Source organism: Eubalaena glacialis, chromosome 14 (genome assembly GCF_028564815.1).
Source record: "Eubalaena glacialis isolate mEubGla1 chromosome 14, mEubGla1.1.hap2.+ XY, whole genome shotgun sequence".
NCBI lineage: Eukaryota > Metazoa > Chordata > Mammalia > Artiodactyla > Balaenidae > Eubalaena > Eubalaena glacialis.
The window spans coordinates 60334377-60575884 of record NC_083729.1 but is presented as its reverse complement, the minus strand read 5'-3'; the positions used below and the strand labels follow the sequence as shown (position 1 = coordinate 60575884).

General features: G+C 41.9%; 6 protein-coding genes across 8 annotated transcripts; 1 reads left to right on the top strand and 5 right to left on the bottom strand.

The window, feature by feature from the left end:
* The first annotated feature begins 33168 nt into the window (after positions 1-33168).
* Positions 33169-34116, top strand: ASPRV1 (aspartic peptidase retroviral like 1). Its single transcript, XM_061168532.1, has one exon. The coding sequence runs from the start codon at positions 33337-33339 to the stop codon at positions 34114-34116; it is 780 nt and encodes a 259-aa protein (XP_061024515.1). The 5' UTR covers positions 33169-33336.
* Positions 34117-43544: 9428 nt separating this feature from the next.
* On the bottom strand, positions 43545-44302 carry LOC133105401 (STARD3 N-terminal-like protein). Its single transcript, XM_061211388.1, is given in 3 exon segments — positions 43545-43851; positions 43854-44232; positions 44234-44302. Coding segments are annotated over 3 exon segments (705 nt in total). The 3' UTR covers positions 43545-43594.
* A 9470-nt stretch (positions 44303-53772) lies between these two features.
* On the bottom strand, positions 53773-77623 carry MXD1 (MAX dimerization protein 1). The gene is made up of 6 exons (XM_061211368.1): positions 77348-77623; positions 76500-76599; positions 71605-71634; positions 58135-58249; positions 56222-56381; positions 53773-55980 (listed from the first exon to the last, which is right to left on the bottom strand). Exons 1-6 carry the CDS (start codon positions 77418-77420, stop codon positions 55793-55795), a joined length of 666 nt encoding a protein of 221 aa, XP_061067351.1. The 5' UTR covers positions 77421-77623; the 3' UTR covers positions 53773-55792.
* A 9825-nt stretch (positions 77624-87448) lies between these two features.
* SNRNP27 (small nuclear ribonucleoprotein U4/U6.U5 subunit 27) lies at positions 87449-95745 on the bottom strand. The gene is made up of 6 exons (XM_061211340.1): positions 95638-95745; positions 94516-94636; positions 93158-93270; positions 92266-92345; positions 88788-88852; positions 87449-87819 (listed from the first exon to the last, which is right to left on the bottom strand). The coding sequence occupies exons 1-6, from the start codon at positions 95669-95671 to the stop codon at positions 87765-87767; spliced, it is 468 nt and encodes a 155-aa protein (XP_061067323.1). The 5' UTR covers positions 95672-95745; the 3' UTR covers positions 87449-87764.
* A 4784-nt stretch (positions 95746-100529) lies between these two features.
* On the bottom strand, positions 100530-149492 carry GMCL1 (germ cell-less 1, spermatogenesis associated). 2 transcript variants are annotated; one of them, XM_061210670.1, is made up of 14 exons: positions 148976-149492; positions 143394-143517; positions 141483-141579; positions 140291-140388; positions 137814-137926; positions 136782-136847; positions 134984-135068; positions 133282-133372; positions 130337-130474; positions 120024-120093; positions 115086-115161; positions 109777-109922; positions 107593-107680; positions 101084-101727 (listed from the first exon to the last, which is right to left on the bottom strand). In XM_061210670.1, exons 1-14 carry the CDS (start codon positions 149233-149235, stop codon positions 101602-101604), a joined length of 1578 nt encoding a protein of 525 aa, XP_061066653.1. In that variant the 5' UTR covers positions 149236-149492; the 3' UTR covers positions 101084-101601. The 2 variants fall into 2 exon arrangements, with proteins under 2 accessions (XP_061066654.1, XP_061066653.1); XM_061210671.1 differs by lacking the exons at positions 109777-109922; positions 115086-115161 and having other exon boundaries at positions 100530-101727.
* A 3203-nt stretch (positions 149493-152695) lies between these two features.
* ANXA4 (annexin A4) lies at positions 152696-226773 on the bottom strand. 2 transcript variants are annotated; one of them, XM_061168703.1, is made up of 13 exons: positions 226750-226773; positions 199393-199447; positions 192721-192808; positions 188028-188122; positions 179682-179795; positions 178753-178843; positions 177306-177385; positions 175594-175650; positions 168033-168126; positions 164948-165043; positions 163927-163985; positions 162784-162906; positions 152696-153808 (listed from the first exon to the last, which is right to left on the bottom strand). In XM_061168703.1, exons 2-13 carry the CDS (start codon positions 199393-199395, stop codon positions 153749-153751), a joined length of 960 nt encoding a protein of 319 aa, XP_061024686.1. In that variant the 5' UTR covers positions 199396-199447; positions 226750-226773; the 3' UTR covers positions 152696-153748. The 2 variants fall into 2 exon arrangements, with proteins under 2 accessions (XP_061024686.1, XP_061024685.1); XM_061168702.1 differs by lacking the exon at positions 226750-226773 and adding an exon at positions 226084-226454.
* Positions 226774-241508: the final 14735 nt, after the last annotated feature.

Genomic DNA, 241508 nt, shown 5'->3' with positions numbered 1-241508 from the left:
GGGCCCTGTGCAGATGCTGCCCCTTGGGTGCCTCAGAGAGCTGGCAGCTGATGGCCCTGGCAGCGCTGTGGTCCACCTGGTGGTGCTCTGCTTTCTCCGTGGAGTCTCCTTTCAGGGCCCCAGTTGGTTGTGCCATAAAGTGGCCACAGATGCTTTCTCAGTGCTGTGGAAGGAGGTTGAAGTCTATAAAGCACTCCATACACCTGACAGAAAGATGCTGGCTCAGTATGAAGTGTCACAAGGCTGTATACCTCATCCCATTTGTTGAGGCTCCTCATGGAGACAAAAGCTTCCAGGCCCCACGGGGCTCACTGGTGCTGCTCACCTGGGAGGGCTGTGAATAACAAACAGAATAAAAGCAAAACAGGGAGCTCTTGCATGCAGCGTAACAATGACAGAAACATCTTCCTGGTTAGAGGATGGATGATAAATATACATAAGGAACATTCCAGGGGGCAGTGAGTCTTGGAGCCCCATCTCCCTTTGGAACTGGAAATTACTGAAAACCGAACCCACAGAAATAGCTACTTCAAAACCCCTGCATTTAAGCCAGGTGTTTTATCCCTCTGAGAGCCTCAAAGTCTGTTGACATTTACTTAGCACACTTTTCTAAGGAAAGTGGCTCTCTGATTTCTCAACCCACTGCAGAAGAAAATTGCCTGGAAGGGTGGTGGTAGGTCTTTTCCAGAGAGAGACATGTAGATAACAGGAAAGTAAAAGCCATGGGGAAGGACAGAGAAACAGTAAGAAGGGGACACAATCATGTTATTATCTAGTTCCTTAGGGAATGTTCCTAATGACCACTTATGTGGGAAAAGGACATTTTTTAAAGCATTAGAGAGCGGTGGACCACATTTTAGCAAGATTTCACTTTAAAGTGGTTGGCCATTGAAGTTTCACTTTTCAGGAAAAGTATTCATGAGAACCTCAGTGATTCTGGATAAATTAGGTGCTGTTGAACTGCCCCTGATTAGGGCTAGTCATGGGTTTGAGGCATGCTGTAATCTCAGGTTCACGGGCAAGTCCTCCCCACCCAGCCCTAGTCTGCCTCATAGCCTGAAACCCCTCCATTACTGTTACTGTTGGGTTCCTTTGTTCACCTGTGTGAATTTGTGAATAAATTCTTTCCAATCTGAAAGCTTCTTGATAGTGGCTCCCGGATATTCTGAAGGTAGATGTAGAGAGAGAACTCTGATCTGGACCCTACCTGAGGATGGGGTGGCCTAAATGACCAGAGGGCAGGACAAAACCACTGGGATTTGGGCTGTGGTGAGTTTTTAGGGAGCAATGGGGGGCAGGCTTGGAAGCCGAGTTCCACCCTTTTCACTGCTTTCACTACTTGAGGACAGCCCACTCACTGAGACAGAGCCAGGTCTCTGTTTCTGCCCTAGCCTGTCCCCTCGCGGCTCACTGGCCACCTGATCCCCAGCTCTGCTTCTGTGAGTTACCCTGAGTGACTGCAGGGGGTGCTCCAATTAAATAAGGGGACCTCAAAGAAAAGCCAGGTGTTTCTGAGACAAAGATCATTTATTCCATATCAATTGAGAAAGCAACCTTTAAGTAGAAGGCAGTGGGGTTGGTGGTGTGTCACACCACCAGGAGGTTTCTGTCTTAACAATAGATTGCTACATAGTATGCATGCATAATACATTACAGTTCTAGTACTGATATTTACAAATGCCCTGTGACTACAAAATGATGAAATTTCTCCCAGTGGGGAGAATAACAACAATAAACTAAAATAACAATACCAAAAGTGTTTGAAAAGATCTCAGGGGTTTGCGGGACTTCCCTGGTGGCGCAGTGGTTAAGAATCTGCCTGCCAGTGCAGGAGACACAGGTTTGGGCCCTGGTCCGGGAAGATCCCATATGCCACGGAGCAAGTAAGCTCGAGCGCCACAACTACTGAGCCTGTGCTCTAGAGCCCGTGAGCCACAACTAGTGAGCCTGTGCGCCTAGAGCCCGTGCTCCTCAACAAGAGAAGCCACCGCAATGAGAAGCCAGTGCACCGCAATGAAGAATATCCCCTGCTCGCCACAGCTAGAGGAAGCCCGCGAGCAGCAACGAAGACCCAATGCAGCCAAAAATAAAAATAAATTAATTAAAAAAAAAAAAAAAAAAGATTTCAGGGGCTTTGGCCAGAAATGAATTGGGGCTTGGTCAAGTGGTGGTTCTGAGAAGCTGCCTAATGGAATTCTTTTTTTTTTAGTAGGAATATAATGTGAAGGGTAGAGAAAAACCACTCGAGCTTAAGCACTCTAACTAGTGGAAATTAGATTCTGATGATGAAATCACGAATGATTTTAACAGCGAGAAGAAAGGGCATCAGCAAAAGAAGACCAACGAGCTTAAATTTTCAATGAACCTACTGTTTTCTCACATGTACGGGATACCTGGCGTGTGATACACCCATGTCGGAACATCCAGAAGGAGCAAAGTCCAGAATTAGACGAGATTGTAAAGGAATCCCAACCAGCACAAAGGTTGCGTGTCTGCTTCCTTATTGAAGTCAAGAGGAGGAACAAGGCAAAGACAGGCCTTCTGCTAGGGGGAAGCACAGAGTATTCATGTCAGAGAGAGAAAAAAAAGGTGCCCAATTCCCATTTGCTTCCAACTCTGCCTCCCTTGAGAATAGTCCCCAAACTGAGGAGAAAAAGTAACATCGTATGGAATGAAATGAGGCTCCCGACGGTAGAGGAGATGTTAGTGGAACCCTCTTCCCGGGGGCAAAGACCACTGTCACATTTCCCATCTAGGTTGACTCACGTCCCTGAATCAGTACTTCCAGGGAGAGGCAGTCTAACTAGAGACAGATCCATTTAGTCCTAGATTTCAACATAGATAAGGAAACTGAAACCTGTCCTTTTCAGCAATTTTTAAAATTTAAATCAATAAAGACCCACTAGGTAGGCTTCTCTAAGCTAAAGATGACATAGCTCTGGGAGGGACAAGTAAATGGCTTTGGGGTGACAAAGTCAGGATTTCAAACAGTCTTATCAGGGTGGAAAGAAGAGAAGGGAATTTTATAAGGGAAAATTTAATATATTTGGGTTCAACAAATTTAATCATCCAAGTGTGTAATGGGGGTGCCTGAGATGGGCTTGTGGAGGGGCCTGAAGGGGCTGGTTTTCCACAGGCTCCTTGTGGACCAGGAGTGTGGGGCTCAGGGGAGCCCAGCCACACGCCGGAGGTGCCAACCCGGAACAAAGGAGAGGGTGCAGCCCATTTCCACTCCCTGCTCCTTAGGACACGTGGATGTCCAGTGTGGGGACAGGCTTCTGGAGACTAACAAAGAAGGAAACATCCAGGGCGGGTCATCAGGATGGAGAGGGTCTGGGGACAGGAGTGGGTGATGAGGCAAGGACCGTTAGCTTTGGGAAGAGAGGTGAGTCCAAATAGCTGAAGAGTCTCCTGAGAGTGAAAGAGGGGACAATTCTGTATGTCCAGAGGGCGGCCCAAGTTAGAGGGAAGTAGGCCTAGGTTCTATTTGAGGAAGATGCACTGTGTCTTCCCTGTCAATGGAGGGTTTCTATGGCCTTGGGATGGCCTCCCTGCCAGGGACATCTCAGAGGGGATGCCTAGCGAGGTGGCATGAGGATTCTAAAGTTCCTTCCCAAGATGTTCCCTCTGCCATGGATGAGGAGTCCGCAGAGAGCGCCTTTGCCCAGGCACTTTGGAGTAAGTAGCTGTACAAGGGCAAACTGAGGCTCCGGGTTCAAGTCCTGCTTTGGTCACTTTGCATGTGACCTTTGACTAGTTACTCTCTGCACCTTGGTCCCTTCATTAAAAATATGGATCATGGCAATAGTACACTCCTGCCAGGACTTTTGTGAAGTTTAATTGAGTTAAAGCGAGGCATTTAGAGCTATTCCACAGCCTTGGTAAGGGCTGTGTACCAGATAGCTTCAGTGATGGTCATCCACCCACTGTCACCACCACCGCCGCCTCCACTGATTCATCACACAGTGCTGGGGGAGTAGAGGTGAGCAGGTGGGCTCCCTGCCTTCAACAAGTCAAAGCCCAGTGTGGAAGGTGGAGGACTGTCGCATGTGGGATGGGGTTTGGGGGAGCACGGGGCACGGCCACTTGCGGAAGGCTTGTGGGGTGGGGTGGCAGTCCAGGGCCTCCTTCCTCTGAGACCAGCTCCTGAAACCATGGCTTGGCTCCACAGCATTTCCAGGCATCCCAGGGCTGCTATCTCGTCAGTCCAGTGCTCTCCTGGCTGTTTGCTCTGGGGGTGGCTATGCACGAGGTGCCCCTTCTGCACCCCATCAAGTGCTAGGACTGGCCAGGCTGGCTTGGCAAGTTGGGGCCCCAGGGCCCCCTGGCACAGGGCCCCCCGGCACAGCTGGGGCCCGAAGACCCTATTCATGAGCTTTAGGGCCCCAAACGCTAAAGCTCCCTGTGTACCTCCTCTGTGCCCGGCACTGTGCTGGGTGTCCTCCTGCACAGTCGTGGCACATCGTATGCCAGGAGACAGGTGGTATCAGTCATCCCCATTTTACAGCTAAGTAAACAGGCTGCGACATTAAGTGTCTTAAAAAGGGCAGGGCCAGGACTTGGACCGAAGGTTTCCAAGGCCAAAATTGGGTGCCATTTCCATACCCGACCAGAGGTGACTCAGCCAAGAACCCAGCCCTTGGGAGGAGTTGGAGCCAGAGGTCTGATAACTGACTACACCAGCCCAGGGGAAGGGCCAGAAGGGCTCTGAGAGCCCTACCCTTCCAGGCCTGTCTCCTGCTCCCCGAATCCCTGCCTACTCATGAGATCCCCCTCACGAAGCCAACGCCCGCCTGGGAAGTGCTCAGGGGACCCCGTCTTGCAAAGTGGACCCTGCCTGCTCACTCTTCATGGAAACATCTCTCAACCAGTGGTCATTTTAAAAAAGGAAGGCAGTGGTTTAGGGAAAAAACATGTTTTTTTAAGTAGTGGTGGCCTTTTTTTTTCCCTAAAGACTTTTTTTTTTTGAAGAACAGTTTCAGGTTCACAACAAAATTAAGAGGAAGGGTTCCCATGTACCCCCCGCCTCCACATATACACAGCCTCCCCCAGCGTCAGCATCCCCCGCTGGATCCATGTGTTTGTTACAACTGATGAATCTATGTGGTGACCTTTCTCCCAGAGTTTTATCTGAACTTGCTTGAAATTGAAAACAAATATTCTGTGTGAAGAGAATGTGTGGGAACCTGTGCGTGCCCTCCTGTCTCTTGACCCCCTTCTACCACCCCATCCAGATTCTGCAGAACCCGGATGTAGTTTATGACCCCTGCTCTGAGGTGGGGAGAGTTAGCGCTACTCTTTGTTAATGAGCTCTTCCCCAGATTGTGCCTCTAGAACCTAAGTTCCGTGTGGCAGGTTTTTTAAAAAAATTATGCTAAAAGATACATATCGCAAAATTTACCATTTTAACCATTTTTGAGTGTACAATTCAGTGGCATTAAGTATATTCACATTGTTCTGCAACCATCACCACTATCCGTTTCCAGAACTTTTTCTTTTGTTTGTTTGTTTTTAACATCTTTATTGGAGTATAATTGCTTTACAATGTTGTGTTGGTTTCTGCTGTATAACAAAGTGAATCAGCTATACATATACATATATCCCCATATCCCCTCCCTCTTGCGTCTCCCTCCCACCCTCCCTATCCCACCCCTCTAGGTGGACACAGAGCACCGAGCTGATCTCCCTGTGCTATGCGGCTGCTTCCCACTAACTATCTATTTTACATTTGGTAGTGTATATATGTACATGCCACTCTCTCACTTCGTGCCAGCTTACCCTTCCCCCTCCCCATGTCCTCAAGTCCATTCTCTACATCTGCATCTTTATTCCTGTCCTGCCCCTAGGTTCTTCAGAACCATTTTTTTCCAGAACTTTTTTATTATCCCAAACTGAATCTCTCTACCCATTAAACAATAACTCCCCATCTTCTCTCCCCTCAGATTCTGGCAACCACCATCCTACTCTGTCTCTATGAATTTGTCTATTCTAGGTAGACCTATTCTGGGTCTGTTCTCATAAGTGGAATCATACAATATTTGTCTTTTTGTGTCTGGCTTATTTCACTTAGCATAATGTCTTCAAGGTTCATCCATGTGGTAGCATGTGTCAGAATTTCCTTCCTTTTTAAGGTTGAGTGATATTCCACTGTAGGTATATGCCACGTAGTTCTATGTTTAATTTTTTGAGGAACCGTCATACCGTTTTCGGAACCGTCATACCGTTTTCCACAAAGGATGCACGATCTTATATTCCCATCAGCAATGTACAAGGGTACCAGTTTCTCTATGTTCTTGCCATCGTGGCAGGGGGTTTTTGTTTGTTTTGTTTGTTGTTTTGTTTTTTCTGGCTGCACCGCCCGGCATGTGGGATCTTAGTTCCCCAACCAAGGATTGAACCCGTGCCCCCCGCATTGGGAGTGCAGAGTTTTAACCACTGGACCACCAGGGAAGTTCCAGCGCTTTTTAATCTCTTGTTCATGGCTGTATCCAGAGACTAGGACAGTGCCCAGCACATAGTAGGTACTCAATAAATATTTGTTGGGTCAGATGTATCGGCTTTGGTCTCTAGGCAGCTGTACCAGGGAGCCCTTGTACCTGTCAGCAGAACCTTCCCCTTCTAGTCCTTGCTCAGCTCTAAGAGAATCACCCTTTTGATGGGGTAAGTTATCTACAGGTGCCCACTGGTGTCAAGAGAAATGGTAGCGCTGTGGAGGTCAGGGAATCGAACATGCTGGCTAGCATGGGAGTGTTTTTTAAACTGGGGGTCTCGACCCATTTGTGGCTCGTGAAACCAGTTTTTAGTGGTTAAAAGCATTTACTAAAAATGAAATCAAATAAAAATATTAGGGCATACTACATGGAAGAAAGAGTAAGTATCATTTACCTATATCATTTGTGAAACTTGTTTTTCTGCGTAATGTTTGTGTACATGTGTAATAGATCACCAAGAGTTTGAAAAACACTTTTGTTTAGGGTCTGTAGCCTCTGCCTGAAGAATTCTCATAGCAGGCAGCTTACTACCTCACAAGGAAGCCCACACCATTTGGGGGTCTGCTGTAATATTGGAATATTCCTCAATGAGCAGAAACCTTTGCTGTGGGGCCCTACTCTGTGCCGGGACCTGTAATGGGCACTGTTAGCTAAACTGCCCCCACTACTACCTATCCCGTGTGGGAAGCAGCCCAGCTGTGAGGTCCTGCCTGCAGGGCAGAGCCTTCTAGCACTGTGTCTTTTGATTGGGATTCATATTAGACACACTGTTTTTCTCCAGTGAAGGCATCTGCATATGGGGACATCTGTGTCCCATTTGACAGGCAGGCAGGCCTCCCTTGGTTCCTAGACAGATCTAGTCTAGGATGACTGCTTCCTTGTCTGAGGTGTCCTCTGGGCTCCCCACATCTAATTTACTGCATGCCCCATAGTCCACATTTTAAGTCTGGCCATCCCACACTTCCCCTCCAAGTCTGATGAAAATCCCACCCACCCTTATTGTGCGATGCTGAGGCAGATGAGGAGAAACAAATGTACTTATAGATTTATATTTCTTCTTTCTTCATCACTTCTGGGGTTATGTTACGAGCCACGCCATGCCCAGGCCTGGGTTCCGTGTTCACCTAGCTTTCCTGCATCTCTCCTACCACAGCCTTGTGACACAAGTCTTGTTGCTTAATTTTCTTCTCCTGCTAGTGGAGGAGGCTCTTATCTCTCAGAGGGCAGTAACTGTTGCATTCATCTTTCTGTCCTTGGACCTCGCACATGGAGTTTGTGCTCCATATGTATTTGTTGACTGGATGGATGTATGAATTTTAAACTTCTTGAGAGTAGAGACTGAGTCATTCCCTTTCTTACTAATTCCACATCTCAGTCTAGCCCAGACCTGAGCCCATAATAAGGCTGATAGTTTGGCCAATTGATGGGAGTGCTGGAGAGTCAACAGGAAAAGTTTCCCAGGTCCAACTGGATTTTGATTCTCAAGGAAATAAAGAAACCCAGAGGCTAGATTCTCCCAAATACCTGTAGTGCCTGTCAGTGAGAGGCCAGATCCTATCACTTGCGAACCATGATCCTGGGCAGTGAGAAGGTGGTATGGTGAGGTGGGAAGAACTTGGATAATAAAACAAGAGAGGGGCTTTATGTGGACCAATGATGATCAAGTGCCAGGAACTGAGGAGTTTGGTTAACTCAGCTTTCTGCCCCAAGGTCCAAGTCTAAAAGAAAGAGACAGAGAGGGAAGGAAGGAAGAAAGGAGAGTGAGAGACCAAGAGAGTGTGCCTAGACTTGGAAGCTAGATCAAACTGGACCTGAATCCCCTTTCCATCTCCTTTAATTATGGAACTCTAGACATAGTATTAATCCTCTGAGTCCTGGTTTCTGCGTCTATGGAATGAGAATTAGATAATACATGTGACAGGCCCCCTCACTGTTCTTGGCACATGGTAGATAATCAGTAAATAATGGGAATTTTTAGTACCATTGCATCATGTTTGGCATGCCTTATCCGTGTAGGTCCAGCTGATATAAGCCAAAAGAAGTCATTTATTAGAAGAATCCTAGCTCACCACCTTGAAGAAAGGGTTGACCTTGAGGCCTCAGGAAGGCCAGGAAAATTGGACCTAGACTTTCAGGAACAGGAAGGCTGCCTTTGGACAGAGGTAGTGCCAGCCTCCTTGTGTGATCTCCAGACAGAGTCTCATTGGCAGGTTTGGATCCTGTGCTGACAGTCCCACTGGGAATTGAGGGAGATGGAGGTCTCCCTCAGAAAAGTGAGGTGCTGTATCCAGAAGAAGGGAGGGCGAGATGGCTAGACGGGCAGAACTGTTGACCAGGACACATGAGTTTCCCCTCCACTCCCACCTTCTACCCGAAACCTGGTGCTCAGGTAGCCCACTGGGTGAGCCCTCATGTGCAGAACTCTGTAACTACTGTTACCCTGCTCCTCCCCGACTCTCTAAATTCCTCCACCAGTTTTTAGTCTCAACACACTGTGTGCCCAGCCTGGCCTGGCCTGGCCCTGAACAGGAGGGTAGCATCTCTACTCAAAGGGCTGCCCTGCTCAGGACCTCCTGCCTCCTCCCCATCCCTGCACAAGAGCTCCAGGCCCACCTACTCACCCGCTCTTTACAAAGTTCTGTACACCCTACAGAAAAGAACCTCAGGCCAGTTTTTAAATTTTCAAGTATACTTTTTCGAAACCAAATCTTCTTTTTACTTTATACTTGGTCCCCGTCCTGTGTTCTTAGGAAGGCTACCGGAGACCTTGGGTTTCCAGCAGAACAAGAGGCTCTACTGAAACAGACTGAGAACACAAGTACTGAGATTGCCGAGCATCCTTAAGTGCCACGTCCCCCACAGGGCTGTGGGGGGAAGGGTTTGGGGGAGGGACCCACCGCGAGCTTGGCCAGCCCTTTCTGTTCCTCTTCTCTCGCCTTTTCTGGTCCCGCTATTCTAGGCAGCAACATCGTCCACTCAGGACGTCTAAAAGGCCTCCAAGCCTGAGAGTTCACAGTAAGAGGCCTCAGGCCCGAGTAGGCTGAGAAGCGGACCCACCTCCTCAGGACCGGGAAGTCAGTGTATTTGCCTTGATGCCCTTGTCCTCCCTCCCTCCTCGAAGGTGCCTAGCGCCAGTGCCCTGGCACCCCACCAACACTTGTCCATCCCAGGAGGCACAGCTTGCTGCGAACCTTCCCCTTCCCTTTGCCCTTGGCAAGTTTCTCTCTCCTGTGTCGCCTTCCCTTTCAGCCAGTTGTATGTCGGAAGGCTCAGATCAGTTAATTCCCACACAGGTGGTACATTTAAAATCCCAGAAAACTTGTATTTTATATGGGAGATTTAATAGGGAGTGTCAATTGCAAAGGGTAACTCTAAGGATTAGCTCCTCGTTGTGGGGTCCCCTGGGCAGTGTAGCTCTAGTGCCTGAGGGAAGGAGGGAAGGAGAGGGAGGGAGGGAGGGAGGGAAAGAAGGTGAAGGAAGGGAGGGAGGGAGGACTAACCGGTGGGAAGGAAGGAACTGATGGGGAGCGATTTCAGGTCACAATCACCTTCCACCCACCCCATAAACAGATGGCTGCCTGCTCTGCCTACAAAGGTCTGGCTTTGTGGCGGCAGCTGGACTCTACCAGCCTAGCATCTTTTAAAAGTAAAGAAAATAAATTTTTAAAAGGAAATGATGAAAAGCAGTGAAATGTGGCATTTGGGTAGGGGAATTTTTTTCTTTCTCTTTCTTTTTTTTTTTTTTTTTTGAGATATAATAATCCACAAACCACAAACTTTACCCTTCAAAGTGTATAATTCAGTGGTTTTTAGTATATTCATAAGGTAGTGGAACCATCATCACTATTTACTTCCAAAACGTTTTCATCACCCCAACCCGTTAGCAGTCACTCCCTACGCCCTACTGGCAACCACTGATCTACTTTCTGTCACTATGGATTTACTTATTCTGGACATTTCATGTGAATAGAATCATACAATCAGTGTCATTTTGTGTCTGGTGCCTTTCACTTAACATAATGTTTTCAAGGTTCATCCATGTTATAGCACATGTCAGTACCTCATTCCTGATTATCGTTGAAAAATATTCCACTGGATGGATATACCACATTGCATTTGTCCTGGTGGATATGTGGATTGTTTTCATTTTTTGGCTATTATAAATAATATTGCTGTGAACATTCACGTACAAGATTTTTTCTTTGCGGACATGTTTTCAATTCTCTTGAGTATACACCTCACAGTGGAGTTGCTGGGTCATATGGTAATTCTGTGTTTAAATTTTTGAGGAACTGCCATGGGTTGGGGATTTTTGATCGCTTTTTTCCTGATTCTAAACATCATATACGTTCATTGTAGAAAATTTATAATATACATAAATGTATTAAGAAGAAACTTAGATTCACTCTAATTATATGACCCATTAATAACTACCTTCAATGTACTGGTGTATTTGCTTATGTACATCATTTAAAGAATTATACTGTGCTTAAAATATATACAGTTTTGTATCCTAATTCTTTCACTTTACCTTTATTGTAAACATTTTCAGTGCCAATAAATATTATTATAGTGTGATTCTTTCTGACCACATTCTATCATCATTGGATGCACCATAACTTATAACAACTTATATATATAAGTTATATATATATGTAAGTTATATATATTTATAAGTTATATATAACTTATAACAACATGTTATTCTTGGACATACTCATTTCCACATTTCTATGATTATCACAAGTGGTGCAATATCCTTGTATGTAAATGTCCATCCATATTGCTGATAAGTTTTGAGATAAAATCTTAGAAGTGAAATTCTGGGTAAAAGAATGTGAGCATTTAAAAAAATAAAGCTTTCATTCTGAAATAATTTTAGATTTGCAGAAAAGTTGCAAAGATAGTACAGCGAGTTCCCATATACCCTTCACCCAGCTTCCTCTAATATCAATATCTTACCCAGCCAGGTTATATTTGTCAAAACTCATTACCATTGGCATGCTACTATTAACTAAACTCCAGATTTTGTTTGGCTTTCACCAGTTTTCTTCCTAATGTTTTTTTTCGATTCCATGGAAAATTCAAGATACCATGTTGTATTTAGGAAGTGAATACTTTTAAGGCTTTTGGGGTGTGTGTGTGTGTGTGTGTGTGTGTGTGTATTTGTGTAGAAAAGTTGCATCAATTTATATTCTCATCAATAGTATAGGAGGAAAAAAACTTTGCCAACCTAATAGACATAACAGCAAAAACAGTAATGTGAATTTAACAGGCTTTTTTTTTTTTTGGCCACGCTGCACGGCTTGTGGGATCTTAGTTCCCCACCCAGGGACTGAACCCAGGCCCTCGGCAGTGAAAGCATGGAGTCCTAACCACTGGACCACCAGGGAATTCTCCTAATAGGCATTTCTTTTTTTTTTTTTAATTTCTTTTATTTATTTATTTATTTATATTTGGCTGTGTTGGGTCTTCGTTTCTGTGCGAGGGCTTTCTCTAGTTGTGGCAAGTGGGGGCCACTCTTCATCGCGGTGCACGGGCCTCTCACTATCGCGGCCTCTCTTGTTGCGGAGCACAGGTTCCAGACGCGCAGGGTCAGCAGTTGTGGCTCACGGGCCTAGTTGCTCCGCGACATGTGGGATCTTCCCAGACCAGGGCTCGAACCCGTGTCCCCTGCATTGGCAGGCAGATTCCCAACCACTGCGCCACCAGGGAAGCCCCTAATAGGCATTTCTTAATTGCTACTGGGTTTACAGATTTTTTCATATTTGGTGGCCAGCTGTACTTTTGTTTTTGGTTTCCCAATCATCTATAGGGTATTTTGTCCATGTCTAGGCCTTTAGCTTCCATCCAATCTGACATACTACCAGTGTCAGGTGAGTTTCTAGAAAGCCATCCCTGCATCCTGCAAAGTCACCCCGGGAAGGGTTGGCCTGCCCAGATGCTCCCTGCAGGGTTTGTTTCTCCTACAGAGGCCTGCCCCAGGTCGTGGAAGCCAGGTGACAGCGAGGTGTGTTCTCTGAGAGTGGGCTCAGCTGGCGACCAGGAAGCCAGCTGTGTACAGAGAGCAGTACAGGGTGGCTGGTGACGTGTTGTCAAGAGCACTGTCTTGGAGTCAGAAGAATTGTGGTTTCGTCCTACTTCTCTTACTACTTAGGTGAATTTGAGCAAATCCCATCCATTTACTGAGCTCTAGTTTTTTCACCTGGTTAATGGGCGCAATCTCAGGGACCGAATGAACGGTTGTGAAGGCACTTTGTCAAGCGCTGTGCAAATGGGTGATATGGTCAGAGAGAACCATGTTGTGAAGGGGACTGAGAAGTGCCTTGTGTAGACAGTATGAATCTCAGTCCACCACCCTCCTGAGATAAACTCAGTTCCAACCCTGAGCTCCCATCTGGTCTGACGGGGAGGAAATTCCATCTTGGTCACTATAGGCCCCTTCCTGGTAAGGGTCACCCCGGAATCCAGGAGGCTTATGGTGTTGCCCGGGAAAGGGGCCTTCTATGGGCTGTCCACTCTCATGGGCCCTGGTGCCCTGTGGGGCTCTGACTCTGCCTCCAGGCCACAGTCAGGCTTCTGTGCCCAGGGTCAGATTCCGTCTGGTCCTGAAGCTCAAAGAGGACAGATCCAAGACCTTCTTGGAATGGGAAGGGAGAAGAAGAATACAGCCATCTAAACACAAGTTAATATCTGAGAAAGTAACCTGGCCACGCCTAGAAGACATTGGAAGATATGTCCTCTTGTCCAAATACTGTCACAAACTTGCCATGTGGCCTCTGGCACATTACCCATTGTCTCTGAGATGGTTTCCTTAGCTGTGCAATGAGGGGTGGGTTTCATAACCTCTAGAGCAGCCATGGGTGCTCTCCAGCCTAGAGTCTGCTGGTCCTGGGAGGGGATGAGGTTTTCTTTCATTTTGATGTGCGTGGCCTTTCCCAGTCACAATCACATGACCTGGCCAGGAGCCCTTTAGCAGCGTGGCCGACAGAATGTTACCGAGGCCTGCTGCTGGTCTGATCTGTTAGGGGTCTGTAGCTCTGTGTAATCTTCACGGTAAATATGAGCTAGCTCTGGGTTGCTAGCTCTCAGTACATTATCTCACTGGTTGCCAGTGCTCTCAGTACATTACCTCATTTAATTTGCATTAATGCTTGTTGGGTTGGTCCTATTTTTCATTTTATAAGAGAGGAAACAGAGACCAGGTAGCTTTCCCATAGCCAAATGGTGGGTGAGGGGCAGAACTGGCCTGACCCTGATGCTGAGCTTTCTAGCCCACTGGGTTGTGTCCCCTCTGGGGCAGAGGGAACCTGAAGGCAAACGTCCTGGGATGTGTGTGTGACCATTCTGAGAACCAGTCTGGGAAAACCCTCCCCGAGGAGACTCCCAGGTTCTCATGTCCCCCAGACTCCTGAACAGTTGGGGAGAGGGTATTGGGAGGAGCATAGAAACTCCTGGGGACGAGGGTTCTCTGGGGGCAACAGTAAGCATCTCTCAGAGTTCTGGTGTCTCTGCCTGGACAATAGGCCCAGGACCTTGCCTGCACGCCCAGCCTGCAGAGGGCTGTCCTCCTTTCTTCACTCATGTTCCTGCAAGGGTGGTCCAGGGTACCTCACCTGCTTCCTCCTTGGACCGGGGTTGGGGTGGCATCTGGGTTTGCATCCAGGCAATGGGTAGGCACATGCCATTATCACCATGCACCCCCCAAAGGCAGGGGCCCACATCTGGGCCTTACCACCTAGAGACAGGTACAAGCCAGCCTGCAATGGTGCAGTGACACAAACAAGCCTCCCCTTAGTGATTCTGTCACATAGGTCCGTCCACTGCCCCCACAGAGTTACTCCTACTAATTTCAACCTCTCTCCCCTTTACCCCATGGGCTGAAAAATTGGTTGTTGAAAAAGAGAAAATCTCTAAGACCTTATGATCCTCCAAAGATGCATTCTATCCAACTTTCCTGATGAACTTGTTGGGAAATGGTACCTTATTTATCCAAATCTTAAGTCGGGTTTGGGATTATATTGATTCAAAAATCATGTTGGGCCATTTCTTTCCATTTGTACTTACTAAGCTCTTCCTAGGCAGTACTGGGCCAGGCACTGTGAGTACAAGAAAAGTTCTAAAGGCCAGCCTTCATTTTACAGATGGAAAGAGGATAGCTCAGAGATACTAAGGAGTTGGGCCAAGGTTATACAGCTACTTAGGGGCCGTCGTGGGTTTGGAACTCAAGTTTCCTGCCTTTTGGCCCTGTGCTCTTTCGACAGCATCTTATGCAACTTACACTATGGTTGAAGGAGCAGGAATGGCACCTCTGGAACAATTACAGAACTCTTAGAGGGGAGCAGAGTTCCCCTTGTTGGTGATTTCCCACCCACAATGGGCTTGTTGCCAGTGTCTTATGTTGTTTACTTATATATGCTTGTCTGGAGGGTTGTAATTTTCTTTTGAGACACTGGGAAATCCCGTAATTAAAAAAAAAAAATCAGTGAAATTGAATTCCTATATTTTTGCCCAGTTTGTGCTTCTTCAGTGTGTGTGTGTGTGTGTGTTGTATTCTAGCACTTTCTATCCTCAGACAATTTCACATAGGTTGGTCTGGGTGAGGGCTCTCTATCTATGTGTGCTTTACCTGGGGCACAATGACAGAGACAGAGCAGAGTGGGAGTGAGGTGTGGGGAAGAGGCAACGGGCGCCCATGAGGAAAGGAGGCATCATGCCCTCTTACTCTCTGGGAGCCTCTGAACCTGGAGGAGAAGGGGGTCTGCCACGGTCGTGCACTGGTGGGGTGAGATGGTGTCTCTGGGAAAAAGGAAAGAGGCTGGTAAAGGGTTTTCTTAACCCAGAAATGTATAGGTTTTGAAGGTTCCTGACAGTGTCAATGTCATTCATTCATTCACTCAAATAACCCTGGAAAGAATGCAACAAATAATGATCTAAAATCACCTCTGGGGGCTTCCCTGGTGGCGCAGTGGTTAAGAATCCGCCTGCCAATGCAGGGGACACAGGTTGGAGCCCTGGTCCGGGAAGATCCCACATGCCGCGGAGCAACTAAGCCCCTGCGTCACAACTGCTGAGCCCGCGTGCCACAACTACTGAAGTCCGCGCGCCTAGAGCCCGTGCTCCTCAACAAGAGAAGCCACTGCGGTGAGAAGTCTGCGCACCACAACGAAGAGTAGCCCCCGCTCACCACAACTAGAGAAAGCCCGCGCACAGCAACAAAGACCCAACGCAGCCAAAAAAAAAAAAAAAGGAATAAATAAAATCACCCCTGGGCAAAGACCCTGTGTCAGGTTCCAGAAAAGATGTGTTTTATGTCTAAGGATGTGTCTTGGTTCTGTTCTGCCCTCTCTAGGAGAGAATCAGCCTCCTCTGGCCCAAAGGCCTGTCTGAGGGCTTCCACTCAGCCTCAAGGGCCCTGGAGAGACTTCTGGCTGGGCCGGGCCTCCTGGGGCTGGGGTGTGGGAGAAGGCTGCCATCCACACCGCTGCCTCACCAAGATCAGATGGGAGGGAGCGAGGTGCTGGGGAGCTGGGCCTGGCTTCCTAGGAAAAATGCCACCGCAGCTCCTCTGAGAAGCCAGTGGGCCGAGAGCAGGGCTTGGAGGATTGTGGGTTTCCAACCCTTCCTGACTTAACACCCAACTTTTTGTCAGAGAAGATGAAAACAACCAGGCCCACTATCGAGAAATGAAACCAGGTTTGGATCTCACGAGAGATCAGAAAAGAGTATAAAAATGGAAACCAGGGGGACCCTGGCACAGGCTGGGCGCTGGCCTCAGGGGTCAACGTCCTGGGTCGGGCCTCCCCGGGGCCACATCGTGGGGAGAGACGGGGCTGGGTGGGGCAGAGCCGAGGGTGGGTCACATTTCTAACTCCTGTCTCTTTGGAGCTGTGAGTCAGACACATTTTATCTTACTTGTTTTGACCTTCCATGAGTCAACAGCTGGAGGTGGGGCAGAGAGACAGAGCAACAAGTGTGCTGGTTCTTCTTTTGGCCCATTTAGCAACTTCCTGTAATTTTTGAGCAAGGACAGGTATAACGCCTCGTGCCCTGAGATGCGTAGTCTCCAACATATGCTCTGACCTCAAGGTTGTCTGGCTCAGCCCAGTCAAAGGCAAATTCATTGACTGTAGGGAAATTGTGGACGTTAAATAGGCCCCCTTGGCTGGGCCCGACTGGTCGGTTATTCAGCAAATAAATTTGGGCACCTACTTTGTGCCTCGCACAGTGAGGGGCCTCCAGGCTCACGTCTCCTTCATGCTCCACTCCTTTCCCCTTTATCACTCATTTTACCAATGACAACATGGCACCACAGAGAGAAAACCACAGACTTGGCCTCTGTCTCTGAGTGAAGTGTGCGGCAAATTCAAATGTATCTGCTACAGAGTCTTCCTCAAGTAATTCCGGGTGCTTTCCAAACTTAGCAATTCCCTAAAGAATGGGGGAGGAGGCAGGGGAGCTTTCCAGGGAGAGGAGCAGCATGTGCAAAGGCCCTGTGGTGAAAGGCCACAGGGACCTTCCAAAACCTGAGGGAAGGCAGTGTGACAAGGAAGGAAAGGTTGGGCTCCTGCTGGGCAAGAGGAGCCTCTCTGTGAACCCCCTTTTGATCCCCCCCACTTCATCTAGGACACCTCTTTTTTCCCTCAGATCTCAAATCTGGAAAGCCTTCCCAGAGTACCTGGAGGCAGTCAGGTCCTCTGTTAAATGCCCTCTTATGCTTACCCTCTGGACCCTAGTGTCTCCTCAAAGGGAGCTCTGCCGTTCACGGACTGAGGCTGTTCAGCCTTCTGTGGCCTCTGGCTGGGGTGGACCCTCTTCCTCCCACCTGAGGGTCAAGCCTTAGCCTGGAAGTGTCCCGGAGGGGCATGGCCGGAGCTGCCAGGCGTGTGACCAGGGCCTGCTCTGTGCCCGAGGGTTAGCCCTGCCCCAGGAGCTCTGGGAGCTGTCAGGCGCAGGGTTGCAGGGCCACTGGCTGACAGGAGATGTGACAGGACTTTGCAGTTCTGTCCATGCCATCAACCCATGACCCCATATCCTGGGAACAGCCTGGCCTCATGGCTCTGTGCCCTCCTCAGCCACCCAACATTGTCATTACCTAGAACTGTTCCACCTCTGCTCTAAAACAATTCTAGTATTCCCACTCTCTGGTCGCAGCCTTCTCCCTTACAGAGTTTTCACCCGCGACTCCCATCACTCCCATCCTCAACCTTACAGAGTTCCCCAGCACCTGCCCCAGCCCATCCTCACCACCCGCTCCTGAAGGCCCAGACCCTTTCCATCATGTCACACCCCTCTTCCCCAAACCCGCCACGCCCTGCTCGTCGGTCCTTCCGCTGCCCGTGGCTGGGCTAGACATCCTGGCTCTGGGTCAGAGCAGCCTCCTGCTGCCCTCGTCTCCGCCATGGGGGGACTGGAGCCACTACAAACTCGAGGCCTCCAGCGTTGGTCGTCTTCTCCCCAGGATGGTTCCAAGCCTCCCCTGCAGCCCTCCACCCCACTCCTGGCGAACAGCCCCAATCCCACGTCTCTGAGAGATCTGAGGTCACCGGGTGGGGAGCCCCTGCTGTCGCGGAGGCATGCTGTTCAGTCCTCAGAGGGAAGCCGCGGGGTTGGGGGGAGCAGCCCCAGCAGCAGCCAGTGCTGAGTGCCGCAGGGCTGCGAGGGCCTCGCCACCGCTGCCCCGAGTGTGAGGCTCTGCCGGCCCATCGTCCCGCCGGCTCTCAGCCTTCTCCCCGCCCCACTCCTGCTCCCTCTCTCTCACAGGCATTACTCCCCACTGAATCTCTTCACTCCTAATGCCACTTTGCACCTGCTTCCCAGGGAATCTGGATGGACACCTCACCTGCCTGGCTCGCCATCTGCGTGTTTACCTGCCTTGGCTCCACCCTGCACACCTCCTGAGAGGCAGCTCCTTGCCCGCCCAAGGCTAACCCTGCCAGCGGGGCGGTGGGCCCCCTCCCTTGTTTGTCCCTCTCAGGCCCCACGTTCCTGGGAGTCAGCATCCCCTCTTCCCAGCTTTCTCCTTCCCTCTACTGCCCTGCACTTGTCCTCGCCAGCTGGCCTTCTTTCCCTCAAAGCCACCAGGGCCACCAAGTTGTTAAAATCCTCAGCTACATCTCCATCTTTCCCACCCTTGGTCTGTGCTAAGCCCTCTCTCCTCCCTGAGCCACCCCGGCTCTTGCCTCCCGGGACCCCACTCTTCTCTCGGCCTTCTGCCTCTCTCACCTCGTCTCCTGGCCCGCAGCTGACCCTTCAGTGCCTGTGTCCCCAGACCTGGGATGGGATCCTCTTCTCAGTCAGCTCCCTCCCTCCATGGGGAGATAGTACCCAAATGCTGATTTGCTGACCACTCCCAAATTCCATCTTTCAATCAGGACTTCTTCCTGAAGTCCAGATTCCACCATCCAGCTGACAAGGGGATATTTCCACTTGGTTGTACCATGTGTACCTCAAACCCAGCACGTCGCAGGATGAATTCATAGTCACCCCGTAAAGCCATTCCTCTGGGATCTCCAGAGAGTGCCACCACCATCCTCCAAGTCATCCAGGCCACGAATTGGGGCAGCCCCCTCAGTCATCCCTTCCAGGTTGTCACTAGGCACTACCGGTTCTACTCCTACACTCCCTCCCAACCTGTCCTCTCCTCTCCTCAGCGCTGCCACCGAACGCGGCCTTCATCATTTCTAATTGCACTGCCATTGCCATCACTTAACCCTGTACTCTGTATCTCTCCATTAGATTTCTTGATATGATCCTTCTGAAAGGCCTGTAATTCTGGATGGGGAAGATTTCCATGGCTCCCCTTTGCCTTCATCACCATTTATCAGCATCATCATTTATCAAACTTTCTCCATGTGCCGATTAAAATCTCTCTGGATCTGGTCTTGCCTTCCTCTGTGGGCTTCTCTTGACCCTCGAGGGTAGCCAAACTGAATCACATGTAGCTCCCAACGCATCCTGCATTCTCATGCCTCAGGGCCTTTGTACCTGCCCCCTTTTTTCTGGAGCGCTTTCCCCCGTTCCTCACCTGGCTATCTCCTACCCATCTGTCAAAGCTCAGATCAAGGGCTATAATCCACAGGAGGCTTAACAATGGCGTTCCTCTTCTGCCCTTCCCCAGCACCCTCTGCAGAGCTCTGTCTACCAGCGAGCTGATTGCCCTAGTCCTGTTTCCCCTATAAGACTGAGTGCTTTCGGAGAGTCTGGCTCATTTTTGCGTCCCCAGCACCTAGCATAGAACTGGCACATAGCACTAAAGAAACATTAGTAATGAAGGAATGCGTGAGTGAACAAATGAATGAATTCTGCTTGGAGTAGGGGGTGCTCATTACGGAGAAAATATTTGAGGTGTGTCCAAAAGAAGGACTGAGATTTTGTCAAATGGGAATCTGATTGGAGGAAGGCGTTCCGGGGACAGGGAATGCATGCGAGAGGCATGGAGGTTTGGGGAGGGTGGGATGCCTTAGGGGAACTGCAGCTACTTCTGCAGCTGGAGGCAGCTGGAGCAGAGGTTGAGTGCGCAGGACATGCCAGAGACGGATCTGGAGCGACAGGATGAGGGACAATGAATAGTGTACTCTGGGAAGCCTGACTTTGTCCAGTACAGAGCAGGGCAGGACATAATGAGTGGTCTGATGCGATGAGGAAGGTGGGCAGTGCCAGGCCACTGGGGGGTCCGGGGAGGAGGTGACGGGACTGTGGTCCTGCGCAAGCCGGAGAACAGAGAGCAGGGCCAGACTTGAGAGGGGTTTAGATGGCAGTGACCTGGTGCCAGAGGAGGTGTGAGGGCTGTGGGATGGTGATAAGGTGGTTTCTGGCTTGGGTTCCTGGGTGGATGGAGAAGCCCTTCACCAAGATGGTAGCCCTGGAGAGGAGCAGGTTTGAGAGCAAGAAAATGAGTTCAGTTTTGCTTATAAGATAGGGCCTGAAATGTATACATTGGAAGGGGCCATCGGGCTGGGAGAACTTTTTGAAGGTCCCATTCAAGGCAGAGCTGGGGGGAAGGGGTCAGATCCAGGTGTGTTCACATCAGACCAGCTCCTAATAGCTGATTGTTAAATTTTCAGGAATTATGTGAGACAAAAAAACCTAGCTACTATTAAACCTAGCTATTATTTAAAAATTAAACCTAGCTATTATTAAAAAATTAAACTATAATAAAATTACACTTAAATAAATTATATTAGGGCTTCCCTGGTGATGCAGTGGTTGAGAATCTGCCTGCCAATGCAGGGGACACGGGTTCGAGCCCTGGTCTGGGAAGATCCCACATGCCACGGAGCAACTAGGCCCATGAGCCACAACTGCTGAGCCTGCGTGTCTGGAACCTGTGCTCCGCAACAAGAGAGGCCGCGATAGTGAGAGGCCCGCGTACCGCGATGAAGAGTGGCCCCCACTTGCTGCAACTAGAGAAAGCCCTCGCACAGAAACGAAGACCCAACACAGCCAAAAATTTAAAAAAAATAAATAAATTTAAAAAAAATTAAAAAATTAAAAAATAAATTATATTAAAAACGATAAATACTCAAACTCATTACTTCCTAAGAATTTTACAATGTTTTACTATTTATGCCTTTAAGATTCTTTACATCTCTTACGTCTGTGGAAATACTATATAATGTTGTGTTGCTGTGCTTTTCTTCCCAGCTCTGCATACAGTGACATCACATCGGTAGCTTGAAATCGGCCATGGTGGGAATATGTACACCATGGAAATTGGCAAACACCACAAATCAGGGCTTGATTTATTGTTTTGTTGACTGTCTAGACTTAAGAAATTTATAGAGGAAATGTTAACAAGGCACATTAAATTAAATCTAAATATATGTTATGCCAGTGGCCAGTACATTGTGAATGGCACAGAAAAATCGAGCACATGTTCTTCCAGTATTCAAAAACCATTATCTGATTCAGTAAGGAAGTTGCTTACGCCACGGACAAATGAGTGAAATTCCAACATATATCTTTATTGTTTCACTTTTTCCTTGCTAGTTGGCACAAAAATATCAACCACCATTCATGTTGGAACACTCATTTTTCAATTATAATTATAGGTTGGTTATGGAATCAGTGGGTTGGTAAAAAACAATGAAAGCATTCTGTAAGACTCGAGTTGCTATACGCAATTGACAATAAAGAGTACTGTATATATATATATATATTTTTTAAATTAATTAATTATTTATTTTTGGCTGTGTTGGGTCTTCGTTGCTGTGCGCAGGCTTTCTCTAGTTGCGACGCACGGCCTTCTCATTGCTGTGGCTTCTCTTGTTGCGGAGCACGGGCTCTAGGCTCGTGGGCTTCAATAGTTGCGACACAGGAGCTTCAGTGGTTGTGGCTCGCGGGCTCTAGAGCACAGGCTCAGTAGTTGTGGCGTACAGGCTTAGTTGCTCCGCAGCATGTGGGATCTTCCCGGACCAGGGCTTGAATCTGTGTCCCCTGCATTGGCAGGCGGATTCTTAACCACTGCGGCACCAGGGGAGTCCCAAGAGTACTGTATATTTTATTATTATTTGTAAATTGCTAAACATCCTTTATGTCAATAACATTTATAATAAACTCACATATGTGTATGTATGCATACATTTTTTTCTCCAGCGGGTCTGTTGTTTAACATTTGCATACCACAGGCTGATTTCCTTAGGCTGAGGAGTGACCAGAGACTTGACTCTTTGAAAGGATGCCCAGAAGAGGCAGGGAATCATCGGTGGAAAGAAGCTCCCATCAATGCAGAGAGGAGTGGTGGGTAAGTGAGACTCGATGGAGGGATTAGCCTGGATGGGTGAGGAAGAATCCCCGAGAAAGGAGTGGAAGTGGACAGAACCTGGGGCTCACTATTTTCTCTGCCGTGTAGGATGCGACCCATCTTCTGAGAGCGTGAGGCAGAGACGAAGTGAGGAACTGAGGCGGTTTGATCACGCTGGTTGGTGAGGGGCAGAGGAGGGACCTGTGAGGATGAGGCTGACTCAGAAAGACAGGAGACCAGGACAGCAAAATCCTAGCCGTGAGCACCAGAAGGTGGGGTGTCAACCATGTTCCCCTCCTGGGACCCGCCCTGCAGGATGGATTATTTTATTAATCTCCCAGGATGATCCTAAGAGGAAACGGAAGCTGGGAGAGGTCAAGTCCTTTGTCCACGGCACACAGCTGTTTACTGGCTGAGTCAGGATTCGAACATGGGCAGGGCGGCTCCGTCGATAAGGAGCTTGCACAGCACTGCCTTTCTCCTTAGCAAAGCACCTCAGACTGTACAAACTGGAACTCCTCCAGGACAGAGGTTGGCAGTTCAGGTGTTGCACGTGTCAAGGGCTTGAAGGCATCAAAAGGCCTGGCAAAGCCACCTCACACCTCTGGCCCCAGTCTGGCGTCCGTCTCCCAGCGTGCTCGTGACACCACTCCACAGTGTCTACGGAGGCTCATAATAACAAATACGGGCTTGCATTATTTTTTATATCTTTGTTATTTTCTTTTCTAATAATTCATCTTTATTGTATTTTTAAAAATAAAGTACATGACAGATTGGAAATGTACAAAATTAGGCCTTCACCTTCAAACATTTGAGAAGCACTGTCTTAACCCACCCTTCTTCTTCTTCTTTTTTTTTTTAATATTTATTTATTTAGGCTGCGTCTGGTCTTAGTTGTGGCACGTGGGATCTTCGTTGGGGCATACAGGATCTTTTAGTTGCAGCGTGCAGACTCTTAGTTGCCGCATGCAAACTCTTAGTTGCGGCATGCATGTGGGATCTAGTTCCCTGACCAGGGATCGAACCCGGGCCCCTTGCATTGGGAGTGCTGGACCACCAAGGAAGTCTCCTAACCCACCTTCCTAATCACATTGCTCCCCTGCTGGAAGCCCTTAGTGATCCCCACTGGCTACAGCAGAGGTTTCAAATGGTGGGTGGGGACCAATTCATGGGTTGGGAGCTTAATTTACTGTGTCATTACCAGCATTAAAAAAAGAGAAAAAAGCGGAGTAAAATAGAAAATATGAGTGTTTCACATGTACTTTGCTTTATACACACACACACACACACACACACATGCATATATACATATATACAGTATACACACATATGTATATATATATTTCATATAATGCATATGTGTGCTGGAGTATGATGAAAAATGTCTTTCTTCCTATGATCACCGTAAAAAAAGTTTGAATACAGTGGTCTACCAGATAAAGACAGCACTGCGAGCCTGACGTGCAAAGCCACAGAGGAGAGGCAATTGCTGAGGGAGAGCAGGCAGTGCTTCCCGGGAAAAGGGTGAAGGTGAGCAGGGTTTAGAGGATGGATGAGCAGAGGGAATGACATGAGCAAAGACCCCAAAAGACCACGACCTTCATGCCTAGATTGTGCTGGTGCTCCAACTAGGAATGGGTCTGGTCCTGGCCTCCAGGAGCTTGCAGGTGGCATGAGGACTGCAGTCCCTGTGATGGGAGCTTAGAGGAGGGAACCCTTAAGTCTGTCAGGGAAATCAAGGAAGACTTCCTGGAGGTGACAATACCTTAGCTGACTTCTGAGGAAAGAGCTGGAGTTCACCAGGGGAACAGGGGTGTGGGGAAGGCTTGCCTGGCCGAGTGAGTGACTTGTGAAAAGGCATGAAAAGCTCCTCACGCTTGGGGATACAAGTCATCTGATGTAAGTGGAGCGTGAGCTAGGGAGGGGCCTCACGTACCATGTTGAGAGTCAGGATTTTGTTTTGGCCTGAGGAGCCATGGAGGAATTTTGGGCAGAAGAGTGACATGAGTATACTTCCATCTCAGGACTCTGGCAGCCCTAGGAGAGTGGATTACCAGGGAGGGGACCTGTGGGGCAGCTATTGCAGCAGTTGGGCCTGAGGTAGGGTAGTCGGGGTGCAGAGGGTGGGCAGGATGGGGGGACTCAGGAGGAGCCAGCAGAACAAGACCACCCATCAGCTGACTGAATGGGCAGCGAGACGAAGGGGAAGGCGAGGATGACTCCAGCGTGGCTGACTCGGGAAACTGGCTGGATGGTGGTGCCTTTTGCTCAGATAACACATGAGGCAGAGCAGGTCTAGGCAGGAGACAATGCATTTAGTGTTGAAAGTGGCACTTGTAGGTGGGTGTGGCATGTAGCAAGGGGGCTAGGTTAGGCCAGGGATACAGGCTGGGGAGAGTGAGAGAGAAAGGGCCGTAGAGGGAGCCTCAGGGAGAAAGGCGCCATGAAAGACTGAGGGGAATGGTCTTTGAGGCACAAGGTCAAAAAACTTGGGTCCCGGGGCTTCCCTGGTGGCGCAGTGGTTGAGAATCTGCCTGCCGATGCAGGGGACACGGGTTCGAGCCCTGGTCTGGGAAGATCCCACATGCCGCGGAGCAACTAGGCCTGTGTGCCACAACTACTGAGCCTGCGCGTCTGGAGCCTGTGCTCCGCAACAAGAGAGGCCGCGATAATGAGAGGCCCGCGCACCGCGATGAAGAGTGGCCCCCGCTTGCCGCAACTGGAGAAAGCCCTCGCACAGAAACGAAGACCCAACACAGCCAAAAATAAATAAATAATAATTAAAAAAACAAAAAACAAAAACAAAAACAAAGAAACTTGGGTCCCAGGAGCCAATGGGGCAGAAAAGACCTAGGAAGAAAAGCAGCAAGGCAAACGCTTAGGAAAATCAGATATCCCCAGGGGCTCCTGCGATGCGGCCATTGGGAAGCCACTGACACCCTTGGCAAGGGCGTAGCTCAGGGTGGAGGGGCAGAAGCCAGCGGCTTGGGAAGTGAGTGGAGCGGACACGGAGAGGCAGAAGGAAGCCGGGTTGCTCTAGACCACATGGAGCCTTTGTGCGAGTTGGAAGGGGCCCCTCCTTCCTTCAGGCAGATCTGGAGCACACTGGCTTGGCGGGGGAGGGACCTGGGTGGCCTTCAGCCCCATGTGCCCTGCAGTGGGGCATCTGCATGCCGTGGCCCTGCGAGTGTGGACCAGCCCTGCTAGAAACTGGGCAGGAAGGAGAAAGATAGTCATTGACCAAGGGGGATGCTGGATCACGTGAGGGAGTATTTTTTAGGATGTGAGAGCCTAGTGCACACTGGCTGGCTCGGATGAGGGAGGGGAGCCAGTGAAGAAACAGAGTACAGGACCGGGGCCTGCAACAGGAAGCTAGGTGGGAGCCTGGGCAGGAGGAGGCAAGCCTGGTGTCCCTGCCGGGGGTCTGGGGAGCCGGTCGCTGAAGGGGAGCAGGGCTGTGCGCCTGGGGCGCAGTGTGCCGGCGGGTGCTGCAGGCAGCACTGAGCTGAGAACCTCAGCTCTGGGGCTTGGGAGAGGAGGCCCAGCAGGGACACTGAGTCTACCTGTCCTGAGTGACCAGCGGCTCCAGTGACCGAGACCAGGCGACATGCAGACTGCCGGACAGCGGGCCTAGAACTGGCCAGGCTGCGGAGGGTCTTGGCACAGAGCTTTTGTATACTTAGTATTTTACTTTCTATTATGGAACATTTTCGAACACACCCAAAAGTTGTGGGAAACTCAGATGAACCCTCTTACACCTACCATTTAGTTTCAACAGTTATTACTGTTGCCAGTGTTATTTTATTACCCCTCCTTTAAGTACTTTTTTAAAAATGAAAAAAAAAAAATTTATTAGACTTTATTTTTTAGAGCAGTTTTAGGTTCACAGCCAAATTGATCTGAAGGTATAGCGATTTCCCATCTACCCCCAGTTAAAATCTTTTGTACTTGAAAATAATTTTAAACCTATAGAACTTGCAAGAAGTTGTTTCTTTATTTTTAAATAGTGTTTTTCTTATTAGAGAATATATTCTCAGAATAGATACAGAATAAAAGTGAGATCTTCATGATCCTACCACCCAGAAAAAAGTACTGTCATTATTTTGTTGTCTTTCCTTCCAGTCTTTTTTCTATGCTTATATTTGTATTTTCAGTTGGACTGTTATATCCAGAGACTAACTGGCTTCCTGTCTGGTGTGTCCATATGAGCTGGCTCAGTCCCAGGGCCTTCCCCCCCAAATCCCTCCAGAGAGCCTGCTGAGAGCAACAACAAATCAATCTGAGTTTGTGATTTGTGGCTGCCCTCATTCCCTGGGCTCCTCTCTAGCACTCCTTTAATTTTGGTTTTTCTTGGGTAATATTGGTTGGTTTCTGGTGGGATGAGGTACCCAATGCTCCTTGGACCACCCTCTTGCCCACCTCCCATGCTCATCTCTCTGGAATTGGGACATCTGTGTCTGAGTCTTCTCCCCCGCTCACCTGAGAACTCTGTGAGTGGAGGGCTCAGATCTGATTCATCGCTCAACGTGAAGCAGAATTGGCCTCAAGAAGTAAGTCTAGAATTGAATCAACCTGTTCTTTGGCATTGCCCAAAGAACTGCAGACTCAGAGTGCCTTACGCTAATTTACAGCCACCAGCACGGTGTCTGGCACAGAGTAGGTGCCAATAAATGTGTTACTGCTGCTACCAATAACCTAGAGATTTCCATCCGTGTCAGGTTCCGCTGGCTTTTCCTCCTTCCCTTTCCCACCTTCCCCTCCTTCCTCCGGATGGTAGAGAGACCATTTTGACATGCCAGAGGGAAGGTGCCACCCTTGGTCCTCCCATCGTCTGTAAGTTAGGAGCAAAGCTGAGTTGGCAATGGATCCAAAAGAAACAGCTCCTGTGCTGCGGCTATTTTATATGTTTGCATGGCTCAAGATACCAGTTATCATTAGCAGCAGTTAAAACTATTTCAGGATCAGTTCAAAGCTGCCTTTGAGGTATTTTAAGTTGGACAGAAGTCCTCCATGTGTCTAGCTTTGAGCCAAGTTTCCTGGTGTCATTAGAAGCCCCCTTGTATTTGGAGACTGCAGTCTGTATATTTTGATTGCCTGAATATTTCATAAATTTCAAGGGTGTTTGTCAAAAGTCGGTTAACATCTCCAAAGCGGTTTGGACTACATTATGAGTCCCACTCCCAGCCTCAGTTAAATGGAGGGAACCGTGGAAATGGGAGAGGAGGGGGATCTGCCTGGGGTCTTTCCTTAGAGCCAGTCCCTCTGGCCAGGCAGAACCCCTCGGCTTCTATGGCCCAGAGAGAGGGTGGCAGAAGTCAGAGCAGGAAGGGATGAGGGCTTGATCTTCTAGGGTTGGGGCATCAGGAATTGGGAAGAAGGCGGAAACCCAGTTTGGAGGGCTGGGCTGTGAGGAGGGGTGTGGGGAGGCCTTCCGAACACCTTAAGAAGTCTTCATATTTGATTGAAAGCTAAGAACAGGGAAAGAACCGGTTTTGGCACGTTGAACTTCTAGGGAGTTAGTCAGCAACTTGTTCTTACCAACTGTTGGTTGGCCCTGGTCTTGACCCTGGGCCTGGAGGACTGCAAGTGGCACTGGGGCCTGGGATCACTGTTCCCTAAACATCTCCAGGACCCTCCAGGGTGACGATGGGCACCAGGCATCTTGCTGCCTGCTGACAGAGTGGGTTCAGCTGGTGGGCTGAGTGGGGCGGCTTCTGGGTGGAAGGCTTTCAAACCAGGTGGTAAAGGAGTTGGAGGGCGACCCAAGTGGGAGGAAGAGGTTCTGGAACAGTGGAGAACTGGAGCAGGGAACGCCGGGCAGGAATTCTTTGTCCCTGAGTTGTGCCCAGGATCCAGGAGGGGGACCAGGAAAGGAAAAGCTGTCCTGCCCCGTAACCTCTGGCTACAATTGGTGTGAGTGCTGGGCAGTTCCCGCTCAGCAACAGCGGGGCTGGGAGTTGAGGGTTTGTGGTTTGGAAATAAGGAACCCGCTGGTGCCTTGGGTTTCCCCACAGGCTTTGCTTTGGTCAGAGCCCACCCAGACTCCCATGGGCTCTGCTCTGAACCCCTAACTGGATTTTTATGCAGAATTCACCTCTTTGCCTCTCTTTGCTGCTTGAGGACCTGATGCCACGACCCACTGAAGGGGAACACTGGAAGCACCTGGGGCCCTGCTCCCGGGAGCTGTGCCATCACCCCTCCCCAGCCCCGCACTCACACCAACCCCGGGATGGGGCCTCGGGAGGGACGAGCCGGGGCGGGAGCTACGTGGAGTGGGGCAGGCCGAGGGGAGCTTGCTCGTGGTGGCAGAGCCGAGAGGTAGGAAGGATGGAGGGCGTCGTGTCCTGGGCTCCGCACAGTGGAGGAAGGGCAGAAGGCGGGATGACCCACGCTCAAAGCGGCATGGCCGGGACTGGGTCTGCTTCAGGGGGTCAGCCTGCATACACACGTCGGCCTTAAACTCTTCGAAACCGGCCTGTTAAACATCTGCATCCTGGTTTCATTAGCTTGTCAGCCATGGTGATGGGACCTGCCTAGCTTTCTGGGCCAGTAAGTGTGCCCAGAGGCTCATAAACATCAGGTGCCTCCAGTAAATACGATAGTAATACTCAGTGTAAATGTGTATGCAAAGAAATCTGTGAAATGAAAGGTGGGAGCTGAATTCTGTATGCATGCTACGCAATTTCTTAGTGGTTTTGAACCGAGAACGGTAGTGTGACTGTGTGTTTGGGGTGGGTTTTACGTGTGCAGGATGTGTGCACAGTGTGTGGGGGGAGTGCATTTCTGTGGACATGTGTGTGTGAGGTGGGGTAAGGAGGGCGTGTGTGTGTGTGTGTGTGTTTGTGTGTGTGTGTGTGTGTGAAGAGAAGTCCCAACAGATTGGATGGAGACAAAACCAGCTACATAATTTACGGGGCCTGGTGCAAAATGAGTGTTCGGCCTCTTGTTCCGAACTATTGGGAATTTCAAGACAGCGACAGCAGAGCCTCCGAACAAGCTCGGGCCTTGCTGAGTGCAGAGCCCCTGTGACTCCCCAGATCGAATGCCCATGAAGCGGCCCTGGTTAGAGAAAGTGCACCTTCTATCTCCCCTCAGCCTTCTTTTGCTGCCTTGAACAATCCTTAAATCCCCGTCTGCTCTCTCCCCATCCAGCTCCCAGGGTGACCTTGATCTTGGGAGTGTGAGGCACCCACCAGAGGCCGCGGGGTGAGGAGCTGCAGAGCCCGCGTGCCCAGCAAGGGCTGGTGGTGCCTTTCCAGCCCTCCTGGTGTTGCAGTCTGGGCATCACGGGGGGCCCCAGACTCCATAAAGTGTCTCCAGGCTCTTTGCTCAAAATGATCTCCTGAGAATGTGCGGTGTTCTCCCAGGCCCCCCTCGCCCCCCCTGCACCCCAGGGCCCTGCTCACCACCCTGGGGACTTGAGGGCTCAGGCTCCTTCCCGGGCCCCCAGTGTGGCCCCAGCAGTTGTCAGGCAGCAGAAACAAGGAAGAGAAGGAGGCACGCAGTTTCTGGGGTGTCCCCAGTGCCCACCAAGCGCGTCAGTTCTCAGGGGGCCCCGACGGGCCCTGCCATGGGCTTGCACCGCTTCACACGACTGTCCTGGGGTTGGGGGCAGACACGGCAATGGGGGCCAGGGAGCTGGGCCAGTAGAGCTCACAGCCCCGAAATCTCAGTGAGGGGCTGTGGAGGGTGGGGACACCCTAAGTCCTTCCCATTTATTGTGCTGATTCGCCTCTTCTCGGGTTAAATGCCTTGTGCCTGCTTCAGAGCACGCTCAGGAGATGCCAACGGGTAATAATGAGGGTGTTCCCACCCCAATACCTATATTTGTCAATAACTAACCACGATTTCCTAGGTCCTGGGAAGAGGCAGTGGCACCTGACCTGCCCCAGCTGGGTTAGCGTGTCACTGCACCATTAACATAGCAGTTCCAAGGTTCCTGAGTGGCTTCTGGGGTGTTCCAGGGCTGGGCATCTCCCAAGGCTTAAGGGAGCTGGAGAACTTGTGTCACCATTTTCCTGATCTTCACCAGAGACCTGTCCCTAAACTCAACCCTTTCCAGCTCTCCTAGTAACCATGAGACCCCCTGTGTGCTTCTGTCTTGGGGACCCCAAATGGGACTGTGTGGAGAGCCAGCCTGGAGGGCCTCCCTGAAGAGGGCCACCTGCCTCAAGTCCAAGGACCCAGAAGTATAAGGGTTGTGGGGAAGCATGGGGCCAGGTGGGCTAGAGAGGGAATGTGGGTGCAAGTGGCTGGGCAGGAGTGGAGATGCTATAAACTTGTTAATCACTGGCTGTGGGGCTTTGCCTGCCCCAGAGCGAGAGTGACCAAGGCCCTCAGGCGGGGGCTTTCTTCTGGCTTTTCAGGAAAAAAAAAAGGTGGCTTGATTTAGAATTTGCCAATTTCTGTGGTGTAAATGCTCCCACCAAGTCTGATTTCAAGCTACCAGCTGGTTTAAGACTGGCTCACAAAATTCTCAAGTATTTAGCAATCAGCTCTCACCCACTGCCCATTGGATCACTGTCTCCATCAGAGGCCGTCAACAGAACAAGCCCCAGGACCTAGCCGTACACCTCTCTGAGCCCAGCACCCCTGCTCCCTGCCTTTATTTGCAAAATGCCCCTACATGCACTGGACAGCTTGGGCCTGAGACAAGACATTTAGCCCTTCAAGCTCCTTGTGTTTCAGAGTCCCAGAGCATGGCGGCTGGTCTGCCCTGCAGGTTGTCACGACGCTCTCTGAGGGGATGGATGTGAAATGACTTGGCCAAAGTGAACACCAAACCCAATCAAGTGAGCACCACGACCCGAGTCCGAAGGACCTCCTATCTCTAGTCCAGGGCAACGGGGAGACCTGACCTCACCGTCCACCATGTTGGTCTGAAAAGCCACAGCAGGGACATGTAGCAGTCCTAGTTAGCTAGCTGGCAAGCCACCTTGCCTCTTACTTCCCTCAGTCACATGCCAGCCTCCTCACTCCTTCCCACTTCCAGGGGACCAGGTGTTCGGGGTGACGAATACCAGGGAGCCACAGAGCCACTAGGTCAGTTCCCTGGGCCACAGAACAACACCCATCCCAGGGACCGGGAGTCTGTCCACAAACGTCCACTTGCAGAAGGGGCTTCCTGGTCTTGTGGGTGCAGGGCCGTTCCTCTGGGTGCAGGTTTTGCGTTATGCAATCTTCTCGGAGACCCACCTGCCCTTGACACCTTCCCACTGACTCCACTTCCCCCTCCTCTGGGCTCCTGGAATGGCATGATGGCCCCACCTCAGCCAGGCAGCTGTGACGAGAGGTGTTGACCCAGCTGCCTCTGTGCTGGCTCACTGTGTCAGGTGGAAGAGACTGACACAGCCGCAGGGACGAAGGGTCTTTCGGCATGGTCAGGGACCCTGGGACCGTCCATAGGCAGGACTGGAGCCAGGGTCCTCTGGAATTCAACCAGGCACTGGGTGATCGGTGGTACAGGCGGCTGGTGAGAAACAGGCTCTGGGCAAGGAAGAACAGCCCAGAGCCTCAGGTGTGCCGCTGGTTCTCGCTCCTCTCCTGTGTTCATCTCTCCTGTTTGGTGACGGCATTCAGCCAGGCCTGCAGCCCAGCAGAGAGAACCTGCTGGCCCCGGAGTAAGTTTCTACGGGGCCTGGAGACAGACGTGCACGCGCAGGAGACGGACTTGTGAATGAACCCCCACAGCCACGCTCGCTCAACTGGGAGCGGGCACACCAGCGAGGGCCAGAGTAGAGGGCTCCATGGAGGGGCGACATTTGAACGGGGTCATAAATGTGGGCCCCCCAAGAGCTCCAGTCACCCTGCACAGGCCCAAGTCAGGCTCCAGCCCTAGGACTCCCAGATCTGCTTTCTGGGCATCCATGGGGTGGCCCGGGGTGGCCCTCCACCCTCCCACCCCCTCCCCCAGCAAGAGGTCCCACAGCCAGCCTCCTCCATCCAAAGCCTTCCAGACTCTCACCACTGGCTTTGCCAACATGGTGGACGTTTCCCCCTCTTGGAACACAAAGGAGTGGAATTCCCCGGCTGCTCTTTCCACGAATGACTGGATGAGGGGATGGACTACAGCACCTGGGGAAGGGGCTCTTGGAAGGTTCCTGGAAGGTGAGAGAGGAGGAGCCGATGGTGGGGCCCACCCAGAGCTAGAGCAGGAGCCCGATTCCGGATTCTGGCACCCACTCCCATAAGTGCAAGATCCGCACCAGCCCACTTCAGGGCCCTAATGTGGGTGCACGGGCCAAGGCTTAGCCCACAAACATGCTGACTCTGAATTAGGTGTGATCAACGAGGGAAAATTACTCTAACAATTGCGTTCATGGAAAACGTGTGTGTCCCCTCATTTGTAAATCTATTTATTTCTGGACATTCTTGATTCTGAGACTCTCTTCCATCTCCCTCTCCAGAGAACCTTACGGGATTCTCTACTTGGTTCAGAACGCACGAGAAACACCTGGCCCTCGCCACACGGAGCAGAAGCGCATAAATGCAAGCTCCTTTCCCTTAACCACTCAAAGGGGTCACTCGAGGTTGATGCAAAGGGGGCTTCTCCAGTCTAGAAGCTGATGGGCCTCTGGTCCCTGCCTCCCCCTTGCTTCTCCAGCTGATGACAAACACCTGGATATCGTAACCTCCTCCTTGTCCTCATCTGTTATTCTGGGACATAGGCTGGGGAGGGTACCTGAGTAGGCCCCCTCTGACCCAGGCTGGCCTTTCTTGCAATGTGGGTGGCAGGTGCCCGTCCCGATGATGAATGCAGGAGGGTGAGGTACTGATCCTGCTCGATGGACAGGATGCTGGCAGGAGGGTAGGAGGAGCTGGGCGGAGCTTCCAGAACAAAGGCAAATGGGGAGCCCTGGGGGCCCAGGCTAGGCATCAAAAAGGCTCTACAGAGTGAGCAGGCTACAGCAGCTGTCCGTCTCCGCACCCAGCAGTCGGTCAGACAGCCCTCACCTGGTCCCTTCTGCCTGCCCATGGCGAATACCGAGCAACACTTTGCTTAGAGAGGCCTTGTTCTCCAGCGTGATTGCACCAACGCTGCTCTGTGGCTTTCTCTACCTGGTGTGGGTTGCTGCTGCAGTTCCAGAGGAAAGTAGAAGGATGGCCGGGAGTGGAGCCAGGAGCCGGGAGGGCCGCCGGGAGCATGCCTTTGTCCTGGAGCCTTTTGATGGAGCCAATGTGGCCCCGCACCTCTGGCTATACCGCTTTGAGGTCATCGGTGACCTCAACCACTGGGACCACGCCACCAAGCTGAGGTTCCTGAAAGAGTCCCTCAGGGGAGACGCCCTGGAGATCTACAGTGGACTCAGTCCTGAGGACCAGGGGGAATACGGGGCTGTGAAAGAGACCCTCCTGAAGACCTTTGGGGGACCCGGGGTGGCCCACAGCTACCAGCCCAAGGAGATCCTCTTCGCCAACAGCATGGGTAAGGGCTACTACCTCAAGGGGAAAATTGGCGAAGTGCCCGTGAGTTTCCTGGTGGACTCTGGGGCCCAGGTCTCCTTGGTCCACCCGAGCTTGTGGGAGGAGGTCACCGATGGCGACCTGGATACCCTGCGACCCTTTGAGAATGTGGTGAAAGTGGCCAACGGGGCTGAATTGAAGATTCTGGGTGTCTGGGATACAGTGGTGTCCCTGGGCAAGCTGAAGCTGAAGGCAGCTTTCCTAGTGGCCAACGCAAGTACGGAAGACGCCATCATTGGGACTGACATGCTCCAGGACCACAATGCCGTCCTGGACTTCGAGCATCACACGTGCACACTGAAAGGGAGGGAGTTCCGCCTTCTGCCTGTAGGAGGGTCCCTGGAAGACGAGTTCGACCTGGAGCTCATAGAGGAGGAGCCCTACTCAGAGGAGGGGCGGCAGCAGCTCTCCTATTGAGAAGCCCCCTTTGCCTCACCCCCCAGATATTGGCGGGAGGACCCACCACGGTGGAGGGGAAGGGCACGTATCCTCAGGGGGTCACTCGGCTTGGCCAGCCCTCTTAAACCAACCCTTGCCCTCCTGCTCCTCCTCCCTCTGCAGGGGCCTTAATCTGCCCCTGATGGGGGAGGCTTCCATTGGAAAAGGAACAGGTGAGGGAGAGCAGGCTGGCTTTCTTGGGGGGGGGGGCGGGTCCTCGTGGTTGTCAAGCTGCTGTTGGTGGCAAAGACTCGGAGGCTAGAAGAAGGTTCCAAGAAGGCTAGAAATGATTATCTTTGGGAGAGGACTGGGGGACGCCTTCAGGTTCCCTGAGATGTGGCTCAATCACCTTTGGGCCCAGGTAGCCTGTCTCGGCTGGGCTGGGTCCTGGCTGGAGGGTCCTTACAAGCAAGACCCAGCCCTCATGGTGTGGGTCACAGCTGCCCTGGGATTCTTCACTGTTGGGGCTTCCCACCTGCACAATATGTGTTTCCTTCTGTTATTTGCTTCGAAACCCATTGAGCCTTGTGCCAATAATTCATTACTTCAAAAACCAATAAAGGTTGACTCATGGGAAAACCATGTAATGTGCTGATTGGGGATGAATGGAATGGATGTGAGAGGGTGGGGAAAACAGGGAGTGAATGGAGAAGAGAAGGAAGGGTCAAGTATTTACGGAGGGTCTCGCTTGGAGATAGAAGAGAATACATGTACAGTGACGATATATCTTGGATTTTCCAAGACAGCCTCAATTTCAAATATCTTGACTTATTCCCTCTATAATTCTTGTCATTTCTAATCTAATCATGATTCCTCTAATCATTACAAACTACAATATTTTAGTATCCAAATCGCCTCTTATAGCCAAGAGTGACCCTAAAGTTGTGGTCTTGATAGGGGGTTGGAAAATTATGGTTATTGTAAACAACTGAGAAAGTATCTGCCTGCGAAATAGGTTCTTACAGCCACCTGGGATCCGGGACTTGGAGGCAGAAAGCAAGGCTGGGGGCCAGGTGTTAATCTGCATGGGGCGCCCAAGGGCATCTGGAGGGTAGAGGGGGCGGGGCAGCGGGAAGACATTCCAGATCCAGAAAATGGGGTCATCCCTCTTAAGGGCCTACCTCATATTTGCTTCCAAGTTCCTGCCCCTCTCTCTAGAACTCAGCAAGGCTGGGAATCTGAAGACTCCCTGGTCTGAAGGGAGACGAAGGGTGCAAAGCTTCAAGACCTTTTGATGGGAGGCAGGAAGGGCACCTTCCCTTCATGAGGGTGGAATGAGCTTCTCCTGGGAGTTTCCACCTGGACATCCCTGAGGGAGAGAGAAACAGCCTGAGTGGGAACCAGAGGTGGGGACAAGCCTTCTTCTAAGAAGCCTCTGGGGTCTTGACCTTGAACCTATCTGAGCCGAGAGTGGCTGCTTGTCCCTCGGATTCCAGCTATGATTCTCCTGGGAACGGAGGCAGCCCCTAATCCCTTTGATTACTGAAGCCCCTTCCCTGGGCAGCCCAACATCTTAACGGGAATTAGCTCCATCAGCCCCAGGGCACGTGGGGCCACAGGCATTCCTGGATCAGGAGGAAGTCTTTCCCCAGGAACGCGAGGACTGGAGAAGGGGCGGCCCAGCCAGAGGCCTCGGCTTGCAGGGGAGAAGGAGAAGTGGAGAAAGGGGTGGTCTCGTGGCATCCAGGTCCCCCATCCCCCTTCTCAAATTTGGTTTTCAACCCCTAACAAATGCAGCTTCTCTCCTAGGCCAAACCCTCCCCCCAGGGGACAACGTAGGTGGCACCTCCCTGTGACCTGGCTAGGTCCTTCTGATCCTAGCCTCCTGCTGGGCTGAAGGAAGGAGGGGAAAGAGTGGGTGGGAGGGGGACAGGGGAATGGGGTGCCAGGCCAGAATTTCAGGGCAACACCCAAGTTGTCCCCTCCCTGCAATTCCCCACGCAGACAGGGTGCCGAGCCCTGTCCTGGGTGAACAGGAACAGGGTGACCTGTGTCCCAGCCACAGAGACCCTTCCTGCCCTGCTCTGAGTGAAGAGTGTCTGATCACCAGGCTCTCAGCCAGTTCTCTCTCCTGGAGTTAAGTGAGCATCTGGGGTGAGCCCAGCCAGACTGACACATCATGGCACAGGCCCCCGGGGAAGAAGGTACTAAGTGGCGGTTCTTACCTGGAGACCGGAGTGAGACAAGACAGGTGCTGCGTGTGTGTGTCGGGGGGCGGTTCCCAACGCAACTGTGTGCAGGGAACCTGAGCTGCAGGATGGGGACACTGCTCTCCTGGGAGCAGAGTGTCAAGGGGGAGGGGGAGGCTGGCGAGCAGCCAGGTAAAGTGGGTTTTGGCCACAAGTCACAGAGGGCTGGACCCCTGGGTGGGGAGTTCGCACCTGACTTGCACACAAGTGTTTGAACAGTGAAGGAGCAGGAAGAGTCACCTGGCTTCTGGATATAGGATAGAGTAAGGCAGCAGCAAAGAAGGCAGCTTGGAAGCCATGGCAGTATTCAGACTGAGGGTCTGAATTTGAGATGACAGATAGGAGGAGATAGATGCTGGCAATGACATGAAGGTCTAACCCTGCTGCCCATTAGAATCACCTGGGAAGATCAATTAACGATGCCTCTTCTGGTGGTCCTGAAGTGCAGCCAGGCTCGAGAACACCTGGTCTTAATCCCAGCTGTATCCACCCCCTTGTGACCCAAAGTGTGATCCCTGGACCAGCAGAGAGGCAGCGACAGCATCACCTGGGAGCTTGTTAGAAATGCAGGATCTCATCCCCACCCAGACATGCAGCAGAACCTGTACTGAACAAAATCTCCAGGTGATTCTTACTCACACAAATGTTTGAAAATCCCTGGCCTAGAACATTCTGATACCTCTAGTTAAGGGGCAACTCATGGCCCCCACCAGACATACTCTTTAATAATGACCACCTTACACTAAATGACTACTAATTCCACCAACTGTGCTAGATAATTCTTCACGCTTTTATCCAGCAAACATTTATTTTATTTTTAAGCTTTTGTTTTGCTGTAACTCCAGACTTACTGAAAAGCTGCAAGAGTAGTACGAAGAATTTCCATATATGGTTCACCTACTTTCTCCAAATATTAACATTTTACCAATTAACTTTATCATTCTCTCTCACATTCTTCGTATCTAGATGTATATGAACTGTTTGAAAATTGCAAATATGATATACATGTACCTCTAAATACTTTAGTGTTTATTGCCTAATAAACAAGGAATTCTCTTATATAACCACAACACAAGGATCAAAATCAGGAAATTAACATTGACATAATATTACTATTATCTAATCTACAGACCTTATTACGTCTTCCCAATTATACCAATAATGACCTTTATAGTGAAAGAAACCAATTGTTTTCTGATCCAGGATCCCATTCAGCCATGTAGCATTTCGTGGTCATGTCTCTTTAGCAACCTCTAATCTGAACAAGTCCTCAGTCTGTCTGTGTCTTTCATAACCTTGACATTTATGAAGAGGCCTGGTCAGTTATTTTGTAGAATGAGAATCTACATTTGGGTGACTCTGATATTTTCTCAGGATTAGATTCAGGTTATGTGTTTTGGGCAGGAATACCCAAAAGTGATATTGTGTCCTTCTCAGTGGATCATATCAGGAGGCATGGGATACCTATTTGTTCCATTACTGGTGGTGTTAACTTTAATTAGTTGGTCAAAGTGGTGTCTGCCAGGTTTCCCCCTGTAAACTGCATGTATTTTCCTGGTATAATTTTTTTATTAATTAATTAATTTATTTATTTTTGGCTGTGTTGTGTCTTCGTTGCCAAGCACTGGCTTTTTCTAGTTGCGGTGAGCGGGGGCTGCTCTTCGTTGCGGTACACAGGCTTCTCACTGCAGTGGCTTCTCTTGTTGCGGAGCTTGGGATCTAGGCGTACGGGCGTCAGTAGTTGTGGTGCGCAGGCTTCAGTAGTTGTGGCGCACGGGCTTCAGTTATTTGTGGCATGTGGGCTCAGTAGTTGTGGCTTGCGGGCTCTAGAGCGCAGGCTCAGTAGTTGTGGCGCACGGGCTTAGTTGCTCTGCGGCATGGGAGACCTTCCTGGACCAGGGCTCGAACCCGTGTCTCTTGCATTGGCAGGCAGATTCTTAACTAGTGCGCCACCAGGGAAGTCCCCTTCCCTGTGTAATTAATGAGTGTCTTCTGGGTTGATGCTCTGAGACTATATAAGTAGCCTTTCTCATCAGTCACCCACTAGATCTGTTGATGATCTTTGCCTGCCCATGGTGATTTTGTAATTCTACCCTTCTACATTTGTTAGCTGGCACTCAACTCTAAAGAAGAGTTTTCCCTTCCTGTTTGTTTATTATTTATTTATATAATTGTAGACTCACAGACTCTTGTTTTATTCAGTGAGTTATACTCTGTTACTATCATTATTTATTTTGATGCTCAAATTGTTTTAAATTTGGCCTTGGGAAACTCTTCAAACTGGTTTCTGTCTTCTTGGGACATGTCCCCACCATCATCTGAACCCTTCTTTATTTTCTGTCACAAGATGTTCTAGGTTCATCTTGTACCTTCCCTGTACCACCCCTGAAATTGGCCATTTCTCCAAGGAGCCCTGGTTCCTTTTGGTGGAGTCTGGTATTTAGAAACCAGGATCTGGGGGTTGGGTGTGCTTATTACTACCAGGGTGTCATTACTCCTAGATCCTCTCAGTGGTCAGAAAAAAATATAGTACATCTATGTATGTTTCTGTATCTATCTGTATACATACTCTCTTTATATATTTATATTTCTATATATTTAAAATATGAGTTCATACTGAATCTCCAATTCCAATGCAGCATCACAGGGTTTATTCTAATCTTCCCCCTTTCCATATTTGCAACTTCTTTCTCCAATGAGAAACCTGACTCCAGGTTACTTATTTGCTCTACCCTCAATACCCAGAAAGTAGTTTCAGCATTGCTAACCCATAACCTATGATAAACAAACCCAGAAGCAACCAGTTATTTATCACCTACTCAGTGCCAGGTGTGGGTGGGCCTTGGCAGCAAATGAACTTTCATAAACTATGAAATCAGACTGCAGTCATCATAAGGAGAGCTAAGGCTCCCAGGTATGCTTAGGTGCCAGTCTATGGCTATTACTTTACCTTGAGGAGACAGTGTGTCCATCAGGAGGGCAGCTGGAGTCAGAGACCAAAGGCCACAAGTCCGTCTCTTGTGGCATGCTGAGGGAGTGGCCAGCCTCAACGCCCCGGACAGGTGACCTGGTCTGCCCACCTGGTCCCCAGCCCCTGAGGAGACACTGAGGCAGCTGTCAGAGCTGATGCCGCCGCAAGTTCCAGTCCCGTCCGCCACTGTCCTGGCCAGAGCCCACTGTTGCCAAGCAACCCTGCGTAATGAATGTGGCTTCCATGGCTGGGCCACAAAGAGGGTGAACCCTGGTCCCGCCACTCTAGCCACCCACTCCACCCAGCTGTTGTTTCTCACTGTGGGCTCATAAATCGGTTCTCAGGTTCTGACTGCTCAGATTCTGTGGGCCAGCCTCCCCCAAGCCTGGATGGGGGTGAATTCTCCACCTGTCGCCTGTGGGACTCGCCTGGGGCTGGCCTTGCCCTGCCCCTTCTCTCTGAGCTCCCGTTAGAGCGTCTTCCAGTCGTGGGAAGTGTGTGAAGTGAGCCCTGCCCTCTAGGGGTTTACAGTTTGAAGAGGGAGGCCGCCAGGCAAGGGAACCCCGGATCTTAGAGTGGCCTGGTGTCGCGTCCCCTCCTCACTCCCTTCTGTGCAGGGGCAGAGGGAGGGTCACGTGGTGGGGCTGAGGGCCAGGAAGGGTTCCACAGAGGAGGTCTTTAAGCTGAGTCTCGAAAGACAAATGGTTGCTTCCCAAGAGGATGTAGTGCAGAGGAAGAAATGTGAGGGGCAGGAGGGAGGCAAGCCGGGCTGGTGCCGGCTAACGGGGTGACTGGGGCAGGGGAGACGGAGGGCCAGGTGGGAGGGGCCTGCACGGCCTTGGAGGAAACTCCAGAAGGCCAGGGATAGCCAACGCCGGATTTCTTCACCTCTAAGAGGCAATCAGTTCAAAAGTGCATTATAAATTTAATACTTTTTGGAGAAAGACAAAAATCAACCCTGTTAGCATTAATGTATGCACCAACGGTATATCCTGACTTAAAAAGCAGTAAAATGTGTTTGCGGCAGATGGGGGGCTGTGGCTGTGGGTCCTTAAGTAGAGAAAACACGTGACTTCATCTCAAGTACCAACTCAGACCCATGCAGCTGCCTGATGGGAGGTGCTGCACAGTATCCTGGGACTGTGTTCAGACACGGCCAGGAAGGTGCTGTGATCGATTAGTGCTGTCTGTCCTGGGAGCAAGTGTGGAGAATAAGCCGCTGCCTCCTCTGCTGTGTGCAATCAGGGGCTCTTCAACCTTAGGTAATGGGAAGGCAGGGAAGTGACACTATGACATCTGTATTTGTAACACACCTGAGCCTCTCCACAAACTCAGAGATGTGTGAGAAAAGTCATTAAAAAAAAGTTTTTTTTCCCAAAATTAAAGCTAATTATGTCTAACTCTGAGACCCCATTCAGCCAGGCTCTTAAGACAGTCACTCTCAGTCATTTTGGGGGCATTTCCTGCTCTGGATTGGGGAAAGGTCCCAGGATCTTATGTGGCACTGAAGCATGGAGGGGAGGGAGGCTGCAAGTCATAGATACCCATGTCTCTGTCCACAGGATCCCTCTAGGCCACGTGACTGTGCTGCTGTCTGTGCCATGCACGGTCGTACAAGGGGCCTGGGGTCCTGCCGTCCTAGGGACACCAGGCAGCCCCTCCCTGTGATGTCTTATCACTTCTCAGGATGAGGCTGCTGAGTGGTGTGTGGTGTCTCTTCTCTCCAGGACTGACTACTGTCTGTCCCCTGTCCAGTTAGATCTGTCCTCTTCGTCTCCTCTCACTCACCCTGAGGCCACCCCACACCTCCCGTCCTGGGCACTCCAACGAACATATCATCATCGTGGGTTTGGGCAGGTACAGAAGACGGGAGGGGAAAGTATCTTCCGTCTTACAGGCAACACTGGCTTTTGGCCCAGGGACGTAAGAGAGCCCTAAAAGCCCTGGCTACTTGACTGAGACGGAAGAATCAGGAGCAAAAGCACACATTAGTATTTTCCTGTTCCACAGCCCACAGATAGGGCACAGGGAATAAGACAGGGTCAAGGGAGGTTGTCTGGTGGGGATTTTGTGCTGCTCGGGTGCTGGCTGACGAGGCTAAGCAGGCTCAGTAGGGAAGGGGGCCGATTCCCAAGGTAACAAGGAGGAGGAACCAACAGGACTTGGGGACCTCAGTTATGGGGTGTGAGAGAGGGACAAGTCTAAGGCAGCAGTTCTCAGCTGGGGGCAGTTTTGCCACCAGGGCACATTTGGCAATGTCTGAAGACCAGTTCGGCTGTTACAGCTTTGGGGGGTGGGGAGGTTGCTAATGGCATCCTCCAGGGATGCTGCAAAGCATCCTACAGTGCACGTGACACCTCCCACCCCACTCCCAGCACAGAATTCCCCAGCCCCAAATGTCAGCAGTGCCGAGACTGAGAGACTGGGCCTGAGGTGACTCATAGGTGCTGATGTGGCCATTTCTTTCTAAATTTCACGAAACCCCTGCAGTGTAGGTTTTATCCCCATTTAACCGATGCTGAAGTTGAAATTGGGAAAAATTAGTCTGCCCAGCGTTGCTCTAATGGTAAGTGATTGAACTGAGGTTGGTGTTGAAGCCTGCCTGACTTTAGAGTGTTCAATTCAGTCCACCGGAGCGGTTTGGACAAACAAAGATTTGGCTAAATTGAGTTTAGGTTGTTTGCATTTATTATAAATAGAACAAGGCAAAGCAGGTGAAAATGAATTTGAATAGCTGAAATGACCAACAAAGAGGTCTTCATTAACTAAACAAGTGTATAAGGTATTTGCAAAACTCATGAACATGTTAACTGTGGTTGGAAACATTCATTGTTTTTATCACATTTTTTTATGAAAAAAAATTCACAAAAATCATCAAACAAGTAGAGGAGAAATATTGGCTGAAAATAAATTAGGAGGGGAAAAAAACCCCTAAAACCTTACCAAAATTCCACGACCATTTTTTGATTGTTGCTTATTATTGCTTGATGATTTTTTCATTGTTTAAATTCCTTTTAGTGTTTTTTTTTTCTTTCTTTTACAAAAGCAGTAGTGCTCATTATAGGAAAACCAGAAAATTAGGTCAGTCCAAAAAAATATAAAGAAACATCATGAAGAACCCTGCACCCACTCACCCTCCCTAGGTCAAATGTGGCATATTTTTCCAGACCTTTCTCTATAGACATTCATATGGATGTATTTTCCTTCATTCTTTCTCTTTCACTCTCTTTTCCTTTTCAAAAAGGAAATCCTCGTTTTTCCTTTTTAGCAAAAATAGGATTATGCGGTAATTTCTGTTTTGTAAACTCCCATACTTTATTTGGCCAATTCCCGATTTTTGGAGATTCAGATTATTTCCAACATTTTGCTGTTACAAACTGCACAATACAGTAATGAAAAGGAACGTACTGCAACCACAGGACACACACAAACCTCACAGCCATACTGTTGAGTGAAAGAAGCCAGACACAGACATGTACGGTGTGATTCCATTTATAAAATATTCTAAAACCAACAAGTAAAACTAAACTACAGTGGGTACAGATGTCTCCTCAGGAGGCAAAATTATAAAGACAAGAAAGAATGTGATTAGGGCAGAAGCGGGGTTGTCCTGTCCCTTTGGGTTATGAGAGTTCTGTGTCAGGAAGGGCATTTAGGGGCGCCTGGGGGCTAGCAGCGTCCTGGTTCTTGACTGGGTGGTGTTTAGAATAATTTACTATGCAGCACATTTATGTTTTATGTACTTTTATCTGTGTGAATGACATTTCACAATAAATTTTTTTTTCCATTTTGATATGTTGGATTTTATTACCTTTAAAAATTGTACAAATAGTGCATGTGCATGAGTTAAAAAAACACAAGGGAAATGTAGGGAGTTAAAAAAGAAAGACAAAAGAAATCCGAGACATGAAACAAAAAAATTCCATTCTGCAAGTCAAAATAAAAAGATATTTTGCACACTAAAAAAGTATTATTCCAATATATTAAGAAGTCCTTTGATCAGGAACACAGCACAAGACTTTCTGCAACTATTCATTGACAAATCAGACTCAGTCTCACTGAGTACAGGATGGATCATGACATTATCTTACCTGCCACAGGCAGGTGACTAAGTGTATGTGGAGATGGTACCATGTCTGTGAGGTATTACAATCAATAAATTCTTTATTAGCTGTTCAGTAACGTCAGCAGTGGATGTCACCATTTCAACCTTCAATAGGGAGACCCCCAGTTCCGGTCCTTTTTTTCCCTCTGGTGACTTTCAGTGAAGGTTTTTCACATTTAACAAAAGTCTTACTCATAGTTCTAAAAGTGGTTTTTCACTGTCCTGCTTTTCTTCAGCTTCATTTTCAGATCCTGCTTCGGATCCAGGAGGAGAATAAAACTGACCATCAGAAAGACCACCAGGTATCAGTGCCGCCCTCTCTGGGGCATCCTGAACTATCAGGAGTCTGTTTTCTTCTTCTGCCTCTTGAGGTAACACCTTGAAATCCAGGAACCACGTCTCGATCCAGGCAAGGATGAAGGAAATGATGGGCAGCACGTAGCCAAAGCCCCTTGACAGAAAAGCTTTGAGAGGATCACTTTTGCTAGTAAAAGGGCACTGGTCAGTGCTGTCGTCAACGCTATGGCCCACCAATGGTGCAGTCTGCACACGGCATATGCAAGTATTAACACTTTAGATCGAAAAACTGCCAAAAGAAATATATCAAAATAAGAAGAGTAGTAGTCATACTGCACCACCTCTTTCTCTAACGTGTTCTCAATACCTCCATTCACATTTAACTCTATGACCCACAGTAACGTTACAAATAAGAGGTCAAAGGTGACAAACAAACAGAAAGTCCTCCTGACGTCAGATATGTCTTTCTTTTCCCTTCCTTCGTAGGACTCAATCCTGGCCATGAGTTGCGTGGGGTTGATGGAATGGATGTCTGCGCAGGGAAGTGTGCGAGCTCTGACTCCTCATGAGAGCGTTCTCCATGTCTTCTGGCAGGGGGTTCATCCTGCAGGAGGGTTAAAGGAGCCTCTCTCCAGCTCCACCATCCCTAGAGAGAAGAGATCTCATCAGGTGGTTCCGGGCCGGCCGCCCTAGGCTGCACAATAACTTTTTTTAAATGAACAGAATTAAAAGAAATAGCTAAAATATTAACTAGAAATTTAAAGCAGAGAGTAAAACTATTCTGAAATTTAAGCAAAATACTTGAAAAGGCACAAAAGGATTCACTCCACTTGTGTGCTACATCAAAATTCCAATGTTTAAAAAGTAAGGTGGAGTATATTTTTTTAGACCAAATTGTCCTTCGGGCCGAATTGTTTTCCTCTCACCTTGTTCTCAACCAAATTGTTTTCCATCAGATTGCTTTTGTTTTTGACCAAGTCATCTGGATTATTCTAAAGCTCAGGCATTTTCCGTGACCCTCATTATGCTGCCTTCATACAATTCTGATGGTGATGAAGTCCTTAATGTGTAGTAGAAGCCTCACTCCCTGTGTCTCACCATCTGTCCTTGGGGCATATGACATTGGACACTACTGTCTGCCTCAGCTCTGAGACAGAAGTTCGTCTCTTATTCATTTACTCACTCACCCATCCATCCATCCATCCGTACTTCTATCCATCCATCCATAAATGTGGGTCACTGAGCACCCACTGCATGCCAGACACTGGCCTTGGTGCTGGGGCAGAGCCGCAATGGAGAGTTCAGCCTCTGCTCTTGCACAGCTGCATTTGAATACCAAACAGACAAAAAGACGATTTGTCCTGTGGTGATAAAGAGCAATGAAACAGGGTGAGGGGGATAGTGGATTGAAGTGATGGGGGATGTGCAATTTTATGCTGAGGGGGTCAGGGAGGCCTCATGGATAAGGTGATGTTTGCACAGAGACCTGAGTGAAGGGAGGTGGCCGGGATAGCATTCCAGGCAGGAGTAGCGAGTGCAGAGGCCCAGCCCACAGGCCAGGGCGGGTGGAGCAGAGTGAGTGAGGGGTAGGGCGGTAGGACCTGAGCTCGGGCAGGGTGGCCAGGGCCAGATCAGGTGGGGACCCGCCACTGATGAGACATAGACGTGCTGCTGAGCTGGATGGAGATCCACAGGAGGGTTTGGGCCAGCGAGGAAGGCTGAGATCTGATGTCTCTTTTAAAAGGGTCATGGATGGGGGTTTGGGGAGAGCCTGGGGTGGGGTGAGGGCAGCAGAGCCAGGGAGGAAGCTTTGCTGGGCCCAGTGCTGTCTGGAGCCCTGAGCCCCCATCCCGGGGCCCCTCCTTGCTCTGCTTTGCCCTACGGGCCTCTTCATGTAACCTAGGGTCTTTGCTCTGTGGTGGCCCCTTCACTCTGGAGACTTGGCATCGAACCTGCCTGGCGACAGCCCCTCTGTGACAGCTGCATTCATGGCCGAGTACAGGAGTCTGTACTATCTCTTAAAATGCATCGGTCCAAGACGACCCTCACTTCAGCCCGTCAAGAACATTTGGATCCTGATTCTGTCAGGCGGTCTGGGTGCCAACTTGCTACCTGGGGTCATCCCAGATGCGGAGAACATGCCAGCCACACCTGACTCCAAGTTCCCGGGGTCCTGTTGAATGGGTCAGGGTAAGGATATTGTTCCATTCACGCCACCTGTCGCTGTCTTGCTGGTCGACCCACGTCCACTCATTTAACCTTGGTGTGGCCACGAGTAATTTGTTAATAAAATACTGAAATTTGCAGGTGATTTACTTTTTAAAAATATGCACTAGAGCAGATTCCACGCTAGTCCTGTAAGAACGTTATTCTCATTTACTTTCAATCCAAGGAAATTTCTTGAGTTGGGAAGAAAGGGCGGTGTTCCTTCTGCTTCTGACAGGTGATTCAGACCCACATCGACTCTGCCACTGCCTCTGTGGAAACCCCCGGAGGAGCCCCAGTTCCTCTAGGCAAGGTGCGGTTACCTTCCGCCCTGAGGCAGCTCCCTTCGATACTTTGGCAAGTTTATTTCCGCTACTTAAAGGAAAACACACTCACCTTCCCTCTCCTCACTCTTGACCCTCATAACCTCACCCTTGCTTAGTCAACCTCACTTCCCCCCGCTTGCAAAAGAAAAGACCGGAACGTTTGTCATTATACACAGGCAGTGCTCTTATATGTCCATCCTCCTTGTTCTCTACAAGAGTGGACCTGAAATGACTTCCAAAATTACATACATTGAAATAGGATTTTTTTTTTTTGGCCGTGTGGCTTGCAGGAGCTCAGTTCCCCGACCAGGGATTGAACCTGGGCCACAGCAACGAAAGCCCGGAATCCTTACCACTAGGCCACCGGGGAGCTCCCTAAATAGGAAATTTTAAAAATAAAAATCAAGGTCAGAGAAAAGACTAGGGGGAATTTAGGACACCAGTCTACAAATCACAGAGTCTCACATAATTTCTAAAGGTGAGGTGTGCATTTGGCTCTGAGCTTCCTGGCAGCCAGAGCAAGAAGAGAAAGATGATCCGTTTCATGATTCACCGTTTCCCTGAGGAAACACACACCCTTTCTTCAGGGAAAGCAATGAGATTCTTGCACTGAGTTCTGAAAGTTTGTTTTGCCCAACGTTAAAGGATCTAAGTATGGTGAAGAGAGAGCAATGTCACCCAGGTCCTGCCCTGATCATCTGTTTCCATTGATGCCTCTTCTAGGCCCCATGCTGTTCCATGCCCTGTGCTAGTCTGCACCTGACCGGCAACTACTTTGACCCAAGCTTTTAACTCCAAAGTTGCAGAGAATGTCACCATCTCTGTAGTTGCTCAGAGTTCACACTTGAAGTGTGGCGTCTTCCTTGACTGTCTGGCTAGAGCGCTAGCTACCTTTGGTCTGAATTGGCTGTTAGAAAGATACATGCAAATGCTGGGACTTGAGGATCCTGCACTCTTTTGATGAGTTCCTTGAAGGTGTAGGCATTTTAGCAAGGCCCTCTCTCAGAGCCACCCCTGCACTGCCTGCTTTCTCTTTGAGAGCTACCCTGCAGGGCTGAGGGGCTTAGGGCTAGCTTTGCCCTTCTGAGTAGCAGCAAGGTGAGGGACCACCCGGAAAACGGCCCTCCTCCACCCTGTCACCGTCAGTCCCTGAGTCATCCTTTCTCTGCTCCTCCTTTCAGTTTAACCACTTCCTGCCCACAATGTGTTGTCTAAATAGCACAGTCAGAATGACATATTTGAACACTTCCCTACCCTCTCATGTAATTTTCCCTTCCAGGCTGATTTCTTTCTGAAGTCAGAATTTTGTTTCCTGAAAATCTAAGTTACACTCCCAACACTCCTGCAGCTTCTCTCCTTGCTAGTGAAATAACCGTAATTGCTCACGGGCATTAAATGCTTCCTGGCCGTCAGGCACTGGGCTTTCCATACTTCATCTCCCTTAATTCTCCCAAAAAGACCCAGGAAGTAAATACTCTTATTATCCTCACTTTACAGACCCAGGAAAATAGAGCCCACGACACTTGCCCCAGGTCACCCAGAGAGGAAAGGCTGGAGTTGGCTTTGGCCTGTGGATCCATCCCACCAGAGTGTGTGTGCTTGACCGTCACCCAGGACCCCCTTCCGGGGTATCTAAGGGACACAGTGCTCCTCCTAAGGAGCTCTCTTTCCACTTGGCCAGCCCACTCATCTTTGTTGATCAGAATTAGCTCCAGCGCTTCATGAAAACATCATCTCCTACCTTCTGTGCGATGCGAATATCAGCAAGGCTGGGCAGGAGTCGGTCAGACGTTCTGTTTGTAACTAAATGAACTTTCCAGCAGATGGATGCTGGGTCTCTCATCCCACTGGCCCCTGTGCAGGGCTGGGGACTGCCTCCAGGTGTGACCCAGCCTGGCATCTGGATGGCCAACAGGGTTGGCTGGGCTGGTGTGTTTCTCCCTTTTCTCTGTCCCCTTGGCCCTCCAGGTGTCTTCTCTCCCGGGTCACGGTTTCCCTGAAGGTAGACAGATTCCCGACACAGAGCTCCCTGCCTTGACTGTCCTCATTCATCTCTGCCCCTGGATGAGGCCAAGGGCATCCTATAAAAGGCGCCCCCTCCTCCCCAAGAGCCTCAGTGAACCTCTCCAGCCCCCGAGTCCCTCGGCCACCAGCTCTGTCGTGGCTTTGGGGCCGTACCCTTTGCTCCTGCGCTGGCTCTTGCCTCAGCTGCCCACTAAATCCTGAGCCTGTCTTCACCAGAGACACTGCCTTCACTCACAAGGAGGGAGGTTCCCAGAAGCTCCAGCCAGGCGGAGCCTGCCCTCCTGTCTGCCTGAAAGGGGCTCCCCCTCTCTCTCTCAACCTGTGGCTTCCTTTGCCTCTGGGCAACCTATTCACTCCTAATCAGCAGCCCCCATCCACCTCATCTGGGCTCCACATGGACGCCCCAAGAGTCCCACATGAGACAGAGGGGGAGCAGAGCTGACTTGACACCCGGCCAGTGCCAAGCCCTGAACAGTGCTTCCCATGGGGCCCTTGACCCCTGAAAGCTGAGTGTCCCAAACTGATGGGAAGGAAGGCCTAGTGGGCAATGGGAACAGGGGCTGCTATTCCAGAGTCTCTGGGCAGGGAGCCTCGGTGTGTCCCTCCTTGTCTAGGTCACAGTGACATCTAAGCAGTGGACAAAGGGGCACTCGATGACAGGGACTTGGAGGCTAAGTAGGAGGTGTATTTAGTAAATACCGGTTGAATCAATAGAGTGATGTCACGGGGTCTTCAGCCCAAAAAACGTGGTAGCGGAAGAACGCCTTCAACTCCTCTACAGGTCGTGCTCCCCCAGGAGCAGCCTGGGTTGCTGCCACAGGGCCTGTGTCATGGTCAGGAGTGGTTGGGTCACGGCAGGCACAGAGGGGAGTTGGGATCCGGTGGTGGGTGGGAGGTGGGAGGGAAATGACTTAGCAATGACAATCCACAATTGTCTTGTGCCTTCCGCGTTTCTGCCCCACTACTGGAACCGAAGGCCCCTCCGTGGAAAATAGGTAGCTGCATTCAAAGGCTTAAAAAAGAAAAGGTGCTCTGCATGGAAAATAGATTAAAATCGGACACAGTTGCAATTTGCAAAAGTGGAGGCAAGGGAGTGTGGGGCTCTGGAGTCAGAGCTCACCGGCTCCGTGGACTTGAGGCAAGATGCCTCAGCTCTCTCCCTGCTTCCTCACCTGTGACATGGGCACGATGAGGGCCTCAACCCCAGGGCCGTGAGAGTTCCCCAGGGCACGGAGCGGAGCACTCAGCACTCCTCAGCACGGGCGAGCTGACCGTGATTAAGACATGGGTCCGAACAGCATTACAAAGGGCACTTTTCATCAGGCTGCTGTGAACCAACCAAGTCAGGAAACCTTGGAAATAAGATTTGTCCTCTTGCAGGGGAGGCTATCTTTATGTGAGAGCTGTCTTCATAGTTACCTGTGGTTCAGAGTCTCCTCTCCTCGGCCACAGTAAACGGGGATCCTGAGGCTGGGGCAGGACGTAGCTTTCTTCCATGTTGCTGGCAATTTAGTCTTTGGTGGGTTCCATTTGGAGCCTGACCACAGAGATGGGTTCTAGAATCACATGTCCTAGGAGGGTCCAGATGTGTCCCTCCTTTTTGGAGAAAGCAGAAGGGCTAGGCTACTTTCCCCAAACAGAAATACCAGAAGGATCCTTTTTTTCACAAGACCCTCAGGCCATCATAGGTTACGTCTAGGGCATCATAAAGACCCTTCAAAAATTTTAGGTGGTTTTTACAATAAGAAGTCACTGGTCAAGAAAGAGAAGGACACCTCTTTCCTTCCTCTTAACTCTGAACGAGCGCTCGGCTGAGGGAATGCGCTTCAGGATGGTGCGCTCAGCTCAGAAAACTTGCCTGGCCGAGGACTTGAACGCCAGTCAGCTGCGCTAGAAAGGCAGCTCCAGAGGGCAGGGTTTTGTGTGTTTTGTTCATTGGTTTGTCTTCAGCTCTAAGATAGAGAGACTAGGCACTCAATCCCTATTTGTCAAATGAATGAATAAATGTGAATTAACCAAGGGGTTAATATGTAAAAAAACAAATCTCCGAAATCAGGTGACTCTTCTCCTCTCAGTAACTTGTGCAACACAGGAGGTCCTTCCCCGTGTGGTGTCTCCACACCACCCATCACACACCACGGGCTCCCAGCCACGCCCCAGTCCCAGGAGCTCTCCCTTCCCCATCACCTGCCTCGTTGCACTGGCTGTTCTCTTTCCCTGCAAGGCTTCTTTCCATCCAACACCCACTCTTTCTCCAGGGCCCAACTCGAATGCCACCACCTCTGTGATTTCTCACAGCCCGTCCCCGTACGACTTTATTCCACCACCGACTATATTGCGTCAAACTGTGAGTGCATCTCCCTCTTTCCCACCAGACCACGGGCTGCTGGAAAAACGGGGCAGTCTCGTTTGCTGTGCGGCCCCGAACGCAGCCTGCGTGGTCAGACGGGTCGCAGGGAAGCCTATGGAAAGCTAGGTTTTCTGGGATGTTAACAGAGCGAGCGCATGAGCGGGAGAAATGGGAGGAGAGCAGCTGGGAAGCGCTTCAACCAGAGCCACACAATCAAAGCTCCCATCACAGAATCCAAGGGCTGAAAACTTTTGGCCAGCAAATTTTCCATGAAATTAAAAGGAAAAAGAAACCTGATTAACTCAGTTCTGTAAGTAAAAACCATGAAAGGCTAAACTGGGATACAAAACATCCGGAAGACCAAAATTTCTTTAATAATGAAATAATTTATTATTTGTTAACAGTTGAACAATACAGAAGTTTACATATACACAGCAAAGATTCTCTGAAACATGAGTAGTTCTCAAAATGCACGTACTAACTGTAGTAAAAAGCACCATTCTCTATGTCTTGACACAGGATTTACATTGGCATCGTATTTACATAAAGAAATAAACATCTGGAAACAGAATTTCACACTCTCTCATCTGCTGCTCCCTGTTTAGGCTGTGTTCACCGTTAGGAAGATGGCCCCCAACGCTGATGGTTCACAGCAACATTCCCAGAGCACCAATTCTAAGGACAAGGGGTCAAGGCAAGCTTGGTTCTCTGGTAAAAGCTAAAATGAAGAAAGCCCTCTCAATCCTCCACACCCCCCAGACAGAATAAGAAATCAAAATTTAAAATCTGGGTAAATCTTTGAATCTAGTGCTTTACTAATTCTCATTTTATGATTTTGAGAGAAGACAAAGATACTCAACTTCTTCAGCCATTCGATAGCTGACTCTAACAATGCCAGGCAGTTATTTCTTCTTTCAGAAGAACACAGGGTAAGAAAATCATCCATGTAATAAATATTAATGAAAAAATCATGATAAATCACATATCGTACCCCCCAGCCCCGGCCTCATCCCCAGGTATTTTTGAAAACAAAACATCCCACAGTCTACAGAGACCTGATAGTGTAGAATGAGAAAATCCACCTCACCTAAAGGGGTCTTTGGGTTGTCTTCTGCCAGGAAGGATTTTTAAAATCAGGAGTAGCCAGCAACCTAAACATACTGCATCCAAGAGTTAAACATAGAAAAACAATAGATTGACATGTAGGAAATCGCCTTGCAGCCTTTGACTTTCTGGTGTTCAACACACAGGGCCAGTAAAGGGGAAAGACAAAGAAACTTGGGGAAACAAGTAAAGAAGAAAGAAAGGAGTGAGATTCGGGGGAATAAAGCACAATGAAAGTGGTATCCTTGCCAATACAGTATGATATAAAAACCTGAATCGTGTATGTGTATACTTTTCAAAAACAAGTTTTTTCTTTAAAGGATGGGGGAGAGGCAAGAAGAAAGCCCACAAAATCCATTATCAAGCCCCAAGATGTTGTTAGTTATTTTGAGCATCACAATCTTACCTAGTTTACACACCCCAGGATTTGCTTTTGGCCACTTCAGGGACGGAGAAGAGAGGCTCCTAGGAAACCCAGTTAAGGGCCCTTTGTTTCTTTTGAAAAAAGTAGAGGTTAAAGGAGAATGCCCACTTTTAAAAAAAAACCCTCAAACCACTCAAGTGGCCGATTGCAGGGTCAGGGCCTTCTTAGTGCTCAATTGTGAATCGACACTGAAATTATTTTCGTTTTGGGTTGACAGGAAGAAAAATGTAGGTCCTGCTCAAAAAGGTGACACTGAATCACTAGCATTAGATCTGTGACTAGAGAAAGGAGCCACGGTCGCTATCAGCACCTTGAATTCCAGATCTCTGCTTAGCAAAAGAAAACAAATATACCCTGGGTGCCTGCCCGCCATTCTAAGCCAACAGGCATGGAAAGCTAGGTTTTCTGGGATGTTAACAGAAGCACACATATATTTTCTCACTGCATGAAATTAAACTGCACTACATACTCTTTACTTTCCCATTTGCATTGCAATGGTATCAATAAGAGTGTAGACTTGTTTTTAGTTTCTTAAAACCAGTTTTCACATAAAAATATGCATGTGCCTATATTTACACACATCTATATTTACGTACAATAGTCAAAGTCTTAAAGGCTGGGGCTTGTATCTTTGCCCGTCCCCTCCCCCCAACAACCCTAATAGAAAGGTTTTTCATTTTGCTTAAAAAAACAAAACAACAACAACAACAACAAAACAGAACCAAAAAGACTGTATAGCTCTTAACAGTTATGCTGGTGGATCAGTGAATGACACGACACATTGGCGCATCAGGGCGGCTGATCAGCCACGTAGAGAACGGGATTAGCTGCCTGGGGCTGAGTTTGCTGGTCCTGAAGGTTACAGTTTTGGTTAGAGAGAGGCCTGTCTAGCATTCGGTCTACCTCAAGATTTGAAAGTCGTGTCTATCCCTGGTGTCAGTTTATCACAAGTGCATTAAAAATATAGAGATCTATTAAGTTCCACATTTATATGCCATCAAATTGAAAAGGACCAGACAAACAGTGCAAAGGTCAAATAATTACTATTTTATATTGGGACAGTACATTTCATATTTCAACCAAAAGACAAAAATGCAGTTTAACTCAAAGGCACAACAATTAAAACACAGAAAATAATGGCATCTCTCAGATGCCTTATTTCTAAATTAAACAAACAAATACACAAGTTTTGTTCCCTTCCCTCCCCCAACACAAGCCCACAAGCTTTTGCCAAAGTCTTGAGTTTTCGATGCCGTACAGGATCTAGCATCGTGGACTTGTGAGGCGCTTGAATGTAGCAATTAAAATGCTTGTGAGGTCTAGCGAATGGCATTCGAAAGGGACCTCAAAGTGCAGGTATATCTTTTTCAAACATGTTACAGGCTGAGCTGGCTCTTTGAACACTATCACTCTGCTTAAATTCAGGAAGCAGGCTTTAAAAATGCAAAAGGCATACAAGTTGTATTTCAGTGCAAATCTTCAGCTGGTAATTGGAAAAGATTCCAACAATAAAAAAAAAAAAAAAATCCTTTGTGTCACCTGCCCCTCCCCCCACCCAAAGCTGAAATGGAGAGAAAAACAGAACAAAACAAAAACAGAAGAATTACAGATGACTTTGGAATCATTTAGGAATCACTACTTCCAATTAAAAAATTTTAATACATTAAGAAATCAATAAAAAGAAAAAATAAACACAAAAGTAATCTTTGTTTCGACTGCTCTTCACGTCTAGAATGAGCTTCCGTGGGGAGCGCGCTTGAACTTTTAGTCGTGGGCAAGGAAGAGGCGCTGAGGGCGTGAGGCTGGGCCCGGGGAGACCACAGGCCAACGGCGGGCACAGGCGCTGCCGCTACTGGTTCAGCCAGGGAGCCCTTAAGTTGCAGTGCGGCTGTGGATTTTAGGAATGTTCTCATCACTTTGTGACACACGCTCTGTTTCAGCGTCACAGGTTTTACAAATGGTTCGAATTCAATGAAAAAGATTCACCAGAGGCTGAAAACATTGAGACCTCAAAACTATGAATGCAAAAGTATTAAGGGGAAATGAACCAATTCTGTAGATACCTACATACAAAGTTTCTAGAACATCTATAAAAGCACAGTCATAAGAATTTTTTTTCCATTACATTAGTTTATATAAAATGAATAAATAGTATTTATAGATTTAATGTGTCTTATGTACATATACATGTGCTCTGTTTTAGCTTAAATAAAAATGCTACAAAGTGGGAGACCACTTAAGGGAGAAATCATAACCAAAAAGAAAAATCAGCCTTTTAAACTATTAACCCAAAAGCCTCCATAAAGAAGTTTCTGGGTGTGTCCAAAAATAATCAATAAGGAGAGGAATTGTAGTCACACTGTACCATCCCCTCCCGTTCACCTGCAACAGAGAGCAGAAATGTGGACTTTTCCTTTCACTGATGATGGACACTAGCTCAGCTAGTGCCAAAGCTCAGTTATTGCTGAAAGTTAAACAGGAAAATAGATTAGAATTGGACCAAATGTCACTTATTTGGGGAAAAAACAAAAACAAAAACAAACAAAAAGAGGCATAATCAGTTTGTGTTAAGTGGGAAATGGAGATCTCATTTATCTCTGAGGTAGGAAAAAAAAATGTTCCAGAGACAAGGAGCATAGCCAACTTGGAGGGGAAATGTGCCTTGGGAGAGCAGGACACGGCACGGTCCCAAGGACAGCGCACAAAAATAGACTGTACCGTTTTGTTCGTGAGAACAAACGATGCTGGAACTCTTATAAGCTGTGCCACCCCAAAGACATGCTCGCAAGGTGTCCGTTTGAGAGTGAGAGATACTGCGGCCGTCCACACGCGGGTCGGGGGCGTTGGCGCGGGACGTGTGTGAAGGGTGTGTTTTCTGGAGGTATTCCTGCCTGCTCACGGGCGGTGAGGGCCATGGTTAAGCGCTCTTAAATCCCACTTTCAAAGCTTACTTTGGAGTTCTGAGATCAGGATCTCAACTTTAAAAGTTTGTTTCCTTCAGTTTCCCAAGCACAAGACACATTCGGACATTTCTGCTAGGCAAGTCACAGAGGAAGCCAGAAAACTTCAAGGAAGGTCTGGTAGACTACACGGGGACAGTAAATAAGAGGGGGAAATTGCCGAGATGTGAGTGCTTATCCCATCTAAGAATTTTTGGGTGCTTCAAAGTGATTGGAATGTACAGTCTGTCAGAGACGAATTTTTATGGAGAGAAAGAGAGAAGCCAGAGGATGCAATCAGAAACCCACAATCCTGGTCGGCGTCCCCCAACTTCTTAGAGGGACGAGTGGCATTCAGCCACCCCAGACTGCGCAATAAGGGGTCTGTGATGACCTCAGGTGTGCAGGCTGCACTGACTCGCTCAGCGTGTGCCTACCCTACGCCAGCAGGCGCGGGGGCCCGCTCAACCCCATGCAAGATGGGGATCGGGGATCAAAAAAAAAAAAAGAAAAGAACAGAAAAAGAAAAAGGAAAAAAAAAAAAAGAAAAAGAAACCCACACTCCTAAGCACTTCCTTGACAACTTTTGCACAGCTGCTTTTGGTGACGGTGGAACACGGAAGCTGACGTGCGAGGGAATCGTGGGCAGGTCCGACACGCTACCTAATCGGAGCCGACGGGCAGGACCATCCGGGCGGCAGCCGAGGCGACCACGCTCTCCTAGAGACCGAGACGCGTCTTGGGACTGTCCTGGAGCTTCCTCCTCTTGATGCTGGAGCTGGAGTAGCCCTCATCGCTGCCCAGGCTCTGCGTGCTTCCCCGCTCGTCCGAGTCGCTCACGCTGCTGCTGCTCCAGTCCAGGTCGCCCGTGAGATCGTCTGTGCTTTCCACGTCCACGTCGATCTCTTCTGTGGGGAGGACGAGACAGAGCGTGGTGAAGGCCTGCTTCGGAAGAGCCAAGCGACTGGGCGGCCGCGCCGCTCCTGGGCCGCGGGGCCTAACCGCTGCAGGAGAGGGCGCCTGTCCCCGCAGGCCGCGCCCCTCGACTTCTCCGAGTCACGGGGGCTCTCAGCTTCCGCTCGGCTCCGCCTCTGGCAGGCGGCAGGGGGCTGGGGAGGGGCCTGAGGATGCGGGGCGGGGGGGGCTCACCCCTGTCGGAGTCGGAGCGCTCGGAGGAGACGGTGGAGCCGGTGCTGTCCGTCCGTATCCTCTCGATGCCCAGCTGCTCCAGCTGCCTCTTCAGGTGTCGCTGCTCTCGCTGAAGCTGGTCTATTTGGTGAATGGCTTTTCTGTCACAGTCTTCAAGTTTCTGCAGGTCAAAGGGGTAGTTGTTGAAGGGCACAGGCGGATTTCAAAATTGGTAATGACCCTGCACCTCCCTGCCTTGCGGGGAAATACGGCAGTTTTCCTCAGAAGCCATTGGCTGTGTCCCGTGTCAAGCTTCTCGCAGGCACAGGAAGCTGCCTGGCCGGTGACTCCTGTCTACATCTAACTTTTTCAGCATCGACAACACTTTGGAACCTGCACTGCCGCGTGGCTTCCGGGGTGAGCTGACACTCTAGCGTCCAGCACCCCTCAACTGTGATAGTGGAAAGACTGTGGCAGGAACCCCCAACCTGGTCTCCCTTGTCTGTGGTGACGCCCCAAACACCTACTCCCTGAGCTAGAGCACTGCGTGTGACGGGCGCTTAAGAAACAGGCTTTCCTTTAGAAGTATGTTTATTCAAGTACGTGTCCCAATTACATAGGCGCTTTTTTTTGCGTAATGCCAGATCTCTTTTAACTTCTGTCTGTTGGCAGGAATAATATTCCCTTTTGAAGTCCTGATTCTAAATTGTCCAAATAAGAGCTTAGAAAACACATTTCCATAGATCATTTTGTTTTTACAAATCTGTTCTCTAGCTTCTCAGATAATTCTTCAGATAATTATGAAGACTGTGTAACTGTGGTTGTTTTGCTCTAAACAGAGGTTCTTTTCCCTCCTACAATTGCCATGTATGCAAGGCTATTAACCATAATTCAAGTGACACGTGTCCAATTGTGACTCTGACTATAGAAACATGCTAAACAGTGATTTTGGCTGTGGCTCTCAGGAGTTACCCTTTGCTATTCAAGCCATGTACTGAGTGCTGACTCTGTTTCAGACCCTCCGGGAGGTGCTAGAAATACAAGGTGAATACAAAGATCTGGTCCCCTCCCTTGTCCATACTCTAACAGCGTGGACAGAGACAACCGAATAGTCACACAAACCATGGTCAGGTGTCAACTGTGATAAGTGCTAAGAGAGAGAGAGATCCAGTAATAATAAGGACCATCTGTTGCAGGAAGAAGGTGACCTAGTCAGGGAAGGTTTCCCCGCACAGTGATACCTGTGCTGAGGTCTGAAGGATGACAAGAAGTTAACTAGGTGAAGAAGGGAGGGGAAAGCGTACCAAGCAGAGGGAACAGCATGTGTAAAGGCCCTGTGGTGAGAGAGCCTGACAAGTGCAAGGGACTGAAAGAAGGGCTGAGGCAGAGAGGGGAGCCTCTGGCACAAGCTGCCGCTGCACAGGCAGGGGAGGGCTGGGTCGGGCAGGCCTGGTCATACAATGTGTCCTGAGCCACGGAAGACTTTTAAATGTGGTGACATGTTGATTTGAGCTTTGGCAGGATTGCTCTTGGGAAGCCTGGAGATTAGCTTGGAGGAGGCCTCTGAGGCGTGTACTACAGTACATGATGGAGTTTATGGAACGACAGCAGGCTGTGACATATGTAAGTCTTGGAGACACGTGGCTAAGGAGCAAGATGATCATCAGGAGCAAGGATGACCCTGAGTTTCTGGCTTGTATGTGAGATGGACAGTTGGATGGACAATTTAACTTCTGGCGCACAGGGCTGAGAACTACTCAGTTGGGTTCTGGACATGTTGAGTCTGTGAGTCATCCAAGACGTTGACTTGGATGGAGTTGGAGGAGTTCAGAGGAGAGAACTGTCCTGGAGACAGACATCTGCTGTCCCTCATAACAACAAACAAACCCTCACTGGGCAGGTAAAGACAAAAAGGCATCCCAGGATGCACTTACCTTTATGTGCAATTTGGCTTTTGTTAATAAACTCAACGTAGTGTGTCGATTTGATTCTGGACCAAGTGGCACCAGCCCCTTCAACTTTTCCAGGCACAAGCGAAGGTGGGCCCGTCTACAAAAACAAGATCACAGTAGCATTTGAGACTTTCAAAGCCAGCCAGAAGGCACCCAGGAGAACAAGCTCAAACAGAGTATGAAGTTGCCCAGCCCAGTGATGGCAAATGCCACAAGTGACTTCCAGCCAAGTGGACATCTTTTGAAATTACACAACTCTGGTAAAAACCAAGGAAAAGCAAAATCCATGGTTTTCTAAAGTTAAGTCTATAATATGCATAAAGGGGTAGAGACTAATATCTACTATAATTAAGCACATGAATCAGGTTATCTCCAGGTTTCTGGGTTATGATGTGACCTACAGAACATCCAAGTTCAGAAAGTAATGACATGCCAGTGAGAGAATCCTTTGAACCCATACTGTTCTTTCCCCTTTCAGGACCACTAAATCACTACAACTATATCTTGCTGTATATAATATTTACCCACGTGAATGACAAATGTGTATGGTTATTCATTACAACTTTATTTGTAATAGCAAAGATTAAAACAACCCAACTCATCCTCAATAGGGAACTGATCAAATAAACTATGGTATATCCATACAGTGGAGTACTATGCAGCTATGAAAGAGAATGAAAATGTACTCTATGTACTATGAGGAAAGAACTTTCAGATATACTGTTAAGTAAAGAAAAGCCAGATACCAAACTGTGCATATAACATGCTACATCTTTGGATAAAAATGGAGGAAAAATAATTATCTAAAGGCATGTTTTCTTGTATGACATAAAGAAAGCTTGGAATGATACATAAGAAACTAGTAACAGTGGCTGGGCAGAAAGGAGTCAGGGGCTAGTCGAACAGAGACAAGGAAAGGGGGGGAGTTTTTTACTGAATAATTTGTTATACTTTTTCATCCTTCAACCATTCAAAAAGTTAGATGCATTTTTTAGAAGCAAGGAAAATGCCCATCAGTGGTATTGCTATACTAACAAGCATGCTGACAGCTGGAGAGAACCACCAACAGGTCTTGCAGTGTGGCAGAATGGCTCAACGGGGCAGAGCAGGAAGACGGCGGCATGAGGCAGAAGCCGCGGAGACCCGCCGGGGAGAGCGCATTTAGTACAGACTAACCAGAAGCACAAGAGTCCCTAAAATTTTGGAAATTAATACTTCACTGAAACCTTGGTTTAGGCTTTATCCTAGAGGCTAGCAGATTCCATAATGTGAGAAACAGCCAAGATTCAGAGTTTTTGCTTCAGCCCACCACCTCCTTCAAGTCTTCACAGGCCATTCCAGTCCACAGTGCTTCCTCCATTTTCTGAGTACGTATTTGTTTATCCTATTCATTGGGAAATTCACTGTTCTGCCTGAATTTTTTGGTATTTGTGACTTAACCATTCATTGCCAACTCCTTAGAAAGATGGGGCCGCAACTTAACCATTGCTGGGTTGCCTTGGTGCCTTCCCCTCCCATAGGCTTAATGCACGCTTGCCGCGTGGATGGTGTCATCTATTCCACTAGACTTCAAGCTTCTCGGGGCAGAGTCCATCTCTGCTATGTCTCTGCGCCTTCAGTAGTGCTCAGGGTCCTGGGGTTTTAGGTACCTGTCCACTGCCTGTCCCCACGGCAACCTGGAGAAGAGCTCCTGGGAGCCTGGGAGGCTATCCTCCAGCTGAACTGGGAGACAACCGGAAAGCTCAGTTTGCCCTTTTTTCCCTCCTAAAAATTTCACCGTATTAGCAAAGGTTGGGATCGAAAGAAGAAAACTGCTTCAGAAAGCTCGAATACAGGTCAATATGCCTGATATTGACCAAGGCAGTCAATTCACACCCTTCACATCAAGACTTCAGGAGGTTCCCCCAAGGCAGATCCAACAAGTGGTTCTGAGCCCTCACCTCACCTGCTTCTGAGCCTCCTTTCTCTTCTGGCTCTTGAGGTTGTCCTAGACTCTCCAAGGTCCCCTAAGCCCTGGCAAGCTAGAGAAGTCCAGCATTCACTCCTGAGCTAGGAAGAGGTAGCGGTACAAGAGCCTTACTATTTTACAAGACTTCTGCTTGCTCTGAAAACCTGCCCACATGGAATGGCCACCAGCAAAGAGTCATATTAGAGGTTTGCTCCTCCAACTACTACATGAGGAGAAAAAAACAAAAACAGAATTTGTGTATAACAGGTACTTGTTCACCTTGGATAATATTCTTCACAAAGAGCCATGAAAATAGATCATGTTATTAGAAACACCATGAGAATGTATGATTAGTCACATACAGTTATTCTCACTACAAAGTTTACAGGCTGTCAAGTTTTAAAAAAAGTTCAAAAATTAAAATTAGATTTAGACATTTTTCAGCCTGCTCATTGCAAAGACTACATGATTCAGAACACTGTCATATTAGTCCTTTTATGATGTGGGTTTATCTACAGATATGAGTATGTAAATTTTTAAGGAAGTTTGTCTACTGATAAAAATAATAAAGTCATCTTTCCATGCATCGTCATTTCTAGTTACTCAGGGAGTCTAGCCCAGAAAGTACAATTTTCACTACCCAAATGTGGGTTTCTGAAGAACACTCCCAGTTGTGAAACTTGAAATAAGCCATTTGACTACTTCAAGTTTAGGCTAAAACATGTTCATTCAGTGTTTTCTGACCTAGTTTTATGGAAATAGGAGCACAGTGCTTTCTGGATTTTCGTAGAGATTCAAAGCCAACTTGTATCTTTGGCAGTACCTGCCTTGGCCCGCTCCAGCCCGATGCCTGCCCTGCCCGCCTGCCGCCCACCTGCAGACACATCCCCGGGCTGGTGCCTGGGCCACCCTCAGGGGAGGGATGAGGTACGTGAAGCAGGCTCAGTTCCATCATATGATAGTGAAATTCAATTCCTGAACCAGACAAAAAAGCAAACAGACCCCCCCTCTGTAGCAGCTCCCACTGAGGGGCCTCAAGCCTGAGACACACCCCGCCCCCCTCTACCCCACGCCGGGATCCGGAACCCTTCAGCCAGCCGTGAGCACCCATGGAGTGCCCAGGTCCCAAACAAGTAGAACAAGCTCCTGTCTCAGCTCTCTGTCCTCAGTCCCGACCACGCCTGTGCCCAGGGCTCTGGCCTTCTAGAAGGAGCCTGCTGTCCCACGGTGAACCAGGCCTAACCCCTCTTTCAGGAACTAGCAGGGGTTTTTGCTACATTTCCTCAACAGGAAGCTACCTGGTACCCGCATCTGACCCCTACTTGGATCCCCTCTCATCACATATTCAGACAGAGCTCCCCCTGTTGTCAAGAGCTGCCTCCCAGCTCCCCACCGGCAGCAGAGAAGGGTAGTCAAGTCCTGGCTCCCTCCTGCCCCAACTGCCTCGTCTCTCCACGCTGATCCAATGGACTTTGACAAACCTCACCTGCTGACTCTTCAGAAATATCACTCTGCTTACTCTGAATGCGCTGATATACCTTTGGTCTCCGGTAGCACACAGAAACCAATCTTTGAGCTACAGTCAGTGATTGCTCAGAATCAAGTGTGGCCTATGATAATTAAACTAGATACAAACTAGAGCTTCTCTTCAGTAAGCTTTTTTTTGTTTTTTCTTTTTAGTATCTCAAATTTTATTTATTTTTGTTTTTAATTATTTTTATATTCTGAATCTGTCAGTCACTGTACAACCAAATATTAGTGTAGTGATTAAGGGTAAAGGTTTGGGGTCCTGGCCTTGCCACTTATTTCCTGTGTAGCCTTCAGCAAATTACTTAACTCCATGCAGCATCCGTTTCCTTGGCAGTAGAGGGACGATGGCAATGCCTCCCTGCCAGGGCTGTCGTGAGTATTAACTGAGACAGGGTATGGAAGCCCCTGACCAGGGTCTGACATGAAGTGCTCTGTATGTGGCAGCAGTCATTCTTTCAATTCTAGCTTCCTTTGAGGAAGGATAATTGCTGGGAGCAAACACAGATAATTATAACCCTATCATATTCCTTTCAAAATCAATAGGGAACTCAAAAGTATCTCACTGGGTAAATAGAGGCTATCTGGTAAAATCCAAATTCACTAAACTCTCCCTTAAAGAAAACTGACATCTTTTGTCATTAAAAGATTTAATGGAAAATCTAACCCATTTTCTATGGAAATAAAGATCTTGCTTATGCTAAAGGTATTTTTTTTTATGTTTAAAAATCAGCAAGGACTTTATAATGCTAACCCATGCTAAAGGAAAGACTCCTTTGGAGCCACCCCCATCATGTAGAGGCAGGGCTAGAAGGGACTCCAAGGTTGGGAGGGAAGCATCTGAAGCACACCAAGACCCCTGCCTACATCTCTACTGTGATGGCCAAAAGAAAATAAAAATTGGGGCAAATATGTATTGACCTTGGAAATCCAAGCACATCTCTGGATGTGTTATCCATACCCAGAGAACCTAAAATATCTCATGTACAATAGCAAGAAGAAAGGAGAGCATGTCTAAGAACAAACTTAAAAGAGTTTGGGAAGGATCTCTGGGAAGAAAACTATAAAACTTTGCAGAGAGACATAAGAAAATCTGAATAAATGGAAAAAACAGCACTTTCCTAGATATGAAACCTCAAAGTAAAAATGTGAATGTTACCCAAGTTTGTCTACAAATTTAACATAATACCAAGAGAAAAAAATCCCAACCGTAATCTTTTTAATGCTGGGAAATTAGTCTAAACCTCACCTAGAAGAATAACTGTGTGAGAGACCTCCAAAATTTTTGAAAAAGAAGAATGAAGAGGATTGTGCGGTACCAGTTATTAAATTGTATTATAAAGCTGCAGTAATTAAAAACAGAATATACTAATACAGGAAAAGATGGACAAGTCAAAGGAAGAGAAGAAAAAATTCCCAGGAACAGACTTTAGGAACAGATATGAATTTAGCATATAATGGAGCTAACACTGCAAATCCTTGGAGAAAGACCAGATTATTCAGAAAATGGCAGGGGAGCGGGGAGATTAACATCAAAATAAATTCCAAATATATTAAAGATTTAAATATAAAGTATATTTGGATACCTCACAGTTGTGTTGTTAGTTTTCCTTCACTCTTGTCAGCCATGAAGTAGGGAAAATTAATATGCAAGTGAAGGAGGTCATCAGTGAAGTGGGCTCTGCGCTGTTGGAGGTGCCACCCTGACCCGAGCTTTGGCACTGACGGACGGCACCGGGGCTCACCAGTGCACTCTCAGACAATTCTGAAGGCTGCTCTTTATATCTCTGGCTCCAGACTCAAGATTTTTTTTTTTTTGCCGCATCACGTGGCATGTGGGATCTTAGTTCTCCGACCAGGGATCAAACCTGCACCCCCTGCAGTGGAAGCACGAAGTCTTAACCACTAGACCGCCAGGGAAGTCCCCAGACTCAAGCTTCTTTGATTTTATCCATGCCTCTCTCTCTCTCAGGCCAGCAGATTTGTAAATTGGGAGAAAGATGCAACAAAAAAAGTAAGATTACAGGTAGAGATTATGCTACCTGCAGACAGTCCTCCTAAATTTACTCTGTCGTCCCTAAAGTTCTTCCTGACTTGGATGCAGTCAAGACCAGGAATGGTATGAAATCAGGTGTGTGTCTGTCCGTCTGTCTTTGTCTGTATTGTGAGGGAGGCACTGTTATCAGATATTACTCTTCTTTATTGAAGATGTAACTGAACTCTCTCCGTCAGATTTTCACAGTGAAGTGTATAACAAAAAAGAATCAGGTTGGGGCAGAGCAAACAGTATGGCAGCCAGTTAAGAGGGTAGATAAATAATTCGGTTCGCAGGTGGAAATCTTGAAATATACGCTTGGGTCTTTCATTCATTTATTCCCCTAGCATTTCTCAAAGGAGTACTACATACTGCCACCTTCCTAGGTGCTGGAGATACGATGTTGAGTAAGACCAAGTCCCTGCCTTGAAGGTACTTAAAGTTTAGCTGGAGTGATCAAACATGGAAACAAATTATTGCAGAATTATTTATATGAGCTACCTTCAGACCATGACAAATATCAGCTCCCACTGAAAGTTCTACAATGGGCTCCCCTTTGCCCTCTACCAAACATATTCTTTCTTTTCCCTCATCCACATCTTGTTTGACTTAACTTCTCCATAAAGGTTTTCAAGCTTTCATAGCCTATCGGAAGCTTTTTTTCCTTTCCAAATAGATCACATTCATTCATTCGTTCATTCACGTGCTGCAGACCTGCTATGTATTTAAATGTTCTGCTTCTTTCATTACCAAATAATGGAAATGACTAAGTCTTCTATTTCGTGTTAACCCACTGAAGCCTAGAAATAATAACGCACCTGCAGATGCTGACCTAAGAGTAGAATCTGATCTCTTTGGTAATTCATGTCCCTTCTCTTTGAGGAAAGCCCTACTTAATGAACATGATACACTGGACCTCACTGAGTATGAGTTTTCATTAAAATTGGGCCTAAGATTATTTCCAAAGAAGAAAAAAAGAGTTGCATAAACAATATCTATTTCCTCTCCTACCTTTGTGTGGACACAGATTTAGCCAATTAAATAGCTTTGTAAATCCTATAGGATAATTGGAGGTTGAATAAAAATAATTTCAGATATGGGTATGTATGAGCTGTATAGTGATTTAAAAAAAAGGATATTTAGTATAGACTAAGAAGAAACAAATCTTAAGGGGTCAAAAAATTACTCCCTAAAAGTGATTATAGGTCACAGAGATCATAACCTTCTCCAGATTTTGGGTTGAGAACAAAGCCTTAGTGGGTTAAACAAAAAATCCAGGGGAAGACTACAAGTCACCCTCTGAGGAAGAAAAGTACTCTCCTTTTTCTAAAATGGACCCTTTATAAATAATTGCCAAATGCATCATTATTACTGACTTAAGTGGAACCTTGGAAGGTTTGAAGATTTCTCGTAACTGTGATCATAATCTTTGTAAAATATACAAAGATAGTCATATGCTTACTGTATGGAAACACGGCACTCAGTGAGCAATGCAGAAAGAGCAATTCATGGTGGCTACATTTTAAAGTAATAAAGTCACTTCTCTATTAAAGTATTAAATACATAAGTATATATTTAATATTTCCTTTCTAGAGCCCAATTAAAAAAATACAAAATATAGATTATAATTAGTACTTGCTAGCTCTGTCTCACCCTTTGACTATTAATGTCTATGACAAAAAGTCAGGGAGTGCCTCCAATGTTCCCTGTAGGGGATTGGAAATTGGTTGAATAACCAGCATGTCTCTTCTTCATGTTCTTCCAAGAGGTACCGTCCAGGAAAGATGGATTCTAGTAGTACAAATCAGTGTGCGCCTCCACACCGCCACCATAGACCACACTAATACCTATATTCTTCCTTCATAATAACCAGGCCATGCCCTTAGCCCCATGTGGCAACAAAGCAATGTGGATTTATTACAACATCCTAGAGTGAAATCTGAATGTGGTCAAGGGCGTTCAGAAGCGGTAAGAGTGGTGCAATGCACACCACAACTCAGGACCCTACCCCTTCCGATATAAGGAGTTTGGCCATTTGAAAAGCAAGACCCAAGAGAAACCACTCTAGGGAACTGCAATCAATTAGAACATCTTGCCAGAAGAGACCTGACTGGAATGGTTTCTCATGACAGACCAGATGCTACTGAAATACTGTTTTACCAGCTGAAAACAACAGCTTAGATCAGGCTGCTGAATCCTCCTCACAGAGCACACAAAAAAATCTTTTGTCAGAGGGTCATAAGACTCTGGCAGAGGTAATCTCTCTAGACCAGCTGCCTAATTCCAGAAAGGCCTGCATATGTACCATTCCAGAAAAACGAGTGTCTATAATTAAAGGAGATACTAGAACCTTCTTTTGAAAAGGAGCCCATTCCAGCACCTGACTCCTGACCCACTGGCTGCAGTGTATATGTGTTCAGTCAGCCTCCATTTGCTGAGTGGCTTATTGAAAGGCATTCAAACAAGAGGAGTTCCCAGCTAAGGAAAGGAGAGAGCAGAATTATCATCAATAAAGGGCATAAAACAACAACCTAAGACTAAAAGGTTTCCCATATCCCAACAATAATTAATCAGTAATTACAATGGGAAACCAATAGCAATTTAAAAATATATACAAATAAACCCAGGAATACCTTTTACAAGAAATGTGCAAGATCTATACGGAAACACCAAAAAACTTTACTTAGAGACAGAAAAGAGATCTGAATAAATGAACACACACACCAAATCCTGGACGGAAAGCTCTAAGATGTCAACATGAAATTTTAAAGGTTAATTTATATTGGAATTATTTAATTTGGATTTTGAAAATCCCCAAAAGAATTTGGGGTACGGAGAATTGAAGGACTGACTACAAAATTCATCAGGAAAAATAAACTGGTGAAAAGAGCTAAGAACATAGTAAAATAAAAAAAGGAGGAGGAGGGAAGAATAGAGATTTGCTTTACCAGATCCTGAAGTGCATAAAACCACAATGATTAAAACAGTGTATGCTGGCACCGGAAGAGCAGGTGGATGAGTGGAACAGAAGAACAAGTCTAGAAGCAGACTTAGCCATAAGCAAGAATTTAGTACACAACAGAGGCAGCAATTTCAGATAGTGAGAGAAGACTGATTCCGTAAAGGTAAATGACAAACTGGACAATTATATGATACATGAAGAGGCAATCTCTTTCATATATATCCTTCATATAGTAGAATCTTTTCAAAATAAAGAAAAATATAAACTCCTCAGTAGAAAATCGGGCAAAGGTTATTTAACAGGCAATTCACACATACACAAACTGTCAAAGATACGAAAATTGTTAAACTGTGCTAGTAATACAAGAAATGCAAATTAAAACAAGTTTGTGCGTTTCTGTTTGCTTTTTACTTATTAAGTTCATAAAAGTCTTAAGGTAAAATATAAACTTGTGAAGGTACAAGGAAAATATGACCTATAACCCACCTGGTGGGCAATCCAGCAGTCAACATCAAAAACCGTAACAATGTGGATACCATTAATTCCACAACTATACATTTACCCTAAGGAAAGAATTACGATGTTGGACAGAGAATTACCCATAAGGTAGTTTAAGAAAGCATCATTTATATTAGCAAAATACTGGGAAAGGGCTTCCCTGGTGGCGCAGTGGTTGAGAGTCCGCCTGCCAATGCAGGGGACACGGGTTTGAGCCCTGGTCCAGGAAGATCCCACATGCCGTGGAGCAACTAAGCCCGTGCACCACAACTACTGAGCCTGCGCTCTAGAGCCGCAAGCCACAACTACTGAGCCCGCGTGCTGCAACTTCTGAAACCCACACGCCTAGAGCCGGTGCTCCGCAACAAGAGAGGCCACCGCAGTGAGAAGCCGGCGCACCGCAAGGAAGGGTAGCCCCCGCTCACCGCAACTACAGAAAAGCCCACGCGCAGCAACAGACCCAACACAGTCAAAAATAAAAATAAATAAAATAAATTAAAAAAAAATACTGGGAAGAACCTAAAATAGGGGATTGGTTATATGAGTTATGGCACATCCATATGATGTAATACTGGGCATTCACTAAAAGTAATGTTAGAAAAGGAGATTTAACGATATTGGAAAATGTTCATAACATAGCTCGAAAAGAAGCAAATTATTTACTATATAATCCCATATTGATTTTTAAAAAGTATGCACAAAAGTCTAGGTGGATATAGAACTTAGCGGTTGCTACTGCTGCAAGGTCTATTACACATAATGTTTATTTTCTTTGTGCTTTTCTGAACTTTCCAATTTTCTACACTAAACTATTTTGAAAGTTACTTTCCAAAAAACAATTGCAAAGATACATTTCAAAGTTCCATCGGTTTCCTTGGGCTGCTAGAATTAGGGATGATTTAATTTTTAGTATGATTTTCTATATTTCTCAAAATTTTCTACAAGATTAGTTTTTAAAAAAAGAAAGAATGACCACACACTCACCAAGGGTGTTTCCTTAGGAGGCTAGACCCACAAAATTATTTACAATGCAGAGGAGCACAGGCCAAGTGACAGACATATCTACAGTGAGACTAAACGGAGCCCTCCGCCCTGGGGGCTTGGTCTCTGTGGGCTCTGGATCCCCAGCACCTAGCACCCAGCATCTTTGGTGCTCCACGAATGCCTAGTCTATTGAATGAAAAATACCGCTGCTGCCACCAACACCACCTCCCACCTCCACCATTCTAGAAGTCTTTTCTTCTATCTTCCCACCAATGCCAAGATTATTAAATGGGTGGTGTTGAATATAGTATTCTCATAGTGGAGTCCTGATGCACACCAACTCTCCAGAATCTCTAACGTGCCTCAGAAAAGGTTTCTGTGTAAAAAAACTAACACAGGTATAATTAACTTCCCAATATTAAAGAGAAAAAAAATCCAATTACTGGAAGTTCTTTTCCTCAGTTGCTTTTTTGTTTTTTGTTTTTTTGAGAGCCATGCCAATCTTTTTAAAAAATGTGATGTTAAGGTAAAAAATGGCAAGGGTATATTAGCCTTTAGCAAAGTGGTATTGTTTTATAAGATTCAGCTACTGAAACCAAGGGGACTACAAGTGCAGCTGTTCAGCGGACCACCAAACCCTAAAATCTTAAGCAGCTTCACCATACAGGAGAAGAGCCCAACAACTTTAACCCTCCCTCCCCCCACCCCGGATTGCAGCAACCAGTGCTTGGTTAAATTAAGTAAATTTGAGTCCTGACTTCCTTCTCTTCTGCTCACATGCTCTAGACTAGAGAAAAAATGCTCAAGACCTTAGAAGACCAAATTCCAAAAAAGAAAGGACAATAAGGAAACTAGATAACCTTTCAATAAGCAAAAGTAGACTGGTCACATGGAAGCAATCTGAATTATAAGCAGCTTGCTCAGTGATGACTTCAAATCCAATTTTCTAGAAACTGCCTCCACAGCCTCCTGTGCAGACTGTTTCTGTGTCTTTCTCGTTAGACAAACTACATTTCTCTAGGATAGAGACCATGCTGACTTAATACCCCAGTATGAACTTACTTAGTACCCAGTACTGAGCACAAGCTCTTAAGACACTGTGGGCAGAAAATAAACATTCCTGAACTGCTAAAATAAATGATAGGGACTAAGAGTCCGCATGCTGCCACTGAGACCCAGCGCAGCCAAAATAAATAAATATTTAAAAAAATAAAATAAATGATAAAATTGACATCCTGTGGTATTCCTGCAGAGGTAAAAGGCACAAAGCTGTAGTAAGCCTAAGAGCCCTTACCTGAAGGGATGAAATTTTAATAATAAAAATAAATGCCTAAAAAAAAAAATGCCTAGGGGGAGGAAAACTAGAAGACTTTTCAGCAGAAATAGTCCCAGTTTACCCAGTTCACCCCAGAGGCAGGAAGATGGGAGAGAATCTAAAGATGAGAAAGAGAAGCCACATCTGACTACCTTTCTGTCTTCAGAAGAGATACTTTGGAGTTTCCAGTTCATGATACGTAAATCCCTAATGCATAAAGATGCTTTGATTTCAAACATGGTCAGTCACAATCACAAAGAAATTGAAAGGGGCGAAGAAGGATGGGGAGAAGCACATGTGCGAGGCACACTCACCTTGCATCCATCTCTCTCACACATGCTCGCGTGCACGCATGCACACACACACACACACACACAGTGGAGTAATGCTAGATCTTTGCCCTGTTCCAAGATTCTCCTTCCTAGTCAGGGCCTGGTCTGCCCTTTCACTGATGAAACATGTCATTCAGATCCTGACTATCAGAGTCAGGCTCCCTCTTCAAAGAGGGTTTGCATGAAATAACCACATATATTTACAGAACCATCATTACAATATCATCTTCTTCATGCAGGCCACCAAGAAAGCCACTCAATCTGGATGGGTAGCCTGTACTTCGAACTGATGGGAGCTCAGAGACCAGAATGAGGCTTGTTAAATGGTTTGGAGCCCTGGCTGCATATGAGAATCACCTGGGGAGTTTTTATAAAAAAAAATACTAGTGTAGACTCTCAGCCCAAGCCAATTAAATCAGAATTGCTAGGGATGAGGTCTGAGCATTGGTGTTTTTTTCCCCTAAAGCTCCACAAAGAATTATTAATTTTTTTTCAGCATGGTAAAAGCAAGTGGTTATGTCTTTTTTTTTTTTTTTTTAAAGATCTTTACCAGAGATAGAAGAAGATGTGCTTTAAAACACTCCACAGGGAGGGGTGGTTTTGACTATACAAGATTGGAAAAATATTCATAATTGTGGAAGCTGGGTGATGGATACATAGGAGTTGATTACATTATTCACTCTACTTTTGTATATTTGAAAAGTTCTATAACAAAAAGTTATTTTATAAAATCAGCAGAGGGACTTCCCTGGTGGTACAGTAGTTAAGAATCCGCCTGCCAATTCAGGGGATGCGGGTTCGATTCCTGGTCTGGGAAGATCCCACATGCCACGGAGCAACTAAGCCCATGTGCCACAACTACTGAGCCTGCGCTCTAGAGCCTGCAAGCCACAACTACTGAGCCCACGTGCCACAACTACTGAAGCCCGCGCACCTAGAGCCCGTGCTCCACAAGAGAAGCCACCGCAATGAGAAGCCCGCGCACCACAACGAAGAGTAACCCCCGCTCACTGCAACTAGAGAAAGCCTGAGTGCAGCAATGAAGACGCAACGCAGCCAAAAAAAAAAAAGGCATCCGCAAGAGACAAAAAATAAATAAATAAAATAAATCAGTAGAAATAAAAATTTGTTCTCTTACCCCCAAGTATATAAGTGTATGTGTACAATGTATTTCATATAAAAATATTTTTTAAAAACATTAAAATAAAAGCTTTGCAAGTGATTCTAATGTGCAACCAGAGTTGAGAATGACTAGGCTACGTCATTTGAAAAATAAAGATTTAAATAAGCAGCAAGAGGGAATCTAGGTGAGAGACAAACTCCAGCTTGTGGCAAGATGGAGCCCGGTGAGGGTGGCCGGCCTCGTCTGAGTGCCTCACCATCTCCAATTTCTGCTATGCATACATTTGACTGACTTTTGAGAATCTTTATTCACAAGTGAACTGTAAATACACATATACACATATGTATGTGTATGTGTATCTATATCTATATCTATATATCTGTGTGTGCATGATTTAAGACAGTGCTACCAATTATATTCAGTAGCATGTAATTTTTAAAAAACACTACTTGTAGAAACACTGCCTCTGACCTAAAATGCTTTGGCCTTAGAATAGTCACACAGAAACGCATTGCTCGGGAAGAGCAGGCTGCGGGGGCTGAGGATTGGGGGTGTTGTCTTTGGGTCTATCTAAGTGATTTACGGGCAGTGCTGATTAGAGGGCCCTGAGTAAACTCTTGTATCAGGTGCTAAGTGTGGGAAGTCAAGAGCCGCAACTAAGTCTCAACTTAATGAAAAAAGAATACATCAAAACTCCCCCCATCCCACCCCCAGAACCCGCAACTCACCTATTCTTCTCCATTTCATTGTGAGTCGATCTGAAAGAGGGAACAATAAAAGTAAGATTATTCTTGTCTTAAAGGACTACTCCAACACCAACACAATTATTTTAACTGCTTTCTCTCCCAAGTTGGTAGGAGAGAAGACAGAGAAAGGGCTCTACTAAAGAAATTAGTCCCTTTGGGGAATTAGATAAATGTAAAGATCTAAAACAGAGTTCAAGGAGAAGTGACAAACTAAGAGGCATGCATTCCCTAGTGGAAAAGTAGTCCATTTTAAGAAAGGAAATAAGAGGGTTCTATTTACACAAAGAGGAGAACAGCCGCACACTGCTATGTGAATTTGGGCTGTATAACACCACAAAGCTCTCTTCAGGCCGAGTGTGCAGCAGTGGAGATGGGGCACCCCACCCCAGCCCTGCCTCCTCTAGGTGTGCTGGACACCAAAATTGTACGCTAAGTTGTTTGACTATAGGATACAGTTTAAAATGGATAAAAATAACCCTTCTTCGCTCAATCTTTCTACTCCCTGAAGTTGTTTTATCATGTACAACCTCCTGAAAGATGCTACTGTTGAAGAGCTACCAAATTATTTCAGGAAGAGGCTTCCAAGACTCAGCTCAACGTAAAGACGATAGGCTAGTTAAGGCAGCACTTGGGGTGGAATCTCAAGTCCAGCTTTGCCACCGACTGGTACTGTGAAAGAAATAAAATTCCTTACCATCCCGTCCTCGGTTAACCCCTCTGTAAAATGGAAATAAAAATGACTGCCAGTTGTGTACCGAACAAGCGTGGATCAATGAGGTAGCAACTGTAAAAGTGATTAGAGAGTCTTGGATGAAAGCAGAGGTGTATGTGAAATCATACTCTTAGTGTGTTTATAGCTGACCCTTGAATATAAGGTCTAGTCTAAGGATTTATGGACAGGTTTCCACAGAAGTCATAAGAAATCAGTCAATGTGGCTATTGTCCTTCTCATACAACTCATGTCTAACTAGTTATAAATAAACTTGAGGAACCTCCCAGCATTATAAAGGAGCTGAATCTTGACTTTACTTATGGAAATTCTCTGGACTCTCATCAGTTCAGGAGAGATGACACCCTGGCTCAGGTCGAGAATTCTGTGGGGCCATAACTGGAACCTTACTGGGCCTAGGAGATAAATTCTCACAGTAATCATGGGGGAATACTACCTCTGTGAACGCTGAGCCACTCATTTACATCAAGAGGCACCACCATCAAGTTCATTCACACCAGAGACTGGGGGTGGGGTGTGTGCGGGGTAGTCTTGAATGGGAAATTTCCAACCCAGCACTAAACTTCTCTTCCGCAAGGCTTCTGGGGTGCCAATTTTTATTCACAAGGAAAAACAAACAATAAGATAATGACAGTATTTTCAGTTTTAGAATATTTGTTTTCTAGATAAAGGACATGGGAACCTTAAAACTGGTTGACTTAAAAGCTTTAAATTGATTCACTTGGTTATGCTTCAGTGTTCTTCAGTTATATTTTTCTGATGGTATACTTCCTGCAATGGCCATCAGGATATCACAGTTAACAAGAGTCTGGCCTGCAACTGCAAACGTTTGGCTTTAAGCACGTGGCATTCTGGTTTTAAAAGGGAATAACAAGTTCAAAGCCTCACAGATTTTTTAAATGGATGAAAGTATATGATGAAAGCTGGTCAAGATTTCCCTGTTTAACTGTAGACAAGGACCATTCTGGGAAGGTCGTGGAGGAGAGAAGGGTGGATATTTGAAAAGAGCATGGTCTCTGGTTACAGAAAAATTGCAGCACACAGGGCACTCTTACCCAAAATTTCTGGATTCTTTGAAGATACATATAAAAAAATTCAGAATCCCCAAGATAATCTTTTTAACAAATTCCATAAGCAGCATAACTCCTTCTGAACTTTGAACAGAGCTTTGGAAACTATAGATCTTATCTGATTACTTAAGAGTGTTGAACATATGGTGATTTTTACAAGCGGACTTATACCTAATGGATAGGGCATTACTGAAGTACATTTGGTTTAGTGAAACTGAATTTGTCTTTAATAAAAAGCAGGCCGTTCAAAAAATGACCAGTTCAGAGACTGCCTGCCAACTCTGTTGATGGGAAAACATTTATATTTTAAATTAAAGCATTATAAGAATATACAGATACTTTGTGTCAAAATCATCTTCCTTGTGTCAAAATCATTTTCCATGTGATTACTGAAAAGATTTGATAACTCTGAAATCACTGATAAAGGTCAAATGTCACCATTTAAAAATATATTCTAACAAAAAGATAACTAAGCCAAACCAGTCCTTGGTTTAAAAAAGATGCACCCTGTCAAGTCAGCTATATGGCCACTGTCTCATAAAAGAACTGGGTGGCAAGTGCTGAACTTCCTCTTTCACATTAGTGCCAATGCCTGCTTTACCAATTTAACAAAACATACTTTTAAAAACTCTGGATTTCAATTCTAAATATTTAGTAACTGATTTCAAAAATCAGTAGGAAAGAAAAAAAAAAAAGATTCCATCTCCCTGTAGTTCTCTGGATGATTCCAAGACAATCAGTATTCACAATTTCATTTGTTTTTTTTCTTTAAACAAGCAACTAGAGAAACTTAAGATCTGCATTTTCATTTCCCAAGTTTGATATGTAGCTAAATCTTATTTTTTATTGTCCAGGGAAAAGTACCCCCCCAGACACTACAAGCAAAGAGCCCAGCATTTCAACCTGAATTAACAAGAATAAACTGTTACCAATGGTTATGTAAACCAGCAGTAATCTTTCTATAGCCCTTACCTCAGTTCAAAATCCTGACCATATATGGCCTTGGATATAAGTCTAATTCAAATCAAGGGGTCAAACTGCGTTCTCTGGGGAGATGTCTCACTGCTCAGGTAAGGGTCATTCTGAACAGGTCATGAAGGAAGTGAGTACATTTAAACAAAACAACCTGCTCTTGCTTCATATGTTTGCTTGGTGCCATCTTCAGGTTTAATCATGGTCTCTCAGAAATCCTTGCACCACTTAAGTTATTGCACAAATTCATTATTAGTCAAGAGTATGGACAACGGTGATAGCCTCCGGTCTCTAACCATGGAAAGCAAACCAAACCCACTGACAGAAATAACAGAGTTTTTCCCCAAATCCGGAGTTGCAGCCATTTCCCCAGGAATAAAGCTGGATATTAAAGAGAAGAGAAAGAATCTATTTCTTGAATTGAAATTCTCAACTATCATTATTTTTCTTTCCTAATCAACTTTGGGGCCAAGCTACTTCTCTTCAACAACATCCCCTTCTTTTCCTCACCACTGAACATCCCCTCAACAACTTTCCTGTGAAACTTAGAAAAAAATGAAACTCAGAAAAAAACAGAGTCCTAAGGATTAAGCTTAGAAAAAAAACAGAGTGAAAACTTTGAAAAAAAGTAGAGTGAAACTTAGAAAAAAATAGAATGCTAAGGATTAAGCCTTGACTATTAATGTGAGCAATTCCTCTCAAATCATGAGTGGACAAGGATAAAAGTAACAAATGAGCTACACTTATCCAGAAAAATAAACCAAAAGGCTTCAACCTTCTTCCAAAAAAGTTTTTAAAAATACTGTAACAAAAAGCAACACAGATAAATTGTTGTATACCATTGCGTAATACAAGTCAGCATTAACCTTCTTCTTAAAGGCTGTCAGTACTCATGCACAGTTTTACTTGTTACCACCTTCAGATAATGTTAAAGGTGGGAGGGAAATTTACAAATTTCAAAAACTACCAGGCAACTAATTAACAGATTCATCCTTCATGTGCCTTCCTATTCAAGAGCTCGGCACATACGTGCTGTTCACTCATATCCTGTGGTTCTTCCAGTGCTAAGGACAATGGAGTGAATCAAGGACAGAAGAGGCAGCAAGGACAAGGGAGTTTAAGGTTTAAGTGGGAAACCTCTGGCTTTTAGCAGTCTGTATTATGCCACAGAGGCTAACCAAATACAGTTACTCGCAGGGAATTTTCATGAGAATGGGAGACGGATAAGGATTCTAAATCAGTGTTGAAAATGTCAATGTTTTTAATTTACTGGAATAAAAGGTATAATTGAATGAGTCTAATAAAAACATATTTCCTAGCTAAATTATATATTAAGGGCAAAGAGGGGAAAAAAAGGGTGCAATAGCATTAATGGAGTACTCAACATGTACCAAGAAGTACATTCAGGGTTTTACTATGTGATTTCATTGACCATTGACCAGTAGTATTTACTTCCCAGTGAAATTTACAAATTTCAAGAACTACAAGGCTAACATAAAAGGGTTGTGGCATATTAATATTTTAATATTATATGTTCCTGCATCACCAAAAAGGCACGTTTTAGTCTCAGTCGTTCCTCTTTGCCGTTATAAATAGAGTGACAAATTAGATTATCAGACACATAACTGTATTTACTTTACATGTCAAATATGAAATCCTATCACCTATGCCAAGTCAAATACTTTAACACGTTTATAAAATCTTTACTATGAAAAGTAAAAAGTGGATAATGTCCAGTATTTTCAATTATAGAAAACTTGCCCTGAATCTGCAACTTCTGAAGGCAAAATATTGTCACTGTTGCTAATCTCACTTGAAGTTTCCGCAGATTTTTGTTCCAAAAGTGAAGAAAAGCAAAATTAAGTTTTAAAACAAGTTCATAAAGAAATAGAAAACATTTCCATTTCTCTCTTCTTTTCAGTCCCCTCAACCCAAATAGAAGGGCTTCCTCCAACGCCTCAAGACCATGTGTACATTACTGAATCATGATCGCCACTTCCTTTACATGATTATAACCCTGTTATAATCACAACAGGCAACGTCCATTCTGCAGTTTGTATCTACAGTATAACCTAAAAGAGAAAGGGAAATATTTACCAAATTACCTGCTACTGTTGTTATTCTTCTTGGATTTGCTCCTCCGTTTTAAGGCATCTCTGTCCTTGTTATTGTATGGTAACATGGAGGCATAACCATGTTCAGCTTCTAGAAAACCGGAGGATCTAGTTAATGAATGAGCCCCGAACATTCAACACTCTCGCCCCTCCACAGTATTTCCTTTTTCAGATTGATTTATTTTTCATTAAAAGAAGATTGTGGAAATAATTAAACGGAGCAAGGTGGAATTCTTAGAACAATGATTGGTTTTTTTTAAATTGAGTGAATACCCTCAGTGCGGAGCAGGTGTAAGGAGCATTCCAGCTGCTCATTGTTGAGAAAGACACAGCAAGTCTCATGGAGCCTGGGTTTCCCACTGGCAACGTCCAGCAGGTTGGTGTGTATTAAGTGGGACCAGCCTCAGACGAAGGTGCGGGGCAAACACCGGGACCCGGAGCCCGGGAGGGAGGGTGCGGGGCAGGGGAGGCGCTGCTCCTCCGTCTTCGAGACCCGGCGCCAGGCCCACTTGGGGGCCGGCCGGGACGAGCCCCAGTGAGGTAAACCAAGGGCCTGGCTGAGGGGGCCCCGGGCCCCACACTCGCGACGGGGTGCGGAGGGGGCGGCGCTCCGGACCCCGGGGCAGCGGTCCCTTTTCCACTCCCATTCATTGCCTTTGGGGCAGCGGCGGCCTCCCTTCGGACCGCGCGTGGGGAGAGCTGGAGGGGTTGGGAGCGCTCGCGGTCGCGCTCTCAGCTCCTCCAACTACCCCCGGAGCAGCTGGGCACCCGGACCTGCGGCTGGGCCCCTCAGAGCCCCCAGTCCCCGCTCGGGCCGGACTCCTCCCGTCCCCGTGCACCTCTCTCCCGCCGCTCCAGGTAGTCGGCCGCCTCCAGCAGCATCTGGATGTTCATCCGAACCGCCGCCGCCATTCTGCACCGGGGGCCGGAGGCACTGGACCAACCACCACTGCCCACGGGCTCGCCGCCGCTGCCGCCGGACACCCACGCCCCGCTGTGGACCCCGCAGAGCAGGGCTGAGAGAAGCTCTCTGGCGACCACGCTCGCCGGAAGGGGGAGGGGACCGGTGAGCCGGGCACCACCGACACCGTGACAGAACCCAAAGAAGAGCAGCAGCCGCCACCGCCGCGGAGTGTTTATCTCCGACTCACCTTCCCCCCGCCCCCAGCCCCTTCTCTTGACAGGCCCGCTTCGGCTGCGTTCCTCATTGGGCACCCCAAAGAGTGCCCCGCCTCTGGCCCTGTCCGATTGGGGAAAGGCATTACGGCCCCGCCCCTCAGGGTCCGCTCCTCTAGCTGGTTGGTCACGCTTGACAAGGCCCGGGCTCCACCCTCTCTTTCCAATTGGTGACAGGATTCGCAACTCCGCCTCGTGCTCCTTCCCTGTTTTCCATTGGTTCTATACCGACAACCGGGCCCCCTTTTGCTTTGTTAGTATTGGCCAAGAGCTACAGAAAGCAAGCCACTCTGCCTGTCTCCCATTGGTGGAGCCTTCCTACACCTCCCAGCTACGATGACGTCACCTTTCCCCAGGCCAGCGAGCCCTGAATGCCTGGTGGTCAGCGGCCCGGCTACTCCTCACGGGATCTTGCATGGGCCGTCAGGGCTGACCCGGGCGCCGAGCGGCGCTGATTCACCGGCCGCCGCCGGGCTCGGCTCCACCCGACCCCACCTCGGACCTGTTGCCGGGACCTGTCTCCGGGGAAAAGTTCCGGGGACCTGCTGGGCGTCCCTCGAGTGGAAGCTGGCACCGCGCGTCACCTGGGCGCTCTGCCCCGCTCGGGTTCGGGGCTGGATCCCTGGGCCTGCCGGCCGAGACCCGGAGGTTACAGGCTTCCCGAGGTCGAGGGCCCAGCCGCGAAATCTCTCCGAAGGGAAAGCGGCAGACAGCCCGACGGTAGGGCGGTGGGCCTGGGGCTCCGGCGAGCGCCACGTGGCTGAGGGGCTCGGGGAAAAGCCTGTCTCCTGTCCAGTGTTCGCCGCCCAGCGTTTTTTTTCTCTCCTCAGAAAGCGCTGGAACAGGGAGGCTGTATACAGCGCTGAGCTCTCCAAAGGCACTACCCCCCGCCCCAAGTGCTGGCTAATTACTCCCTCACGCGACTGGGTTTTAAAAGCTCAGAAACTTCCTGTACCTACAGATTGGCGTTGAATTCTGAGATTCTTTGACATAAATCTCTTTCGGCGTCTTTCCTTCCCTTTTAATTCTAGAGGAGAACACTCAAAAAGAATCCTTCCTTTTCAAGACGGCTATGAATGGTGTTTGTGTGGTACCAATATAAATGTACATAGACAGAACTAAAAACTTTATTTAGGAATGGTTCCCTAAGCTATCTCAAGACCCAACTTACACTGTTAATATACTGACATCTCCATTTTAAGAAACGGAAATAAAACTCTTGGTAAATTGAGAATCCTGAATATAGAAATGAGTAAAGCATGAACATATTTAACAAAGCTTTTTAGAAAAGTTTATTGTTGACAATATGTGAAAACAATAGCCTGTCAGGTAACTTACCCACATTATTGCTAATCCTCAATGTAACCCCATTAGATAGGTTAATTATCTACATTTTGCACATGAGGAAACTGATGCCCAAGAAGCTAAATGACTTTCCTAGACATCCATTCAGCCAGAAATGGAAACTGAACCTAGATCTGTTTCACTCAGAGCCCATGGTTTCAATGCTCCAGTTGGTAGCTGTTCTAAAAACAAGACAACTAAGAGACGGATTTCCATATGAGTCACAAACACTGACACTCAAACACTGGGGAAAAAGAAAGAAAAACATTACGATGGTAAGTTTTTAAATGTGTCCTTTTTAATGGTTGACAAATCCATTAAAATTAAATAAACTCAACAGAATTAATACGTAGAATAAATGCAGTAAACCAGGCCTGACATACAGAACACATATTTTCTGGTTTTAATGGTTAATTGGATCTAAAAGGCGATTCTTTATGAAAACTAATAAATATTCACCTTTACCACTGAAGATAAAGGTTTTCAAGAAAGCACAAAAAAGCTAGAAGAATGGGGATATAAGTTTTAAAGAGTACGTTTTAACTGCAAGTTATCTGTAAAACAAATTTGAAAATCATAGTGAAATGAATACAATTCTAAAGTGCCCAAACTGACAGTAAAAACACTTTGATTTCATTACCTTAATTTTGGATTTTGTATACTTCTGTATTTTCTCTTTGATTTTATTATGAACACTCAGAATCTCTTTATTCTTTCCCTTACCCTCAACTCTTTTTTTTAAACCCAGTCTTATTTCAAAGTCATGATCCTTCCCCTAGAATTGCCCTGATTGAAAATCACTCTTACAAAAAATTTAAAAAGGAAAAAAGTTTGAAATCTGAGATATAGCAAGGAACCATTTAAACACCAACAGGTCTATCTTAAACTCCAAACAAAAATACTAAGTTATATAACAATCAGAGAATTAGACTAAAGAATGGACCCCTTTCTGTTCCTTGGCAGTGGTGGAAGACATGATCAGTAAGCCAGCAATACCAACCAGGAATTAGTATCATGAAGAACTCCAAAGGGCATTTGGTGCCATCTACTGGACATCAAGCAGTAAGTATAAAACAAAGAGTTTTTTCTTGTTTTTCTGGAAATTATTTTACACAAATACATTACAATGACCAGTTAAATAAGATAATCTGAAAGTACAGATTTTGAAAAAAGAAATGTAATCCTAAAACAAAGTAGAAGCGGTGACTCCCAGCATCTAGCACTTCAAAGGCATTACATAAAGCACTGACAGATTGATAGGCACAACCCCCAAAATAAGAATTCGAAATTCCAGAATGTTTGAACCTGAATTTTATGACCAGAATTTTAAATAAAAAGCTATCTGTAGTAAGATAAACATAGGCTGACAATGGTTTATATCTTTGATCAGGCATCAAGCTAAACTAATAGAACTGGGGAGTAAAAGAAAATATTGAAAATGGGAACCACAAAAGATTATACTTGTCAGATAATCTTTACTACATATTTTAGAAAGCCCCAGTTTCCTTCCTCTGAGGGGTTTATACTCCAGGTGGGTATAGGACAGTATGTAAACGCCGGTGCTGAGGGGAAGGTTCATTAAATGCAACGGGAGCTCTGCCAGAGAGGTGCCTTTCAGTGAGTACCTCAGAGTGGCAGGGAAGACAACTGTTGGTATTATAATCCTTAACTGTCTAAAAAGTTCCAAAACTGCTGAATTAAAAAACACTATTTATAACTGAGTTTGACATAGTTAACCACTATGACATTAAAATGAATTCTGTTTTATAAGTTTTTGAGGAATTGATTTTATTCTTCTAAGTGTAAAAATCAGAACTGTAATTTTCTGCTTTAATATCAGTCCCTTTCTTTGTGGCTACTTTGGACACTGCAATATCATGATACCCAATATCACAAAATTAAAATTTAAAAACCTTTAAAAACACTGCTTTGTAAAAGTTAGTTATTCCACAAATATTTGCTACTTTAAAAATAGAGCAATGGCTAGACAGGGGTACATACATTACCCTGAACACTATGTAGCAGTTAAAAAAAAAGGCAGAGGTACATATGTTGGCATGGAAACATCCCCAAGGCAGTGCTGAGTAAATAAGTTGTAAAATGATCCCTAAAGCATATTATTTGTGTTAAAAAAAAAAAAAAGGCCAAACTGTGTATTTTCCTCATTTCCAACACTAACTGTGTTACATACATACATGCATAAGATCTGGAAGGAAACACCACAAAGGATTCACAGTGAACCAGGGCTGTGCAAAACAGACTTAGCTGTCATAATGTTTTAAAGTTTTTATAGGAAAAATGTGTTCATTTATGAGTTGGGTAACTAAAGGTTAACTTAGAAACCAAGGGAAGTGGAGTGAAGTAAGTCAGACAGAGAAAGACAAATATCATATGGTATCGCTTATGTGTGGAATCAAATGAACCTATTTATAAAACAGAAATAGAGTCACAGATGTAGAAAACAAACTTATGGTTACCAAGGGGGAAAGGGGGGAGGGATAAACTGGGAGATGGGGATTGACATATACACACTACTATATATAAAGCAGATAATAAGAACCTACTGTATAGCCCAGGGAACTCTACTCAGTACTCTGTAATGACCTATATGGGAATAGAATCTAAAAAAGAGTGGATATATGTATATGTATAACTGATTCACTTTGCTGTACAGCAGAAACTAACACAACATTGTAAATCAACTATACTCCAATAAAAATTAATTTAAAAAAAACACCAAGGGGAGTGGTTAAGTGAAAAAAGTTTACTGAACTACATTCATGAATTCAACAGATATTTATTGAGTGCTTTACTGTGTGCCAGGCACTGTGTGGTGCTGGGGCTACAGCAGCAAACAAGACAGAAGCCCTGCTTCTGAAAGTTCAAAGTCTAGTGGAAGAACCAGACAGTAATAGATGAATATAGAGTGTGTCAGGCCGTGATAAGCTATAAGAAAAAGGAAACTTTGCAGAGCATGTGGAGAAACTGGAACCCTCATACATTGCTGGTGGGAATGTAAAATAAGGCCGTTGCTTTGGAAAACAGTTTTGACAGTGCCTCAAAAAGTTAAACATAGTGTTACTGTATGACCCAGTAGTGCCTCTCCTAGTTATATACCCAAGAGGGTTGAAAACATATGTTCATACAAAAACTTGTATATGAATGTTCATAGCAGCATTATTCGTAATAGCCAAGAAGTGGAACAACCCAAATGCCCATCAACTGATGACTTATAAATAAAAATGTGGGGACTTCCCTGTGGCGCAGTGGTTAAGAATCCGCCCGCCAATGTAGGGGACACAGGTTCGAGCCCTGGTCCAGGAAGATCCCACATGCCATGGAGCAACTAAGCCCACGTGCCACAACTACTGAGCCGGAGCGCCTAGAGCCCATGCTCCGCAACAAGAGAAGCCACCGCACCACAACAAAGAGTAGCCCCCTCTCGCCACAACTAGAGAAAGCCCGCATGCAGCAATGAAGACCCAACGCAGCCAAAATAAATAAAATAATTTTTAAAAAAGTGGTATATCCCCCGAACAGAATATTATAAGCCATAAAAAGGGATGAAGTACTGATATATGCTACAACATAAATGAACCTTGAAAACATTATGCTATGTAAAAGCAGCACAATAGGTGCTAGACACAAAAGGTCACATATTGTGTGACTCCATCCATTTGAAATATCCATTTAAATGAAAACGTCCAGAATAGGCACACCTTTAGAGACAGAAGGTACATTTAGTGGTTTCTGGGGTGGAAGGTAGAGGTGGATGGGGAGGGATGAGGAGTGACTTTAATGAGTATGGGGTTTCTTTTGGGGATGAGAAAAATATTTTAGAATTAGATAGTGGTGATAAATACTTAACTCTGTAAATATACTAAAACCACTAAATGGTATACTTTATTTATTTATTTATTTTTGGCCGTGCCACATGCAGCTTGCAGGATCTTAGTTCCTTGACCAGGGACTGAACCTGTGCCCCCTGCAGTGGAAGCACGGAGTCCTAATCACTGGACTGCCAGAGAATTCCCTGAAATGATATACTTCTAAAGGGTGAATTTTATCTCAATTTTTAAAATGCTAAATAAAAAGAGTAAAACAGGGTAAAGAGATAGAGAGGGAAGGGGAAGCTACTATTTTGGACAAGGTGGTTAGGAATGAACTTATTTTGAGCAGTGACCTGAACAACATAACCATGTAAATCTACTAACCATGTAAATCCGAGAGGTAGGGGGAGGGGGAGGAGGAACATTCCGGGAAGAAAAGCAAGTTGGAAGACTCTTCAGGTAGATGCATACCTGTTCGCAAGGAACAGCAAGGAGGCTAGCAGCGTGGCTGAGTGCAATAGCAAGGGTGAGGCTGCAGGAAGCCAGGTTCCAAACTATACAGACGTGTAGACCACACTAAGGATTGGTCTTCACTCTAAATGATAGAAAACCACCAGAGCCAGGAGCAATGTGACCAGATGTACATTTTAAAAGGTTCACTCTGCTGCTAGGTGGAGAATAAACTGAGGCAGAAGGGAAGGAAGGAAACCTATTAGGGGGTTACTGTAGTAGTCCAAGCAAGAGAGATGGCTTCTGTTAGTATAGATGGTGAAAAGTAGTCAGATTCAGTGTACATCAAATCACAACATACACTTTCAATATCTTAAAATTGTGTGTCAATTATATCACAATATATCTGGGGAAAATAGTGGTTGGATTCAAAATATACTCTGATGTTAGAGCCAAAAGGATTTCTAATGAACAAATGTGGGGCACAGGAGAAAGAGAGGAGTCAAGGATGACCCCCTAAGGATTTTGCTCTGAGCAAAGGTGTAAATGGAGAGGCCACTTGCTGAGATGGGGAAGCCTCTGAGAAGAAGACTGGGAAGGGAAATGAGAATTCAATTCATCTTAAATTTGAGCTGCCTAATAATCCAAGTGCATATACAAGCCTGGAATTCAGTAAAATGGTCAGGCTAGAAGTATAAATTTGAGAGCCATGGCGGAAGACGTTTGAAGCTATGTGGATGGATGACTCACCAGAGGGAGATTGGAGCGTCCATGGATTGGGCCCTGGAACACTCTTAGCATTTAGATACTTAGAAGATTTGGCAAAACTTATGTCTTCTGAGAGGCAGTAGCCTGTTAGAGGAAGACAAGGATGCTCCATTTTTCTTATTCTTACAGAATCAGATGATCTGATGGATAAAAGTTCCTTCAAACCAAGACTTCTATTAAGATCAGAGGTGTCTTATCTCTGGATCTTTAAAGATTTCCTCCTGTTCCATTTCTTTGGTGTTAGCTCACAGAGAGTGAACCTATTGACCTATGGGGTATTCTCAGATTATTTCTTTACAAAGTATGCTGCCTTGAGGATCTCAAGTCAAATCTCTACTAAAACCACACTAACATGACAATCCAAAAACCTATCATCTGATTTTGGGCATATTATTTCATCCCAGAAGTTTTAGCTTCCCAATAAGACAACAATTGGGTCTCATTTCTTTAGATGTGCAAAAATGTGGTCAGAAAGTCCTTGTCGTAGATAATTTAAAGATAGACAGTATTTTGGAGGGTGGGGGTATGGGATTCTATTTAGCTTACCTGGCAAAAAGTCTAAGCAAAATAATCCACCTGCTCGGGGTAGTGACACTTGTGCAATGGGTACTACAAGTTGTGCAGCTGATGCAGCACATTTAAATATTTAAGTACTGAAGGCAGTATAAACATTAATCATTTCTGCCTCTAGGTCTGAATAGCCTCAGGTTTCTCATCTGGGAATGGAGATAATAGTACCTGCTCTATCTGATAAGGATTAAATGAACCAAGGTGCTCTGTACACTGTATTATGCAATGCAGTCATACTACTATTATTTTCTTTACAGGGAACTAATTTGCCAGGAAAGCTTTTAGAGACCTACAATAGGTGGTCAAATTTCAGATGCAGTATGGATTTAAAATCCAGCTAGACACTTGTAAAATCATGTACATATAAGAATAGTAATTACATCATTTAAAAAAAATAAATTTATTCGTTTATTTTTGTCTGCATTGGGTCTTTGTTGCGGTGCACGGGCTTCTCATTGCGGTGGCTTCTCTTGGTGTGGAGCACAGGCTCTAGGCACACGGGTTTCAGTAGCTGTGGCATGCAGGCTCAGTAGTTGTGGCTTGTGGGCTCTAGAGCACAGGCGCAGTAGTTGTGGCGCACGGGCTTAGCTGCTCCGCGGCATGTGGGATCCTCCAGGACCAGTGCTCGAACCCGTGTCCCCTGCACTGGCAGGCGGATTCTTAACCACTGCGCCACCAGGGAAGTCCCCACATCATTTTTTTTTTAATACCAAAAGATAAGAAACAACTTGAATGTCCAATTATAGTCCATCCTACAACGAACTGTAATTGCTGCCCTTAAAAAAAAAAGGGGCAAAATAAGATGGGCATAATAAAGGGGCAATCTTAAGATGTAGTAGTAAATGAAAAAATAGGTGCAAAATAGTGTGTAGAGTTTGCTTAAATTTGAGTAATAAGATACATATACATATATTATATGCTTGTGTATACATGGACTATCTCTGAAAGGATACACAATTAGCTCATCACTATATACCCTTTGTGCTGTCTAAATTGTGTTCCATGTGTTTGTATTACTTACTCAAAAAAAATACAACAACACAAAATTTAAAATCTAGCCACAAAGCCTCAAATATCACTGAGATATGAAACAGAATAGGTATTAGTCATTATCTTCAATATAAAAAGAGCTTCCTTCAAATAAGAAAAAGAAAAGCTTGTCAAAAGACAAATGGAGCCAAGGTCTGGAATTAGTATTACACAAAAGAAATATACATGGCTAACGCATTCTTAAAATGTTCACCTTCCTTAGAAATTAAACAAAACCAAATGCCATTATTTTAACCTTCAGAGTGGAAACTTAAGAAAAAAATACACTCAATACTGGTACATGTATATGAAATGGAAATGCTCATACTTCACTGGTGAGGGCCACGGGACAACTAAGCCCGCGTGCCACAACTACAGGGCCCACATGCTCTGGAGCCGGTGAGCCACAACTAGAGAGGAGCCCACGCACCGCAACTAGAGAGCAGCCTGTGCACTGCAACGAAAGATCCTGCGTGCCACAACTAAGACCAGATGCAGCCAAAAAATAAAAATAAACATTAAAAAAAAAAAAAGTCTTAAAACATGCACACAAAGGGTAAAACATGCACCCTTTATCTCACCCAGCAATGCCACCTCCAAGAATGAAACATGAGGAAATAAGGCAACAAGTACAAAAAGATACGTGTAACAGGGATACTACTCACAGGTGTTGTTTTGTTTTGTTTTGGTTTTTTTTTGGCCGCACTGCATGGCATGGGCATGTGGGATCTTAGTTTCCCGACCAGGGATGCAACCTGCGCCCCCTGCATTGGAAGGCAGAGTCTTAACCACTGGACTGCTGGGGATGTCCTGGTGTTGTATTTTGTTTTTTTTTTTTAACCCCTAAATAATCTACTCACAGCTTTAATTATAACAGCAAATCATGGGAGGGAAGGCAATGTTCACCAATAAAGGATTAACTAATAAATTATGGTATCAATATAATCAAGTAGCTACTAAAAGCTAAGTTTCCAAAGAATTTATAAGAGCATTTAAAAAAATGTTCACAGTATGGGCTTCCCTGGTGGCGCAGTGGTTAAGAACCTGCCTGCCAATGCAGGGGACAAGGGTTTGAGCCCTGGTCTGGGAAGATCCCACATGCTGCGGAGCAGCCAAGCCCGTGCGCCACAACTACTGAGCCTGCGCTCTAGAGCCCGCGAGCCATGACTACTGAAGCCCGCGCGCCTAGAGCCCATGCTCTGCAACAAAAGAAGCCACCGCAATAAGAAGCCCGCGCACTGCAACAAAAAGTAGCCCCAGCTCGCCGCAACTGGAGATAGCCCACATGCAGCAACAAAAACCCAACGCAGCCGAAAAAAAAGTTCACAGTACATGGGAGTATAAGGATTAGTAAAAGAGAGCAGCATAAACATTCTGATCTCTTTGGGTAGGGGCAAGAAATACATACCCATAGGAGCCTGGAAACACATATACCAAAATATTAATATTCTGGTGGTAGATTATTGGCTGATTTTTGGCTATTTTCCCCTACTTTCTGATTTCTCCCAAGTTTTTTTTTTTTTTTAAGTTTTTAAATAATAAGCATGTATTGCTTTTCTATTGGGGAAAAAATGGTATTTGGGGGGCAAAAAACACAGAAGATACAAAAATCCAGTTATACTTTTTCATTCTTCTAATTTTTAAACTATAAAGAATCATGATATCTAAATCTATGTATGAAAAAAGAAAACGTGTAGGGAGATTCTTTTACCTAGTAATAAAAGTATCAAATACAAAAGGGTAGAAGTATTGCTTTATTTGAGAAACTTACTTCCAAATTACTCTTATGTGTTTTAAAAAGTCATAAAGAACATCCAAGAAGAAGACATACACAGTTTCCATAGGAATAAGGACAAAAAAATGGGGTTGATGATTGCCCCAAATGAAATTTCCTAAAGGAAAAAAATGTAATATTTAACCTTTTTTTGAGGCAGGGTAAGTGAACTACACACATCATAAATAAAACTTTCTTACTTTACAAGGAGGAGGGACTGTGATCCTATTTTTGATGCATATTAAATACAAAATACAATATCCACTGTTCTGATCAAGATGAGGGGAAAAAAATCATTCTTCAATATTTCAATTCTCATGCAATAAAATCCAAAGGTCTGTTGAATCCACCTTTTCGATTCATGTACTGCCTATGATGAGAAAATTTATTGTTATTAAAAAAAATTCTGGATTCGTCTTATAAAAGAAGTAATCACTTGCTTCAGAAATTAAACCTATAAACCATTTTTAAAATGGCAAAGTCTAGGGCAAGAAGTATTCAAAGTTAAAATCCAAATAGAGGTATGGAAATATACTTTCAATGTTATTTGGGAAGATTCTACAGACTTTAAAAAAAATCAACTGAAAACCCATATTTATTTTAGGTAACACTAAACACCTAGCTAGTTTAAGGAAATAGAGAAGAGTTTCAAAATACATACCCATCAAGCAAATCTGATTTCACACTGTACTAGTTCTCCCCATAAGACCTTAATTGAAGGTAATTTTACAATGGACTGTTGATGATTCTGGTACTTTAACTCACAGCAGTCTCAAATCACACTATTCATATTCTAAATTAATTGGAATATTAGTCTTTTATCAGTGATAAATGTAGAGAGAAAGGCAATGTTTGAAGATGTCTTGACTTTTCCATTCATTCAGTGAGATTTCAAGTATGGATTGGTTTGTTCTGTGGTATTAATAAAATATACCTATATTTAACAGAAGGATATTTACAGTTGAAATCCTTATACAATCAATTTAGGTAAATAATTCAGGAGGAATCTATTTTAAAACCTGTAATTATAATGAAATTAAAGCCTAAAGACTTGAGACTATGTTATTTTGAAGAAAGAACTACTTAGAGCCCTAAAATATTTAAGCCAACTACCCTTCTTTACAATAGTTACTAGTTCACATGTAAATGTGAAACTATTTTAACATACAAGAATACAAACAAGGAAGATTAAGACAAGGGACAATATGGAAACTATTAAAGTAAGGGACTGTTTGGAAAACTGCTACATTTCCTACAAACATCATTATCCCATAAAAAATTCTTTCCCAAGCATATAATTTATATTAGTTCAAACATAATAATGGCAGCTATGCATACCTATACTTCCTCTTCTGAGACACATTTATGGCATAGGCATTTACAGAGCCATCCACCTTTTTCCCCTGGAGAAAAGCAAGAAACAAAAACCAAAAAACAAAACACACACACAAACAAACGAGCAAACAACACACCAGAGAAAGAACATATTATATGCCTTGATCAAAGAGCTGCATCCCACAGACCCTCTTTAATGGCAAGATTCATTTAAGCATGAGGTAGTCCAATGAGTGAAAGAATTTTCAGATCCTGATGATATCCCATGATCTCCCAAGCATTATAACTCTCTGTTCACATTTTTTATAGTCACACATAAGCAAATAAACCAATATTCAAACCAACAAACACTCATGGTATATGTATTATGTGCAAGACATACAGGGAAATTGGGTAGCAGAGCCTCACCTTTTCTGGTCAAAGAATTCTTAAAAACCAAATACAAGTTATGGATATTTTCTCTAGAAAAATCCATTCACAAAAATTTAACTTATGACCTTAACTGATGGCATTCTCAAATCAGTTACCATTCCTATCTAAATCCCATTCCTTACATAGGCCTTGAAATTTTGATTTTTAAATCAAGAATCAGAATAACAGATGCTAATGTTGTATCACTTGTATCTCGGACTTTTTTTTTTTCTTCAGTAATTCCTTTATGGGTCTTTTGATTCAACCTGTTCCACTTTCTGTTCCTCATGCCTGAATCGCCTTCCCAACCCCCATCCAATCTTCAACCATCTGGTTCTTATGCATCCTTCAAGGCCCAATTCAAATGATCCAGCTGCCAGGAAGCACCCTCTTCTCTAACTCCCATAGAATGTTAACTGTGCTTTCCTCACAATACCCTGCATTTTCTACTCTGCATGATCATGATGTATAACATCATATACATGATGTTATTTCCCGTCAGACTGCAAGCTCATATGGAGCTTGATGGAGGGATATGGGTGTGAGTGACCTTTGCAACTGTCACATCCTAGGCTACTGCACTTGCAGGTACTCAGAAAATGACTGTTAAATGTATGAACACTGCCAGTTAATGCCACCATGAGTGCATGTGCAGGCACACACACATAACCTCCCTCCCCTATTATTACTCACAGGCGTGTACCCTGTTTAGCATACTTATTAGATATCTGTGTTAGGCCAAAAAAAAAGGATTCTTATCCACTGGCATGCGCAGGTGAGGTATATATTTGAAGCTGAGCTAAAACAAGTATATGTGGTCTTCCTTTTCTATTCCTGTTTTCACTGCATTTTGGGGGCTGGGGGAATACTGAGTAAATTACTTAAGGTGTATTATTTTAACCTCCCAAGAATAGGAGGTAGGCATGACTTGGAAAAAAAGTAAATGATGTTATTAACCTTTTTACTAAGTTCAATTACTAAAGGCTTTCTGATTTTTGAAAACTATTTGCACAGTTGTATATTATTAGCCCTCTTCTCATTTACATGCTGGAATAGAAAATTATCCATTAATAAGCATAACCAAACTTTGAAACTTTCTGGAATGCTAAAATGGAAGGGAAAATAAGTGACTACATTGGCATATGAAGAGGTGCCACCATAGATTAATGATGAAATATCACAAGATACACATTACTGAAAAATACAAATGAGCTGAGAGACTTTGTAACTGATAGTCATGAAGCCAACTGCATACGAATTAAATTAACATCCTTGTAGATGTCATTAAAAAAACAACTGACATCATTTGTTCTTGTGGTACTCCATAATTTTTATGGGATCTATAAATTCTCACCTAATTTCTCCTTTATACACAAACATTTAAAAGACTACATTTAAAAGTAGTGGCTCCATCTTTACATCTGATTCTCAGGAATTTCAAACATAACGTCTGGCAACAGTAAAACCAAAAGAGAAAAGAATTCTAATAGTGAAGGTCCTTCACTATTCTAAAAACAATAAAATTTAGTTGTCTCATTTTGGAGATATTTTTATTCACCCAATATATGTATTAATAAACCAGTTCACTTATAAAATGCTCTTTTGAATAACAAATAAGGGTTTGGTATATTCAAGAAAAAAACCTGAGACATAAACTGCATTAAATTCTAAAATGGGGTTCACATAACCATTTGTGAGAACAAGAGCGCATTCTTAATTTTCTCACCTCAAAACAGTCATGCCTCTGGTACTCCTCTTAGGTCATACACTGTCATTTAAAAAAATACATGGGAACCCCACATAATCACATCAGTTAGAAAGAAACTCTTATAGCACCTGAGATTACCCCACTCCATTCACAACTCAATGGAACACAAGATTAGGGGAAGTGAATTATTTTTGACAACTCTCCTCAAAAACTCCAACTTCAATTTGCAAAATTAAAAGGACTTAAAATTCTATAAAAGAAAGTTTTAAAAATATATTTTCTCTCTCTCCACACACTCTCCCTGCCTATCCTTACTAGCTTCCTCTCTCTATCCTCCCTTCTCTCTTCATTCGATTTCCTCTCTCCCTCCATCTCCCCTTTGCCGTACTTCCCTATCTCCCTATCTCTCTCCCACCTCCCTCTCTTCATCTCCCTCTCCACAATCCCTCCCGCTTTTGCCTCCCCTACTTCCTTATTCTCTCCAGTATTAAGATCAGGGCTAGAGAGCATTCAAACTCCTGTCAACCCCTCTTCTGAGCTATGAGATATGCATGCAACTACGCAATGCCATCTTTATCTGGCAGCTGCGCTTGGTTCTGTTTCACAGCATTTCCCCTTCCTATAATCCTTTCTTTGGTTAACCCTATCAGCCTGACACTTCAGAGTCATCACTGACTACTCACCTCCATCCCACCACCACTAACTCTGGTTCCTGAATGGTTCTCAATATTCCAGCCCCTCTTCTCAGTTCAGGCCTTCATCATCTTTCACTGCACGACGGCAGTTCTCTCAGCCTCCCATTTGTCCTCCATGAAGCCCCAGACCATCACTCTAAAACACACATATAATCTGTTACTCCCTTGCTTAAAAACCACTGCTTCCTCTCATCACCTAAAGAATCAACTCTAAGTTCCTCAGCATGGCTAAGGATATCACAAGCCTTCTGCGATTTGCCTCCCACCTCTATTTCTAGCCTCATTTGTAGCCACCAGCCCACCAGCACGCTTTCACTAGTCACTGAATTTGAAATTCCCACAATACTCTATGCTCTTTAATGCCTACATGGCATTGTCATGAGCTTTTCCCTCTGCTTCAAATGATCTTCCTCCTCTTCTTTGTCTGATCACCTCTACTGGCCCTTTAAGATCTAACTCAAATATCCCAGGCAAATACTCCCTGAATTCCAATGGCAGCTCACCACTTCCTTCTCTTTGCTTTCAACCCCTTCACACAGATAGTTACTGTCTTCTAACAAAAAACTTGTATCAGTGGAAGAAATTACAAGTGATAGTAAAAGAATATGGAAAAATGGGACAGATCAATTCAAATAAGAATACTTAACTGGCTACATGTTTTACTTACTTTTGTGGAGTCAAAGGAGGCAAATCCCATTAACTTCATCATTTCTATTTCTTCCTCTGTTTTGCCCTCCAAGTCTTCCTCTACAAAAATAAGTGATAAAATTTTAAACTCTATCATTCTATACATATAAAAAGAGAGGTGGCTTACCAGCAGAGAATATACTAAACAATTAGCTAAAGACTTGAGTTTAATGAAAGAAACTCCTCAATTTCAATAGCATATAACTTAAGGGGCAAGGAAGGATTGCGCTCTCCATCCTCCATCATAAGAGACTGCTTAAAAGGACATGCTTGGGGGCTTCCCTGGTGGCACAGGGGATAGGAATCTGCCTGCCAATGCAGGGGACACAGGTTTGATCCCTGGTCTGGGAGGATCCCACATGCCACGGAGCAACTAAGCCCGTGCACCACAACTGCTGAGCCGGCGCTCTAGAGCCCGCGAGCCACAACTACTGAAGCCCACGTGCCTGGAGCCCGTGCTCAGCAACAAGAGAGGCCACTGCAATGAGAAGCCCACGCACTGCAATGAAGGGTGGCCCCCACTCGGCAATGAAGACCCAACACAGCCAAAAATAAATAAATAAATATTTAAAAAAGGACATGCTTGGAGCCTTTAGGAAGGACCACCTTTAATATCAGACAGACCACTAGTTTTGACGATACTTCCAAAATATAATATTCTCATGTTTTTAACTGTCTTTCTTGTATCTAGAGCACCAGATAACCAGCAACTAAGGTACAATTAAAACAACATCTCAAAACTACATGCAATCAACACTATAAAAAACTTAATAGTTAAATGTTCAAAAATTATACTTTTATAATTTTATCATAATTGAAGTTATCTAAACATGGCTGTACTTTTCCTACAGTTATTTATCTAATAACATTACCAGTTATCTGACGTTCTTTGCTCTTTGTTTCTTTTGTTTCTTTCTTCTCCTCATCTCTTCTTTCTTTTAGTCGAGAAGGGGAAGGAGATGTGGATCTATGTCGTCTTGGGGACCTAAAATTTAGTAAGTTAAGATGTCAGAAACAGAGACATACCTGGTGACTTGTGTTGATGAGCACAGATATACATAAGTGCCTGCAAGGTAAAGGCTGAACAAAAGCCAGGCTCTAGAGCACCAGGAATTTGTTCCCCAAAGCAGAATGAGGAAGAAGGTTCTGCCTAGGCCCTGTTAGCAAAAAATTATTTATTGTTTAATCATCAGTTACACTCAGTATAGCTAGGGCAAAAAAATTTTCTGTAAGGCAGAAAAAAGCAACGAAACAAATGTGTGATGCTTATTAAGAATCAGAGTCCAAGGACTTCCCTGGCGGCGCAGTGGTTAAGAATCCACCTGCCAATGCAGGGGACACGGGATCGATCCCTAGGCCAGGAAGATCCCACATGCCATGGAGCAACTAAGCCCGTGGGCCACAACTACTGAGCCTGCGCTCTAGAGCCCGTGAGCCACAACTACTGACGCCTGCGTGCCTAGAGCCGGTGCTCCGCAACAAGAGAAGCCATAACAATAAGAAGCCTGCATGCAGCAAGAAAGACCAAACGCGGCCAAAAATAAATAAATTAATGTATAAATTTATTAAAAAACAAAAAGAATCCGAGTCTACTTCTAACATTCTTCCAAGATCTCATTCTTGATTATATACTTGAATAAATTATTATCACCAAAAGTTAATTAAAAAAAAAAAAGGCAGGCTTCCCTGGTGGCGCAGTGGTTGAGAATCCGCCTGCCAATGCAGGAGACACGGGTTCGGGCCCTGGTCTGGGAGGATCCCACATGCCGCGGAGCAACTAGGCCCGTGAGCCACAATTGCTGAGCCTGCGCGTCTGGAGCCTGTGCTCCGCAACAAGAGAGGCCGCGATAGTGAGAGGCCCGCGCACCGCGATGAAGAATGGCCCCCACTTGCCGCCATTAGAGAAAGCCCTCGCACAGAAACGAAGACCCAACACAGCCATAAATAAATAAATTAATTAAAAAAAAAAAAAAGACAAAAATACAAAACACTTATTTCTTACTCTTGCTAAGTGCTTTTCATGTATTATTTCTCACTTACTCCTCACGGCAACTCTACTATGTGGAATGTTATCAACCCCATTTTATCAGTGGGAATGTTAGGTTTAGAATAAAGTGGGATAAAGTTCCCCTCATTTCATGAAATTATAAGTCCCTTTGTAAGTGATAACAGAGTCAAGCGCAGCGACTACGAAGCTGTGGTAAAACTTCTGGTTATTTTCTGCACTTACCTGGAACGTCTTCTGTGCGGGGATCGAGAGCGGCTTCTTCTCCGATCTCGCTCTCGGGACCGGGACCTTTCTCGGCGCCTGCGTTCTCTCTCTCGGGAGGTGGACCGGGACCGCCTACGCTCTAATATAAACACAAAATTGTAGAGCCGAAAATTACCTCCAACATCTACTGGATGCTGCGCCGACCAATAGTAATATAATGCGCGCCATTTCTAGATGTCACATTAAAAAAGTAAAAAAGACGCATGAAATTAATTTTAACAGTATAGATTTAACCCAATATATCCAAACTATTAGCATTTCAACATGTGCTCATTATAAAAAAATGGACACTTTATTCTTTCTTTTTTCCGCATTAAATCAAGGAAATCCGGTGTGTATTCGACACTTAAACAGCAGTTCTCAATTCGGATTGACAACATGTTAAGTGCTCAATAGCCCTATGTGGCTCGAGGGCTCATTTAACTTTTAAGATCAACCCTGATTAGCTGAAGGTGATAAGAACTAACGAGGGGGCAGAATCGAGGGACTACGTGACATCTCCCGATCCAAGTCCTGGCTTGTCTACCTCTCACTACCCCCTTCATGGGGCTGGGGCCAGAAGACATTACGAGGTGAGCTCCCTGCACGCAAACTCCTAACCATCGATTTCCCTACTATAAACTGGGAAGGAAACCCTGAGCATTTAAGAACCTGGCGGTATCACATGCTGAGTGTTACGCAGTGTGGCATCAATTCTCACTTCAGTTTTTAAAGGTAAGCAATATTACCCTCAATGTCTAATTACGGGAATTCGGACGCAGGAAGGCTGAATGACTTGCAATCGGTCACCCAGAAATTAAGGGAACCGTGGCCTGACTCTACATTCCCCAGCCACACGTACAACAACAGTTACTGTATGAGGGTGACAAAGAGTCGGCGAAACCCCAACTTGGGAAAAAAAACTGCCTTCAAATCCGAGGGCTGAAGCGTGTAGGGCCCAGGTCTTCGTTCCCCATCCACCCCCTCTCTTCTCCTCCTGTGAAAAGGTCCCCCCTCTCCGCGGCCCTTGGACTGGGAACAAAAGGGGGGACGGGTCTTCAACAGAGCTGACCAGACCCTCAGAACTGCTTCTGGACTCACCCCTCCGCGGGGACCGGCTGCGGCTGCGACCCATTCGGAGTCCTCCCCAACCTCACGCCACCCCGGAAACGACTGTGCAACAACTTCCGGGAGGGCGGGGAACTGAGCTTTCCCTGCAGCCTGGGAAGCGTCGAAACGAGTCGCCAGAGTTCCGGCTTCTAAGGCAGGCGGGCGGTGCTGCGCTTGCGCAGAATCACGCGGCCGCGGCCCGACGCCGCCTCTTCCGAGCTCTGAGTTTTCTTTGAGAGCAGAGTTGTCCTGTCTGCTGTTTCAACCCCCGTTTCGAGGTGGCTTCCCCATCTTCTTTGTCCACGGTGGGCGTTAAAATGTGTTGCCTGATGTTATTATAGAAATGTCTGGAAAAAGCCATATATAAACCACCCTAACACAGTTCTCATTCCTCCACCCCCCGTTTTTCTTTCCGACTGTCTTGTCCACATGCATAAAATATTTCATACCAAACCAATTGTAAACATAGCATACGCAAATAGTTTTAAGTCCACCCGGGGAAGAACTAGGGTGGGTCAGAAGGCAGAGGGGGAAAGGGGAAAGAAAGCATGGTTGAGAGCTTTTACTGAGTTTTGTGGGAGGGAATAGCAGAGGCTGGGAAGCAGGCTAGGTAGGTTTAACACTGACTAGTTTGAATAATTGCAGCGGGCCTTGGGATTTAGGGGCTGTCCAGAGCTGTTACCTGGCCCTGGGGTCATTATAGCAGAGGAAAAATGCCTTGGCTTGTGAGCTTGATAAAGGAGGTGGTAGGAGAGTACGGGCTTTTTCCCCTGGCTGGTTTGCATATGAAAGGCACACTCAGAAGGGGAGTCTTTTGCTATCTCTAGAAATTAGCTAGCCCTGGGAAGGGCAGTCTCAGCAAGGCCCCAGATGTCAAAACAGCAGAAAACGAAAGAAATAAAAATGGCATGATTAATACAATTATTCACACAAATGTTTATTGCACACCTATATGCCAGAGAATTAATCAATGAAAAAAACAACTCTGCTCTTGAGTAGCTTGCAGTCCAGTGAGGGATACAAACAAGAAGTGTCAAGATGCATTGAGAGGGGCAGAACAAGATATTATGAATGCACATAAAGTGGCTACCTAACTGGTATGAGGGGAAAGCTTCTCAAGAAAAGTTTCCAGGAGGAAATGATGTCCAAACGAGACCTTAGGGATGAGTAGAAATTAGCCAGGTCAAATGGGGTGACTTTTGTGGTGTGGACAGGTGGAAGAGATTGGGCGGAGGAGACTGCATATGCCAGGGCAAGAGGCAAGGGAGCAGACAGGCTAAAAGTAGAGAACTAAAGAAATGTTCTAGGCAGCAAGGAGTGAAATGTAAAGACAAGACTAGAAGCCTTGTAAGCTATGGTAGAGTTATCCTGAGGCAAAAGCAATAGCCTTTGAAGGGCTTTGAGGACTGGAGGGAATCACATTTGAGTTTATTCAGAGAACACTTTGGGTAACTGGAGACTTGACTACAGGGGGAGAACACCTAGGGAGGATGGTACAATAATCTAGATTGGAAACTCCAGTGGCCTGTACTAGAGTGGTATCAGTAGGTAAGGTGAAAAGTGGCTGAATTTGAGAAGTAATTGATAAAACTGGAAAAACTTGATTTTTGGATGCAGAGAATGAGAGAATTATAAGATTCAACAATGACATCCAGGTTTCTGGTTTGTGAAACTGGGTAGATGGTAGCATCATTTGCTAAGGCACATAATGTTAAGTTTTGGGTAAAGACCATATGTTCAGATCTTGGACATACTAATCTGAGGTGCCATTCTGAACACCCAAAAGGAGATGCCCACTAGATGTGTATCTGGAGCTTGGAAAAGAGATCTAGGCTGATTTTTTGATTCCAAAAAAAGGAATCGTCAGAACATAGATGTTCATTTGAAGCCATGAGAGTGCATGAAACCACCCTGGGGAGGCTGAGAGAAAAGGGCCTGGAGACAGCTAGAGGAAGAACCCCAAAAGGAGACTAAGGGGGAGCCAGAGAAAGAGAAGGAAAACCCATTGAGTGTGAGGTCAGAGAAGTTTTAAGAGAAGGCTGCTGTTTTTAAGGAAAACAAAGCGGTTAATTTTAAATGTTAAAAGGAATGAAAAAAAAAAACCCACATCTAACCTAAAGGATTTAGCAACAAAGTCTTTGCTGACTCAGTTTTAGTGGAGTTGGGTTGTGAATGGCTTTTGCAGTAGAGAGAGAACTTGCATAACCTTTTTTTTTTTGGCTGCCCCACACGACTTGTGGGATATTGGTTCCGCCACAAGGGATCGAACCCAGGTCCATGGCAGTGAAAGGCAGTGAAAGGCAGTGAAAGCGCAGTCTTAACCACTGGACCACCAGGGAATTCCCTGCATAACTCTCTTGAGAAGTTTGGCTTATGCAGGGCAAAATATGGCAGTGGGTGGAGGTAAATGTAGAAGGTTTTTCAGATGGGAGAAACTTAAGCATGTTTAAAATATTGGTGTGAGTATAGAGGAAAAAAAAGTAAAGTACAGAAGAGAAAGAAAAAAACCAAAGGAGTAAGTTTCCTAAAGGGACAGCCCTGAGATTAACCATAGGCAGGAAAAGAAGTGGTATATCTCTAAGTGGCTCCTCCCCCTTTAAGATGTGGGATAGAAACTGTATTCTGCTAGGGCTTCCTTATTTACTGATCAAGTTGCCCTCTCAGAATGCAGATTATCCAGCACTGTATCTGGAAGAAAAATCCTGTTTTCAATACCTGCCTGAGTTTCTCTCATTCTAATGGCCATTTTAATGGGTTTTGAGTGTAGTAGGGCTGGGGTACTGTCAACACTTGTGATCACACTTGCTTGTAAGTTCCCTCCCCAACCAGACAGCAATTTTTCAGTAAAGGCAAGCTGTAAAGTATGTATGTACTTTACATAAGAATCAACATTAACCATCTGTGATTCCTGCAAATGTACTATTTTTAGCCTTGGTTAAACTTTGTTTTACCTCTTCTAGTCCTATTTTATGTAAAATCACCAGCCTTTACAAAGCTGTCCTACTTTATCATTACAAATGGATGCATGTTGTTGAGTCAGTAATTTCCCCCTAATTAGATGCAGTCTGACCACTAGTTAACAGTGATTGATGATGTTTGAGGTTTTTTTGCTTTTGTATCCCTGTACCGTGTTTGGGAAGAACTGCAAACTCTGTGGTTGGGATGAAACTGTACTATGACTTTTGTTTTTTAATGTAGTCAAGTGATTTAGGTCCACATTGCTTGAAATTATGATTCAACACATCATTCTAGGTGATTGACAAGTTATCTACCATTTGCACCCCTGGCTCTATTATCCTTTCTATTCTTTACATGGGTTCATCTTTAAGGGAATATAACTCCTGACATAGTTTCAGCGTTAACAGTCCAATATTCTAGATCACCTTTGTTGGACAGAACTTTCTGCAATGATGGAAATATTCTATATCTGCACTGTCCAATACAGTAGACACTAGTTACATGTGGTTAACTAAGCACTTACAATGGGTCTAGTGTGATTGAGGAAGTAAATTTTAATAAATTTTATTTAATTTTAATTAACTTAAATTTAGATAGCCACAGTGACTCTTGGTAACCCTAATTTTGTATTTGATGTTGAAATCTGCTCATTAATGATGGCAATAAATCCTATTTAAAGACCTGAAATGCGATAAAATGTTGGCTGCTAAACACTTGGTTAAAAAGCTAATGACTACAACATTCATTTAATTTTGCCTACCTTGCTAAGTTTCAAGCCAAATTTATTTAAGGAAAAAAAAAAAAGGAAAGGTACACTCATATCTCTCTTTAATAATTTAGCATGGAACTCTAGAACATTTTCTCTTAAGGACCTCTTCTTTACTGATAGCCAAGTAAAAATAATTATTAGTGGGTAAATATTGTTTTCTAGCCCTTGCAGCTTAAAAAAAGACTTGGCAAAGGTTATAAGGCAAAAGCTGACAAACACCTTCATATATAATAGTTTATATGATACTTCAGCTGACACTTTTAATACTTTATTGAAAATATTCCAATTATAAAGAATGAAAAGTATGCAAACATTAAAGTATTTGGTAAGAAAACAGAAGCAGATCTTTACTATCAATGTGAAGTACTAGCTGACAATTACCAGTTTCTCCAATGAGAACACAACCTACTTATGACTGAACAAATAATTATTTTATCTGTGAATGACATAAGCAATTTGGCCAGGAAACAAAGAACGGACAGGAACCATATGTAATTCCACTTTGATTAATTCATATAAGTGAAATGAAATAATCTTACTAATATACTCAAATTTTAAGTATCTTTACTCCCAAGATTTGGAAAAATTCAATTATTCAAAGAATTCAATTTGTTTGGCATTTATATTTTTTAATATGTAAGGGTGAGGAACCTCTGATGTTACCATAAGATAGGAAAAAAACAAAAGCATCTCATGAAAGAGATATAGTTATAGCCAAATACAAAAACAAGAAATGAAGCCTCAATACAGCCAAATTATTGGATTTTTTACTACAGTTCTAGGGGTGGAGATAGGGAAGGCATTTAAAAGCTTCCTTTAAATCTACCATGAGGATGAATTTTGAAAAGACAAAAGTGATTTATGAATCTATGGACATATCACTAAGGAAGAAAAACTAGCAATGAATTCTAAAAGTTAAATCTAATTGGAAAAAATCTAACTTGGAAAAAAAATTCTGGTTTCACCTAATTTTTTTTTTTTTTGCTCATTTTATATAATGGCTGATTCTTTTTTCCAAATGGGTATTGATTTGTACAGATACACAAAAGTAATTCCCATTTTTCTTAGAACATACTAAAAATATACATTAACCACAAAAAGTACTCACTCTGACTGGAAAGACGATGAGCATGGCTATTTTCAAAATAGCAGTAAACACAAGAAACCAACATATATAAATCATGACAAATGTACATCTCATTTTTGACAAAAATAAGTTCTATTTGTACATTGTTTTATTATCAGCTTCTATATGATATCCTCCGACCTTATTTACATTTACTATGAGATTTCTAATAGCATGTGTAACTCAAAGGCACTCAATTCAGAGGTTATAAAGTCCTGAGCTTAAGTAGGAAATAGGATTCCCAACTAAAATTTGAACATAAATAAAAAGATCACAGAATATGAGAATGTTTAAAGTGTAATATTTGGTACATAAATAATCTGTGACCTAATAATAGAGTTGTACAGCATGTCAAAGAAAAGACCATGTAAGGCAAAGGAATATCCTCAGAATCCAACTGATTTTCTCCCCCATCCAAGTTCATTTGAAAGTCTGAACCTGATTTTTTTGTTGTTAAAATCCTAGGAAAGCTAAATATCAATAAAAAGCAAAATAAAATAGCATGAAAATGCTTACGTTAAATAAAAAGTTCCTCAGTCTTCAAAACCATGAAAAAAAATTTAATGATTAAAAACATATATAGATTGGAAGAATATTTGACTAGGAGCAGGAATCATAAAGAGCAGTTGAAAAAATTAAAAGGACAGCTTTAAACACACCAACTGAAACAGCATTTATAATTGGCCATTCAAATTATTCCTTTAGCATTCTTTTAGCCAAATAAAAATAAAACTTACAGATGGATAATTGAGGTTCACTAACATTAGGTAGGATCAAAGTTCAAGCTAAAAATTAACTCTATATTTGGTTGCAGAGAAATGTGAAATTTACCTACGGCAATTTTCTACTGATGCCAAATTAAAAAGCATGAGTCGACATCTTTATAACAAACGGTTTGACAGATATTTTCTTGGCTTTAAAATGTTTTTTTATATATGCATAGAAATGTAATGAGGATAAGAATAGTCTTCTGTATTATCTGAACAGTTCATAAGGCCTTTGTCACTGTTAGTCACCTTAGATGTGAGTATCTGCAGGGCCATTAAATTAAAGCTGGCCAAAAAAGTTTACAAAGTGCTACTGTTTCCAACTGATGAGATCCTCAGTTTTCTGGATTTTCTGGATGATTATTTTCAGTTCTTTTTTCTGGCGATATATACAGGAAGTTACAGCAGATATATAAAGGGAAGATCAGAAGCCTGCTGTCCAAGTTCATCACTACTTGTTCCTATAAAACAAATTTGTTGCTTTAATAATAATAGTAATATTATAAAAATAAAACCAAACTGTTGAACTGAGTAAACTGAAGGTTAGTATGGTGGTTAAAAGTATGCATCTGGAGTCTGAGAGTCACTGCTCAAATCTCAAAACTCCCACCCACTAGCTGTGTGACCTTGGGCAAGTCACTGACCTTATCAACTACAGCTTCCTCACTGTAAAAGGGGACAATAAGAGTACCTACCTCATATGATTACACTGAGGATTAAATGAGACAATGCATACAGAGGGCTCACAAAGCCAGCTATATATTAAGTAATAAATAATGGTAGTAATTTTCATTACTGAAAAATTTCTATCAAGTAACTACATATTTTATGAACAGATACAGTGCACAAATACACACACTTCTCATTTGGCTTCAACGTCTGATGGTCTATATGTATAGCAAATACTTGGGATAAAGGTGGGGAGTCATTATTATCACCAATAAGCATGGTTCCCACTCTTGTCTAAGATTTCCCACTGTCTCTAATGCAAACATGTTATTTGTCTCTTGGAACCTAAAATACATTATCATGTAAAATCAATGTCAGGTTCAGTTACATCAATACACATGAGAATGACCTGAAATTCCACAGAGACAGGAGTTGATACTACACCTGAGAGCGACGAATGGAACCCTCACTCACTCATGCTACAGATCTCTGGAACCCTTTACCAGCAGTATTTGGCGAACAGAATAAATCCTCAGAATATAAGCAGTAGCACTGACATGAGAACTCCTACTTTTTAAATACTTGGATACTGAAATAATACGCATTAGTTTCACCTTTATACATTTTGGAGAATATACTGTTAAAATACTGTTTAAATCTAGAATTTAAAATTTTTTACTGCAGCATGTGCTCCTGCAATGAAGAGGGACTAAAACTGGAACATTTAAGTGACTGACAAAGGCTCAACTGGACACAGCCTCTGTGTTGGGGGAGCAGCAAGATAAATTTGGATAAATAAGGTAGGGAATAGAAATGTGACACACACACAATCTCTATGTTCTCCAAAATGGGCAAAGTGGTTTTTTTTTTTTTTTTAAAGTTAGTGAACAAAATGGATACGATGATAGGTCAGGTGAGGCAATCACCTGGGCTGATGGTGCTAACAGGGTTAAGCAGAGAGCAATTATGTCAAAGCATAGTTGATCTTTAGATGCTTGAGTCACCCTGGACTAGTCCATATTTGTAGCGATAACCTGAGTGAAGGCACATTTACTAAGTTTGTTGAGGACATATGCTTTGACGATATGTGTATCTGATGACAAAAGCAAGATTCTCTACCACGACCAAACAAAGACTCCAAGGAAGATTAGTATTCTGGTATCTGAATATAGTTAAGGTTGGTGGGGGAGAGTAGATCAAAGGGCCAACTCTGGGAAAAGAAGGGATCCATGCGGACATCACTTGGGGGCTGAATGGACATACCAATTTCTGAATATTGAACTGTATTAATCCCCATTTCCCCTCCCCAAACTAGACAGATCTAATTCTAGCTTCATCAAACCTTTAACTCCACCTGAGGGCTCAATTTACACCTACATTTGCATTGAAGCACCTTTATAGAAAAGCTCCATTTTCCTTCTTCCACTATGCAGTGGAAGCAGTGAAGTCTACACATCAGAGCATCAGACAGAGTGGTGGTATCTTCCTGGGTTTTCATCTCTGTTTCCAGACCGTTATTTCTATCTTCTCTGCTTCTCTGAGGCTCATGCTACTTACCTGTACTATAGCTCTATTACTGCCCTACATTTTATTTATAGGTCTAAATTCCAGGATCCATACATCCAATTCCCTACTAGAAATCTTCACTTAGACATAAAGCAGCTCAAATTCAAATCATCAGCTATTGAATACTACCTATTCTTTCCTTTCTTTCTGTGCCATCTATACTTTCACCCTTGCAATTGGCTTTGATTCCCCATCCCAGCTCTTAAATGTCTCACCAGGTTACTTTTTTTGCCCACCCCTTAAAGACCAGTGTTCCCTAGGTTTCCCTCCTGTCATATTCTTGACATATTTTCCCGTCGCTTATCTCATCCAATCATTATTTCTAGCTCAGGCATTGCTTATAAACTCCAGACCCATTTATCCACTGGTCTATCAAATTCTCACCTCAATGCCTTCAAATTAAATATGCTTTAAACTGAATTCATCATCTCTTCACCCTCACTTTAAGTCACGTTCATTTTTCTTCTTATAATTCAAATATCAGGAATTATAGGAAGGATTATTATTACCACTATAATTAAGTTGCCCAAGTCACAAAACCAGGTACTATCTTTGACTTTTTTCCTCACCCTCACACATACTTAACCACCAAATTCAATCAATTGCACCCCTTTATTTCTAGAACCCATCAACATTTCTTCATCTTCATTGCTACCTTCCATAAGGTTCTCATCATTTCTGATATGGATTATAGCAATAGCTTCTAAATTGTCTTCTGCCACTATCATGTTTCTAATCCTTCTTACACATTTCTGAGAGATCCTTCTATAATGCAAATCTAGTTAGCATAGTCCTGTAAGAGGGATAGTTTTAAAATAAATATATAAAAATCACTAGCTTTCCTATAGTCATCAAAAACTATTTATAAAAGATTCATTTCATGTTAGTAATTAAAATATAAAATACCTAGCATTATACTTCCAGGAAACATTTAAGAATAAATACGGGGGAAAACTAAATTTTAGAGACGTAAGGGAAGACCTGATTAAATGTAGAAAATACCATATTCCAGAAGGGAAGATACCAATTTCTCACAAATTACTTTATATTTAACAGTATACAGCAAAACCCTCATAGGATTTTTTGAGAGGAAACTGGACAAAATGATTCTATACCCCATACAGAAGAATAATCATGCACAAAGAACCCAGGGATTTTTGAAAAGAGAAGGGTGAAGGTGAATTTGCATTACTGGTAATAAAATTCTTTTTAAAGTGAGTCTGATTAAAACAGAGCATTATTGTCTCCACAATAAAATCAGTAAAACAGAAATCTCAGAAATGAAACCAAGTATATAAGGACTTATAGTATATGATAAAAATGGCATTTCAAATACATTGACACATCTGATACACTTTAGATGTATCAAAATACTCCAATGAAAAAATAAAAGGAATAGGAAAAAAAAAACCCAGATGACTATATAATCCCAGTTAGAAGGCCTAAATAGCACATCAAAAGAAGAACTCATTAAAGGAAGAGACTGATAGATTGTTTCATGAAGGCTGAAAGATAAATTACAAAAATGGAAAAAGTATAGCATATCACAAATGTTATTATTCTTAATATATAAAAGGTGTTAAAATTAACAAGAAAACAAACACCTTAATTAAAAAAACAATATACACTGTCAATTTACACAATATGTTCAATAAGTATATAAAAAAAACAACTATATCAGAAACCAAACAAATGAAAACTAAAATAAATGATTTGTTTCCACTTATTATATTGGGAGAAGGACTAGAAAGAATGATACACTTTGTTGCGTATGCTCTCCTGTACTACTGGAGGGAGTGTAAGTTGACAGTATTTTTGGAGGGCAATTTGGCCATTAGAAAATATATACACCATTTATTTGACATGAATTCCACTTTGTGGAATTCATCTTTTAAAAAAATCAAAAAAACATATAAAGATACATGTACATTTTTTATAATAGTGAAAAAACAAACAAAAAAACAAACAAAAAGATCAACTTTATCCAAAAAAGCATTATTTAAATTATGGTATATCTAAAATAACTCTTATGCAGTAATAAAAATGATGTTGTGGATATATATTTATTGACAAGAAAAGCTATCTATATACAACAAAGTGGAAAAAGAGCAGGCTACAAAATAGTTAACTAAGATAAAATTTTGGAAAAAAGATATAGGTGATGAAAAAATTGTCAGCGGTGTCATCTCTCAGTGGACTATGTATGATTTTTTTTTCTGTTTATTTTTATTTTCTATTTTTCTATAACAAACGTCTATAAGCTACATAAAACACATATGCAACCCCCCAACTAAAATCCTTCCATAGCTCTCTAACAGAGCTCAGGAAAAAGTCCAAACTCCATCCATAGCCCATCATGCCCTGGCTCTACGCCTACTGAACCCTTCCTCTTCCAAACCTCTCCATTCCTTGAATGACCCATGTGCTCCCTTGCCTCTATCTTTTAAATTTTATTTATTTATTTATTTTTGGCTGCGTTGGGTCTTTGTTGCTGCGCGCGGGCTTTCTCTAGTTGCGGTGAGTGGGAGCTACTCTTCATTGAGGTGCACGGGCTTCTCATTGCGGTGGCTTCTCTTGTTGCAGAGCACAGGCTCTAGGCGCACGGGCTTCAGTAGTTGTGGCGCGCGGGCTTAGCTGCTCCGCGGCATGTGGGATCTTCCTGGACCAGGGCTTGAACCTGTGTCCCCTGCATTGGCAGGCGGATTCTTAACCACTGCGCCACTAGGGAAGCCCCCTTGCCACTATCTTAGTCATCATCTGAGGCTTGGTTCAGGTATCCATTCACTTTTCAACTTATCCAGAAGAGGTTTCCCCTGAACTGTGTCTCTGCCCCTCCCCCAATAACCACACCTGTCCCCAACCCCACAGTAAAGGTTAGAGGTATTTCCCTGAATGTTACACACTCTTTGAGCCCATCCCTCTCCTTCTACTTAGCTATATAAGCTCCTCTTTATTTCCTCCACTCCTAGCATAGAACCTAGCATGAAGTAGGGACACAAATGTTTGCTGAATGAACAAATCAAGGAACACTAGGAATACAATTACTATCTTGGCCTGGTGCTTTTTAATTAAGTCTCTGGCTGCTTTGAGCCATGACAGTGTTTTTTAATGAAGTTCCAGGTTGAAGGTAAAGATAGATATTGTCCATGCAGCTCCAGATGGTGTGAGAGGGACCAACAGAGAATTCCAATGGAGGCAGATTTGAATCTCCTTATGTACCTACCTTCTCACTTACACCTACCACACGACAGAGTCAGCTCCCTCTAAGAGTTCCAACAATGGTTGAGGAGCCTCCGTAAGACTGCTGTTAAAGGAGTTCTCATACAGGGTAGGTGAGGTCAGAACTATCACTTCAAGGTTCCTTGCAGTGCTAAATTTTGACGTTTTATGAGAGTCTCTTCAGTCTGAGGAAAACTGCTAACTTCTAATAATTTATGTGAACCATAGGCTCCAAACCCTTTATTAAAACAGTATGTCTTTTGGAATGGTGGTTAGCTTTACTAGAAATAAACATCCTTGATTTTTAACAGCTCTCGTTTTACTTTTTGAAACTGGTTTACTTTTTCATCATGACATTTTGAAACTTCTACATGCATGTGATTTATGAAGAAACAAATGGCTTTAGAGATAATTTGGGGAACATTACAGATGTCTGTCATTTTAGAAACCTACTGTGCTAGAGGATAATGTTTGCTTAATATCTAGGAGCTATGGAGATACACTCGATTGTCTTTAAGATATGTTATTAATGTATAAATAAATGCACTAATGAACACAATGGAGAAAACAATTAAGATTCATAACTTTGTGAAGATCATGTTCAGGATGAATAATTATTTCCTTATTGTCAGCTCTGCCCCTCAAATCAAATTGTGTTTTCTTTTTATTATTATTGTTTTTGGTCTTAGTTACACTTCTGGTAGAATGGAGTAAATTATGCAAAAGTGAACATGGTACTTCCATCCTTACCTTCAAAAAATTCTCAAACCAATCTTTAAATCAAACATTAAATCTACTTAAGAATTTTCAAAAGAGGAGTCAAAAGACAAATACTATAATGAAAAAATTAACAGAAAAGTAATCAAACATACCTGGTCCTTTTCAAGTGTAAGTATTTGATAGCCAGTTGTTCTACTACATATTAGTTTTCCACTGCTATCAAAAGAAGCCAAACGTAATCTAGAATAAAAACACACACACACAAAAACTAATGATTTTTTAAAGCACAGATCAATTTAAATAAGCCCTACCTTGCTTTAATATTTACTTTTTTCTTCCATATTCTATGTCTTTTATTTTAATTTTTTTTATTCTCTATAAGTCTTTTACTTGTTAAGAATTTAAAGTCTTTTCAAACTATAAACTGATTCCATTTAGATTTACAAGCTTGTGCTATTATACATATCTGAGATATAAAAATAATTTATAAGTATGCCTTTAAAAATTAATAAATTAATTAATTAGGTTACAGCGGGTCTCAGTTGCAGCACGTGGGCTCCTTAGTTGTGGCATGAGAACTCTCAGTTGCAGCATGCATGTGGGATCTAGTTCCCTGACCAGGGATTGAACCCGGGGCCCCTGCATTGGGAGCACGGAGTCTTAGCCACTGTGCCGCCAGGGAAGTCCCCAAGTATGCCTTTTTTATTGTGATAAAATATACATAAAATTTACCATTTTAACCATTTTTAAGTGTATAGTTCTTGACATTCAACACATTTCACACTGTTCTGCAGTCATCACCACCATCCATCTCTAGAACCTTTTCTTCTTCCCCAGCTGATACTCCGTACCCAGTAAACATGAATTCCCCATTTCCCCTTACCTCAGCCCCTGACAATCACCATCCTACTTTCTGTCTCTATAAACCTGTCTACTCTACGTACCTCATGTAAGTGGAATCATACAGTATTTTTGTTCTTTTGTAACTGGCTTATTTCACTTAGTGTAATGTCTTCAAGCTTCATGTTATAGCACATGTCAGAATTTCCCCCCATTTTAAGGCTGAATAATATTCCATTGTAGGTATACATCATTTTGTTTTTCAGTTCATCTGTCAATACCTGGGTTGCTTCCACCTTTTAACTGTTGTGAATAATGTTGCTATGTGTACAAACACGTTTGAGTCCTTGCTTTCAATTCTCTTGGGTAAATAACCAGAAGAGGAATTCCTAGATCATATGGTAATTCTATTTAATTTTTTGAGGAACTGCCATACCATTTTCCACAAAGTAAGCACCATTTTACATTCCTACTAGCAATGTACAAGGGTCTAATTTCTCCTCATCTGCACCAACACTTTTGTTTTGTTTTTGATATTAGCCATCCTAACAGGTGTGAGGTGGTATATCTCACTGTGGTTTTGATTTGCATTTCCCTTATGATTAGTAATGTTGAGCATCTTTTCATGTGCTTATTGGTCATTTGTATATTTTCTTTGGAGAAATGTTTATTTAAAGTCCTTTGCCCATTTTTGAATCAGGTTGTTTTTTTGTTGGGGAATTTTAGGAGTTCTCTACGTATTCTCATCAGATATACAGTTAGCAAATATTTTTTCCCATTCCATGGGTTGTTTTTTCACTTTATTAAGTGTCCTTTGACACACGATTTAATTTTGATGAAGTTCAACTTTTTTTGTGGTTGTTGCTGCCTGTGCTTTGGTATCATACTGAAGAAATCATTGTCAAATTCAATGTCATAAAGCTTTTCCCCTGTCTTCTTCCAAGACTTATTTTATGGTTTTAGCTCTTATGTTTAGGTCTTTGGTCCATTTTGAGTTAATTTTTGTGTATGGTGTAAGGTAAATATAAATATATGACTTTTAAATAATCCGTTCATTAAGCTATTTTCCAATTTGTCAGCATCCTCTCCAGAAAAATATTGCCAGCTCAACTATTAGGCAAAGTTGGACATCTGAAACCCTATACAAAGTTAAGGATAATACCAGACATGTTTTCCTGTAAGAATACCTTGTTGTATTTCCAGTTTGGACCTTTTATTTTCTAGGAATAGCAGCAAGGCAACAGCTTCAAGCCCAGTATCAATCCTACACCATTCGTATTCCAGCCCATTCTTTCTTCCTGACATATTAGATCTGGGTCTTATAATTTTGATTATTAATACATTTTGTAGGAATGGAGCCTTATCATTTCCTTGCAGTTTCATATATATTGTATCTTACCAAAGTTCTACTATTGTTGGTGTAAATTATGGTTTTATTTCATTTCATATAGTTCTTCTAGAGTGAGGAAGAGTGGGGTGGGAAAATCTCATCCTACCTAAATGCTATGCTCCTTCGAGGTTGTAAACTGACAGATCCACTACATGGCTGATTCAATGTATTGCGTTTGAAAATGATGTAACGATTGGTGTAAGTTACAAGCAGGTCAAAGCCGAAGTTAAAACCTGTCCACCGCCAGCAGTACTAAAATACAAAGGAGAAAGATTTACTTCAGTTTATCATATTAGTAAGTCAAAAATAAAAAGTTCAAACTGTCTTTTCTTTTTCTAATTCATTTCAAGTATTTCTGTCTTATGGGTCCCTACTTTTTGTCAGTGCCTTAAGGCTTAGCACACAGAATATATCTGTGATATATATACAAGGTTTACCACATACACATAGCACATATCAAAGCCAGCAAAAGCAGCCTTTATGATCATTATTCCTTAAGGTACTTTCCTAATATCGTCTCTTCATGATCTGTTTCATCAACTCTCCACACTGTAATTTTATCATAACTAATATGGCTTAGTTTATAGGTATAAACTATACCAACTCTAAGTAGGTATAGTTTAGGGGACGAGGAGTCTAGATAGAGGTAGTAAGAATCCACTAAAATTTTTCCTGCTTTAAAAATACTCTGAAATACCTTGTGATACCTTGTGTGATCTCTCTTATATGTAAAATCTAAAAAAAATATGTATTAAAAAAAAAAAACCCTAAGCTTACAGATACAGAGAACAGCTTGGTGGGTGCCAGAGGCGAGGGGTGGGGAGTGGGAGAAATGAGTGAACTGTTTTTTTTAGTTTACATAAATTTTAAAAATACCCTAAAATACCTTAAGTAACTAACCAACAGATACACAACTGAGTTATTTTAAATACCATCATGAGGTTCACAAGTTTGTTTATTCTATCACCTAATAGTTAATGAGAGACTTAAGTAAAGTGGCGTGGTATAATGAAATTACAACTTCAAGTGTTTGGTTGACCCTCTGAATTACAACATTAAATCAATAGTTCACTGATATTTATTGAGCACATATTTTGTGCCAGGTACTGCTCTAGGCATTGAAGAAATGGCAGTAAAGAAGTTTCTGCCCTAGCAAATGTATATTTTAATACGTGTGTGTTTGTGTGGAGGAGGAGATGAACAACAAACATGAAATGGGATGGAAGAGGACAGAAGAGAATGCCAGGAGAGAGTAACAGGGTAGGGGAGGTGCGCTGGCAGCTGGGGAGCCTGCTGGTTCAGGCAGGTGGTCAGGGAACGTCTCTCTAAGGAGATGCTACGAGACTAGAGTCCTGAGTCAACTAAGGAGCGGACTGGGTAGCTATCTGGGGAAAAGTGACTTAGACAAAGAGAACAAGTACAAAGTTCTGGAGGTAAAAACATGCTTGGCATATCTGAGGAACAGCCAAAAGGCTATGTGGCTAGGGCAATAGCTGAGGGGGACGGAAGCTGGAGATGAGTTCAGAGAGTCAGTCAGGGGCCAGAAAACATATGGCCTAGAGTCCATAGTAGGAAAGAGTTTGGATTTCTTCTGTGGTAAGAGGCTAACGGAAAACTTTAGGGAAGGATGTAACATGATCTAACTTGCATTTTAAAAAGATGATTTTGGCTGCTGTGTGGAAAACAGAATGTATAAGAACAAGAGTAAAAATAGGGAGAGCAGTTATGAAGCTACAACAGTCCAGGCAAGAGATAATGGTGGCTTGGACTTGGGTTGTAGTGGTAGACATGGTAAGAATACATTTGGGGGACTTCCCTGGTGGCACAGTGGTTAAGAATCCGCCTGCCAATGCAGGGGACATGGGTTTGATTCCTGGTCCGGGAAGATCCCACATGCCACGGAGCAACTAAGCCCGAGCGCCATAACTACTGAGCCTGCGCTCTAGAGCCCGTGCACCACAACTACTGAAGCCCATGCACCTATAGCCTGTGCTCCACAACAAGAGAAGCTACCGCAATGAGAAGCCCATGCACGGCAAGGAAGAGTAGCCCCCGCTCGCCGCAACTAGAGGAAGCCCATGCACGGCAATGAAGACCCAATGCAGCCAAAAAAAATAAAAGAAAAGAAAAAAGAAAAAAGAAAAAAGAATATATTTGGAAGATATATATTCAAAGGAACTTCTTATGGACAACAGATATGGAACAAAAGAATCTGAAGTGTGGAGCTTATACAGTGGATGAACAGAGGGGTTATCTATGGGTTGGAGAATACTTTGGAAGGAGGAGTTTGGGAATGAAAATCAAAGAGTTCAGCTGGGACCATTATATTTGAGAGGCTATTAGAATTCTAAGAAAGATGTCAAGTGAGTAGCTGGATACAGGAGTTAGGAATTGGTGTAAAGTCATGGGACTATATGAGATCACTTAGGAGTCAGCATAGAGAGCACAGATACGGAAGAAGTCCAAGTACTGAGCCTCCAGTCACACCAACATTTGTTGAGAAAGAGAAGGATCTAGCAAAGACTTAGAGGGAGCAGCCAACGAAGCAGGAAGAAAACCAGCGCAATATGCTGTCCTGGAAGTCAAATGGAGAAAATCTCCATGGAGTGAGTGAACAGATGGGTCATGTTGCCAACAACTTTCGGAAGACTAAAAACTACTCGACTTGGAATGTAGGAAGCACTGGTGACAATGGCACAGCGTTTCACTTGACTTTATTGGAGTAAATGAATTGGAGTGGATACGGGCAACTTTTTTCAATGAGTTTTGCTTAAAAAGGGTGCAGAGAAATGGAGTGGAAGCTAGAGGGGAATGTGGGTCAGGGAATGGTTTAAGATGGGTGATGCCGTAGCATGTTAATATGCTAAATGAGAATGATACAGAAGAGAAAAACTGATGATGCAGGAGAGTGAGGTGATGACTGTAGGAGCAAACCTTTTGAACAAGTGAGAAGGGATGGGGTCCATTACAAGAGGAGGTGGACTACGATAGAAGCAGACAGTTCATCCATTCTAGTAAAAGGAAAAGCACAGCACACGGCTGCAGATGCAGGGAGACTGGTAGTATTGTTGGTAGGAGGATGCACAGACTCCCTTCCTACTGCTTTTATTTTCTGAATGAAGAAAGAAGCAAGGCCAATGGATAAGAATAAGGGTGGTAGCATTGCCCTTTTGAGAAGGTATGAGAGTTACTCCAGGAGTAGGAGGATAAATTCACTAGGGAAATGTAGGAGGATCACCATTTGGCACTAAAAACCTGCTTGAAGTTTACAGTTACAACATTCAAGTGAAACCTGCTGGGGTTTGTATGGTGTTTTTCTTTAGTCACATTCATTTGTATGGAAGCACGCATGGAATGCATGGAAAGGTGGGATTTAACAAGAACTGGGGTTTTGCCTGGTGAATTTGACTGAGTGAAAAAGGGAAAAAGGAAGTTAAGAGTATAAGCCAGGGACCAATTTTTTTTTCACCTTGTATATTGTTTTTAATTAATTGTTATCTACAAAAGTTCCCAGCCTTAATTTTGCTCAATAACTTTAAAAAAATAAATTTATTTATGCATTTATTTATGTATTTATGTATTTATTTATTTATGGCTGCACTGGGTCTTTGTTGCTGTGCACCAGCTTTCTCTAGTTGTGGCGAGCAGGGACTACTCTTCGCTGCAGTGCGTGGGCTTCTCACTGCAGTGGCTTCTCTTGTTGTGGAGCACGGGCTCTAGGTGCACAGGCTTCAGTAGTTGTGGTGTGTGCGGGCTCAGTAGTTGTGGTTCGCAGGCTCTAGAGCACAGGCTCAGTAGTTGTGGCGCACGGGCTTAGTTGCATTGCGGCATGTGGGATCTTCCCGGACCAGGGCTCAAACCCATGTCCCCTGCATTGGTAGGCGGATTCTTAACCACTGTGCCATCAGGGAAGCCCTGGTCAATAACTTTTTAAAATTAATTTTTATTGGAGTATAGTTGCTTTATAGTGTTGTGTTGGTTTCTACTACACAGCAAAGTGAGTCAGCTATACGTATACATATATCCCCTCGTTTTTGGATTTCCCTCCCATTTAGGTCAGCAAAAAGCATTCAGTAGAGTTCCCTGAGCTATACAGTAGGTTCTCATTATTTATCTATTTTATACATAGTATCAATAGTGTATATATGTCAATCCCAATCTCCCAATTCATCCCACCCCAGCCAGGGACCAATTTTAAGATGGAACATAAAATACAAGTCAAGTAAAGAAAGAAGTAGGGATGTGGTGAGAGGGTAATGGGGAAAAGATAGTAAGAACAATGTACTGTACATTCTAGTGGGGTTAAAAAGTTGTTGGGAGTCCAGGTACTAGAGGGAGAGTGCTAGAAAGATAACACGAGGTGGAGTCTGCAAGTGGTATGCTTAAAATGGAGATTTTGAAGAGGGTACATGAATTAGTGATACAAAAATTGAGGATATGCTTATAGGAAATTGGTTCCTGAGGTCGGGTAGAGCACTAGATCACGGAGGGAAGGAAGGTCAGGGAACAGATGCTAAAATCACCAAGACTGATAAGAAGAGTAGGGAGAAAGAAAGCCAGCAAGCCAAGCGAGTGATGGCCACAGTCAGAGTAGTGAGTGGTGTAGAAGTATACACTTCAAAGGAGCTGTGATTCAATGATGATGAGGGTGGAACAAGGTCTGGAAGCAACAATAAGGAGGACTAAGGAATAAATAAGATGCTATTCCTCTTTCATATTCTGCAATTATTAATGCAAACATAAAATAATGAAACTTTCAAAATTAAAGTTAAAATGAGGGAAAATCTGGGAGAAAAACAACCAAATGGTTATCTAAATTAGGCTGAATTTTTTTCAAAGATGAAAATTACAATTAGGGTAGAGTTTTTAAAAAAATGTAGTTGTCTCTTTAGTGGCTGTAAAATCAATTTAATGAGTCACAATCAGCTTTTTAAAAAAAATTAAGTAGAAATACATCTATAGGACACAGCAGCTGTAAGCATTGTTTTGTAATACTTTTGTTTCACTTATATGCATTTGTGTTGGGTGCTAATGAAATACATAATTTTTAATGTGGGTAGCAATCAAAAGCGTTTGAATGTCTTTGATCTAGGGTAACTGTAATAGAAAGAACTACTTTTAAGACTATGTAACAGCTCCCATTTAACGTCTTATTTATCTTTATTTCTGGTTTGCTGAGGGATCTTCTTATATCACGTATCTAGACCCAGAAAGTTCAACAGTCTCAGGGAAGGCTGAATAATCAATCACCACTGAGTATGTAACTCCTTGCCCAGGAGATCATGCTACAGAAACTAATCCACAAAAAAGCTCTTCTGAGGTATAACATGTATCATGATTGTTATTGAAAGTATAGTTTGCACTAATAGTACAACAATTTGTATAAGACTATTAAGAGTCACAACCCATACTTACTTCACCATCTTTGGCAAGCTTTCTACCACACCTCATGCTATTTCCCTCTAGTTCTTCTTTATTGATTTCTTGAGGCCTAGAAATATATATAAAACATGAAATCTCATGGAAAATAAGCAACTAATATTTGAAAAATAACTGAGTTAAACCAAGAGAAAAACTTTCTACTAGATTTAAAAATAAAATTTTGTAGTACAGATAAAAATCAAAATGCAATGATTACATCTAGCCCATTACCTTTGCTAAATAAAAAATTTTTTAAATCTTTAGTGTTTCATTTATTGCCTTGACTTCTAGAATACTTTTACTAGGGCACAGTGAAACCAGAGAAGAGGGGAAAAAAATCTATGAGAAATTCTGCTTACTGAGAAAATAAAACACTTAAAAGTCTAATTACTTAGTAAAATTAAATTAAAATCTATTATTTAAGACGTGACTTGGTATCACCTACCATTTGATATTATTGTTTCGCACACAAGCCATTTTTTAAAGTAGTACCACTATACAAACTCAGTATTTAATAGAAAACAGCTGTAGAATTTTATCAATTAATCTTTATTTGGCCCTCTTACTTTAAAAACCTTAATCAACTAAGAGAAACACTGTTATTTCAAGATGTAATAATAAAATGACATTATTATTAGTTTAGAATTCCAAATGATAAAATACATTCATTCATATACAGCATTTATTAAGTACCTAGATACTGGGGCCATCATCATCATCATTATCTAATAAATATATTGAAACAAATACAATACATAAAAAATAATGAAATGTAAATAAAATTAATAAAACATATCCTTGACATCCAAGAGCTCAGTCTAGTAGGGAACTAGACATAAGTAATAATATAATAAGGTGGAGAGAACTGATGTTAAGAGCATGAAGAAGGCACAGATTTATTGCCTGGGATTAAGAGTGGGGATCATCACAGAGGAAGTATTATTTGTGCCTGAGAGGGAGTTTGTTGGGGTAGACGTCAGGGGTGAACTCTATGCAGAGGAAGGGCATTCCAGGTAGAAGGACTAGCAAAAAAGGAGCGGAGCATGAAAGGGTACTAAATGTATGAAGAACTTAGTGCAGCTGGAGCCTAAAATGAGCATGAGAGGAGATAAAGTGAAAGGCATTTGGGACAGACTGTTGAAGGGCCCCACAGGCTACGTTCACAGGAGTTTCAAATTTTCCTGTAGATAAGAGAGAGTTCCCATGTATTTGTTCTGTTACTTTAAAATTTTTTCTTACGAAAACTTTCAAACATATAAAAGTAAATAGGGACTTCCCTGGTGGCACAGTGTTTAAGAATCCACCTGCCAATGCAGGGGACACAGGTTCGAGCCCTGGTCCGGGAAGATCCCACATGCTGTGGAGCAACTAATCCTGTGAGCCATAACTACTGAGCCTGCACTCCAGAGCCCGTGAGCCACAACCACTGAGCCTACGCGCCACAACTACTGAAGCCCACGCACCTAAAGCCTGTGCTCCGCAACAAGAGAAGCTACCGCAGTGAGAAGCCTGTGCACCGCAAGGAAGAGCAGCCCCCGCTCGCCGCAACTAGAGAAAGCCCATGCACGGCAATGAAGACCCAATGCAGCCAAAAATAAATAAATAAATAAATTTAAAAAATAATAAATAAATAAAAGCTTTGCTTAAAAAAAAAAAAAAGTAAATAGTACAATGAGCCATATTTTCTCACCATCTAGGTTCAATAATCCTGTTTTAGTTTTACTCCCAACCCACTTCTCCCCACATCCCTCCCAACTGATTATTATTGAGACTGACCCTCCAGACATCATATCCTTTAATCTGTAAATATATATCACACATAAAGCAATAATCCCTAACTATCATCAAATGTCCCTGGTCTTATTTAAGCAGGGAAGTGAAATTATATTTCTACTTAGGAGGCTAATCCTGTTGGCAATGTGGAAAAGCGTTTGGAAGAGAAGAACCCTGGAGGGAGACTTTCCTAGATTATAACCTAGAGTTCAGGGAGTACACTGTGTTTCTCACTTTAGCAGCCCTACAGTAGCGAGCAGATGCTCAGTATGTGTGGAAGAGAGTGCTTCATTAGGGGCAATACAGTCATATACTTGTGAAGGCAAGAAAGCCACTTATTCTAACTCAGTCTCTTAGGTGAGACTCTATATTAAACTCAAAAAGGATACAGATAAGGAAAATCTTGAAAAATAGAGAACATCCAACATTTAAAAACTGAATATACAAAAGAAGTAGGTAGGATGGTTTATAAAACATTTCATATATTACAAAATGCTTCAAATCTGAATTCCAGTAAATAATTAACTCTCATTTTTTGGAGGGGTCTCTTATTTCTATTTCAACAATCTTACTGTATTTGTGCAAGATAAGTATGCTATGAATATATTTGGGAAAAGATGGGATATAAGTTACAAGTAAAGTAGAAACTAAGAACCCTGGATAATAATCTTGCAATCATTATTTTAAGTTTATAGAACCCTTTCACACACTCATTGTTTAGCTATAAACACAACTAGGCTATTATTTTAGTAAGTTCTTTAGTGTATAAAAATAAATTAAAAGAGATCGGGCAGAAAAAAATTTAAATGTAAAACCTTTTTATATACTCACAGGTGGACTGTCCCTTCACACTGCCTATACCAAGGAGCTAGTATAAAGATCAAACAATAAATGTGGAAGTACTTCTCTGAACTGCAAAGCACTACACATTGAAAGAACAGATAATATGCTTTCTCTTAAAATGAAGACAGTACATAAATATTTTCTAGAAGGGTCATATGCTTTTGATGAAGGCACCTGTGTAACCAGATGGGTTAATTCACCTTACACTCAAGTCTTCAAAAAACCTATTACAGGGGACTTCCCTGGTGGTCCAGTGTCTAAGACTCCACGCTCCCAATGCAGGGGGACTGGGTTCGATCCCTGGTCAGGAAACTAGAGCCCGCATGCCACAACTAAAAGATCCCACGTGCTGCAACTAAAAGATCCCGTGTGCTGCACCTAAAGATCCCATGTGCTGCAACTAAGATCTGGTGCAGTCAAATAAATAAATAAATAAATAAATATTTTTTAAAAAGAACTTAAAAAAAACCAACAAAAAAACCCCTATTACATTAGTGAGAATTTGACAATACTGCCACAAATAGGAAAATTGGCTTTACCTATACATATATATGAAGATCATGCTTTATGAAAGCATTATTCCAGGTAATATTTCAATAGCTTAAAAGAATATCATAACACTAAGTGAAACAAAGTATATGAATTATTCAATTTTATTAATATAGCAAGTGACAATGCAAACATTCTGTTATACTAACTGACCAAAAAGATAAATATTTATAATATTGATAGTTATAGAAATATAAGAATAAAAGTTGATTACATGATCTTTTCTCTAACAGCTCTTGATTTTAATACCATTACTGGTTTTTCAACATAATGAATACATTTAAAAATTCATAGCGAAATCCATACACCTGTGGTCAATTAATCAACAACAATGGAGGCAATAATATATTAATACAATGGAGAAAAGACAGTCTCTTCAACAAGTGGTGGTGGGAAAGCTGGACAGCTACATGTAAATCAATATGAACACTCCCTCACACTATATACAAAAAAACTTCAAAATACTTTAAATACCTAAGTATAAGACATGACACCATAAAACTCCTAGAAAAGAACATAGGCAAAACATTCTCAGATATAAACTGTAGCAATATTTTCTTAGATTAGTCTCCCAAGGCAAAAGAAATATAAGCAAAAATGAACAAATGGGACCTGACCTAATCAAACTTAAAAGCTTTTGCACAGCAAATGAAACCATAAACAAAATGAAAAGACAACCTAGGGAATGGGAGAAAATATTTGTAAATCATGTGACCTACAAGGGGTTAATATCCAAAATATACAAACATCTCATACAACTCAAAAAAACAAACCACCCAATCAAAAAATGGGCAGAAGACCTAAAGAGACATTTCTCCAAAGATGACATACAGATGGCCAACAGGCACATGGAAAGATGCTCAACATCAATAATTATTAGAGAAATGCAAATCAAAACTACAATGAGATATCACCTCATACCAGTCAAAATGGGTATCATCAAAAAGTCTACAAATAATAAATCTGGAGAGGGTGTGGGGAAAAGGGAACCCTCCTACACTGTTGGTAGGAATGTAAATTGGTGCGGCCCCTATGGAAAACAGTGTGGAGATTCCTTAAAAAACTAAAATTAGAGCTACCATACCCAGCAATTCCACTCCTTGGCATATATCCCAAAAAGATGAAAACTCTAATTCAAAAAGATACATGCACCCCAATGTTCATAGCAGCACTATTTACAAGAGCCAAGACATCGAAGCAGCCCAAGGGCCCATCAATGGATGATTGGCTTAGGAAGATGTGGTAGATTTATATACAATGGAATATGTATTACTCAGTCATAAAAAAGAATGAAATATTACCATTTGCAGCAACATGGATGGACCTAGAGAATATCATACTAAGCGAAGTAAGTCAAACAGAGAAAGACAATTATAAGATATCACTTATATGTGGAATCTAAAAAAATAATACAAATGAATCTATATAAAAAACAGAAGAACTCACAGACAAAGAAAACAAACTTATGGTTACCAAAGGGGAAAGGGAGGGGTGGCGGGATAAATTAGGAGTATGAGATTAACAGATACAAACTACTATACATAAAACAGATAAGCAACAAGGATTTACTGTATAGCAAAGGGAACTATATTCAGTATCTTATAGTAACCTATAATTGAAAATAATCTGAAAAATATATATACATACAACTGAATCTCTTAGCTGTACACCTGAAACTAACACAGTATTGTAAATTAACTATATTTCAGTAAAAAAAAAAAAAGTTTTTTTGTTTTTTTTTAATGAACAATGCTGTACCATACTTACCCCACCTCACTGTCTTGTTCTGCCCGGAGCATAGCAAGCCACTGCTGTTTATACACAGAAGATAGCCATTCTAAAATGTAAAAATACATATACGAATAATAAGAAATATGGAAAAACATAAAGGATTTAAAAATTTTAAGAAGTTGATAAAATTTTTACCATTTTAAAATTCAAGTTTAAAACAGCAATAAGTAAAGCTGGTAATTTATATTTTATAAATATGCTATAACAATACGGCTTAATGATTTTTAAAGTGGTAAATGTTATCTTCCTTTGCTTTAGGACAGACTCTATTTAGATCACATACATTTAAAACTTTAGTTAAAAGTATATTCTTGTATTTAATAATTTCCTTTTCATAGCTCATACTATTTTTCATTTGTGAGAAACATACCAAAAGTAATATTTTCAGTTTTTACAAAAGCTTTAATAGAAAACTGAATGGATTGTTCCTATATTAAATTATCTAAAAACAATTAATGAGAAATATACCATCTCTAAATTATTAGATGAATTATGCAACTCAAGAAATAATTTTGACACGATTTAGATAACTATTATAATTTAAATTATTGTAAATGGAATATAATAATTATAGATATTCTTCCTTTTAATAATAAGCATATAATTTTTCCACAAAATGAGACTGTGGAAGCTGACATTTTAATTATTCTACATAAAAACATGGATTTATTAAAAATATAAGCAGAACTGGCTTAGCACCATATTTATTTTTCTGCTCTTATTTATTCCCAACAAAAAGGGTAGTTTTTCTAATTTTTAAGTTAAATGATTTCTCTACCTCTACCGAGAGGCAGGGGAAAAACCCTAGTGCAATTAAAATCCGGGTTTTCACTTCATAATTCTCTACCTAATAAAAGGTTATCCAGATGACTTGCACTGGTTTATTGGTGTCCTTCCTTAAAATTCTCTATAAATACACTTATGAGTGCTTCTTTCCCTAAAATAATATTGTTGCTATTGTAAGGAATAACTGCTGAATATCTAGGCCACAAACAATTCATTTTCAGTAGGTAAAGACTAGCAGCAAAGTTTATGTGACTCAGTATACCTACACACATATTGTCCATCTTATTTGCAAGATATCTGGATTTTAAAATTCTGTTTTACTGTATTTTATTTTTAAAAAAAGCTGATCCCTTCCCATTAAAATGATCTCTCAACTCACTACTGGTTATGCCTGTAGTTTGAAACTCACTGATCTAGAGATAGAATATGGCTTTTCATGATTCATTTATAAAAATGGAATGAAAGGGTTACACATTCATATTCTCAAATATCATATAAGCTATATCCCATGAAAATGTTTTAAAATTTAGTTTCAACAACTTTGAATAAACTCCTTTAAAACTAAAAGCATTTTTTTTTTTTGGCTGTGCCTTCTGGCTTGCAGGATCTTAGTTTCCTGACCAGAGATTGAACCTAGGCCTCGGCAGTGAAAGCACCGAATCCTAACCATTGGACTACCAGGGAATTCCCTGAAAGCATTTTTAACAAGTTAAAAACGTGGGTACACATTTTTGTCCCTCCTTTCTTGCCTTAATCTAAAAGAGTAAAAAGTCAAACTAGAAATCTTCTTGGTCACTGGTAGTTCATCCAGTAGCAGCAGCCCCAAAATAAGTCACTAGAACCACTAGTTCAAATGCAATGTTGACAGTTGATACACAGGGGGAAATCTCTGATAAAATGAGATTGAAAAACATGGGATAAAAATAAGTGAAACAATTTGCCTTATACAGAGTTTTTAATATGATTATATGCAGACATATCTCCCAAAACACAGATACACTAGGCAGAGTTTGCCAGAATCCTTTTTGGCAGAGTTAGTGTTCAGTGAAAAGATTCTGAAAAAGTGCCTTCAAGAAACTTCCACTCAGTGAAAACAAATTTAAGCACTTTTAAACTTTATCAGACCAAAATACAAAACAAAAACTCAGAACGGGCACATCAAAGTAGCATTTGACAGTGCTATAAATCAGCAGCTGCAGATCTAATCGACAGCAGTTTTGAATGTAAACACAGTACTTTTCTAATAGAATAAATGAGATAAGTCAGAATGAATTTATTTAGATCATGTCTCTTGTCTTATACAAAGGATATGGGGAAAGGGGTCTCCAAAAGTATACTATTTGAAAATCTAAATGTCTTAGATTTACAAAACTTTAAAACACAAACAGGAAGATAAGATATGCCCCGAATTTGCCTAGTTTTACTGTTTAAATGAAAGAAACAGTGTATATTCAGGTATATACACATACAAAAATCTACTCACAACCAGTAAAGCATATAGCAAAAAACAGCCTACAGGTTGAATGTTATATGAAACACGTTAAGTCAGAATTAGATCATGAAGGTGAAGGACAGTCTACATAATAAAAAATTCCTATCTGGATAAAAGAATATTTTGTACAGAGCATCTAGGTATATTAGTATAAAATTATGGAGAAGCTCGTCTCAAAGATCTTCATGTATAATAACCTAAAAATCTAGTTCCAAAAGATGACAAATTTACTCTACTGAGTACAGTATTTCTCAATAAAACTAATTACATGAATTTATATACCTTTTCATTTTAAGCAACTTATTTTCATAAAATTCATACTGCTTTAACAATTATCATCTCTATTGAATTTACGAAACTATTAAGCATTAAGTTTCCCCATTATTCCCACAACAGTAATTCCTGATATAAAAAGTTACAAGAATACCCATTTTCTTGCCCACAATACAAAGTAAGGGAATAAATCTATTTCATTACTTTGTTATCAAAAGCCAAAAAATTAAACATATTCAAAAGAATGGTGATTCAAAGTTACTGCTTAAGTTTCTGCAATTGGATATGCAAACTTGAAGAGATTAAACATAGTGGACTTCTTTTAAGTAAGAAGTAGCCAAAAAAAATAAGGGCTTTAGAACAGGAAAGACTTGGGGTTGCATTTGAGCTCTGCTTCTCACTAGCTGTATGACAGGATAGTAATACTTCACTTCAACTATAAAATGGGAACAACTGCCTTGATAATTTCAAAGATTATGTTACATAATAGGTGTTAAATGTATAATCTGGCATATTACCTGGGACACTGTGAAGAATCTACACATATTTGTTTACTTTTCCTCCTCCCCTTTAAGGTTCTTAGGTCAGGAGCTAGAACCTAAACTTATCTGATAGAGTAAATACAGTATTAGGCCATATGTAAGTTAGTATGTTTCAGAAAATGATTTTAGTTCACACAAACTGAGTGCCTACTACCTGTCAAGCACTGTACTATGTACCTGAGAGAAAAAGATGAAAAACATACAGTCCAACCAGGACACAGATATATGCTGTACTACAGTAATCTAGCAAGAGATGATGATGTCTTAACAAGGAAGTGGTAGCAGGCAAAAAAATGAGGTGAGTTTGAGAATTATCTAGGGAAAAAATCTATAGGACATGGTGAATGGATGTGGAGGAAAAGAGTTTGAGGAGGACAGGATGACTTGCAGGATTCTGCCATTTTTGTGAGGCTGGGTGGGTTATTAATGTTGATGACTGATAAGCGAACATGGGAAGAAAAAAGAACGCAGGGACTAGAGCTGGAGGGGAAAGATGTAAGTACTTTTTTTTTTTTTTTAAATAATTTATGTATTTATTTATTATTTATTTTTGGCTGTGTTGGGTCTTCATTGCTGCATGCGTGCTTTCTCTAGTTGCGGCGAGCGGGGGCTACTCTTTGTTGCGGTGCGCGGGCTTCTCATTGCGGTGGCTTCTCTTGTTGCGGAGCACGGGCTCTAGGTGCACAGGCTTCAGTAGTTGTGGCACACGGGACTCAGCAGTTGTGGCTTGGGGGTTGTACAGCGCAGGCTCAGTAGTTGTGGCGCACGGGCTTAGTTGCTCCGCGGCATGCAGGGTCTTCCCGGACCAGGGCTCGATCCCGTGTCCCCTGCATTGGCAGGCGGCTTCTTAACCACTACGCCACCAAGGAGGCCCATAAGTACTGTTTTGAATAGATGAACTGAAGCAATTTACAGATGGCTAGTAACAGTTGGATATTCAAGTATGAAACCCAGGGGAGAGGTCAGAACTAGAATCTTTCAGTAAGTCGTATGAATGAAGGAAATCACTCTGGGACACTATATAGAATGAAAAGATCAATGATGCGCTAAGGGCACCCTCAAGAAGTTAAGAGGTGGGCAGAGTAAGAGAAGCTTACAAAAGAAAAAGAGAAGGAATGGTCAGAGAGACAGGAAAAGAATCAGGAGAGTACAGTATTTCTAAACTAAGGTAGTACTGTAAGAATTTCAAGAAAAAAACTAACAAACCATGATATAAAATGCTAGAGAAGTGAAAATAAGACTAACATGAGGCCACTAGATTTTACAAACAGGACAAACCTAACTTTTGCTAGAAAGTTTCAGTGAAATAGTGGGGCCAAAGACAGACTGAAGTGGGTTGAGGAATGACTGAAAGGTAAGGAGATGGAGACAGCAACTCTGAAGAAGGTGATTATAAGGGACAGGAGCAGTTACCATGAAGGGGACTCAGGGTCAAGACCGGGGGCCGAGGGGCGGGGGGAGGGAGGGATTTGTTTTGTTTTTTAATAAGAGATTTGACCACACTTATAAGCTGAGGGAGAACAGGAGGGGGTTGAAGATACAGATTATTAAATGACAGTGCAAAATTCCATAATAAACAGGAAGTGATAGGATTATGAACACAGCAGAAGGTTGGCTTGAACAGGGAGGGAGCACCTCAACCTCTGGGACAGGACAGGAAGGACAGGTGAAGAAGCCCAGGAATCTAAACAAATTTTTGCCTGATTACCTTGCAAAAATTTATAAATTTATATAAAATTTATATAAAAATTTAAAGGAGAATTTATATAAAAAAATAGAAGGAGAGTTCCCATACTGACAGCGAGGTTATTGGAGAGGAAGCTTGAACAGAGTGGCAGAGGTTTGATATATAATTGCTGAAGCAAATGAAAAAGAGGAATGACCAAGTAAAAGTAGTATATAAGGAGTCCCAAGATCCAGGCTTAGCATTGAAATATGAATTTGCAGTGGCACCAATACAAAAGTTATAGAATGCTCTGGAGCAGTACTCAGCACAGAGTAGAGGGTATAGAAACAAAGAAGGTTTTAGTTTTAGAATTTTGTAAAGTAGAAGGACAAAGAGTTGAAAGCAGCTGTGAAAGAGAGTGGTCCAGATGATCTAACATGAAATCCAGGCCTGAAAGGAAGAAAAGGCAGGAGGTTTGGAAGACTGGCAGAAAATGGAGGGCTTAAAATGGACTGGAGGGCTTCCCTGGTAGTGCAGTGGTTAAGAATCCGCCTGCCAATGCAGGGGACACAGCTTTGAGCCCTGGTCGGGGAAGATCCCACATGCAGCGGAGCAACTAAGCCTGTGCGCCACAACTACTGAGCCTGCACTCTAGAGCCTGCGCGACACAACTACTGAAGACTGCGCGCCTAGAGCCTGTGCTCTACAAGAGAAGCCACCGCAATGAGAAGCCCCCGTACTGCAATGAAGAGTAGCCCCTGCTTACCGCAACTAGAGAAAGCCCGCGCGCAGCAACAAAGACCCAACTCAGCCAAAAATAAATACATTTATTTATTTATTTATTTTTTAAACATCTTTTTTGGAGTATAATTGCTTTACAATGGTGTGTTAGTTTCTGCTTTATAACAAAGTGAATCAGTTATACATATACATATGTTCCCATATTTCTTCCCTCTTGCATCTCCCTCCCTCCCGCCCTCCCTATCCCACACCTCTAGGTGGTCACAAAGCACAGAGCTGATCTCCCCGTGCTATGCAGTTGCTTCCCACTAGCTATCTATTTTACGTTTGGTAATGTATATATGTCCATGCCACTCTCTCTCTTTGTCCCAGCTTACCCTTCCCCCTCCCCATATCCTCAAGTCCATTCTCTAGTAGGTCTGTGTCTTTATTCCCGTCTTGCCACTAGGTTCTTCATGACATTTTTTTTCCCCTTAGATTCCATATATATGTGTTAGCATACTGTATTTGTTTTTTTCTTTCTGACTTACTTCACTCTATCTGACAGACTCTAGGTCCATCCACCTCAATACAAATAACTCCATTTCGTTTCTTTTTATGGCTGAGTAATATTCCATTGTATATATGTGCCACATCTTCTTTATCCATTCATCCGATGATGGACACTTAGGTTGCTTCCATGTCCTGGCTATTGTAAATAGAGCTGCAATGAACATTTTGGTACATGACTCTTTTTGAATTATGGTTTTCTCAGGGTATATGCCCAGTAGTGGGATTGCTGGGTCATATGGTAGTTCTATTTTTAGTTTTTTAAGGAACCTCCATACTGTTCTCCATTGTGGCAGTATCAATTTACATTCCCTCCAACAGTGCAAGAGTGTTCCCTTTTCTCCACACCCTCTCCAGCATTTACTGTTTCTAGATTTTTTGATGATGGCCATTCTGACTGGTGTGAGATGATATCTCATTGTAGTTTTGATTTGCATTTCTCTAATGATTAATGATGTTGAGCATTCTTTCATGTGTTTGTTGGCAATCTGTATATCTTCTTTGGAGAAATGTCTGTTTAGGTCTTCTGCCCATTTTTGGATTGGGTTGTTTGTTTTTTTGTTATTGAGCTACATGAGCTGCTTGTAAATCTTGGAGATTAATCCTTTGTCAGTTGCTTCATTTGCAAATATTTTCTCCCATTCTGAGGGTTGTCTTTTGGTCTTGTTTATGGTTTCCTTTGCCGTGCAAAAGCTTTTAAGTTTCATTAGGTCCCATTTGTTTATTTTTGTTTTTATTTCCATTTCTCTAGGACCTGGGTCAAAAAGGATCTTGCTGTGATTTATGTCATACAGTGTTCTGCCTATGTTTTCCTCTAAGAGTTTGATAGTGTCTGGCCCTACATTTAGGTCTTTAATCCATTCTGAGTTTATTTTTGTGTATGGTGTTAGGGAGTGTTCTAATTTCATACTTTTACATGTACCTGTCCAGTTTTCCCAGCACCACTTATTGAAGAGGCTGTCTTTTCTCCACTTTATATGCTTGCCTCCTTTATCAAAGATAAGGTGACCATATGTGCGTGGGTTTATCTCTGGGCTTTCTATCCTGTTCCATTGATCTATGTTTCTGTTTTTGTGCCAGTACCAAACTGTCTTGATTACTGTAGCTTTGTAGTATAGTCTGAAGTCAGGGAGCCTGATTCCTCCAGCTCCATTTTTCGTTCTCAAGCTTGCTTTGGCTATTCGGGGTCTTTTGTGTTTCCATACAAATTGTGAAATTTTTTGTTCTAGTTCTGTGAAAAATGCCAGTGGTAGTTTGATAGGGATTGCACTGAATCTGTAGATTGCTTTGGGTAGTAGAGTCATTTTCACAATATTGATTCTTCCAATCCAAGAACATGGTATATCTCTCCATCTATTTGTATCATCTCTAATTTCTTTCATCAGTGTCTTATAATTTTCTGCATACAGGTCTTTTGTCTACTTAGGTAGGTTTATTCCTAGATATTTTATTCTTTTTGTTGCAATGGTAAATGGGAGTGTATGAGAAGCCCACGTACCACAATGAAGAGTAGCCCCCGCTTACCGCAACTAGAGAAAGCCCGCGCGCAGCAACAAAGACCCAACTCAGCCAAAAATAAATAAATAAATAAATAAATAAATAAATAAACAAATAAATTTATTTATTTAAAAAAAACGGATTGGAAAGCAAACACCAGTGTAAAAGGAATGAGACTATGAACATGCTAGCAGGTTACAGCTTGCAAACTACTGGATTTCTCATGCTGAGAAATTCTGGGTTACAACAAGGTTCATAGGTGGCAAGTGCTTAATGATCAGCAAAGATAAATGTTACAGGAGTTGAGGTCAAATCACTAGGAGGCTAGGGTACTTAATGGAATGATAATATGGACACATTATGTTACTGAACAGAGGTAGAGAGGCAGACAGAAATTAAGTGCCCAAGTCTTAATGAATGTGGAAGAATGACTAGGGATCAGAAGAGAAAGAATAGAGGGTGAGTTGGATCATATGCAACAATGATTTGGAAAGGGCACTGAGGGGGCTGGGCCCATTACTATCTGGCCTCCTAACCCTTTATTAGCAGGGTGTCTTAAGAGACAGAAAGTCCTCTACAGAGGGAAAATAGTCTCTTCTGGGAGAGCTAAATAAATGGAGAGAAGAGATGGAAGACATGAGAGGACATAAGAGAAAGGTCAGGGAGGAATGGCAACAAGAGAGGTCAGAGGTATCAAAGGGAAGGGAAGTATGACAATGAAAGCATGGAATGAAACACACATAATGATCTGACCTAATGTAAATCTAATTCCATGATATAATGGAATCAACTGTGCTTGACAGAGTTAAATCCTAAAATACAATGCTTCTATACAAAATCCTGATTTAATTTGGAATTAAACATATTTCTATTAAAATTTTAATTTAAATTTAATTTTTTCTATTTTAATTTCTATTTGAATTTAATTCTGACCTAAAGATGATCAAAATGTATGCATTAAAATTCCCCAGATTACTGAATGCATAACTTTGAATAATGTTAACACGTGTTTGGCACTATTTCTGAAAAATGATCAGTCAATTTTAGCTAAGCAATTGAAATTATTTTCATTTATTTCAAATCTAGGATACATTCCTATGGAGAGCATTTACCAATGTACCTTAAAAATGTGAGCTGTGTGGCCACTTTCTGCCCTCTCACAAACAGCATGGGATATAATTTTAATTTATACCCTGCTTTTGAAATGATAACTTTAATTTGGATATATAGGAAAAACTATTTGTCCATTTATATTCTAAAAGGAAAAAAAAATGCCCTCTACTGTAATTTTAGGTCAGGAAAAAAAATGGCTGAAATCTGGTCAGAAATTTAGGATATAAATTCTTTTTAATTTTATACTAAATAAAATATTTCAGACTAGAAATACTTGTACCCATTTGCATTCCAAAAATATAAAGCTTATCCACTTGCGTCACAGAAAACACCTAAATTAAACTACTTTAGAACAGACTTTATTTTTTAACCTCTTTCAAAATTCATTTCTAGAGAGCCTTAAAAGCAAGTATGATTAGAGTGGGAGTATGTAATAGGCCTTGGCATCTAATATTACACCATTGCTAGGGTCTGGTGTATAACACATACTATAACTATTACAGAACTGCTATACTATAAGGGAACATAACCTTCAAGAGAAACTGTGACTTAGAAAACAAACAAACAAACAAACAACAAAAAACCCCCAGACCCACGACCCACACAAACGTAATACATGGGAGGGAGGGAGATGCAAGAGGGAAGAGATATGGCAACATATGTATATGTGTAACTGATTCACTTTGTTGTAAAGCAGAAGCTAGCACACCATTGTAAAGCAATTATACTTCAATAAAGATGTTTAAAAAAAAAAAAAAAAAAAAAAAAAAAAAAAAAACGTAATACAAATGATTTATACAAAATTAACCCAAAAAACCACTGTCTATAAACCTGCCTAGAGTGATTTTATAAAAACTGCATTATTTTAAAACTACCAGAAATGTTAACTCTGGGTTTGTTTTCCATTCAATACTTTTGTAAATAAATTACAGATTTCAGTAACAATTTAAATCTATAAACACACAGCTATATTAAAAACTGAGGTGTCAAAAAAATTACAACTTTCAGACAAATCTATACAAATTTACAAGTCAATCTTCAAACAAATTCTATTTTCTGTTTCTTAAATGCAAATATAGTACTAAACTTAATCCTACACAAGCACTAGATACTTAACTTAAAAAATTAAATCAGTAATTGTTTCAAAATTTTAAAATTTTAATTGGCAAAGATATTACATTTGCTTTGACACAAAGTCTTAAGTAGGATAAGAAAAAAAACAGAAAATAGCAAATTTAAGGAGTATTAATAGAAAAAGCAGTTGACCTCTAAATAGTACTTCAAAAGTCTTTTTTATTTTATTTAATTAATTTATTTTTTTTCCAAAAGTCTTTCGAAAGTCTAGTCCAAAATAGTGTACTGGTTAAGCAAATTAAAGAACACACACATTATAGAATACTATATAGCCATTTAAATGTTCTGAAGAGTATTTAATGATATGGGAAAATACTCACAATATATAATGTGAACACAGAAAATTATCTATATGGTATGATTCTGCTTTGGTATAAAAATGTATACCTTATTGGAATTAAGGATAATTTCTATTTTCCTCATTATTTTTTTCTATGATATTACTATTATAATCAGAAAGATATTACTTAAAATCATAATTTCATCATGTTCTTACCTGAAGGTACTAGAGAATCTTGTTCGATAATTCTCGCAGAGGCCAAATCACTGATAATATACTGTAACCTTAAATGTCTGAATACTGACACAAATGGTTTTCCTTGCTCAGTTTCAAGGAAGGTCATACCTTCAAAATCTGTAAAAGAAAACAAAAAAACAGCTTAAATTAAATACCCATTCTTTTCAAATCAATTTATTTATTCCTACATGTTTTTATGGGCAGGGACACACACACACACACACACACACACACGTCTATTAGAATACAAATAAGCTAGTTTCAAAGTTTTCAAGGATTTTATAAACTTTGGGTGTGTGGATAAAAAACTTGGGGAGATTTAGAAAAAAGCCCCAGGAAATTAACTTTGGTCCTAATTAGACCCTTGGGCTGGGAATTCAATTGACACCTTTCTGGAGTTTGGAGCTTACAGAGCAGCAAGGTGGGAAAAGAAGGCTTGAGAATGGTGGTTAGGGTTCAGGTATCTTTCCAGAATCCCACCACTTCAGTGGAACTCTAGAGCCCAGAAGCCTCACTCAAGGGTCTTCACAAGATACACAGGACATGGAACATTTCTTGGGATCTTTCTAATTTATGCTTTAGTTACATGTGATGAACACTAGTTAATACATTAATTCTCTATTAAAATACAAAATAAGATACAAAGACATTGTAGCCATGGATTTGCAACACAAGGGTAGTATTTATTGTTAAAATAATTCAAGTTTATCAATTTTTTCTTTTAGGGAGAATTTAAGGTTATTTCTAAAAATACTCTCAGTTGCATTCTAATATGCTTTCATGAGTGGGAAGGAAAGATCTGGAGTTACTGCTATCAAGCAGAGACTTGTACATAATCCCTAGCCTGTTCTCTATTACAAGGTATACCCATGGCAGTGGACTCAGCCTTGTTGCTATTAAGGATAGTAAATAAAAGAAGCAATCCCTACATATAATTGTGCAGAAAAATTCCGCAATTTCTATTGTTCTGATGTCCCTGACCCATATATATCTGAAAAGTCAAATAATTAAGAAAACCTAAGAGAAATATACTAAAATACAGTGGGTGAGGGGACCACGAGTGATTTTTTGGTCTTATTTCCTGAGTATTCATCACTTTTATAATTTAAAAACTGTATGAAATAAACCTATAAAGTCCTCACTGAAAAACAACTTATAAAGTCCTCACTGAAAAACAAGGGCATCAGACACACATTTTGCCTTATGCAATAAATGTTTCCCTGAAAAGTTATCTTAAAATGTATACTTTTACACTACTGAGGCTGGGATGGAGAGCCTGGAGCGGGAAAACCAGAAGGGGACCACAGCTTCTTATTCTAGTTTCTGCCACTTAGGCTACAGAATAATTTCTCTCTTGATGGACTGCTGCAGTTAATCCAACTGGAGCTCAAATGAGCATAAATTTATGTCAACATTTACCTAACATCTATTGTTTCCATTGAGTCCCTTTGTCCACCCCCCCCCAAAATAGTTATTTATTTATTTTGGCTTTGCTGGGTCTTAGTTGCGGCATGTGGGATCTTCACTGTGGCATGCATGTGGGATCTAGTTCCCCGACCAGGGATCTAACCCAGGCCCCCCCTGCACTGGGAGCATGGAGTCTTACCCACTAGACCACCACGGAAGACCCCCTTTGCCTTTTTAGCTTCTCCACCGTCCTTATCTTTTTCAGCTTTTATCTCTGTTTTTTAAGTTAAATTTTTTCCTCTACTTTTTTCCTTTATAATTTCTCAAATCCCTCTTTAAATGCCATAATGTAGCTCTAAAGTATAATTTAACATAGAAGTTTAGCATTTTGTTCTTCAAGCAAATCAAGTTATAGATTTTACTGATATGGTCATTTACACATTTTTGGTTCATGAGCTTGAAGGAAAAATAATTAGCTAGTAAATCTCACTACATAAAATAATTCTCAAAATTTATTTAAACAAGACAAAAAGAGCACTAAATTTTAATATAAGAACCTCTATTCATCAAAAGATACGTTCAGAAAAGTAAAAAAAAAACTACAAACTGAAAGATAAATGCAACACACACTTATGACAAAGAATCAAGAATATATAAAGAATGCCGACAAATCAGTAAGAAAAGACAAATACAATATTAAAATAGGAAAAAAACCTGAACAGACATTTCACAGAAGAAACATATGGCCGATAAACACACAAACAGGTGTTCAATCTCTTTAGTTTTCAAGGAAATGAAAATCAATACCACAATATGAAATAGTTCAGTAACAAAAAAACAGGATGATATATTGTCCAGTGGTGTGCTGGATCTGGCTTGTGCCGGCTCACAGGAGCTGATGGTATGCATTTCTTCCCAACTCCACATTCAGTGGTGTCACGTTAGTAGCCTGAAATTAGTCATGCTGGGAGAATTTGTATCATGAAAATTTTAAAAAATGCTACAAATAAGTGATTATTTTTTCAGAGAGGCAGCTTACCAGCACATCACTATGTCACGCATTCATGTTAAGACGTGCAAAATGCCATAACATTAAACATTTAAACATTTTTTAAAAGCAAAGTCAGAGGGACACAATAGGAAAGAAGCACATGAGCAGACTGAAGTTACTAATGTTCTAGTACTTGAAGATTAGTTCACTGAGGTTCAATACATAATTTAAAAAAATGAAAAAGGTGGCCATGCGTGGACCAAAAATGACAGTGAACTACGAAAATCGTGAACTAAGGATTATGATTTTTATCCACTTCTTTGCATCTGAGGGCCATTAAAATTTTGTTTTTTCTATATCTGTTTTATCCAGTCTCAATTTTCTCAGTGTAAATGAGGAGTTGAATTAGATCATTGCTAAGGTCCTCTCCAGCTCTAAAATCCCCTAGGTTTATCAGGGCCTGATTTTAATTAAATTTCAATTTAAAACAAAAAAGACAAGTTCTCAATAAAAATTTCAGGCATACCTGTTCTCCTCTTAGAAAACCAGACATCTGTTTCAGTCAAAAGCTGTTTTAAAGATCCATTCCAAGAAGGCACAAGTTGAAGGAACATCCACTAGGTTAAAAAAATAAATTAAAAAAATTACAAGACTTCATTTAGTTTATGATTTTACATTTTCAAACTGCTTCCTTAAAACATAATATCTAAAAAATTTAATTTCCATTTTACAAGCAATTGAAAGAAGTAGAACTATCACATGGTATGCTCAGAAGTCTTAAATTCATCATGGCATTAATCATGGTCCAAAGATAAAAACTAGATGAGTATATGATAAGGAATAAGCTAATCCCTGAAAAGTACTTATGGTCTCAAACACATGGTAGTTATAGTATTAAAAAGGTAAATGTTCTATGTGTGTGTGTGTGTATATATATATATAATATATACACACTATTATATTACATATATAATATACTACATATATATATAATATACTAATTTATTCTACTCACCAATTAATTCAGTTTCACTACATACTACGTGAGATTATAAAAGAAAGAAATTAAATATGGGAAAATGGAGTTTCTTATTGGCTTATTGTTTCTTATTGCTGTTGAGACAGTATACAGAGTAATGAAGAGCATTACTGTTTTTTAAATCCTAGCCTTGTCATTTTATAGCTAGGGAAATTACATCACTATGTAATCTGGGCCTTAATTTCTTCATTTGTAAGATGAGCATGATAATATGTCAATGTCACAGGACATTAAAAGAATTAATATGTGTAACATACTTAGAGCAGTGCCTGGCACATAGTAAGCATTCATCAATAATTACGGGAAAGAATGAATACTACCAGTGGCTCAGAGATAGAAATGGACTGTCTACCCTCCTTTAACGACTGGTTAACACAGTTACTAAACTTCCCTGAGGAAAAATAGTAATAGAGTCTCATCTCTATCATAAGACAAACAATCCCAATGATATAACCTAGAAGGTGACTATTCCCAGTTTTCACGACCACTTTAGTCTAGACTCAACTACACTGTGAGTGTACTCAACTACATTTTTGTCCCATGTTAGCTAGGGACAAAAGGCTAAAGGCAAAATTATGCAGTGGGAAAAGCAAAGGACTAGAATTCACAGACCTGGGTTCTGCCTCAAGCCTGCCACTTAACAACTGTAAGAATTCTAAGTTTTACCATCTACAGATCAAGAGTAATAGCCAATTTGTCTCTTCAGAGAGTTATGAAAACAAAATTATATTAAAAATGTTGAAACCTTTCAAAAGGATGAAGTGAAGTATATGCCTGAAGTACAAAAGACCTTTAAAAGAATTTCAACATTCTCTAGAAAAACGTGTGAAAACTTCATCATAAAGTTATTAATTCAACTAAAGCTCAATTTTGCAAACATTTCTGAAAAACATATAAAACATTTAACATTTCTGATTATGTAAATAACAACATGTTAACTGTTGAAAAAAAATCTGGGAAAAAACAGAAATGTATTCTTAGGAGAGGAAAGTATAAAGAATACCACTGAAATCAATCATGATATCAACTCCCTAAACATAAAGACTTCTTAACATTTCGGCATATTTCCTTTTACTTTTCTCACATTTACGATCGTTCCCTTACCACTGGACACTAGCTGTTTCCAGCTTTTCACTATTATAAGCAATGCAGTGGGGATATCTTTACACACATCATATTATGGCAATACCTTTTTAAGGGCTGTGTATACATCCATCTCCACTTGCATCACAAATAAGTTAGATGAACCAATGAGTTGTTTCATGACATTTATACTAGAAAAGATAAAATAGAAGTAGTGAGCCTCTCTTCATGCACAAGCTAAAAGACCCTGGTAGAACTGAAAACTTTAAGTCTTTTTTATCAAAAGAAAATGTGGAATTAAAAATTACATCAGTCTTTTTGCCCAAGACAAAGAATCTATCTGAACATAAGGATACTTTTAGTTCAGACAGTATGCTGTGAAAGGTCTTTTCTTGCACTGACAGGGAAACAAGAGCTTTGCTGTGCTAATTAATCAAGTTAAAGCAAGGTCCCAGTAAGATAAGTTTTAGTATGCTCTGATAAAGTGGCAGCCTTCCTCTTTTTTCTTTCCCCCTCATTCAATTAAAAAAAAAAAAAAAAGACACTTGTCAAAATTCACTGAAAGAAATATATCTTCAAAGTCTATCTTTCACCTCTAGGCTTAAGAGAATTGCTTAGTCATAAAACATGTTTTTATTACTGTTAAGGAGATTAAAATCAAGAAATATGTATTAGTTTAAATTTAGAATGGAAATAATATCACTAGCTGTTTTTTCTTTTTTCCTTTTTCTTTCCTTCCTTTAAGCCACAAAAAGCCAGAAGAGCATCTGGGGCTTTAAGATGACCACTATGATTTATCTTCCTTTTGAAAAAGCTCAATGAGAAATTATAAAAAAGTGTTTCTAATGACTTTTAAACCAAACATACTGCAGAGCTTTGTTTATGCCTTGATATCATTAGGTGATGATTTTTTGGTAGAATAATGCTTCTCAAACTTTTCTACCAAAGTACCTCTTAAGGGCAGAGGAAAGGAAAGGACCCAGGAATCCAGGAGTAGGCTAGCCATAAGAATAACATTTCTATTAATTTTTGTATTTCATCTTGTAAATCCAAAGAAACTTAATTCTCTCTATTCCACAATGTATTTAAACATAAAAATGTTTACTTCTCTCCTACTCCTCCCCACACCTCCCCCCAAAAATCATTAAAATTGACATCCCAGTAAGCTATGCAGTGTTAAGGCTTTGGTTTTGCACATTTCCATCAGAATGCCACACATTCCTAGGGACATTTGTACCCTTGTCTCAGAAGCACCACTGTCAAGGAACTGCAAGCCTGAAAGTGACTACATAGTCTACTGGCCTTTAAAAGTTCATTCCCACTCTGAATTTCTTAGACCCAGGGCAGATAAGTTAGCTCCATTATTACAAATAAGCTCCTAGAGGGCAGAGACCATGACATAATCACCTCTGCCTCCTTCACAGCCCTTAACAGAGTACCTTTACACACAGTAGACATTCAGAAATTATTTGTTGAAAGAAGGAAGGAATAATAAGCAAACTTAATTCAAAAGACCAACTTAATTGTGAATTTAATTTCACTAAACTTAGCAAAAAGTTTAAAGCAATTTCCTCAAATGTAATTTCTCAATGGGAAAAGATGGTTTTTAAAATAAACTTTTAGATTCTCTAAGAGCCCAGCAAAAGTGAGGTAACCCTTTTTCTATAGTTTTATAGTAGCAATGAATTTTTCCATTAAAATTGGTTAAAGGAGTAGTCATAATATACATTGTATCATTTACAACAAAGAAAAGAAATTTGTGTAGCATTTTTTCAATTCATGATGTAGTCAAGATACCTTTCATTAAATTGTTCACTTTTTCATAAGCAATATATTTTTACTTTATACAAAAATGTCTTGCATACTTTAACAAATGATAATAAAGTTATTTAAAATTCAAGTACCTGAGTTCTTTAAAAAGTTCAACATTCTGGTGAGTCATCAGATTGTTTAGAAGCCATTCAAGGCACCTGAAATTAAAACATGAAATTATTACATTATATATCATGTATCTATGATTTATTAAGTAGTACTTACAGTTAAAATAAAAAAAGAATATTAATCTTGCTAGGACATGCGCAAATTTTTAAATTTAACAATTGGAAAGTTAGTATTGTTTTTGTCAGCAGTTAGTAAGGGAATATTCCCTTTATATTAAAAAGAGCATTTCTAATTAAGAAAACCTCATTTTCAAGTTTGTGTTAAATGGTTTATGAAGGGGTTTACATACTTCTATTACCTTCTTTATAATTTGAAAATGGGTACTGCAATTCTCAAGAATTAAAAACATTGCCAGTAGTTGCACTGATATACAGTCAGCCCTCGGTATCCGCGGGTTCTGTATCCATGGATTCAACCAACCGAGAATTGGAAATATTGGAGGAAAAAAAAAATAATTCCAGAATGTTCCAAAAAGCAAAACTTAAATTTGCCGCAAGCCAGCAACTATCTACATAGCATTTACATTGTATTTTTAACTATTTACATAGCATTCACATTGTATTAGGTATTTATAAGTAATCCAGAGATGATTTAAAGTATACAGGAGGATGGTTATTTGCAAATACTACACCATTAAATAAGGGACTTGAGCATCCGCAGATTTTGGTATCCACCCAGGTCCTGGAACCAATCCCCTGCGGATAGTGAGGGACGACTGTAATGGCTATTATGCCTACTGCTTAAAAAAATTTAATAGAGATGTGCTGTAAAGAGTGGCCATAGTTTTTATAAGCATGTATAACCCACCCACAATCACAAAGACCACACTTCTGAGGAATTTACTAATTAGTCCAAATGTAAAAACAGACCTTTTATAACAAATTCTATCCTCCCTTTTTTTTCTTTCTTTTTTATAGCTATACATTCTCTTAAGAAACCAAAGCAGCCAAATTCCCTAAAGCAGGATAAAAGGAAAAACAAGAAAGGTAACTCACTTTTTCTTTACAGAATCCAGTCCATAGGTCCCTGCTGATGTGTAATAGCCACATACGGTTTTCACATTAATTGTTTCCTTCATTGTCTCACCACACTGCTGTATTAAACCATCCTGTAAATATAAATAAGCACTGGAAAGGCCCATTTCACATGGGAAAAATAAGCTCTGAATATGTGCTTTTACATATTAAAAAGTAAAAAAAAAAAAAAAAAAAAAGGAAGAAAGAAAGAAAAGAAAGAAAACTCATTAAGTGCAGCAAACCTAAGTCTTTTTATAAGTCCAGTAAAAATACCTAAAAAAATTCAGCAAGTATTAAACTAAATACTTGGAAGTGAAAATGGAAGGGAGGAAGTAAAAGCAGTAAGACAGAGGTGAATATTGCTATTCTCTTTCTTTTCTGTCCTTCCCCTCTCTGGGACTTTTGCAAATTTAAGCAGCATTCTGTCTGTTTTGCCTGTTCTTTTAAACCTAAGACCTCTTTATATAGTCAGATGACCATGTGATGGGCTAGGTAAGTAAACACTATGAATCATCAGAAAGTTTCTATTAAAGTTTAAAACACCTATCAATACCTAAGAAATACACCTAAAACAAATATATTATTGTTTAAAACTTGCACTGAATTTTTAATCTAAAATGTTTATATGGAAGATTTCAAATAGCTAACTTTATTTAATATATGGAAAGGATCCGGTCATTTTTTACTCAAATTTCTGAGATATATTCATCATGCAAGTGTATTATTGTTAAATAGTTAAATCATAAAGATAATGCAGAAAGTGAATTAAGAACGAAACCAAAAAAGGATTAAAAGTTAAAAAATAAAGTATAATTATTGGAAATAAGTATTGAAAGGATCAAAACATTTATAAAAATCAAATTACCTCAGCCAAGGATATTTAGCAAGCTATTAACTAATACTTAAAATAAATCAGTATACAAAAGTCACATAAAAAGAAACTTAACTTTTTAAAATGATCAAAATAAAATGTTGACTCCACTGGGATTTTACACTTACCTGGAAGCCATTCTAGACTCCTTCCCTTTCCTTTTAATATCTCATCTGTCACCAAGTCCAGTGGATTATCCCTGCTTAACCTCTCCAGTAACCAGTTTTCCTCTCCATGCTTTTTGCTACTACCCTCATTTAGACCCTCCTGTGGATTACTGCAATAGGTTTTTTTTCATTTTCTTCATATTTAATGGAATGTACAGTAATTTTAATATATCTAGTATAATTCTCCTAGATGTGGCAACAAATTTTTAATGTTAATATACCTTGAGTTTTTTTCTCATCATTATTTCTCTAATTTATTTATTTTATAATTTTTATTGGAGTATAGTTGATTTACAATGTTGTGTTAGTTTCAAGTGTACAGCAAAGTGAATCAGCTGTTGGCGGGAATGTAATAGGTTTTATACTCATCTTTCCTTCAGTTCACCCTTCACACTGTTCCCAAAGCATTCTGAAATATAACTTTGTCTTTCCCCTGATTAAAACTTTCCAAAAGTACTTATATGTAAAGTCTCGACTTCTTAAAAGGTATTGATTGAGGGGCTTTCGTGATCTGGTCTCTGCCTCCCTCTCTCCAACCCTTCTTATATTCTGTGCTAGATCTATGTTCCACTCAGATTCTCTAATCCTCCATTGTTTCATATTTCTAGGTCTTAGTTTTCTGTCTGAAATGTTCTTCCTTCCCCTCTCTTCTTACTTCACAAGATAAATACATTTTCAGTTTTTAAGGCTCAACCTCAAACACAACTTCTTTCTTTGACACCAACAGGTTAAACCAACCACTTTGTGCATCCACTAAATCCTACAGAAAGTTTATCATCACATCTATAATATTGGACAGCTCTTACTTTACCTTTGAGTCTGTATATCAACCCTCCCTCCCCCACTCTACACACTCATTATATCGTGAGCTTCTTAAAGGTGGGGATTATATCTTTATTTACCTTTGTATCTCTATGCCTAGCTTGACACACTGCTCAATACACTTCCGATGAATGAACAAATCTGTCATTCTACCAATAGATTATACACATTTAGGTGGTTTACACACAATTATTTCATAATTAAGAAAACATTTACATAGTAAGCACTCAGTGTTTTCCAAACCCATGAACTATATGAATTAGTAATAAGCCACCTGCTTAAAACAGTCAAGATAAGTCATTAACAAATAGAAATCTGTAAATGGATTTAAGACAAGTACCTTCCTTCCACATTATAGTCATTCTAAGATATCCACACAGAAATAGCTTGCATTCATTTTACATAGGCATCGAGACCGCCTCATTTGTAATAAACTGCTTTTCATTAAACATTTTAAATGACTTATCATGAATGGAATATTTATACATTTCATTTAAAAGTTATAAAAAAGCTAAGTTTTATTATTGTTTTTGGAACAGATACCTTGAAACAAAGATACAAGTGTGATCCTTTTTTTCAGTACTATGCATACTTACCAACTGCAGCATACAAGCTGCTGCCAAAATGGCAATAACTCGACTGGGCTTTATTAAGACATCATCTCGGTACAATGACCCAAATGCCACCTGCAGTGCTTAAAGCAAAAGTACACAGGTAGAATGAAATAACAATTATAGCTGTAAGAGTATTACAAAAATAACAATGACAGTCTTCATACACTAAGACATATGTCTAAATCTAGTATGTACAGAAAAGGATAAGATTAGTATCATTAATTAAACAATTAGTAATGGTTATGGATTGATGGTGCTAATTTAATAACAATGTTATACATTTCCATCTGTTCTACCAAATCATGCTGGATTCTTCTACATCTAATCTTGACATTAGTTAGTGGTCAGAATTAAGACACCCTTGGAAAAAGTTTTATAAAGATATCCCTGAGTAAACCAATCATTAAGTACAACCACACAGACCCAATGATAATCTTAACCCTGGTGCTTTCAGTGCTTTACCACTGGGGAGTGTGGAACAGCTCCTGGTCCTATGCATGCCACACTCTCACCCAGCTGCCACAGCTATTTAAGTCTGTCCATCCTTTTCTCTACTGCCATTCTCATGCATGTCCTACATGGTTTGCTTTATAAATATTCTTTTCTGTTTGCCTATGAGGTGAGTACTGGGTACTTCCACTTCAGCTATCCAAGACAGGAGCAGGAGCACGAGAACAGGAGTCAGAAGACCTACAGTCTGATCTAGGCTCACTAAACTGCTCTGAGACCTAAAATAAGTCTCTTAAATCCTCTGGACCTCAGCCTCCTCATCTAAGGACCTTATAGCTCTAAAACAATACTGACTACATGATTCATATACTTATTCCCAGAAAAGGTCTTCATATACAGGGAATAATCAATGAATAATGTTTATTGGCTTATTGTTTATTGGTCATACTCCTCCTTTCTTCACTCTATATCCTCTATATCCCAGGCAGATATATTTACAAACATGAAGTAAACAGATTGATAAGGCTGACATGACTAAATAAAGATACGTAGAACAGAACTGATAAACTATGGAGTAAATTAATATAAAGTTGTCACCTTAGGGTGTTAAATGGAGCTTTTCTCTAGCCAACAAAGTTAGAAGAAAATATTTATTTTCTGTCAAAAGAATAAAAAGTTTATGTTTTTATGATTTTTGCATAATAGTAATCATGGTGGCGGTTACCTTCTATATCAATATTCTGGTCTGGAATCTCCAGTTCAATAATATTCATGCTGGACTCCTTCCATGAACCACTGAACATACTAGAAAAGTAGCCAGACTTAAAAACAAAAACAAAAGACACACTTATGCAGTACTTTCTGTGTCTTCCAAATTATTTTCCCATTTCTAACTCTAAGCAACTATTCTATCAAAACTAATGTATCATATTATTTCAAGAGAAAAAAACCTGCCAGATAGGAGAAAAGAAATTAAGATAAGGACACTATTAGGCTTATCAAAATACTTTAATTATTGAAAACCAAACCAAATTCTCATATTACTATCTGAACTGACTTCTTATGTTACTATTTGAACCAACTAAGCTTTTTACTTAGTTGAAACAATTTCTGAGTATATTACATGAATATGTTTTCCTTTTCAATAGCATTCTAAATTCAAGCTTAGAAATTATATCATATATTTAAGTATCTCTCATAAACATATAACAACACACAACGTGGATACAAAATAATGTACTGAGGAAGAGAGAAGAGAAAACTAAAAGCTGTTGAGTCCTTACTCTATCTCAGTGCCTATAAAGGGTCCAGACCAGTCCCAAGTCAACACTAATAGGATGATCCCCAAGGAATTAGGGAAAATCCAAAGTTTAGTTTTATCCTATAAAAAAATTCCAGAATGAATCTGAATTATTGGAAAGACACCAGAATGGATGAAGTCTTTAGTTACCTTCTAGATAGCACCTCCCATAACTAGAAATACTTTGGAACGGATCAAATACTAACTACTGATTTTTAAAAATTTACTGAGTATGTAGTTTAAGGCACTGTGAATATAGCAGAAAACAAAACAGACGTTTCTGTCCTCAGGGGACTTATAATTTAGCATGTGTCTTGCACTATGATCAATCCAGTTTCTCTTGAGAGGGAAAGCCTTAACAGAGGCATTTTCACCCCTGAATTCACAAAACTGCTTTCCGAGATCAAAAAGAAAGATACGGACCATGTCCTCAAGTTAAGACCAGTATTCTGATATAGTCTCTGGGGTATATACTGCAAGCCAAAGTAAACCTGTTTAAAAAACTTAAATAAAAAACATGATTAAAGTGTAAGAGAAAAAATTCCTTTCAAATGCTTCTACTGAAAAATCTTATACTATACCGTCTTACCAGTAATTACTGTCATATCGTGAAGAGGAAAGGGAAAATATAAGCTCCATAGGATAGAAAGTGAATTGTTCACTGTTCTATTCCCACTGCCTAGACCAATGACTTGAAAACAGATTTGATGAAAGAATAAATGATTAAAATATTTGAGCCATTAGAACAACATTTTCTTTTATTTTGAAAGTCTTGAATCTTTAAAATGGGGTGGCTGATAATAATATTTTCACAGAAATCAAACAGGTATATCAGCTAAGTGACTTAGTCCATATACTTTTTTGGTTTTGGTTTTGGCATTTTCCAGGAGAGAGGGAAAAGTGCCAAGAACTTTCCATTTACATTCAATCTTAACTACAAAGCAACATTTCAGCTGAATTTATCCAACTGAAATAATCATATACAAAATAAACAAATTCAGCAATCCTAACTTAAATGTTGAATGGTTTTTTCCCTTTTTCCCTTTTTGTCAACAGAAGGCACCAAAATAAGTACCTTATTGGAGTAATGAAAAAAAGGCTGGTATGACAATGAAAACTCAAAATCTGTTTTCTAGACCAAACTAAGTTTTCACTAGCAATGTTCACCATATCTCTTACAAAACAAGACTTTTCATCAGATAGGACTTAAACAACAAATGTTCATGCAAAAGATTACTGTGAAATGCAATGAGAAAGAACAAGACTTATAAGAGTGTGAGTTGTTTTAAGTGACTACCTTGGTTACTCAAATATATAGAAAAATAAAATACTTACTTGACATAAATATATTTTGTGTAAGCTCCACTCTTCTCCTAGAGCACAAATCTTAATGTCACTGTTTTCACCATTTAAAAATAATGTTTGATAAATATATTTGGATGTACTCTTCAATTTTTTCCTGTTAAAAGAAATGCAAACGTTACATATATGTAAAACTGAATGTTTTACTGATTTTGCATGTAACTCAAAATACTCCTTTTGCTCAATTTCTATTAAATAGAACCAATTTGTCCACTGTACAAAAAGATAGAGCGATATTATATATTCAAACGTGCTCATGTATGGAAGGGTACCTAAGAAACTAATAATAGTGGTTATCTGTGGGGTACTCTATTCCCAAGAGGGGGAATAGTGGATAGATGGGGGCAGCGTGGAAGGGAGACCTTTCACTATACAGCTTTTTGCAATTTCTGATTTTTGAACTAAGAGAATTACCTATTCAATAAACAAAAGTCAGCATGGTGATTTTTGCGTATTTCCTTATTTAGTAACCAGCTCTATGGATGATGTAATACAGTTGCAATAATACTGCTATGCAACTACAAAATGAAGAACAAGAATAAAAATTTCACCTACACAAGTAATTTTAAAAATAATTTACATTTAATCTGATTTTAGTATCGAACTATTCTTAAACTCCTTAAAATGTCTTTTTCCCCACATTGGACAAATGGTTTGCAACCTTAGACCAAAGGTTTTCAAAATTATGCTCAATGGAGAAGTGTCTTCAGGGCCACCAGGGAGAGCCGAGGTGTGAACTCTGGACATCCCATCTAACTTCAACCAGAGCAGCATCATATATTATATTTGTAAACATCTTGGATTTGTGCATAAGATTTAATTTAAAGGAAGAATTGTTATTTTTGTTTTAAGTTTGACAATCATTGCTCAAGATGGTTCAGTAAGTAAGCAAAGCCCTAGGCAGAGACTGATCAATATCTTTTATATTCCTGGCCAATCCTGATAGCTTTCCTAGTAAAATTTTTAAATCTTTTTAAAAAAATGAAGTAATTGTTTCAGATGGTGTCTTAAATCAGTGTATTGAACACCCCTTCCCAACAGACAGTAAAAAATGCACATGCTTCAGTGCAGACAGACTTGGGTTTGAGTCCCAGCTCTACTACCACAGCTCAGTTACCTTAGATGTGAAAAGAGGATATTACTATCCACTTCATTGGGTTACTGTAAGAAATAAATGAGACAATGCAGTTTCCAGTTCCTGACAGCACTCTCCCCAAATTATATGAAAAGATTAAAAGTACAGAAAGGAATAAACCCACAACAGGAAAAAGGTGAGGGTGGGCTTATCACATGATGAGAGAATTCCATGGATCTGGAAGTTAGAAAATAAACTGGAATGGAAAAGAGCAGTGACAACCACAGCCCAAAAGATATCACGGTCTAGGATGGAGGTTGAAGCCCATCTGCCCTTCAGAACTGTGGGGGTAGGGATGGGGCTGGGAGGATGAGGTCTCAAGAGAAACAGAAGGCAGAAGTGAGGAGTGAGGCAAAAAATGGGGAAACTTGTTCCCCTAATGGCCTCCCCCACTCTCTATGAACACAGAGTACAGATAACTTATACAAACAGATTCCAAGGTTTTTCTAGAAAGAAACAGAACAAATCTATCAGGAAGATCTAAGACTTTGGTGTAGGTGTTGGTGCCCCAGACAAAGGAATCCTCATTCTGGCATTTGAGGAATCTGTAGCCTGTTAGCTCCCAACCTATTCACCTTAAATCATGGTTCCCAAACTGTGTGCCAAAGCACCTGGAGCACCACAGCAAACTCAGGGATGCATGTGGAATATTCCAAAATTAAAGGAAATCACAGCAGCATCTTTCAGATACCATGCAATCTACACTATTAAGTTGTTTGGACCTAACTATGAGATATTTCTTTAGGACCAGAGGTGCCATGAAAAAAATTACTGAGACACTAAGGGCACTGTGAACCAATAAGGCTTGGGAATCTCTGCTCTAAAACAAAGCATGCCCCACCCATATCCAACTTAGTAGTCAGTCTTCCTACTCAAAGGGAAGGCCCAGCAGAAACAGATCTATTTACTCAAAACACACACACACACACACACACACACACCAGTGACTCATTCTGAAGCAGACAACCAAGGATCTCTCAACATGAGGAAAATTAACAGCATTAAAGACTATTTTAAAAAAGAGAAAAATTGGCATCAGAGGAAACATATAATTCAGGGAAAATAGAACTTAAAAAAAAAACCTCTAACACTCTAATTATAACTAGTACATCTAGAGAGTTGAGATTACTACATTTATAAAATAATAGGATGCTAAGCTAAAGTATTACTCAGAACAAGGGGGAAAAAAAAAAGAGATCTTCGGGACCAAAACCACAGTTGCTGAAATTCAAAAAAAAAAAAAGGGAAAGTTAAGGAAATTTCCCAGAACACAAAGGAAAGGAAAGGAAAAAAAGAAAAGAGAAAAGAGGTACAATCCAAGAAATCCAAAATCCAGTTAAGAGGGGTCCAAGAAAGAGAAAACAAAGATAACAGGAGAAAGAGAATTACAGAAGAAAGTTTCCCCAAACTAGTCTCCAGATTGTAAGGATCCACCAACTACCAAGGCCATTAAAAGACCTACAGTTAAGCACCTTCTAGTTAAATTCCAAAATACCAAAGAAAAAATTCCAAAAGTTCCAGAGAGAAAAAAAGTCACCTAAAAAGAAAAGAGAATTAGACCAGCATCACATTTTCTCATCAGTATGGTAGGCTAGAAGACAATGAATTAATACCATCAAAGATATCAAAAGTTATTTTAGATTTCTGCACCCAGTCAAAAGATGACTAAAGTGAGAGACTAAATTTACAACTAGATAAGCACAAATTACCTTCTTTTGCACCTTTCTTAGGAAAATATTTGAGGATGTAGTTCCCTCAAATGAGTTCAGAAACAGAAAGACACAGGCTACAGAAAACAGTGGATCCGATCCTAGAGACAGGGTCAAAGTAAGTCCCAGGATAAGTGTAGACCTAGAGAGCAATGGATGCAGATTGGAACAAGAGCATGGAGGGACCCAGGAGGGAGGTCTTGGGTTTAGAGAAGAAGGACTCCATGCAAGTGTGTTAGGAAAGAGAAAAATCTGAAGATATGATGAAGGAATATTATTATTTTGTCAATGGCGGGGGTGGGAGGGAAGGCAGTCAGAAAGTCTAATAAAATAAAAAAAGCAATACAAAAAAGAGTATTGTTCTAATAAGCTACAAATGAAAATAGGGCCCAACTTGATGGAATGTAAAAAAAAAATTCCATTTAATTATGAGGTTAGAAAATTTCTCCCAAGAGAAAAACAAGGGGTTGTGACATTGGACCCAAGAAGTATGATTTATAATCCTAGCACACTACTTGACTCTGCAGTGAACAATATTTACATAGCTATAACAACAACTAACTGTTTACTAGATTTCAATTTTTAGAGACAACCTATGGACGAAAAACTAAAGATCTGGTTGCAGAACAGTTGAGTTTTAAGTCTTGTTAACGTAAAAGTAAAACATGCACTTGACAGAAGGTATAAGGTAGAAGGTGGGCCTGGAAGCCAAGGCTTTTCATGGAGTAGTTAGTTGAGGTGGAAGTGCACATGAGACAACCTCAGGAAGCATATTAGTGCCAACATACAAGATTTTCTTACACCCTTCATCCATGCTGAGCTGAATAAACTAGGCATCTTGTACTGATACAACACATACTAGACTCTGACATGCATTTTCTAACAAAAATTTGCTTTAGAGGCTTTCCATTCCACTCCACTCATGTAGTTCAGGGGTTGGCAAACTTTTTCTGTAAAGGTCTAGACAGTTAATATTTTCAACTTCGTGGACCAGACAGCCTCCAAGCTAGTTTTGTTGGCACGCCAGCGGGCAGTTTCTCGCTTGCCAGTCTCAGCCTTCCACATCTTAGCAAACTCCTCTACCATCTAGTGGGGCACAACTCCTCCAACATCTGAATCTCAGCTTGGGAAAGGTGGTCCTAGCCCAAATTTGTTCCTTCCTTAGGTATTCTGTCTCAGGCCTAGAAGTAGTGACAGCTTCCTATGCCCTCTATTCCTGTATTTTTAAGAGATCTCTTTACCTTAGTAACTTACCTTTAGTAGTTAATCGCTTGTTACTTCCTAATAATGGTTATATTAAACTTTCCCTGTTCAAATTACTGTGTGATTTCTTTCAAATGGACCCTGACAGATATATTTCTATAGTGACACTGAATGCAAGTGGTCTAAATACTAATTAAAAGACAGAGATTATCCTATTGGATTTTTAAAAAATCAAGACCCCACTACTAAATGCTGTCTACAAGATACTTAAAGACACAGGTTTAATGGGAAAGAGTGCAAAAAGATTTAACATTTAAACACTTATCAAAAGAAAGTGGCAGTGGCTATAGTATCAGGAATGTAAATGTCTTTACATTTGTAAAGATAAGGGGAGCCAATTCATCAAGGAGGCCTAATATTTACTGAGTGCTTCCATACCTGGCACTGTGCATCGCATGCATTCTAATATTTGTCAAGTCCTATAAGGCAAGTATTAGTATCTCCATTTTACATATGAGGAAATAAGGCTATTAAGTGCAAAGTACAGACTAGAACTCAGAATCTGAGCTCTTAAAATACTAATTCTCCAAAAAGGTAACTGAACAGTTTGGAAGTGGGGGTCCATTTTTGTAAATATAAACATTCATACATAAAACTGTATGAAAGGATTTATAAATCAAACTACTAACAGAGATTGTTTATGACACTCTTATTTGACAATAAATATGTAACACGTGAAGCATAAAATTTTAGAATCTTTCAAAGTTTCGTTTAAAAAATTACATCTATGTGACCCACTGATGGCCTTTAAAAAAAGAGGAGCAACCAGATTTTTTATGTGAAAATTTATTCCACTTATAAACTACATTTTAGTTCACAAGTAAATATTCCGTTTTTCACCTCTTCTAAAAAAGGTTAAGCAAGCTGCCTTACATATCCACGGTCAACGACTTCGAATACTAGAGACGTTGAAAGACTCTGTTCCTAGTGAGGAACAAATGTACACACTACTGATAAATTTCACCTGTACAGTGAGAGCTCCTGTTTGTAATCATTTCCCTTCCACTGTGGGACGACAACAGGGGTGCCCACTTCAGAGCCTAAATTTACGTGTCTTGGACCATAGAAGGCAGCCGGATAAAAAACAACTTATTCTACTGCCACCCACTCAGAGAGGACCAAGGTGTATTACGAAGGGCCAGCCGGCCGGCCCTGTCTAAGGTTTAAGGAGGCGCAAGCTCTAGCTTGGCGTTTCTCAGTCTCGTCTTGGGGCTGTAGCACCACCCTGGCGGCGTCTGTGGTTTACAAACCAGAATACCGGGCGTCTCCCCAGGTGCTCCCCATCCGCCCTGCCTCGGACCGGCTCCCAGGTCTACCCCGTCAAGGGCACGTCCGCTCTTCACAGGCTGGGCAGCGCCGCAGCCCCCGAAGCCCCCCGGGCACCGGGCTCATCCCCAGGCCGGGCCGCGGGAGCCGCCCAACAGGTGCGGGCGCGTCCCCCCACGTACCTTCGAGGGGTGTTGAGGAGTCGCTGCTGCTCGTCCCCTTCCTCCTCATCCTCGTCTGTCTCGGAATCGGGGTGACAGTAGCAGAAGGCCCCGCTGCTCCGCTTGCGCTTACGGCTGCCCGGACAGTAACAGAAGCCGTGGGCGGCCGCGTCGCCACCACTCTCCGGCCTCCGGGCCGAGCCCCCAGCCCCAGAACCCGGCTCCTGCTGGGCTCGGGCTCGCCCCGGGTGGCGCAGCACTCGGCTGCTCAGCGAGCCCATGGGTCACGGCTCGCCGAGACTTCAGAGAGCGCACCTCAGGGAGCCCAACGAAAACGGTCTCCCGCCATGGCCCGGCCACCACCGCCGGCCTCCACGTAGCCCGTGTGCCTACACCGCCACCTTCTCACGCGCAGCCCCGACCTTTGCGTTGGACGCTACCGCCTCCATCCTCCGCCACGCCCGCCGCGTCTGGCCGCGCCGCGCGCGCGGACCTCAGGACCTCGCCCCCTGACTTTCGCAATAAAGCGCGGACAGTAGGGCGCATGCGCACGGCGAGCCTCCGGAAGGGGCGGGGGAAGGCGCGTGTACGTCACGGGTGGAGCCTGCGCAGAATGGGATGAGGGCGGGAGCGGGGACGTGCATGTGCAGATTGGCGCTTTCCGCCCTGGGGTCCGCTGGGCCCACCTGCAATCCTGAACTGGGGGCCGGGCTAGCTTTTAGAATTACTTTATACACCCCTTTGTGTTAGCAAGACCGGCAATTCCACCTCGTTTGTTCTTTCTGCGAAGGTTCCTTAAGCTCCAGATGTCTACCGGGCCCTGTGTTAGGCAAGGGGCAAAAAAGACATTGCTGTTTGGGGCCATCTTTGGAGGAGTTCACCATGTGCTAGGGTCACGCCCTGCGTAGGCTTTCCAACAGAGGAGGACCTAGAATGTGGAGCTTTGCTAGGCCCTCGGGTTTCTTAAGCAGCACCTCTCCGCTGCCCTTAACTGATTATGGCAACCGTTCCATGGGCTCTTTTCCTTCCCTCCCAGCGGCAGTGGGATGTCTGAATAGGGTCTGAACCGGGACTGTCAGGTTTTAAAGTGCCTTCTGGAGACCCAAGCAAAATTTACAGGTGTCTGAGCAAAAATTATAGGTGTATGCCTGGAGTTTGCAGCCATTGCTATGGACCCTGGACAGTCAGCTTTCATTCCCTGATTCCCTTCGGCTATTTTTTTTTTTTTTTTAGCATTTTTATTGGAGTGTAATTGTTTTACAACGTTGTGTTAGTTTCTGCTGTGTAACAAAGTGAATCAGCTATATGTATACATATATCCCCATATCCCCTCCCTCTTGCGTCTCCCTCCCACCCTCCCTATCCCACCCCTCTAGGTGGTCACAAAGCACCTAGCTGATCTCCCCGGGTGATGCAGCTGCTTCCCACTAGCTATCTATTTTACTCTTGGTAGTGTATATATGTCAATGCTACTCTCTCACTTGGTCCCAGCTTACCCTTCCCCCCTCCCTGTGTCCTCAAGTCCATTCTCTACATCTGCGTCTTTATTACTGTCCTGCCCCTAGGTTCATCACCCTTCGGCTACTTTCTAAATAAAATGTTTATAATGAAAATATTTATAATGAAATACCATAAATGAAATATTTATAATGAATTACTCAAATAGAGTAATATGATAAATACCTATCACCATAAGTATAACTTAAGTTTTAATAAAAACTTCAATGTATTATACTTGTTTTGATTAATTCTTTTAAGTAGAACAATACAGATAGGCAGAAGCTCCCTCTCCATCTCAGTCTGTTTCTCTCCCTCCACTCTAGTGACCACTATCCTCAGAATGGTGTATATCATTATTCCCATGCACGTCCTTATACGTGTACCCATAGCAATACGTTTTCTTTTGCACGTTTAGACATGTAAATTAAATGGAATCATTCATACCTATCATTTTGCACCTTTCTTCTCTCTCAAAATTATACTTTTGAGACTTATTCAATTAACAAATCTATAGTTAATTTTCACTGCTCTTGTGTGACACCCAAAATTTATCCTTTCCCTCACTGAGGGAGTTAGGTTGTTTCTACTTTACTGCTCTTATAGAGCAGCATTGAACACCATGTGCAAGAGAGTCACCAAATAGATCCCCAGAAGTGAACTTGCTGGGAACTTTTCAACTTTATTATCTGTTGCCAAATTGCTCTCTGAAATGACTGTACCAGTTTATACTCCCATCAGCAGTATATGTAATTTGGGCATCCCAGTGTACTCACTGAGAAGTCTGAACTGAGAGAGGCTGGCTGAGGCAGCTTGGTGGAGGTAGGGGGTAGGGGAGGAGCAGAAAATGATTGCTGCTAGGGGATCAGCCTGCATGCCCAGAATTTGTCAGCACGAAGGATACGCATGGAACAAATGTGGGCCACTATAAGACAGCCAGCACGGAATCATCTTAGATCCTGTCTAAAAGGCCTGGGTGGAAAGACAAACAGACTTCAGCACAAACAGCCTGAATCCCTAGGGGCTGAAAAAGGAGAACTGCATTTGCTTTGCCAAAGGAACTAAAGATGAGTATTTTACTGGTGATGGAGTTGTAAAGGAACTCAGGAGAATGCCAACAAGAATCAGCTTTAAACGTCTGACAGAACTAAAAAACAAAAAACATCTGACAGGGTCACACAGCATTGATCATCTACCACCACAGCACTAACAGGTAAGAACTTTCCTGCTCCCATTTTCTCTCTTCCCTTCTGCTAGGTTGGGGAGGGAAAGGTAGGGTCTAGAAGGAAGACTAGGTGAAGAAAGAAAAGAAGCCCACCATATCACCCTCCCCCAACTCCAGCTTCCTGCTGGCAATGAGCCAGATCTGAATGAGGGGAGAAGCCTCAACTGTAAATGAAGTTTGGAATTTTGACTGAAAACATTAATTGCTGAAATGACACAGTTCTATAGAACTTTAGGTTCTATAGGACTTTTTAAAGCCTAAGAATGACCAGAAAAGTCAAGACCCTATCCTCTATCTGAATTTTCATCTAAAGACAGGAGAACTAGACCCAATGAATAAATGTAAATGGACAGTAGGAGAAAAAAAACAAAGTTGCTTCCTAGTTATATTACAAAGTCATGCTTGTTCAATACAGCAATCATTCCTCCAGGGTGGCTTTAACCTACTCTCTAGAAAGCTTCCCATCAACATATGCAATTTGTTTTAAAATTCTGGCTAAGCCATATATAATTTAAAGATAAAACCCCCCAAAATTTGTAATGCTTCCAAAGCCAAATAACGTTAATTTGGAAATTCCATGCTCTTCTGGGTAGGTATTGAAGCAGCAGTACTATTTCCTATAATTAACTGGAAGTATTCATGTAAATAGCTTTCACCAGTAGTCAAGCACTTGTAACAGGCAAGTAGAAACAAATCCTTATATTTCACCCATCAAAATACAACAAATAACTATAGAATGAACAAAGAAGACAAATATTCTTATTTAATATGAATGTTCTACTTAGAACCAAGAGCATCACTCATTTCCAGAGATAACTTAAATATACTATTTTATATCATTAAGTAGTGTTTGGTATATATGAACATTAGTTTTACAGCAGTAGAGGTACATAAGATTAAATATGTTATTTTTCCTAATGTTGTACTTTCTAATAGAAATTGAGTAACACAAATCCTTCAAAAATATCTCCTTTCAGAGTCCAGGATGAAAAAACTCACAAGCAGAAAAGTCAGTCAGAGAAAGCATATACCTCATTTCAAAGGCACCGTGTTTTATTGAAATTATTTTTCCATGTTGTATACAAACTGAACTTTTAAATTAAATCCAAGTACACCTTTACAGTAATTCTAGAGTTGAAAGGCACAGTGTAAGTATAAATCACTACAAATCAACAAAATTGAAAATGATTTAAAAAATTTGGGGCACAAAAATTTTTCTTTAAGTAAAAGTAAATTCAGAGCACTACACCATCACCAGAATACGCAGTTTGACACAATTCTTTCACATTCATCTTCAAGCTGGATCAGTACCATTATTATTATTTTATTATATTGTTATTATTATTATTAACCATAATATTGTGGAATGTTCAACATTTATGTTTGGTAACCAGACATATATGATCTGTATAACCACACTTAGAACTGAATTCGTTCAGAAGAGTTGGTGAGTTTGGTATACTTTAACCTGGAGAGACTAAGAGATGGTAACATAAGATGTGATGGAGGAAGTCTCTAATGCCAAACTTAGTAAAGATCAACTAACACTTTAGACAAAAACCTAAACAAAGGAGATCTGTGGATGCTTTCAAACTATGACAAGTAAAGTAGCAAATTGGATAGATATTCTTACTAACTAGATGCTCACAATTTCAAATCAAGAAATTACTAGCCACTCTAAAAATAGAATTAGGGAAGAAAAGTGATTTTAGAACAGTCTTCCAGTCTTCCATTTCAACAGTTTTCACCAAAAAGAAAATATGAAATAATTTAATATATTCCAATTTCTGTGAAACACAAACAAGGAAGAAATCTGTTGAAAACATGGAGCACATTCTTATTTCTAATTTAAAATCTCCTTTTAGGTTTTATAAGCTTTGAAAAGCAAATACAGCTTTAAAGCATCATAGTAATTATAGATGAATAATAATACAGTCTATATCTTAGGAGGCATCTGTAGGCATTTTAATTGGAAATAACCATTCTGAGATAATGCTAACAGCAGTGTAGAAAAATGAAGTTAAAAAAAATTCGAAGTGTAGGGAATGCTCCTATCCTTTCTGGATTTTATTTTAATCATCTCCTCCACAGAGAATGAGCAGTACCTTCCTGTAGTCTCCAGATGTATCACCCTGGGGACAAGGAAAGCAGAGTTACAGTCAGATAAATGGGATTTAAAATAGAATACACAGCTCAAAGTCATCTAGGTTAACTTTTTCAGTCTTGCCGGGATCTTTCTTAGAGAGGTTTTTTTTTTTTTTTAAATGACATTTGTTATTTTTTATTATAAAAAGAACGCCTGTTCAATGTAGAAAATAGACATAAAAGAATATAAAAACATCATCTATAATTCTAACATCTAGAGATTACTCTGCCTAACATTTTTGTTTTTGCATATCCTTCCAGACCTTTTTCTATGGATATAGATTCCTACGTGATGGGATTGTAGTATTCTTCCATATTCTACTTTTTTATTTACTATAGCCTATTTCCCTATTTTAATTTATTAAATACTCTTCCACAACATCATTCCTTAATGGTTACAGAGTATTCCATTGTACATAGGTAAAATAATTTATTTGATCACCCCCCATTGGATATTTATGTTTTTTCCAATTTTTCACTATTATAAACACTGCTGCAATAAACATACTATAAATTTTTGTGCATTTTTTAAATGATGTATTCAGGATAAATTTTCATAAAATGGGAATTACCAGATTAATGATCATGTATTTTCTTTTAGTATGGGTTGCAAAATAGCCTTCCAGAAAGGTGCTATAATTTTTACATAGAATTTTTCATGGCCTAAATAATAGATCAATTTTTGCTAGTGTTTCATGGGCACTAGAAAAGATGGGATGGGATTCAAAGTTTAATGTATATCTATTAAAATCAATCTTAATACACCCTTGTTTATACCTTGTCTCATTGATCTGCCAAAAGAGAAGGATGTGTTAAAGTCTATCTAGCATAGTATTTCCATCAATGTCTTCTTTTGGAGCCTCAAGTTTCTTTATATATTTGAATGCAATACTATTTGGCAACTAAAGTTTTATGGTAATTTAATCTTTGCTGTAAATTGTTGCTTTTATCAATATAAAGTGATCTATTACTTTGTCCCATTTAATACTTTTTCCCCTTAAATTCTTCTTTTTACTTATAGTATAATCCCTGCTTTCTTTTTGTCAAATGTTCTTTTCCCTGGCCTTTTTTTTTTTAAAGCTTCTTACATATCACTGTATTTCAGCTGTTCCTTATAAACAGCATGGAGTAGGATTTTATATTTTTACCTAACCTGAGAGTTTATTTATTATTATAACTTACATTTTTAATCTTACTTCTGTCTTTTTTCTATTATTTACATATTTTCTATTTCTATTCTGTTTCTTTTGACAATTTTTATTGAATGGGCAATGTATTCTTTATTTTTAATTTTTTCCAGTGTTGTGTGAGTGTGTGTATACACATATTAACATATTTATATATATACAAACATATAATGTAAATGTATTTATTGTGCTGTTTCCCCTAGTCAATCAATATTTTTTACCCCATCATTTTAGTGTCTGTATAGTATTCCACTGTATAGATTTTCCATAATTTGAGTCATCCCCTATTGGTTAATAAAAATTAAAATAATGTGTAATAAACTTTGTAACCACTAAGCAAGAACTTCCTAGTCCCCTTATCCTCCAGCCCCTGGTAACCTCTAATCTACCTTCTGTCTCTATGAATTTACCTAGTCTAAATATTTCATGTAAGTAGAATCATATACAGTATTTGTCCTTTTGTGTCTGGTTTATGTCACTTAGAATGTTTCCAAAGTTCATCCATGTATCAGAAACTTCATTCACATTATGTATGTATGTATCACATTTTGTTTATCCATTCACCTGTTCATGGACCCTTAGGTTGTTTCCACCTTTTGGCTATTATAAATAATGTTTACATTGGTGTACAAATACGTGTTTAAGTCCCCGTTTTCATTTCTTTTGAGTATATACCTGGGAGTGGAATTGCGGGGTAATATGGTAATTCTATGTTTAACTTTTTGAGGAAGCGCCAAACTGTTTTCCACAACGGCTGCACCATTTTACATTCACACCAGCAATACACAAGGTTCTAATTTCTCCACATCCTCACCTACATTTGTTATTGTCCATTTTAAAAAAAATTATAGCCATCTTAGTAGGTACAAAGTGGTATTTCACTGTGGTTTTGATAATGACGTTGAGCATCTTTTCACGTGCTTATTGCCCATTTGTATATCTCCCTTGGAGAAATGAAGATATTCAAATCCTTTGTCATTTTTTAATTGGGTTGTTTGTCTTTTTGTTATTGAGTTGTAGGAGTTCTTTATATATTCTGGATAGTAAACCCTTATTAGATATAATTTGTAAATATTTTCTCCCATTCTGTGGATTAGAGCATTTTTACCTTATTATTTTGCCTAAAGATATTCTTAAATATCTAATAACTAAGTAAGAGGTACAGTTTATTTTTTAAACATTTATTGGCAAGTTGCCTCCCCAGAAAGTTAGACTAGTTTACAGTGCTTCCATAAGAGACGGTGAGATTTCCCCAAGCCTTTCTCAATGCTGGTTATCACCTCTTTAAACTTTGTTAAGGTATTAGGTGAAAAATGATGATTTGTTTTTATTTGCAATCCATTATATATTAGTGAGATTAAACATTGTACATATTTATTGTCCCTTTGTGTCTCATCTTTCATGAAGCTCATGTTTTCTTTCTGTCCAGTTTTCCTTTTGGATTTTTCTCCTTGTTCTTAGTAATTTGTACAAGCTCCTCATATAGGGATATTAACCCTACATTATAAGTATATGTTACAAATATATTTTCCCATAGCTTCATTTATGGTCATCCTTGTATCTTAAAGTTGTTTTGCTTACAGCTAGCTATATTTCGGCTCTGCAAAAAAAAGTGACCTCACAGACTGTACAGAAATAGAAACAAGTTCCTAAATGCCTTGTAGACATAGTCATAAACTCTGCAGCTCAAATCACCTAGTAGTTAAACCTCTCCAAGCTATGAGTAGGATCAGAATATTTAATTCACAGATCAAATCCTGATTTGACATTTACTGTGCTGGCAACCCAGCTTCTAGGAAAATGGGTTTGGCTTCATATTTCTGAGGCCCTTCTGGCTTCCTCAAGAAGCAAAGTCCCAGTAATGAGGGGTTTTGAGAGATGTGAATCATTTCTCATCACTCCCATGCCATGTTAGGACTCCTAGAAGTCTGGTGCCAGGTAAAGAATAGCAATCCAGGCTGACTGTCATGTTTTCCCATATTTTCAGCAGACCTCAGCTGGCCCTGGATGGGGTTCTGGATGACTGATTCAGTTGCTTCTCTTTTATTGTAAGCAGGTAGAAATGGAAATTGTGCTCTTAAAACCATTCATTAAAATATAATCTTTATTGAAAGGCGGAGGGTGGCTGTGTCTCACCGTGAGGACAAGGACACTGGCAGCAGAAGTTCTGGGAAGTACTCCTTGGCGTGAGCCCTCCCAGCGTCCGCCATTACCCCCACCAAAGAGCCCAGGTAGGCTCCAGTGTTGGGTTGCCTCAGGCCAAACAACCAACAGGGAGGGAACCCAGCCCCACCCATCAGCAGACAAGCGGATTGAAGTTTTACTGAGCTCTGCCACCAGAGCAACACCCAGCTCTACCCACCACCAGTCCTTCCCATCAGGAAACTTGCACAAACCTCTTAGATAGCCTCATCCACCAGAGGGCAGACAGCAGAAGCAAGAACTACAATCCTGCAGCCTGTGGAACAAATACCACATTCACAGAAAGAGAGACAAGATGAAAAGGCAGAGGGCTATGTACCAGATGAAGGAACAAGATAAAACCCCAGAAAAACAACTAAATGAAGTGGAGATAGGCAGCCTTCCAGAAAAAGAATTCAGAATAATGATAGTGAAGATGATCCAGGACCTTGGAAAAAGAATGGAGGCAAAGATCGAGAAGATGCAAGAAATGTTTAACAGAGATCTAGAAGAATTAAAGAACAAACAAACAGAGATGAACAATACAATAACCGAAATGAAAAATACACTAGAAGGACTCAATAGCAGAATAACTGAGGCAGAAGAACGGATAAGTGACCTGGAAAACAGAATGGCGGAATTCACTGCTGCAGAACAGAATAAAGAAAAAAGAGTGAAAAGAAATGAAGACAACCTAAGAGACCTCTGGGACAACATTAAAGGCAACAACATTCGCATTATAGGGGTCCCAGAAGGAGTAGAGAGAGAGAAAGGACCAGAGAAAATATTTGAAGAGAGTATAGTTGAAAACTTCCCTAACATGGGAAAGGAAATAGCCACCCAAGTCCAGGAAGCACAGCGAGTCCCATACAGGATAAACCTAAGGAGAAACACACCAAGACACATAGTAATCAAATTGGCAAAAATTAAAGACAAAGAAAAATTATTGAAAGCAGCAAGGGAAAAACGACAAATAACATACAAGGGAACTCCCATAAGGTTAAGAGCTGATTTCTCAGCAGAAACCCTACAAGCCAGAAGGGAGTGGCATGATATACTTAAAGTGATGAAAGGGAAGAAACTACAACCAAGATTACTCTACCCAGCAAGGGTCTCATTCAGATTCGATGGAAAAATCAAAAGGTTTACAGACAAGCAAAAGCTAAGAGAATTCAGCACCACCAAACCAGCTCTACAACAAATGCTAAAGGAACTTGTCTAAGTGGGAAACACAAGAGAAGAAAAGGACCTACAAAAACAAACCCAAAACAGTTAAGAAAATGGTCATAGGAACATACATATCGATAATTACCTTAAACGTGAATGGATTCAATGCTCCAACCAAAAGACACAGGCTTGCTGAATGGATACAAAAACAAGACCCGTCTATATGCTGTCTACAAGAGACCCACTTCAGACCTAGGGACACATACAGACTGAAAGTGAGGGGATGGGAAAAGGTATTCCATGCAAATGGAAATCAAAAGAAAGCTGGAGTAGCTATACTCATATCAGATAAAATAGACTTTAAAATAAAGAATGTTACAAGAGACAAGGAAGGACACTACATAATGATCAAGGGATCAATCCAAGAAGAAGATATAACAATTATAAATATATATGCACCCAACATAGGAGCACCTCAATACATAAGGCAACTGCTAACAGCTATAAAAGAGGAACTTGACAGTAACACAATAATAGTGGGGGACTTTAACACCTCACTTACACCAATGGACAGATCATCCAAAATGAAAATAAATGAGGAAACAGAAGCTTTAAATGACACAATAGACCAGATAGATTTAATTGATATTTATAGGACATTCCATCCAAAAACAACAGATTACACTTTCTTCTCAAGTGCGCATGGAACATTCTCCAGGATAGATCACATCTTGGGTCACAAATCAAGCCTCAGTAAATTTAAGAAAATTGAAATCATATCAAGCATCTTTTCTGACCACAACGCTATGAGATTAGAAATGAATTACAGGGAAAAAAACGTAAAAAACACAAACACATGGAGGCTAAACAATACGTTACTAAATAACCAAGAAATCACTGAAGAAATCAAAAAATACCTAGAGACAAATGACAATGAAAACATGACGATCCAAAACCTATGGGATGCAGCAAAAGCAGTTCTAAGAGGGAAGTTTATAGCTATACAAGCCTACCTCAAGAAACAAGAAAAATCTCAAATACACAATCTAACTTTACACCTAAAGGAACTAGAGAAAGAAGAACAAACAAAACCCAAAGTTAGCAGAAGGAAAGAAGTCATAAAGATCAGAGCAGAAATAAATGAAATAGAAACAAAGAAAACAATAGCAAAGATCTATAAAACTAAAAGCTGGTTCTTTGAGAAGATAAACAAAATTGATAAACCATTAGCCAGACTCATCAATAAAAAGAGGGAGAGGACTCAAAGCAATAAACTTAGAAATGAAAAAGAAGTTACAACAGACACTGCAGAAATACAAAGCATCCTAAGAGACTACTATGAGCAACTCTATGCCAATAAAATGGACAACCTGGAAGAAATGGACAAATTCTTAGAAAGGTATATCCTTCCAAGACTGAACCAGGAAGAAACAGAAAACATGAACAGACCAATCACATGTAATGAAGTTGAAACTGTGATTAAAAATCTTCCAACAAACAGAAGTCCAGGACCAGATGGCTTCACAGGTGAATTCTATCAAACATTTAGAGAAGAGCTAACACCCATCCTTCTCAAACTCTTCCAAAAAATTGCAGAAGAAGGAACACTCCCAAACTCATTCTATGTGGCCACTATCACCCTGATACCAAAACCAGACAAAGATACTACAAAAAAAGAAAATTACAGACCAATATCACTGATGAATATAGATGCAAAACTCCTGAACAAAATACTAGCAAACAGAATCCAACAACACATTAAAAGGATCATACACCATGATCAAGTGGGATTTAGCCCAAGGATGCAAGGATTCTTCAATATATGCACATCAATCAATGTGATACACCATATTAACAAACTGAAGAATAAAAACCATATGATCGTCTCAATAGATGCAGAAAAAGCTTTTGACAAAATTCACCACCCATTTATGATAAAAACTCTCCAGAAAGTGGGCACAGAGGGACCCTACCTCAACATAATAAAGGCCATATACGACAAACCCACAGCAAACATCATTCTCAATGGTGAAAAACTGAAAGCATTTCCTCTAAGATCAGGAACGAGACAAGGATGTCCACTCTCCCCGCTATTATTCAACATAGTTTTGGAAGTCCTAGCCACAGCAATCAGAGAACAGAAAGAAATAAAAGGAAAACAAATTGGAAAAGAAGAAGTAAAACAGTCACTGTTTGCAGATGACATGATACTATACATAGAGAATCCTAAAGATGCCACCAGAAAACTACTAGAGCTAATCAATGAACTTGGTAAAGTTGCAGGATACAATATTAATGCACAGAACTCTCTTGCATTCCTATACACTAATGCTGAAAAATATGAAAGAGAAATTAAGGAAATACTCCCATTTACCATTACAAAAAGAATAAAATACCTAGGAATAAACCTACCTAGGGAGACAAAAGACCTGTATGCAGAAAACTATAAGACACTGATGAAAGAAATTAAAGATGATACCAACAGATGGAGAGATATACCATGTTCTTGGATTGGAAGAATCAATATTGTGAAAATGACTATACTACCCAAAGCAATCTACAGATTCAATGCAATCCCTATCAAATTACCAATGGCATTTTTTACAGAACTAGAACTAAAAATCTTAAAATTTGTATGGGGACACAAAAGACCCCAAATAGCCATAGCAGTCTTGGGGGAAAAAAACAGCTGGAGGAATCAGACTCCCTGACTTCAGACTATACTACAAACCTACAGTAATCAAGACAATATGGTACTGGCACAAAAACAGAAACATAGATCAATGGAACAAGATAGAAAGCCCAGAGATAAACCCACACACCTATTCAACTAATCTATGACAAAGCAGGCAAGGATATACAATGGAGAAAAGACAGTCTCTTCAATAAGTGGTGCTGGGAAAACTGGACAGCTACATGTAAAAGAATGAAATTAGAACATTCCCTAACACCATACACAAAAATAAACTCAAAATGGATTAGAGACCTAAATGTAAGACCGGACACTATAAAACTCTTAAAGGAAAAGATAGGAAGAACACTCTTTGACATAAATCACAGCAAGATCTTTTTTGATCCACCTCCTAGAGTAATGGAAATAAAAACAAAAATAAACAAATGGGACCAAATGAAACTTCAAAGCTTTTGCACAGCAAAGGAAACCATAAACAAGACGAAAAGACAACCCTCAAAATGGGAGAAAATATTTGCAAACGAATCAATGGACAAAGGATTAATCTCCAAAATATATAAACAGCTCATGCAGCTCAATATTAAAAAAACAAACAACCCAATCCAAAAATGGGCAGAAGACCTAAATAGACATTTCTCCAAAGAAGACATACAGATGGCCAAGAAGTACATGAAAAGCTGCTCAATATCACTAATTATTAGAGAAATGCAAATCAAAACTACAATGAGGTATCACCTCACACCAGTCAGAATGGGCATCATCAGAAAATCTACAAACAACAAATGCTGGAGAGGGTGTGGAGAAAAGGGAACCCTCTTGCACTGTTGGTGGGAATGTACATTGATACAGCCACTACGGAGAACAGTATGGAGGTTCCTTAAAAAACTAAAAATAGAATTACCATATGACACAGCAATCCCACTACTGGGCACATACCCAAAGAAAACCATAATTCAAAAAGACACATGCACCCCAATGTTCATTGCAGCGCTATTTACAATAGCCAGGTCATGGAAGGAACCTAAGTGCCCATCGACAGATGAATGGATAAAGAAGATGTGGTACATATATACAAGGCAATATTACTCAGCCATAAAAAGGAACGAAATTGGGTCATTTGTAGAGACGTGGATGGATCTAGAGACTGTCATACAGAGTGAAGTAAGTCAGAATGAGAAAAACAAATATCGTATATTAACGCATATATGTGGAACCTAGAAATACGGTACAGATGAACCGGTTTGCAAGGCAGAAACTGAGACACAGATGTAGAGAACAAATGTATGGACACCAAGGGGGAAAGCAGCGGGGGGGTGGGGGTGGTGGTGGGATGAATTGGGAGATTGGGAGTGATATGTATACACTGATGTGTATAAAATTGATGACTAATAAGAACCGCTGTATAAAAAAATAAATTAAATAAAATTCAAAAATTAAAAAAAAAATATGGAAACTCCAAAAAATATATATATATATATAAAATCTTTCTTTGTCTGGGGTCAACATGAAATAATTAACTCTATTTAGAAGGCAAACATTTCCAGCTTCTAACCAGGCAGAGATTTAAACATCTGTGGGAAAGGAGAGAGACTGGAAATATCTGAATTAGAGTACCATCCTTAACTGGAACGATGTCTGCCAAGGAGAGGATAAGAAGTGTCTAAATACCTAGGTCAGAACCCCCTCCTTTCATCAGCACTTTCCTCTGGGCCAAGGCAAGGCTGCTGTGACCTACCTTGATGAAGGAGTACAGAGACTTTCCATAGAGCCTCTTGAAGTTTGCCCGGATGTCCAACATGTCAATCTCCACTCGAGAAACCATCACTCTGATAAGGGTGTTGTCATCAGTGCCCAAGCCCTAAGGAAGAAACAAGATCCCTGCATACAAAGCTGAGCTAGTTTTCAGACAGTGCTCTTTGTTAGTCTATCAAGGCAGACTATGTATCAGTCTCCCGATGACATCCCTTGTACTATAACCTTAGAGGCCTGTGGAATCTTGCTCCTCACCACGGAGCTCAAGGGTTTCCCCAACTTATCTTTTCAACACTCAGTGTTCTGACCAGAGGAGATGGCTCTCTGCCCTTCTAGAGACATACCCTGTGTTCTCCAGCCCTCCTGCCTCACATACGGTAATCCACCCACCATGTCATCCTTCCCTTCCCAGCTTTACCATCCTTCCTACCATGTAAAACCCTCTGATGTAAAACTTCCTTTAAGGTCCTGCTCAAATATACCAATTTCTTTATATGTCCTTTTCTGATCCTCACCCCCAAACAAATATTTTTTTTAAACACCCTTTCCTCTGTGTTCCTATAATATTTGGATCCTCAACTACCGTCTTACATTCTATTTTGTTCTTACTGGTGTTTTGCACACAGCTGCCTTCCTCTCAGAGCTAGTTCTTTGAGACCAGGGACTGCAGTTTGATCTCTCTTGCCCCTCCCATGGTTCTCAGCAAGGGTGCTTGCACAGAGTCCAACGCATGGTTAGGAGCTAGGAATCTGAAGTTGGACTGCCAATGTTTGCATCCCTGCTCCATTCCTTTCCTCACTGAGGACCCTGGGCAAATTGCCTATCCTCTTTATGCCTCAGTTTTCTCATCTGTAAAATGGAAGCTGATAACAGTACCTGCCCCACAGAGCTGTTGTGGGGATAAAATTATACATATAAAGTATTAGGAACAGTGATCACACATTATAAGTACTCAATAAATATTACGTAGCATTATTATTTGCAACCACTCAGTGAAGTATTTGAAGAATTGAACTGAATAGCTCAAGCTGATTTTGGCTAATTTGCATGGGGGATATAAGTAAGCATATGAAGGTGGACACAAGACCCTCAGAGCCATTTAGATGCTAACAATGAGGCCATTTACCTTCATAGATTTATAAAGCCTTTCAGCAAAATATGCAGATTTGTTCCTCATGCACTTTACTGTCAAGAGATAAAAAGAGAAATGAAAAGATTACTGATAAAATCTGCAAGAAAAAAGTGACAGTTGTTCCCATTGTTTCTACAAGGTATGAAGTAGTATCTTTTGATTGCTTTGTCGGAAAAATTTAGCCAAACAGTGTTTTATGAGCATAGGCTATGCTAAAAGCATTTTCATAGATGGAAAGTACCCTCAATTTATTGTCAAGTTCCTAGACAAATAATTAATAAAGGCCATTAAAGCAAAAGGCAGCATAAAATTTCAAAAAGATTATTGCTATCTGTACCATATGAAACAGTTATTAGTTCTAACCATTCACAGACTTGCAAGATGCAGCTAGTGTAGGATTAACCTTTCCATGTACTAAGATATAAAGGCACAGAGGATATAAAATAGATAAAGCAACATGGTACAATAACAATCAGGTTGTATATAATATTTCTCGCTTAAAATTATGGATCACACGGGACTTCCCTGGTGGCACAGTGGTTAAGAATCCACCTGCCAATGCAGGGGACACGGGTTCAAGCCCTGGTCCAGGAAGATCCCACATGCCGCAGAGCAACTAAGCCCGTGCACCACAACTACTGAGCCTGTGCTCTACAGCCCGCAAGCCACAACTACTGAGCCCGCATTCCACAATTACTGAAGCCCACGCACCTAGAGCCCATGCTCTGCAACAAGAGAAGCCACCTCAATGAGAAGCCCACGCACTGCAACGAAGAGTAGCCCCTGCTCGACGCAAGTAGAGAAAGCCCACGCACAGCAACGAAGACCCAGTGCAACCAAAAATAAATAAATTAACTAATTTAAAAAAAAAATTCTGGATCACACGTCATGAGTGATTTAAACAATTTTTTTTACCCCTGAAAAAAAATTTCTACAACCCATGACAACAAATTGATAATAAGGAGGAAAGTCTATAAATATTTGTTTCTCCACTCCCCACCCCCTACCAGCTTACCTATGGCCAGCAGAGCTTCTTCGAAGCTACCAGATGTTTCAGATTTAATACTCTGTTCAATATCCTTCTGTGATATCCTTTTGTATTCATCGAACACTACAAACAATAACAAAATGAAATTATAAATAATAAAAAAAGAATAGAGGAAACTAAACTGTATGGAGAGAATGAGCATCTTTTAACTAGACTATACTATTATTCTTTGGCATATTTCAAGAGGAAACTAATTAGCAATGTGGGTGAGAACCAAGATGCATATGGCAAGTGGAATGGAACAGAGGAGAGGAGGAAGGAATATTGTGAATCTTGGAGGACATCAGGCAAGTCATTTCCCTTATGTGGGACCGTGTTTTCACCACATAAAGCAGAGATAACCTCTGGAGAGATCTGCTTTCTTTTCTCATTGTTTCCTTAATAAGCTCACGATCACCTGCATGTTCATCTTCCTTTCAGCACATCAAAACTAGAGCAATTCCTGTTTACAAGAGCCAAGACATGGAAACGACCTAAATGTCCATTGACAGGTGAATGGATAAAGAAGATGTGGTGTGTGTGTATATATACACACACACACACAATGGAATATTACTCAGCCACAAAAAAGAATGAAATAATGCCATTTGCAGCAACATGGATGGACCTAGAGATTATCATACTAAGTGAAGTAAGTCAGACACAGAATGACAAATTTTACATGATATCACTTATATGTGAAATCTAAAAAATGATAGAAATGAACTTACACAACAGATACAGACTCAAAGACATAGAAAATAAACTTATGGTTACCAAAGGGGAAAGGTGGGGGAGGGAAAAATTAGGAGTTTGGGATTAGCAGATACAAACTATTATATATAAGATAGATAAACAACAAGGTCCTACTCTATAACACAGGGAACTATATTCAATATCTTGTAATAACCTATAATGGAAAAGAACCTGAAAAAGAATATATATATGTGTATACATATATACATATACATATAACTGAATCACTTTGCTGTACACCAGAAACAAACACAACATTGTTAATCAACTATATGTCAATTAAAAAAAAAACTAGAGCGATTCAACCTTTTCAAAACTTAGTCACATTTGGTAACAGTTGCTTGCATCTTTTAATAGACTTTAACATAATTAAAATTTCTCCCCTTTTTTACCAAGTATTTTTGAATATTATGAACATATTTTTCTCTCTTGCTGCCTCCTTCTGGAGCCTTCTTAGAGTGGATATCTGCTTTGTTTATCTTCTTAACACTGCCTTCTTTGGGATGCTACTCCACCCCCATCAGAGTGAGTCTCACAGGGCTGTCAATCCAGGAACACCCCTACCCCCCAACATACATGATAAGCTCTAACAAATAAGTGACCAGTTCATCCAACCAGGGCCAATCAGTCTTACTCTCCTGGGAATTTTTTAACTGAGCAGATATCATGAGGATGGCCAAAAGCACTGAGTCATCTTTAACTTCAGGGAACATGAGAATCACCTGGGAAACCTGTTAAACTCCTTGCGTGTCACTCTCAGAAATCCTAAGTTAGCCAGTCTGAAGTTGGGGTCCAAGAATCAGCATTTTTAACGGAGACCAGATTTTAGGAAACTCTGCCTTAGAAATCAATCCATGACTCCCTTCTACTGAGATCCCCAGAACTGCCTTGATTTCTAGTCTTTCTAGAGCTGTTCAGCTCTCCCTTCGATTCAATGGACCTCTAGTATTTTCCATTTTCCCTCTTGTCCCCTTCTATATTATTTTCTCTTTTCCTATGTAATTATTCAGTGCATATTGCTTGGAATTAAAAAATCTAATTGACACATTTTCTAAGACTCAGTGTTCTCCACTGTAAAATGCGGAAAATAATGGCTGCTTCATTGGGATACTGCAACGAACAATGCTTATAATATGCTTAGCACTGCACCTAGAAGATAATTAACAAAATCTTAGTTATTATGAATCCTCACTATTATTGTTGGTTGGTAAGAAAATTATCGTGTTTTCTTTATTCAAATAATGCTTAAAAGATTTTCTTCCAGTGGCTTACAAGCAAATGTTTTATAACTGCCCAACTATTGACTTATGCGTGGAAGCGAAAATTGTTACAAATATATTTGCATTAAATCGGCTTCTGAGGACCTGCAGTTCTTGGAAAATAACACCAGGGAGAGATTTGCCTTACTAGTAATCAGGCAAGGGAAGGCAAAAAAAATAAGGATCTGAGTCAGAAGTTGGTGCATCTGATGACTGCCCATGACATTTATTAACTGGAGTAATCACCTACTGTCACTGTGGAATATTTGAAATAATTGCAACTTCCAAATGTGTTGTAATTTTCAATTTTTTTCATGTTTTCAATTTAGCAAACTCATTCTTCTCAAATTTCCCACAAGTTTTGTAAATTGTGAGTGATTATAAGGGCATGATGAGTTTATAAAATTAGGATATAGCATAAAGACCTCAAAAGCTTATATAAAAGATGAAATATTTTATTAAACGTTTATTGCTGTTTGCAAGAAGAAAATAAACCTGACAATAAATATTCTACAATTGTATAGTACCTTTTTCCCAAAGAAGTTAAAATCACATTACAAAGACTAGCATTATCAGAAGCAAATTAGAAACTTTACACATAGGAAATAAAATCTGAAATCATCCACTATTCATCTTATGCAACATACCCCCTAAAAAAATCACTTCTATTAGCTTTTACAACTTGGATGTTAAATAGGAATAAATGTCAACCAACATTTCTATTTTATTGCTTGCTGATGTACTAAAGATTTTGTCTTATGTAACTAAATTTAAATGGAGCTGCTTTAGAAAAAGGACTGACTATGGAGGTCAGTTTCCTACAAACAGGAATTCCAAACTTCTATGAATATATCTGCTAATTATTCATAATTAATCTTTCAGCAATTGGCCCTCACACACATTGTTGCACCCATAAATTTCCAAGGTAAGACATCTAAGACAGTTCAGTAAAATTAGATCTTTGTACCAAGTAAAGGGAAAAAGGTTATCAATTACAGGTAATATAGTTTTCACTATCTTTCAAATAGTTTCTTTAGACAATGAGGCAAGTGCCTTACCATGCAACAGATGATTTTGATTCCGGGAACAGAGAACAGTTAGAAATTTCACCTCATCTGTCCCCCATTTCTTCTCTCCAGCCTCATACAGGTCCTGAAGCCAAACAAAGCACAAGTTTAAAACACAATGGAGAAAGTGCCAGGACATATGTAAATATTTCCAGAAATTCAAAGAGCAGAGTTAGCTTAGTTTTATTTTGTTGATGATGGCGGTGGAAGTGGTGTTGGCAGTGAGTGGAAATGACTCAGGATTTTTCCTTAGGTATAAAATTAATGGGACTCTGTAATATCTCCCTGAGAGTCAGGGCAGACACCAGCAGCTCCCTACATGCACACTACATGTTTCTGTCTTAAGACCTGAAAGGAATGCCCTAGACTTGGGCTGTCCTATACAGTAGCCACTAACTACATGTGGCTATTTGAATTTTAATTAATTAAATAAAATTAAAAATTCAACTCCCCAGTCATACTAGCCACATTTCAAGTGCTCAGTGGCTACTTGTGGCTAGTGGCTACCCATACTAGACAGTGCAGATGTAGAACATTTTCAACATCACAGAAAAGTCTATTGGACAACACCACTCTGGAATGAGCTGTGATTTGCTTGAGACTACAGAAGGTCTCACAGTAGAACCAGGACCCCATTAGTAATTGCTTATATTCCAACCTGGTAGAAATATAAGAAATTGACTCTGGTTACTTTAACTATATTATTACTATTTTTTTTTATTGGTTGTGCTGCGAAGCTTGCGGGGTCTTAGTTCCCCAACCAGGGATTATACTCAGTCCCTAAGCAGTGAAAGCACGGAGTCCTAAACACTGGACCGCCAGGGAATTCCCTTTAACTATACAGTATTATAGATAAATCAAAACTACTGTTCATAACACCTCACACCCGTTACAATGGCTGCTATTTAAAACAAACAAACAGGAAATAACAAGTGTTGATGAGGATGTGGAGAAATTGGAACCCTTGTGCTATGTTGGTGAGAATGTAGAATGATGCAGCTACTATAGAAGACAGCATGGCTTTTCCTCAAAAAAAGTAAAATGAAATTACCATATGATCTGGCAATACTACTTCTTGGTATATCTCCAAAAGAACTGAAGTTAGGATTTTAAAGAGTTATTTGTATACCCATATTCAAAGCAGCATTATTCACAATAGCCAAAAGGTGGAAGCCACCCAAATGTCCATCAACACATGAATGGATTAATAAAATGTGGTACATACACACACAATAGAATACAAGGCAGCCTCAAAAAGGAAGGAAATTCTGACACATGCTACAGCAGAGATGAGGCTTGAGGACATTATGCTAAGTGAAATAAATCAGTCACAAGAAGACAAATACTGCATAATTCTACTTATATGAGGTACCTAGATGCATCAAAATCATGGAGCCCAAAAGTAGAATGGTGGTTGCCAGTGACTGGGGCGAGGGGGAAATGAGTTGTTTAACAGGCATAGCGTTTGTTGTCCAAGGTCAGAAAAAGTTCTGAAGATTGGCTGCACAACAATGTGCATATATTTAACACTACTGAATTGTATGCTTAAAAATGGTTAAGATGGTAAACTTTATGTTATATGTATTTTAGTAAAAAAATTTTTTTAAACCCTACTGTTCATTTATAATCAGCAGCTGGTTTGTTCAATTTCTCAAAATTCCCTACCTTGATGCATTTTGTCACTCCTTGGGCTTACCTCCATCTACTCAGCTGTTTCTTCACTTCCTTCTCTACTTCCCACACTATTAAAGAGTCAGTTCGTAGGACCGTGGAATTTTAAAGCTGGGAGGGCACAAAAGGTTCATCTAATTCAGTGTTTTTCACACTTGAATCTCAGCAGGCTTGTGACTGCTTCAATCACTAAAGCATGGTGGCAGTGACACTGATTTCTGAGGCTAGGTCATAAAGGTCAGGCAGCTTTGGTTCTCGTGGAGTGCTGCCTTTCCAGATGGTCCCTCTTGAAATGCAGCCGCCATGCTCTGGGAAGCCCACGCCACCTGGAGAGGCCACATGTAGGAGATCCTTTCGAAGCCCCAGATGAGCCCAGCCTTTGAGTCACTGCAGCCCAGACACCAGACACATGAGTGACGGAGCCTCCAACTCCAGCCATTTGAGTCACCTCCAGCTACTCAAGTCTTCCCAGCTAAGACCTCTGACATTACAGAGCGGAGACAAGCCATCTCGCCTGTGCCTTGTGTGGATTATTGACCCACAGGATCCATGGGCATACTAAAATGGTGGTTGTTTTATGTCACCGAGTTTGAGGTGGTTTGTTATATACAGCAATAGTAACTAGAATATGTGGGCAAGGAACGAACTTTCAATCTGTCACAGAATGATACTTTTGTAAAATACCATAAAAATGAACTTGAGTAAAGTTTTAGTAATGGGTAGAAAATGGTATCTTTTTGTGTTAATTTTTAAAAAAATAAGTAGCGAGGTTGGTCATTTTTTGGTGTATTTGCCATTTCTATTTTTCCTTTTTTTGAGTTGCCTGTTAATGTACATGGTCCATTTTTTTTTTTGAGAAATGGGGCATTCTTATTCATAGTATCAAAACTGTAGTTTACTTATATACTTTATATATTAAGCTTATTATACATAAGGTGAAATTTCTTCCCATTCTATCATTTGATCTTTAATTTTGTTTGTGGTATTGTTTACTAAGACAGTTCATTTTTTTTTTTTTTTTTTTTTTTAGCCAAACTATCAACCCTTTTCCTTTATGGTTTCTGCCTTAAAAGAAAATGCATACAAAATCCTTTCCCAGCTCCAGATTTAAAAAAGAATATTTAACTATACTTTTTTTATAGTACCTTTATGGCTTGCTTTATTTATGTTAAAAATTTCAATCTATTTGGAGTTTATTACGATGTCAGGTGAAAGTCGGGATCTAACTTTATTGTTTCCCAAATGGTTAGCCAATTGTCCCAACTCCACTAAGTAATCTGTGTTTTCTTCACTGACTTGAAATGCATATATTCTGTATGTATTCCTGAATATTCTCACATAGGCTTGGTTCTGCTCTTAGACTTTCTAATCATTCCATTGACTTCTCCCTATTCTTACACCAGGACCAGATGCTTTAATTTATTTGTACATTTATTATATATTTAAATATATTTTAGGGCAAATTTGTCCACACCCTTCTTGTTGAGATTCTAATCTCCACAGTGTTTCCTCTATATTCCTCCTCTTCTCTGATTGCTTTGTCCTTTTCTTCTGAACTCTGGAGATTTTTTAGTACTGCCTTCCACAATGATTGTTCTCTGCAATGTCATTTCTGATCATTTCTGCTTCTAATAAACATTTAGATTCTGTCTTTCCTTGTTCCTAAGAACACTTCTCCTCCACTCGTGTAGCTCTCTCTTTATCTCTGCTTGCCCTTCATCCAGCTCCATTTTCATCTCCATTATTTTCTCATTGCATCTTTTTTTTTTTTTGGCTCTTGTTTAATTAAAATCTGTCGTTCTCTCATTTGGGTCAGGATCCAAAGCGATCTGAAATCTGTCTCTTCCATACAGTGAGCCCACGTTTGCCTCCCTTTGTGCCCCAGTTTGTTCACAGACCACAGTGTTTGAGTTGGGATTTGTTGATGTTCATGCCCTTTGATCTTGAAATGATGAACAGTATATCCAGACCTGGTTTTTCCCCCAGAACAAGGTGAAGTGGATTCTTCTTTGAGCTCCTCACTTTTCATTTGGATGAATTTCAAACAGGAGGACATGCTGCTGGTCCAGTGGAGGCACCTGAGACACAGCCCAAGTCCTCCCTGAGGTGTTCCCCATTTGCAGGAAGCCGCTGGGTCTATTTCCAGCGGGGGCATGTGTGTGTGTGTGTGTGTGTGTGTGTGTGTGTGTGTGTGTGTGTGTGTGTGTGTGTGTGTGTGTGTGTTAGCATCTTTTCTGGGGCAGGAATGGCTCTCCTGCATCCCTGGCCCAGCTTTGCTGCCCATCTGGCATTTTAATGGCCCTCCTCCACAGTTTCCAGTGTTGATGCAGATTTTTCTCTATTTTTGTATTTCCTGGTTTGTTTGTTTTTCAGAAGGGAATCAAATATGTGCCATCTTCTAACAAAAGCTCCAAGGGGCATTTTTAATGTGGCATTAATATATTACAAATTTCTTTTTAAAGTAGGAATTCTGAATACTGCCTGCTATTTCCTTCAGTGCAGTTTTCATACCAAGAATAGATAAAATTGGACTTCTAGATAATAGCCTCTCTATACTTTAAAATTTCTGCCTTTGATAATAAATTACTAGCTAATTCCACTTGTTCTGATAATTCTTTTCATCTCAAACTCATTTACTTTCCTACATCAAAATTCAGCTATCATACCCAAAGTTTGCAGATATCCCTTACTGCTGACGTACGTTAAAGAGCGAAGGTTGACCAGGTTTTCCTACTGTCTTATCTTGGAAGAAGAGCTGAAGCCTTGACTGGAGTTGTTCTTAAATTCCTTGCCTCTTTGTAAGACTTGGAGGATCCAGAAAAACCCTATTCTGAGTTCTACTCCTTCCAACTTCTCCCAGCCCAAATTTGTTTGGAAGCACCTTTTCATCTGGTCACTTCCAAGGAGAACTGTGCTCCTTGAAGAACTCTCAAGTATTTGTTGAATTGCATGGTTTTTGTTGTGTGTATTTTTTTTAAATTTAGGTATGATTGACATATAACATTATTTTAGTTTCAAGTGTAAAACATAATGATTTGATATTTGTATGTATTGAGAAATGATCATCACAATGAGTCTAGTTATCATCTGGCACCATACATAGTTAACAAAATTATTTTTTCTTATGATGAGGACTTTTAAGATCTTTTTCTCTTTGGAACTTTCAAGTATGCAATACAGTGTTATTAACTGCAGTCGCCGTGATGTACATTATATCCTTATGACTTACTTATTTTATAACAAAGTCTGTACCTTTTGACCCCCTTCACCCATTTTGCCCACCTCCACCCCTGCCTCTGGCAACCACCAATCTGTTCTCTGTACCTATGAGCTTGGTTTTTTTGGTTGTTGTTTGTCTGTTTACATTCCACATATAGGTGAGATCATACAGTATTTGTCTTTCTCTTTCTGACTTATTTCACTTAGCATAATGCCCTCAAGGTCCATCCACATTGTTGCAAATTGTAAGATTTCATCCTTTTTTTATGGCTGACTAGCATTATTCCATTGTACATATATACCACAATTTCTTTATCCATTCATCTATTGATGGGCACTTAGGTTGCTTCCATATCTTGGCTATTGTAAATAATACTGCAATGAACAAGGGAGTGCATATATCTTTTTGAGTCAGTGTTTTCATTTTTGAGGGGTAAATACCAGAAGTGAAATTGCTGGATCACGAGGTAGTTCTATTTTTATTTTTTTTTTTGAGGAAACTCTATACTGTTTTCCATAGTGGCTGCACCAATTTACATTCCCACCAACAGTACATGAGGGTTCCCTTTTCTTCACATCCTCGCCAACACTTGTTATATGTTGTCTTTTTGATGACAACCATTCTGACAGGAGTGAGGTGATATCTCACTGTGGTTTTGACTTGCATTTCCCTGATGTCTAGTGATGTTGAGCATCTTTTCATGTGTCTGTTGGCCATCTGTATGTCTTTGGAAAAATGTCTATTCAGATCTTCTGCCCATTTTAAAATTGCATTGTTTGGGTTTTTGCTATTGAGTTGTATGAATTCTTTATGTATTTTAGATATTAACCCTTTGTTAGATATATGATTTGCAAGTATTTTCTCTCATTTACTATGTTGCATTTTCATTTTGTTGATGGTTTCTTTTGCTGTGCAGAAGCTTTTTAGTTTGATGTAGTCCTACTTGTTTATTTTTGCTTCTGTTGCTTTTGCTTTGGTGTCAGATTAAAATAATTATTGCTAAGACCCATATCAAGTAGCTTATCACCTATGTTTTCTTCTAGGAGCTTTATGGTTTCAGGTCTTACTTTCAAGTCTTTAATTCACTTTGAGTGAATTTTTGTGTATGGTGTAAGGTAGTGGTCCAGTTTCATTCTTTTGTTTATGGCTGTTCAGTTTTCCCAACAAAATTTATCGAAGAGACTATCTTTTGCCCATTGTATATTCTTGGCTCCTTTGTCATAAATTAATGCATGGGTTTATTTCTCAGCTTTGTATTCTGTTCCATTGATCTGTATGTCTGTTTTAATGCCAATACCATACTGTTTTGATTACTATAGCTTTATAATATGAATTGCATGGTTTTAAAAAATCAAACAGACCTGGATTCAAAGAGCACAATTCCACCAGCTATGTAATGTTATACAAGTTATTTAAATCTGTGCATCTGTCTCCTAATCTATAAAACAGAAGTAATAACATCTACTTCACAGATTTGTTGTAAGGAAGAAATGTAGTTAACACAATGCCTAGCACCTAGTAAACCCACAAAAAGGTGAGAGTGGGTATATATATATATATATATGGCAGGAATACATTGCTCACTAACTCTTCATTTAAATTCAGGATTCACCTGGGCTGTGGAGGTTCCTTCCATCATGCCCCAAAATGCTCGCCTTGAGGTAGCTGAAATTCACATAAGCATCCAGGAGATACAGTGTTTTCAATACCTCTCCCTCCTCAAAGCTTCTGGGTTGAAGGCAATTTCCTGTATCTCCTTATGGGATGGGCCTCCCTGAATCCTCAGAACTCTTAGGACCCATATACTCCTCTCCCTCCTAGTGAAGGTAAAAGGTTCTTTCCTACTGAATCCCTAGTGGTTCATACCTCACATACTGAATGGGACCGATCTCTCTGTAAGGCTGTATTTTGGTTAACAGTACAGAGTCTAGATCCAAACTGCCTGGCTCGAATCCCAGTTCTGCCATTTATTATCTGTGTGAACTTGAGCAAGGAACTTGACTTCTCTGAGCCTCAGTTTCCTTGTCTATAAGATGGAGATAGCAATACTTACTTCACAGGGTTATTGCAAAGATTCAAAGACATACTTCATGTGATGAGCTTAGAACAGTGTTTGGTACCTGGTAAGGACCCAGTTTTTATTAGCTATTATTATTAGTGTTATCTGGCCACAGTAAATAGAACAGGGGTTGGTGCCAGGGCAGCCATCAGAGGGCTGGGTAACAGGGAAGCAATTGCCTCTTGGGGTTTGGTATTAGTTTTACCCAACATGGTACCCGCTGTGCCAAGCTGTTTTACATAGGTTGTATGAAATGTTCTCTTTGGGGGGAAGTAAAAGTGAGAGGTCAACAAAGGCAGGTCCCTTTATCTCCAAGTAATTCAGAAGACACTGCCCCCCCATGGTTCTGTGGGGGCAGCCACACCATGGTCCCAATGTTAGGAAATCTGAAACCCAGGGATGCTTATAAAATGATACCCTAAACTACCCCCAAGCCCAAGGTATCTCTGCAAGAAACTTCTGCTATTAAAGATCATCTGCGGGAATCTTTTTTTGTAACATATTCCAGCCTGGCCAATATACATTGGACTATAAGAGGGTGTCCACCAAGTAGGGCCTGTCTTATTGGCAAAAGAGAAGAAAGAAGCTGCAGTTCTACTGACCTGGGCATCCTGTCTCACGAGAGCATCATCCAGATAATTTCCTTCCTCCCTGCCACCCTGAGGATGAGAAAAACAAACCCTGAGCATGAGAAAAACAAACCCTGAGCATGAGAAAAACAAACCCTGAGCTCGAGAAAAACAAACCAAAGAGACTGAGAGAGGATCCATGAAGATTTGGGAGCTCTGATAAGACAGAATGTGTGGGAACCCAAGGACATGGTAATTAGACAGAAGGGGTCCTGAGTCCAGCTTAGGGAGAAAGGACAGATGTCTTTGAACGTGCTTGCGATATTCCCACAGTTCTGAGCTGACCAACCAGAGGGCAAGCTCGGTGTGGCTCCCTGATGTTGTGTGGGTGTCTCTGCCAGTTGAAGGGGCAGGAGGACAAATATGGCCTGGTGACTGCTCCCTCTGGGACAGTCCTCTCCTCCTTCCTCCCCTCCCCCCACTCCCGTGTCTTCCCTGCTGACTTATGCCTTCCTAACGGGCAAATGTACACTGATCAATTCTGCCAAATAGGAGCTGGAAAGACAGGAGAATCAAGAGACTCTGGGGCCAACGGTGGGGGCTTGAGGAGCATCTGAAAGTGCCCCATCCCTCACCAACACCAGCTCACCAGGAAGGCAGGGCTAAAGCCTTGGAGGAATGCCAAAGAATGGCAAAACAGGCTACTTTCCTCTAGTTTGTTATGCTATTTTATTACTATGCTGTCTCAATATGCTATGATCTAGGCATGGCTCTGCAGCAGTAAATCTGAGAGGAAAAGAAAAAATGGGTAGGAAGTAAGAAAAACAGGCTGGCATTATTAAGTAAATATCAGAGACAGAGTGAAGTGGGAGTTGGAGATGATTTCTGGGGTTCTGCTTTGGTTGTTGGAAGAACAGCAACAGTATGAATAGAAAAAGACGAACCAGGAAGAAGAGCTGGTTTGGAGGGAAAGTGAGTTCAGGTTTAGTTTAGGAGGACTGAGTTGAGGTGCTGGCAGAATATCCATCAGGAAACACGCAAAAAGCAGTGAGAAATGAGAGTCTCACACTCAGGAAGGAGGTCAGGGATAAAGATTAAATTGTGAAGCCATGTGAAATGTCTTGCAAATCCATCTCTCTTTTCTGGCACCCCTGCTCCCACACTAGCCCAGACCTGCTTTTTTCACGGTATCTGGAATACCGAGGTAACCTCCTGCCTGGGCTCCCCACCTCTGGTTCAATTCATCTAACATATCGCTAAAACATTACTCTTGCTGGGACTTCCCTGGCAGTCCAGTGCTTAAGGTTTCGCCTTCCAATGCAGGGGTTGCAGGTGCGATTCCTGGTCGGGGAGCTAAGATCCCACATGCCTCGCGTGGCCAAAAAAACCGAAACATAAAACAGAAGCAATATTGTAACAAATTCAATAAAGACTTTAAAAATGGTCCACATCAAAAAAAAAAACAACAACTTTAAAACAAACAAAAAAAGAGCACCTGGCATGTATCAGGTGCTTGTACGTATAAATGAGAACAAATGGGCCTACATGACTAGCCAGAGTCTTTAAAGGAGAGAGGATAAAATAACAGAGACCCAAGAAAAACCCAGGGGAATATTCCCATTTGGGAGGTGGAAAGGATGAGAAAGGCTGGAAAAGTGGGTAGAGAGTAAGTGTCTCAATAACACCCAACCCCCCTCCCCTCCCCCCCCCCCCCCCCCCCCCCGCCAAAGGAGGGAGCGACTCACAGCGGACAGAGACACCAGCACGCGCTGGAACATGAGCGATGTGTCAGAGCGAATGTCATCTTCAAGGCTCCGCCCATATTCTAGCAAGAGAGTAAAATCAGCGACATCAGAGTAAAGAACCCTGCCCGGCACCGCGTCACATCCCAGAGCCTTCCACCCTCTTCAGGACCTGTCTACTGAAGCAGCTCGTCGTGAGGTTTTTCAGCCCACACACAGTTTTCCAAAAACGAAACTCTGGTAAAATGGTCAAGATAAGTTTAGCTTGTCATTAGAGGGGCAATGAAATGCTCTTTTTCCTTGAATTGGGCAGTTGAGAAGGCCGGGCTGTGATCCCCACTCTGTGGTTCCTACCGTCCAGGGGTTTGTCCTGAACATGGTTTGCAGTGACGCAGAGAAGCAGCTAAGCGGCCCGTGGAAAGGCAAACAGAGTGGGGTTTCTGAACCTGTGTTTGGGGACAAGCAGGGGACTGTCCACAGGGAGAAGTCCTGTATTCGGCAGACGTGGGGAGCCAATGCTAGAACCAGACTCTCGAGGTTTAGAATCTCCTGATCTGAACACTTACCAAAAAACTCTTATTGTTTTGTTTTCTTTCTACCAAAGTATACGTGTTTATTACAGAAAACTTAGGAAAAAATAACTAAGTAAAATGAAGGGAGGAAAAGAAAACCTCACCATGAATCTAATCACCCAGAAATAATAATCATTGATAACATTTTGGTGAATATCCTTCCTCATTTCCCCCCATATACACATATTCTTTTTCTTTCTTTGAAAAAGGGGATCATAGCATCCCATTTTATGATTTGTCTTTTTCACTTATCCTTACACCATACCACTTATTGTAATTTAATAATATCCTTCAATATACGTTTTGATGACTACATTGTGTGGGTGTACCATATTTTGTTTAGCCAACCTGTTGGACATTTTAAGCTAATATAAGCAATACTGTGGGATCCAAACCTTTGTGCATTTTTATTATATTCTTAGGGTAAAAAGGTAGGCATCTTTTAAAGGCATGTATTGGTCTCTGGAGATTTTTAAGAGGGGAGTAAGTGGCTATCCCTCCGAGGCGGCTGCAGGACCTATAGTCCAGTCTGAAGGTAAGAAGTTGGCCGAGACTGCTCCTCCAGGCCATTCCCTGGAATGCTGAGATTCAATGGCACCACCACTTTTGAACAAGCACCTTTGATTCTCTGCTTGATAATAAGGAACACCTTTCCAGCTTTCAGGGTAATAAAACCCTGGGTAGCCTAAGTAGAGTGGCAGGTGCACCTGAGAAGTCTTGAAAAGCCAACAGTCATTTGTGTAGACAGGGATCTGCCTGAAGGCAGAGCTTGGAACTGAGGATCCCTCATGGTCAGTGTTTCAGTGGGTAACCACCTACTGTTAGTCTAGGTCTCAGAGAACAGGGCCTCAGCCAGGGTCACTGAGGATGCTACATACGCAGCTGGTAGGTCTGGTTTATGCGCCGGATCTCCTCGGGCATCCGGGAGGCCAGGATCTCAATCAGGCAGCCCTCATCCGTGCCTGCTCCCTAAATGCGAAACCCAGAGGAGAGGGCTATGAGTCAGTTTACCAAGTTGAGTCCCAGACACAGGAGGAATACTACCAGGAATCTGCAGAGAATAGAAACAACTCACCAAGTTCTAGCAACAGGATTTGATCTTTTTTAACTGTCCGACCCAAATTCCAACATGTTTACTATAATCATTATTAGTCATAACATACATTTATGGGCTGTTTCTGTGTTGGTTAGGGACAGTTTCTGCCCTCTGGGGGCTGTCTTTCCTTGCCCTCCCCTGTACTTTTCCTTTGCAGGGAAGAATCTTCTGGCAAAGGCTGTTATCTCTTTGTTTTTCCAGAGTCTAGCCCAGAACCTTCCACGAGGCTGAGTATTTATTGACATGGTGGAGGGGGGTAGTTGTATTTGAATTTCATACTTGGTCATTAACAATCGGCAGACCCTGGAGTAGGGCACAGTGGATCCAGCATCTAGGGAAGCTGAGAACTCTTTACCAGTTCTGAGCAGACCAAGAGGCCCCCAAGATGTCAGTCAAAAGTTTCATATCTCAAAAGTAGCTAATACAGCAAGAAAGCTTCTGGAGCTGCACCAAAAGCACAAGTTTAATCAGTCCCCAGTGAGCCACAGGAAAGAACAAATGATTCCTTAACTTCTGGGGAAACAACTTTTAAATTACAGTGGCTAGAATGCAATGTCATGTTTTCAAGTTGTCATAAATGCAGGAAAATCTTTCTCCCATATCTCCTCCTCCCCACTCTCAGGAGGCCTCTATCACTGTTTCTTGAGAAAGCCCGCCAGCAGCCAGCATTTGCACAAACAGCACCGAGAGCAGGAGGGGAGGACCACGAACCCTCATGGCCTTTCGCAGCTCCTGCACGTCGTACAGCACCGTGGGCGTCATCATCGCCAAGATCACCTGCTCGAAGTTGCCACTCAGTTCTGACTTCAAGTCGTCCATCAGGTCCTGGGACACAAGAAAGCACGCTGCTTAACTGCTACAGTAACAGAAATCAGCCACCCTCAGTGGGGTCCCGGGACGGCTGGGGTCTCCAAGACCCTTTCAGGGGCTCGTGTGTGCGAAACCATCTTCATAATAACACTAAGACGCTGGGATCTGACTTTACACTCTCATCCTCTCACAGTTGTCCAGGGAAGCTTTCCAAAGGCTACTCGGTATGACTACAGATCTACAGTTATGTGAAAAGGCTATTAAAATACTCCTCCCTTTCCCAACTACCTATCTGTACAAGACCAGATTTCCTTCCTACTTCAAACAAAACCACATATCGCAACAAGTTGAATGCAGAAGCAGATATGAGAATCCAGGGTATTCCATTAAGCAGACATTAAAGAGATTTGCAAAATGTTAAAAGAATGCCAATCTTCTCACTAATTTGTTTTTTCTTTTGGAATATAAAGCTATTTTTCCTAAAATCGTTATTTATGTTAACATGTAATATGTTTTTACAGTTTTTAAAATAAGTTAACAAATACCTATTTTTAAATGTCCTTAATTTAAATTAAGTTTTAATTTTTAAAATGGTTAACATCAATAGATGTAACCCACAAAAACAAAAAAGTCCTCAATAATTTAAGAGTGTAAAGGGGTTCCAAGATCAGTGTATTTGCTCACTTAACAATATACCCTGAATGTATTTCCAAGTCAATATTTACCTACAACATTTTTAACAGCTGCAGAAATTTCCATATGTAGAGAATATAATTTCTTTAATAAGACCCCAATTCTATTTTTCTACTATTCTTCTAAACAGGCATTTAGCTGCATCCTTGTGATCATTCATGATTATTTCTTAACGCTCAATGATTAAAAAGAAATGCAATTATTTGGACAAAGGACCAATTTCTTTTTTTTTTTAAGTGTAAACAGCTCCATGAGTTTTTATTAGACATTTTTTTAACCCACAAAAATGGAATTATATCAACCGCATTTTTTTTATACAGCAGGTTCTTATTAGTCATCAATGTTATACACATCAGTGTATACATGTCAATCCCAGTCGCCCAATTCAGTGCACCACCATCCCCACCCCGCCGCGGTTTTCCCACCTCAGTGTGCATACATTTGTTCTCTACATCTGTGTCTCAAATTCTACCCTGCAAACCAGTTCATCTGTACCATTTTTCTAGGTTCCACATACATGTGTTAATACACGATATTTGTTTTTCTCTTTCTGACTTACTTCACTCTGTATGACAGTCTCTAGATCCATCCACGTCTCAACAAATGACTCAATTTCGTTCCATTTAATGGCTGAGTAATATTCCATTGTATATATGTACCACATCTTCTTTATCCATTCATCTGTCGATGGGCATTCAGGTTGCTTCCATGACCTGGCTATTGTAAATAGTGCTGCAATGAACATTGGGGTGCATGTGTCTTTTTGAATTATGGTTTTCTCTGGGTATATGCCCAGTAGTGGGATTGCTGGGTCATATGGTAATTCTATTTTTAGTTTTTTAAGGAACCTCCATACTGTTCTCCATAGTGGCTGTATCAATGTACATTCCCACCAACAGTGCAAGAGGGTTCCCTTTTCTCCACACCCTCTCCAGCATTTCTTGTTTGTAGATTTTCTGATGATGCCCATTCTAACTGGTGTGAGGTGATACCTCATTGTAGTTTTGATTTGCATTTCTCTAATAATTAGTGATGTTGAGCAGCTTTTCATGTGCTTCTTGGCCATCTGTATGTCTTCTTTGGAGAAATGTCTATTTAGATCTTCTGCCCATTTTTGGATTGGGTTGTTTGTTTCTTTAATATTGAGCTGCATGAGCTGTTTATATATTTTGGAGATTAATCCTTTGTCCATTGATTCGTTTGCAAATATTTTCTCCCATTCTCAGGGTTGTCCTTTCATCTTGTTTATGGTTTCCTTTGCTGTGCAAAAGCTTTGAAGTTTCATTTGGTCTCATTTGTTTATTTTTGTTTTTATTTCCATTACTCTAGGAGGTGGATCAAAAAACATCTTGCTGTGATTTATGTCAAAGAGTGTTCTTCCCATGTTTTCCTCTAAGAGTTTTATAGTGTCCGGTCTTACATTTAGGTCTCTAATCCATTTTGAGTTTATTTTTGTGTATGGTGTTAGGGAATGTTCTAATTTCATTCTTTTACATGTAGCTGTCCAGTTTTCCCAGCACCACTTATTGAAGAGACTGTCTTTTCTCCACTGTATATCCTTGCCTCCTTTGTCATAGATTAGTTGACCATAGGTGCGTCGGTTTATCTCTGGGCTTCCTATCTTGTTCCATTGATCTATGTTTCTGTTTTTGTGCCAGTACCACATTGTCTTGATTACTGTAGGTTTGTAGTATAGTCTGAAGTCAGGGAGTCTGATTCCTCCAGCTCCGTTATTTTCCCTCAAGACTGCTTTGGCTATTTGGGGTCTTTTGTGTCTCCATACAAATTTTAAGATTATTTGTTCTAGTTCTGTAAAAAATGCCATTGGTAATTTGATAGGGATTGCATTGAATCTGTAGATTGCTTTGGGTAGTACAGTCATTTTCACAATATGGATTCTTCCAATCCAAGAACATGGTATATCTCTCCATCTGTTGGTATCATCTTTAATTTCTTTCATAAGTGTCTTATAATTTTCTGCATACAGGTCTTTTGTCTCCCTAGGTAGGTTTATTCCTAGGTATTTTATTCTTTTTGTTGCAATGGTAAATGGGAGTGTTTCCTTAATTTCTCTTTCAGATTTTTCAGCATTAGTGTATAGGAATGCAAGAGATTTCTGTGCATTAATTTTGTATCCTGCAACTTTACCAAATTCATTGATTAGCTCTAGTAGCTTTCTGGTGGCATTTTTAGGATTCTCTAGGTATAGTGTCATGTCATCTGCAAACAGTGACTGTTTTACTTCCTCTTTTCCAATTTGTATTCTTTTTATTTCTTTTTCTTCTCTGATTGCCGTGGCTAGGACTTCCAAAACTATGTTGAATAATAGTGGGGAGAGTGGACATCCTTGTCTCATTCCTGATCTTTGAGGAAATCCTTTCAGTTTTTCACCATTGAGAATGATGTTTGCTGTGGGTTTGTCATATATGGCCTTTATTATGTTGAGGTAGGTTCCCTCTATGCCCACTTTCCGGAGAGTTTTTATCATAAATGGCTGTTGAATTTTGTCAAAAGCTTTTTCTGCATCTATTGAGATGATCATATGGTTTTTATTCTTCAGTTTGTTAATATGGTGTATCACATTGATTGATCTGCATATATTGAAGAATCCTTGCATCCCTGGGATAATTCCCACTTGATCATGGTGTATGATCCTTTTAATGTGTTGTTGGATTCTGTTTGCTAGTATTTTGTTGAGGTTTTTGCATCTATGTTCATCAGTGATATTGGCCTGTAGTTTTCTTTTTTTGTAGTATCTTTGTCTGGTTTTGGTATCAGGGTGATGGTGGCCTCATAGAATGAGTTTGGGAGTGTTCCTTCCTCTGCAATTTTTTGGAAGAGTTTGAGAAGGATGGGTGTTAGCTCTTCTCTAAATGTTTGATAGAATTCAGCTGTGAAGCCATCTGGTCCTGGACTTTTGTTTGTTGGAAGATTTTTAATCACAGTTTCAATTTCATTACTTGTGATTGGTCTGTTCATGTTTTCTATTTCTTCCTGGTTCAGTCTTGGAAGGGTTATACCTGTCTAAGAATTTGTCCATTTCTTCCACGTTGTCCATTTTATTGGCATAAAGTTGCTTGTAGTAGTCTCTTCGGATGCTTTGTATTTCTGGGGTGTCTGTTGTAACTTCTCCTTTTTCATTTCTAATCTTATTGATTTGAGTCTTCTCCCTTTTTTTCTTGATGAGTCTGGCTAATGGTTTATCACTTTGGTTTACCTTCTCAAAGAACCACATTTTAGTTTTATTGATCTTTGCTATTGTTTTCTTTGTTTCTATTTCATTTATTTCTGCTCTGATCTTTATGACTTCTTTCCTTCTGCTAACTTTGGGTTTTGTTTGTTCTTCTTTCTCTAGTTCCTTTAGGTGTAAAGTTAGATTGTTTATTTGAGATTTTTCTTGTTTCTTGAGGTAGGCTTGTATAGCTATAAACTTCCCTCTTAGAACTGCTTTTGCTGCATCCCATAGGTTTTCAATCGTCATGTTATCACGGTCATTTGTCTCTAGGTATTTTTTGATTGCCTCTTTGATTTCTTCAGTGATCTCTTGGTTATTTAGTAACGTATTGTTTAGCCTCCATGTGTTTGTGTTTTTTACGTTTTTTTCCCTGTAATTCATTTCTAATCTCATAGCGTTGTGGTCAGAAAAGATGCTTGATATGATCTCAATTTTCTTAAATTTACTGAGGCTTGATTTGTGCCCCAGGATGTGATCTATCCTGGAGAATGTTCCATGCGCACTTGAGAAGAAAGTGTAATCTGTTGTTTTTGGATGGAATGTCCTATAAATATCAATTAAATCTATCTGGTCTATTGTGTCATTTAAAGCTTCTGTTTCCTCATTTATTTTCATTTTGGATGATCTGTCCATTGGTGTAAGTGAGGTGTTAAAGTCCCCCACTATTATTGTGTTACTGTCAAGTTCCTCTTTTATAGCTGTTAGCAATTGCCTTATGTACTGACGTGCTCCTATGTTGGGTGCATATATATTTATAATTGTTATATCTTCTTCTTGGATTGATCCCTTGATCATTATGTAGTGTCCTTCCTTGTCTCTTGTAACATTCTTTATTTTAAAGTCTATTTTATCTGATATGAGTATAGCTACTCCAGCTTTCTTTTGATTTCCATTTGCATGGAATACCTTTTCCCATCCCCTCACTTTCAGTCTGTATGTGTCCCTAGGTCTGAAGTGGGTCTCTTGTAGACAGCATATAGACGGGTCTTGTTTTTGTATCCATTCAGCAAGCCTGTGTCTTTTGGTTGGAGCATTGAATCCATTCACGTTTAAGGTAATTATCGATATGTATGTTCCTATGACCATTTTCTTAACTGTTTTGGGTTTGTTTTTGTAGGTCCTTTTCTTCTCTTGTGTTTCCCACTTAGACAAGTTCCTTTAGCATTTGTTGTAGAGCTGGTTTGGTGGTGCTGAATTCTCTTAGCTGTTGCTTGTCTGTAAAGCTTTTGATTTCTCCATCGAATCTGAATGAGACCCTTGCTGGGTAGAGTAATCTTGGTTGTAGGTTCTTCCCTTTCATCACTTTAAGTATATCATGCCACTCCCTTCTGGCTTGTAGAGTTTTTGCTGAGAAATCAGCTGTTAACCTTATGGGAGTTCCCTTGTATGTTATTTGTCGTTTTTCCCTTGCTGCTTTCAATAATTTTTCTTTGTCTTTAATTTTTGCCAATTTGATTACTATGCGTCTCGGCGTGTTTCTCCTTAGGTTTATCCTGTATGGGACTCGCTGCGCTTCCTGGACTTGGGTGGCTATTTCCTTTCCCATGTTAGGGAAGTTTTTGACTATAATCTCTTCAAATATTTTCTCTGGTCCTTTCTCTCTCTCTTCTCCTTCTGGGATCCCTATAATGCGAATGTTGTTGCGTTTAATGTTGTCCCAGAGGTCTCTTAGGCTGTCTTCATTTCTTTTCATTCTCTTTTCTTTATTCTGTTCTGCAGCAGTGAATTCCGCCATTCTGTTTTCCAGGTCACTTATCCGTTCTTCTGCCTCAGTTATTCTGCTATTGATTCCTTCTAATGTAGTTTTCAATTTTTCAGTTATTGTATTGTTCATCTCTGTTTGTTTGTTCTTTAATTCTTCTAGGTCTTTTTTAAACATTTCTTGCATCTTCTCGATCTTTGCCTCCATTCTTTTTCCGAGGTCCTGGATCATCTTCACTATCATTATTCTGAATTCTTTTTCTGGAAGGCTGCTTATCTCCAATTCATTTAGTTGTTTTTCTGGGGTTTTATCTGGTTCCTTCATCTGGTACATAGCCCTCTGCCTTTTCATCTTGTCTATCTTTCTGTGAATGTGGTTTTTGTTCCACAGGCTGCAGGACTGTAGTTCTTCTTGCTTCTGCTGTCTGCCCTCTGGTGGATGAGGCTATCTAAGAGGCTTGTGTAAGTTTTCTGATGGGAAGGACTGGTGGTGGGTAGAGCTGACTGTTGCTCTGGTGGGCAGAGCTCAGTAAAACTTTAATCCGCTTGACTGTTGATGGGTGGGGCTGGGTTCCCTCCCTGTTGGTTGTTTGGCCTGAGGCAACCCAACACTGGAGCCTACCTGGGCTCTTTGGTGGGGCTAATGGCAGACTCTGGGAGGGCTCACGCCAAGGAGTACTTCCCAGAACTTCTGCTGCCAGTGTCCTTGTCCCCACGGTGAGCCACAGCCACCCCCTGCCTCTGCAGGAGACCCTCCAATACTAGCAGGTAGGTCTGGTTCATTCTCCTATGGGGTCACTGCTCCTTCCCCTGGGTCCTGATGTGCACACTACTTTGTGTGTGGCCTCCAAGAGTGGAGTCTCTGTTTCCCTGGAAAAATTCTCTGAAGTCCTGCAATCAATTTCCACTAGGCTTCAAAGTCTGATTCTCTAGGAATTCCTCCTCCTGTTGCTGGACCCCCAGGTTAGGAAGCCTGACGTGGGGCTCAGAACCTTCACTCTTGTGGGTGGACTTCTGTGGCGTAAGTGTTCTCCAGTCTGTGAGTCACCCACCCAGCAGTTATGGGATTTGATTTTACTGTGATTGCGCCCCTCCTACCGTTTCATTGTGGCTTCTCCTTTGTCTTTGGATGTGGGGTATCTTTTTTGGTGAGTTCCAGTGTCTTCCTGTCGATGACTGTCCAGCAGCTAATTGTGATTCTGGTGTTCTCACAAGAGGGAACCTAAAGGACCAATTCCTAAAGACATTTAGTCACATTTCCTCCTAGAACAGGTCAGAGAGTTTAGGAACCTGCTTAAGATCAACCAACTAATACGGAGTTGATTTGGTTTCAAGTTCCGATCTCAGATTCTCAGAAACCTGAGTCCGCAACACTATATTTCAATCTATTGTGCATATTTTTATGTTACATCCACATGTATCAAATGGATGAATGAACAAATAAATTAGCGTTCAGTTACTCCATTAAGGTTGGTCATCTTAACAAACTGCTGTCAGATCAGCTTAGCTCTGAAGCTGAATAATCAACCCCAAATGTGTGGCAACACTTTGTGTCTAGCTCACACATCACATGCCTGGTCATTAAATTTCTTTGGGGATGGAGAAGAGCTTAAAATGCCCAGAAGATACTCTGAGCAATCTGAGGGAGGAATCCCATTGGTGCCCAGCCAAAGTTTGCATGTAGATGCTCCCGGGAAGAGCTGAGCCAGCCCTGCCCCACCCAGCAGCTTAATGCCTGCCTTTGAGAGGCAGCCCGTCTGACTAGCTTTTATAAAATATCCAAGAATAGAAATACTTATCATGGAGTTAACAGCACTCTGAGACCTGGAAGCACTCATTGATAACATTTCCTCAATAAAAAGATTCTCTAATCACACAGATGGGCTTCCAGTGATGTGGAAAGATTGGGTGAATGACTCTGGTAAGTGAGCTGTTGAAAACGAGACTGAGACAGGGTTGCTCAGGGGTGTGGGATTCAAAGAGGAAGGGGAAAACATGGTGAGTGAACCACCTTTGAATGCATAAGCCACTAAAATACACACACACACACACACACACACAGAGCCCCGTTCTAGAACTGGAGGGGGTGGCTCTCAATTAAGGATCATTCAAAGGAATGAATATATACTACAAATGGGTTTATGTAGAAGAGTTGGATAGATCCTAAATCCTCGGAGAGCCTATTTGGAACAAACTGGATTTAAACATTTTAGTCAGTTTGGAGGATCTTCATTCGCAAGTGGCCTAAAGGAAAGGCCAAGGGAAGCAACACTGAAAGCTGAGCCCTGCCCAGTGCTCCAAAGGGCAGGGGGCTGAGTCCATTCCACAACCAAGTCCCTGAAAGGACTTGTGGGGGAAGAGACTAAACTTAGCCTGAATTTTGTGAATCAAGAGCTCCCTGAAATCACTTCCGGCTATGGACAGTGGAGGAACTCTTGAACGTGTTGAAACTGTTTTTTGTTTGTTTGTTTGTTTGTTTTTTCCAAGAACATCTTTAAACAAGGCAAAGGATCCATCTTTTAAAAACCAAGGGCCACTACTTCAGGATTCAAGAAGGAAGGGGCCCCTGCTCCCCTACTGCTGACAGGTCCCTGTCAAGCCAGAGAGCTGCCACCTACCCTGCCAATGGCGGTCTTGTAGGCCGTCCTGATTTCCTGGCGCTGGGCCATGTTGCGATAGGCCAGGACGTTGATGATGGCATCTTCATCCGTGCCTGGTGTGGAGCGGAGACAGGGAGTGAGTGTGATTTGAGAGAGGAATGAGAAAATGGGTTCCTCTGCGGACACCGGTGTAACCCAAACACACGCAGAGAGCTTTCTAAGAAAAGAAGTTCTTGTTCAGAGGGTTTGTCTATTTTGGAGGGAAAACAGACACTAGATTAGAGTCTCAGTCTCTCCTTTCATTAGCTATTTTTTTTTAACATCTTTATTGGAGTATAGTTGCTTTACAATGGTGTGTTAGTTTCTGCTGTATAACAAAGTGAATCAGCTATACATATACATATATCCCCATATCCCCTCCCTCCTGAGCCTCCCTCCCGCCCTCCCTTTCCCACCCCTCTAGGTGGACACAAAGCATGGAGCTGATCTCCCTGTGCTATGCAGCTGCTTCCCACTAGCTATCTATTTTACATTTGGTAGTGTATATATGTCCATGCCACTCTCTCACTTCATCCCAGCTTACCCTTCCCCCTCCCCGTGTCCTCAAGTCTATTCTCTATGTCTGTCTTTATTCCTGTCCTGCCCCTAGGTTCATCAGAACCGTTTTTTTTTTTAGATTCCATATATATGTGTTAGCATACAGTATTTGTTTTTCTCTTTCTGACTTACTTCACTCTGTATGACAGACTCTAGGTCCATCCACCTCACTACAAATAACTCAGTTTCGTTTCTTTTTATGGCTGAGTAATATTCCATTGTATATATGTGCCACTAAACGAAAGAGTTAACTTCTCTGAGCATTAGTTTCCTTATCTATGAATGTGAGTGATCATAGTACTTTCCCTCTTTGGATCACCCATATTTATCTTCCATGTTCTTGCCTTTCTCTCCTCACTTTTATCTCTTTATCATCTCCTCTGAGTTTCAAAACAGTTCAAACCCGTCTTTTAATTCATGATTTGGCACTTCACAGGGTTTAAATTGGCTGCTCATTGTATCCACTGCGTTTTAAGATCTGTATTTGTGTTTTTGTTTTCTAAGCTCTCTTTCCTGATCTCTGATCAGGAAACTTTTTATAACTGCCCATGAATTCCCATGATGCAATATCCTACCAAAACTTTTCACTATGAATTACAATTTTTAAAAAATTTTTTTAAAAAGATTGTTATTTTTGCTCTTTTTAAAAAATTTATTTATTTATTTGGCTGTGTCGGGTCTTAGCTGCGGCATGCGGGATCTTTGTTGCGGCATGCGGGATCTTTCGTTGTGGTGCGAGGGCTCTTCATTGTGGTGCACGGGCTTCTCTCTAGTTGTGGTGTGCGGGCTCTAGAGCGCACGGGCTCAGTAGTTGTGGCACGAGGGCTTATTTGCCCAGCAGCATGTGGGATCTTAGTTCCCCGACCAGGGATTGAACCCGCATCCCCTGCATTGGAAGGCAGATTCTTAACCACTGGACCACCAGGGAAGTCCCTGAATTACAAATTTAAAATGTCATAAATTTTGTTTGCCTGTTTCTTGCAGCAGCTTTTACAGGCGACTTTCACAGCTGGATGTTCATGTATGCTGGGTGAGTTTTCCATTTTCCCATATACTGTATGGGAAGATGTGATGAGTTACAGGAGAGTCTATTGAAATATTTCAGGGAGAAATAAAAAAATATATAGATTCACTAGAGTTATTCTTTGCAAAATTAGAGATCTAGAAAAATGTGAGGTGTACGGAGGAAGCTATAGAGGTTTTTTTTGTTTTTTTGTTTTTTTGATTTATGGCTGCATAGGGTCTTTGTTGCTGTGTGCGGGCTTTCTCTAGTTGTGGCGAGCAGGGGCTACTCTTTGTTGCGGTGCACGGGCTTCTCACTGCAGTGGCTTCTCTTGTTACGGAGCATGGGCTCTAGGCACACGGGCTTCAGCAGTTATAGCACGTAGGCTCGGTAGTTGTGGCTCCCCGGCTTAGTTACTCTGTGGCATGTGGGATCTTCCCAGACCAGGGCTCGAACCCGTGTCCCCCACATTGGCAGGCGGACTTCCAGCCACTGCGCTATCAGGGAAGCCCGCTATAGAGTTTTAAGTTTACATAACTTAGGGACCTACTCTCTGTTCTCTTGGGGGGAAAAAAAAAAAAAGAAAGGGGGTAATAGATACAACCATCCTTTTTCCAGGAGAACTCTCAGCTGTGGGGAGAAGGTTCATTGCCTTTTGCTTTTTTATCCAGTTTCTGTGAAAGGCACCACCACTCTTCTGGTCTGTCAGGCTTGAACCCTCAAAATAGCTTTGATTATTTTACCCACTCTCTTCCTTCACATTCAGATTTCCTGTCAAGTCATGCAAAATCTAGCTCTAAAACCCTTTTTGTATCTGTCCCCTCTTTTTAATTCCTATGACAACCACTCCAGTTCAGCGTTTCTTCTTAGACAACTTAAAGTCTGCTAAGTAGTAGTCTCACTTCCTAATTGGTCTTTCCAACGTCTTGCTAGATTCATTTTCCTAAAATGACAAACTCTCATAGTGTCCCTCCCCTACTCAGGATACACGATGGCTCCCCACCATTTGCTGGATTTACTCTCCGCACTGCTGTCTGGCATTTGGGACTCTCCACCATACCCCATTCACTATTGTAAATATCCACATAAAAAGTTGCAGGCAGCCAAATCCAGAGACTTAGCTCCTGAATTCCTGTACTTGACCCAACTACACTGCACTCCTTTCTCCTGACCTCCTTCATTACCAGTCTATGGGTTTATGTCTCCCTAACCCCCTCCATCTAGCATCCTGATTCTGGCATTTGTTGTTTCCTGGACAATGCCTCTGGGTCATCCTCCCATGTCAGTAGCATCCTCAGGACCCACCCCATGGTATCTGCCTTCCCAGAAGTCGCCTAGAAAGTCAACTCCTGCTTTGTAAGTACATCCTGCTGCAAGCCATGTATTTACATGGCCTGCAGCTAAGTGCCTCAGCTAAAATGCAAAACAGGGCGATGCTCACACTCATCCCATGCCTTTGCTCATGCTGTTCCATTCACCTGAAACCCATTCTCTTATTCATTTATTTACTTACTGAATAAATTTAACTCACCTCCCAAGGCCCATCTCAATTTCTACATCCTCCAAGAAGTTTTGCCTGATGCTCCCAAATGACATGTGATCTCTCTGACTCCTAACGGGATCTTACTTGTGCCCCTCCCGTCGCTATCATATTATGAACCGATCATGTTTCTGCGCATGCCTTGGCTGCCTAGCATCCATGGACGATTGAACCGCAGGACTAGGTTTACAGTCTTTGTCTCCTCTAACCTTCACTGGCCCACACAGCGAGCACTGAAAATGGTTTGTTGTATCAAATGCCTCCTGACTCTGAGAATTCTGAACGCCATGTGGTCTACGTTCTGAATTATGGTGTTCTTGCTATCCACCAAAGAATTAGGATACACCTGAAAAAAAGGGTGGGCCGAGTACCTTTTCCATTTTATTTATGAAAAGGGAAAATGATAGATTCAGGGTAATGTTCAGAGGTGGGCAGCAGCACAGCACAGTGGCTTAAGCTCCAGCTCTGGAGTCAGACTGCCTGGAATTGCCTAGAATCCTGACACGTACGACCCCAGACACCTCGGGCAAGTTAGCTCATCTCCCTAAACCTCAACTTTCTCATTAGTGAAACAAGCTGCTGTCAGAATTAAAACATAATCTATGTAACACATTGTGCCTGCCACACAGTAGAGCTTAATAAACGCTCACTATTATTGTTATCGTTCCTGTTAGTAGCATTGGGGCTAAGATGAATTCTTTTTGGATAGAAGAACTGGGAAATAACGCCTCATGGTCAAACGTTTTTATCCAAATCTTGAGGAGATTCTAAATAGCAGCTAAGAAACAGAGAGCACTTCTCTGGCCAAATGTCCACTCAGGCAAGTTTGGAGGCGGGGTCTAGGTCAGCATAGCCTGCAGTGCCCGGGCATGGCTGCGCCCACCCAGTGGGAGGCCTTTGCCCACGGGAGCTACCAGAGGGTGATGCACTGGAAGACAAGCCCTTCTGGTCACGTACGCACAGCCGTCTCACCTAAAATCCCACACGCTACACGGGGGTACTTGCCTAGCTGTGCCTATTACAGCAGCAACAGGTGGGGGGCTGACTCAAGGGAAAGAACGTGGCCTTAGAGCTGGCAGGCTCTGCTGAGTGTGACTCATGGCTCAGTTCCACTTACTCTGTGCCTTCCTATGTTACTTCTCTGAGTCTCAGTTTCACATCTGTAAAATGGGGCGAAAATAACAATAGCACCAGCTGCTTTCACTACATCACAGGATTATCGCATGTATTCGTTCAGATAATATTTGTCAAAGTGCTTTGTAAACCTTCTGGCACGACATGCATACATGGGTTAACTGGAAAACAAATACATTTCTCAAATCTGATATATAGATTCATAATACCGGAATGTAAAACAGATTTAAATTATCGGGGAAGTGCAGAATGAGTTCATCACATTTACAATTCTTAGTAAAAACCCTCCCGTCTAGTTTGCCTTGAAAAGTCAACTTGTTCCCACTGTGTTTTCTTACTGTGAGACGTACTCACAGTTGCCTGTGGACACAACACCCTCTGGGTGACTCTGTCATGCACAGCACATGAGGGGTGTTTACCTCCAGTGGGACACTTACCGAGCCCTTTCATGGCCTTCCTCAGGGTCTGGGCATCTTCGGTGGCACTGAAGCCTGAAGCAGCTTTGACGGTGCCTCCCTTGGCTGCCTGAGTGCACAGAGAAAGATGGTGACTGAGAGGCACTTCTTACCAGCATGGCGCCATCTCACACAGCAAGTTTGCTGAGCACCCACCATGGGCCAGACACTCTTCCAGGTGCTGGGACACGGCAGTGACTGTGAGAGATGAGGCTCTAGCTCCCCTGGAGCTGATGTTCAAGTTCAGCAGGAGGCAGACAGTAAACGAGCCAACAAACAAATATTCCACCAGGCGGCCGGTGGTGAGAAGGGCTACAGGGCAGACGGAGAGGTCCTGGAGGGGCTGCTCTGAGGAGTGACATTCAGGCTGAGGTCTGAGTGACAGGAAGCAGCTGACTGTGCAAAGATCAGGGGAAAGTGTTACAGGCAGAGGAAACAGCTGAGGCAAAGGCGCTGAGGCTGGAGCTGCCTTCTGGGGGAGGAGTGGGACAGAGGCCAGTGTGGCTTGAGTTGGTGGGCAAGCTGGGGAGTGGTAAGATAAGTTACACCATTGCCTACAAAGTAATCTTGTCTCCCCTGAAAAGGGAAAATCAAACCTGAATTCAATCAAGCCTCTAAGGCCAAATACCAATTTATGGTAAATAGGAGAAAGGAAAATGTTAACCCACCCCACAGGGCTGTAATCAGCACAATCCAGACTGTGAGAAACACTAGTTGATGAACGATCTAGTTTCTTCAACAAATAAACTGCAAGGAGAATTAGAAAAGAGAGAGATGGAGGGACTTCCCTGGTGGCGCAGAGGTTAAGAATCCGCCTGCCAATGCAGGGGACACGGGTTCGAGCCCTGGTCCAGGAAGATCCTACATGCCGTGGAGCAACTAAGCCCGTGCGCCACAACTACTGAGCCTGCGCTCTGGAGCCCACAAGCCACAACTACTGAGCCCACGTGCCACAACTACTGAAGCCCGCGCGCCTAGAGCCCGTGCTCCGCAACAAGAGAAGCCACCGCAATGAGAAGCCCGCGCACCGCAACGAAGAGTAGCCCCCGCTCGCCGCAACTAGAGAAAGCCCGCGCGCAGCAACGAAGACCCAATGCAGCCAAAAATAAATAAATAAAATAAAATAAAAATTTTTTTTTTAAAAAAAGAGAGAGGGGCTTCCCTGGTGGCGCAGTGGTTGGGAGTCTGCCTGCCAATGCAGGGGACACGGGTGCGAGCCCTCGTCTGGGAAGATCCCACATGCCGCAGAGTGGCTGGGCCCGTGAGCCACAACTACTGAGACTGCACGTCTGGAGCCTGTGCTCCGCAACAAGAGAGGCCGCGACAGTGAGAGGCCCGCGCACCGCGATGAAGAGTGGCCCCCGCTTGCTGCAACTGGAGAAAGCCCTCGCACAGAAACGAAGACCCAACACAGCCAAAAATTAAATAATTAATTAATTAATTAATTTTTTAAAAAAAATAAAAAAAAAAAGAGAGAGATGGAGGGGAAATATAGCTTTAAAGAGATTAAAAATGCACATCAATAATCATAATGGGTGAACTTACTGGGATCCTGAATCAAACAAACAGTAAAAAAAAAAAATGACACTTATGAGACAGTTGGACATTGAACACTGACTTGATATTTGATGCCATTAAGCAACTAGTGTTAACGGTTTTAGGTATGATAATGGTATTGTGGTTATATTTTATTTTTTTAAGAGTTTGAATCTTATACACATTGAAAGAGTTTATAGATGAGAGGATAAGATGTCTGGAATTTGCTTCAAAATAACGGGTTGTGGGAAGTAAGTGGAGGTAAAGAAGAAACAAGGCTGACCATGAGTTAATAATTACTGAGTTATTATTATGTAATATAATAATTACTGACAATGAGTTAATAATAATTATAGGTACAAAGGGGTTCTTTTTAATATTTGGTCTACTTTTGTATGTGTTTACCTTTTTCCATAATAAAAACTTTAAAAATGAAAAAGAAAGAAAATCAGAGAGGTTGCAAGGGCAGAACAAGAGCCTTCACAAGCCAGTGAGGAGTTTCTGTTTTATTCTAAATGCAGTAGGAGGCACTGGCAGGTTTTCAGCAAAGGGATGGAGGAGATGATCTGATTTACATGATAAAAAGATCACTTGGGCTGCTGTAGGGAGATACAGAGACGAGTTGAGAATCTGGGCCAAGATCCAGGGTTATGATGGTAGACGAGGGTGAAACAGTAAAAATGGAAAGAGACAGACAGACTCAGCACATGTTTTGGAGCAAAGGCGGCAGAACTTGCCGATGGACTGATGTGGGAGGTGAGGAAAGAAAAGAAGCAAGCGTAACTCTAAATCTTTTTCCCTGAGCAGCCAAGCAGAGAGTGGTATCGTTTACCCAGATGGGGAAAGCTGGAGGACTACCAGATTTGGGATGGCAGTGGGGAGTGGGATTTAGAAGTTCTATTTTCAAAATGTTAAGTTTGGGATGTCCATTAAACATCCAAGTGGAGTTGTCAAAAGGATGGTTGGTTATACAACGTAAATCTAGAGGGCAAGTCTAGAGTAATAAATTCAGGACACATCAGCGTTTGGATGGTATTGGACGAAATGACCTAGGGAGAAAGTGAAGAACCGGGGTCCTAGGACAAGCCTGGCCCTCTCCAGCAGAGAAGGACCGGAATGGATAACCAAGAAGGACTGGTCCTTGATGTATAAAGAAAACCAGGACCGTGTGTTGTCCAGAGGCTGAGGAAGAAGGAAGATGTCAGTGCCTGCTAAGGTAGGTGTGAGTAGAGGACACAGAAGGGATGGTCAGATGGGGCAACACGGAAGATCCTGGTGATCCTGACAAAGGCTTCTGCAGTGGAATGGAGGGGACAGAAGCCTGACCAAGTGGCAGAGGGAAGGATGGGAAGTCATGAGGAGGAGACCGCAGTCTAGACACTGGAGATGAGGGCTAGCATCACTGGAAACGACCAGCATGCCTTAAAGTGAGACATACTCTGATGTGTACAAGGGACAAAAAGTTAGTGAATCTGACCCTCTGCAAATACAGACTACAAATTAAAAACATCAACAAGCAAAACATGGGTTAGTAACCAGTAGGTACCATTCAGTTGACTTATGACTTAGAGATAATGTACTGATTAAGATCAAGGTGCCCTGAGTATTTCTAATGTATTTACTAATTTATTAATGTTATTTATGTACATGAGGCAGCAAAGAGAAACATATAATTCAATACAAAAGATAAATAAATAGATGAAGAAATTCAGTGACAGGACACAAAGCATAGAAAATTACAGTAAAGAAGGGGGTGGAAAGGAAACGGAAACGGAGACCTTAAGGGCCTGTGTGATTATTCGACATGAGCCACAGATTTCTCTGTCTAGAAGCCAAACAAGAGGGAACTGTAATCAATAATGAGACTCACAGTGTCCATGAGAGGCAAAGAGATCAATTGCACCGAATTGCATCCCCAAAGAAAGATATGTTGAAGTCCTAACCCCCAGTACCTCAGAATGTGCCCTTATTTGCAAATACTGTCATTACAATGAATTAATTAATTGTAATTAATTAAAGCAAGATGAGGTCCTACTGGAGTAGGGTGAGCCGCTAATTCAACATGACTGGTGTCCTTCTTAGAAAACAGCACGTGAAGACAAAGACACTCAGGGAGAACACCCCATGATAATGTGTTGTTGACTCCAATGTCTGCCAAAAAATGCCTAAGATTGCCAGCAAACCACCAGAAGCTAGAAAGAGACAAGGAAGAATTCCCCTACGGATTTCAGAGGGACCATGGCCCTGCCAACATCTTGATTTTGGATTTCTAGCCTCCAGAAATACAAGACAACATACTTCTGTTATTTTGAACCACCCAGTTTGCGGTGCTTTGTTACGGCAGCCTCAGGAAATTAATGCAGGCATTTTACTTGTTTTCTTCTACTATATATCTGTAGTAATAAGCAAGCTGGTGATTCGCTGTCAGAATTTCAAATGGCCTAGCTCAGCCCTTGACCCCACCAAGACAGCTTTCTGAGTCAAACGTTTCACAAGGTTCTTCTGGAACTCCAGTATTGAAAAAATTTTGGATGGTACTTAAACACTGAATTTGACTTTTAAAGCAAATTGCATTGCTGAGGGACACTAGTATGGGATTAAAATTAATATCTAACAAGATGAATCGATAGAGAAATGTGCAAAGATAATTCAGCTCATCTATCAGCATCTTTTTTCCGGAACAAGATAAGCCCGGAAAATTTGTTCCTGTTAGCTCTGAAGTATCCATATTGACTAAATTCCAGGGAATAATGTATCATTATCTGTTCCAGGAAGGCAGGGGATTCCACCCCAGGAAGCCTTCTTGTGGCAGCAGGCAAAGGAAACAGGCAGAGGATGTAGGGAAGAATGATGAAAACAAATAGCTAGAAATCAGTGATATATCACAATCAATGAAATGTCATTCAGTTATTAAAATAATAAATAATGATAAAGATAAATGTCAAAAGATGGGAATACGATACGATGAAATATTTAGCAATAAAAAGGAACAGAGGAACAAACTGTTGATACAGCACCAGGGATGGATTGCAAAAAATATAATGCTGACAATAAAAGAGCACACGCTCTATGATTCCATTTATAGGATGTTCTCGAACAGGCAAAACTAATCTATGGTGAAAACAATCAGAACAGTGGTTCCATTTCTGGAGTGGAGTGCAGAGCAGGGTGGGGACTGATCTGGAGGGGGCATGGAGGAACTTCCTGGAGCGATGAAATGTTCTATCTTGATAAGAGGGGTAGGTTACACGGTACATACCTTTGTCAAAACTCATCTACCAGTAACCTTAAGAGCTGTGCATTTCACTGTATGTAAATTATACCTCTAAAATTTTTGGTAAATATTTGAATACATTGGCTTTTAAAACATATTTTCCTTTTAGATATGTGTCATATGGTCATTGTAGAGATTTGGAAAAAATTTTTTTTAAGAATTAAGAGAAAATCTGGGGGATAGGGGAAGGGATAAATTAGGAGGCTGGGCTTAACATATACAAACTACTATGTATAAAATAGATAACCAACAAGGACCTAATGTATAGCACAGGGAACTATACTCAATATTACGTAATAACCTATAAGGGAAAAGAATCTGAAAAAATATATATATAAGATATATATAACTGAATTGCTATGCTGTACACCTGAAATTTACATATTGTAAATCAACTATACTTCAATAAAATTTTTTTAAAGAATTAAGAAGAAAAATACAACACCCATAACTCCACCGAGAGTAAATAATTTTAATATGCTATAAGATGTAAAATAAATGTGTTAGCATAGCAAAGACTAGAGTGGATACATTTACTGTTCTTCATGTTCTTATTACTACTATTTCAAAACCACTATCATACGAGTAGGGTCTAAAATAAAGTGATGGAAAATAATTGGGAATTACAGTATTGTGATTATATTGTATGGTTTTCCTTTCCTTTAAAGATGCCCTTTATCTGTCCAATAAATAACAGTCATAATGGAAAAACAGGTTCTAGGAGGAAAGATGAGAGCAACTGAGGTAATTTTCCTCAGTGGAAAGCTCACTAAAGGGTCACTTGGTTACAGTCTTCACATGCAGAAAGGCTGCGAGCTTGTTCAGAACAGGAAGAGCGTCTCATTAATTATGGGTCCCCAGAGCCAAATACCATGCACAAAGTAGGGGCACTGTAAACATCTCTGAATAAATGTTGTACATGTCCAGGGAGAATCCGTCAAGAACAAATGGATTTTAAAGGACAGCATAAGAGATTTGGTGCAGACATGAGTAAGCCCTTGACTGTCAGAGATGATGAAGAAAATTCTAGAATGTCTAATGTTAAAAAAAAAGATGTTAAGAGTATATTACTCTTTGTTCAGGATAGTTTACACATCCATCTTCCTAAAGGAAAGTGTCTAGAGTTGGCGGAATGTCTAACTCCTCTCCAAGTATGAGATTCTACTTCTATTATTTCTTCCTAGAAGACCAGGGATCAAGCGTCACCTGCCTATTCAGAAACTTTATTTGGGCAGGAGAAGGAGAGCAGGTGGCCAGCCTCAGGTACAGCCATGTTTGCAGCTGAAAGGCTCAGCTTCCACAGCAGCAGTGAGCTTTATGGAACTCTCAAAGGGATCCAATTCCCTGCCTGTCCCTGAGATCAGATAACCAAGCTCTGAGAAGTCCAGTCACAGCCAACAGCAGGAGGCAGATGACAAGTGTTTCTTAGCTGATGAGCCTTCTTGATGAGCCTGAAATGATGGGGTTCCACAAGGTGTGGACAGCGGTCATCTCCTAGTGGAGGAAGCTGCGGGATTTTGAGTTTTTCCTTTTTATTTGCCTACAATTTCTAAATGAACATGTAGTGCTTCTGCAGAGAGAAAACTATAACTTGTTTCTGTATCTCAGGATGTTAGAAGGATTCAAAGGAGTCCCTCTTTGAATTAATTTTCAGGGTCAGGTTACTCACCACCCCTGAAAGAAGTTAAAATGGTGTTTTCGAAAAAAGAAACTGCCTTTCCATTTCCTCGTCCCTCTCCTCTGATGAGCAAACAACCCTTTGTATAAGGCAACAGTCCCTGAGTACACATCCTGTACCTGTCTGCAGCTGGCACCAGGGAGGGTGAGGCACGTCTCCAACTTACCATGACTTTGACTCTATGTCAGGATCAGAGTTCAGTCAGCCAAGCAGAAGTTTCTCTGTGATAAAAGCAGAAGGGACATTACTGTGGTAAGAGGAGTGTCACTAACATCATTAATCAGGATAACGTACAATTTGCACAAAGTTAAGCCACAGGGAAATAACACCCAATTTCATCAAAAGGTCAGCTATCGATTAGCCAAAGAGACAAGGGCCAGGCTAATCATTAAAGAGAAACTGTTCTAAGGGGCGAGTTAACTACGCCAGCAAAATACTGTGCTATCTGCTCTTCTGTTTGGAGATAACACATTACAGAAATGGTTCCTCTTGCTTAGTTAGGGTGAGGTACATTGCTTGTACTCAAGCCAAACTTAGATTCTGAAATGGAAGCTCTAGTGGATCAGAAGAGGTGCCTCTTGGAGAGAAAAGAGGATCCGACTGCATCAGGGAAAAGCACTGCACTCCAGCCTTTACCCTAAATGAGGGTGTGTGTGTGTGTGTGTGAGCGCGCGCGCATTTGTGTATAATGAGAGGCCACTGGCCCAACCAACATTAGACTTTTCATTTCCCAATGACCACTTTCACTGCCACCATCTCAGGACATAAAGGTGCTTCTTCCCTTTAAGCTGCAGCCTTACACACTCAGCTTGGCCCTTAGTTCTCTTCAACACCCCCTCCTTCAGCAAGAAGACTGGAGCCATCACACATTTTTTCAGTCGTTTAGAATGCAAGAAATGTCTTTATTGAAGGCAGGACTCTGAGGAACAGGCCAACTGGCTTCCTGTTTCCACATCCAGGTCTTATGGAAAAGGCTCCTTTCCTGAGCATGTAGTTAGATCCTTGATACTCAGAGAATCATCCCAGAACCAGAAGCATGGGCATCACGTGGGAGCTTCTTAAAAGTGCAGAATCCCAGGCCCCCACTCCAGACCTACTGCCAGAATCTGCATTTTAACAAGATTCCCCGAATATCTGTCCACACAGTGGTTTGAAAAGCACTGGCCTAGATAACCCTGCCAGGCAGCCCTTTTCAATCGTTCTCCCAGAATAACTACATCCTTCTTGCCCCACTTTATCACCAACTGAGTCATGTTGGGCCACGTTCATTCTTCATCTTCCACTTTCTGAGGCTTAGCTCATTCTTCCTTGTTTCCCGTCACTCGCTACAGACTTACCTCCTATGACCTAGGGGTCAATCCCTTCCTACGGGGAATGTCCACTGGCTCTGGGGCACAGCCGGAGCAAAGGTGCAGAGGTGGGAATGAGCAGTGGCTTCAGGGACAACAAGGTGACGAGGCTGCTGGAGCAGAGGGCTCCTTACAGGGAAGGCTCAGAGATACGGGTGGAAAAGCAGGTGGGGAAACGATTACCAAGGGCCCTGTATGTGCACCTGAGGGGTCTGACTTATACTGTAGGAATGGGAAAACAGTGAAAAGGTTTGGGTTTTGCAGAGAAATGATGTAGGACAAAATATACTTCAGCAAGTTACTATACTAGAGGGTAGACTAGAGTCAGAGACAAGGGATCAGGAAGGCTCGAGGTATTAGCACAGGAACAAAGATCTGCACTGAAACAGAGGCAAAGATCTGGGTAGGATGTGGCCCCTGGAATAGGATATACAAGTAAGATATTTGGAAGGAAGACTTTATTGGATTTAGTGGCTCCTAAACTATATGGATTTATTCATTCAATCACTAAATATTCATAACACACCTCTATATCCCAGACACTGTTCTAGTTGATAGAGATAATACAGTGAATAAGACAAAGAACCTGCCTTCATGGAGCTTACAATGTACCAGGAAAGACAGACAACAAACAAACAAATGAATACGTAAGACAATTTCAGATACCAGTAAGATGAAGATATAACAGGGTAATGGTATAGAAGAGGGATTGGCAAACTTCAGCTCAGGGGCCAAATTCTATTTTTCTACAGTCTACAAGCTAAGAACGGTTTTTTACATTTTCAACAGTTGATCAAAAATCAAAAGAATAATATTTTATGACACATTAACATTACATAAAATTCAAATTTCAGTGGTGGCTTGAGCAAAGCTTCCTGGAAATACTGAGAGTCATTATTCAATGAGCTAGAAATATTTTACTAAAGGAAAAAACTGTATCACACTTGAACACAGGGTGCTTTTAGCCAGACAATTTATTTTAAAACTTGGACAGCACACAGCATAAGTCCATTTATATAAAGACAGCCGTTGTATATTTATTATTTACTAGTACCAACTGAGTTTCTAAATAGATTTTAGAAATGAATGCAGTAAATGGCACCCTTTGATTCTTTCATTAGATGTCAGGTAATACGTGTAAAGTGAACCCACACACATGCTTACTAGCACAGTATCTGGCACCTCAATAACTCTTGGCAAGAATGGGGGAAGGAATCGAACACCCCCTCCCCCAATACAGAATCGCTGTAGGCCTCTTCTTAACTGCGCAGAATAATCAGCCTCCAGAGGATGAAAGGCCCTTCTACCTGAAACTCCATCCCTAAAAGGCCGCCCACACGTCCACAGGCCTGCAGAGCCAAGGATTCTTTATAGGAATCCTTTTCTGCCTCAGCCTCCTTGATTCATTTGCTCTTTCTCTCTGAAGGCCAGCCTACAATCACATAAACTGACCAGTCTGACCCAGTTCACAATGACTCAGACTTTGTATTGGGGTTGTACAAGCTCCTTTGTGGCTCACAAGGGGGCAAATAATTAGCAACTGTGCCTCAGTCTTTACATCTGTGAAATGCAGACACACTCAGTTTTGGGTGTCGCTCAAATGACCTTAAAAGCATCAGGACACTTCAAGATGGAAAGATGAAGCCTGAAGGGACCATATGTTTGCGATGCCTTTTTAAAAAAACCTATGGGTTATGCAGTGGGTGGGAAACTGCATCTCCTTTATAATATGGGAACTCCTCACCTAGGGCTCAGGATAGGATTCCTGAAGATTTTAGGACATAGTTTTAGAGCAACTGAAAGAAAGCTGGGAACTAAATGTAAGAGACTTATCCCAATGGCAGTTACATAAGGGAATAATAAGTTATAAATAAGTTCAACCTATTTCAAGTAAGATTACATACACTTTCAGAAATAATTTATGATGAATTCATAAAGAAAAATAAGGTATGTCAAGAACACATCCCTACTGTTTTCCTCTAGGATGTCCAGAAGGATAATTACTACACTACCCTCCATTCTGTCCTATTGTATCACTGCCCAAAATTGGCAAGCCAGGCACTGACTCAAGCATAAAGTTTCTCCTGTCCTTACGGCAGACTGCAGGTATGTGAACAAGGCCCTGACTCCTGGTAATATTTCAGTAGGCCATATAGGCAGCAGTGTGGTGCATTCCTCCCCACTCACCCAAAATTTGGAAAGCAGGCGAATTAGACTGACTAGTAAAATCCGTAAATAATCATCAAAACAAAGATATGCAAACTCATCTCAAGGAGAAAGAATGGCTCCCGAGATGAAGCTAGCTTGCTGAAGGGTATTAGACATATTTAAAGAAAAATTGTGTCCATCAACAATGCAAGCTCAACCCAAAACCATCAGAGAAGAGTACTTTGAAATATTTATCAAAACCCTGGCCTCAAGAAAGGGTGGCTTGGCCCCAGGATCAATGGTTCAGGCGTCAGACATTTCCCCACTATGAAGATGAATTTTATCCATCTAAAACTCTTTGTTTTGATTCCTTGGTTGCCAAGCAACCTCTGGACTAGAGTTTGGCTTCCCATGTGGACCTGTCTACAAAGCACTGGAATATGAGGATTTTTGTCTAAGTAACAGTTATATTTCTCAACATAAATAAATAAATTAGCATGCGCAAGCATATGAGTGCATATGTGTGATAAGCCTATAGATATGAACCCGTCCCTGAGAGGTGAACCCCTTCCTGATGTGCTAACAAATACAATTTCTCTGGTGCTGCTGGATGCGGCACCATGATGAATTCACCCCAGTACCAGATGCTCTCCTTGAGACCCCAACGTAACTTGGCAGCCTCCATTCAGATTCATAACATTGACTCACATCCCAGGACAGGCAACCTCAACCTTCATTGTGAAGGGATCTGATGTCCTTGTGACACATTCTTACTGAATCCTTCTCCTCCCTGGCAGATCACATGTGAGTGAGTCATTCACCATTTTTCTTTGGTACATGGTTTCATTTTACATCCCACAGGATGACAAATTTAAACATTTAGTCTGTGGATCTGTGGAGTGCGAGCGGGCCCCACCCAGGCACTAAAGGTTTTTAAAACTGTCTATGAAATGGGAACATGAAAGCAACTCTTTTTCCTTGGAACTTAGATTCTTCTAAAGGTAAAGGACGGACTTCCCTGGTGGCACAGTGGATAAGACTCTGCGCTCCCAATGCAGGGGGCCTGGGTTTGATCCCTGGTCAGGGAACTAGATCTCACATGCATGCCACAACTAAGAGTTCTCATGCCACAACTAAGGAGCAGGCGAGCCGCAACTAAGGAGCCTGCCTGCCACAACTAAGACCCGGCGCAACCAAATAAATAAATAAATAATAAAAACAAAGGAAATTTTGTTGCCGGGATGGCGTTTTCATTTTCAAACATTTAATCTAAGGCAAAGTGTGCAAGCTAAACGAATGGAAAGTTGGAAACCTATTATCTAAGCAATTACAGGGAAGAATCTATTCCAACCCATCATCTGGCAAGTAACTTATTAACAGTCTTTTGTCCAAATTTTAGCCACTTATTCATAGCATTGTTGGGAACAGTAATAATAATTTCAATCCACAAATAATTAAAAAACACAGGTTTTACATATAATTTAAAACATCCCCACTCCTTCTCTACCATTCCCACATCATGCCAAAGTCTATTAAAGTTTTCTACTCTGATTCCTTTGTCCAAAAGGCAGGGAGAAGGAGGGAAGGAACATCTATTAAACACTCCTCTACATGATCTTAATCTACCCAGTAACCTTTGGAGTCATGATATTATCTGCACTTTACAAACCAACTGGGTGATATAATAATGAAAGCTGGCTATGGTGAGTTCTATATTGTATTAAGAGATAAGATTAGAAAAATAAAAAGAGCAATGAGGTGGCTTTAATGATTGCTGGAGAGCTGGTTGGGCCCTGCACTCTTAGTTCAATGCTTGCTTTGCTACATGTCTTTTCTACTTCACACAATACCTCAGTGTCCCCAGGCACAAGCTTCAAGCAGGGCACAAATCAACGCATATTCTAATAAATTTTATAAGTGTTTCTCTGGGTACTGTATTCAGCTTCCATAGTATAAGGCTTCACATTTTCCTAAGTAATTTTCTTTCGTTATCTGAGTGACTCCAAATGCTACCTGTGGACTGGAGATCTTTGGAATTCTGGTTGGCTGTTTTTTTTGTTGTTGGTGGTGTTTTTAAATTATTCTGCCTTTTAATTGCAGACAAACTGTTTGGATTCCCCTCGTCCTCTCAGGCTAGTGACCGTAGAAACAAGAAGCTGATGCACTGGTAACACCAATTATTGCTCTCAATCATGGAACTGATAGGATAGTTTCACTGATGTTTCATGCTCATTCATTCAACAAATATGATCTGAATGCCTGCCCCAGGCCAGGTACCATTCTAGGTGCTAAAAGGCACACCTTCATCACCCTATCTATTCCCTTCACACAGAAAATTATCCCCTGTGCCTTGTCTGTTCAAGAGTAGCCTATGAGTAAAAAAAATCCTGGAGGTGGTTGGCGAGAACTCTGCTGAACTTCCTTCCCATTGCAAGGACTCTACAACCTTTCTGAAGCCTGATCTCCCAGCCTTTAATCTCCTCCCTCTGGTCCTGGGGCTCACTCCTCCGTGGGACAGCCTCTGCCACTGCTCAGTGGCTCAGCATCAGGAAAGCTGGCCTTGTATTCCTTGTCACGTGTGCTGGAGCTGGAGGGACTTTATTTTCAAATAAATATTTATTGACCATTTAGTTATACTGAGTGCCTAGGTCCTTTATCAATACTCTATCTTTTCGCCTTCTCATTGTCCAGTGAACTGGGCATGATAACTTAAATTTTAGAAAAGTTAAGCATGATGCCCAAAGTCACTCATGTAGTGGGTGGTAGGAGCTGTGTTTTCAGTCACAGCTGTGACCCTAGAGACCTTTATACTATACCATGTTAAATGCAGGCATGTGTACACACGTGTACCATTATGCATTAGGGCAGGCGTAACGCTAGAAGCTTTTAGAGTAATAATGGAATCAAAACTTTAAATTGTCACATCTTTTGCTGAGCTAAATGCTTTCTTCCTCTTCATGTGTTTAACAAGCTGGATGCAAAACAAAACAACAACAAAAACATTCCTCTCCCAGACTTATCCACTGGAAACTAGACCACACTTTGACTGGCAGACAGCTCCCAGTCAACAGTGTTGATTACAAGACTGCTGGCTATTTGAAGAGACCACATTTCTAACCCCACACGCCCCTGCCCTAGTTCAGCCGTCCAGCCTTTCCAGTGGGAGAACAAGGCAACGTGGCTGTGTGACAGTGTCTCTTGGAGCTGACACGTGGCCAGAGTTGTGCCATTTCCAGCTGAGAGGGACATAAGGAGTCCATCCAGGCACATTCTGTGCCGCTCCCCCCATAACAGGGCCCAGAATCCTGTACTCAGTGCAGGGGTTCCAACCACCATATGAAAGTACCCCAAGTGCAGCCTGCTTCAGAGACTGACTGATGCATCACACCCGTGGGATAGTTTGAGTCCAGTGTCAAAGGTTTGAAATAATGGACGCATTTGGTTATGTTTATCCTAATGCCAGCAATATTTAGACTCTCCAGTGTACACCAGTAGGGAGAGAAAGAAGGGATGCTAGAAATAGCTCTTCTGGCTTATACTACGAACCGAAAACAGCATGGGCTTTCATTCAAAGTCTAACATGGGTTTGGCGCAGCTCTGACATGTTTTCTCAAGCCCCAGATGGCAGTTTACTTACGCTATTAGAGGCAGCGCCCCTCCAGAATTAAATCACAACTATTCTTTTGATCTCCCAGAGTTGATTTTCCCCCATTTCAGATCAAAACGTCTAGCAAACCACAGGTGAGAGAGCAATCCAAGGCCATGATGTAAGTACACAAAGAAAGCGGGAGAAGAAATGGAGCGGAAATGCCTGCCCCAGAAAGAGCTCATTTCCACCAGTGTTGGATTTTAAGGGTAGAGAAGACTACAGAGAGCGCCCAGCCCACCCCTTCATGTAGACATGAGATAGCCCTGTCTACAGGTAAGTGGTAGGTTTGCCTCTGGGTAACATGCGTGGTAATAACGTGTTGGATTCATTCACTGACCCAAGGTCTGGCAGGTGCTGGCAGCATGGGTGGGACAGGGTCACACTAGTACAGGAGAATCCGTGCCGTCCTTCTGATGGGAAACAGCCATGGGAAGGTCCAAATCTGAGGGTGGTGCAGCCAACGCCACAGTCCCACTGGGGTTTATTTCTCACCCACATAGGAGAATATATTCTCCACCCTGAAGTAGGCAGAGATTTCTTAGATAGGACACAAAAAAGCACTAGCCATAAAAGCCAATATTGACAAGATTCATCAAAATAAAAAAGGTTTGCTCAATAAAAGACACTATTAAGAAAATTAACAGAAGAGCCATAGATTGGGGAAAAATATTCACTGCACATACATCTGACAAAAGACTTGAATCAAGAATATATAAAGAACTAAAAATCATAACACAAGGATGAACAAGGCAATTTTTTAAATGGGCAAAAGACTTGAACAGACACTTCACAAAAGATATATGAATGATCAATAAGTATATGAAAACATGCTTGTTATTGGTTATGCAGAAAATACAAATTAAAACCACAATGAGATACCATATCACATCCCCTAAAATGGTTAAAAAAAAAAAAAAAGGAAAACAAGAACCGGACACCATTAAATGTTAGAGAAGATATAGAGCAACTGAAACTTTCAAACACTGTGAACTTGAGAGAACTATTCGGCAGTTTCTAATAAGGTTAAACATGAATCTACCTTTGACTCAGGATTCCATCTCTTATTTACCCAAGATAAGTGAAAACCCATATCCACAAAAAAACTTGGGCAAGAGTGTTCACATGAGCCCGATTCACAACTTCTCCAAACTGGAGACAGCTCAAATGTCCATCAACAGATAAATGGATAAACAAATTGCAGAATATTCATGCAATGGAATACTATTCAGTAAACTACTGATATAGTGATAACATGGATGAATCTCTAAAATATTATTCTGAGTGAATGAAGCCAAATAAAGTGTTTATATGAAATTTATATGAAATTCTAGACAAAACAAAGCTAATGTATAATGCCAGAAAGCACAAAAATGGTTGCCTAGGGTCAGGGGTTGGCGGGTGGTGGTGAGGCGGAGGGTATATACCTGCCCAGGAGCATGAGGAAAGGAACTTTAGGGGGTGCCTGAAATGTTCCTTATCTTGACTGGGGCAGTGGTACCCAGCTGTATACATTTGTCAAAACTCATTGAACTCACCTCACACCCATTAGGATGGCTACTATTAAAACAAAACAAAACGGGACTTCCCTGGCAGTCCAGTGGTTAAGACTCTGTGCTTCCACTGCAGGGGGCGCAGGTTCAATCCCTGGTCAGGGAACTAAGATCCCACATGGTGCGGCCAAAAAACAGAAACAAAAACAAAAACAAAACAAAACAGAAAATAACAAGTGTCAGTGAAGATGTGGAGAAACCAGATCCCTTGTGTACTGCTGGCAGGAGTGTAAAATAGTACAGCCACTTTGGAAAACAGCATGGTGGTTCCTTGAAAAGTTAAAAACAGAGTAATTACTATGTGATTCAGCAATTCCACTTATGGGTATATGTATTCTAGGTATATACAATCTGGAGATATACATATATGTATCTTTCAAAAACATTGAAAGCAGGGACTGAAAGAGATATTTGTATATCCATGTTCACAGCAGCACTATTCAAAATAGCCAAAAGATGGAAGCAACCCATGTGTCAACTGACAGATGAATGGATAAACACAATGTGGTATATACACACAATGGAATATTATTCAGCCTTAAAAAGAAAGGAAATTTGACATGTGCCACAACATGGATGGACCTTGAGGACATTACGCTAAGTGAAATAAGCCAGACACAAAAAGATCAATACTGTATGTTTCCACTTATATTAGGTACTTAGTCAAACTCATAAAACAGAAGGTAGAATGGTAGTGCCAGGGGGTGAGAGAAAGGGAGGAAAAGGAGTTACAGTTTAGCAGGTACAGAGTTGCAGTTCCGCAAGATGAAAAGAGTGATGGTGATAGTTGCACAACAATGTAAACGTGCTGAAAGCCACTGAACTGAACCCTTAAAAATAGTTAGGATGGTAAATTTTACCTTATGTGTATTTTACCACAATTTAAAAAAAATTTTTTTTCCAATAAAAATTGAATGTTTTTAATTTTTTTATACAGCAGGTTCTTATTAGTTATCTATTTTACACATATTAGTGTATATTTGTCAATCCCCATCTCCCAGTTCATCCCACCACCACCCCACCCCGCTTTCCCCGCTTGGTGTCCATACGTTTGTTCTCTGCATCTGTGTTTCTATTTCTGCCCTGCAAACCGGTTCATCTGTACCACTTTTCTAGGTTCCACATATATGCGTTAATATACGATATTTGTTTTTCTCTTTCTGACTTACTTCACTCTGTATGACAGTCTCTAGATCCATCCACGTCTCTACAAATGACCCAATTTCGTTTCTTTGTATGGCTGAGTAATATTCTATTGTATATATGTACCACATCTTCTTTATCTTATGTGTATTTTACCACAATTTTTAAAAAATAATTTTTAAAAAGTGAACTCCTTAAAAAAAAAAACAAACCTCATTGAACTAAGCACTTAAGATCTGTGCATTTTATTGTATGTAAATTATACTTCAATAAGATAGTAAACATGTCTACAGCCAAAAGTATATGATTAAGATAACACACACCTATACAGCTCTGTCGGCTGACAGTGGCCTCTCAGGGGAAACCTGCTGCTGTTCTCTTTCATTTAGCAATACCCACTCAAAGGCAAAGTCCAACTCAGTGGCATCCAAAAATCCATACGGCTTTTGCACAGCATCACGGGTAAAACCATGGCTCCTCAGGGATAACAACTATTCAAAGAGAAAAATCTGTTCTGCATAGTTAAGCTTTGCCACAGGTTACACTGTTTTCCCGATCCATTTTCCAAGTTATTTTAGAATTAGAGGCCCTCAAGGAAATGTGAAAGGTCACTTAATTCCATGTTCCCCTTCAGAAATACCATAAGTAAACTATTCCAGGCAAGTAAGACTCTAAGACAGGAACCCCACTAGCTGTTCACCTAGGATGATCACAAGTTACTGGTGCTGATCTCCAGTTCTTGTCTCTTCTATCACCAGAGCTTCTGTATGTCCATCTGCACCTGGGTTACCCGGACCTCTCCTTATGAATCACAAACAACAGGCCGCATATCCTGAGACCCAAATTTCAAGGTTGACCAGTACTCTTGATCTCCTGTCTTGTCTCAGCCATCATAAGTCCTAAGGGTAAACAAGGGGAGCACCTCAACAGAAAAAAGAACCCTGAATCTAACATCTGGCCTTTCTCTTACAATCTTTCCCAGAGAAACTAAAATCCACTCCATCATTCTTTACAAAATCCTTGTGATGCAGGAAGGGAGGAGACAGACGGGACCCGAATGAGAAACTACAGTACTGGAGGGGAGTGACCAGTAAAGAGGCGGTGAGAAAGCCTGACGTGGCCAGGCGTCCTCTTGTCCTGCTAGGGTTTGTTTGCCTGTAGGTAGGAAAACAGGTATTATGCAGCCCAGGCCTTTCCTTACCAATACCACCACTTCTGTTCGCCACGAGGGAGGAAAACACTCTTCCTAAATGGACAGGAAAAGCAACTAGGTTTTCCTTCACAGATTTACACTGCTTCAACCTTGGAGATCTGGAAGCGAGCAGAGAATAAACACTGCTGTCTTAAATGTCACATTTTCTTCTGGCACCTCCACGCCCTGCAAATATGCAAGATCTAGCTCTGTGGGCAATTCCACTCCCCCCTGGATCAGACACTCCCTCAGTGGGCCAGCACAGGGTTCTATTTCCAAATCTTTCCAGAGTTCAAGCTGACTCTGAAAGAAGAATACAAAAACAGAACTGTTAAAATTCTCCCACAGTGGATGTCTGATTCACACAGGGAACTTGCTATTTCTGATGCCGCCTCTCCCAGTTTTTTCATTAAAAACCTCACGACGGGGGGGCGGTGGTAGGATGAATTGGGAGATTGGGATTGACATATATACACTAATATGTATAAAATAGGTAACTAATAAGAACCTGCTGTATTAAAAAAAAATTAAATTAAATTAAAAAATAAAAACTCATGAAGGCACGGGGAGGCAATGGAAGAAACTCCGTGACAAAACCCAAAGCTCTAGGACTGACATGAGACAATGTCAGAAGCTGAGAGGAACTGAAACTAACTTGAGGCAGATGGAGTAAGTGTGTGTGTATGTGTGTGTGTGTGTGTGTGTGTGTCAGAGAGACAGAGAGAGGGAGATAGTGGGGAGACGGGTTACACGCCTCCATCAGCTGTCTGATGTGGGGATCCATCCAGAAAACCCCACCCCAGCCCAGCCCAGCCACCTGAGTTGAGAAGCTGTGAGGTGGACCCTTAACTCACCCTACTCATCCCCACACCAGCCAAGAGGCAGAGTAGATGCAGGGAAAGGTGACCAGTGAAAAGAACCCTGGCGGAAATGCATCATTTATATATCAGAGGACCGGGCATTGGGGGTAGGAAAAGATGCTACCTCAGAGAGGCAGAAAGAAACAAAGAGAAAACCAGCTAGAGGTGGGAATTCGATCAGGCACTGTACAAACAACCTTCTCTCCTGCTTAAAGCTGATGCCAACACAAAAAGGTGCACAGGATGGGACCAAAGTGTCCCGTCCACCCTATCCTTGACAGACACAGTCTATACCTGTGCCGTGCAATGCCATAGCCACAAGCCACAAGCGGTTATGAGTAACTGAAATGCAGCTAGTGTGACAGAGAAAATAACTTTAAATTTTGTTTAATTTTAAGTAAGTTTAAAGTTTTAAATTGAGGCAGTATAAGATATTTTTCCATAACACACAGCTGCAATGTTTTGGTGGGGTCACATTTCACTTTAACCATTGCACTGTGCAGTGCGCATGTCAGGCTCGTTGCATCTGTTCTAGTTTTACATCTAATCACACCGCCAATCCACTTGGTGTCAACGGATTGATTCACTTTGACTGATAATATCTATGGATTGATGCAACATTTTTAATGTGTTTATTTGAATATGTCTTGCAGACAGCATGAATTACAGTGATATCTATGTAAATTGTAATTTTTAATCACATTTAAATACTTATTTTAATCATAACATTTTCTAGTGTGAAAAAATAACCATGGACACATTTAAAAATTTTAAATGAAGGCAGCTTACTAATGTGGAATTGAGAGGAGAGGCAGAAGCATTATGACTGGCACAGTAAGGAAAAAGAGATTCAAGTGGCATAAGAGTTAGTGAATTAACTAGGACAGGTGCAGTTTTAAAAGTGATATGCTTTTTACTTTAAAGTTAAATCAATTCTAAAAAAGATGAACCAGTTTTTTCAACGTGGATGCAAATATTAAAGGAAAATTATTTTTTGGTACTTAAGTTTTTTGGAAAACTTTTATGTATGGTTGAAATAATGTATGTGAATCTATATGAAAACTAAATTTTATTAAATCTAAATACAGATCAAGTATTTCTGATGAAACTTCAGCAATAGAATTCAGATGTTCTGTCAGTGTAAAATACACACCGGTTTGTTAAGACTTCGTATGAAAAGAATACTGTAAAATATCTCATTAATCACTTCTTACACTGATTATACATTGAAATGATAATACTTTGAATCTATTGGGTAAGATAATTGATATTATTAATTTCACCTGTATCTTTTTATTTTTTAAAATGTGACTACTAGATAATTCAAACCTACATTTGTGGCTCACTTTATATTTCTATTACATACCTTGTGTAATAATAATTATGATAGCTATTGTTGAGCACTTATAATGTGTCAGACACTGTTCTAAACACTTTACGTGAATGATTATCTCAGATTATCTCTTTTAGATCTCACGAAGAAAATTATTTATCTTCTTGGTGCCTTAATTTCCCCATTTGTTAAAAAAAGAAAGAAAAACACATTGTGGGTCTATGACAAAAGAACAAAAGCCTCAGAATATTTAAAGGCAAAGCTTATCCCTGAAAATAACCCACTTAATTATTCATAAGAAACATTCAGGGAACCATTGGCAGAAGAATACATTCTAAATAGGAGGAGAAAATGATTAGCATAATAACATCAAGAAATCCTTTTGAGACTAAAGAGTTTGGCTTAAATATTCTGTATTCAGCACATCAAGGCCGAGATTAATTTTCTATGATCACCCTTTTCCTCCCTCCCGAGTGGCAAGATATTTTTTTTTTTTTTGGTTTAGTTTTATAAGAAATTTACTTTTGAAAAACAGTGACTTTTTTTTTTTTTAATTTATTTTTGGCTGCGTTTGGTCTTCGTTGCTGCGTGCCGGCTTTCTCTAGTTGTGGCCAGCAGGGGCTACTCATCGTTGCAGTGCGTGGGCTTCTCATTGCAGTGGCTTCTCTTGTTGCAGAGCAAGGGCTCTAGGCGCGCGGGCTTCAATAGTTGCGGCTTGCGGGCTCAGTAGTTGTGGCACACAGGCTTAGTTGCTCCGCAGCATGTGGGATCTTCCCAGACCAGGGCTCGAACCCGTGTCCCCTGCAATGGCAGGCGGATTCTTAACCACTGCTCCACCTGGGAAGTCCCGTGGCAAGAGATTTTATTTTTAAAACACTCATGTGTATTTAAGAGGGCTTACCAAATCATATCTAAATAATATTCTTTTCACTACTGTTTGGATTCAACTGTTTTTTTCCCCCATAAAAATAAATCCTCCAGCAGGAGTCCTTCTAAAAGACATGGAGACTATCTGCAGAGATCATAAAAAATCTAATATTAACACCTTAAGAGGGACTTCCCTGGTGGTCCAATGGTAAAGAATCCACCTTACAATGCAGAGGACGCGGGTTTGATTCCTGGTTGGGGAACTAAGATCCCACATGCCGCGGGGCAACTAAGCCCATGCGCCACAACTACTGAGCTCACAGCGCCTCAACTAGAGAGCCCGTGAGCTGCAAAATACAGAGCCCACGCACTCTGGAGCCCACACGCCACAGTTTAAGAAGAGAAAACACCCGCACCACAACTAGAGAGAAGGCCAGGAGCTGCAATGAAAGACCCCACATGCATCAACAACAACCCCAGTGCATGCTGCAACTAAGACCCAATGCAGCCAAAAAAATAAATAATAAAAAAATAAAAATAAAAAAAACACCTTAAGAGATCACAGAAAAGATAAAACAGAAAATACTGGGTAGCTTTTAAAAAATAACCTTTATTTATTATAAAATGTACATGGCAGAAAATTTATTATTTGGTTTTATTTCTGTTTTAGCAACCTCAGGATTTTGTAATTGTAACAATGACGTATGGACCCAGGATAGTTAGCATTAATTTTATTTGTCACCTCTCTTTCCCTCCAGTTGTTATTATTTAAGTTGCCTACATGGTCTGATAAACTTGTTTCCCAAACCCAGTGAGAACGTGGGCAGAGGTAGAATTTTCCAGTGCAGTGCTAAAAATTATGGATCTTTCCTACAAATGGAAAAGATCAACTTTCATAGAATTTTAGAGACTATAAGGTCTTAAGTAATCATATCTATTTCTCCCTTTGATTTTTTTAAAATTTATTTATTTTATTTATTTATTTTTGGCTGCGTTGGGTCTCATTGCTGCGCGAGGGCTTTCTCTAGTTGCGGCGAGCAGGGGCTACTCATCGTTGCGGTGCACAGGCTTCTCATTGCGGTGGCTTCTCTTGTTGCAGAGCACAGGCTCTAGGGCGCAGGCTCAGTAGTTGTGGCACACAGGCTTAGTTGCTCCGCGGTATGTGGGATCTTCCTGGACCAGGGCTCGAACCCAGGTCCCCTGCATTGGCAGGCGGATTCTTAGCCACTGCGCCACCAGGGAAGCCTCCCCCTTTGAATTTATTTTTTAAATTATTATTATTATTATTTTTAAGAAAGCTGCATTTAATTTTATTTATTTATTTATTTATGGCTGTGTTGGGTCTTCGTTTCTGTGCGAGGGCTTTCTCTAGTTGCGGCAAGCGGGGGCCACTCTTCATCGCGGTGCGCGGGCCTCTCACTATCGCGGCCTCTCTTGTTGCGGAGCACAGGCTCCAGACGCGCAAGCTCAGTAGTTGTGGCTCACGGGCCTAGTTGCTCCGCAGCACGTGGGATCTTCCCAGACCAGGGCTCGAACCCGTGTCCCCTGCATTGGCAGGCAGATTCTCAAGCACTGCGCCACCAGGGAAGCCCTATTTTGTAAATTATTAAGTCAACTTTAAGCACTGAAAAGGTCATTTAAAAAAAACGTAAACTTACCATCAACTTTCACTTACTGTTTGTTCCAATCTTTTAGCACAGTTGTAATCACAGTATGTATATCATTTTATGTTCTACTCTCTCCTCTTAATTTTCCTAAGTCTACACAATCATCATATTTATTTTACTAAATTTATATTCTTCCAGGGTATTGATATAATTTATCCAATGTCCCTCTACTATTGGTTGTTCAGGTTTTTTTATGCTATGACTACACTCTTTAGAGTTAGCATTGTAGATTTTATTCTTCTTTTGACCTATTCCTTGTGATATCTGATAATTATATTTCCAGTTGTCCTCCAAATTTAAAAGGATATCCAAATCCCGGCCAGCCATAAGCTTGTTTGCTTGCTTTATTTTTTTACTATTTATTTATAATTTAATATTTAGGAGGTGTAGTACTGAACCTTATCGTTGGTTTAACTTGCTTTTTTTTTTTTAATTTGCAATTTTTAAATAATTCTTTATTTTATTTATTTATTTTTGGCTGTGTTGGGTCTTCGTTTCTGTGCAAGGGCTTTCTCTAGCTGCGGCAAGCGGGGGCCACTCCTCATCGCGGTGCGCGGGCCTCTCACTATCGCGGCCTCTCTTGTTGCGGAGCACAGGCTCCAGACGCGCAGGCTCAGTAGTTGTGGCTCACGGGCCTAGTTGCTCCGCAGCATGTGAGATCTTCCCAGACCAGGGCTCGAACCCGTGTTCCCTGCATTGGCAGGCAGACTCTCAACCACTGCGCCACCAGGGAAGCCCTAACTTGCTTTTTTGAATGAGCAGCAGGAACATTCTCTTCTCTTTTTCCACTTGTATCCTTCTTTGTGAATTATTTGTTTGCATTTTTTGCCCATTTTTGGGATCTTGGTGCTTCACTAACACATTTCTAGAAATTATGAATATATTATAAAATTTAATATTTTATATCAAGAATTTATTATGTATCTTTCCAATTTCATATTCTCCTTTCAGTACAGTCAAAATTCGCGAGAAAAATTGTAAATCATACTTTTGTACTTTGTACTCTTCCCGTCTTTTCCTTCGTACTCTTCCCTCTTAGTATTACTTCAATGGTTAGAAAAGTCTCTTTTTTGGTGAAATGTTGATAATTGTTGAGCTGGGTGAGGAAAAGGTATATGGGGCTTCATTTTACTCTTCTCCCACTTTGGGTATATGTGGGGAAAAGTCCATAATGAAAACTTTTTTAAAAAGTCTCTCTTCCCCATTGCTAGAATAAGTGCTTTATTTTATTTCTCCTAGTTTTTCTCCCACCCCTTTCATGTTCCAGTTGAGGAAACTCTTGCCCAGGAGGTTAAAGTCACTCGCTTACTATATGACTCATCCGGTTTCCTACCCACTAAACTTAGCCATCACGTCTTCTTTTTTAGACATGGGGAAATCACCCAATGACATGGCTATTTGGAAAGAGCTAGAATTCAGTTCAAGAAAGTCTGGCTGGAAGATCCCAAGTAGCTGGTGCTTTATCCCTACAAGCTTACTCCAACCCTGCTCCACCAGCGAGACATGAGGAGACCAGAGGTGTGCTAATAAACTAACAGCCGGCTCTCCAGGGAAAGAAAACCCTGGTTTGTCTCCATTTCTTTGGTGTAAATATTTCCAACATGACCAATTTCAACTTACTTATGTGGTGTCACTGAACTTGGAGCTGGGAATAAGTAGGCAGTAGTACACCATTATATAGTATTTCCACCACACAGACATAAGAGACCATATATAATAGTAAAATGTAGTAAAATAATTGGAAAGTGATGGGTTGTTTTAAATAAAACTTATTTAAAAATAAATAAATAAATACATAAAACTTATTTATAAATATGTCTATTTTAATGTAATGTATTTACGCCTAAGTTCATTTAACTGAATTTTTTTTCATTGATTTATTTTATTTATTTATTTTTGGCTGCGTTGGGTCTTCATTGCTGTGTGCGGGCTTTCTCTAGTTGCGGCGAGCAGGGGCTACTCTTCGTTGTGGTGCGCAGGCGCTACTCTTCGTTGCGGTGCGTGGGCTTCTCATTGCAGTGGCTTCTCTTGTTGCGGAGCACGGGCTCTAGGAGCACAGGCTTCAGTAGCTGTGGCACACGGGCTCAGTAGTTGTGGCTTGCGGGCTCTAGAGCGCAGGCTCAGTAGTTATGGCCCACGGGCTTAGTTGCTCTGCGGCATGTGGGATCTTCCCGGACCAGGACTCGAACCCGTGTCCCCTGCATTGGCAGGTGGATTCTTAACCACTGCGTCACCAGGGAAGCCCTAACTGAATTTTAAATAGTGGCTATATTTAACAATCAGCTTGCAAAACCCCTGAACATTTAACAACCATCTCTGACGGACTGATATAAGAACACTCCAGCACACCACTGCGAGAACAGAGATGAAGGATGATTTTCTTTTTAATTGTGGTAAAATATGCATAACAAAACTTACCATTTTAACAATTCTTAAGTGTACAATTCAGTGGCATTAATTACATTCCCAGTATCATGCAACCATCATCACATCCCAAACAGAAACCCTGTACCCATTAAATAATAACTCGATATTCCCCCCTCACCCCAGCCTCGGCTAACCATCATTCTACTTCCTGTCTCTATGAATTTGAATTTGGTTTTTCTAGGCATCTCCTATATGTGGAATCATATTTGTTCTTTTGTGTCTGGATTATTTCACCTGGCATAATGTTCTCAAAGTTCTTCTATCAATATGTTTCAGCACATATCAGAAATTCCTTCCTTCTTAAGGTAAAAGCAGGAGTTTAAGACCAATATTTAAGGCCACCTTTAGTGCCCAGACAACCATGCTTGGCCTGGAGGGAGGGTGTGTGGATGCCACTTCATCTTCTCACTGCTGAGGAATAAGCCTTCCCCAGATTCACTGAAGTACAGAAAACCCTGGGAATCCAGTCCACCCAAAGCACGGCTCTGGTGGGGAGGTCACAGGACAGCTTTAATAGGGAGCACAGAAGAATCTGAAAAAGGTAGAAGGCGCCATGTGCATGATTAAAATCCCACTATGTTTATCTTTTCAATAAATCCAGACCAGTATTTCAACCTAAAAGAAGTTCATACAACCTAGTGGCTGTGAAAGTGTCGTTCCCAGACCAAGAACGTCACCATCAACTGAGAATTTGTTAAAAGTGTAAATTCTCAGGCCCAACCCCAGACCTACAGAATCCAAAACTCTGGGGCTGGGGCCCAGCAATTTAGTTTTTAAGAAGCCCACCAGGTGATTCTGATGCATTCTCAAATTTGAGAACCACTGCTTTAGAGTAATGATTCTAGATTCCAACTACTGATGCCTAAAATGGTCCCCAAACCACCCCATGGGCATTTTATAAGTGTAGATTCCCACTCATGATCTTACATCAAGAATAAGGTAATGGGGGGAAAAACAGGCAAAATTTTATTAACGGAAGGGGGGCGTATCATAACATTAACACCGTTTAATATATACAAGCATAGCTATGCATAAATATGCCTCAGGAAATATGTCTGCCAAAGATTATTTAAACAGTAGAGTTCTCAAAACCACCCACTGCAAACATGCTTTACTTCTGGCAGGCCTGCTCTGTTAATTTATAAGATCTGTGAAACTCCAAATTCAAGTCTCTTCCTGCATGTGAGTGCTGGCCTAGGCTATAAAGGAGGACGTTCAGCGCTGGAGGTAGGAGGCTGGGAATCCAGAACAAGGGCGGAGCTCCAGTCCCTGCTCCAAGATTCAACCCCACTATGAGAGCCAGTTTATTCTGGCATAAATCTGAGACAGTTGTGTCTACTGTGCAGGATTTCTGCCAGGATTAGCAATAATGTCAATCCCCATTATACCCTCCTTCCTCATTAAGAGAACCTTCATGAGTTGACAGACTGGGTTTGGTAAACCAGGAAGGTGGGACTCCCCAGGAAGAAATAATGACTGGTCCAAGGTAAGCCCATTCCAACGTCACAATGGTCTATGAGTGGCCATGTGACACACTCTGGCCAATGAGAAATAAAGGCAGGCCTGCCAAGAGGCTTGGAGACAGAGTGTCCCCCAGGCTAAAAGAGATAGAGTCAGCCTACCAACTTCCTCCTTCCTTCTGGCCTTGGATGATGTCAGGACTTGGCGTCTGGAGCTATGGCTTGAAAAGGATTCTAATTAGTACAGAGGGTAAAGCACCTAGCACGGTACCTGGGAAAAGTCCTCAAACTTTAGTGTGCACAAAAATCACTCGGGGAGTGTTTAGAAAAATGGATTTGGGGGATGCTAGACTCTAGAGCTTGAGTCAGTAAATCTTGGGTGGGGCTCAAAGACCTTATGTAATCAAGTTCCAATAAGCACCCCTGCTTATTCTCCTCACACCCAGTTCCAGGCCCTGATTCTCATTTAGGTAGTCCCTGCATGAGACCCCCCCATTCCAAAACTGCCACTTGCTGTGTGGGCAGGCACTCATCGTCTTTACTTAAATAGTTATTTTGCCCCAATCAGGTACTAGGCATTGTGAGAGAAACAGAGATGAAGACGATCTTGCTCTCAAGGAGCATGTAAGCTAGTAAGAGAAACAAGGCAGGTATATAACCAATCCAATGACAAAGCAGCGCTCGGCAACTGTTATAAGACCTTCAGGGTAGCGAGAGACTACAGACTAAGTCATCCCACCACCACCCAAGAGAGTCAAAAAGCTCTCATTTGATTAAAGCTTAGAAAGACAGACAGGATTTAAACAGCAAAGACGTCTGTAGGCAAAGACAGTAAAAACGAAGCCTCAGCTCTGATTATGAATGATAAGACTTATTTGGAAAAGAGTATAGTTGACCCTTGAACAATACAGGTTTGAACTTCCCCAGGGCCACTTATACCTGAGTTTTTTTCACTAAATTCTACTGCACCAGTACACCATCCACAGATGGTTGAATCCGCGGGTGTAGAACCAAGGATACTGAGGAACCAAGGATAAGCGGATGGACTGTAAAGTGATACGTGGATTTTCAACTGTGCAGGAAGTGAACAACCCCCGAGTTGTTCAAGGGTCAAGTGCATTAAGTGTGGAGTTGGGCTGGTTTAAGGACATGAAGAGAATAGAGATAAAGGCTGGAACAGTCATTTTCAAAAATGGGTCATTCTGTGGGGCTTGGAGGTTGGACTGAATTTTCCAGGCCATGAAAAATAGCACATTCATTCAGCATCCCTTTGGTGAGCACCTACTCTGCACTGGGCCAGAGGACTGGGGGCACATGGCCCTGCCCTCAGAGGAGCTCAAAGCGGAGGGGAGGGCACAGGCCTGTCATCAGGCACAAAAGCGTGAACATTCCTGTGGTAGGGGAATCACAGGGAGACAGGAGCACCCAGGGGAGAACCCTCACCCAGATTAAGCCAATCAGGGATGAAGACTATGTCCAAGCCAAACCTTAAAGAGTTGGCCTAGTGTAGGGCCCAGTGTAGGGCCTAGTGTAGGGCAGGGAAGCAGGGAGTCTTGTTTTTCCAAGGCTGAATCTCTGCCTTGATTTCCTTCCTGGTACCCAGAGCTTCCTTTTTATTTAAAAACATTTATCACATAACTGTGCTAAGCATTGGAGCAGATGCAAAAGAAAACAGGGATTTATAACCTAGGCCAGCAGTTTGTACTATGGGATCCCTGGACTCTCTAAGACCTATCCATCCCCCAATAATTGGTCCTGTCTCCCATGGGCCTACAGAATGGCCTTAATTTCTAAGGGCCCTCCCGCTTTGGCCACTGGGACTAGTCTTCCTCTGGCTGACGTGCCACTCCTCCACTGTGCCTGGTCTTGCTTTCTCATCCCCATGCCTGTGCATAAGCCCTTCTTCTCCTAGCCCACCTCCAGGATGGTTCCTCTTCCAGGAAGCCTCCTCTCACCACCCAGGATGGAGTTAGGTACACCCTCTCAGTTCTATGGCAGTCTGTGCAAAGTGTATCAAATCATTTATCATGCAATCCTAAGATTTTTTAATTGTTGATTTGCTTGTTTGTCTCCCTAAGGATGGGGTCTGGGTATTTTATCCTTGAATATCTAGCATATGTCACATTGTATAATAAATGAATGAACCTTTTTCCATTTGGCGGGGGCCACTGACATCCTGCCTACCACCTGAAGACCCTTCTCTGAGGTGCTGACCTGCCTCTCCTGCCCCTAGATGCTGCCCCAAGTCTTGCTCCCATAGGGATGCACCACCAGCATCATGACACAGCACATCATCCTCATTTGATGTCTGCTCCACTCCTCACCTAACAGCTGGGACTCCCTGCCTACTTAGAATGACCCAGGCGACATCAAATCCATCTTGGACCAGTGGTTTGGACATAGCCTCTACCTCTTTACCTCTGAAAAAGTCCAACCCCGTAGTCAGCTTAATCTACCAGCCCTGCCTTCTCACGCTGATTCCCCACTTTTAACCCATTATACAGTATAACAGAGTAGTAAGCAAGGAGATAGAATCAGACTGCCAAGTTCAAATCTTGGCTCTACCACTTGCTAGTACGTGATGTCGAGCAAATTCCTCAATCCCTTTGTGCCTCAGTTTCTGCATCAGTATAATGGAGACGACATTAGCAGGACCCACCTAACATAGGTGAAAATTTTTTAAAAAATAACATGTCAGGTGTTTGGCATAGGGTCAGGCTCATAGGGAACACTAGGTTTCAGCCTACAGAGAGGCAGAGACCTCACAGACTGAGCCGCAGAAGGAGGTCCAGGCTCTGAAGCCAAAGCCAGGTCTCGGAGTGCCCATGACCTGATACCACTGTGAGGACTTTCTCTGACAAAGCGCCCTGCCCCAGCAGGTCTATCTAGTCTACAAGCTGTGACTTATCCCATCTACCGCCTCTCTCTGCTTCTGCAGCTAAAAACACATGGAACCACTGGATCATTTAAATGCAGAACTTTCCCCACCATGCAAGTCAAGGCACCTTACAATATTTTTGCAACCAGGTAAAGTATAGCCAAATGAAATGTATGAGCGATTCTACTTCATCTCATTGGAAACCAAAGCACATTCCATGCTAGCTCTTTGTATACAAATAAGAAAGTATATGACCATATATTAATTTTAAGGTTGGAAAACTTGATAATTGTACATTCTTCATTTCTGTTTCATTCTCCCTCTTCACAAGCAGTGTTAAATGGACAGGTGCTATCTGTAACTCTGTTTTAAAAGCTGACAATACATGAACATGATAAAAAAAAAAAACTCAAATAGTACCAAAAAGTATATGTTGATAAGTCTGTAAGAACTTCACCTCCCTCGAACTACAGTGGCAGTCATAATTTTCCTGTGTATCTTTTCAGAAGTACTTATGCATTAACAAGTACCTAAGAATATAAATAGCCTCCACAATTCTTATATACAGAAATGTTAGCACATCTTGTAAACCTGTATTTTGCTTTAAATATATATATATATATCTTCAATATCATTCTATATCTGTTCCTATCAACCTGCACCACTTTTTAACAGCTGCATTGTATTGTATGGCATGGATGCTCCATAACTTAACCAGCCCCTTACTGATAGATATTTAGGTCGTCTCCAAACTTTCGGTGCTACAGACAATGCTGCAATGTATATATCCTTGTACACATGTCTCCACACACATGTCCAAGTATATCTTTAAGATAAATTCCTAGTATTCAAATTGATGGAACAAAAGTAAATGGATTTTAAAATTTTGAGAAACATTGCCAAATTTCAGGGCAATTCTTAACACAATGTCTAGGCATCCATGGTTGGGATTAGAAGGGTGTCCGTAAACCCCTGAGACTGTATGGGAAAATGTCAAATGCGTGTTTATTCTTCTCAAGAGAAGATTCGTGGCTTTAATCAGACTCTCAGGGACTTCCCTGGCGGTCCAGTGGTTAAGACTCTGTGTTTCCACTGCAGGGGGCACGGGTTCAGTTCCTGGTCGGGGAACTAAGATCCCACATGCTGTGTGGCACGGCCAAAAAATAAAAATAAATAAATAAAACGAGAAAATATTTTCAAAGGGGTCTGTGACTCTAACAAGGTTGAGAACCAGTGAGTCAATGGGTCCTTGTACAGCATCAAAAAGCAGCAATAACAGAAGCTGAAGCTAAGCAGGATCTAGAAAATGCCTTCCTGAGCCCCTTGGAGAGGAGTGAGAAGGCAGGTGCTGGGGGCTGTTGATACCACCGGGCTTGTGTCCACAAAGGACCTCCTCCAGAGATGGCTCCACTACACATGAATCAGGAGAACATGTTCCCATTCACCACAGGGCCCCTCTACACTAGCTCCTGGTAATAATTTAATGTTACCTGTTGGGTGGTGGGGGGAGGTGAGTGTCTTAACCCGGAGGATTGAATCCACAGTGACTGGGCAGGGAGGTCTTTCTGATGACTTGACAAATGTCCACTCATGGGGCCTCCTGATCTGTTTCAAGTCAGGCTGTTCATGCTGTGTTATATCCAGGCCTTAAAGGGTTAATGATGTTGCGGGGGAAAAGGTGAAGGTCTTTTCCAGAGTAATTTACAGTCTGGCCTTTGGCTGCAATTTATCCTTGCTGCTGATTGTGGATAAAATGTTCCACGTGAGTTTTATGTCTAGCAGTCCGGACCAAGAAGCAGAATGGCAATTTACTGACCTCAAGCATCTTGAACCTTTAAAATAAATTCTTCAAAGGTGGTGGTGCAGGTTCCCACAGCAAAGCTCTCTGTCCAGTTAAAACATAACTGAACACTAACAAGTTATTCCCAATAAAAACAATGACAGGCAGGTTCCTGGGTCCCACCCTGTCATACTGATCAGAACTTTTGGGGCAAGAATCTGTGTGCTGTGCAAGCTTCCGGAGGGATGTACCTGAAGTTTGGAAACTATGGCTTTAGAAGTCATCTTAGTTTAACCTTGTCCCCTTCCCAGCTCTATCAGAAAGGGGCTGTTCGGCCTCTGCCCAGATATCTCTGGTGAGAGACTCGCGCCAGCTCCAAAGCCACCCAGCCTCCGGGTTTCAAAAGCCACTTCCTTAAGTCCAACCAGAACCTGCCATCCAAAAATTCCTGCTCAGCTCTGCCCAGTGCCACAAAGAGTGAGTCTATTCCCTCATCCACAAGCCAAGCCCCTCCCGAATTTAGGGCCATTAACCTGTATCCCCACACTACTGCCAGGTCCAGTTCTTCCCACCATGGTTTACATATCAGCTTGACCAGAAGAAAGTTGAAAAGGCAAAGAAAAACATTGGTCAAGATTTAGTTAATAAGCCAGGAAGCCACAAATCCAAATGCCATATCACTCTGAACCAAGCACTGACAGAGCCACAGTAGGACAGGGAGGCTACCAGAACAGGCTTTAGTATCCAGCAGCTGGATTTAAATCTGTTTGCAAGGGGTCTGACCTTGACTGAGGACCACCACTTGGAGCCTCGGGATCCTCTTTTGTAAAACAAGCTTAATAACCCCGCCTCAGGTTGAAATAAAGATTAAACGAGTAACCTAGCACGGCTGTTACTCAAAGTCTCTCCAGGGAGGATACTGCAGCATCCACCAAACTGCCTCCATAAGTAGCCCTAACTGCAGTAAAAGCAAACTCCCAAAGGTTAGGTTTGGGTCAAATTGCAGCCCAAAGCCCAAGCAAAAAGTTTAGAAGTGTCTTGTTTTATACGAAGAAGGTATCTAAATCCTACTACAAAGTATACCTGTAATTGTTTTTGTATGAAAAGTGTTTTTATCCTCAAATACCTGGATAAAATTGACACCCAAGGAAAATTCCCCCTCTTGTTTATTCTGAAGCTACAAGTACTCCCTGGCACAAGATCTGTTATCCCGGTGCCTGCCCCTCACCTCCATCTCCCTTGGAGAAGAGCAGGCTTAGTCTACAAGCAGATGAGCAAGGCTGGGAAACAAATGAGCAGCTAGACATAAGCAAAGAAATGGGCCGCAAGATACAGTCTGAGGATGACCAAGCAGCTTCTCACCCCACAGATGCTGAGGGCTGGTGTGCTCGGACTTGACTGCAAATGTTACCCTCTAAATAGCTTTCAGAGAAAAATTATCCCTAACCAAATGCAAGAACATCTAGGAGGGAAATTCACAGACACCTTTGATCCAGTAGTTGTGTGTATGTCTGTGCCCGCACGTGTACCTCCAAAGCAACAGAAATCTGATCTAAGCTGATGTAGGGGATCCGGCCTTGGCCAGAAAGGGCTCTGGGAAGTCAGCCGGTCCTGGGCGGCTATGGTTACCCATTTCCTCATCCCTGTCCCCTTCCTCTGCTGCTTGCTCTTCCACCTCTGTCATCTGAGAATTCCCTGGCAACTAAAGAGCGAGGGCTTCCCTATCAAGAGAGTTACTTGCAATGTAAGGAGGAGGTGGAGGATTCTAGAACTGATGGACAATGGGATGGATCATTTAGGGGGGGGACCCTATTCATTCTTCCCACTGGCAGCTGGAGAGAGCAGATGCCCACTTTTCATGAAAGCTGTGGGTTACTCAGGACCCACATGCTCCCAACAGCTTACAGAAGACTTGCATCAGTTTGGGAAGCACTTAAAGTTGGGCAGATTGTTGAAAAGCAATAACCTCTTTGGTCCCAAAGTCTCCAGCTGGTTAAAAGCATGACTAAAGAGTGAGGCTGTGCCATCGGCAGACTCAGGTCATGGATCTCATAATAATATCAGATTCCCATGTGCCAGGCACTGTGCTGAGGACGTTAGGTACACACGGAGAGAAAGGGTAAGAGACTAGGAGAAAGGAGTACGTTTCTTAAACGGAGTAAAGAAAGAATTAAAAAAGCAAAACTTGGGTGTTGGACTGAGTCAGCTCCAGGGAATACTACTCAATCCTTTGTTTGTAATGCCTAAATCCAGCTCCCTGCTTGGCACATGAACTCAATAAATAACTGCGGTGGTCTCTAACTGGTGTACATCCTGAGCTGCATAAACTGCTCTGGAGGTCCTCCTGGAAGGTGCCGGTGGACAAGGGCGGTGTTTGCCTCTCCCTTGCCCACCCGGAGCGAGTCCGGCCCGTTCCACCCTGTGCCTGCCCGGGCGCGCCAGCAGGCCGGCCGCGGGCACCCCCTCCTGGGAAAGGCGCGGCGCCGGACCCGCCACCCCCGCGAGGCTTTCCCGGGCTGTCGCGCCCCTTCCGGAGCCCGGGACCCCCCCTTACCGCTGGGGCCGAGACGGGACGGCGCTCCTTCTCTGCGGTCACCGAGATCACACCCTGGCGGGGCCGGACAGCAGGTCTTATCGCAGGCGGACCCGCCCCGCTTCGGGGTGGAGACTGAGCCCGAGTTCCTGGTTGTCCCTCTCTGCCCACGAGACCGGAAAAGCCTACGCGGGCGAAGCGCACCTGGACGCCGGGGCCGGGACCGCCGCGCCTGGCGCCCGGGGAGGGGCTGCACCGGCTTCGAGCCCGCGCGTCGCGCTCTCGGCTTTGTCCCCAGCCTGGATCCCAGCCTTCCGGCCCCGCCCGGCCCCGCTCGGGCTCCCTCGAGTCGGAGCAGTCGGACTCTCAGGTCTCCGGTGCCCGGGCGCCCCCACACCCTCGGAGGGCCGCGCCGCGGGACCTCTCCCGCACACGCCCTGCGCCCGCCGCGGCCGGAATTCCTGCCGAGAGTCAAAGCTTCCTCCGCGAGACACTGCACTTTCTCACGCCGGAAAAGTGGAAAGTGAAATCAGAACGGCACATTTCGTTTCCCTCCCAACACTAGACATACCCCAAAGTTCCCAGTAGTTCCACTTCTCCCTTGAGAAAAGCCGAGTTCCCTTTCCTTGGGGAAACCTTTGGAAATGGGAGTTAGGAGCAGTTCCAGATCTTTCTCTCTACCATTACCTGGGTTCGCTGCTGGTCAAGTAGCTCCCGGGTTCGGCCTTGAAGCAGCGCTCTCCCCTTATTATACAGTGTTTGTTCGTATCTGCCTCCCCGATTGGACTCAAACAAGGCACTGACTGGGTCTAAGTGGTCTTTGCACTCACACCCAGTACCGTTCTGGCACATGGCAGGTAGTCGGTGAATGCTCGCATAATGAACCCATTGGGTATATCGGCAAATTCGGATTTCATTTAACAGAGGGTAGGTAGCTTCGGGGAGTGGAGGTGTGTGTGTGTTTTTTAAGAATCGATTTTATTTATTTATTTTTAATTTTTGGTTGCTTTGGGTCTTCGTTGCAGCGCACGGGCTTTCTCTAGTTGCAGCAAGCGGGGGCTACTCTGCATTGCGGTGCGCAGGCTTCGCAGTGCGGTGGCTTCTCTTGTTGCGGAGCACCGGCTCTAGGAGCGTGGGCTTCAGGAGTTGTGGCTCGCGGGCTCCAGAGTGAAGGCTCAGTAGTTGTGGCACAGGGGCTTAGTTGCTCTGCAGCCTGTGGGATCTTCCCGGAGCAGGGATCGATCCCCTGCTTTGGCAGGCGGATTCTTAACCACTGCGCTACCAGGGAAGTCCCTGGGGAGTGTGTTTTATATCCAACAGATCAAAATGCGAGTGACTGTTAGCACCCTTAAAGCTGGAGAGGTGAGCCTCCCTGGTGGCTCAGTGGTTAAGAATCCGCCTGCCAATGCAGGGGACACAGATTTGAGCCCTGGTCCGGGAAGATCCCACATGCCGCGGAGCAACTAAACCGGTGCGCCACAACTACTGAGCCTGTGCTCTAGAGCCGTGAGCCACAACTACTGAAGCCCACAGGCCTAGAGCCTGTGCTCCGCAACAAGAGAAGCCACTGCAGTGAGAAGCATACGCACAGCAGTGAAGAGTAGCCCCCGCTCACAGCAACAAAGACCCAACGCAGCCAGAAATAAATGAATAAATAAATTTATATTTAAAAAAAAAAGCTGGAGAGGTAACATTAAATTATTTCATTAAGATGCAACTAAAGGAGGTGGTTTAATATGGTTAAGAGCATGGGTTTTGGGATCAGACTGATTTGGATTCTACACCTGGTCAGCCCCTTTTCTCTGCTTGATACCTTTAAGTTTCTGAGCTTCAGTTTATGAACTAACGTGGAGTAAACTAGAAGACAAACAGTGGGGGGAAAAAATGAAATAAGGATAATTCATTTCCTCAGAGGGATTAGACACACTACTTAATCCTTAAAAAATTAATAAAATAAAAAAGAAAAGGTTAGAAATGGAGCAGATGCACCTTGCCAAGATCACCTTTACTAGGCGGGTGTACCCAGCTCACAGCGCCCCTTTTCTCCCCATAACTGCCCTCACGCCAGGTTGGGAAGCCACAGTCAATGCTAACCTTACAGGGTACAAAAGGCCAAGAATTAATCTATGATATCCTTCCTATTCCAGAGCTCCCATGGGCTTAGGCTGAGGCTAAATTTCAGCAGAAACTACCTCTGTGCTTTGCTTCTTCCTCTGCGTTGTCCTGCTTGACTCACAGGTTCTCCTGAGAATACCCCCTCACTAAGACACTTACACAAGAATCCCTATCTCAGGCTTTGCTTCTAGGCAACCTGATCTGTGAGTATTTTATTTCATTTAATGTTTTAAGATTTTTTATGAGTATTTAAAAAATTAATATAGGGACTTCCCTGGCTGTCCAGTGGTTAAGACTTCACCTTCCAGTGCAGGGGGTGAGAGTTCGATCCCTGGTCAGGGAACTAAGATCCCACATGACTCTCGGCCAAAAAACCAAAATATAAAACAGAAGCAATATTGTAACAAATTCAATAAAGACTTTAAAAAAATGGACCCCATCCAAAAAAAAAAAAGACAGTAAACAAATCAACAGCCTCTGAGCAGTTAAAAAAAAAATAATAAAAAAAATTAATATAACAGTTGAAATTAAAGACTCAAAGGAGACTTTAAATTAAAGATAGCAGAATGAACACATGCATTTGCCTTGCTCCCTCTTGAAATCTGACTAAAGCAATAGTAGATTTTTTAAAAGAATGAAATAGGGCAAATTTGTAGCAACATGATGGACCTAGAGATTATCATACAAAGAGAAGTAAGTCAGAAAGTGAAAGATCAAATACCATATAATATCACTTATATGCAGAATCTAAAATATGACACAAATGAATATATCTACAAAACAGAAACACTCACAGAGAACAGACTTGTGGACTTGTGGTTGCCAAGGGGGAGGGGGGTGGGAGAGGGAAGGATTGGGAGTTTGGGATTAGCAGATGCAAACTATTATATGTAAATACGATGGATAAACAACAAGGTCCTACTGTCTAGCACAAGGAACTATATTCAATATCCTGTGATAAACCATAATGGAAAAGAATATGAAAAATAATATACGTATGTGTAACTGAATCACCTTGCTTTACATCAGAAATTAACATAACATTGTAAATCAACTATACTTCAGTAAAAAAATTTTTTTAAATAGTAGATTAAAAAAAACTCTCAAGAGGGACTTCCTGGGTGGTCCAGCAGTTAAGACTCCACGCTCCCAATGCAGGGGGCCAGGGTTCGATCCCTGGTCAGGGAACTAGATCCCGCATGCCTCAGCTAAGAGCCTGAATGCCACAACTAAAAGATCCTGCATGCTGCAACTGAAGATCCTACATGCTGCAGATCCTGTACGCCTCAACGAAAATCCCGCATGCCGCAACTAAGACCTGACACAGCCAAAAAACAAACAAACAACAACAACAACAAGAAACTAACCCCCTCCCCCCCCCCAAAACCTCACAAGAACAAGAGAGGAAAAATAACAAAATTTTGGAAACCCGAAAGCAGATAGGTGATAATTGACATAGCAGATGTGAGAAAACTGACTCCTAAACCAGGAGTAGGGAAAGCCAAGAAGCAACATGATATTGTAGAATTTCCCAGGGTAATGCACCAAGTGCTTCTAAGAGTGGGTATATAATTAAAACTAAAAACAGGAGGATTTTTTGTAGGTCTGTACTGGAAGCAGCCAATCTCCTCCATCTCCTTCCCAATAGTACACAGCTGCCACTGCCCTCTCCCACTTGGGCAGCAAATCAGAAACATAGTCTCTGAAGGGGATAAGGCAGAGGATCTCTGGAATGGGGCATACCAAGCGTAGTTAAGATGTTCTGGTTATCTAAGGCTGACTAACAAACTAGCCCAGAACTTGGTGACTAAAAACAATGACCATTTTATTATATTTCCTGATTTTTTAGGTCTGAATTTGGACAGGGCTTGGCTGGGCATTTCTTCTGTTCCACGTGACATCAACAAAAGTCACTTGGTCTCACACAGGTCAGGATGGCTATTATCAGAAAGACAACAGATAACAAGTTGTTGGTGAAGGTGTGGAGAAAAGGGACCCCTAGTGCATCGTGGGAGGGAATGTAAATCGGTGCAGCCACTATGGAGAGCAGTATGGAAATTCCTCAAAAAGTTAAAAATAGAACTACCATACAATCCAGCAATTCCACTTCTGGCTATTTATCCAAAGAAAACAAAAGCACCAATTAGAAAAGATATATGCACCCCTATGTTCATTGAAGTGTTATTTACAATAGCCGAGATTTGGAAGCAACCCAAGTGCCCATCAATAGATGAATGGACAAATAAGAGATATATATATATCACTCAGCCATAGTAAAGAATGAAATTTTGCCATTTGGGACAACATGGATGGACCTAGAGTATATTCTGCTAAGTAAAATAAGTCAGACAGGGAAAGACAAATACTGTATGATTTCACTCACATGTAGAATCTAAAAGACAAAACAAATGAAAAAACATAACCAAACAGAAACAGAGCCATAGATACAGAGAACAAACAGGTGGTTGCCTGAGGGGAGGGAGGTGAGGGAAGGAGAGAAATAGGTGAGGGAGATTAAAAGGTAGAAACTTCCAGTTACAAAATAAATAAGTCACAGGTGTGAAATGTGCAGTGTGCGGAATATAGTCAATAATATGTAATATGTAATAATATGTAATAATGTGTAATATGTATGGTGACAGAGGACAACTAGACTTATGGTGATTATTTTGAAATGTATAGAAATATCAAATCACTATGTTGTATACCAGGAACTAAAAAAAAAAAAATATATATATATACATATATATGTGTATATATACATGTGTATATATATATGTATTATAAATATGTATGTATGTTAAAAATATACACCAGACAAGACTTTAAAAAAAAAGTCACTTGGTGGTATTCAGCTGGCAGATGGGCCAGTCTGGAGGATTCACTCATATGTCTGCCACCATGGTAAGGTGAGCTGGAAGGCTGATCTCAGCAGGCACTGTCCACCAGAGCACCTACACATGCCCTCTCCACATGGCAGTTTCAGGGTAGTCGGAGTTCCTGTGGAGGCTCAGGGCACCCAAAAAGGATACTCCAAGAGATCCAAGCAAAAGTTACTAGGCTTCTTATTATCTAGGCTTGGCAGCCCCTGGACGTTATTTCTGTTGCATTCTATAGGTCATGGAAGTCACTAAGGCCAGCCCAGACTCAAGGAAGGGGCATTAGGCTCCATCCCTCAATTGGGAGACTAGCAAAAAATTTGCAGCCACCTTTAATCTACCACACAAGACTGGGGGAGTGGCTCTGAAATTGAAGATCTATATGAAACTTAATATAATGAATGTTGAGCTGCTCAGTATTCCTCCTTCACTTGACTCCTACAACCCTGGCAACCAAGATGAGGAGTTTGGAATACTCTCCTCTGGGGAAGAGAAAAGACCTAAAGAGACTGTCATCGGTTACTCAATGAAACCGGAGCAATCCTTTAGTGACTTCACCATAGTCAAGCCCCACCCCTTACCCAGGCATACAGAGCTTCCAGGCAGCATTTTATTTTAATTTTTAAATTTTTGTATTTTATTTTATTTTTCCTTCCAGTTTTATTAAGATATAATTGACATACAATACTGTATAAGTTTAAGGTGTACAGCATAATGATTTGACTCACATACATCATGAAATGATGACCACAATAAGTTTAGTGAGCATCCATCATCTCATATAGATACAAAATTAAAGAAATAGAAAAAAATTTTGTGTGTGATGAGACCGCTTAGGATTTACTTTCTTAACAACTTTCCTGTATAACATACAGCAGTGTCAATTATATTTATCATGGTGTACATTACATCCTTACTACTTATTTAATCTTATAACTGGAAGTTTGTAGTACCTTTTGACTGCCTTCATCCAATTACCCCTCCCGGCCCACCGCCCAACCTCTGGTAACCACAAATCTGATCTTTTTTCCTATGAATTTGTTTGTATGTTTGTTTGTTTGTTTTTGAAGTATAATTGACCTACAACACTATGTTAGTTCCTGTTACTCAACATTGTGATTTTTTCCATACGTTTCAAAATGATCACCATGATAAGTCCAGTTACGACATGTTGCTATACAAAGATATTACTTAGTTATTGACTATATTCCCCAAGCCTTCATACCCATGACTCATTTATTTTGCAACTGGAAGTCTGTACCTTTTAATCTCCCTCATCTATTTCTTTCTTCTCTCCAGCCCCCTTCCTTCTGGTAACCACCTGTTTGTTCTCTATATCTATAACTCTGTTTCCATTTTGTTATGTTTGTTCATTTGTTTTGTTTTTTAGATTCCACATATAAGTGAAATCATACAGTATTTGTCTTTCTCTGTCTGACTTATTTCACTTAGCATAATACCTTCTAGGTCCATCCATGTTGTCCCAAATGGCAAGATTTCATTCTTTTTTTTTTTAATTTTATTTTTTTTAACACAGCAAGTTCTTATTAGTTATCTATTTTATACATATTAGTGTATATAAGTTAATCCCAATCTCCCAATTCATCCCACTCTTTTTTATTCCAGGCAGCATTTTAGATCTCAGTCTTGAGGTTGCTAGATAAAATACAAGACACTTAAAGTGGAATTTCAAATAAACAACAAATAATTTTTTACTAAATTATAAAATTCTTATATACAGTATGTCCTAAATATTGCATGAGTATATTTATACTAAAAATTATTTATTGTTTATCTAAAATGAAAAGTTAACTAAGTGTCCTGTTTTGTTTGTTTTGCTGAGTTTGACACTACTAAGTAAGAACAAACAGCCAAAGGTCATCGGAATTTAAGGGAAGGATCTGATATGAAACAGAGCAGAAAAAAAGAAACTTGGAAGAAACAGACTATATGGAGAGATGAAAACTTTGAAAAATCTTTCATTGATCTCCTTTGAGAAACAAAAATAGAATAGAAATACAATAGATTCTCTAAAAAATGAACACTCAGAGAACCAAACAGAGCTCTTTTAAATTAAAACTATGATAACAAAAATGAAAAACTCAGTAGAATGGTAGGAAGATAAAGTTGAGGAAATATCCGAGAATGTGTAGACAAGAGACCAAAAAAAAGAGAAGGATGTAAGAAAGGAGAAGAAAATTCAAGTCAGCCCAGGATATCTGGGAAACAGAGTGGAAGAAATCAATTAAATAATTCAATCATATATTTTTAGAACTAAAGGACATGAGTTTCCACATTGAAAAGGCTCACTGAGCCCAACAAAATGGACAAAAACAGAACCACACCAAGGCACATCATGATAAAATTTTAGAACACTGGGGACATAGAGTAGATCGTAAGCACACAGAGGGAAAAATGAGGTTTCACACAAAGGATCAAGAAGGATCAGAGTGGCATCACATTTCTCCATAGCAACACATGAAGCTGGAAGACAATGGAATAATGTCTTTACAATTCTGGGAGAAAATTATTTCTAATACAGGTTCTTATACCCAGCCAAACTATCAGTCAAGTGTGGGGGTAAATAAAGATATTTTCAGACATGCAAGATTAAAAAAAAATTTTAATCTTCCAAGAATCTTTTCTTAAGAAGCTTTCAGATGGTATGTTCCACCAAAACAAGGAAGTAAACAAAGAATGTTTTAAAAAAAAAGTGAATAGTGGAATGGACAACTGAAAATTGAATGGCAGGGAAGGGTGGTTAGTTAACACTATAGTTATTGAGTCTAATTTCCTTAACTGTAGAGTATAGCTAACATTTATATAAGCACTTACCATGTGCCAGTCACTATTCTAAGTAATTTAGATATACTGTTTTAATCAGTTAATCCTCACAACGGTTCTATGAGTTAGATACTTACATGGAGTATGTGTCAGTAAGTATTACTATTGATAGTATACCATCATTTACTAATTGAACAAAATTGTATTAAACTTCCTGTGGCAGATTGTATTTTTCAAAATTGTTCGTAATAATATATTCAGTCTCTCATGCTGTTCCAACACCACCCTCCCCACCCCAGTCAAGAGATGGCATCTCTGTCCCTACTCTTTGGACCTGAGTGGACTTCTTGGGTGAGCTTCCGTGATTGCATAACAATAGTAATGCTTTTGAAGCTGGGTCTTAAAAGATGATACAGCTTCTATCTAGTTCTCTCACTCAGAGCATATGCCTGTGGAGCCCTGAAGTACAGCTGCCCTGAAGCCACCATGCTGTGGAGACTACATGGACAGACCACATGAAGACAAAGAGAGTCGGAGGAGTCCCAGCTGTTTCAGCCCCAGCAGTTTGAACTTTCCCAGACCCAGTGGCAGACAAGCTAATGAAGAAGCCAGATGACCCCAGCATCATTCCTGTCTCGCAGCAGCCAGATGAGAGACCCTGAGTGAGAACCACTTAGCTGAGCTCAGCCAATCCCCAGACTCCTGAGAGATGACAATAGTAAATGATTATCATTGTTTCATACCATGAACTTTGGGGTGTTATTTTATGGCACAACAGATTACCAGAACACTTCTAAATAGGAGTGGGGGTGTCTAGCCCAGACTTCTGAATCTCCCTTCCCAGTACTCACTGAAATAGTCCACAGCATGTAGGGGGGGAATTTTTACCCTGAGTGGCAAGCTCCTCTCTGATATTCATTCTGGCTGCTGGCCGAGAAGGAGGTGAGGACAAAGGCCAGATAACCTTCAGCCCTTTGGGACAGTGGCTTTGCAAAACATTGAGAAGAAACCTTACAGGGGTGACATTCCTTGCCAGATGGCTCTCTTCACAATCCTTACAGGCTGCTGGAAGGTAATCAATCCTTCAGCCTAAGATATGAAGAAGATTCTAACAGCATCCAAATAGACAGGCAGGGAGCCAAGAAGCATTAGCTCATCCTGTTTCGGAACAAATGCAAAGCGTGGTTAAATTCAAGGATGAGTAAGTGTAAAAAAGGTTAAAAAACCATGAAAAAATTCTGGAACAAAGAAAAGAAAACAGCATCTAAGAGGCAGAAGAAGAAACTAGTTTTCCAAGTTTTACAATATGAAACAGAAGTAAGTTTTAAACTGTCTCTGCTATGACTTTGATAGACCAAAAAGACCAAAAAACATACAAGTGATTGGAATAATATTATTTATGAGTTAGAATGAATAATTATGAACTGGATTGGACTCCATGTTCTACAGAGAAAGCAGCTTCTTTTCAATCATCTACTGAATATTCACAAAAACTGACAAAATATTTATTGCAAAGAAAACCTCATAAATTTCCAAAATAAAAATAGGGTTTGAATCCCAGCTATACCATTTCTTAGTTGATGATCTTAAGAGAGTCACTTATCTTTTCTGTGCCTTAGTTTTCTCATTTGTAGAATGGGGATAATGATAGTACCTACATTATAGATGCTATGTTATAATAATTAAATGACATATTTTTTGAAGAGTTTGTTGTAACTTTATATTAGTGTTAGCTATTTTTCTGATCACAGTTAATAAAATTAAAATTCAATAACAAAACTTTTAACCAATCTCTCCCTTTTAAAATCAATAGTATTTGCTACCACCTAATTATATTAAATGCCATGTTTGGGGGCTCATAAGGAAACTAAATTTGACACCGTTCTTCAAGATATCTCTCCATTGTCTCCTAGAATCCACTGGTATCAAAGAAAAATTTGATACCCAACTGGTTCTTGTTCCTTAGTTGATAATCTAGTTTTTCTCACAAGAAAAACTTAAGATTTCCTCTTTCCCTTGAAGAATGTGTTTAGGAGTGGACCTGTTTTGCTTGTCCTGGTTGGCACTCTTAGGTTGTTCACTAAGAAGACTGAAATACTTTCCAAACTCAGAAAAGTTCACCTATATTATATCTCTCTTCCATTATTTCCATTCTTTTGTTCTGGAATTTCTATTTGATGCTGTGGGAACTTTTGACTTTATCCTCCATGTCACTTAACCTTTCTTTCATTGGTTGTTTTTGTTTTATTTTGGCTTTGTTTTAGTCCTTTAGCTCTGAGTTTGAGAGAATTCTTAGGATTAATCTCAATTAAGTTCGTTAATTCTATTTTTAGTTGTGTCCATTTTATTCAGCCCATCTACCAATTTTTTTTAATATACAGCTTTGATTTTTATCATAGTTGCAAATGCACATAGTTTTAAAAGACAAATAGTTCTACAAGATTTGTTACAAAAAGAACAGCAGTTTTCCATCTCCTCTCTCTCTCCTCCATCTTTCTGCCAGGCAACTAGTGCTGCTTTAGGCACAAACCCATCTGGGGCCATAGAATCCATTGATTCCTGAGATTATATAATAGGGTATCCCAATCACAAGTCACAGCAATGTATAAGGCTTGCTAAAATAAAGTCTGTGAAAGGTTTGCAAGAGGGATTCTCATGAAGAAAACCTGTGTTTCCCAATTTGAAAAGATACATTCACCACCACCTTCCTTGTAGCATTATTTACAATTGCCAAGATATGGAAACAACCTAAGTGTTCATTAGTGGATGAAGAGATAAAGAAGATGTATATATACACAATGGAATATTACTCCGCCATAAAAAAGGATGAAATCTTGCCATTTGCTACAACATAGATGGACCTCGAAGGCATTATGCTAAGTGAAATAAATCAGACAAAGATAAATACTGTATGATCTCACTTATAGGTGGAATCTGAAAAACAAAACAAACAAACAACAGCAACAAAAACCAAGCTCATAGATACAGAGAACAGATTGGTGGTTGCCAGAGGGAAGTGTGTGTGTGTCGGGCGGGTCAAAATGGGTGAAGGGTGTCAAAAGCTACAAATATCTGGCTATAAAATAAAATCATGGGCATGTAATGTACAGCATGGTGATTGTAGTTAATAATACTATAGTACATATTGGAAAGCTGCTAAGAGAGTAGATCTTAAAAGTCCTCATCACAAGAAAAAAAAAAGAAAAGAAAATTTCTGTAACTGTGTGGTGATGGATGTTAACTAGACTTATTGTGGTGATTATGTCACAATGTATATAAATACTGAATCATTATGCTGTATGCCTAAAAGTATTGATAATATAATGTCATATGTCAATTATACTTCACTTTAAAAACAAAATAAAATTTTAAAAATTAAGAAGATCTCTGTTTCCAACCTGCTAAATTGAGAGTAAGGGAAAGAACAGTGATAAGGAAACAGACAGGAAAACAAGTCTGCTTGGGGACACCCCTGCCCAATGGTAGTGACAGTTCTACCTTCAGTGATTAGCATTGGACTTACCTTTTCCCCACCTCCTCAAACCTGAGCCAGCAGATCACTGCCTCCATGGAGAAGGTGACACCGCAACTTGCTTCACTTCCAGCCTGGGCTCCTGCAAGAAATTTAAGGCACAACATGGCAGCAGATGAGCAACATGCCTACATTAGTACAAACTTTGGATTAGGTCCTCTTTTGGTACTGTAATAATATTTATTCAATGAATTGGTGTTTGGAAAGAGGTATTGCCCAATTTATCTCACTTTTAGATATTAGGATCTCAGAAATTTATGTTTGCCTAACAGACAGACATCGTAAGCAGTGGTGATGAATCCTCTATGAACCCCATTCCCCATCAGGAGATAGTCTACTTCTACCAGAAATGTATCAAAGAAAAACCTGCAGCACTTGCTGTTTTCCTTTTTCCATGATCCAAAAGAGGAATGTCTTTTTTTTCTTCTTCTCCAAAACCTATTTTGGCTACCATAAGATGCTGCAGCTCAACCAAAACAGAAAGCTGATTTGACCACAGAGAGGTTAATCATTTGCATTACAACAGTATAAACTTTAGCAAAGTTTGACAATCAAATAACAATGCATTTGTAGATCACTTGTTCCAGGGAAGTGCCCGTTTCCACCTTTCACCCCACTCAGAAGCCTGGCAGCTGATGAGGAAGGTAATTTTCTTTCAAGATTGTTGACCTTTTTTTTTTTTTTAAGCGTCTGCTCTTCTAGGTTGTACTTTTCCTGCTGCTGTCCTGCAGCTCACATATGTGCCTCACAGAATCAAACCATCATTTTGAAAATTAGCTCTGGTCATAGGAGTCATCATGGTCTCATTTGTTTTTGCAAATACCCCAGGTGAACGTGGACAGCCCTGAAGTGACTACAGGTAGGTCAGCTATCACAAAAACACAGCAACTGCAAATAGTGTAGGGTGAGAGTTAGCATGATAATCCATTTTTCTATACAGTTGTCCCTTGGTATCCATGGGGAATTGGTACCAAGACCTCCCCACCCCCCGTGACACCAAAATCCCTGGGTGCTTAAGTTCCTTACATAAAATGGCATAGTGCAACATACAAGACTCAGAGTGGCCAAGATGGCAGAGTAGGAAGACCCTGAGCTCACTTCCTCCTACGGGCACACCAAAATTACTATTTACAGAGCACCTGTTGATGAGAAAGACTGGAATCTACCAGAAAAGATCTTCTAAAACTAAAGATATAAAGAAGGAACCACAACAAGATGTGTAGGAGGGGCGGAAACATGGTATAGTCAAGCCCCACACCCCCAGGTGGACAACCCACAAATGGGAAGATAATTACAATTGCAGAGGTTCTCCCCAAGAAGTGAGTGATCTGAGCTCCACATAGGGCTCCCCAGCCCGGGGGTCCTGCACCAGCAAGATGAGCCCCCAGAACATTTGGCTTTGAAGGCAGCAGGGCTCACTTTCAGGAGAGCCAGAGGGCTGTGGGAAATAGAGACTCCACTCTTAAAGGATGCACACAAAATCTCACATGCTCTGAGACCCAGGGCAGAAGCAGTAATTCAAAACGAGCCTGGGTCAGACTTACCTACTGATCTTGGAGAGCCTCCCAGAGAGGCAGGAGGCAACTGGGGCTCACCCTGGGGCCATAAACATTGGTGACAGCCATTTTTGAGAACTCCTTCTACCAGGTGGACACTGGTGTTAGTAAGCACCATTTTAGAATCCTCATTGTTAACTAGCACCAGGACCAGGCCTCACCCACTAGCCTGCTGGCACAAGTACTGGGACACCTAGGGCCAAGCAACTAGCAGTGTGGAGATACAGCCCCATCCACCAGCAAGCCTGCCGCCTTAAGACTCCATGAGCCCACATTACCACCTGGCCCTGGCCGTGAACACCAGTGCACCAGCACTACCCCCTGGACCCGTAGGGACCTGTAGCCAGGGACCCTGGGACAGGCTCTGCCCACCAGTGAGCTGACACTAGCCCCAGGACCCAGCCCTGCCCACCAGCAGGCAGACACCAGCTCCAAGACACCTTGGACCCCACAGCCAGCCATGTCAGGAAGCGATCCCAACCACCAGCAGGCTGACACTAGGTCTGGGACTCCTGGCCTTGCAACCACCCACTCACGAACCTGGCTATGCCCAACTGTGGGCCAGCACTACACCCCTAGGGCCCACAGCCAGCAGGCTTGTAACCCAGCCCCCACCCATCAATGGTCGGCAGCCTCCACACAAGGTCAGGCCTGAAAGCCAACTAGACCAGCGGCCAGTCACACCTACCAGGTTGCCCACAGTAGTCAGCTCGTCACAAGAGAAGGACACACACAGCCCAAATAGAGGACACTCTTAGAGTAACAGCTCTGGTGACCAGAAGGGAGTGCCCTCCTGGGATGCGTAGGATGTCTTCTACAAAAGGGCACTTCTCCAAGGTCAGGAAAAATAACCAACCCACCAAATACATAGAAATAAAAACAGCAAATTAGCCAAAATGAGGTGACAGAGAAATATTTTCCAAAGGAACAAAATTAAGTCCCTGAAGAAGAACTAAGTGAGGTGGAGATAGGCAATCTACCTGATAAAGTGTTCAAGGTTATGATCATAAAGATGTCCAAAGAACTCAGGAAAAGATTGGGTGATCAGAGTGAGAAGTTATAAGCTTTTAACCAAGAGTTAGAAAATATAAAGAACAACCAAACAGGGCTTCCCCGGTGGCGCAGTGGTTAAGAATCCGCCTGCCAATGCAGGGGACATGGGTTCAAGCCCTGGTCTGGGAAGATCCCACATGCCACGGAGCAACTAAGCCAGTGCGCTGCAACTACTGAGCCCACGTGCCACAACTACTGAAGCCTACACGCCTAGAGCCCGTGCTCCACAACAAGAGAAGCCACCACAATGAGAAGCCCGCGCACCACAGCGAAGAGTAGCCCCTGCTCGCTGCAACTAGAGAAAGCCCGCGCGCAGCCACAAAGACCCACCGCAGCCAATAAATAAATAAATAAAAATAAATAAATAAATAAAATACATTTAAAAAAAAAAAGAACAACCAAACAGAGATGAAGAATACAATAACTGAAATGGAAAAAACACGTGAAAGAATCAATAGTAGATTCAATGATACAGGGGAATGGATCAGTGAGCTGGAAGACAGAGTGGTGGAAATCACTGAAGCTGAACAGGAAAAAGAAAAAAGAATAAAAATAAATGAGGAGATCACTGAGATTTAAGAGATCTCTGAGACAATATTAGGCCTACTAACATTCTCACTGTAGAGGTCTCAGAAGGAGAAGAGACAGAGAAAGGGGCAAAGAATATATTTGAGGACATAATAGCTGAAAACTTCCCTAACTTGGGAAAGGAAACAGACAACCAGGTCCAGGAAGAACAGAGTCCCAAACAGGATCAACACAAAGAGGACCACACCAAGATACACTGTAATTAAAATGACAAAAGTTAAAGATAAATAGAGAATATTAAAAGTAACAAGGGAAAAGCAACAAGTTATACACAAGAGAATGCCCATAAGGCTATGATCTGACTTTTCAGCAGAAACTTTGCAGGCCAGAAAGGAGTGGGATGATATATTTCAAGTGATGAAGGAGAAAAGCCTACCACCAAGAATACCTGGCAAGGATTTCATTCAGATTTGATTTAGAAATCAAAAGTTTTACATAAGGGCAAAAGCTAAAAGATTTCAGCACCACCAAACCAGCTTTACAAGAAATGTTAAAGGGACTTCTCTATGAGAAAAAGAAAAGACAGGCCACACGAAAGGAAAAAGCTCATTGGTAAAGGCAAATATACAGTAAAGGCAGTAAATCAGACACAGCTAACATCACACTCAATGGTGAAAAGATGAAAGCATTTCCTTTAAGATCAGGAACAAGACAAAGATGCCCACTCTCACCACTTTTATTCAACATAGTATTGGAAGTTCTAGCCACGGCAATCAGACAAGAAAAAATAAATAAAAGGAATCAAAATTGGAAAGGAAGAAATAAAACTGTCACTGTTTGCAGATGACATGATACTATATATAGAAAATCCTCGAGACACCACCAGAAAACTAGTAGAGCTCATCAATGAATTTGGTAAAGCCACAGGATACAAAATTAATATACAGAAATCTGTTGTGTTTCTATACATTAACAATGAAATATTGAAAGAGAAATTAA

Coding starts and splice junctions, on each gene's coding strand:
- SNRNP27 (XM_061211340.1), bottom strand. CDS start 95,671: ATGGGTCGCAGCCGCAGCCGGTCCCCGCGGAGGG. Junction 94,637..95,637: donor CAGCCGGTCCCCGCGGAGGG/GTGAGTCCAGAA, acceptor TGTTTATATTAG/AGCGTAGGCGGTCCCGGTCC. Junction 93,271..94,515: donor CCGCACAGAAGACGTTCCAG/GTAAGTGCAGAA, acceptor ACTAAATTTTAG/GTCCCCAAGACGACATAGAT.
- MXD1 (XM_061211368.1), bottom strand. CDS start 77,420: ATGGCGGCGGCGGTTCGGATGAACATCCAGATGCTGCTGGAGGCGGCC. Junction 76,600..77,347: donor CCTGGAGCGGCGGGAGAGAG/GTGCACGGGGAC, acceptor CCGGTTTTCTAG/AAGCTGAACATGGTTATGCC. Junction 55,981..56,221: donor GCGCTCCGACTCCGACAGGG/GTGAGCCCCCCC, acceptor TCCTCCCCACAG/AAGAGATCGACGTGGACGTG.
- GMCL1 (XM_061210670.1), bottom strand. CDS start 149,235: ATGGGCTCGCTGAGCAGCCGAGTGCTGCGCCACCCGGGGCGAGCCCGA. Junction 141,580..143,393: donor ACAAAATATATTTATGTCAA/GTAAGTATTTTA, acceptor TTTGTTTTTAAG/TCTGGCTACTTTTCTAGTAT. Junction 133,373..134,983: donor TATACACAGCCCTTAAAAAG/GTATTGCCATAA, acceptor TTTTTAACCTAG/TGGATGTTCCTTCAACTTGT.
- ANXA4 (XM_061168703.1), bottom strand. Junction 165,044..168,032: donor TCAAAATCATCTGTTGCATG/GTAAGGCACTTG, acceptor TATTGTTTGTAG/TGTTCGATGAATACAAAAGG. Junction 153,809..162,783: donor CTCTGTACTCCTTCATCAAG/GTAGGTCACAGC, acceptor CCTTGTCCCCAG/GGTGATACATCTGGAGACTA.
- ASPRV1 (XM_061168532.1), top strand. CDS start 33,337: ATGGCCGGGAGTGGAGCCAGGAGCCGGGAGGGCCGCCGGGAGCATGCC.